Source organism: Bicyclus anynana, chromosome 4 (assembly GCF_947172395.1).
Source record: "Bicyclus anynana chromosome 4, ilBicAnyn1.1, whole genome shotgun sequence".
Lineage (NCBI taxonomy): Eukaryota > Metazoa > Arthropoda > Insecta > Lepidoptera > Nymphalidae > Bicyclus > Bicyclus anynana.
The window spans coordinates 8526923-8780575 of NC_069086.1; the positions used below are offsets into that span (position 1 = coordinate 8526923).

A 253653-nucleotide genomic window follows, 5' to 3' on the forward strand; every position below is an offset into this window, starting at 1 on the left:
ATGAGTAACAAACATACACACACTCAGTTACACATTAGTAGATACCTATGATTAAATCGATGCGAATGCGAGTAAATGAAGGTTTCCATGTTGCAGGATCATCAATGAAAACTTAGTTCCCGACGATCGGTCGAATCGAAACAAGTTTATGATTGCACATGATATGAATGTCTTAAGTCTCTTTTTGATGCCTGGGTGAAGTCAAATCTCAGGGACCTCTTCTTCGCCGACGAAGACGCTGTGTAGCTTTTGTTTGTATTGCTTGGGAAGCGATGTCAGTCGTTAAGTAGTCGTCAGGGTCGTAGAGGACGGTTTTCGAGGAGTGGTCACGGTGTTGCCCTGCCTGACCACACACTGCTCTACTCGTGGAAATATTTCCACGAATATTCGAGGCATTGTTACATATCTTCCCTGGTTATCTTCTTTTCTCGCTACCTTGCTCGCCATTCGGGCAGTGTGAGGGTGGGGCACCAAGAATTAAGATTTTCAGTAACTTCAATATAGTGGCATTACTTCAGTAGAAGACTTTGATCAATTAATCAAGCTAGGTTCAACCAAATCTCGACCGCTTTTGATTACATTTTTCAACTGTAATAAATTCCTTTTGCAATGCATTTTGGACAAACTTTTTGGTCGGTTAGGTATATCCAACGCAAAAGTCACATAACATTCCTACAGATATGAGCCATGTTCATGATGTGGAACGTCCTACGGAATAACTCCGCGCTAATTTAGAAAACAGTTTTGTCAACTTGCCAAGAACGATAAAAAATAATTTTTAACACGCTTTTTACATACTTTAAAGTAGGTAGGTATGCCATTTGTTTTAGTAAGTGTCTATTATTATTTTTTAACTTTTACTTGCCATTTCGGTAGGTAGATACATTTTTTATCTTCTGAATAAATATTTAGGCAAACCCTGCATTGAGCTTGTACAATACTGTATCATCATAATTAGTGGGTACATAAGTGCATTATGTACTAGTATGTAATTCACATAGGTACATCACAAGGGGGCGGCGCGGTGGGCGTGGCCATGCGAGCCCCCGCCCACTCGTGCGCCCGCCTCGAACTGGTTCGCAATTATGTGTGTGTGTTTATTATTTTTTTATACACAACTGATTTAGGTTCGACATGTAATATGTTTTATAAGTGATTATAAAGTCGTGTGTTTACAAAAATATGCAAAACAGAGGGCAGGTGTAGGTTATGATAATGCACTGTTAAAAAAGCTCGTTTATCGTGATTTTGACACTCCGCAGATAGGCAGGTAGATATATCCTGTATGTACGTGCCTATATGTAAATTATTTTACCAGACGCCTCAAGGTACCTATTCACAAAATCACTGTGTCCCGTGGTGTAGGTCCTGTTGTGGAAATATCGGGTTAAAAAGTAGCCCTGCTATAATCTATCACCAATGATATTTTATACTAGAGATAGGACACTAGTGCATCGAAACTAAGACGGATAAATGTGCATAATTGATATATTAAAAATATACCTAAGTTAAGTACCTAAGTCTATAGGTAATTCGCTCATAATGTATTGAATGTTGAAAGCGTGAAACGTAGCAAAAAAACTTACATTAGAATTTATAAAATTACCATATTATAATATTATTAATTTATTATTATAAAATAATTGTAGGGATGTAATCTATATATATAAAAATGAATTGCTGTTCGTTAGTCTCGCTAAAACTCGAGAACGGCTTAACGGATTTATCTTACGTTTAAGAGTCAAGCGGTAGGGGTAGGGTAGGGGTAGGGTAGGGTTAGGGTAGGGGTAGGGTAAAGTAGCGGTAGGGTAGGGTAGGAGTAGGGTAGGGGTAGGGTAGGGTAGGGGTAGGGTAGGGGTAGGGTAGGGGTAGGGTAGGGGTAGGGTAGGGGTAGGGGTAGGGTAGGGTAGGGGTAGGGTAGGGGTGGGTAGGGGTAGGGGTAGGGTAGGGGTAGGGTAGGGGTAGGGTAGGGGTAGGGTAGGGGTAGGGTAGGGGTAGGGGTAGGGTAGGGGTAGGGTAGGGTAGGGTTAGGGTAGGGGTAGGGTAGGGGTAGGGGTAGGGTAGGGGTAGGGTAGGGGTAGGGGTAGGGTACGGGTAGGGTAGGGATAGAGGTATAGAAGAGTAGAGTAGGGATAGAGAATAAGTGCACTTATGTCAAAACGAAGCTTGACCGGGTCCGCTAGTAGTATATAATTGTGTATGTGCATTGTCTGTAATGATTTTGATTGTCTATGAATGTAGGTAGGTACCTACTCAAGAAGTCATTTTTATTTAATTAGTAGGTACCTATAGATTTTTCTTTTTATTCCCTTATCTAAGTTTAATGTTGTTCGTCATTGTTTTTTCTAAATCTGTAGTAGGTAAGTGGATCTTCAATAATTGCCGTAAGTTATATATTTCTTTATATTTAAGATTGTTATTGTAACTTATTGGTGTTCTGTTAAAAAAATAAGAACTCGAACTGTAGGTAGGTACTCTATTTACAAATAGTATGGGTAAGGTAAGGGTAAGTAAGGGCGCGTGCGAGGCAGGAGGCCTGAGCTCAGTCAGACCACCGCAGAGATCAATGATCCTCCAGTTTAGCTCACAGCTGCTGCTCGCATGAATGGGACCCAGCGTGCCATCAAACTGTGAAAATACGCCCTATGGGTACCTTTGGGTAGGTAGGTTTTTTTTTTATTCTTTGCAAGTTAGCCCTTGACTACAATCTCACCTGATGGTAAGTGATGATGCAGTCTTAAGATGGAAGCGGGCTAACTTGTTTGGAGGTGGATGAAAATCCACACACTTTTTTGGTTTCTACACGGCATCGTACCTACCGGAACGCTAAATCGCTTGGCGGCACGTCTTTGCAGGTAGGGTGGTAACTAGCCACGGCCGAAGCCTCCCACCAGCCAGACCTGGACCAATTAAGAAAACCTCAATCGGCCCAGCTGGGGATCGAACCCAGGACCTCCGTCTTATAAATCCACCGCGCATACCACTGCGCCACGGAGGCCGCCAAACATACACGCTTTCGCAAATTAGGATAATATACACCCTACTAAAGCTTAATAAAATAACAAGTAAGAGACATAGTAATAAACAAATAATTGTTCCTACTACCTTACTTCTCATTTATACAAACAAACCCTAAATAATGATTTAAACGCAAGAGAAATTTACTGTGTTCTTAACACGGACAAAACAATAGCTAGACATGGATATAAAATAAACAAAAGGCTGTCAAACATTCTTTAAATTACTGGAAATTTAAAAAATCTGTCACACTTTAAATCAAGGCAAAATATATTGATCTTTTATATGTGCTAAACAAAACCGAGCCCTTAGGGTGACCACGAGTTAATATAATAAACTGCAGATGATGTGCCTAAATAAAATATGGGATTCCTAATATGAACCTACGATCTAGTTATTAATATTATCTTGTATTGCAATAATAAAATTAAGGGTTGAAGATTCTTATAATAAATGGTGCATGTTTTGAGTTATATTTTTGTAAAATGATTAGTGGACTATTTATTGTAAAAGTCGGACGAAATCGCGGGTGTCTCCTAAATAAAGCCTAAAATTAATAAGCAATAATATTTTAACACTAGAAAGACGGAAAAATATTCTTACGACGAAAGACGGATAGCTGTCAAAAGACACATCATCGTAATAACATTTTTTTATGAGTATTTGATTCCAAATAAATTTGACCAATTAATTTATACTGCAGACGACGACGATGATGTGCCTAAATAAAATATGGGATTCCTAATATGAACCTACGATCTAGTTATTAACATTGCCTTGTATTGCATCAATAAAATTAAGGGTTGAAGTTTCTTGTAATAAATCGTTCATATTTTTAGTTACATTTTTGTAAAATCATTAGTAGACTATTTATTGTGTAAGTAAAAACGTACGAAAATCTAAATAGAAGAGGTTGAAATAGGTGTTGAAGGTTTACATCGATCGGAAGTCGCGGGCTACTAGTAGTAGTTGTAGTATATAATAAAGCCTAATATAAATAAGCAATAATAAATTAAAAGCTACAAATTTTATAAAGGAATAATTTCTATCAATACTAAATAGCATGGTAACCCTACCCTAGGGTATGTACACAATGCAAAAAGAACAATTGCAGCTTCCAACGTCTTGTTTAGGAAACATTCTTTATTTGAAATAATGTGGAGTGAGAACCATGAGCCCACCGTGACGGGACATGTTGGTTTAAGAATGCAATCATAAATCACTGGCCATTACACCAGCAACAAAGCAGAGTTTGACAAAGTGACCACCGTAATACTTATTACAAGCGTAGTCAAATGATTTGTTAGTGTAATTGTTGAATATGCCATTTATACGAGTACGTCTTAGTTACGTCCAGGAAGTGTTCAGTTAGACCTTTCATACAATTGAAAAGTCGAAAATAGAAAAAAAATTAATTGGTCTTCACATTTCCCTAGGTAGATTTGAATGTTTCCTTTATTAGGTAAATATCCTCGATATTCATTACCTAGTACCTTACATATTGTAGGTATTTTTTCGTTTATATTTTTTATAAAGTATGTATTACAAATTAGCCATGAAGACTGTGTTCGAGATACAATAAGAGCGATTGAAAGTTTTTAAATTTTAATGACCTTTAAATTTTTTTTTTTATTCTTTACAAGTTAGCCCTTGACTACAGTCTCACCTGATGGTAAGTGATGATGCAGTCTAAAATGGATGCGTACTAACTTGTTAAAATGGGAAGAAAATCCACACTCCTTTCGGTTTCTACACGACATCGTACCGGATCGCTAAATCGCATGGCGGTACGTCTTTGCCGGTAGGGTGGTAACTAGCCACGGCCGAAGCCTCCTACCAGCCAGACCTGGACCAATTAAGAAAATCTCAATCTGCCCAGCAGGGGATCGAACCCAGGACCTCCGTTTAGAAAACCCACCGCGCATACCACTGCGCTACGGAGGCCGTCAAACTACTTAGATATGTAGATTGTACTAACACAATTTGATATGTGTAACATAGTTACTATTTTATCAGCCTATTTTAACGGCCAGGGGCCTTAGCTGAGTGGCACATCGATTCTCTTTCTACTAACGCTTCGAAAACTAACAAAATGTAGGTAGGAATGACAGATCCGATCGACAACGTGATCACGTGAGCTGTCGATAGTAAATGTCATTCCAATATTTTTTTTTAATTTTCGATGCGTTAGCGTTTGTAGAAAGAGAATCGACGTGCCACTTGGCTACAGGCCCTGGGCTCCTTTTTTTGTTCGAGAGGCTATATGCAGCTTAGACCCACCACATTGCTCCAATATGGGTTATCAGGCTTAGGGTTCGTTAAAAGTGTCGAACATCATTAGGTATCACAATTATCAGACGTTTATGATAATCAGCGACCGACAGCTTAACGTGACCACCGATCCATTTTCCCCATTTCGTGGTTTGTATTGAGAACTTTTATTAAAAATTTCTTACAATGAAGTAAAAATTATACCCAATTCTTATATTATTTTATGACACAAACAAACTAAGTGTCGATTTTTAAAATAACAAAAAGAGATGCCGCATAAAGTCATTGTTTTAATTGATTTATGAACCTTACACTCAGCAGACAATAGAAAGTGTAAATTGTATAGAGCATACTGATTTTTTTACTTTGACTATTTGTTCTAGGATAGTGGCGTATACAATATGTTTAACTACGGTGGGCAGATTACGTACAAATTGCACAAGATGGAAAACTCCTTCTATAATGAAGGTTCGTAATCAATAGGTACCTACTAGGTACCTACTAACCTACTTGACCGTGTGTGGCTGGCGTTAGAGGTGTCAATTACGAATTATTCGAATGCGATTGTATATGTCAAAATAATATTAATAATTATTAATTAACATCGTTAGTTACCTGGCAATCACGAACCACGCGTCTGATACTTTTGTTTATATTTTTTACAATCGTTTATTGTACCTACGCTGACAATTATAATTTTGGTTTGGTTCAAGGTCTATACAATGTTAGTTTAGTTAAATATAAAGACAGACTTGATGGGTAAGCACCTTAAAGGTAAGCACCGACTAACGTCGCTGCGCATACGCAAGGCCAGTCGGCGCGCGGCTCCCCATAAATCAACTCTTGATTTTATCTCGTCTCTAATCACAACGATTAAGCGTCTCATGAAATAGCTCAGGTCATCTCACCACTATAATATGAAATATTATTATTAACTAGAGACATTTTAAGTTACGTTTAATTGGAGTTAGAATTAATTTTTAATTACAAAATCATGTTCTATCAGATTAACAGTCCACGATGATATCCAGATGGATGAAAATTAAAATTATTTTTGTTATATCTATGAAATTATGTGTTCGTATCTCTCTTATGATCTAAATTGATGCTCATGAAGACCAATAATAAACCGGAACACATAAGAAATGCTGTTTTAGGCAGAATATTAAGTAAGCATGCTATTACGAAAAGCTCAATGTATTGTCTTCTATATGTTATTATCTATCCTAGGTAGCTGAATAGTGTATTGTTTACGTACCTACTCGTAAGGGAAGGTGGGGGGATTGCGGACGCTTAAGCGGGATGACAAATAAAACTCTAACTATTAATAATAATCAGTCTGTCTTTATTAATTATTAAACTATAGTTGTTTACCTATCAATTCAACATTAATTATTATATGAGATTAATCAACTTTTATTACATTTTAATCAAAAACAAATCCGTCCGCAATTTCCCCATCGTCCCCTATGTAGTAAGCTTAATTTTGTGCTCGACTATCTAAATTTGATGGGATATAATGTACTTAACTACATAACTATACCTACTAGGTACTACTATTAGTTAGACATAGTAAAACTTTAGCAAGATCTTCTATCTACTAATAGGTATCGACGTGCCCCGCATGAGCGAGTTAACGATCTATCCATACACTCCATCAACGGCCAATTAATAAAAATGACCTCTTGTATAAAACTATTAACGTCCTACGGCGAACGCCGGCGATAAACTAATCGAAATCATCTCACATGGCCACAATAAATTAATTGTTTTACTATGTCACAAGCTAGACGCGATAAAAACCCTACAAATTACTATACAATTGAGACATCCCGCTATCTCTTTTATGAGACACATGAAATTCTTACAGCCGTTAAGAGATTAGACTCAAAAAATCAAGATGGCCGTCCATTTTCTGGCCGCAGCGTGAGCCTTATGCTAATGAGACCCAAAAACAAACATTGTTACAAGGCAAATGTGTAACATACAATAAAAATAAATTAAATAATAAAGGGAATCGTTAAAATAGAAGAAATGTCCGTAATTTATCCACGAGTCACCTTTTAGGCATTCCGTGGATGCCTTCACGGCGGGGTCCCGGCCGCTCGGTCGCGATCTCCAAATAAAAAGGCGCCACAAAAAGACGTATTCAATAAGCCATTGGCCATTACGGATGTAATCGATGAGATAAATTAATAATATGAAATTTTGAAGACATGCTTAGACAGATTATGTAGGTACCTATTGGTGTTTTAGTTTAAATGGAAGAAGTAGTAGGTACCTACGTAGGTAATTGTTTCTACAGGTATTATTTAAGAGAGGATTAATTTACTTTGTATGATAGTTAGGTAAGTATGTAGTGTTCTTCTAAAAATCGTTCGTCTCTCTATCTAAAACAAGGTGTTATAAGTTTGACGTCGATATCTGTCTGTCTGTCTGTGGCATCGTAGCTCTCAAATTGAATTCTTTTCTAATATTCTACTAAAATTTTCATTCTGTTAAGATAACCTAGGTATCAGAAAACAAAAACTACGAATGAAATGGTGATAGTAGAGGTTAGAATACGATTCTGCTATCATCGTTAACAGTCTATTTTACCACTACAGGCCAGGCCTCCTTATATGAAGGGATATGGAGCCTAAACCCATCACGTTACTTTGGTTGGCGGGCTTAGTTTGGTAAAGTTAAATTCTATAAGTAGGTAATAATCGTTATCAGATGTTAATGACAATGACCGGGACCGACAACTAAACGTGCTCTTCGAGGCACGGAGGGACCTCCGACTTCCCCACTCAGAACTGAAAATTTTTACTGAAGAATTCTTAGAAGAAAAGCTCAGTCACCCTAGGACTCGAACCCAGGAGCAGGACTTTGTGATCTTAAGCCACGGGCTAACCACTGGACCAACAATCACTTTTAAGCGATAATTAATTTCCAGTTGAAAATACCTACTTGAAGCGCAGTTGCCACGTATTGAGTCTTGTGTAAATTCTGTAATTCTACATGATTGTGAGCAAAGTGTAAAGCCTCAAATACACTAGCTACTCGCTTCGACAAAGTCCTGAAGTGAGCCGAGTAGAGCAGCGAAGTGCTTCGTGGTCGAACCTTGGATCGAGAGTGCAAAGCCCCACAAAAATAAAAATAAAAATGTATAGAGGCAGAAAACCTGAATCGATGGCACCATTTCTTTTTAGCAATCTGTGCATACTATGTTAGTAAAAGTTTGTTGGGCTTAGGTACTTCCACAAAGGCCAGATTTATTGTAGTAAAACTTCTTTAGTCTTGAGTCTTGACTTGGGAAGTAAGTTGGTGAAAATACCAGAAGCAAAAAACATTGACGAATGGGACGGGGACGAGGACGAGGACGAATTCTATCTTTTAAGTTGCGTCTATGAGTAAAGGCATAGTGAAACATGGTTTGTTGTTTTAAATTACCAGTAGATGGCGTTCTTAGAGAACTTAGAAACAATCCCTTTTCGTACACTTCAAGAACCTGTTGCGGTCATAGATTTAAGATGTTGCGATGCAGTTATACCAGAGGGCTGAAATTCTTAAATTAAGATGCATCGTTTTTTTTTTTTATTTTTGAAAGAAGTTTAACTTCAGTCGTGTGTATCTATATTGTCAAAGCGTGTGGTGCACACGACTTTAATTTTTTTCTTGTAGGCCCCATGCGTCAACGAAATATTACGTAGGTATACTTTATGTCTTGATAAGAAAAATATATTGTCGATTAATAGCGGCGGACATAATATCGCTCATTTTCGTCCAAACGCAACGAAGGACAGAGTAATATTTTCAACTCCGCCGCTTGTGGTCGGCATTTGTCTTTCTTTGGTCTCGAGATATATCCATGGTGCACATCTCAGCTACAGCTGGCCTATTCACTATTTTGATCTTTGTTATAAACCTATTAAAATAAATATAAAATCAATTGGGAAATATCATCTATCTACTGTATGATATCCACCAGTAGGCACCGGATGACATTTGTTACATAGAATCACAATTTCGTAAATGTCAACTTGCATACGTCAAAGATTGGAATTAGCTGGCTGGTCAAGCTAATACAATAAAGTATTCATCATTCAAAAAGTCTAAGCATCTTGGTTAATTTGTAGGGTACTTTCAAAACTCACTGTACCCACAAGTTTATAGGAAAAAAATATAAAGCCCTTATCGATGACGCCACAATATTTTTTGCCATTGTATGAGTAATTAGATCCTTCGTATGCCGCAACATGGCGATGTTTCGTATAACTCGCAAGTGCGCGTTTTGAATTCACCTGTCTCTTTCTATAGTATCGTGTAAGACAGAGAAAGGTAGATGTGATTTGCAACTCGCACTTGCGAGTTACACAAATCATCTTAACAGAATAGCCCTCCAGGTTAATCTAGGTTTGAAATAAAACACTAAGATGTCTTGTTTCTTAATTTTTTTATTGGTAAATTCACATTCAAATTAATAGACCACAGATGGTGACAGATGTTACAATACGGGAATTCTACTGACAAAATTTAGTACATCACTATGATACTGTATCGGTAATCGACCGCACTAATTCATTAAATAGCTACATCGACTTTATGGTGCGTAAATGCTTCAAAATTTCATATTATCGGAAGTGAATCAGCAATGAGACAGTCGTAAAATAGAAAAAATCGAAATACATTACGTTCCGAACAAATCACGATACAGATCGAACATCAAAAATATTTCTATATTAATCAACTACTCACATCATAGTTATTTGAGAAAATGATAAAACGCGTGCGAGCAACGACCAAAACTGACGTGGTGCACTTTCCAACTATTATGATATAATTTATGCTAATTTTAAAGTGAATTAATCACAGTGTTTATTACTCACTTTACCTAAAGTATCGACATTTCTTACTATGACACATAGCCAAAATCACAGCACCTGTATTTCGACACCTATTGTAGGAGTAAAGCGTGAGAGCATTTTTTTGTAATTGTTATAATATAATATTATTAATAACATAATTATAAATATATCTTTCTTTATTAATTAATTATATTAGTATCATGTATAATAATCATTTAAAGAAAATGGCAATGATAAATTAATCACAATACATTTAACTAAATGTAAAACGAAAACTATGATTTAAAGATACATTCAAGTATACTAAGTGTGAAAAAAACAGTATCTATCGAGTTTTTTTTTTAATGTTGAGTGTTGCTTCGTACATTCATTTGATTTTCCGTAGTACAAGTAACTGTGACAATTCACTTTAAGTCCGTTAGTCGCGATCGTTCCCGCGCAAATAAATACGATCTAATTAGGGCCACCATTTGTCACAAGTTGGCGCCACTTTTTTAATTTCTAGTTAGTTAAGAGTTTTGCTATTATCACTGGGTTTATTTGTTTAACGATAAATAAACTGGTTTATTTCACAAAGGCTAAAAGCCAATTATTAAAAAAAAAAATAACTGGTTATTTTTTTTAAACATGATTTAAATTTACCCTACAGACAACACTTCGATTTTAAGTAATACAAAAACAAACAAGAAAGCATAATTTATAATTATACATTTAATTTGCCTCAGTTTATTTATTAGCTCTGATGTAATCAACCATCAATGATTTATAATATAATATTTATATGTCACGAAAGAAACTTTAACTTGTTTAAAGTCTTCGTAACGTAAAAATGTCTTATTGTATTTTAAATGAATTTAATTTATTATTTATTTAAAATGAATGATTCTAAAAAAAAATACTATAAACGGTCGGTAAAAGTAATAGAGGTGCTACATTTATGAGCTGTACCATAGCCAAGTTACACAGTAATTTTCTTTCTTCTTGCTAAAGCTTGTAAAATATATATAGGAATGACATATCCAATTGAAAGGTTAATCACGTGATCTATCGGTAATGAACGTTATCCCAATATATTTATTTTAGTATTTTAAGCGTTAGCGTTTGTAGAAAGATAATAATTAATGTGTAACTTGGCTAAAGGTCTATATTTGGCATGCATATATCGGTAGAAACTGGGTTAAACAGAATTAGAAATGTAGTTAAATATTCGAGAAAACGACCCAACTGCAACAGTTCCAGGAGCAAAGTCGAACAAACATACTACGTTATTTAACAATAATTGTCGTTATGAATTTTCAAAATTGCCGATTCGATCGACAGCTTAAAAACTTATGATACCTAAAAATCGAAAATCGAACTAGTATTTCTACAATTTATAGTAGCGAATCAAGTGTCAACCGGAATTTCTTTACAACAATCGCCTTAATATAATCCTAGAGACAAAAGTACCTAATAGTGTTTAAAATTTTATGTCATTTTATAACAATTTCACAATTTCCATGGTAATATAAAATTAACGCCATTGTTTCGGTTAAAAAATGGTGGCCCTAATCGCCGTAAGATGATTTCTATGTAAAATGTAAAGACGCAACCGCAATTCACGCCTGACCTGAGATTCAGAGATTGCGTAGCGTCGCACGTACTAAAGTATACCGCACCGCGCTCTCCACAAAAACCAAAACGGAACATTTCAAACAAATCTCAGTCCGACTCTCAAGAGTACGATTCAATAAAACTATCCTAAAAATTTTGCACATTCCTTTTAAATTCCAACGACACGGCACCGATTCCATGTCAACTCGTTTCCATTAAGCTACTTTGTGCGGCAACTTCCAGAGTTTCCAGGAATCGGACTGTGTATTCAGAGTTCAAAAGTGTACGGACACAAATGTGGCACAATTTATGGGACGATGCTTAAGGTTGTGCCCTTGAGATACCTCGGGGTATCACAATGACAATTTTGAGTGTAAGCGTTGTGACTCGGGTTGTTTCTTATTATGAGGTTTTGCCGTCATATCAAATCCACGCAAATTCGAATAAAGTACGTCATAACCGCTCTTTATTTGCACATGTATGCATATTCAAACAATGAGTTGGTAGTTGCATTTAAGTTTAACGTCCTACAAATCACAAAAAATGATTTTAATTAACAAATTAGTACTTGAATTCAATCTCACCTCAAGTTAAGTGACGTCTAGTACATACAGCCGAACAACCTCCTCCTTTTTTGAAAGTTGGTTAATAAATAACTTGCAAGGGACGTATCCCCACAGTAATTGTGTCAAAACGTTAATTCACTGTCTAAATATTCTTTCCATGATGGTAACTAGAGTGCGCGAAAGAGAAGTCTGGCACGACTGGCGGCGCAATTATGTTGCCAGCGTTAGTGATCTCTTTTACCCGTCAAGCGTTAGATAGAGATAGACGACAAGACAGCGGCACTTTTGATGAGTTCCGATTTAGGCCACGCGCAAACTTATCTTGCTATAATTGTACTATTTTTTGGACGTAGACTGTCATGTTTCATATCTTTTTTCTAGGTTATACCACATATCGCAGGGCATTCTTTTATGCCTCCACTGTTTAAGTGGACATTTAAGTCGTTATATAATATTTTAGACTTTAATAATGTGGTATATGGCATTACTTGAAAATATAGATCTTTCTTTCTTTCTTTTATGCATTTAATAGGATGCTGTTTGCAAACTTGGATGCAACCACAAACTGGTCATACTTGTACTTTATTTGTTGATCGGCCAAATATAGTTTTATAGTCTGAACCATAAACAAAATTTTCATACAAAACATGTTTCTTGTTACTAATAAATATTAATGATACCACAAAACAACTTTAACATACACAAAACCTTAATCAATAGCTAATAATATTTTTTTAATTAAAAGTTTAAATTTAGTTTTTGTTTTGTGTTTCTTTACTAGAAAAAATTCAATGTAAGGCCAAATCAAAAGAGTAATAGTATACATAAATTTTATTTAGCGCCACAACATATTGACATGTGCTTGTGCATTGTCCATGAATAAACACAGTCCTTTTCAGTCAGTTTTCAAAGTCATGACTTTCGTTTCATAGACACTACACAAGCACAATTGGTTGCACACAGACGCATATAAAGTTGATCACTCACCGGAATATTCGCGTGTGTAATAGCTATATTTCCAAGTTAGGAAACGTAACAATACTATTTACCAGTAAATGCAGCAATGAACAGGGCCCCTCCCCGAGATATAATTTGTAAGGTGGCTTAATAACTGATACCAAGTGAGAATTAAGGTTGAAATTGTCCAAAATTATTCCTAACATTGAAAACATTTGCGACAAGAAACAAGCACACCCATGACATTAATATTACAAAGACATTTCTTTTGGTGCTTTATGTACCTTTTATTCAAATAAAAACCTTATTTTCTTCAACAGTCAGTCAAATTTTTTTTTATTTGAGGTGGGTTGGTGTTTCCATTAGTTAGTAAGTTTTAGAAACCCTGGTATAGCCTAATGGCAGTTTGTCACTATCGAATAATAATTCAATCTTCACTCTTCATTAGACATAGCATGTCAACGACATATTTCGTCAAGAGAAATAGATTGTCAAACAAAACAGAGTTGAAATATCTGTCATATAAAAGAGAGAGCGCTATTATAGAGTGTGCTGTTATTGCTAAATAATAATAATAACAATATAAAATGATTTATACAATAAAATCTATTGATTCTGGTGAGTGACGACCTTAAGTGCACATCCTAAGTAACGGCGTATAGCGTATGCAGAGTATTTAATACATTAGATAACTTTTGCCCTGAGTGCGAGCGGGTGCGTTGTCTTCGTGCGTAGCGGATTCCGCTTACGCGGTCTCTCAGGACGTACCCTAAAATTAGAAGCGCTATTCTGTGACGATGTTTTTATCATTTCGACAGTTCGTTCGTTCACACATCTATCGCTCTCTGTCTATATTAACGTGTTAGACAAAGAAACAGGCGAATTTGATACTCGCGCTAGCGAATTACAAAAACATCGTTACAAAATAGCGCTGCAGATGTTGATTTGGCCTGTATCAACAAAAAATTTAATTTAGGACATCATAATCTAATTTTGTTTATTTTTTACGTGGAACATACATATGTTAACTATTCACATGTGCCAATGTGTGTATATTTTGTACCATAATTGTTTGTTATTGGGCAAAATCGAGAGAAGAGTGCTTGGACAAATATTGTATTAAGTCGTCCAAAGAACCTTCTCTAGACTTTCAAGAGTAGTATAGACAATCTGTTTTTATAAAAAAGATTTTGTTTTTATTGTAATAGTAGGGTAGGGTAGGGTTTGAAAGTGTTTGCTAAGCAACGGTTCGTTGGTTACTATGTAATTATTGTATTGATGGTCTCCGTGGTGCGCAGTGGTGTGCGCAGTGTATTTACAAGACGGAGGTCCTGGTTCGATCGAGGACGGTTCGATCCCGACTGGGCCGATTCAGGATTTCTTAATTGGTCCAGGTCAGGCTGGTGGGAGGCTTCGATCATGGCTAGTTACCACCCTGCCGGCAAAAACGTACCTCCAAGCGATTTTGCGTTCCAGTACGATGTCGTGTAGAAACCGTAATGGGTGTGGATTTTCATCCAACTTGTAACAAAGTTAGCCCGCTTCCATCTTAGATTTCATACCATCAGGTTAGCGAGTGTAGTCAAGGAATAACTTGTAAAGAATTTAAAGTATTAGCGCCACGTCTGGAGAACCTGTTTCATGAAAAGGATTATACTATGTGTCAATCTAAATAATTTAATAACTGCGCTTCTAAATGTTCTGATTATTCCTTCAATCTTCAAAATACACACCCCACCCTACGTTTATGCCATCACCCTACAACTCAAAACAAAACCTTTCATAAATAGAACAATTATTACACACATAGGCATATGTGAACAGCAGACATGAGACGCGTTAATATGACGGCAAAGGTAAGGTAGGTGATCCACAGTGGGCGCGGCGCGGCGGGCGGTGTGCGGTGCGTTTAGGAGTCCCACCAGTCGGTGCCTCCGCTGTTGCCGCCGCCGCCTCCGCTGTACGAGCTGCCGTAGTTGCCGCCGTAAGAACCACCGCCATATCCGAAGCCTGTAACAAAACAGGGATATATATAATTATACTACTGCCTTTCTTGATGAGTACTGTTTACCAACAAATTAAAAATGAGGGTACAAATTACAAGTCATTTCACACCTAACAATAATTATAATTAGCTTGTTCTTCAATTAATGAAAATAAAATTGATTAGTAAGCTTAGAACAATTAGATATGGTTAAAATATTTTATATAACATTTATTAAACAAACCATACATAATTTAAAATAAATGAGTTATAAAATGACATGAATTTTCTTTCTACCTTCATTTCTGATTTCTTTGTTGGTAAACAGTACTCATCAAGAAAGGCTGTAGTATAGGTGTATGACCGCTTGCCCATTGTCTTAGTACGAGCACCGCATGATTTAGCCTAAAAGGGAATGCCCATCCCCGGCTCAGGTCTCACTACTCTAACCACCCGGCAATTTGGCAATTTATTTATACATCTAATCTATTGTTTTAGTAAGAACACTGCAAGATTTTGCATAAATTTGCATTAATATCGCTCTCTTTCTTACGATTGCAACGAAAGAGAGCAATATTTTGCATTCTCTGTCTCATCACTAAATATATCGTTGTACGCGACTTAGTCAGGATAAGTCTGGTAACTTACTCTTACGCCACGCACAGATACGATTTTTTATTTTTATTAGATTAGACAAGAAGACTAGGAAACTGCATAACTAGGTAATGAAACTCTCGTGTCTAATTACTAAACTTATTTTGTTAGATTCATCAGGAGAAAAGAAATCTATACTAATATTATAAAGCTGAAGAGTTTGTTTGTTTGATTGAACGCGCTAATCTCAGGAACTACTGGTTCGATTTGAAAAATTCTTTCAGTGTTAGATAGCCCATTTATCGAGGAAGGCTATAGGCTATATATTATCCCCGTATTCCTACGAAAACGGGAACCACGCGAGTGAAACCGCGCGGAGTCAGCTAGTGGAGAATATAAAGAAAAGGTCATATAAAGATAAATTACTAATTAGTCACAAAAGTAGGCTAGATCGTAATTTTATGATGTACCAAATTGGTACTTTACAATAAAGCGAAAAAAAAAATGTCGAAAGTTGTCACCTCCGCCAATAGTGGAGGGTCCGGCCGACCGCGGCGCCTGACGCGGCTGCGTACGGAAGTCGCGCGCGCCGAAGCCGCTGCCCGAGCCGTAGCGGCTGCCGCCGGAGCGACTGCCGCCCGCGCGTCTGCCGCCGCCGCCTGAGCGACCGTCCACGGCCGCGCTCGTGAGCCAGCTATAAGGAAAATTAAGTTATTTGTTTATTCTAATCAAAATCATTAATATAAAAAATAAAATAAAGTTTCTTGCAACGCAGCACAGTCCAAACTGATGAAACTTGCAAGAACCAGCTCATGACTAAGGGCCCCGTATGGGTTCGAAACTAGTCGGGCATACTCCAACGTTTTAGCCGTGTTTCATAATCAATTATTATGAATACCACTCATGATAGTTTAAATTCTATACTATGTGCGCTGTGGCACGGTGCGGTGACAGTTGCGTTATGACGCTCATAATACGTACTATTATCGTGAATCGCGACAAACTTTCAAGAGTGAAACGAACTGTCACCCGCACCATGCTATAGCGTACGAGCTGTATGACTCCCATGAATCTTTGTTACAGTCGTGGATTTTATGGTTAGTCATCCTAGATATAATAAGCATAAAATAAATTAAAGATTTTGACTGTTACAGACAGAGTTTGTTAACATGACAAGAGACAAATGGGTCGATCGGGCCCACAATTTGGTGACACAGAGGTTATTGGTGGGTTGCACGTGTTCCTGCCATGGGAACATTTACTTACTTAGGAACATCTTGCTTCGCTTCGACGAGCAGCTCGACCAGGTCGCGCGCCAGGCCGCGGTTGGAGTCGTTGAAGAAGGACGTGGCGACGCCGAGGTTGCCCATGCGGCCGGTACGACCGATGCGGTGCACGTACTCCTCCACGTCCGACGGCAGGTCGAAGTTGATCACGTGACGCACGTGAGGTATATCCAAGCCTGCGCAAACATTCAATTCAAATTTTAAAATCTATACTAATATATAAAGCTCAAGAGTTTGTTTGTTTGATTGAACGCTATTAATCTCAGGAACTACTGGTCCGATTTGAAAAATTCTTTTAGTGTTAGAGAGCCCATTTATCGAGGAAGGCTATAGGCTATACATTATCCCCATTTTTATTCGAGAAGGGGAACCGCGCGGCGTCAGCTAGTTTTTAATAAAATCGAAATTAAAACCAATATTTAATATTTTTTAAATCTCGAGTTATCATTAATATGACGTCACCAGAACCACCTATGAGCCCTCAGTCGGTTCTGGTGACGTCATATAGTAAAAGACTTTCCAATATGACGTCACCAGAAGTTAAGTAACGCCTCCTAAGTCCTTTTCATACAATATAACACTTCAACAATCCCCTCCTCCCGCCTTATGAGAAATGTAATTTATGAATGAACCCATATGTAAATAATGATCAAATTTACATGAAGGCCGGATTTTTTCGAAAACATGGTAAGGGTAAGGTTTCAAAATAGTCTTGAATCACCAGATGGATTAGGTAATTAAAATAATAAATAGTAATCAAGATAATACCAACCTGTAAATCCGAAATTAAGAAAGCGAAAATTAAAAATGAAACTGAGTTAAATAATTTTTACAATATTTTCCTTCTTTCTAAGTTTTGTTTATTATTCTACAAACTGAACCTAAAACGAATAAAATCTGGCAACTGTTTTAAAATCCACAAAGCAACAGATAAATAGTTTTGTTTTTTGTGGAAATCAGCAACTCTGATAAAAATTATATATTTTAACTTTTTCTTTGACTAAAAAAAAATTATACTATGTGTCATGTGTGTGTGTGTGCCATGTTTTTTTTTTAAAGATCTAATATTCTTTTACGGTCAAACTAAGCTAAACGTTAGCGTTAGTCCAATGACGGTAGATCACACCCTAAGTCCACCGAAATGGAGCGGAGGCAGCGGAGCCGAGAAACGGAGAAATATTATACCAATAGTACAAAATCTCCACTACTCTTCAGTGTACAGGGACTTGCGAGCTAGTTTAAAAATTCATATAAAAACGGTATACCGAGCGAGGAATCACGTCTGCAACTCGGCTTGGCTTCGTATTACTTTCTCACTCCACTCCGCAGCCTTGCTCCGGTGGACAGACACAGTACGCAACTCCGCTCAGCATTAATCTGTTTCTCCGCTCCGCTGCCTCGCTACACTTTGGTGGACAGGCAGCCTAAGGCTCTCATTCAATAATAATAATGTTTCTTCAATCATTTTCGGATCTTTTAACAATGTGAAACAAAAAAGTAAATAAAATGATGAATAGAGGAGACCTCTGGCGGCAACAGCCGTGGCGACTAGAATGGGAGTCTGTCCGGTGCGGAAGCGACGCAGCGCCTCCTCGCGCTCGCGCTGCGAGCGGTCGCCGTGGATGGACGTCACGGGGTACCCGTCCGCGTCCAGGAACTCCTCCAGCTGATCGGCTCCTGCATACAAAAAATTTTTTTTTTTAACCAACAGGCGGCGATCGAACCACCACCCCTCGGTGATAAGTCTGACCGCTCTTACCGTTGAGCTATTGAGGCTGTAAAATTCGATTGTTTCATACAGGCTTAGTTTAAGAAAAAACCAAATCTGACTATTTGTCACAAACATTTACTCTACAGGTGCTGATATACTTAAGCATTCATTTGTAACAGAACATCAAGCATTCACTGTTTTTATATTTGTCGAACTGAACTGAGCTGAAATGAGCTGAGCCAAATATTCCTACATCTTGAGAATTTAGAAACAGAACATGTTGGCTCAGCAAAAAGGTCCAAGCAAATCTGCTCGGTAGAATGCTCGGGCTCAGCAAAAAGGTCCAAGCAAATCTGCTCGCTAGAATGCTCGATAGAATGCTAACTAAAAAATTCTTATATTTTTCTGTGATGTAACATTTGCAGGAATGCTCAAGTGAATGCTCAAGTCTATCAGCACCTTACGAAGAGTCTTATCAGTTTATCATGATCACCAGCCTATATTATTCAAAACATCATCACAATTAATGACGAAAATAACCGATAGACGTCCACAGCTGGACATAGGCATAATGAAGGGACTTCTAAGTACAATGGCTGAGCCGCCTTTCAGACCAGCATGCTGCGACGAGTTTTGCTGATAGTCCATATAGTACCATACTACACCAGTACATAGGTGGACCAACACAGCTCTTTCCATTGTGGAAGTGCCATTTAGCACCTTAAGACCAGCTCCTATCCAAACTTTGCCATGCCCATATCCACCAAGTTTTGTGATTTTGTTCTTCTAAAGCTTTAATCACGCAGAGTTACTGTAAGCATAGGTCACTTAATCGCCTGCCGAGTGACTCATAAGCCTTTCGTTTGTTTGGAGAGTAATGAAACACCTGGCCTGGGCCTGGTGACTTGCAACACAGGTTTTTTTACCCATTGCAAGCACCTGTCCCTACATTATCTCATTATAGCCTAACACAATTATATTATCATATGTACATATCATAATCTCAAGAAAAATAAATAAAATTTCAATTTCAAATTTCATTTCACCTGACCGATTTCATATACTATGTAGAAAATTGTCTCTTAAAAACTGGCCAATTTTGCTTTGACAGTTTTAGAATTATTGGTAAAGAAAATTATACCTAAAGGCCTTGAAATATAGTTCAATATTCAATAAAATCCCAAATTCAGAACAAATTCAACCTTAAGGATAGAGTTTAAGGTTGAATTTGCAAATGCGACTACTTGAATTGAGTGCCAAGATGTTGTGTTTGGCACTCATTGAGTGGGGATGTTTTTTGGGTCGCTGATTGTGCATCCACTTTTTAATAGGAGATTGATGTACTACACCTTTTATTCTTTTTACGATATTGCTTAAAAGTTATAAAGACTTGCCTTTCTTGGTTTCAACAAAGACAAGGGTAAGCTGGTCTTCATCGGGCTGACGTTGCAGCAAGTTCGATGCGTTTAATAAATCGAGTAGGAAGGATCGTTTGTCTTGCTCCTCTACCCATACCACCTGAAATTAAATAGCTTATAAAACATATTGCATTCAATATATGAAATATTACAGATACCTACATAATTATATATAGTTTTTCAAAAATCCTGCAGGGCCATGGACTTTTCCGGGTTGAAAAGTATAATAATAATAAAATATATCTCTTAACATAGTGTGCCTTTTGGCATAGGCCTCCTCCAGCGACTTCCACTGCTCTCTCTCTAATGCGACCCTTCTCCAGTTTGGACCTGCTGTGAGCTTTAAGTCATCCTCCCATCTAAGGAACTGTTTGCCCCGATTCCTTCTGCCATCTCTAGGGTACCATTCCGTCACCAGTCTGCTCCACTTCCCCGTAGTGTCCCTTAGCATGTGGCCTGTCCATCGCCACTTTTGCTGGTTGACACGAGTTAAAACATCGGTGACCCCAGTTTTAGTTCGAAGGTCAGTGTTTCTTACCCTATCCTTTTTCTTGTGGCCAGTCATACTCCTCTCCAAGGATCTTTGGCACCTGGCCAGTTTAGCCCTTTGAGCCATGGTGAGCACCCAGGTTTCACAGCCGTATGTTAGGCATGGCAAGATACACGTGTTGAAGGCCTTCCTCTTAATTACCATGCTCAGTTCCTTGGATTTCATTATCTCCTTCAGGGACCAATATCTTTTCCAGCCAACGGCAATTCTCATGCTGATTTCTTTAGTCATTTGGTCCCTGAAGGTAACAACTTGTCCAAGGTATGTGTATTCTTGCACATACAATAATGGGTTGTTATCAATGCTGATGTTGACCTCAGTACTGTTCGTCATTAGTTTGGTCTTCTTTGTGTTCATTTTGAGTCCGATTTTAATGCTCTCTTCATGTAGATTCGAAACCATGCACCCGAGTTTGATGGGATCTTCCTCAAGTACGAGGTCATCTGCGAATCTGAGATGGTTAAGTTTTTTACCATTAACATTGATTCCTAAGTCTTCCCATTCTAAGTTGCGGAATACGCTTTCCAACACGGCTGAAAACAGTTTGGGGGATAAAGGGTCCCCTTGTCTGACACCTCTTTCAATTTTAAACTCATTTCCTAAGCTTTCTAATTGGATTTTAGCTTTATTGTTGTTATAAATCATATTTATGATGTTGAAAAGTAGCCTAAGTGTTAATCCAGAGTAAAATCTACTTCTATTCCAAATTTCAGCAATTTTCATTAGCCCCGCAGTACAAATGAGATCCCCCATCATCCCTTATTTTATCCATTATAACCATTGTGGTTGAATTAAATTATAATGAGAAAGAACTCACCAGTAAATGATCTGCGAGTTTTTTTATAGAACAAGATAGATCATTATATTATATGAGCAACAGCGACTTTGTTTCTAAAATGTGTTCTAACGATAGTTAATAGTTATATTAAAATGATAAGTTGTTACCTTTTGGGTGATATTCTCCGAAGTAGAGCCAACACGACCAACGGCGAGGAAAACATAATTATAAAGGAAGTCCTGTGCGAGGACTTGTATCTGCTTCGGGAATGTCGCCGAGAACATGAGCGTCTGGCGCTCGCCCGTCTTGGGCATGGTGTGGCACTCCACGATCTTGCGGATCTGTGGCTCGAAACCCATGTCCAACATTCTGTCGGCCTCGTCCAACACAAGATGGCGGCAGTGGTCCAACGCCACGCGGCCGCGAGCCAGCATGTCCACGAGGCGACCCGGCGTGGCGACCAGCAGGTGGCAACCACGTTCTAGTTCGCGGAACTGGTCCATTATTGGAGAACCGCCGTATCTGATCAAAGAGATAGAAATTACAACTTTTACAGTCTTGTAATGTTGTTGTCATGTATTTATTTATTTATATTCTTTATTTGAACTGATACCACAACATAAACAAAAAAGTATTGTTACAGGTTGTTAAATATTAAAGGCGGCCTTATCGCTACATAGCGATTTGTTCTAGGCAACCTTAGGTTACGGAAAATGTGAGAATAAAAGAATGCAGGTGGTGTAAATTAAAATAATATATACAATCAAATAATTACACACTAATAAGTCATAAATAATGTCAAGTTGTAACAATGATCTAATCCACTAATATATATTACATGGCATACCAAAATCTCAAATACAAGTTTAAAATTGTGAATGGCTTATTGTAACCAGTCAGTAAAATGACAAATGCAACTTTACAAAGTAAAGCCGTTTGGGCTGTAGGGCGTGCCAAAGAAATGGACATACATACGCTTGAAAAACATAACCCTCCTTCTTACGCAGTCGCGTGATGTTTTTCTGAGGGTTTCACCGGCTTCACCACGCTGCTTGTTTTTTTTATTATTCTTTACAAGTTAGCCCTTGACTACAATCTCATCTGATGGTAAGTGATGATGCAGTCTAAGATGGAAGCGGGCTAACTTGTTAGGAGGAGGATGAAAATCCACACCCCTTTCGGTTTCTACACGGCATCGTACCGGAACGCTAAATCAGTTAGTGGTAAGTCTTTGACTGTAGGGTGGTTACTAGCCACAGCCGAAGCACTGTCACACACTGCCACACCGTCAAACACTCATCATTTTTATACATTATGTAAAGACTCATTCTGGATTATTCTTTATTCTGTGAAGGCGATAAACCGATGTAAACACTTACACGACACACGGTCGCACACGCGAGCGGTAGGCGAACTTCCGGGCCTCGTCGAATATCTGTGTAGCGAGCTCGCGAGTTGGCGCAAGCACCAGTCCGAGGGGATACTGTTTGCGTCGGTTAAACGGCCTGTGGATATACAAAACAATAGATATGTAGTGTACTGTTTAAACCTGAGAATTAAATGTTATAACCAGTGGCGTGCACAATGTTTCTATGTAGGGTAGGCATTATCTGTACAAATTGTACAAAAATCATCAATCTCCTATTAAAAAGTGGATGCACTATCAGCGACCAAAAAACGTCCCCACTCAATGAGTGCCTAACACAATATCATGGCACTCAATTGCAATGGCGCATTTGCAAATTCAACCTTAAATTCAATCCTTAAGGGATTTTATTGAATGTTGGACTATATTGAAAGGCCTTTATGTTTTTAATTTTCTTTACGAATGATTATAAAACTGTCAAAAGCAAAATTGGCCAGTTTTTAAGTGAAATTTTCTACATGATTGTGCGTCCTTCTATTATAAGAGGTCAATGACAAAAATAGAAAATCCTTTGTCTATTACAAGTAAGTTACTTTATGAGTCCTCAATGTAGGCAGTGCATTTTTGCATATATACGAAGTACACGCCCACTGGTTATAAAAGACGGACACAGCCTGTACTGTTGACAAGCATGAGTGCATTACCATGACTGGCAGATAGGTAACTTAATTTAGAAGTTATAATTGGGATGATGACAGTTTTTAAAAACGCCCCAATGATCGTTAGATTTGTATGGGCGGTCAAACAAAATTACTAATATCTTTGTTATTTGTGCATTTATTTTTATATTAATTTATAATTATATTTATAGTTCACAAATTGAAAAATGTCACATTTAATGTAAGGAAGCTAAAATTGTATGAATTTTCATCTAATTACGATAAAATATTTTTTATTTTATAATCTTTTTTTATTTTGCAAATATCCAGACAACTTTTACCCTTTATGTATAAATTAGTCAACATTGACCTTTTTACCCCAATGTATCACAAAAATCAATATATTCAAACCCAGTCATCATCTCCATTTTTATTTATGAGTCCAAGTTAAATATTACAAGACTATTCATTATTTTATAGACTATTTTTAGATAAATACATATAAAAGGGAGATATACACTCACTGCTTAACGGGCCCAGCTTCGTACATCTGGTTGAGGATGGGCACGAGGAAGGCAGCCGTCTTGCCCGAGCCGGTCTGCGCGCACGCCATGACGTCTCGCCGGCCCAGCACTATCGGTATCGCGTACTTCTGCACCGGCGTGGGCTTGTCGTAGCGGGCGTGCGTTATGTTCGAGCGCATTATTTCCGTCAGGTTAACATCCTCAAACTGTTAAATAATAATAATAATAATAGCTTTTATTAAACAATCAGAAATATCTTTAAATTATTTACACATTTATTTGATTGACACTGACGTGTTGAGATTGTGGTGCTTTACAGCATAGGCCTCCCCTCCTCAAATTGTTGGTGAACCAGAAATAGTGGATTGTACAATGGTTGCATAAAAAAAAATTATTGTAAAACGATTGACCCTCTAGTAGGTCTATCATGTAACTCAACTTATCTTGTGAATGGGTATGTCAAAATGACATATTGTCGACTTTTGGAAATATTGTTCTCTTTCGTTAAGACAGGACAAAAAAGTGAGCGATATTTAATTAAGGCAGGCAAGGACAAGAAAAGAGAAATTACTCCAAACCTCAAATAGGTCTGAAACAATTCAAAAATTAGGAAATCTAAGTTTGGCAAATTCTGCCTATTTCATAGATTTGATTTAGCTAACCTAAATCTAGACTATATGTCAGAATAATGTAAAGTGAATAACTCAAGTCATTGAGATTTTTGCATCAAGAAGTATTTCTTGAACGCTTCGTATCTAAATTTTAAAATTATTTACAGGGAATGAAAACTAAATGTATCATTAATAATTCAAATTTCAATTGACTACTCTCTTATTCTTTCTTTTTTTTTCTTTTTCTGTTTGTACTTCGCGGTTTTTGTTTCAAATAAAATATGCGTGAATTGGAAAAACTCAAATGTCACCGTACCCATGCTATCTGAAAGACACTGTATTGCCAGTACTCACGCTAGTAATGTAGTCCGGTACGTTCTCGCCGCTGGCCTCAACCGGTATATCCTCGTATTTGGAGAAGTTGATGCCTGTGTTGCCAGTGCCAAACAGCTCCAACTCCTGCCGCTCGTCGCGAGGTAGCGGGATTGTCCAGTCGTTCTGAATTAAACAACATTTTACTTTCAGATTTCACGTTAACCGACTTCCAAAAAGGAGCAGGATCTACATTTTTTTTTAAGTATTTCCAGTGATATTTTCGCCATTTGTGGACCGATTTTGAAAATTCTTTTTTTGTTTGGATAAAAGTAGGACACCCTGGATTCTCATAATCATTTTTATGACAGAGATTTACTATTTTCTTTATAATAATAGAATAGTGTCGATGAATAAAAATATAAAATCACCGCAAATTCCACGGAGTGCACACATGCATAATTTTGTGTTTACTTACATTATATATTTATGTAAATATGGTATTTACACTTTCTGAATACACAACTCAACATTATAAACAATATTTAGGTATTATTTGTTTAAATAATTTTCGTTGTTTACTATGTGACTAAATGAAATTAAGACAATTAGCGCTTAGATTTTTCAGCACCTCAGTTTCGACGTGTTAGTAACATATCTACTAAAGTGTTGAACTTGAAATTCAATTCAATTTTTGATTTTATGGCTTGCTGCTGTACCAACTGGGTACAATTTACTTCGCCAATGTCGCGTGGGTAAGGAAGACACACTTTTAGAGGTTGATCGGTGTAAGCTGGGAATCAAGAATTGATTATTAATCAGCTTAATTTTGACACTATAAATAGCGGATTTTTTTTTTTTTTTTGTTAGTGTGGATGTTAGTCACATTTCTGAAAGAACACAAAATTAATATTGTTAACACATATAATATTTACAGTTTAATGTTATTACATTGAATATATTTACATATAAATTTACAATAGGGACTAAACACAGACATTAACAAACACTCAACATTTAAAGGACGTGGAAATTTAGGAGGGAGAACATCATATAGGGGGTGGAGAAGTTTAGGGCAAGATATGGGAAACTGAGCCTTCGTCACCAAACCACATTCGCACAGAGAGTGATCTCTCACTCTAATTTTGTTCAAGTGGACAGGTGTACAGGCATGAGCAAGTCTTAAACGGGATATTGTGGAGGTAACCCATCTGACAGCATACCTATGGAGAAAGAACCAAGGTCGCTTGGGTATGTCTGGTTGAATTGAGGCATAGAATTTACCTTTAATGGTTTTTGATTGGTTCCAAAATGATTGCCAAGATTTATCTAAATAGTTTTTTGCTAAGGTGCTGAGGTCATGTGAATAATTTTTAAAATGTTCCAATGAGCCAAGTTGTACAGCTGCCTTAGCACAAGAGTCCGCAGATTCATTACCAGAGATGCCGGAGTGACTGGGTATCCATGCTAGAAATATAGACAAACCCATTAGATGACATGAGAACAGAGCTTCCCTAATCTGTAGTATAATAGGAAATTTTGACTTACTTCTAAAAGGGTTTTCCCTAATGGAATACAAGCAGCTAAGGGAGTCAGTAAAAATAACAGTTTGTTTTATGTTATGGGATCGGGCAAACAGGATTGCCTCTAACAAGGCAACAGCCTCTCCTGTGAACACCGAGGTTTCTGGAGGACATTTAAATTGCAAAACTATTTTATATTTGGGAACCCAGCAGGCTGCACCAACACAACTTTCAGGGGAGAGTTTTGAAGCATCTGTGTAGATGAACAAGTAATTTGACCAATTTTGATGAACAATTTCTTGGAATTTTGTGTTGGTATCAGGGGCGTCTTTGGTTAGTCCCAGATCTGTAATCACAGGAGGATTGTAAACAAGGGCCTCATATGACGTAGAATACAAAGGATTTATTGATAATGACGACAAGGGATGCGGAAGATTGGTAAATTTTTCAAAACTATTAAGGAGACATGAAGAGGGATTACTAGGTCTAAGGACTACTGATAGCTGGGTTAATTTAGACCATAGAGGGTGGGAAGAAAGGTGAAGTGTTTTACTGATAAATCTATCACATAGATACTGTCGCCTGAGATGCAGCGGAGGATCAACACATTCAACCTGTAGAGCATTTGTTGGGGATGACTTCATTGCCCCTAAGACAATTCTAAGAGACCTATATTGAATTCTGTTCAGCAGTTCTGAGGTAGTTTTATTTAGGGGGTCTAAAATAAATAAACAGTAATCAATGTGACTACGAACTAGCGCATTGTATAATAGTTTTAAGGAGTAAGCGTGAGCTCCCCACCATACTCCTGCTACAGCCCGTAGCACATTGATACCTTTTTCACATTTTCTAGAAATGTATTGTGAATGTGCGATTCCGTTTAGTTTTCTATCAAGTATAATACCAAGAAATTTGGCTTTGTCTATCAAGTTAATAGGTTGTTCCTCCAAACTAAAGTTAAAAGTAGGGATCGATCTCTTCCTCGTAAACACTACTGCTTGGCATTTGTCCACTGCTAGAGAAAGGCCATGATCGGAGAGCCAAAACTTGAAAGTTGAACTTGAAAGTTTAGCGCGATTCACGATAATAGTAAGTATTATGAACGTCATAAGGCAACTGTCACCATACCCTTGCTATCTGAAAAAACTTCAGTACAAAATGTTTGGTAACAAAGGGTAAACGTACCTCGTCCCGTCGCGACGAGGTGCGTCGCACGTCGTCGGACGCCCAGCGCGACTGTGACCGCTCCTCGGCGCGCGGCTCCGGCTCCTTCCAGCGGTCGTTGCGCGGCGGAGGAGGCTCTTGGTAGTCGTCGTCGCGTCGGATGTCGCGCGACGGCATCGAGCGCCCGCCCGAGCCGCCGCCGCTAGTGGAGTGGCCGCCAGAATTGCTGGACCCGCCGCCGCCGCCGCCACCGCCGCCGCTGCCGCTGCCGCCGCCGCCGCCGCTACCGCCTCCGCCTCCGCCGCTGCCCCAGCGCTCTGGCTCCGGCCACCGTTCGGAGTCACCATTCTGATATCCACTGTCACGACCTGCATACATAATACATCACACCATTGATGAGTTTAATGATAAAAGTGCTTGGAGGCCATTGGGTCAGCTTCCATATTCACACAGGAAGTAAAACTATAACAAATTGTAAAGATGCTTGTGAACTAAGCCTACTTAAAATAAATTAATTTTGATTTTGATAAGTAAAAAATAAAATCAAATAATACTGTCGATTTTTATTCTAGCTCTGGGAAAAAAGGTGTTAATAATTAAATAGGAAAACCATCACAGTATAGTATAGTGTCATTGATTTCAGTAGGTCTAAAACTCCAAATCCTATCCTCTAATGTGTCAAAAAACTACCTTGTGTATTTAAGGGCCTCATGGCGCAGTGGGTAGTCACCCTGCTTCCTGCATCCATTGCTTTTATGTGGGAAAATATTTGTGTGATGAACATGGTTGTTTTTATCATTCTGGGTGTGTTTAATAATTATATAACAATAATGAATGTTTTTGATGAAATTAGCTACTTTACCACCCATAACACAAGCTAGGCTTTATCTTGGGACAAAATAGTGATGTGTGAATTGAGTAAGTACATTTACAGTATACAGCAGTGAGCCGAATATGGGTTGATAATGATGAAGTGTACTGACCGCGGTCCCTGCGCGGGTATCGCGAGTCGTAGCCGCGATCGTAGTCCCGGTCGCGGTCACGGTCGCGGTCGTCGCGCCGACCACCACGGTCGTAGCCTCTAGAGCTGCCTCCGAATGATGAACGGTTGTCCCGTGAGTCGCTAGGACGACTGTCTAAGCTAGAACGCTTAGGCTCTTCACCTGTATAACATTCAATTCAATTTTTGATTTTATGTCTTGTTGCTGTACCAACTGGGTACAATTTCCTTTGTCAACATCACGTGGTAGAGAAGACACGTCATTTTTAGAGGTTGATATGTGTAAGCTGGGAATCAAGTATTAAGATTTTTTTTTGTTAGTTTAGTTGTTAGTCACACTTCTGAAAAAACACAATTAATATTGTTATAGCAGACATAATGTTTACAACTTGGGGTTATTACATTCAATTTACAATAGGGACTAAACATTATTTAATAATAGCCCCACAGTATTCTCCCTAGGTGTGTTCCAATCAACTGTATGCGATAAACAAATACAAATTTGATACCTAACCAATTATAGCAAAGATAAAGGAAAGTTAACTAAATATCTTTAAGTATGTTCTTTTGTTTTCTGATTGTGTAAGTGTAAGCGGCATCACCGGGGGGTTTGGGCGAAGCATCGCCTGATGGGGTCTGAAGCCAGAAGCAGAGTAGAAGGGCGGAATGACTCTCTAAGGGCTCTATATGTAGTGCGTTCTGCTATAGTGTCTTTGTGGTGCTGGGCTTGATGAATGAAGTTATTAGGTTAGTATAGTTTTAATACGAGTTAGTCAAAGAGCATGTCTTCAAAAATCTATAATAAGAAATGGTGTTAGAGTTACTTATAACAGTAATAGATATATGTAATAATTTTGCCACTAAATAATATTATAGCTTATCATGATCTATTCAAATTATTTATAAATCACTTAAGTTGGATTGCATTGTGAAATTAGCATTGAGATTAGATAAATTACGTTGTTTTCAGGAAGTCCTATGAGGACAATTAGTCATCATAACTTCCTGTGTATGATTTATATTAATAAAATATAATTAGTCTAGCAAGCTAAATTGAATAATTACATCTTACTCGTATATATAAAATTCTCATGTCACAATGTTTGTTACCATACTTCTGTGAAATAGCTTGATCGATTCTTATGAAATTTTATATGCATATTCAATAAACGCTAGGGGTAGGGTAGGGGTAGGGTAGGGGTAGGGTAGGGGTAGGGTAGGAGTAGGGTAGGAGTAGGCTAGGAGTAGGGTCAAAAATTTGTTATGGTATATTACCAATTTTCATTTTTAAAGTTTAATCAAAATAAACTAGTAGTTAAGCTTACATACTATGAGTTCATTAACATCTGAACACAATCATTAATTTTATGTTAAAGTTTACAAATTAAGAGTATGATTATATGATTTATCAAGTGACCTACATATCACAGATTTAGGTATAAACGAAACAAGGTGATTGAACTATTTATAGACTATTTGTTGAGTCAGTATGATCGTTGGTCTTGGTTTGTCCAGTAGATTGCTGTGGCAGGCTATACAATACTTTCTTTCTTACATGAAGTTATCAGTAAAAATCCTCAGCAAAGTTGGTGGTGTTACAATCCTGTACCTTTGAGAGCATGTGAAACTATCAATTCTAATCAACAAACAAAACAAGTCGGATGCAATAATTTTGATGTTTCCAAACGTGTTTTGACCGTCTCTTTGACTGTGATGCAGAGGTATGCACAGTGGATTTTCAAAACTGAGGTCATGGGTTTGATCCCTGGCTGGGTTGATTGAGGTTTTCTTAATCCAGGTCTGGCTGGCGGCTGGTTACAACCCTACCGGCAAAGTCATACCGCCAAACGATTTAGTGTTCCGGTACAATATTGTGTAGAAACCGAAAAGGCACCACAAGGATTATCATCCAACTCCTAATGAATTAGCCCGTTTTCATCTTAACTGCGTCATCACTTATCAAGGGTTAACTGAAAAAAACATTGTGCAATAAGCTGCGCAATACAAGATTTTAGGTGTCCGCAGTTACGCAGGGGCGCGGCAGCAGAACACCACGCCGCGAGCTTGATTTTACACCTATCTTATTTTTACATGTCATACACTCACAGTGAGCCTAGTACTTCTGTCTTCTACTGATTACCTTTAGCATCCAACTGCCTACGCAGATGCGGAGGGATGTAACGGCTGGTACTCTTAGGAGCCTGAGGCTGCAAGTCCAGACCAGCAAGCTGTAACAATATAAAACAGAAATATACAATACATATACATTTATTGAAACGTAAAAGGACTATGTTTTTAAGCAATCTGTAACAAAAATGATTGAAAAATGATAACTACTCATAAATATGATTGGAATCAAGAACTTTGATCATCACCTCAAACAATTTTTTTTACCTTTGTTATAAAATATCAAATTGGTACTCCATAAAATTATGATCTAAGCTATTTATGTGACTAATTAGTAACTTAATTTGTTGTTAGCTTAAGCTTATAATATATTATTATTATTATACTAAGATAACATCCGCCAACTTAATCTTAGCCTTTAATTAGCTATTACTTTAAGTCACTTTATTTACACGATCTTCAATGTAGCACTTAACTATCACTATCACTATACACTAACTCGAATGGTTTGCTCAGTTGAAGTCATCTCACTGTATCTATAACATTGAGTAGTTGGATTGGTGTTATACAGAGTACCTATTGTCCCTCTCTGTCTCAAACTAATCCCATAAATAAACAAAACAGATTTTCAAGTGATATACATACACATTGCTTAAGATCACATTTGAGCAATAACAGAGATTTAAGGATAAAAGCTAATAAAAAAATAACCAATTTCTATTTAAATGACTGGCACAATGGCAAGCAAGTTTACAATCTTATCTTAGTATTACAATGACATAAGACTATTTCCTAGAAAGATACTATGGCTTGTGAGTCAAGAAAAAGTCCTGGTAAAAACCCTGCCTTTATAAGAAAATTATTATTTGAATATTTTTCAAACAACTTTGATTAAAGAAATATGAATTAAATCTGTAGATCTAGGATGTTTTAATGACATCTCATGAGAGAAAATAATTATGAACCAATAGCAACAGAATTAAAAGTATCTTCTCTCTTTTATATCATTGCAAAGATGATGAATAAAGATTCTCAATTTTGCTGTTATTGATCATTGAAATGACTCACATCATCTCACATCTCAGATTACACCTTTTATAAATAACTTATATTGCTGGATGAAGTCCTCTCAGGATTGTGATGTTTGGAAATCCCTACCTTTTATAAATAACTTATATTGCTGGATAAAGTCCTCTCAGGATTGTGATGTTTGGAAATCCCTACCTTTTATAAATAACTTATATTGCTGGATGAAGTCCTCTCAGGATTGTGATGTTTGGAAATCCCTACCTTTTATAAATAACTTATATTGCTGGATGAAGTCCTCTCAGGATTGTGATGTTTGGAAATCCCTACCTTTTATAAATAACTTATATTGCTTGGATGATGTCCTCTCAGGATTGTGATTGTTGGAAATCCCTACAACAGGCCTTTGTCCTGCAGTTGATGTTGATCAGCTGATATGATGATGATGATGATTCAAACTGAAGTTAAGTAAACTAATCTGAAGTACAATAATTTCAGATTTATTGTAATAATAATATACCTTCTCAGTTTGGTCATAATATGTAAATTTATTACTGTTACTTTAACTCTTAACCTAAATGTGTGTCATTAAACTGTATATCACTATATGAATCATAAATGTAACTATTTCATCAAGAGTCTACTAAATATTATTTTGGACAGTTAGTCTCAAGGCTCAACCCCCACCCAGCCTTTACAGCAGATGCTCCACTTTTTGTCAATATTCAATTGCAAAGTCCTTGACAATTCAAAGTGTCTTGTCTTTCACAGGAGTGCAAGTACTCAATAGAAATTAAAGTAAAGTTAGTTAATTTGTTTTTAAATCCTACTTCCTACTAATATTATAAACGCAAAAGTTGGTATGGATGTTTGTTACTCTTTAACGCCGCTATTACTGAAGCGATTTGGCTGAAATTTGGATCAGAATAAGATTTTACTCTGGATTAACAAATATGCTACTTTTCATTCCAGAAAAATCCACGGTTCCCGCAGGATTTGTGAAAAGCTGAATTCCACAAAAAAGCTAGGGTTGGGGTGAACAAAAGAGAATACATAGACAATGTGATGAATATGATAAAAAAGAATGGAAGAGAATAACTTATCCTGCCAACTCCATATTTCACGCAGTGGGCATGCACTTCATTCATGCAAAATGCACTGCCTACCCCAAGGTCTTGGTACATGCTCAATATTGGAGAAGGAATTCTCTATTTGGTATCATTTGTAGTCACTACCAATTCCATGTTATTACATGAAGATGATATCTATGAGGTGACAGTGTTTTTATTGATTTTCAATGGTACTGAATTTAAAAGTTCTATTAATTTCAAAGTACAGTATAACTTTGCTATTGTCTTAATCTAATTTATGATTTCAGATTTGCAGGTTATGATAGAGATATTATAATTATACAAGTATTATTAGGAATGCATGAAACTATTATTATACAGATTAGGTTTTGTTAAATGTTGGAGATCCTTTCTTTATTTGCATATCCTTCAGAACTTAGGATCAAAAAATTGGATTTTTCTCATTATTACAAAGAATACCTCATTAAATGTGGTTTTTAATGCCTGTAATATTGGATCTATGATAAATGAACTTAGCAAGATTAACATGATCCTATTGATTTGCTAGGCTTACTAAATAATTTAATTCAATTATTATGATTCACCTAGAATTCGATAGATGTTTAATAGCAAGTAGAACAATTTGTACAAAGGCAATGACCTCATTTCTATGTGGGTAAGTTAGGTTAAATAGTAACAAAGAGCACAAAATTTACGCTAGATTCAGCAGTCGGGAGACAACATCCTAGAAAATCAATCTGAACCTAGAAGTCAGGTCGCCATGTTGGTTATCCCAAGACACGTAAAGCTAGATATTGCTGTTAGTATTACATACGCAATATATCGTGACTTGAAATTACTGAAATATCAAACGAAATAAATAGGTTGGCGACTAATAAACCATTAGCAATATCATTTATTCACAGAAAAATCAATACGAAGTTCATCTACATGAGGCACTGACCTGCTGCTCTAGACCTGTTCCATTTTGGTTGGTAACATTACTCATATTACTACCAAGCGGTACGTTTTTTTGGGAACTTTGCTCCAAAAATACTATATAAACACAGTCTACAATGAATTTTGCACAAACACAAATTCACAAAATCATAAATCACATGAAAAGGTTTCAATTTTACACCCCGAAATCACTTTTCATTCGCAGTTTTTGTTCTTCACGGATGATGGTGACTTTGTCTTTGGAAATTTCATTCAATTGCTCATTCACTTGCTCATTTTCACTCATTCACAATTGTTCGACATAGACAAGATTTTTTTTTGTTAATGTTTGCCATACACGATCAAATCAAGTCTATTGTCTATTGGATTTAAATGAGTAGAAAATAAATTAAGGCGCTGTCTTAGACCATTAATAACTGGGACGTGATTCGCTAACCCCTTACCCCTCTGGCAAAGATCAAAAATCTATGATCTAATGCGTTTATAAAAACTATTGCTACAGAATCGATGTTTCATTGTTGTAATCGTTTTCGTCGTGTAAGGAGCTCCCTAAAAATGCCGGTTTGTGTTGTTAAATGGCATAAAAAACGGCCAAAAACTTGTAGTTTAGTAAAAGATGGAGTAACGTTTCATTTGAAAGTATTTAAACCTTAATTTTATCAAATTTTTAATAAAAACAATTTATAAAAAGAATCGATTCTTTTGACGAAACGGCCAAACATCGATCAGTAATCGAATATTCTATGTATTTAATCTGTGGATAGTCTAAGCAATGTCACAGTAAATATGCAAGCAGTAGTTTGACTTCATACTAGAGGTCGAAACGTGAGCTATACCTCAATTTCAATTTCAACTTACTAGTTAAATAGATTTTATTTATTAGAAATAAGACTAACATACTAAACTTAAAACAGATACACTAACAATATACTAACACGGAAAAAAAAATTAAAACTGTTACTCTTATTAATTGAAAAACTTGTTTAATGTAATAATGTAAGGAATAATAAAGGCTTTAAAATTGAGAAAAACATAAGGGATTAAAGGGCTAACATAATCTACGGAACCCTACACTGCGCGTGGCCCGACACGCACTTGACCGGTTTTTTAATATTTGGTCACGTAGTGTGGAGGTAATATACCTAGATGGCATCACCAAAATAAACATATGAATACGACCTATCCTTCAAGGTCATTGATTGGTATCAGCCTTATTTAAATCTACCAATCAAAAAACAACACGTATTTTATTGATCACTTCCTATTTTACTACAATTTACAAAATATTTTATTTGTTTACATAAAAAAAGTATATTTACAATCACAAAACTAAATGGAAATACAAAGTTGGCAAATGTAATTAAAATGCTGGAGACGGGCAGCCCTATCACATGTTTACGTACCACGCGCTGTAAGTATTTATTTCAAAAATACGGCCGAGTATACTGCTTGTATATATTTTTACTGTGCACAATGTGTTTGTTAGTGTGTGTAAAAATTACGCGTGTGTGTATTGCGAGTCAAATTTATAGTTGTGTGTAGTGTATGGACACAGAATATACTTAATGGTGTTAAATGTTTTCGATGTGTGAGTTTACCTCGTCCCGCTCAAAAAATGACAGACTTTTTTGTTGGTGAATTTGGGTGCGAACCACGTCCAGTTATTAATGGTCTAAGGGCGCTGTAGTCACTTAGGCCTAGTTCGGATTACTTTAGTATTTTAGTCGAGTAGCATACTAGACTACCGCCCAAAAATCAAGGTGGAAAGCGGTCGAATACGAACGATTTTTGGGCGGTTAATCCAAAAATTGTTCGTACTCGACTAAAATACTAAAGTACGGCCTATAAAAGCACAAACCATAGACCTCAACTGCGTAGCCTTCATAAACGGCTAAAAAGTAGCATTGATGAAAAAGAAAAAAAATAATTATCTGTTTGTCAAGTGAAGTGTCACTGTCAACTTATCATGTCCTACGTCAGAAGAAATGTCAAAAAGATAGGAAAAACAAACAAATATTCCACAAAAATCATAAAATAGAAAATTAAAATAAAGAAATATTGTTATTACTTAATACTGAAAGTTTTGTAATTAAGGGGGTAAATCTCGATTCTTTTTACCCCTAAAAACCGTGAGTACCTATTTGCGATTTTAGTGTTAGACAAAAAAATAAGAACTGATATCAAAATTATTTCCCTACCATTTCCAAATCTAAAAAGATAATTAATAGTCTACCTATCTGGTATTAAATTACTACCTATAGCACGCTAACTTCTTCATCGACTCCGTCGGAGTCTGCACACATGAATATAAATAAATTTCATTTTGTAGGCGCAATGGAAGACCAACCCAAGGTTTTTATGCCTCGTGAGCGACATCCGCCTCCTCAGCCGAGGCCTCGTCAGGCGCCACCAGAGCCGCGTCGCGCCACCGCCACTCCTCCACCGCAACCACGCGAGCGACAGAATCCACCACCACCCAGAGAACGGCAAACTCCACCACTTCCCAAACCTAAAACGGTACATTTACCCACGAATGAATAAACTAATTGTTTTAAAATAAGAGTGGCATTCACAAGATTCACGTGGACATTCACATTTACATAATCCTGCAATTACTGTGATTAATAATCTGTAGAGTACTCGAGAAAACTTGAACAGGTTTTTGTAGTCATTTCTTATGTACATCAACAAACTGACAACCGGGACATTGCTCACCCTAAGACCTCCTTAATCCGGCCCTACCCATTCTTAGTGGACACCTACTAACTATAAACTACCTCCCTGCTAAATTTCATCTATGTACATCAAGTGTGATGAGTGACCTTTTACAATTATACATATATTAAGATTTGCAAAGTTGTACAAATACATGTACATGTTAGTTAACTGTTGCTGCAGATCAAAAGAAAAAAAGAAGAGAGGGATTCTTGAGTTTAGACCCACCATGCTGTTCAAATGCAGATTAGTGGACTGTATTAGTGGGATTGTAATGTTGAACTTTTTTATGATCACTAGCACAAAGCATTTATGATTTGTCAGTTTTCTAATAAATTTACTTGTATTCTTGTGGATACCAAATTAGCTGTGATTTTATAATATTTTTTACATATTTACTCTCGCAAATAGTATTGGTCAAATATTATTATGCGTAATATATGTTTTTTTATTGATAATTGCTACCTAAATTTTATTTTTATTAACTTTGTAATTTTAACATATTACATATAACTTTTTATACTTTTTGAATATACTTTTTACACTAAATACAAGTGATATAATTATATAGAATACACAAAAATTTTGACAAAGCAATACAAAATTATAAAGGTTTACAGGATGGATCAGATAAAATTAAAAGATATTTTAAGCTGTTGCATTATATTAAGTGTTTTAGGTGTTTGTTTCTTGTTAAATTGTAATGTTTTGATAAAAATATTTCATTGACCATTTTATTTTTTGAATTGTTCAATAAAATGAAAAAAAAAAGAAATAATTTTACATAAGAAATTATAATTCATTTACTGTAAAGAAAGCTAAAATTATCATTTCAATTCATTTTATCATTCAAGATTTTCCAGTCAAATCTAAGATTTACCAACTCTCATGGTAAAACCATGTAAAAGTACTAAAATTCACTTTAGTTTCTACCTTGTCTCGAAATTTTGTGATTTTAACCGTCCATTTGGATATTCAGTAATTACTATAACAGTAACATAATATAAGTTATTCAAGTGTTACCTTATTATTACTTTATAAAGCGAGTCGCGATTATATTTTTTACACCTACCTATATTTGTTTTATTTCTTCCATACTTTTAAGTATTTTTATCACCAAAATTCGCGTGGGTATTGTGTGGGATGAAACGGATATGATCATATACTATACCATTAGTTACTCGTAAATTTAACGCAGTACCCAATAGACGCTGAAATAGATAACCCAAAATGTGGACAAGAATATTGATTGCTACCATGTCACTAATGCTGCTTTTTAACGGCATTTTTTCGTCCGTAATAATTCGTCATGGTTTCGATGGTACGGTGCAAGAGTACGATTTTAAAATAAAAGATATAGCGTACGAAGATTCGCCAGTAAATAACCGGTGTAAGGAAGGATATAAATTGGATGCTTGGGGTCTGTGTCGCGAAGTGTGGTGAATATAGTGGAAGTAAAATTATGTAATTTTCATTAAAACCATTGCCAGTGAGCAGCAATTTTTGCTTGTTTTATTTATATGTTGGAAACAAGGAACTATGTAGTATGTAAATAATATACCCGTAGGCTGTGAGGTGCATAATTTTTTAACTAGGGCAGGCATTAATACTTGTAGATATACTTTTAATTAAAATAAAAAAAAAATTTATTTTTATTTATAAATTTATATTTATATTTACATGTATTCATATAGTGCCATGGGTAAAAATGTTGAATAGGTACCTACGTCACCTAAACTCACGCAATAAATATTAAATAGCTTCAATTAGGTCCAATAGCATGCAAACTTTATGTCCGCGACGGTCACACAAGCCACTGCTTAGTATGAATTTATATGGAGCACTAAATAAAGCCCGAGACCGCGTCGCGCGACCACTTTTGTTAGGTGCTGCTTATAATTTCATACTAAGCAGTGGGTCGTGCGACCCTGTCGCGGTCGTAGGTTGTGGTCGCCAAGATCGGAATGCTACCTTAAAGGTTGCCCTCCGTTCTTCCTTCCTTTCTTATAGTTAATTAAGGAGTATAAGTTAAGGGGTATAGTTCCTTCTGCGACACGCGATCGCGACCCACTACTTAGTATGAATTTATATGGAGCACTAAACAAAGCCCAAGACAGCGTCCGCGTCGCGTGACTATTTTTGTATAGTGCTCCATATAAATTCATACTAAGCAGTGGGTCGTGCGACCCTGTCGCGGTCGCCAAGATCGGAATGCCTCCTTATGAGTAAAAATATAGTTAGGTAGGTACCTATTTCTTAATCTAGGCTAAATCGCTTGAGTTTAGGTGCTGTATACCGAATATCTAATCCCGGGTCGTTATAGCTAAGCAGTTGGCAGTAAGGGTTCGATGAATCGCCAGGTGTCGAGTTGTTCTAGGAGAGGGTTTCCAACTGTGATGACGGCACGGGCGGCTAGCTTGGAGATAGCGCCGCGGAACCGAACGGCGTAATCTACCAACACTTCCTCTACTATTGCGTTGACGATAGCGTCGATGTCGCCTCCCCCTATGGCGCCACAAATGTTTGACTGGAAACGAAAAATAAATATATATTGTAAGCCGATAAAGTTTATTTTTGTCGCCGATAGCTTATTAATTGCTTGCGTAAATGTGCCAGGGGTTGTGTTGAGTATAGTAAAGAGTAGACACAGAGAGGCACAATTTAATAAGTAGGTACAATATTAACCAATGGCGTAACTATACCAGTGGAGTTCCGTTGCGAATTCATTGTAGGGATCAGAATTTTTTTTTAAATTTTAGATAAGAGCTAACGGCCTCGCAGGGACTCTTACAATCCGCGGGTCCGCGGCATTTTTTCACTGAATAGTTGCGTCGCCCACTGGTATTCGCACTTATAAAGGAGTAAGAGCGGTTTCAGACTAGCGTTTTATACTCGCTTATGAGCTCGTTTTTGGAATCGTTTTTGGATTTGTATAGGCGCGCCTTTTGGCACCCGCTCAGCTCGTACCTACGACTGTTGACGCGCTTCTAAGCTCGTTGATAGTGACACGACACCACTGATTCGAGCCATTACCAATTCGGCTCACTGCTGAGCTCGAGTCTCCTCTCAGAATTAGAGGGGTTAGGCCAATAGTCCACCACGCTGGCTCAATGCGGATTAGGAGAGTTCACACACACGAGGATTAAGAAAATTCTCTGGTATGCAGGTTTCCTCACGATGTTTTTCCTTCACCGTTTGAGACACGTAATATTTAATTTCCTAAAATGCACCCAATTCAAAACTAGGTGCATATGGCCCAGACCGCATTCGAACCCACACCTTCCAGAATCGGGGGCAGTGGTCATATCCACTGGGTTTACACGGCTGGTTCGAGCTACCACGCCGAAATATGCCAGTTTACGCGAGTTCGGTTTTTTGAAGCGCGTATTGTAGCGTGTAAGCGCTTATGCTGATACGACCGGACACGCGCAAAAAAATACGCTATTCTGAAATCACTCTAAAGTTAAGTTGTTCCTATTTTTAAATGGCGCGATAATATCACAGTAAAAATGTATACAATTGTATACTGTGATAATATTATCTCAATCTTTGTTAAATTCAAATTAATTTATTACTAAACTTTTGAAACGTCAAGTTTGAATATGTTTAGAGAATAGGTACCACCCGTTCGGAAGGCAGGTTCTGCTGAGAAGAACCGGCAATAAGATCAATACCTAATAGCTCTTTTAAAATCGTCATTCTTTACTATATTTATCATCATTAATTTAATAAATTGCATAGGTACTTCTTGTGTGAAGTTGTACGATTACCGTTAGAGAAGGAAGATCGAAAGTAGCGCCCTCTATCCTGTCTATAATCACAGATTTTCCATCGTCCGATTGTTTCAAGAACAGTTTCGCCTTGAACCTGAATCCTTCGACAACAAACCTGTAAAAATTAAATTGGTACCTATATAAATTACATGTACACACACAAGTAAGGTAAATAGGTAATAAGTAGGTATATATTCATCGCTGACAATCCATGTTCAGCTCACTGTTGAGCACGAGTCTCCTCTCAGAATGAGAAAGGTTAGGCCAATAGTCCACCACGCTGGCCCAATGCGGATTAGTAAACTTTACATTCTCAGGTGCGCAGGTTTCCTCACGATGTGTTCCTTTACCGTTTGAGACACGTGATAATTGATTTATTAAAATGCACTTAACTGAAAAGTAATAAGTGCATGCCCCAGACCGGATTCGAACCTACGCCCTCCGAATCGAAGGCCAAGGTCATATCCACTGGGCTATCACGGCTCTAGGTATATATTAAATACATGAAAAAGTATAATTTCTTACTTACTCAGCTTTGCCTTTCCCGTATATTGGTATAGCAGTTAAAATATCACCAGTGAGGTCATAAAGGTCTGTAAACAGATTAAATAAACTTTAAAACAACTTGAGAATATTAGGATAGACATGTCACTGTCAGTCCTTGATTAGCTTAAAACCTATTTAAGCAATTGTTTAGGGAATCCCGTCTAGAGGGCACCAGAGACTCTCGAGAAAAAAAAACACACGAAAATTATAAGTAAATTCAAAATCAGTGTGCCTAGTGGTTTTCAATATTTTCATACTGTTACTATCGCGTTGACGTAAACGCGAATTTATATGGAATTGAAACAGTTGTGCAGTAGTGCCCCTAGATGGCGCTGTTTCAATTCCTTAGAAATTCGTGTTTACGCTACCGCGATAGTATACAGTACACAGTATACAGTAGTAGTACAGTATCAAACCTTGTACCTACATATGTTTTTTGTGATCAAAAGTCAAAATTCATTTATTTCAAATAGGCTTAGTTTACAAGCTTTTTCAGTCAGGTATTAATATTAAACTTAAGATAATGGTGATAATAATCATTCGAAAACTTAAAATTAAAGTTACGAGGGTTCCAAACGCGCCTTGGTCCGAGAAGAGCCCATAACAAACTCATCAAACTGCCACTAGGCCTTCAGGTTCAGCACTTTAAATAGACGTTGTCGTTCGGTTCACAGTTCAATCCTATCTAAGTGCAATAGGTATATTGCTGCACTGCTGCTAAGTAGGTATACCAAGATCGAAATCCTACATACTTTGGTCAAGGTATAAGCGCCTTGTTGGCTCAGTGATTTGATTAAGTGTCTTTTTTTATTCTTTACAAGTTAGCCTTGACAATCTCACCTGATGGTAAATGATGATGCGATCTAAGATGGAAGCGGGCTCACTTGTAAGGAGTGGACTGAAAATCCACACACCTTTCGGTTTCTTCTCGACATTGTACCGGAATGCTAAATCGCTTGATGGTACGTCTTTGCTGGTAGGCCGTCTAGTTACGGCGGAAGCCTCCCACCAGCCTGTCCAATTAAGAAAATCTCAATCAGCCCAGCCCAGCCGCAGATTGAACCCAGGACCTCCATCTTTTAATCCACCGTGCATACCACTGCGCCACTGAGGCCATATAATTAGGATTCAGATCATTAGGTCTTGGGACGGGCTATCAAATATTAAGGTTTCCTTTATTCCAAGAAATTCTCATAAGCACCCTGGAGTTAGTAAGTTAATGGTGTCATCTATACCAAAGTGAAAGCGTTACAAAGAATCTCACACTCGTATTTTAGAATTTAAACTATCGTGAGTGTTATTTATATTAATTTATTATAAGTAAAACACGGCTAAAACTCACGTGATACAACGTCGGACTAGTTTCGAACCCATACGGGGCCCTTAGTCATTAGCTGGTCCTTGCACCGCGGTTCTATCCAAACGGCGAAGCGGGTGCGCGCGCAGCCGCTCGCAGCGCGCGTTGGGAAAGGGGCTCACACTCGCATTAATGATATTAGTTAGGATTAGCGAAACCAACCTACCAGTGCTGATATCCAATCGTGGCACGGAGATGTCGACATCAAACGATAATTCTGACAGCTCCAGGTCACTTTTGTGGACGACAAACCCGCCGATACCGGCCACTAATGCGTCCTTCAGCTCCAAATCGAGGCTGTATAACGAAAAAATCATACAGACGAACATAGTTACCATTTTTGTAGTTCGGTAAGATCAAAACTGTTGTATCATTTTCAAAGATGTAACCTCCATACATAGGTTATAGGTACATACTATAGAATCTCTATAAAAAAAATTGGCTATATTTGTAATATATTCATAAATAATTGAATCATCTAAATGGAATAATAATAAGTGCCTAGGTATTATTACAAAACGATCAAAAGATCTCAGTGTAGATAACAGACAAACTGGGCAGGTAGATAAGTAAATACATACGAGTATGTATAATAGGATACATAATATAGGATTATTTTATATTTTTAACCGACTTGAAAAAGAAAGTTCGGTTCGGTGCCAAAAAACAAGTTATAAAGCCTTTTTGGTCTAGCGCCACCCTCAAACCGATCAATAGAAAGGACATAGGAACGATTTTAATTATTGCTTTTTAGAATAGGAACTGTATGTTAGAAATCGGTTATTTTTTTGTTAATTTTTGTTAAAAAGATTTTATTAGTGTTGTAATCAAAAAAAAACCGATTTGATAATAATACCTACCTATTTAAGTAAAGTACATCCCTACTTTACCTACGTAACTTCCCAAAATAAGGTGGTATCTAGGTAGATATCTAACAGTGGAATCCATAGACGTTGCAGCCGGCGGGGATACCCCAGAGGGCCGTTCGCCCGTTGAGTGTCGAATTCTCAAACGCATAGAGTTTAAATTCGACACTCAGCGCATGAACAGTCCCGCAACGTCTATGAATTTCACTGTAAGCCTGTTAACCCACAATGGCGTGGTAGGTCTAAGCTTCAAATTGCTCGAATCTATGATCCGTCCTTATAATCGAGCGAGGCCTTACCTTTAAAAAACTGATGATGATGAATGAAGGTATAGCTTTGCGATAATTCAATAAATACTAACTTGATAATTCCAGCTGGTATCACCAAGTGGAAATGGTCCAGTTTCAGCGGGTCCAGTGGTGGGATGCCCAGAGAGTCGAACCCATTGTTGATAATGTTACGGAGGATGGTAAAGAACTGGCGTATTAGAACGTTCACGAGTATATTGCGATTCTGGTTAGATAAGTCTTGTATTTCTGTAAATAAACGAATAATTAATTTATGCCAATATTCTATAGAGGAGAGATTTCATTATTTATCTTTTTATTTCATTACTAACGGACGCCCGCGATTTCGTCCCCCATTAATACAAAAAATAAATAAGCCATTTATTCGATACGACGAACATACAGACAGACAGACAAAAATTTTACTGATTCACTCACATTCAGCAACGATCACTAATCACCCACTGATAGTTATTTTGGAAATGTATTTTATGTTTTTTTTTCAATTGACCTCTCTACAGATTTATTATAAGTATAGATGTTTCCAATTTTTGGGCGCACGCATAACCATTAACCAGGGAAAAAAGAGATTGTGGATTATCTACATTTATATTATATTACTTTCACACGTAAGGGGCCCCTGAATTCCGGGGGGCCCGTAACTTTCATACGGCGGTAGCCCTGGATTATACCTACTTGCTACTTACCTCCAACATATATTGGCTCTCGTTTTTCAACATTCGGCGCGGCCGCTATTACACCGCACAACACAAGCATCAATAACAATCTCATTCTGAAAATGAAATTTTGTGATCTATATCTCATCATAATAATACCTACCAGATAATACCGCTATATACCTCAGTGGCACTGAAAATGCGGACAATCGCGATGAGACTAGGTTCTATTTACAATTTTTCCTTGAACTTTCTTTTTATTTATTTTCCAAATATTATGTACCTACGTATGACGTGTTAACTTTGTATGAATAAACTAAATAAATTTAAAAAATAGCTTGCATTTAACTTTCTTTTTCTGTTCAATGTATATTCATAAAATACTTATACAAAATATCAACATGAGACATACATAAATATTCATTATACTCATTTACTTATATTTATTAAATAGGTTCAAAGTAAAGACAACCTGATCTTAAAAGGCAACATAGTGAACACACAGCAAAGTTTCGCTCGCAGGATACTCTCTAGGAACTTAACCCTTCAAACCTCAACTTCAAATAAAGACCGACCAATCTACGCTGAACATACATTACAATTGAATCCAAGATTTATAGGAATATCTAACTAAGACCGCTAAGTCACTTGCTAGCGTATAACATAATGGGCTTAAACTAGAACCATCATCATCACTTCAGCCGATAGACATCAAGAATAACGGCCTCATAGAGAGATTGTGGGGTGCCCAGGCTGGAATGGCGACATCGCACTAGAAAATGCAGTGTTCGTCGACGCTAATAGGTGGACTGATGACATAAAGCGAGTCGCAGGGATTCGCTGGGTGCAGGCGGCTCAAGATTGTGATATTTGGAAGTACTTACTTGAGTGGAGTGGACGTCCATAGGGTGATATGACGATGATGATAAAGATTTTCAAATACCACGATTTACTGAACACGAATACTGAGGCTCTTGTATCCATCGACTCGCTTGATGTCGTGAGTCCACCTTTTGGAGGTCGACCAACACAATAAGGGGTTGGAGTAGGCATGAGCTCTGGTTAGACAAAATAGGATGGTTGTAAGAAAATTATTTCACTCACCTGAATTATTTCAATTAAAATTTTTGAAGGTAATTAAAGGGTAAAGAACGTACAGATAGGACGATAAATAAAACAGAAATAATCAAATTATTTTTTAATCATAATACATATTCATAATCTTATAAATTAATTATATTATTATTGATTTCGTAGATAATATTATAGGTACTAGATCGTGGATAAATCGTATTGTATATTGATAAAGATCAATTATTTGTAATGAGTGCCTCATTATAAGATACGACCTGGAAATTTTTACGGCATTAAAGTAAACAAAAACACTTTAGCACATGAGAAGAAGATATTTCAAGACAGTATTTAATAATAATATATTTGATGTCAAAGAAGTGTGGCTAATATCCGCCAAGAATCGAATTTCTTCAAAAACGGGTTAACAATTTCAATAAATTCATCAACATAGTTTGCAGCAAGAAATCTATTGAAGCGTGTGAGGTAGCTGGCTAGAACGTCGTTGATGATTGCATTTACGATGTCGTCTATATTTCCGTCGAACTCTATGCGTGACTAAAACAAAAACAGCAGTTGGCATAATCTATTATTTCGATCTCGCTAGCTATAGGGGACCGTAGAAAACTTGATGTTAAGTTTCTTCGTTTATAGAACTAAAGAATTGACTAAGTTTAAACTAAAGAATTGACTAAGTTTAAACTAAAGAATTGACTAAGTTTAAACTAAAGAATTGACTAAGTTTAAACTAAAGAATTGTAAGCCGTCATAGAGTAGGGTTTATAATAAAAAAATTAATTAAAAAAATTCAACCGACTTCAAAAACATAAAACATACTGACTAAACTAAAAAGCTAAAAATAATATCATTCTAAGTTCTATATATCATATTACGTACTAACTGATGATCAGTTTGAAGGCGGTGCTAGCCCGATAATGTATTTATTCAAGCCATGTAAGAACATCATCAAGATTTAGATTTTTCAGCCAGTGTTCTTTCATGTAGTTCTTTCAGAAACGGCTTAAATAATTTTTTTTGAAGTCGGTTAAAAATAGCGGACAAGGTGCGAGTTAGACAAGTTAGACTCGCCCACCGAGAGTTCCGTACTATATTATAATTAACTTCGTACTGTATTATAATTAACTGTGTATTGTACCTAATTAACTTTGATTTTTACACAGATTCAATGGACCGTAGACTAACCTATACTATATGGTTTTAATTGTAACTCTATAACTCCACACCTTGTTGAGTTAAAGGATGTTGACAGACAAGCAGACAGACAGACAGACAAGCAGACAGACAGATGTATAACAAAATCTACTATAAGGGTTCTGTTTTTTCATTTTACGGAACCCTAACAATAATTAATCTTGCTACAAATTAAAATGACTACTTGTTGGGTCACATTGTCGCTCCAAATGTAATAGATGAGTAGATAAATAAACAAATAAATACAATAAGACTATAAATTAGGCGAGATTGGACAGGCCCATGCGGAGATATGGTGTGCCACCGTGCCTCGTAAAATGTGGCAGATAGAGCGTGAACAATGCACCTCAATAAAATATATGTCCTTAGTTGAGTCACATCAGCATGGTCACAAGATTTCGTTATCAAAATTAATTACGCATTAGATTGTGATTTTTTCACTTTGAGGCACATTTGTAATTGGCAAACTTGCAGGTTGTAAGTACAATGACTTTGTACAGACACTAGAAAACATTTATAATCATCTCACAAATATGTATCCAGTTGTGTTGATGATGATGATATTAGACTAGCGGACGCCCGCGACTTCGTCCGTGTGGAATTTAGTTTTTCACAAATCCCTCGGAAACCATGGATTTTTCCGGGATAAAAAGTAGTCTATGTGTTAATCCATGCTAAATTATATCTTAATACCAAATTTCAGCTAATTCGGTTCAGTAATTGAGGCGTGAAAGAGTAACAAACATTCATATCATCAAAATCATCAGTTTTCGCAAATCTCGGGAAACCATGGATTTTTTCGGGATATAAAGTAGCCTTGTGTTAATCCAGAGTAAAATCTATTTCCATTCTAAATTTCAGCTAAATCGTAGTAGCGGCGTTATAGAGTAACAAACATCCAAACATACAAACTTTCGCGTTTATAATATTAGTAGGAAGTAGACTAGTAGGATTGCATAGTAGCTAAGAGTCTCGTGGGCTGGTCGCTTTGGATCGTTTGACCGTGTCATTTTGCCAGCCCTGCTAGCTTACAGTTACGCCACTGATTTGAATGTTAATCCTACAAACATAACTTTTCTGTAGTTGATTCTAATTGTCGCACCCGCGTTTATGGGTAAATTATAATCAAATGTATTTATTTAATAAAAGAATGACGATTTTATTACAGAAACTTTTTTTTTTTAGGTAAGTACTTACCTCTATCTACTAGTCGGATACTTACTTCAATTTGGTCGACGCTAAAACTAGGAGTAGTGATATTCTTTACTAATATCGACTTTCCATCAACAGATTGCATCAAGAAAGCTTTTCCACAAAACGTAAAATTGTGTATTTCGAATCTGTAAACAACAAAGTTTTAATTATGACTGAAGTTTGCTGGTACCAAAAAAGCACAGCAAGTTTTTTAGTTTTACAAGACACATAAAGATTAACACCAACTTTGTCTAACCAGTAGGTTAGTTAAATGTTCGAATCAGCCGTATCAATGATACGTGTGAAAGCAAAAAATAGTAAAATGTAATCCACAATCACACTTAATCTGGTTTTTCCCGGGGAAGAAACATAATAGTTAAAAAAAAACTGCTAAAAAAATTATTAAAATTCCAAAACGACCATTTATGAAAATCCTCGAATAATTTAGATTTTTTTGATCTTTTAATTTTTCCACTAAATTATTTCGATCTAAAATTTTAACATAATTTTGCGGGACTAGCCGCTCTTCTATTGCCCCCAAACTCACGATAGCGTGCCTTGGAGGGGCCCTGTATCAAAATATGATACGGGGCCCTGTATCATAATTTGATCCAAGGCACGCTACGCCACTGGTTCTTATGTAGGTTCCTTCTAAGTTCCCTCTAGGTTACGCCAATTTTCAAGTCCTCTCTGAACTGAGGGTACGCAGTAAACCAATAGGTACACATAATATCCTAGTCTGTTTAATAATAGCTACGCAGTTCTCAGTTCGGCGTGTTGCGATATCAGAGGGTATCTACTCAAAGTTTGACCGTTGGCGGTACCTATAGGTACCTAGATTTAAAATCATAAAGTTCTTACTCGAATTTTCCCATTCCAGTGATAGGTATAGAGTCGTAGATATCGCCTTGCATTTCATAGTGCCCTGGAAAATAAAAAAAAAACATGTAAAGAATACCAACTTATTTGATTTTTTATTTAGGCATCTATTTGTAGGTAACCCTCTGTAGTTTTGAATATTTTTAACCACTTAATACAGTACTCACCATAAAACTTTCGTTGCATCGGATCCCAGATTAAAATAAATTTATTTTGTTTAGAAATATACAAGTATTGTTCTATTTTCTACAACTTTACTAACCTGATTTGAATAAAATAGACGGAAAATGTAAACACAATTCTGCGGCAATGTCTTCTCTTGTAAACTGTGTTTTCAGTAGTTCATAATCACCAAATCCAATCAAAACTCCATTAGCAAAACCAGCTTGTAATCTATAAAAAATATAATAAATAAACGTTGGCGTATTTAAATGCACTTATTGTGTGCAATATATCCGATAAAATGTTCAATACTATGTAAACATGTAAGTTTAAAAATATACATAGTTACAGGTAGTTTCTTACCTCAATATATTTGCAGGTGAAGAAAATTCTATATCTGAATAATCAAAATGGAAAGGATCTAAAACTGGCACGTCTTTTTCACAGTTGCCATGTTTTATGAAATACTTGAGCATTTCAAAGAGCTGTCGTATGATTGCATTGCTGTTGAAGTTGCGATCTTCACGCTGAAATATATCTGTTAAACAAAAGAGAGCCATACAAAAACCGTGACGTTTTACCTCGTCAGAGGTTGATTAAAAGTTCCCAAAGGCTTTTGGAGATCTCACCAGCCCATAAACCCTATCAACCAAGCAGAGGTCAGACTTTCTTCTAAGCCTCAGACTCGACTCTGACAGAGATTCCAAGATAACACTTAACAAAATTAAGAAATTAAGAAAACCCTAATCGGCCCAGCCGGGAATCGAACCCAGGACCTCCGTTTTGTAAATCCACCGCGCAAACCACTACGCCACGTAGGCCGTCAAAGATTATTCAAGATCTACATAAGTATTCAGCTTGAGAAATGCACGTATGAATCGTAACTACCTATGGCTTTAGCTTTGGCGGTTTCCACTAAAATAGCTGTCTTATTTTCAAGTCAAGAGTGAATATAGACTTTCCACTAGGTAATCAAGTTCCACTGTAGACTGTATCTTCCACTAAATTCAGGCATTATTACAACAAAGCGTATAACAGCGTCCGTACCTCTGTACCTACATAAAAACTAATTCTAACTCCTCCTAAGACATCAAGGCAACACGCACGAAACGTTTTGCATCAATGTTTCTAATTAGAACTGCTAATGTGTGAAATGTCCGGCGTCAGTATTTCCCGACACGTACAATTTGTGCATCTTCAAGGCAAGAGTGAATAGGCTTCTTCTGGCCAAGCGCGCTTCAAGTTAGACCTCATCATCGCTTTCCATCAGGCATGATTGTAGTCAAGCATTAACGATACTTAATAATATAAATCTGAAGAGTTTGTTTGATTGTTTGAACGCACTAATCTCAGGAACTACTGGTCCGATTTGAAAAATTCTTTCAGTGTTATATAGCCCATTTATCGAGGAAGGCTATATATATTATCCCCGCATTCTTACGAGGGTGAAACCGCGCGATGTCAGCTTGTACAACATAAAAAAGCAATGAACTATTTTGTCTTACAGGCAAGACGAAGTAGACTTTAGGCAATTGCGTTCCACCGTAGACTTCTTCGCTTACCATCACTACAATCAGGCGTTATTGCAGCTAATCGAAATAGCGTCCATATAAAAAAATAATTCTTACCATCGGCATTTCCCAATACAATTACCGTGAGAAATAAGAACACAATAATTTTCATGGCTGTAAGCTACCAACTGTTTGCTCTATATTCGTGTAAGGTCTTAGGATTGTATATCAAGCAGTTTTGACCGTGAATCAATTGATTAACCGCGGGTTGTTATCTTCATAGGTTTCGAAATTGGGATGTTCTTATCTGTTATAATCCACCTGTTATAGTGACTATAACAAATTATTTCGTTTAGATTGATACCTATTTAGATATTTGAGATTAAATTTATATATTACATAAATATGTCAGGCCTTAGTCCACTACCACCATACACAAGGCTATCGTGTCTGTTGTTTTACTTAGAAATATCGAAATATACTATATAGTAGATTAATTAATTACTCATTTATTCATCTGTAGGTAGGTTAATAATATTGTGTATGTCTGTTCTATATCTACTCTATGTCTCAGTAGGTATATCTAGTAATTATTCAGATGCTTCAGACATATTATACCTAAATCCAATCAAAAAGTACAATATAATTGTTGAATCTATCAGATTGCAGCAGGCTAGTTATCAAGAATGGACTGTAAATAAAATAAATGCTGCCAAATGTCAGCGCGCACCAATAAATCTTTCAGTTAAGCCCCATAACGCTTATTGTATGGTGCATTTTAATTGAATTAATTTCCCATGATGATAAAAGAAGCGGAACTACAATGGATGCCTGAACTGTGTGGTATTTGGGTCCTTGACACAATTTTGCCGGTCAACACGTGAAACAGATGTGGGCATATCGACGCTCCCATCTTACCTACAAGTACTTATATATACTAAACCGGACAAGGAAGTTTTATTAAGTGTATAACATATTTTTAGGTGCTTAAAAATAAAGGTCGTAACTCACTTATCCAGCTGATGGACGTCCACTGTTGGACATTGGCTTCTTGTACGGTCTTTCAGACACAACGGTCTCGATCCAGCAGCTCTTTGCACCCCGCTTGATCTCCTCGGTCCACCAACACTGCGCTTTCCCCTAATATCCATCGGCTCTTCGAACTATGAGCTACGTCAGTGACTTTGGTTCTTCTGCGGATCTTCTCATTTCTGACTCGATCACGAAGATAAATTCCAAGCATAACTCACTCCAACGCCCGTTGAGTGACTTTTAGCCTTCCAATAAGGCTCCTAGTTAGCGACTAAGTCTCGGATCCAAAGGTACTGGCAACGCGCACTGTTCGAAGACTTTCGTCTTCAAGTAGGTACCTACTAAGGAATTTCGGACGTAAAGCTGTCGCAGAGTTTCCCGAACGCTGCCCAGCCGAGCTGCGCCCCTATATAAGTGGCACGTCGATTCTCTTTCTACGATCGCTTACGTTTGAAGTTTACTAGAAAGATGTGTGGGAATGACAGATCTTGATCACGTGATCTGTAGATAGCAAATGTCATTCCCATACATCTTTCTAGTATTCGAAGCGTTAATTATCGTAGAAAGAGAATCGACGAGCCACTTGTCTAGGGGGGCTGGATTCGACGTCACCTGTTTCTCGAAATTGGATCTGTCTAACTTACAACCATACAAAAAGATCTCACCCGCCTAACCACATGCTATGAATTCTCAATAATAAATTATGATAATTTATTTTCAATCTAGTAGAACAATGAAAAATTTAAGACCCTTTTAAAAATGGTGATAACTAGCCTAATAAGTAATCTTAGATTTTATCAATTGGTCTCGAACTGGTAGAGACCTATCCTTAATCTACGAATATGTATGTATGACACTGAGGTAATGATTATTTTATACTATAGATTGGTTACGTCCCTACAAAGTCACCGCAAAAGTGATCCGAATAATAGGCTACAACATTGAGCGCACACATTTTTTTTTTGTTTTTTTCATTCTTTACAAGTTAGCCCTTGACTACAATCTTACCTGATGGTAAGTGATGATGCAGTCTAAGATGGAAGCGGGCTAACTTATTAGGAGGAAGATGAAAATCCACACTCTTTTTCGGTTTCTACACGACATCGTACCGTGAGTATAAATTTCCTCTTTTTGGCCTTATTTTTCATGCGCTAGTAACAAATCTAACAGTATTCAATATCATTGTACTGAGTCATGTTGCCAGATGACATGGTGTGAGTTTATAGCAAGGTTACAGTTGCCTAAAAGTAACAAAGGCCCATTTTCAGACTTTTACGATCTGCTGTTCGACGATTGTTTGTTCTATCTGGCCTTGTTTATTTTAATGTGTACTTTTTTAGACAGTAAGTACCTAAACATTTAAGACGAACTGATTTAATTCGTTATTGATTCTACTAGCTTGTTAGAATAAAAAGTCGAATTAATAAAAAAGCTTTTATTATTAGCGCACCTACAAAATACGTATGTACTTACAAGGTGAGGTCCAAAGCAGTCAGAAGCTGCTATACGAGTAAGTACTAATTGTAATTAAAATTTTGTGTAGGTACAAATTTAACTTAAAACGTAAGATTTGGGCATAAACCATTAAGAAATGAATTATAAATTGAAGTGATAAAATTATATATTTTACTTATCATCATTATCAACCCATATTCGGCTCACTGCTGAGCTCGAGTCTCCTCTTAGAATGAGAGGGGTAAGGCCAATAGTCCACCACGCTGGCCCAATGCGGATTGGCAGACTTCACGCAGGCAGAGAATTAAGAAAATTCTCTGGTATGCAGGTTTCCTCACTATGTTTTTCCTTCACCGTTTGAGACATGTGATATTTAATTTTTTAAAATTTAATTTTACCTATATTGTATTCAAATAATTATATGAGTGTGTTGATCTCTAAGATAAAGGCCAACGCCTGATAATTTAACTGGAGCATGACAATAACAAGTCACGGGAATAATTAAATTACTTAGCTACTTTTAAATTATCAACTGCGTTGGTAGTTTGTGCGGTCTATCGTATTTACTATGGCACTTAATCCTTGATTGATCAGCTCAGACGCAAAAATTAAAACCACTTTGGCATCAATGTCCCGGTCGCGATCATTATTCGTAACTAGCAGATGCCGCTCGGTTTCACCCGCGTGGTTCCCGTTCCCGTAGGAATACGGGTATAAAATATAGCCTTTAGCACTCGGGGATAGTGTAGCTTCCCAATAGTGAAAGAATTTTTTAAATCGGTTCAGTAGTTTCAGAGCCTAATCAATGCAAAACAACAGTCAAATCCTTCCTCTTTATAATACTGGTATAGAAGTATCTATAATAATATTATAAAGCTGAAAAGTTTGTTTATTTGATTGAATGCGCTAATCTTAGGAACTACTGGTCCGATTTGAAAAATTCTTTTAGTATTAGATAGCCCATTTATCGAGGAAGGCTATAAGGTAGGTACGGCCGTTAACAATAACCCTAAGTTATAACACGCATTGGAGTAACGACTAGCGTGGTGGATTTAGGCGCATATCCCATCATTAATACCTACATATAAAAAAATCCAAGTGTGTATATTACACGATACCAAAACATAAACAAGCCAACACACAGACAATAAAATTATTGTCTGCGTGTCATCTTTCTGTTTGCCGAACGGCTGAACCGATTTTACTGGGACATTCACTGGAAGATAGAGGAGGTTATTGAGCAACATACGGGTAGGCTACTATTTATCCCGAAAAAATCGATGGTTCCCGCGGGATTTGTAAAAAGATTTTCCGCTATTATTCTATAAAGACGTAGGGTCCTTAATAAAGGCGATCAATGACGCACACGGTGCCATAATGAATATTCAGGAATTTGGTAAAATAAATTCATAATAGAGTTACGAAGCGTAGCAGGATGCTACGGATTTATATACTTGCGAGATGAATTCATAGAGCAAGTCGCAGGTAGAATTAGTTTTGGCACAGATTTAGTCGCGAACGCACCGAACCTCTCTTTGAATTACAGTTTTCAAAATATCCGTTTAAGATAATATTACGAGATTGATTATAGAAAAAATTACGTGATATTTTATAATTCAAGTTGAGAAATGGAGATATTATGGCGCGCCGTATTGTTTTTAGGGATTACGTTTTATGTGATGGTTTCCGTTATTACTGCTCCTGCAAATACATACTGTAAGTACATTTTCAGTTTATTATCCTAAAATATATTTTTTTAATACAAAAATTTATTTCAACTTAAGTTTGCTTTTACAGTTATTTTCACTAACTAAATACAATAGTATTTAAATTACTAGTAACTTACCTAACCTTAACTAATTATAAAAATAAATAATGTATACATTTTTGTTAACATGTATATGGATATTTACACTAATTTTCAATGAAAAAAGTCAAATTAAATTCAATGCGTTGTCTTAAGAAAGTTTTAATTTTACTAGAAAGTTTTAATTTTACTATTTCACCGCGGCTAATTGCCTCGACTGGTGACAGAAGGGCTGGCTTATTTTTTGCGCAAAGGATCAGCCTGGCTGTCCAGCGCGGAAATGCAGCCAGTATTTATATTTTCTTGCCACCATTCCACGTGGGCATGATTTGTATAGTTATTAGGACAAGTTAGCTTAAGTTCCATATTGTATTCTTTCACTAGAAAGTTATATTTAAAAATTCAAAATTCATTTATTTCAAGTAGGTTCAGTTTACAAGCACTTTTGAAACGTCAGTTGACTATTCGTAAAGATTCTACTACCGGTTATTTTAATATGCCTACGCGAATCGATCGATAGTCAAACAGTAGTTAGGCACTTTATTTATGTTAATTGTCTAGGTCGCAAACGCAACAAGTATTATGTCATTCCAGTACTAAAGCCAAGCCCTTAAAACTATTAGAGCGAATTACACGTTATCTTGAAGTAATTACTAGTATCTGAGGATTTATCTAACGCAACGTTTTCAAAAGAGTTCTTTGGTATCTCAAATATTAATTTGTGTAGACAATTACATATTAATTCCCGGCTTAATTTATAAATTCTTATTGAGAAAATTGTGTATACTTAATATTAAATATGAAAATTATTCACAGAACTTGTTTTGTTTTGATAACTTTGTTTTGCGTTTTAAAGATTTTTTTACATGATTCTAAGAATGTATGTGGTTAGCCTATATATGACTTCAAATGAACGGACGTTAGACATTCATTTATTTAAAAAAGTTCACTACACTTGTAACCGCTTTATTGTACGTATTACATACCTATAATAGAGAATAATTATCGCTGCTCAGTTTTATTGTCTCGTTGAGTGGATGTGCTCATTTTTTATAGTTTCGGAGTCACATCAATGAATCAATTTGTATCGTCAAGTGTCAGTCGCTCGTAGAATCATTACTAAAATGTTTTTTTCCGGGACCTTGCAGAAGTTGACACCTTCATGGTAACTACTATTATAAGTCAAATGAGTTCTAAATTCCTTTGACATTATAAGCTTAGAACTTTTAAGCTGCCACAAAGTGCTGGAATGATTTGCCTCCTCCTCTTCGTAATTTAAAAATATCCAAGACCACTTTTAAAACCAAAATTCGAAAACATTATCTTTTAATTCAAAACATATAAGTAATGGGTCCTTTGTTTTGTTTAATTTATTATAATATTTATTTACCAAATTATTATGTTATCATTTATTTATTGTATTATTATTTATAATTGGCTTATTTTTACCACTTGTTTCTACTAGTAATATTTTTGTATTTAATTTACGTATCTGTCTTCTTTAAATATTTGTCGATGTTTGTTAGAGGCGCTCCGCACGTCTCGATACCGTCCAAACGTCACCTTAATGGCTCCACGGAAGATCAGCGCGGTATCCTTACGGACACTGCAATATGCTGAGTGGTGACCCTTTTAGGATCACATCATGCAAGTTGCAATGTATTTAATTTATTGATTTTTTTTTTCTCTCTTTTCTTTGTATGATGTGTATTCTGAATAAACTTTTCTTTCTTTCTTTCTTTCTTCTGCCAATCTGGGTAGCCAGTTCCGGGTGATAATGTTTTATTTCGTAACGATGGTAACTTATCAGTTGCTAATGCTAATACGATAATACCTACATATAGGTTGACTAACTTAGGACAAGAACTTAGTATTTCCATAGTGATACGCAGAATACTAACCGTCGGACCAACGTGGAAGATGTAGCGATATTCGATCAGGGTAGGTATAGGTACCTATTCTATATTCAGCTCAATATTCTTTTAATACCTAGATACATTCGGTTGGGTTACTATCTATTAGCTAAATGTTCTAATTATTAGACTATAGTCACAGTAAATATCTTTACCCAGCTCTAGTGGCCAACTGAAACCAAAATCGAGACCGAATTTCGGCGCAATAGGTATGTATTTTGTGATTTCGGTCATAACTGAAATCGAAACTTCCTTATAGTACATAAAAACTATGTCGAATTTGGCAAATTAAGATAACCACATTTTTGTATGGCCGATTCGATTACGCATACGTGCATATAACAGATGTAACTCTCTGTACCCTAGAGCTAGACGGCGTTAGAGGTCAGTTGTTAAATAGGTTGATAATATGCCCTTCGATCTCAGATCAATAACCTTCTATTGGACTTGTATCGCACTCAAATTCACCAACAAAACTGTCTGTGGTTTTTGAGGGAGATGAGGTAAACACACACATTGAAAATATTTACTTAACACCAATAAATATACCTATCCTGTGTCCTTACATTATACATACTGCTAATTTAAATCGTATCATATGACATAGACGTATAATTTTAACACAAATAGAACATCGATTAGGTATGCATACGCAGTTTGTATGAACAAGTTAGATCATGATCATATAGATTTGGCAGAGGGGTAACCGAGGCGAGGCAGGTCCTCTAGAAGGTAATTGATCTGAGCCTTCGATAGGTGATATTATTACCTAAAGGCATTTTTGTAGGAAAACAAAGGAAGTTGATCATTATAATTATGATATGTAGAAGACATGCGGGAGCGTCAAAACTTACTGAAATACAGTTGTCTCGGCGCCCAATATGAATCGCCCCGTTTGGCGTCGATACACTAGGCCCGTGGGGCAGGAGCGTCCAGACTCTCCACAAGTAAACGCCTTAGAGAGGCAACAGGCGACCCTCTGGTGGGCAGCTTTCTCGCTCAAATAACAATTTAAATTGCAATTCAACGCGGGAATGCTGCCTGCGTGATGGGCAGGTTGATGTTATTCTAAATAGACTGAATAAATCTTCATTATGATGAATATTTAATTTTGTTAAATATTTGTTTGTTTTTTACAGCCCGCGGGCCACAGTATACAGTGAGTCCATCTAACAGCGACAAACATCCGTACATAGAGGTGAGGAACGCGACGTACCACGGCAGCGGGCCTAGAGAGGAAGCCCGCGCTATGTGCTCGGTGAAGACGCAAGAGGTCAACGCTACTGCTAACGCTACCATTACGAGGAGGCTACATGGAGTAGTTACTTCGAGTGAGTACCGACTTACGAAGCTTTTGATTTTGGGTTCTTGCGTCGTGGGTTCGATTACCAGCTCGGCGGAAATATTTTTATTGCTTATAGTGAATAGGCTCCGAATTTATTGAACCGATTTGTAAAAAACATCGGAAAGCTACATTATCAGCGAGCAACAAAGGCAAAAATCATCTGCTTGCCTCAATAGTTTAAAACAGAACTAGACCAGATTTGATGGATATGAATCAATTGAAATCTGCTTGCCGCAAGAGCTTATAACAGATCCTGATCGGATTTGCGGAATGAACCTAATGAATACATGAATAATGAATGAACCTAATGGAAAATGATGCATTTTGGATCTTCTTTTGATCCAAAATGACCATTTTTCCTCTACAACATCCCTGTATTATCACAGAAACGTGAACTGTTCAGACAAAATAGCGGGGCGATCCTATTATTTTTCTGAATTGCAAAGGTAACACGTACCTACCTATTACTAGTATAAGCTGACAAACTTTTAGTACCTACCTAGTATTATGAGCTGACAAACTTTTAGCTTTTATAAAACGACGAAGGTCTGGCCACTACATGATAAAATAGTTGTAGGTAACATATTACTTTTTTACATCCTTGTTAATCCCCCGTGCCTAGGAGAGCAATTCGTCTCGTCGGTTCCGGTCTCGGTTGTAAAAGAATTTAATATTATCATCTTATGACCACCAAACTGCGTTGGAGCAGCGTGTTGAGTCAATTTCTCCTTTCCCAAAAGGAGGGAGGTCTTGCCACAGGCCTATAGTGTGTATTGGTCGCGTCGGTCCCGGTCTCGGTCGTAAAAGAATTTAATATTGTCACAATAAATTCAAATTCAAATTCAAATTCAAAATTCATTTATTTCAAGTAGGCTCAGTTTACAAGCACTTTTGACACGTCAGTTGACTATTTGTAAAGATTCTACCACCGGTTCGGAAGGCAGGTTCTGCTGAGAAGATACCGGCAAGAAACTCAACAGTTGCTCTTTTGAAAAAAGTCATACAGTATTACAATTTACATTTGATAACAATTAAATTACAATTTCTTATAGTTTTATTTCCTGTGTGAAGGTGGAAGCTGATCCAATGGCCTCATCAATAGTGTAGTAACCTCGACTAAGTAAATGTTTTTTAACACATTGCTTAAAGTTGTGCATTGGCAAGTCCATCACAGTCTTGGGGATCTTGTTATAGAAGAGTACACCCAAACCCACAAAAGATTTTTTAACTCTTTGGAGACGATATGCAGAAATAACTAACTTATGCCCGTGTCTAGTAAGACGTGGGTTTAGATCTCCTTTTCGTTTGTACAAATTAAATCAAAAAATCAAAATCAAAAATCATTTATTTCAAGTAGGCTCAGTTTACAAGCACTTTTGACACGTCAGTTGACTATTTGTAAAGATTCTACCACCGGTTCGGAAGGCAGGTCCTGCTGAGAAGATACCGGCAAGAAACTCAACAGTTGCTCTTTTGAAAAAGTCATACAGTATTATAATTTACAATTGATAACAATTACTGTTTACATTTGTTATAGTTTTACTTCCTGTGTGAAGGTGGAAGCTGATCCAACGACCTCCAAGCATTTTTATCATTAAGGAACTCATCAATGTTGTAGTACCCTCGACTAAGTAAATGTTTTTTAACACATTGCTTAAAGCTATGCATTGGCAGGTCCATCACAGTCTTGGGGATCTTATTATAGAAGAGTACACCCAAACCTACAAAAGATTTTTTTACTCTTTGGAGACGATATGCAGAAATAACTAACTTATGCCCGTGTCTAGTAAGACGTGGGTTTAGATCTCCTTTTCGTTTGTACAAATTAATATTTTGTCTTACATATATTATACAGTTATATATATATTGACAGGCTACTGTTAGTATACCTATTTCTTTAAACTTTTGACGAAGGGACTCGCGTGATTTTAATTGATATATTGCTCGAATTGCTCTTTTTTGAAGTACAAATATAGATTGTATATCGGCAGCCTTGCCCCACAATAAAATACCGTAAGACATTACGCTGTGAAAGTACGCAAAATAAACAAGCCTAGCTGTATCGACATCAGTAAACTGTCTTATTTTTCTCACGGCAAATGCCGCTGAGCTAAGTTTACCAGACAGTTTTTCTATATGAGCACCCCACTGAAGTTTACAATCCAAGGTCACTCCCAGGAAAACTGTGGAACTCTCCATTTCTAGTGTTTCACCATCGATCATTATAGACTTATCTAGTTTTATAACATTTGGCAATGAAAACTCAATACATTTTGTTTTCTTAGCATTCAAAAGTAGATTATTTGCAGTGAACCAATGCGACACATGCGATATGGCACGGTTTACGTCGTCAGAGTTAACTTTATTTCTGTCGGACTTAAAAATTAAGGATGTATCATCAGCAAACAGTACAATCTCACATATGCCGCTGACATGGTATGGTAAATCGTTTATGTACACTAAAAATAGAAAAGGACCCAGAATTGAACCCTGTGGGACGCCCATTATGGTAGTGGAACCGTGCGACTTTATATCATTTATGCATACCTTCTGTGTTCTATCACTGAGATAAGAGGCAATGAGATCGAGTGCAACACTTTTGATGCCATAGTGGCTTAACTTGAGTAGAAGCGTGTTATGGTCAACACAATCGAACGCCTTGGACAGATCACAGAACACACCAATTGCATTCTTAGAACCTTCCCATGCTTCATAAATATGTTTTAAAAGTTTAGCCCCTGCATCAGTTGTATTGCGACCTTTTGTAAAACCATACTGTTCAGGATGAAACAAGTTATTTAAATTAAAATGACATAAAAGTTGATTTAATATGATTTTTTCAAAGACCTTGCTAAGTGTTGGCAATATTGTAATCGGTCTATAATTATTAAGATCTGATTTGTCTCCTGATTTAAAAAGTGGTATCAATTTGCCATGCTTCATTAGGTTCGGAAAAATACCTAAGTCCACACATTCATTAAAAATAATAGCTAAGTGGGGAGCAATGATATCAATTATATTAGATATTACTTTCACTGACATGCCCCACAGATCTCCGGTTCTTTTTAATTTTAATAAATTGAAAGATCTTTTAATGTCTGATACAGTTATGTGGTGAAATTCAAAAAGAACGTTGCACTCTTTAACATTGCCTCTTAATAGTCTCTGGGCTTCCGTAGCAGACGAATCTAGTGAATCAGTTAACAAGATAGGAACATTCTGGAAAAAATCTTCAAAGGCATTAACAACCTCGATATCAGTGTTTACCTTTTTGTCATTGACAATTAATTCAAAACTCATATCCCGCGGTTTGATTTTTCCTGATTCTCTATTAATTATGTTCCAGGTGGTTTGTATCTTGTTCTCAGACTCAATTATTTTCTGTTTGATGTGTAACGATTTCGCAAGAATACAAACACGTTTAAAAATTTTTGAGTAACTTTTTACGTAATCTAAATAAGTTCGCGTTTGATTATATTGTTTTTCCTCGTACAACTCGTACAATTTATCTCTACTTTTATAGATGCCTACAGTAGCCCATTCGCTAAACTTTAATTTTTGGCTAGCATTTATGCGTTTAAAGTTAAAAATTTTACTAAACTCTCTGTCTATTGACTTGAAAAGTGTACCAAAGAGCATGTCTGGATGATTATTTTCAAATGCAAGACTTGGAATTTTAGAAATAATTGTGTTTTTAAATCGCTTTAATTTACTTTCAGATATTGGCCTACACTTTACCCATTGATTGCTATTGGGTTTATTATTTAAGATAGTAATTATTTGACCACTATGATCAGAGCTTAATTTATTTATTATCTTCTTTTTCTCAAGCACACAATTATAAAATATATTATCTAGACAGGTACCTGAAGTTGCGGTTATCCTAGTAGGTTCGTTAAAAGCATGCGTCAAATCAAAACATTTGAATAAGTTAAGAAATCTAATAGATTTTGTGTTTTCTGTTAGAATATCAACATTAAAATCGCCGCAAATCAGTATTTGTTTGGAAGATGTGCACAATCGCCTCATTACATCTTCCATTACCTCTTCAAATTGATCAAAGTCAGCAGGAGGGGGTCGGTACACGCATACTATAATAATTTGTTCCAACTCCACACAAGAAAGTTCAACAATGCATTCCACAGAAAGACTAACTATATCTTTTCTATCCTTACATTTTAAGTTATTATGTAAGAAAATTAAGGAGCCACCATGACCAGCCCTTCTGAAGAACACACTTGACAATGAATAATTATTAATATTAAGAACTGACAGCTGTGAGTTAGTGAGCCAATGCTCCGTAATACATAAAATGTGTATATTGAATTTTTCTACAAATAGTTCAACTTCTAATTCCTTGCCGTTGATGCTCTGTATATTTTGGTGTACAAGGTTAATGTTACAGTGCATCTCCGTTGTCGTATCTTCTAGTTTAAAAAATTTTTAATTGTAACAGTACCAGGATTGGTACTGCAGTCAGGTATAGAAATATTTGTACTATTAGTACAGGTTGTAAAAATGTCAGAAGACTGCGTTACAATACTTGTAACTGGATCGGTTAAATTACAATTAACAATTGAGACAGTACTATCATTCGTACTCTGGTCAATAGATAGAATAGAAACATAACTACTATTATTACATGTCATATTAATGTCAATAGACTGTGTTACAACACTTGTAACTGACTCATTTAAGTTGTAAGCCAACAGAGAGGCAACATGCTGCTTACATTTTTTTGGCAGATATAAATTATCTTTAGTCAACGAATAAGATGAGATAAACTTATTCATGTCAAAATAAAAAAATGCATCGCTGTGATGGTATGTCAAGTTGTATAACATAAGATTCAAATTATGGATATGCTTATTTTCTTTAGCATTTGACTTAAAGTATGGAAATGCACATAATGTAAATTTACATTTGGTTCTACTATGTAATACCAAAAGCTTTTCAACACATTTTATGATTTGATGCCTTTTAATTTTCAAACTGTTCCCTAACATCAAAATTACATTTGAGTAGCCAACTACATTTTCTGTACTTATACTATTTATTAAATAATTAAAACTAGCCCCTGGAAAACATTTGTTAGTCACTGAATGGTTTAGGTATTGGCTCATAATGGAGCCAAAATCCTTACCTAACTTATCAGAAATTATTAGAGTCTTTTTTTGAGCCTTTTTTGGCAAATTAAAACTATGTGAACTTAAATTTTTATCTGAGGTTGAAGGAATTGGAATAACATTATTATTACATTGCACATTTTGGCTCAAGTCAATATATCCAGAATTAGATAAAACACTACTACAGTCCTGAGTAACCTGATTTGAACATTGGCATTTGTTACTTAATGACTCAAAACGGGCCATATTGTATGTACCTAAGGCTAACAACTCTTCAGCCACTATGATTTGATCATGGATCTGACTTTGAGACAACTCATATTTAGCAGTTATTTCCTGCAAGTTATTTTCCATCTGATTTAGTTCATGTTGTAAACTTTGAGTTTCATTTTCATATTTTTCCCTGGAATTTTCAAGTAAAGAACAGTAAGTGTTTACTTTTTTAATTAATAGTGACCGTTCCTTTCTTAATATAAATTTTTTAATTTTAATGTATTTTTTAATTTTATTGTGGCTATTAAATAAATTATACCTAGATTGGGGCATAGCCAAAGTTTTGGTTGCACATGGGCTGTCACAAGTCAGATCAATGCAAAGCATTGGCGCCGGGACTGATGTGGAAGAGGCAAGCAGTTCATTATAAAGATTGTTCGTATTTTGTGTTTCAAATTGTTGTAATTGTGACTGAAGGTCATCAATTGTCTTGTGTGCACTGTTCAGTTCATCTTCCAACATTGATATTTTAGCCAGGGCTTCATCATAAGTCCGTATTCACTGGTTGAATGTATCAACTACTTCCTGAAGCTGGCTGCGCTCCTCTAAAACCATAGAGTGAGTGCTGTGTAGTTCGGCGAGCTCAGATTTTAATTGTGAGTTTTTAGTAATAATATTCCTCAGTTCCTCTTCATTATCATCATGTTCCTTCAACAAATCAGAATTTAGTTGTTTCAGTGACTTGATTTCCAGTAGGGCATTTTTTAGTTGGAGTTGCTGTTCCATTGCGGCTGCCCGTCGAGTTAACATTGGACGTGCCATCATACAAGTGTTCCTGAAACACACCAATCAGAATAAATGTTAAAGAAGGAAAATAGATGACATACAAAGAAAGGAAAATGAAAATGAAAAAGAGATAGAAAATGTAAAATAAAATGAGTAATAATAATTGTTTAAAAGTCTATACTGAAGTTGAGGTCAAATAAATTCTTTAAATTCTAATTTAAATTCAAATAAATTCTTTAAATTCTAATTTAGTATTTCAAGTATATATTTGTATTTCACAGTTACCATGGAATGAAAGTGTAATTCAACACACAAAACATAAATATAATATAACTTATGTAGGTAGCTACTTTTGTTAAAGATTGCTTTTGGAAAATACAACTTATTCTCTTCAAGCAAGCAATTTAATAGGTGGAAACAATAAATTAACTTTACGTACTGTATTATAGCTCGAGGTATTATGTTGTAGTGTATGTTTTTGTTGTCTGAGACAGTATAAGTTTACGTCGACTTTGCTTCCACTGTCAGTCAAGCAAAGTGAGGAAACTATTGTCTTTTCTGTGTGATGGGACGTGTCTCGCGATTTACGAGAATGTAAATTAATATTTTGTCTTACATAAACTATACTGTTATATATATACTGACAGGCTACTGTTAAAATGCCTATTTCTTTAAACTTTTGACGAAGGGACTCGCGTGATTTTAGTTGATATATTGCTCGAATTGCTCTTTTTTGAAGTACAAATATAGAATGTATATCAGCAGCCTTGCCCCACAACAAAATACCGTAAGACATTACGCTGTGAAAGTACGCAAAATAAACAAGTCTAGCTGTATCAACATCAGTAAACTGTCTTATTTTTCTCACTGCAAAAGCAGCTGAGCTGAGTTTACCTGACAGTTTTTCTATATGAGCACCCCACTGAAGTTTAGAATCCAAGGTCACTCCCAGGAAAACTGTGGAATTCTCTATTTCTAGTGTTTCACCATTGATCATTATAGACTTATCTAATTTTATAACATTTGGTAATGAAAACTCAATACATTTAGTTTTCTTTGCATTTAAAAGTAAGTTGTTAACAGTGAACCAATGCGACACATGCGATATGGCACGGTTTACATCGTCGGAATTATCTTTACTTCTGTCACTCTTAAAAATTAGGGATGTGTCGTCAGCAAACAGTACTATCTCACAGATGCCGCTAACATGGTGTGGTAAATCGTTTATGTGCACTAGGAATAGAAAAGGACCCAGAATTGAACCCTGTGGGACGCCCATTGTGTTAGAAAAACCGCGAGACTTTGAATCATTTATGCATACCTTTTGTGTTCTATCACTAAGATAAGAGGCGATGAGATCAAGTGCAACACTTTTTATGCCATAGTGGCTTAACTTAAGTAAAAGAATGTTATGGTCAACACAATCGAATGCTTTGGACAAATCACAAAATACACCAATAGCATTCTTAGCATTTTCCCATGCATCATATATATGTTTTAAAAGTTTAGCACCTGCATCAGTTGTACTGCGACCTTTAGTAAAACCATACTGTTCAGGGTGAAATAAATTATTTAAATTAAAATGACTTAAAAGTTGATTTAAAATGATTATTTTTTTTTTTTTTTAATATAATACCACCAACCTGCAATGGAGCAGCGTGGTGAGTCCATTTCTCTTTTTCCAAAAGGAGGGAGGCCTTGCCACAGGCCTATAGTGTGTATTGGTCGCGTCGGTCCCATCCTCGGTCGTTAAAGAATTTAATATCACCAACCTGCGATGGAGCAGCGTGGTGACTCCATTTCCTCCTTTCCGTTAAGGAGGGAGGCCTTGCCATAGGCATAAAGTGTGTAGGTATTGTAGGTAGTGGGCCGTTTAACAAAATGGCTGATATTGATGAACCTCCTTGTTGAATTCCAGGAGAACTCCATTCATCTATACAACGGTTAGAGGTGATCATCTACGGGCAGATGCAGCAGCTGTGGCAGAGTCTAGATGCACTGCGAACGCAAATCGCAGGCAGTTCCCGAGTGTCATACCCTGACCGCCGTAGCGTCACTTTTAGATATAGACCTACTCGTAATTCACTATGAAATTAAACTACCTGACCTACTACGACGATTTTTTTAGATCTGGTCCACCAATAGATACTTTGTAGGCTTAAGAGAAACAACAGTATTGTGGCCATTCTGGGCAATATGTTGGTACGGAAATTTTGAAAATATATAAAACAGAATTTCAAAATTCAAATTGGTCACCATCTTGCAAATATGCCTTGGTGGGGGCCCTGTTTTGAAATTAGTTGGGGGCCCAATAGAAGCGTAAAGATTTCTCACAAAGGAAACAAAAATACATGCTTATAATAAATATATGAGAGTGACTTACTTAACTGTAGTAGTAGTACTTAGGATGTTTCTAACTTTTGGGCGCGCTCTTAACTCGAAAAAAAAACAGATTGCTTTTTTAATTTTGACATTTCTGTGTTCATGTTTAAGTGAAAACTCTATAGGCAGTTTTATATTTCAGGGAAACACCAGATTAAGTGAGATTGTGGATAACATTTTACTAATTTTTGCTTTCACACGTAAAGAGCCCCCGTAGACTGGGGGCCCTGTATCATTAATACGGCTGATACGGCGGTAGCTACGCCCCTGCCATCTTGAGCAGTTGAGAACCTATGCTTGGTATGCTATACCGTGAGATCCTATGGTTTCGATTCTCAGCTCGATAAATTTAGGAATCCATCCATACTATTATTGTAGGTAAGTGTCTTTGATTAAACTATTGAATCGATTTGGATGAAATTTGGTAATTTTAGAGATAAATAGGACCTTGCATTTTTATCCCGGTAAAATACATGGTACATGGTAAAATACTCTCAGACTTTGTGAAAATGTTGCGCAGGCTCCCGCTAGTAGGTACCTTTATCTACCCATATACTTAATTTCTAAATTAACAGGAACCTGGGTCGAGTGGTAGGATTGAGACGTGGCTCTCCAAAAATAAATATAAAAACAGTAATCCTTTAATGTAATCTAATTAGAATGGATTTATACACTAAACGATAAAATTATTTAAATTTTATCAACGCGTTTGTGTTTTTAAACAACTTACCGAATTTTGTTTCGATAAGTACTTTTGATTCATTTATTTCTTTGTTTAAACAAGAAGTGAATTGGTAATTAAAACAAAACATATTCCACCGAATGTAGTGTTATGTGTGTCACGATTATTGTGATACTATGTTGGTACGTGATTTGCGTTTTCAAGAGCATCCTTATTTTACCTTGTTTGTGATTTTAGGTCTTTGCGAATATATTTTCCGTTTTTCTGAACTTGTACAAAACACAACTTTAGTATTTTGAATGATCCTTTAAACGGATTAGAATTATTTAGTAATAAATGAACCGGTTGTAGATACGAGGTGTCACTAGGTTCGTCTTTTTATATCACTGACTATATACCTACATACATGCTTTATTTTATGTGGCAGCCACATGTTAAACTTTAGATTTTTTAACCAACTGTATTTATTTTCGTTATATTTGATTAAATTGTCAAAAAATAAAAACCTTGAGTAGAGGGCGCCACGAGTAATTTTAGTCATAGATTTACGATTCGGTACAAGTACCTAATAATTCTATGTTTTTAGCAATCTAGGTATACCATAGCATGGCAGTAGAAATTAGTTCCTTTTTTGTCCGCAACATGCGAAGTTTTACATTTTTCTACTAAGGCTATAAATAACATAAAATCATATAGTATGTTCCAAGATAAGCTTTTGTGCCTGTGTTTAGTCTATAGAGGATAATTTATAGGATATAGGATAAGATATAGATTGACAAATAAATAAAACTAATAAAATAATAATGTTCAATTTATTAACAATTAGTAACTGATAATCAGCATTTACCCAGACAGTTTGTACAGAAAACTAATCTTGAATTAAATATAAATTAATACAAGAATGTTCTTATATTTTTTATAATTATTGATTTTAATACAAGTTTAGTTTCCACAATATACATACTTAATACTAGGCAGTAAAATCAAGAAACAAGTTAGTATACAAAAATATTGTTAATTAACGATGACGCTTAGATAATATGTACCTAGTTATTAATAAATATTAACAAATAAAGGAGTTTATTATGCTTTTTTCGTTATTTATTTTTAACAAAGTAATACATTTTAATATATCATTTTATTGGACGTTATAGATTTTGTAATTGATTGTTGCAAAAAAAAAATGACAATTTAATCCTATTATAATAGAAATCAGATCTAATAATATCAAAACTGTTTTATCGTATAATATAATTTAGAAATCTAAATTATGTTTGCCATTAAATATAATTAAATTACAATATTAATAAATTATATAATAATTAATTTTTCAACAAACAAAATACATCCAAAATGTCGTATTCTTATAAGTATATTAAGAAATTGACTTAAATAATCTTTGAAATATACTTCTATGTTACATAAGAAATAATAAATGTTATGACTAAATTTATTAAGTTGGTAATAATGTTTCAATGCATTTGTTAAGTTATGGCAGAGAATTAAATGATAATAACTATTCAATATTTCAATCCCATGTTCTTTATAGATAAATTAACTGTAACATTCAAAATTTTGACGGCCTCCGTGGCGCAGTGGTTTGCGCGGTGGATTTTCAAAACGGAGGTCCTGGGTTCGATCCCCGGCTGGGCAGATTGAGATTTTCTTAATTTGTCCAGGTCTGGCTGGTGGGAGGCTTCGGCCGTGGCTAGTTACCACCCTACCGGAATGACGTACCGCCAAGCGATTTAGCGTTCCGGTACGATGCCGTGTAGAAACCGAAAGGGGTGTGGATTTTCATCCTCCTCCTAACAAGTTAGCCCGCTTCCATCTTAGACTGCATCATCACTTACCATCAGGTGAGATTGTAGTCAAGGGCTAACTTGTAAAGAATAAATAAAAAAAAAAAAAAAAAATAGTTTTAAAAGTTTTCAATTAGAATTTTTTTTTAAATAGTTTTTGTTCTTTTATTTGTTACTGTGAAAGTAGTAAAATATGAAACTATTATTTAGATAATAGTTAGTAACATTAAAATGCTGTCATAATAGTAAATCGTATACAAATAAAAAAAGTTGAGTATTTCGGGATGGTGAGTAAGGCTAAGTTCAGACCATCGCGTAAAACCGCGCGTATTCTACAAATATTACACAACTACAAACCACATTTTTAAACACGACCGATTGATAAAATGCCTAATTTTAAAAACAGCGAAAATTATACCAAATTTTATATAATTTTTATTAATATTAAAATGATCAATCGAAAAAATATTCGTCTATACAATTTTACTTGAAAAGAGCTGTTATTTTGAAGAATGTATATACAGACTGTACATACAGATCGTACTGCGTAAGACCGTCTAATCTGAACTTAGCCTTATATAACAGTTGTACATTAATTGTTTAGTCAATATATTTCGTCTGTTTGGCTTTCAATGTAGAATTAAGATGACAAAGTGCGTTTGTGTGTAAAATTAAGTCATTAGTGCACACGTAGACGTTATTTAACGCCTGTCTGCATTACTACTGCAACCATAGCAAACCCGCCAAGTCTCTGGGTCATATCAATAGCATTATCATGATCCAGAGTAGCCAAATTTTCACTAATGTACGTATCACTTAGTATTCAATAATTCGAATTTAGTATATAAATACTATACATCATTTAATTTTTAGCATTGAAAAATGTATGGAATTGGCTTCTCTGGATCACAGTAGTATCGAATAGTGCCATTACTGTGACTCAGAGAAGCAAATTCCTGGCTACTTTTACAAATATGTCAAAAAAATGAGAGGCTTTGTTTTGAGCGGCAGTTTAATTGATGCGTTACGCAGCGTTTGCTTGCATGTATCTGCGTAACTCCTCTTGCGTGTCGAAGATCATGACGGGGAAGGGTGAGCCGGGCACGTGTCGGCCCGCCCACCGCACCTCCACTCTGTAGTCGCCGGGCTCGGTGGGGGAAAACTGGTAAAGGGAAAACAATTCTATGAAAATCTTAATTCAGGGATGTGAATGTAGTTCTTGCAGCATCATCATAAGAAAGATAACATACTATCGTCGACGTAGGCACCTAAATACTATATAAGAAAGAGAAAAAGAATTGTGTTGTTGTTGAGAAGGGGATGACCCCCTTCAGTAACGAAGTTCTGATCACACTTCACACTATCACATCACATCACATTACACTAATATATAAATGTGAAAGTTTATGTGTAAGTGTGTTTGTCTGTTCCTCCTTTGTGCAGCGGCTACTGAAGCAATTTGGATAAAATTTTAAATGGAAGTAGATTTTACTCTGGATTAACACATAGGCTACTTTTCATCCTGGAAAAATCCATGGTTCCCGCAGGAAAAAACTGTAATCTACGCGAACGAAGTCGCGGGCTTGTTCAAAATAAAATATACAATATTATTAGTCATATTTATGAAAAAAACCCCGTGTAAATTAAAATGATGACAATAACATAGCTTTGTGAGCCTAGCCATACGCTTACATTGAAGTTTTTCTTACTTTCGAGAAAATATTTAAAACCTTGCAACAGTTCCTGTTAACCTGGTACTTTTCTTCCTAAAGATAAAAAAAAACATTTTAAACAGTACAAATCAACATCTTATGCTCTCTGTTACCCTGGTACTTTGTTTTACGCTTTTTCGTTACGTGACGGTGTCTCCAGTTCACTATACTGTAAACCGCATAAAATAACTTCGAAACCCATCACCAACGCCATCATAGTCCTACTCCATAGTTGCCTACCATACTATGATGGTAGGCAACTATGGAGTAGGATCATGAGCATACTATGGTAGACAACTATGGAGTAGGACATTCAGCTATACGTCTGTCCATCACATGGTCTATGAAGACCATTACTGATGAAGCCTTACCTTGCACAGTATGGTGCGGTCCTTCTGGTTCTCGCGTTGCATCTCTACCCTGAAGGCGCCCTTGGGTCCGCGGACGCGCACTGTGAGCTGACCGGCGCCAGCACCGCGCGTGTCACATAGGAACCGCGACTGGAAGGTGGCTAGCACTCCTGGCTCCACCCCTGGACCGTATACCCTCACCTGATGGAGATAGACAGATATTTACCTTTACCTTTATAACCGAATTCAAAAAATGGAGGTTCTGTGTTCAGCTGTGTGTAGGTTCACCGAAATTTCGGAATTGTATGCATGTATTTTTTCCAAGTATTTCAATCCATTTTTACATAGAAGAACTATGATAGAAAAAAGTGAAATCCAATTTAAAATATCGGACATATTTTAAACATTTGAAACACCGGCCTTTTAGCGCGCTGTGACGTCACAAATGTCAAAAGAAACTTTCTACCGATTGTATGAAATTGTTAGTGGTCAAACACGTCAGTTTTAGTAGTATGATAGTCAAACGTTGCTTCTCTATACATAATCGCAAGATATTCATTATCATCAGACATTATGCATCCACTGCTGCATGGTCGTCGCTCCATCTATTGGGAGGGGGGACTCCAACAAAAATTTTACCTTGAGAGCTATGTCGGTTACGTTAATTTTGGCGAAGCACTTCGCATTTTATCCCTCAAAGAGATTCCAAGCATAGCTCTCTCCATAGCACGCTGAGTGACTTGGAGTTTGTGGACTTGCCTCGATGTTTGTGTCTACGTAAGTTGTTATTTGTCACTATTTAATGCGACGTCGCTTCCTAACCCATATACAGTGTTCACTGTTGAGGATGGAGAGGGTATACAAAAACTTACTTTGGAGGGGTCAGGCGCACCGGCGACCTTGAGCACGAAGGGCGAGCCGGGCACGTGCTCGCCCGCGAACTGCACGCTGAGCACGTGGCGTCCCGCCTCCGCCGGCTTTACGTTGAGCGTGAACGTGCCGTCGCCGTGCTCGTACAGCTCGCAGTACGCCACCTGTACGACATTCATCAGTGTTAAATAAATATTTACTAATATTCTAAAGAGGATATTGATTGTTTGTTTGTTTGGATTTTGGACATTGAAAGGCACTAAAACTTCTGAACTGATTTAAAAAATTCTTTCACTGTTGGGAAGCTACACTATCCCAGAGTGCTACAGGCTTTATTTTACCTCGTATTCCTACGGAAATGGGAACCACGCGTGTGAAACCGCGCGGCGTCTGCTAGTAAATATAATAGTTGAGGCCACGCCGATTTAAAATCGAGGAGCCAATAATATATTATTTACCAAGTTTTGTTAATTCTTTAATTTCTTTTATTATGGTCGTAGAAAAGTATTGTATGCTACTGCACGTAATTAGCCATTATAGCATTCTGTCTATTTAGCAATTCGGCTTTGTCTCATTGCACAAAAATCACTCGTGCTACAATGGCCCTCGTTACATGACAGTGTCATGAATAACTATAGTCACCCGTGATTGCATAAAACCAATTGAAAAGCCCTCATTAATTTGGAATTTAAAAATGTATTACCTTATTAGGCCCAGTACAGTGCGCGGTCAGTTCTCCGGGTCCGGCTCGTCTAGTGTCAATCCAGGATCGTATTTCTCTGCCCACCACGCCGCCGGCCAATCCGGCGCCAGAGCACACCACTCGAGACGCATCGCCGCTCTCTGACCCCGCCATTACTTTGACTGTTAGTGGACAACCTGAAGACAATTGACGATTGAGTTACAATGACCTTCATAGACCCAGAAATTTCATTTATTTATTGAAAAATCTGCCATTTATTCCAATCAACTATTTTTGTTGATGACACTAAAGCCGTTCACATAAAACGGCCCTTTAAACCTTTATGATCCTGATGATAAAAACAACAGACTATGCTATACAATTACATAATCAACCTTCAAAATTTTCAGTTCCAAGCTTTCGCCAGCGAATACTTGATTCAGACGTAAGTTCCAACCATGGTCTCGGAGACGTCAGAATTCACTAAGCTCCCAAATCCCATCAGTCCAATCGTCCCTCTAAGCCGAGGTCAAATTTTAAAGGTAGATGCCATTCGCCCCACGCCTCTTCATCTAGCTCTCTCTCTGGTTCCTCTCTGCGAGAGCATCTGCGGTTGCCTACACCCTTCGCAGATGCTGTTGCGATCTCCTAATAGCTTAAGAGCCTATAGCTAGTACACAATTAGCAAAAAATTCAAAGAAACTTTCATTTTGGAAGGATCACTACTACCCATTTGATAATGGCTAGAATATATAATTATTTATTGTAAGTGAAAATTATATATCAAGTAACCTTTAACAAGTCTTCCAGCCCATGTGACTCGGAGCTGATGATCGCCGGCCCTCCTTGGTGTGTATGTGGCGCGCCAGAGGCCGGGCCCCGCGGCCGTTAAGGACACAGCTATGAAATCCCCTTCAGGCGATGCCAATGATGCCTCCGGAGCCCCTGGACCGGCTGCACTACCATCTGGTATAACCAAATTATATTTTTTTTATATGATGGATTTGATTGGTTGCGTGCACATTAGCTTACGCTATCTACAAATCACATGAACAATACCAAATCACAAGACATTTGCTTAAACATGCATCGTGCAAACACATAATACTGACCAATCACAAGGTATATTATACCTTGTGATTGGTCAGTAGTGTGACGTTATGTCAGCTAACCGACCCTAAGACATCCTATAATGGTCAAAAGACAGACAGACAGTGAACAGAGCTGCGTATATCAGAGAATGGTCTTGCCTAACTTGACACATTTGGAACTCTTAATAGATTTAAGTTCACCTTGATTATCATCATTGCTTTTCTATAATGCAAAATCTTGAGCTTGCAGGTAGGTGAATATTTTTGCATACGTTTAAAGCAAAGTCAATCAAGTATTTAAACTGACTTAAAAAAAAGAAAGAATTATGTTTTCAGTTTGTCAGAATCTTTAACATTTTATGTACAGACCCCAAGCATTCGACCTGGACCGATTTCTATAATTGCTTTTCTGTTTGAAAGGCTCTTGCTTCAAAAAGGTCAGTAGAGAACACATACACTGTTATTTCTCGTTTTTTAGTGTAGCACAGTTTTGCGTTTACAGCCGATTTTTTTAAATTTTTAAATTACAGATATATTATTTTTTCATTCTGATCTAAATTTAAACTCACCAATAGTGAATACTGCGGGTGTATGCGGCGCCGCATGCGCCAAACCACGGCCAGCTAAGGTCACCCTGTCCGCAGTGTTCCCCGACGTGACCAGTGCCTTCCTCGGAGCCCCGGCCACTATCGCCCCGTTGTACGTGAGCTCTAGCTCTTGCTCCCCACTGACGCCTTCCGTCGCTGTTAGAGTCACCACGGCCCGGCCAGCAACTGTTTCTACACCTGGATACAAAAAGGTCATCATTACTATCAGCCTCTTCTGTAACTATGTTTTGTATAACTCGCAAATGCGAGTTTCGAATTTATCTTTCTCTTTCTATAGTATCGTGTTAGAGAGATATAGAGGTGAATTAAAACTAGCAGTGACAAGTTATAAAACATCGTTACGGATAAGCTTCAAAGACCTACTTGGGCTTTTAGAGCACCCATTTTTGTCTTGATCATCCATGTTTGTCTTTGAATGGTAAATATTTGTCTCTAGTAACATCACCGAGATTTGATTACTACATGCTTACATGCTTATGAGGCATGTCGGTGTAAAACCACTCATTTACCAATACCAGGCTGCTACTGAGATTTTTTTGGAAAACAGGAAATACCAATACTTAAAAGTCCAAGGATTCTAATGAAGCCTCGTGAGGTCATATATTGATTTAAATACTATCCTACTAGACCAATTAGGTAATAATATAACATTACACTAGCATTTTACATTAGTCATCATGTTTCTCTAAATCTAAAGAAATTAGCCAAAAAAGCTAGAATACAGCATAATAGGAGAGCTGTTAAAGGATCTCTCTGATGACACATATAATCTAACAGACGAACGGCTCCATATCGTATGACAGATTGCTGAGTCACAGTTTAAGAGAAAAGAGAGAGAGAGAGTCCGGCACTTGTGAACCGGGTGTAAGGTTAGGAGTTCCTTTAAGACATGTTAAATTTGTGTTTCATAGATTAAGAAAGGATATAATCAAAAATTTGTTCAGTGTTCAGTTCAGTTAACTAAATATAAGTACTCACGTTGATGCCTCCCCGCTAACAAGCACTCGAGCGTGCCGGGGCCAGCGTTGCTAGTGTCCAAAATGATTTTGGATGGCGCACGGACTCTTCCAGAGTTGTCTGTTCCCCATCCACCTACAGGTAATATGGCTGATGTGTCTATTACCTACAACAAAAAATGGTAGATTAATGAAGTTGTTGTTTGCACTGTGAATTACGTCTCTTTTCTAACGGACCAATAGTGGATCTTTCATTATTGTTGAAAACTGACGATTTTACACACTTCTTAATAACTATATAGTGAGTTTAAGCAAACAGAAGATGTCCGAGATTAATGTATGGCTCGAGAGTTTGCAAGTCCAAGGATTGTTTGGAATACAAGACGCCTGTGTCCAGCAGTGTACGTCCATCGTCATCATCATCATTATCAGCCGATGGACGTCCACTGCTGGATATAGGCCTCTTCCATGGACTTCCAAACAAAACATTCTCGAGCCGCCCGCATCCAGCGGCTACCTGCAACCCGCTTGATGTCTTCGGTCCACCTAGTGGGGGGTCGACTAAAACTGCGCTTTCCGGTGCGGGATCGCCATTCCAGCACCTCGGGACCCCAATCACACGCACTGTTCGAAGTTCGTGCACGTCCATCGGCTGATAATTTGTGTGATGTAATGAATGTAAATGTTGATACTCACTTTAACAGAGAAAGGGCTGCCAGGCAAAGGTCCCGAAGTGGTGAATATCCGGACCTCGTACAATCCCACCACAAGCGGTATGTATGCGCAGAGCCATTCCCGTGGCGCGCCCGCCGCTACCCGACACTCCAGGAGCCCTGAGTCGGTTGTCTCTTCCTTGAGGTCTGTCAGCTTTTCAACCTACAAACATTTGCTCATTAGAAATATTCTTTAACTCTAGTTTTATAATTTACTACTAAATCCTCGACTTCTTCGGTCGCGTGAATTTGGGAATTTTTGGCATCCCATGGGATCTTTCTTGAATGAATTAATAGACTATAATGCCACATTCGAATGATTAATTAAATTAAATAATACCTATTAAAGGAGGGTCGATCTTCCTACCTAGGCTTTATAGGCTTACTGGATCAACGAAGCGGAAAAGAAAATAAGGCTACTCAAAGTGGAAGGTACCTGAACAGTGGGTGCGGTATCCTCAACACAGTGTATAGTGAAGGCGGCTTCCTTGCCCACGTGGGCGTGTGCCAGTCCCGTGCCCAAGCACTTGGCAGCGTTGCTTGCTTTGCCGCTAAGGACGCCTAGTGACACTGGGCTGCCAACCACTGGCGCACCTGTTTGGAATAAAAAATATCATAAATATTCTAGTAGCCTAAAGAATTACGCGGCGCTTTTCTATGATACGGGGCCTTAACGTGTGTAAGCATAAATTAGTAAAAGGTAAACTACAATGTCACTTAATCTTGTGCTTCCCGGAGAAAAAAAAGTGTCTGTATGCCTATTGAGTTTTCACTTCAGAAATGACTAAACTTAAAAAGCAATATAATTTTTGCCGTGTTTTGTGCGCCTAAAAATTGGCAACATCCTACGGTTAAGTCACTGTCATATTTACTTTATTTTAATCCAACCATTTCTTTTGTGAGAAATCTTTTCCTTGATACAGAGACCCTCCCTCAAAGACGCAGTTGAACGGAATACAGTAGTGACGAGTGTAGTCTCTTCTAGTACGTAATACAGACATCGCTAAAAGCTAACGCTTTTTACATACAATGGTAATCAAGGCGTTTAATTATTTGTGCACAAACGTTACATTAAAAACATTGTTTTAAAAATAACATTTGTAGGTAAATTTAAACTTACCCCCATATGTGATATAGATGCGGTAGTGTGCAGGCACCGAGGGTCGTAGCCGAATTTTGTGCGTGTGTCCATCCTCCCTTATATCGATGGGTAGTCGCACTCTTCTGTCACCCATCGCTTCACAGACCACTTCCAATTCCCCAAGACCCGCGTCTTTGGTATCAACTACAATAAAATGGTTATAATTCGTTTAACTGATTTTAATTTATTAAATTAAACTACTAGCGAACGCCCGCGACTTCTTCCCGCTAAAGACCCTCTTGCAAAATCCGTTCTTTGCAGATGTCTACTTTAAACTACCTCACTGCCAAATTTCATCTTTGTACGTCAAATTGTTTTCAAGACCTTTCGCATTAATACATTTAAATTTACTTTTGTCTTTACAACATATTATTTTGCATCTGTAGTGAATGTATCGATGTGTTGTTATGATCCAGTTAATTTGTAAATAAACATCAATGAAATATGTAACAAAATAGGATAATATTTATTGTAGACCATTTCTGTACTTTTGAGATTCTACGACCAGACGAACTTTATGATGAAACTTAGAAATAGTTATTTACCTGTGAAATTGATGGGAGTTTGTGCAATAATATTCCCTGTCGGTAAGCCTGATAATATGACTTTGTGGGGGTCAAACGATTCGCAAGTAAATGGACTTCCAGTAACGGGTTTGGAGAGATGTAGTACTTCTGTAAAAGTAAAAAAATATATTATAGAACAATGAATATAAATATAAACATCCTTTTTGATTATTATTATGATCAACCCATATTCGGCTCACTGCAGTGCTCAAGTCTCCTGTCAGAATGAGAGGGATTAGGCCAATAGTCCATCACGCTGGCTTAATGCGGATTGGCCGACTACACACACGCAGAGAATTAAGAAAATTCTCTGGTATGCAGGTTTCCTCACGATGTTTTACCTTCACCGTTTGGGACACGTGATATTTAAATTCTTAAAATGCACACAACTGAAAAGTTGGAGGTGCGGCGGTGCGGTGCCCAAGGCCAGATTCGAACCCACATCCTCCGGAATCGGAAAATAAACTGGGCTATCGCGGCTCTCAAAAACATCTGTATTATTAGAAAAATGTAACTAACTTCTACATATTCTATGTATCACAGTGATTGGTTTTCCAAAGATTTTCAATATGTTTTTACAAGTTTAAGTCACTAATAAATAATTCAGAGATTCGAAATATAAACATTTTTTAGTAAAACAAAGTTTACCTATAGTGCTTTGTCCAATTTCATTGATGGCAAACTCTGCTTGCAGTAACCCAGACTTGGTCTGGTAACACCTGACGGGCAACGCTCTACTTCCTGGCCCAGACACGACCACGTCAAACTCTCTGGCTGGTCGACCCAGGGTGTCTATACTGAATGATGCAACCTTGCCCACTTGAGCCTGGTAAAGACCTAACCCTGATGCTGATACCTGAAAAGAAGAGTCAAGCTACTTAACCGCACGAAATAGAGATGAGAATGGAATATAAAATATTTAGTGATAACACTGTTTAATAAGGAAGAAATAGTTTAAAGATTTACTAAAAGATACTCGTTGTTCAGTATGAGTCAAATTTCTAGCCCACTCTGAACGCAAGGCGTATTGCTGCGCACTCTAAAAAAAATTAAAGCATATCCTAGTGGGACTATAACATACGGGGCAAGTCGGCACATTACGTCTTTTAAAAGTTTAGCGCACATTATAAACTGATTGAGCACAACCTCTGAAAGTAACTACAGATGTGGCACTATTTTCTTAAAGATTACCACTTATAGGAATCAGGAAACAGCGCTTAGTTTTTAGAGTAACAAAGACAGTAGATCTGGCGTAAGATTAAACGTGCGTGTCTAAAAGATGCGCATCTATTATTTTCTTAAATATACGCTATTTATAAGAAACATTAAACTCTGTTACCCTTAACTGCTTAAGCATTCAGCCGATTTTACAAACGCTTTTAAATGGCCCCCGCGAGCGCCGCTTTTTGTCGATACACAGAACGCGGCGGCGATGACGTACTCACACTACAGTGCCCCGGAGTTTTCTGAACTCTTAACGCGCGTCGCGCACTGCACATGCACAATAACGTTTCTCTTACTTACTTATTATGTTACCAATTTGGTAACTCGGGTGTATTAACGGATAATACAGTACTGCAGACAATGAATAGGTAATACCAACCTCTTGACCATGATGCGCGGGTAGAACATCAACAATCAAAGGCTCCTTTGATATGGGAACTCCGCTCCACAACAACGCCAGTCGGTGCGTGGCTGCGCGCGAGGGATGCCACACGAGCTCCATCCTAGCTCCGCCTCGTCTGCGCACTGAATGCGCCACGGCTGTTCCTCCGCACCACACGCGAGCTGATAGTCTACCGGCGCCTGCTCCTGCCGTACTTACTGTAGGAAACAAACAAACACACATAAAGTTGGGTGTTATAATCACTGACGTTCCTTGAACGCAATTTTCGTCGAATCATCGCCTTTTTAGGAGATGATCGCTCAGAAGCAGTGCGTACTCGTACTATATATAACCCCGTTAAAAATTTGTCTTAGTTAGCAATAAAGTGTATGATGTTATTGTATTTGTAATCGATTAGATTTTTATATTATAACGATATCAAAATACTATAACGTAAAATGTAGCAACTAATACTGTAATATTCTCCATTATGAACATGACACACGCACATAGGTGAACTTAACAATTTATTAAAGTAAATTGACTAACTCTATTGTTCAATGACATCTTGATTTATTTTTCACACAAGGCAATTTGAAGTACGTTATAGAAATATATTGAAATTATGTTGATGAATATTGTCGAAATATTACTAAAATTTAATACATTTCTCGAAGTTCGAATCCAGTCCAAGGCATGCACCTCCAACTTTTCAGTTATGTGCTTTAAGAAATTAAATATCACGTGTCTCAAACGGTGAAGGAAAAACATCGTGAGGAAACCTGCAAAACTGATGATTTTCTCAATTCTCTACGTGTGTAAAGTCTTCCAATCGTGATTGTAAAGTCGTCGCAACGGACTAGCGTGATGGACTGAGGCCTAACCCTTGTGAGAGGAGATTCTGAGAGGAGAATGGACTAAGGCCTAACCTCTCCCATTCTGAAAGAAGACTCGTGGTCAACAGTGAGCCGAATTTGGGTTGTTAATGATTGATATTAAGACAACTTACCAGTAAGTATAGCAGGCCGGTGCGCTACCGCGTCTCCAATGGACAGGACCTTGACAGCCGCAGCATCGAGTGCTTCTACCTCAGCGATAGGACCCCTAGGACTCTTCACCAGGTAGCGACCAACTCGGTTGGCGGGGAATGTCAGAAGTCCAGTATCTTCCAGGTTGGCTTCCGATATACGACTGCCGGTAGGTGATAGGACTTCCACGTCTGATAGACTTTCATCCACTTCTATAGCTGCTACTCCACCTGTGTTTGAACGTTGAAAAAACACATCTTGAAGAACAGTATAGCATTTTTTAAATTTAAGACTTTCATCATTCTCATCTTGCTCTTTAACATATTATCTGTCTTGTGATTAAGAGTAACGACAAGTTTTTACCAGTCCCAGTTTAGTTCAAATTTGGGTCTCAAATCCCACTAATAAGGTTTAACGTGCAGGTAAGGTCTCGCGGTTTTTCGTTCGAGGATGAACGCAACGCAACGCATGATAGTAACGCAACTGCGGACTACTTACTCCACTGTCCAACGTATAGTTTCATCATCACATCAACCGCTGGACACCCAAGCAGTTACCAAGCTTACTAGCTACTTCAAAGAGCCGATTGACTTGGGGCCCAAAATGCTAGAATAGCTAGACCACCCTGTACCGGAAAGTGCAGAAGCGTAACTCGAAGTATTGCTACATCACCTCGGTAACTTTAGTTCTTCTGCAGATCTGCTTATTCCTGAATCGATCACGCAGATACTCCGTGCATAGCTTACTACATCGCCTGCTGAGTGACTTTGAGCCTTCTTAAAAGGCTCATAGTTAGCGAAGGAGACTTTAGACTTTTTTATTCTTTACAAGTTAGCCCTTAACCACAATCTTACTTGATGGTAAGTAATGATGCAATCTAAGATGGAAACGGGCTACTAGTTAGGAGTTAGGTGAAAATCCACAACTCTTTTGGTTTTTACACGAAATCGCTTGGTACGTCTTTGCCGGTAGGGGAACTAGCCACGGCTGAAGCCTCCCAACCAGACCTGGACTAATTAAGACCCTGGACCTCCGTCTTGTAAATCCACCGCGCACACCACTGTGCTATGGAGGTCGTCAAAAACTTTTAGAAGAAGACTTTTATTTGTTTTGCCGTATAATTTACCTATTTGTACGTATGTGTGCGGTTCGCTGACTCGACACACGAAGGGGCTGCCGGGCACGGGCTGCTCGTTGAAAGTGACAGACACGCGGTGCGGCTCGCGCGACACCGGCACGAACGTCACGTCGTACAGACCTCGGGCCACGGCTACCACCTGAGAGTAAATTTTTTAATATTTTTTTGACGTGACAACGTCTTATAATTCGATGAAGCCGGCCGCACACTCGAAAAAAGGTGACGTCGTGCGTCGTTCTCTCGCTCTAGGGCTGCCAACATTTTTAGAAGAAATAAAGTATATTCTGGTCTATGAAGATTAATAAACAGTATTTTAGAAAAACGAACATTTTCTGCCAAACAAAATGCAATCATTCCATCAGTATTTTCTTATGACGTTGTCACGTTCAACTATCGTCAGTAATCTGACTTTACAGACAACCGAAAGTTTTACAAACGTTGTGTTGCTTGTTTAGAAGATTCCCGATTCCTCGGTAACAGTAGCTTTTCTAGATGAAGTTATGTTATGATGTTCTGTGCCACTGATAGCATGCAAAATGTGTAATTACTCGCTTCGAACTTCGGTTACAGTACTCGGCTAACTTCAGGACTTCGTCAAAACGAGTATTGCATTTGATTTCAGCCCAGTGGATATGACCTCTGCCTCCGATTCCGGAGGGTGTGGATCCGAATCCGGACCGGGGCATGCACCTCCAACTTTTCATTTGTGTGCATTTTAAGAAATATCACGTGTCTCAAACGGAATAACATCGTGAGGAAACCTGCATACCAGAGAATTTTCTTAATTCCCCTTCGCGTGTGAAGTCTGCTAATCCGTATTTGGCCAGTGTGGTGGACTGTTGGCCTAACCTCTCCTATTCTGGAGACTCGAGCTCAGCAGTGAGCCGAATATGGGTAGATAATGATCTTATGCGTTTATGCGTATAGAAACGAAAAGTCACTCATCACAAGACATCGAAAACCGCTTGACGTTTGTAGATGAAATTTGGCTGGGAGGTAATCTATAGTTAGATGTCCACCAAGAACGAATTTTACGACAGGATTAAAGGAGGTCTATGGACGAACCCGGTAATCCGGGCAAAGTCTTAGGAGTCCGCTGGTGTTATAAGCAAAGCAGTTCTTACATTTTCGAAGTAATGACAGTGACCCACCTCGGCTTTGACAGTAGTTGAAGGCGTAGACACGACCAGCTCGAGGGTACCCTCACCAGCGCCCGCCGCATCCACGCTAAACGTCACCGGCTTGCCCACTTCCACGCCGCGCTCCTCGTCCCCGCTCTCGTCTAGACTTAGGCCTTCTAGGGTGCCTTCGAGTTCTAGAAATAAAAGAGTACAATTATATTTTGACTAAAGTAAATTGACACGATGTTGTATCGTTTTATATTTTTTAATTAGTAAAAGCTGCTAAATTATTTTAGCGCAGCCTTCAATTTTGGGTTTTGTCTCTGAATTATTAAAATATTGTTACCACCAGGTACTAGCGAAACCGTATTATATTAACCGTATTATATTTGTCTGCCTATGATAAAATGTCGGTAATGTCGAAAATTTCATTTAAATCGTCACCACGCGAAGTATGGATAGTGAAATTATAAACATTTGTGAGTGTTGCTTAATTAATAGCTGTTATATGATTTAACAATATTTACAATTTTAAAAAAGAAGGAAGGCGTTGAACCGGCCAGATTAAGCTGGTGCGGGGCCTGTAGCAAATGTAAACTGGGGTCCTTTTTAGGTTAGAAAAAAGAAACAAATACCAATTTGTTATCTTTCGCATGTCCGTATGTCTGAGTAAATTTTCTCTGAATCCGTTTTTGAAATTACAAAATATTCGTAGCAAATATGAATATTTTGTAATTATAAAAACGGATTCAGAGGAAAAGTCTCCAAGTTTTCAAGAGAATGATCGAAAAAAACAATATTCCCATTTGTTCTTAATATCTCGGGCGCGGCCGCCTTGGGAGAGGGGCCTGTAGAAAATTCGCTATGGTTAATCCTGCGCTGCCTGAATGGAATTAAATAGGGGAGGCCTTTGCCAAAGTTAGGCTTTTGCTGTGTATGAATAAAGGCCATCATTATTATTATATAATTTAACTGTTACATTGTACACATGGGATGTACTTTATTCCGGTTCTACACTAAGAATTTTTATTCCCTAGTAATCGCTGTTCGCTATCAGTGTATGCATTTGTTTCCTCCAATAAGGATGATGACAGTTTATTAATTTGTATATAAATTTGGAGTATGCTAATAGTAAAGCAATTTTGTTAAAGTAATAGGGTATCTGCGATCATTACTTTCGGAGCTACAGGGATTTAAAGGGTCAGATTGCGCTGCCAGTCAATCTTTGCTTTTTATGTATAAATTAGTTAACATTAACCTTATTTACCCGAATGTATCATAAAAATCAATATATTCAAACCTAGTCATCCATATTATAAAACCCTTACCTCCAGCTCCAAGTCCCGTGACTCTGACCCGCCGCACATCATACACGTTGCACGTGAAGGGTGAGCCCGGCACGGGTCGACCAGCGCACTGCACCTGCACGCTGTGCCGGCCCACCGCGTCGGGCGTGTACGAGCCGGTGTACCGGCCGTCGCCCGTCGGAGTGACGCGCGCGCGCACGCTGCTGCCGCCCGGCCCGGTGACGAATATTGTGGGGTCTCCCGCTATAACAGATGTAGATTTACAACAATATCTATACTAAAATTACAAAGCTGAAGAGTTCGTTTGTTTGATTGAACACGCTAATCTCAGGAACTACTGATCCGATTTGATAAATTCTTTCAGTATATTATAGCCCATTTATAGAGGAAGGCTATTAAGCTATATATATTATCCACATATTCCTACGGAAACGGGTACCACGCGAGTGAAACCGCACGGCGTCAGCTACTTATCTTAGCCATTGAAAATTGTCGAGTCGAACCTCCTGTGGGCCTAACATGCGTCAACGATGTATTTTGTGTCAAGCGAAAGACATGTTATCATTACTATGTCGGTGGAATGGATAATATTGGTCTTGGTTTAATGGATCTGTGTGGGTAGATAAGTTGAAAATATCGGTCTTGTATTATTGGATCTGGGTAGCGTTGCCTCACAGATTTTTAGGCCTCTAGCTACATATCAATTAGCTTTCTACAAACGGTAGCACTTCTTAAACTAATACTGATGACATTCGCCACATGCACAATGTCATTCACATGCATTTTTTACGTTTTCGAAACGATAGCGTTTATAGAATCGATGATATAGCTAGAGTCATAGTTATCTTCTGAGGATAATGTTTTGAAAATTCTAATAAACTTTATTATAGTAGTAAGCCAATTATATACAAAACTTGTTTTTAATACAAGCGCAGTGTTGGTCGACCCACACTAGGTGGGCCGTTTAATACGACATTATGCACGTGAAGGGCGAACCCAGCACCGCGTGCCTATTGAACCGCATCTACAGCGTTTGGGGGCCGCCTTCGTTATCTGACGACGGGGAACTTACTATGGAAGCCAGTGAGGTGTATTTCTGCCGGCTCTCCCCTGGGCGCCGAGCTGAGGCCGGGCCCCGCAGCGCGCGCATCCGCCGCCGCCGCCGGCGCCGACACTATGCACGTGAAGGGCGAGCCCGGCACCGCGTGACCGTTAAACCGCACTGACAGCGTGTGGGGGGCCGCCTCCGTTGGCTTGAAGTTAACCTGACGTTGGAAAAGTAGGGTTAGAGACGAGGAAACATTCTGGATTTTAGGTCGAAAATCTTACTTTAATTAAAAAATATAATTATGGGAAATTGTTGTTTAAAGTTGGAAAATGTTTAGGAATTCAATATAACATATCTTATGAAATCTATAGTTTCACAACAGGAAGTTAATAAAACGTTCTTAAAGACTAAAATAGAATGATGTAAAATCGAACTCCAAAATACAATGAAAATACCTTAAATCGAGCATTCCCTTCACTTTGTACGTAGTTAGGTACATTTCTGCCGTTTACAGCCACAATGATTTCCAAGTTCCCAGCGCCTGAAAGCAAAATTCCAAGTTATTCTAACAATATTTAAACCTTAATAAAACAATTCTGAAGATTATCAGTATGCCTAGTATGCGTCAACACATAACGTGTACAGAAAAAGTCCACTGTCGATCAAAAATATCTCCCTCTCGTTTGTTGCAATGAGACAAAAGAGACACCTACAGAAAGAAATAAAACCCCAATATTTCTGTAGTCCGATCCTGGATTGTCTTAAGGATTTAATAATAGGTGAATCAGAGAACCAATGAGGTAGTTTTTAATACATAAACGAAGAATAAACGACTTAAGTGAAAGTTGAAACCTCATTAGCACTACGGTAAAGTGGTCAAACGCATAAAAGAGAAGTCGTGATTCGATCCTCACTAATAAGAAAGTCTTTTCTGAATAGTTGGAAAGGACAGGAATATTTCGTCATATTAAAAAATACATGGCAAATTTTCTTTTAAAAAAATATAGTTACCGGCATGTGACGCATTGATAGTGAATGCCACCGGCCTGCCGACGACGCCGGGCGAGATGTCGGTGACCGACACACGCGACGCGCTGTACGCCTTCACTAGGAACGGGCTGCCTTCCACGTGGCCGCCCATTGCGCCAGCCCGTACCTACAATAATGTATAATTTTATTGTATTTACACTTGGAACGGGGTCCTAGTTGAAAAATCAGCGCTGTTTGCTCTTTGAGAGCATATAGCAGTATGCTGAGCTGGGTCCTTTTTCTAGGTTATGCCACATATCGCACATTAATTAATCATTATCAACCCATATTCGGCTCACTGCTGAGCTCGAGTCTACTCTCAGGATGAGAGGGGTTAGGCCAATAGTACACCACGCTGGCCCAATGCGGATTGGCAGACTTCACACACGCAGAGAATTGAGAAAATTCTCTGGTATGTAGGTTTAATCACGATGTTTTCCTTCACCGTTTGAAACACGTGATTATTAAATAATTGTGATGTGTGGCATAATGTAGCAATAAAGATATTTTCATTTATTAAAAAAAATTTAATAATAGAAAATTTAGTTATTAGTTTTAATATTATTAAATAAAATCGCATTCAGATTTTAGATAAAGAACTGTAAAATAGTGTTGCTATTTTTCATTGAACTTACCTCAATGCTGTGATCTCCTACATCTACCGGAACGAAGGAAATCGTGTATCTTTTGCTTGGTTCATTTTCACCCACTGTCTCTTCAGCCGATACCTGTGATGATAATATATTTTTTTTATTCTATAATAAGTTAGACTGCGAACACACCTGATGAGTGACGATGCAGTCTAATATGAAGGTAGGCTTGGAAGAGGTACAAGTTCTACTGTTCTACCCATAAATTAAGCGCCATAGTACTGAAACGCTAAATCGCTTGGCGGTCTTTACCCGTAGTCTGGTAACTACCAGAAAAAATTGCTATGAAACTGGTTCAGCCATTCCTGTGTTTCTCTTGCACAAATAATTTAATACACGAACTCACACTATTTGTTTACAATTTTTTATATGTATGGGTTAAATGTTGAATACAATCATCAAGCATTACCTGTACAGCGACAGGTCTCCGCGCCGGGCCCAACACCTCGACGTGCGGCGAGGTGGGCGAGTCCACGCTGAACGTGTAGGCGTCCCCAACCGACACCTTGTCCGGGGACTCCCCCGACCCCGCACCAATCACCCGCGCGGGCGCTGACACGTGGCACACGAATGGACTACCTGAAAGATGATTCACCTCAAGTTATTCTGTACGACATAATAGAGGAAACATTATAAATTGTTATTTTTATACCAAGGGAGCAAAGTTAATTTCTGTTGCTTTTATAGAGTTTGAATCAGTCAACTGGTGAAAGATTATTTACTCATGTAAATACGTTGCAAAAGTAACTACTTTATACCAGTTTCGTTAGCCTTCATCCACTAATATTATTCTCACAATATTAGTGGACTAGCGGAAGTCCGCGACTTCGTCCGCCCATACGAGTGAACTCCTTAAGCTCTCTTTCAAAACCCGTTCTTAGCGGATATCTACTAACTGTAAACTACCTCCCTGCCAAATTTTAACATTGCACGTCAAGATGAAGGCGCCTTCATAACATCTTATTTATAAAAATCTTGAAACAAATCTTAAAATTCCATTTCCGTTCCATTTTGGCGGAGCCTGTGACTGCGGCATATTTACGAAACATAGTGCATAAGGATGTTTTACAAATGGAAAAAAATACTGTCAGTCTTAAGACTGCACGTCAAAAGTAAAAACTTCTTACATTATGAATATAGCTTCTTTGTATTCAACACTTACACACACACGTAACGCAAACGCGCACGCTTTCATACACTCACGCAAGCACAGTGCACACATCTGTACATACGTATCTTAGCGTGACGTCACACGAGTCCAGTGCTTTTTCTCCATCCCAAAAGTGGCTAAAGAAGTTTCCACTAAAGTAAATTACCGGGCACGTGGTCTCCGTTGAACCGCAACTCGACGGTGTGCGGACGCGGGTCGCGCGGCGTGAAGCTGATTGCGTACGTGTGCGCGCCCTGCGCCGCCGCCGCCGTCGGCACGCGTCCGCCGTTCACCGTCACCTCCAAGTTACCCGGTCCCGCTGCCATCGTTTCCACTATGGAAATTAGGGTACTTTACATAACATAATACGAGTATTATTGATACTCACATTTGCTAACTTAGTAATTTTCACAAAAAAAAAGACATACTTTGACACTTACTCGTAGTTTAAACAACCGTTTATGTTTGATACTCACCCTTTGGATATTTGTCGTATACGTAACACATACGTAGTATTGTATGAATAGCCAAAAGAAGTCTCAAAAAGCAAGACTCGCTGTGCATACAGTATGTACGGTAGTGAAAATTGGGTATGGCAGGAGAAGTATAAAAGTAAAATACGAGTAAATCGAATCGCTGAATGAGACAGTAAGTAATGTAATGTATAAAACAAGATGTAATGACCAAAATCGAGAAAGCTTAGATGGTTTGGGCACGTAGAGAGGATGAATGAAAAAGAGAATAACAATAGGGATTAACAAGGTTCTTAGCCAGTGGAAGGATGTGCTCTCTGCCATGAATGATCTTGTAGATGTATGTGTACTGCCCCAGCCCCCGGGTGAGGTCATTCACAAAGCACCCTACTACTAAAGGATTTCTGGAAAGCAATTTATCTCTTACCTAGAAATGTTACAGGTTTGCCAACAGTGCCGTGTGTGACATCTTTAACTCGAATGGCGGTAACGTCGTATACCTGTAATTAGACGTATGGTATTAGAGAAGATGTTATGTTGTTAGTAGGCGAGTATCACATGATGATGATGATGATGATGATGATGATATGATGATGATGATGATGATTATGATATTATATCCCTGTATTCCTAAGATAACGGGAACTAAGCGAGTGAAATTGCGGGGCGTCTGCTAGTTTTTTTTTATTTTTATTTTTATAATGTATGTATATTATCAACAGATATTCGGCTCACTGCTAAGCTCGAGTCTGCTCTCAGAATGAGAGGGGTTAGGGCAATAGTCGACCACACTGACCCAATGCGGATTGACAGAATTAGGAAAATCCTCTGGTATGCAGGTTTCCTCACGAACGAATATTTAATTTCTTAAAATGCACACAACTGAAAAGTTGGTGTATGCCCCAGACCAGATTCTCTATATATGTATGAGAATAAAATATATGTATGTATGTAATAGTATGATATTCTCATATCCTACAAGGAGGGAGGCCCTATAGTGGGCTGTTAAAATAGGCTGATGATGGATTATACCTTGTAAACTTACCTTCAAATGAAATGGGCTGGCAGGTATGGGCGCGGAGTCCACGAGCACATTCAGCCGATGCTCGCCCACCGCTCGTGGCACGAACTCGGCACGGAACGTACCGGCACCAGTGGCTGCTACCGCCGCCGGTACCGACGCGCCATTGGGACCTACGCCCCACTATCTCTCAACTCACCGCTACGCCCTTACTCCAACTCTTTCTCTCTTACTTTCTCTTTTAAATCTATCTATTTATCTTTCATTGAAGAGTTTATTTATATTTGTAATACTTAATCTTGTTTTGTAAGTCATTCTTATCATCCTACGATTGTTAGGAGTTAGGGCGAAGCGGATGAGCTTTTGTAAACGAGTAAAAATGTATGTTAAATATGCCTATATAAAAATAGTTTAATAATTTTATAATATTAAAATTGTTTGATTTGGGTTTGATACACATTTAAAGACTATGTTAGTATGTATATTCTTTTGGTGTTGTGAGCTTTATCTTAGTTTAATTTAGTAAAATAATCTGAAAGTGTAATAAAAAATATAAAGTGATAAAAAGCATGAGTTAAACGGTGACTGACGGTTAGTATAGCAAAGCGATTTTTTTTTTACTTTTTTTTTCGATTTTTATATCTTAACTACATTTGCTACATCAGTCATTCCTTCAAAGCTTCTTGCACACAATATATGTGTATTCAATAATTTTGATTCTGTCGTTCAATTCATGTTCAATATTTATTTATCTAATCTGTCTTTTATGCCCGCCTGCAAAAGAACCAAAAAATGTATGAAAAAGTGACTTGGTGGTACTAAAGTTTTAACACAAAAGCAGTGTGACAACAAATGCTAGGTTTTCCACACACACAAAAAAACTTCGTGTTTGGTTGTCTAAAGTTGTACCTTCTGAGGATAATATTGCCAAATTATGCTGTATAACTTTAGGCTACCTAACGCAAATTTATTGTCCACATGGGTTCTCCTCACTAGGACGAGAATTTAATATTTTCTATTGACCGTTTGAATCAACACTGTCTATACTATATCAATATATTAAGGTTCTCTTCTTATTAAGCAAAATTTCGAATAATGATAACTAACCCACAGTCTAGTGACATACTATGTAAGAACTATTAAATACCTTACCCTCAACATTAACTTCGATCTGGTCAAGAGTGGCAGCTGAGTGATGTAAGGTTAGAGAGGCAGGTTGGTGTAGTGGAACAGGTCCTGGCAGAGTGACCCTGGCTCCAATCCCACCACCCTCGGAGACATTTATTATTAGCGGACATCCTGGTACACGCATCTGCCAAACATATTATATCTATACTAATATTACAAAGATGAAGAGGTTGTCTGTTTGGTTGAACGCGCTAATCTTAGAAACTACTGGTCCTATTTGAAAAATTCTTTCAGTGTTAAATAGCTCATTTATTGAGGAAGGTTATAGGCTATATATTATCCCCGCATTCCTACGGGAACGGGAATCACGCGGGCGAGACCACGCGACGTCAGCTAGTTATAAATATAATTATGCTTTAGGGTAAGACAGAAAGCTTTGAGTGGTTTAAGTTCTTTAATGAAAGTAGTCCCCCAGACACACCACTATTTTTTATTTTTTTTATTCTTTACAAGTTAGATAGAGGACATTCAGACTGCTGTTTGCTGTCTTCACAATTAAGTTACATATAGAGAATGAGGAACATAGATTGCAGCACTCAGAACACAGAATTATTTTTATCTGTAGACTGTAAGTATTTTAATATTAGGTACTACATGCCATGAGGTCCAGAAATACCTTCAAAGGTATCCTAGGCCAACAAATACCTATTTGGATAGAAGCAGGCGTTACTTTGCGGAAGTTCATCATGATTATATAATGATTTATTTATTTTGCTATCATCCGCGAAAATTCGGCGAACCCATGCGACAACGTCACCCAGGTCCGACAAAATACTCTCTACGTACGTTTCACCCCGAAACCGGAGCATCCTCAGGAGATGTTGACTCTACAACGTGCAATTGTAAGTACTTTGCAATTGCACGTTGTAGAGTCAACATCTCCTGAGGATGCTCCGGTTTCGGGGTGAAACGTACGTAGAGAGTATTTTGTCGGACCTGGGTGACGTTGTCGCATGGGTTCGCCGAATTTTCGCGGATGATAGCAAAATAAATAAATCATTATATAAATACCTATTTAACAAAATTAATATAATGAATTTACCTTGTTAAAAGAAACATTGACTATATGTTCACAAGCTTCTGTTGGTGTGAATGACACTGTGAACCTGGCATTGCCCTGTAACAAAGATAAAAATATTTTGATACTTTTATAGTAATAAACCTTGACTGCATTAATAGTAGCAGACTACTATTAATGCAGTCAATAAACTAGGGTATGATTGGCTCAAGTTGTATAAACAGCTTAGGAATCATTAACCTACTTTATTAACAAAAATGTAATTTGTTTTTCAAGAAATACTGACATATCCAAAATTTTTCTACCAAATGTTTAATATGCAATAAATAATGAAGTCAAATCTTTGATGCTACTACAATTTGTCAATAATACATGGAAAATATAAAGTAAACTATTCATAGTAACAATTATATTTATTGTTTTGTTAATAGTAACAAAAGTTTCAGTCAATGGTCTTATAGCGACTTCGACTAACACAGTAAGAAGCTTTTGCTTAACTGTTGGATCAAGAGTCAAATACAGAAGGCAGTGATTCTTGAGATGGCGCATATTGTGAGGAGTTTCCTCACTCTGGAGCCCGGACCACCTTTGCTTCGGCACTCAAATGTTGGTCAGGTTGATTCTTTTTTTATAAATTTTTAATAGTGTTTTGTATTATAATCTGTATTACTGAAGAATGTTGTTAATAATAAAAAATTTAAAAAATACATGAGAGAAAGCACAAATAAATAAATAAATGAGAGAAAAAAACAAATGCCTGTGCTTGCTAGATATAAGCTGGCCAATTGCAACATTTTCAAGTTTTTCATTAAATAAAATTTCTCTTACTTGTGGGTGAACTTGTGTAGGAATATTTAGCCCTCTTGCAGCAACTGTGATTTCAAGGTTTCCCTCTCCAGCTTGAGCTGCATCCACTGCCAGTTGCACAGGTACTCCAATGCGAGCCGAGGATCCACCATTGACACTGACTAGTTTGCTGTCATAGGCTTTGCAGACAAATGGGGTACCCTGGAAAAGGCAAGACAAATTTTGTCTCAAAACAGCACTAGTTCATTATTAAACAGCACTAGTTCATTATTCATACTTGGCTAACTGCTGAGCTAGAGTATCCTCTGAGAATGACAGGGATTAGGTCAATAGTCTACCACGCTGGACCAATGCAAAATGGAAGACTTCACACACGCAGAGAATTAAGAAATTTTCTGGTATGCAGGTTTCCTTACGATGTTTTTCCTTCACGGTTTGAGACACATGATATTTAATTTCTTAAAATGCATACAACCAAAAAGTTACAAGAGCATGCCCAGGACCGGATTTGAACGTCACATATAATGTAACCCACACCATGGTCATATCAAGAGCATGCCCAGGACCGGATTCGAACCCACACCATGGTCATATCCACTGGGCTATCACGGATCACTAACACTAGTAATACTATTGTGTTAAATGTTAATTTAATTTTTTTTTACTTACAGGCACAGGTTGGTTGTTATAATGCGCGGTGAGTGTGTGCGGGCCCACATGTTTGGGTGTGAAACTGGCTACGAGTCCCGTCAGGGCCTCCCCAGTCAGTCGCACTGGCACTTCGCCCCGCGGACCACGCACTGTCACGGTCAGCTCGCCACCACCTGAACCTTCCACTCGCACTGAACACGATGCCACCTCGCCGACCGGTATAAGTTCTGTTCATTGGAAAAAAATAATTTTCCGTTTACTAACAACAAAAAACCAAAACAAAAGAAATACAGTTTTGTTTATTTTGGTTTTAAAATGTCATGTTATTTGACACTGTCACTGTCGTGGGAATTTTTGACACTTGAAATTCACGATCTGTCATCGTTAAGATTTATTCGTTCAGAAGTAATTCTTAGAAAATATATGATTTGAAGAAATTAATTTTGTATTTACTACAGTAAAAAACCAAAACAAACGAAAAAAATGCAGTTTTGATTGTTTTGGTTTTAAAAATATGTCATGATAACTGTCACTGTCGTGGGAATTTTTGACACTTGTACGATCTGTCATCGTTAAGATTTATTCGTTCAGAAGTAATTTTTAGAAAACGTAAGTTCGTTGATATTAAATAATTAAAAGATTATTACTATAACTATAAATAAAATATACTGTAATATATATATTTAATAATAACATTCTTATATAATGATTTATTGAGGATGATGGATGAGGATGCTCCGGTTTCGGGGTGAAACGTACGTAGAGAGTATTTTGTCGGACCTGGGTGACGTTGTCGCATGGGTTCGCCGAATTTTCGCGGATGATAGCAAAATAAATAAATCATTATATAATCATGATGAACTTCCGCAAAGTAACGCCTGCTTCTATCCAATAACATTCTTATTAAATAGATCAATACATATACACTGTGATTACGAAATATAAAAAATAGAAGTGCGCAAACGTTATGTTTGCGCGTGACCAAAATCAAACAATTAATCAAATGCCGCCATATTGTCGTCTATCTCTGTCTAACTCTAGACGGGTAACAGAGATCGCGGTAAAGCTGGCATTAACCATTACCTAACGGTTAAACGGCTGGACCGATTTTGACTGGAAGTTACTTAATATCATCATCTCCTTACCCTTATTCCACTTAAGTGGGGTCGGAAAAATATGTCAATCTTTTCCATTCGTCTCTATTACTCGTCAACTCATCAACCACTCCTTTTACACACATGTTCTCTTTCACACAATCCAACCATCTCTTCTTTGGCCTTTCTTACCTCTTGTGTCCTTCCACTTGCACATTCAACATTGACTGGAAGTTACTTAATATATTAAACTTATATATTTTTTTCTTCCGGGAACATCAATGATTCCCGCGGAATTTGTGAAAAACTTTCACGCGTAGGTACGTAGTAGCGGTAAGTAGATATATAATTTACTCCATTTTTAAGCCAGTTCTTTTTAACTTACCAACTTGAGAGGTGTCTATTGTAACCCTTTGTGCAGGTGCTACGTGGAAAATGAAGGGCGACGAGGGCACCGGTTCCCCATTGAATTTTATGTCCACTCTGTGAGGTGTTGGTGTTTCAGGTCTCCAAAACACAAGGCAGCGACCACCACCAACCACCTAAAAAAATAAGTAAATATAAGTTACTATTCTAGGCGTTAATTATAGGTACAACTAGGAAAACCTAGGTTAATAGCCTCATTAATAATGTTCGGCTCTTGAAAGACTTTTCTTTTTGTTCTTGTAAGAAATTTCAGTAAACATTTTTCAGTCTGGAGTAGAGAAATGTGGCCGTGCCTCGGACAGTACCTACATATAGCCGTCGGTCTCGTTCATCTTATTACCATTAATATCTGATAGTGGTCGTTCGAGAATTGAACATTATCACCCTAAATTCACCAACCAACCTTGGAGACGCGGTGAAAATGGCGAGTCTATGTTCCATATCTCCTCTGCTTTCCTATAAAGAGGGAGTTCTGACCCTGAAGTTGGATGTTAAAAAAAATAGTCTGACAATAATGATGATCTGGGATACATGGGATAATGGAAGCTCGAGGCTATTCTGTCAAATCTTATTGGTCTATCCAAGGGTTCTTTTTACTTGTGATAGAAGAGTTTCTTTTGTTTTTTTTTATTCTCTACAAGTTAGCCCTTAACTACATACATACTTAGATTACATCATCTCACCTGATGGTAATCTAAGATGAAAGCGGGCTAACATGTTAGGAGTAGGACGAAATTCACACTCCTTTCGGTTTCTACACGACATCGTACCGGAACGCTAAATCGCTTGGCGGTACGTCTTTGTCGGTAGGGTGGTAAATAGCCACGGCCGAAGCTTCCCACTAGCCAGACCTGGACCAATTAAGAAAACCTCAATCGGCTCAGTCGGGGATCGAACCCAGGACCTCCGACTTGTAAATCCACCTCGCATACCACTGCGCCACGGAGGCCGTCAAAAGTCATCCAAAGTAGGTACATAAATGCTTACTTGTGAATAAAACAATCCAATACTATTTTTTTATTATAGGTACCTGTTGTATAATGAAACCAGAGTTAGGATGACAACTACTTTATTATCGAAGTACCCACAACACCTTCCCCATAAATAAAAGAATAAAAACAAACTTAAAAGGGATTATCTTTCCCCACAAACAAAAAGAAAAAAAAATAAGGTGGAATATAATAAAGAACTTAAAATAGGTAAAACAAAAACAGATTACAAATATTTTTGAATATCCGTGTACAACTTTTTAGCCTTTCTCTTTGGCAAAATGTTTGGATTGTTTTCGACCTTCACATTATCAGCACAGTCTGCATTAGGACTGCTACATGCAGCAGTTGTAACGCTCGTGCTTGGACCCGGCTGGGGAAGGGGTTCAGAGCAATCATGGTGATCTTCAGGTTCACATTTTCTTAAATTTCTGCGGTTTCGACGATATATTCTACCAAATCTGTTTTGAACCATATATGAACGCGGAGCAGAGGCTTTCATGATAACCTGACCTCGGGTTTGCTTTTCCTGATCATGAATGATTACTTGATCCCCCACGTCTAATTCCGGCAACAACTTACAATGTTGATCATAATATTGTTTACTTTTTATCTGTCTATTTACCAATTTATCGTATTCACATTTACTAACCGGTTTTGGTTCTAATAGACCCGGATGGACAGGTAACCTACAATTTAATCTACGACCCATTAACAGTTGTGCGGGAGAACTCAAGTTGCTATCGCGTGGCGTGTTCCTATAACTTAGAAGATTTAAGTAGAAGTCACTATTACTATTAATTGATTTAATTAGTAGCCTTTTCACCGTTTGCACAGCACGCTCACTTTTCCCATTTGATTGGGGATAATTGGGCGATGAAGTCACGTGATCAAAACCCCATTCTATTGAAAACTTTTTGAAATCACGTGAGGTAAAATTCGTGGCGTTGTCACTAAATAAAATTTCTGGAATTCCATAACGTGAAAAATTTTCTTTCATTGCAGTGATAACCGACTTTGACGTTATATTTTTTAAATAATTAACTTCAACAAAGCCAGAGTAATAATCAACCAAAATTAAATAATATTGCTTTCTATATTCAAATATATCAGCCCCGATTTTATTCCACGGTAGCCGAGGAATCTGTATCGGAATCAAAGGTTCTTTAGTTTGCATATTTGAGTTCTCCTGACAGACTGCACATCGCTTAACATACAGTTCGATATCTTTTGTAATTCCAGGCCAAAATAATACCTCGCGTGCGCGCTTCTTGCAACGATCTATTCCGAGATGGCCGTCGTGTACAATATTTAACATTTGAGATCTTAAGGAACGTGGAATTAAAATCAATTTATTCTTAAAAATAATCCCGTCTACTACAATTAACTCATCTTGTAAAGACCAGTAGGGCTTTAATATATCGGAAATATCGCATTTACGTTTGGGCCATCCTTTTATTATATATTCACATAATTGATTAAGATCTTTGTCTTTTGAAGTTTCACTTCTCACTAGATTTAACTTATTGGCCGACATCTGAACATTGTCCATTAATAAACTTACTTCGTACATTAACTTTTTATCTAGTTCACTTTCATACGAATCGGGAAGCGGCGCACGCGACAATGTATCAGCAATATACATATATTTACCGGGTACATATTTAATAATTAAATCATAGCCTTGCAATCGAAGTAACATTCGCTGCAAACGCATGGGGTTAGAAGCTAAAGCTTTCTTAAAAATACTCTCTAACGGTTTATGATCCGTTTCTACGATTACAGACTTTTTACCATATATGTATTGATGATACTTTTCACATGCGTATACAATAGCAAATAGCTCCTTTTCAATCTGGGCGTATCTAGTCTGTGTGTCCGTGAGTGTCCGCGAAGCGTACTCCACTGGCCGTCCGTCCTGCAGCAGCACAGCGCCGAGCGCCACGCTGCTGGCGTCGACCGACAACACCACCGGTCGCGACACGTCATACAAAGCTAACACCGGCGCACGACTTACCAATTCCTTCAATTTAGAAATTGCCTTACTGTGAATATCATCCCAATACCACGTCGATTCTTTTCTAAGCAATCGAGTAAGATGAACGGTATAAGTTGAGTAATTAGGAATAAATTTCGAGAGATAATTAGTAGCCCCCAAAAATCTCTCTAATGACTTTTTATCATTAGGTACAGGCATATTTATTATAGCCTTAACCTTTTCCGCATCAGGTTTCATGCCACTTTTGTTAAATACATGGCCTAAGTAAACTACTTCACTAACACAAATTTTACACTTATCCTTATTAAATTTCAAATTAATTTCTTCTGCCCTATTTAATAAAGCCGTCAGCCGTTGATCGTGCTCATTTTTAGTTTTTCCCCAACAAATTATATCATCGATAAATAAATCGACCCCTTCTAAATCTTCTAATAATTGTTTTAAAGTCGAGTGAAATACCTCGGGCGCACAGTTCAATCCAAAGGGTAGTCTTAAAAATTGATAACGGCCGCCTAACGGAGAGCTAAAAGTACACAAATCCGCACTTTTATCGTCTAATTGAATAGCCCAGAATCCTGAATTAGCGTCTAAAACAGAAAAATATTGAGCGCCATGAAGTTTAGTCGCTATCTCATTAATAGTAGGTAATTGAAAATGCGCGCGTTGAATAGCACAATTAAGTGGACGCGGATCAAGACATAGCCGTATACCACCGTTTTTCTTAGCCGCTATGACCAAAGAATTTACCCACTGAGTGGGATGAGTAACCTTTCTTATGACGCCCGCTTCCAGCATTCTATTTAGTTCACCCAGTAACTTGTCTCGAAGACTCAGAGGTATCTTACGCGGCGCGCTCACTACCGGACTCACAGACTTGTCAATAACAATACTATACGTACCGGGAAGGCAGCCTATGCCGCGAAACAAGTGATCGTACTTTGATAAGTTAATATCGTACACACGCTTAACTAGACCTAGTTCGATACATGCTTGCCTTCCTAGTACACTTTGACAGCTGATACTTGCAATTGCAAACTTCAATGTATATAATATATTTTTATACGACCATTTTAAATCACATATTCCTTTTATAGGAATTATATTTCCACTGTATGATTGAAGTTTAATTTTACTCTTATCGTTTATTAAACTGACATCGTATCCGAGTAACAAAAACCTTTCTAAAGATAAAACATTTATATCAGCCCCGGTATCGAGCTTAAATTTTTCAACGCCACACTCACCGCGTAGTGTTTCATACCAGTCCTCCGCATAGGTACCTTGCGGCGCCTTCGCAATAATAGATACAAAAAACGACTCGCCACCGTCACTATCAGAATCTTTATCGTAATTTTCCGCGCACACATCATACACTTTTTTAGATTTATTTGAGCACATTCGTGCAAAATGAGGCCCACGACAAATGTAGCACTTTACACCAGCAGCAAAACACTGTGAACGCAATTCACAAAACTGCCCACAATTAGGGCACGGCGTCGCCGGCGCCGATGCACTAGGACGAGGCTCGAACCGACGGCCGACCGCGGCGTTACCTCCACGACGAGACGCGGGCGCACGACTTTCACAGCTGTTCGCGTTCCATCGCCGGCCGACTGCGCCGCGGTCCCTGCCGCGCGCTTGCACCGCGTCGATGGACGCTCGCCCAGATCTTCCCACGTCAGACTCCAACTGACGCGAACCATCCATTGATATTTCATCGGCCTGACAAATTTTTATCGCCTTTTCTAATGTTAACTCATCCGAGCGAAGTAGACGATCTCGAACTACGGTATTTCTTATACCACACACAATTCTATCTCTTAATAGTTCCTCTTCCAGTGACGAAAATCCACAATTTTTGCTTAAAATTTTTAATGCCGTGACGTACTGGTTTATAGATTCGCCTTCCGTTTGGTTTCTAGTAAAAAAATTATATCTGGCTAAGGTAATATTAGGTTTTACGCCAAAATAGCTGTCGAACTTTTTCAACAGAACTGCAACGTCATCGCGTTCCGTCTCCTCTTCGAATGTAAAAGTTTGATACACGTCGAATCCATCCGGCCCAATTAAATTAATCAATAAACTGGCCTGCACTGCTGGATCTTCTTTGTGAACGCCGGCAGCTTTGATAAATAACTGAAATTGTGTTTTCCACTTCTTCCAAGCATCGGCCCGGCCGACGGGGCTGCCATCCATACTGAGCTCCGGCGGTGGTCTTGCATGTTCCATTGTTACACACACTACTCACGACTACACACGGTACTCAATTATCGATTAAATTGATAATATAATAGTTTTTGCACACTAATAATGAATTAAAATCCCACCGCTGCCACCATGTTGTATAATGAAACCAGAGTTAGGATGACAACTACTTTATTATCGAAGTACCCACAACAGTACCTTTGACCTATTCTTTTATTATACTGTACCTTTTTATTACAAGTTGATATTAATTTCCCCATAGCAAACAACCGAGACTTTGAGACCAACCAATTGCAATAAAAAATATTTTAGAAAAAGTTCGCTACGGCAGCAATAACCTTTCTCAATAATTAATTGAACGCTTTGTGCCCAAGTGAGTCTTAATAATGTTTAGCTGTGAATAAAATAATCCAATACTAGATCCACCTTTGATCTATTCTTTTATTTAACTTGATATTAATTTCCCCATAGCAAACAACCGAGACTTTGAGACCAACCAATGGCAATAAAAAATATTTTAAAAAGTTCGCTACGGCAGCGATAACCTTTTTCAATAATTAATTGAACTCTTTGTGCCCAAGTGAATACCTACAAGTCCCTTCAAGCTTCAAGGTATTTAATTTGCTCGCCGAGTGTATAGATTATTAAATTATTAATAAGGCAAGTCTAGGCACTGTCAATAGCAGGGACTTGCAGGGTTTACTTAACGGAAGTTTGCTTAGGTTTACGGTGTACTTACTTGTACATGATTAGGGACTTCGCCTTCATTGATTGAAATTTCTAATTGCCCTTCACCCGCAGCGCTCGCGTCCACTGTAAAGAGAAACATTTTTTCAATTTACAACATTAGTTGTTTCAGCTTATTTTTAGTGTTCTGTAAAACAAATAGGATCTTTAATAAAAAGGTCTTAAAACGGACTAAAAAATGCTTCCTCTGTTATTGGTGACGTGCACACCAATAACCTTTTCATTTGATACATACAGTTGCATAGAAACACAATCGCTATTTTCGGCTTCCGCCATATTGTATTTAAAATGACGTCATCGATCTTAAAATTTAACTGTCATAAGAACTAAACTTGTAGGCTCAGCTTATGTATAGTTGTTTTAAAATATTATACTACTTCAGTTGAAATGTAATAACAAAACAAGTGGAATGCCTAAAAATAATATCAATTAGGGTCTTGTAAAAATAATATTATAATCGAATAATACCAATTCGAAAGAGGATTTTCGTTTTATAAATACATGTTTGTTGAAACAACGAAAACGTGTCAACCGTAAATATGAATAATATCTGTACATTGAGAATCGAAATGGGTAGGCTTTTTCGGGCATTTTTGTTTCATAATCCAAGCTTTGTGAGTGGTATATTCTATTGAGCGCTCCACGTATTCGGTTTGAATAGAAGCTGATACACAATTTGTGAGATGAATAAAACAAATTGTGAGAATTTTCCATTTAGATCATAATGCGTTTGTGATAGGCTCAAGTCTTGTATTATGTAGGTATAGCACTTCATTATGCCATAGGTAAGTACTACAAGACTAGACAAAAATGGAGTTTTGTAATCATTATCAGCCGGTAGACGTCCATTGCTGGTCATATGCCTCTTGCGTGGACCTTCAAGCTTATCGTCTCGAGCCGGCAGCATCTAGCAGCTCCTTGCAACCCGCTTGATATTCTCGGGATTGTCATTCCAGCACCTTGGGACCTCAATGTCCACCGTCTCTTCGATCTATGTGCCCCGCCCATTGCCACTACAGCTTCGCGACTCGCTGAGCTATGTCCGTAAGTTTGATTCGTCTGCGGATCTCCTCATTTCTGATTCGATCACGATGAGAAACTCCAAGCATAGCTCGCTTTGTAATAATTATATTTTCATTATTTGTAGTCTCGCTAGATGAATGAAATGAAAGATCAAGCAGGTACCTATACCTATCATGTGGTTCTTAATCATTAAGTATGTATTGAACACCTAGGGCAGAAGCGATAGAAAGCTAGAATTTTCAATTTCGTTTGAAAGATGTCACAAGGAATATTTACTGCCCAGTAAGCCTTTATAGACCTTTGTGACCTTTAGGGTCGGTAAAGTTGGTCAAAGTTACTGACGGTGGATAATAGGTAAGTAGGCTAGAGAGATTTTATAACTATACCTAAGTAGGTAAGTATTATTTGCCGTGAATAAACAACCACGTCATACCATTAATTTAATTGTTTAGAAATTTAGAAACCTATTGCCCATTCAAAGACTTTCTTAGTTAGGTTTTATCAACTGCAATAGTAGGGGTTTTGAATGTAGGTAGTCGAGGACAAAAGTTTATGAGAGGTGGGAGTCGTAACTTGGCGTACTGATTGAGGCATAGTTATTGGAGAATAGAGGCTGTACGTTTAAACAATTTATCTGCACAGATCATGGCCATAACTTTACAAGCTCCCCAGAGTATGGAACATAGATGTAAGAAGTGTTTCTGTGTGAAAGTTTTATTCAATTTTGTTTGTTGTAGCCAGTATTCTTATCACCATTACCTACACGTGGGCATGATTTGTATGGTTATTAGGATAAGTTAGCTTTTGTTCCTTATTGTATAGTATTGTATTGTATACTCTCAATTAAAAAACAAAAATGTTTTAAAGAATATTTGCCTCATATTTTTTTTTGTTCCCGTTTTCCAGTCAATCGGAAAGAATATTAGGAGTGTCCATTGGGACAGGAATCGATCCCATTACCTCTTGGTGTAGATTCCAGTTCAATAATTCTATGGAGCTATTTGTTTATTCGAGCACTTTATTTTTTTATTCAAATTATACCTACGTTAGATATAAAGCTTTTTAACTCACTACCCTTCAATCCGTCTACAACTACTACGAAATATCTAAATAATAACACGCCTCTTGGTTGGTTTTAAATTATTTAAATAACAACAACAGGCCTACCTGTTAATTATTCCTATATTCTAGCCTACACATCTTGTCTATGTAAGTACGTCTTGTCTATGCATATGTAGTAGCGTATAAGTGTACTTACTTGGCTTGGCTTATTATTTATTGCCCTATCGGTAGTCTATGATTGTACGCTTAAAACCTTCTGCGTGCTTCTGCTATACGGTACGTAGGTACATTGTATGTACAGACAGCATTCGTCGTACGCCAAATATTTCCGATTAAATCTGAATAGCTTTCAGTGTATTGTTGTAAATTGAACAATCATTATGTAAATACGACAACATTTGTCGAATACTTAATGCATCTGTTGATTTAATTTAAATGGATAGATCAATATACTCTTCATATTACCTACCTACTAGCAGTTGTCCGTCGTTTCACCCGAATAGTTTCTGTTCCCTTAAGAATCAGGGCATAAGTATCTACTTATCTATACTAATATTATAAAGCTAAAGAGTTCGTTTGTTGGAACGCGCTAATCCAATTTGTAAAATTCTTTCACTTTTAGATATCCCATATATTGAGGAAGGCTGTAGGCTGTATATTATCCCCGTATTCATACGGGAACGGAAACCACGTGGGTGAAACCGCGTGGTGTCAGCTAGCATATTGATATAAACTTTACACATTGCCAATGTAGGTACGTAATGAACAATCATATTATCATGAACAAGCATATAGAATGCCGAATTATACATATTGTGGGTAATATACATATATACTAGGTACATAAAAATTATATACACGGACCTCTGAACTGGCACTGTTGTCCGACGAGGGCGTTGCCTACGTCAGTGACTTTTATTAGGCTTGCGTCGTAAACTTTGGCGACTAGAGGACCAGCGGCCAATTTGTCATCGCCGATGGAAACCTGTAATAGATAACACTATATTTTATTGTCTGGAAATACCTATACATACAATCAAATTATGCAAGTTGTCTATACATTAATTTTAGAAATTATTGGTTTTCTTTTTACAAAGCGGAGCCGTGATAGCCTAGTGGATATGACCTCAGCCTTCAATTTGGAGGGCGTAGGTTCGAATCTGGTCCAGGCCATGCACCGCCAACTTTTTAGTTAAGTGCATTTTAAGAAATTAATTATCACGTGTTTCAATCGGTGAAGGGAAAACATCGTGAGAAAGCCTATAGCATACCTACATGAGAATTTTCTTAATTTTCTGCGTGTGTGTAATCTGCCGATCCGCATTGGGCCAGCCTGGTGGACTATCAGCCTAACTCCTCTCAACCGAAAGGGGTGTGGATTTTCGTCCTCCTCCTAACAAGTTAGCCCGATTCCATCTTAGACTGCATCATCACTTACCATCAGGTGAGATTGTAGTCAAGGGCTAACTTGTAAAGAATAAAAAAAAAAAATTCTGAGAGGAGACTCGTACTCAATAGTGAGCTGAATATTGGTTGTTATTGATGTAGGTTTATGATATACGAAAATCTTTATACTAATAGTTGACAGAGCACGCAGATGGCCTATTTTTTGTACTTAAGTGTAACATTAGGCATCATAGGATAAAACTAAAGATGCCTTTGATAGAGCCAAGATAGAGCAACACTTTGCAGAAAATCTACAAGGTCTGAGTTCCAGTGTGATGTTCTGTGCTGTTCTAAATTACCTAAGGTCACTTAACTGACCACCATAGTTATATACGTATAGAAAATCAGAAACATATAACTCAAAGAAAACTACAACTATTTCAGGCAACAAACATAATGTATCTAGTAGAAGAAAAAAATAAAGAAACGTTGTGCGTCTCGAGACGCTCGACAGAAATTATAACTTAAACCTGCTGCCATATGCATGAGAGATAGGGAAGCCAGACAGAGTGGCGCCGTAACGCGTTACGTTACGAAGCGTCCCCGAAGTTATCACTTCAAAAGTTTGCGAAATTCGTCGAAGGATTTTCAAAAATTTAAACATGTATACTCACATCAATCAAGTGCGTGCCGACTTCCTCAGGCGTGAACTCGATGCGGTACACGCCAGGCCTCTCCGACACGTCCAGGACTCGTGCCGTGACCGGCCGCCGGGACGGCGCTGTCACTGTCACACCAACCTGCGTTACAAATGGGAATTGTAGAAGGAGAACTTTATGCACGCTTTACTTGAGGAGAAACTTGGTGAATGCGTTATGTGTAATCGGGCGATGCGTGCTGCCATCTACAGGCAGCAGTGAGATCTCCTTTCGAGAGTGTCGTATGGGGGGTACGGGCTTCGAGGCTTTGCCTCCTTTTCGAAGGCGCGGGGGAGCTTGCTCCCCCGGTGCTTTCTTCGGGCATAGGCGGGATGTTAGGACCTGGTACAGCATCAATTTGACCGCCACAGCTTGACGCAAGGTGTGATAAGCCATGTGGACCATTGTCCGGTTGGCATCGGTGGATAGGCATAATGAAACACTTTTTGTTATTCTATACTACCAGTAGATGGCGTTCTTAGAGAATTTGAAACAATCCCTTTCCATACAAAGAATTTAAATTAAGATGTTGTTATGGCATAGAGATGCCGCTTTGGTTTTTTTTTCGCTAAAGTTTTACTTCAGTAGTGTGTGGTGGTGGTGGTCCGTAATGAAATACAATTGAAAACGTCTCTGGCGTTTATTTTTTTTTTATTCTTTACAAGTTTAGCCCTTGACTATGTACCTCTTCCAAGTAAACCAGTTTCCATCTTAGACTGCATCATCTAAATAATAATAAAAAACAAAGCTGTTTTGAAACATTTATACATCGATGACTTCGCCTGACAAATTCTCATGGACGTAGTGCATCACGAAAATACTAAATGAAAATTGGAAATTCACGGCTCGGCACATGGGAATATAATCTATCAATGTATTAGTATGTCGTTATTTTACAAAGCGGGAGTGGCATGCAGACCCCTTCTTTTGTTTTTTGTATAACGTATCGAAGCATAAAGGTGATTGTGTTGAAAAGGGTGCTAATGACAAGGAAAAATGCTTTTCATTATGATCCCGATGGTCTAGTGAAAGAAAGGATCATGTTTACTTTGTTTATCCCAGGAAGGGGTAGCAAATTATAATGCGTTTGTCTATCAAAACATTTATTTTAGTAGCTGGTAGCCTGAATTTTGTAAAATTGGCGATGTAATCCTCGAAAAGCAAAGATAGACTTTATTTGCTTTTCTCGAATAGCCCTAAGTATTATCTACTAGCTGACGCCGCGCGGTTTTACCTGCGTGGTACCCGTTCCCGTAAGAAAAAGGGGATAATACATAGCCTATAGCCTTCCTCGATAAATGGGCTATCTAACACTGAAAGAATTTTTTAAATCGGACCAGTAGTTCCTGAGATTAGCGCGTTCAATCAACCAAAGAAACAAACAAACTCTTCAACTTTATATATTAAGTATAGCTATATAGATTACTCGTAGTTATATACATATAATTTATTGTACTATATATTATACTATATAGAGACGTGATAGTCCAGCGCATATGACCTCTGCCTTCGATTAGAAGAGCGTAGGTTCGAATCCAGTCCGCGGCATGCACCTTTAACTTTTTAGTTATGGCCATTTTAAGAAATTCAATATCACTTGTCTCATATGGTAAAGGAAACACATCGTTAGTAAACCTGAGAATTTCTTAATTCTCTACTATTTGAAATCTGCTAGGGCCAGCGTGGTAGACTAAGGCCTAACCCCTCTTATTCTGAGAGGAGACTCGTGCTCCGAATATGGGTTAATGATAATGAATTATATATTCTATTTTATATACCTAATACATAACTACCCATCTAATTTCTTGTTCATAAATATTTCTTTGTAATATATTTTGAAAAAGTAACATTTATTTTGTATTTCATAATACCACGAAATATATTACCGTCAATAAATCTAAAATTGACGCCTGTATTACAGAATGCCAGCGCTTCCACACAAAGTAAAGATAAATTATTCATCCATATACATAATACTAAAGCACTCGCATTTATAATATTCGGTTTTAGCTACGATTTTATCCCTAGGGAATTGAGCATTTAAAATACACTAGAAATCATTTTATTTCATGTAATGAAATCAAGCTATCTTAAATTATTTTAATTAACTAAAATGAGACCTGCAGATCGCAGATTTATTTGTATGAATGCTAGGCATTATATTTGTAAAATACTATTCGAAGTTTAAACTTTATTGCCATTATTAATCAAATTGATTAAAAATGGAGGTTTGGTATTCAGCCTAACAAATAATTAACCGACGAACCCACAAAATATTCTCTAAGTACGTTTCATCCCGAAACCGGAGCATCAGGAGATGTTGACTCTACAACGTGCAAATGCACGCATGGATTCGTCGGCTTTTCGCGGATGATAGCAAAATAAATAATTCATTATATAATCATGATGAACTTCCGCAAAGTAACGCCTGCTTCTATCCAATAATTAACATTATTTTTAATTCTATACGTAATGTTTTAAGCATACATTGTGGTTACTACTAAACCAACAGCTTTCTAACATATAAGTAGATATAGATAAAGGAGAAGGAACTCTAAAGCTGAATTTCATTTCTTTTTTGGATTGCACAGTTTGCTTGAAAGAGTGAATGGACGCTCCGAAAGTCTGGATTTGCAACAAAGGCGTACCTACACTACATCTACTTATATTTTTTGAAACACGAAACGGACTCAAACAGCTGTTGGGATGTAGCGTTTGCGTAGCTGTATAATAATTACTTATGGTGTACCTATTTGCTTAGAAAGTGGAACAGAGTATCTGAGTAAATAAGCATTTACGTGAGGTAGATACACAAATAGATAGGTACGTAATTACCATGGTTAATTAAAGAATTTGTTGACACTTGCATATAGGGTGATATGTTTTTCTATTTTCCCGGATTCGCGTTCGTAGAAATTTTTTTTTCTCAAAAATAATAAATGTCTGGACGAAAGGTGAGTATAGTTACACTATTCCAAATGATCGGCTTGACTTGGTATTCTTCGGTAAGTTGACAGATGACCCTCTGCCTTCCTTAACCTGTTCTGCGCTAAATATGGCACGCCCATTGCCATTTCAGTTTTCTTAATCTTTTGCGATATATCGGTTAATCAAACTATATTACGGATCTTCTACTTTAAGCATTTAGAGACGAATTAGCATTCCATAGATAGATAGAGATGGTGGTGAGTCGATCGTATGGCAAAGGCTAAGAACTAGCAAACCCCGAGACTCTAGATGTCGAAATAGCTACATCCCTAGTGATTTTATAAGAACAAAAACATGATGTACTTAAATTGTTCTGCCATTATGTTTTTTTTTTATTCTTAACAAGTTAGTCCTTGACTGCAATCTCACCTGATGGTTAGTGATGATGCAATCTAAGATGGAAGCGGGTTAACTTGTTAGGCGTAGGATGAAAATCCACACCCATTTAGGTTTTTAAGACATTGTACCAGAACGCTAAATCGCTTGGTCACGTCTTTGTCGGTAGGGCGGTAACTAGCCACGGCCGAAGCCTCCCACCAGCCATACCTGGACCAATTAAAAAACCACCAGGCAGGCGGACCAGGCGGAAATACGTAATGTAATTCCACTGCGCCACGGAGGCCGTCGCAGTTATGGTCATTAAAGTTACCTCATTTTTATTAAAGGTGGGCGCGCCCGGCGAGGTGGAGATCTCAAAGACGGCAGGCACCCGCGCAGGTATGAGCCTGGTGGGCTCCCCCCCGCCGCCGCCCGCCGGCCCAGCCATCACCTCGACCTTCCACGGAGATCCTGTTACACAAAAACAATTAGTTGAGTGTGTTGTTTATTTATACTAAACTATCGGACGGCCACAACTTTAGGTGATCGCAAACTGCTGTTTTACGTGAATCCCACAAAAATCATGGATTTTCTGAGATAAGCCTGAGAGAGTGATTCATTGATTGATTGATTGTTCTAGTCTAGGTTATGCCTTAGACTAGATTAACATGAAATTAGACTAGATGAGATCCGCGAAATTGGTTTAATAGTTGCACTGTTAAGAAGAACAAACAAACAAGCATACAAACAAACTTTTGTTGTGATTGTGTGATTTTTTTTCTTCTTTACAAGTTAGCTCTTGACTACAATCTTACCTGACGGTAAGTGATGATGCAATCTAGGACGGAAGCGGGCAAACTTGTTAGGAGGAGTATGAAAATCCACACTCCTTTCGGGTTCTACACGACATCGTACCGGAAAGCTAAATCGCTTGGCGGTACGTCTTTGCCGGTAGGGTGATAACTAGCCACGGCAGAAGCCTCCCACCAGCCAAAATATTTGTGTAGCGCTAGGCTTACACTTGACTACAATTGTGCCTTATGAAAACAAAAATAAGGTCTAGGTTAAAGCAAGTTTGTCTCGAAGATGCCTATGTCCTTTCTTTTTGCTTTGGCTTGCACTGCATATTATGTGGTACAAATACTGACGCCGAAGGGGCATACTAAAAGCTGTTCTTATTAGAAAGGGAAAAGCAGAATTCATATTTATGATAATGAGGACGATTTGATTAATTAATAAATAGTACCTATAACTTTTTTACAGTGTTTTTATTAAAAATACCAAAATAATAGCAACGCTTTGGGGCATAGGTATTGAATAAAAACCACCTCGGATTTAATATTTTAACTTTGAACCATTGAACAATTAAGTGTTTGACGTTGTGATTATAATGGTCGTGTGGTTCGACCCTTTTTTGTGGGCAAAATTAATACTCATGGAAATTTTCGTTATGAGGACGGGAGTGTGATCATGTGGGACTCATAACCACAAAACTCTCTTCACCTGATGTTTAAAAAAACATCTCCGTTTAGTTAAATGTTCTAGTCAACAGACAGTTTGGTAAAAAACTACTGGTACTACAGTCTCAGCCTATTTTGAAATAATATAAAACCGAAACCGATATAAAGATGATGGTTATTTGCATAAATATTTCGAAGTGGAAACCATGGCAGTTTTATTAAATCGGTTGTGAGTTCTTAAGAAAGTTTCAAGTAAGGTAACCAGGTTTCTTAAATTTTGAAAACTGTCCTAAACATACTGTGGCTTTGGCGAACTAATTATAGAGTAGAATGCCTGTTGAGTTAGGTATTTATATAAATTATTTTTAAAGCAATTTATATTCTTTTCTTTTCTAATTTCTTTTGGTAACTTATTATAAAAGCAAAACAATCAGGTATTACACATATTGTATTTTTAACTTTTTGTCTCTAAAAATCTATGTTTAAATCTGTTTTATTTGAAGCAATGGTCATAAGTTAGTTAATTCATTCGGTCGTTCAGACGGTCCATTTAATTCGTTCTTTTGTAATATTTTCACGTGAGTAGAAATATAAACATTTTCATGATACGATAGTATAGTTGAAGTTCGGTTTTCGTGTTTAATTTCGTTACAGGACTGTCCCAAAAAAATAAATATTTGGCAACCGTAGTCAACAGAGGTATAATTGCAGGAAAACAATTGTTCTCTGACAACAAAACAAAATGGGCTGCTATCCATCATTTTGTCAAATTGTTTTTAGTTTGGCGAGCGAATGAGAAAATGGTTTTATGCAAATGGACTTCGCAAATTACTTGGCAATAAACTGTTTTGAATGCTTAACGTAATTGCATCCGAAAATATTTTTGTGCCTTTTTTAACTGTCATTGGAACAGGGGAAATATTTCAGCTGGTGAGAAGATCTGATTGAACACTTAGCTAGGTCAAACTTTAGGTAGGTGTTTGCGGGATTTTTGTTTAATAACTAATGTCGTCGCGTTGAAGCAGCCATTGTATTCCAGGGTTTCTCAACTTACAACCGCTTTTTAAAGTAGGTATTGGTGCCATTCCTATTCCTACTGTGACGGGTTGCCGGAGTATCTAAGTAAGTAGGTAGGTACATGAGACTTAAAACTTATGCCTCGGATAGACGAGCGCAGAGCAGCGCAGTGTAAGAAGTGTTCCTAGCAGGTTTTGCAAAATGTTGCTCTGTTATAAGCACTGACATTCAATTTGATTTTGATTAGTTGTAGTAGTTACATGCGTTAATGATGTACTTCAAGACGAATGAAAGACATCAAAGTCGAGGAGAAATCGAATAAAAATCCTCACGAAATCTTTTCGATTCCGCCGCTATTGGTCGACTATAACTATCTCACTACCTACCTACACTATAAGAGACTTATGTCGTTAACGTATGCTAAGGCTGTTGATGGAACATCAGCTTGTCATTTCAAGTTATACTGTAAAAAATTAACCCTTTTAAATGAACTTTTTTATACTTTATTATAATTATTTGCAAAAAAGGAAAATAGCCAAATGTTATTCGTTGTATTAGTGTACCTCAACTACATAATCTGACCTATCTGGCCTAATTTAATTATAGGCACAATCAAATCTAATTTTATAACACGCGGTGTTATGACCTAATTTCAAAATATGACACGGCCTAATACTATTACCATAAATTATATTTGTGGGTGAATTGATTTGCTGCAATGTTTTAGTAAAAGCGCAACATAATATTTGTTTTCCTTCTACCTACGTAGGAAAAAGAGAGAAAAAGTATACTCTTGACTAAGATTGCTTGATGTTAAGTGGCGACACCTGATGTAGTTTGAACAACTTAACTTAAGGTAGTAGTTTACTTTTGAACCAGAACCTTATCCGGGCCAAAAGGTTCGCCTCGAAGCCCGCACCTCCAGCCTATCTCGGAGGAGATGACCTAACAGAAATTGCGACTACCTTGGTAGTACTTTGCGCACTCCGTGTTTTAGCGCAAACGTACATGGTCTCGGATCGTACGCTTTTGCACACGCTGCGCGACGTGCCTCGCCCGTTTTCGTTTATAAAGTTACTAGCGGACGCCCGCGACTTCGTCCGCGTAAAAATTGATGTAAACTTCTCTACCTCTACCTTACCCTGCTCATAAACCTACCCAACCCTACCCTACCCTATCCTACCCTACCCCTACCTTACTCCTACCCTACCGCTAACGCTAACCCTTCCCTCCCCCCACCTACCCTAACCCTACCCGTAACCTATCCATACCATATCCTACCCTACTCCTAATCTACCCCTACCCTACCCCTACCTTACTCCTACCCTACCGCTAACCCTAACCCTTTCCTACACCTACCTTATCCCTACCCTAACCCTACCCTACCCGTACCCTACCCCTACCCTACCCTATCCCTATCCTACTCCTGCCCTACCCTATACGTTCCATATCCTTCCCCTATCTCTACCTTGCCCCTACCCTACACTACTCCTACCTTATCCGTACCCTACCCTACACTACTCCTACCTTATCCGTACCCTACCCTACCCTACCCTACACTTTCCCTAAACCGATTTGGAAAATTCTTTTACCTTTTTTTATAAATAGAAAGCTACATTATTTGCGAGTGTCATAGGCTATGTTTGGTCCTCATATTCATACGGGAACGGGAACCACGTAATTGAAACCGCGGGGCGTCATATAGCGGCATTTCTGCGACTTTCAGAAATTTTGTATTATCTCCGAAACTATATAACTAATTAACATACTGTAAAGGGCAAATCTTATCTCTATAATATCCTTGTGATTATTAAATAATTTATTTTGATAAGGATTTAAGTTTAGTTGTGTAAATAATGACGTAAACCTTAGTTTAAAATTTAAATAATTTATTAAAGTACTAAAGGTACTATATCTGCTAAAATATAAAAGATAGATATATGGTGTCGCGGACTTTTTTGTAGAACTTTTAAAGGTTCAAAAAGCCTCCATACATTTATTTCAGTTATACGCAATGGTTGAGGCAGCGCATGCGAATAAGTAAGTTTTTCGGTCTGACCTGTAAGAGAAAACCCGCGATATCTCAGTAGTTATATATGATAGAAATATAAAATATAGCCTATAGCACTCCCCGATAACGTAGCATTCTACTGGTGAAAGAATTTTTAAAATCGGTCCAGTAGTTCCGAAGATTACCCAATTTCAAAAAATTGTTACAAACTTACAAACTTACAAACTTTACCTCTTTATAATATTAGTATAGATATAGATTAACATACCCAATAATATAAATTTGTGATAGTATAGGTAGGTAGGAATGTTTTAACGCCTATTTGAATTGTATAGTAATTTATACCTTCCCTTCCCATGTAGTCTTATACCAATCATTCTTAACGAAGCTTTGTTTCATATTCAAAATACATAGTAACGTATGTTGTATGTGTATCTTTGTAGAGTACCTAGGGCAAATAATGTAAAATACTTCAAATTTTTTTTTGCATTACGTAATGTTGCTGAATATTTAAAAAGTTATGTATTGATGTATTGTTAGTCCAATAATTTTTTATCAATAAGGTATGCGAACATCGCCGCGCGTTAAATCTTGTAGTAAGTATTTTTTATTTGAAGACAACCCTAACGTTGTTTGAGTAGATGTAATAAATATAAAAAACGGCATGCTAATAATTTTGTTCGAACTGAATTGCGCCTTATTGTGTCGTAGCGAGAGTCGTTATTTATTTTAATGACGTTGCGGAGTGAATCTTCTGTACTTGTACATAATTATGTTTTCTGTGGTAGTATTTACTAACGCGGCTCCGTACCATGTTTATATTTGATTTAAAATTGCTTTAGTGATGTTTATTAGATCCCGAATACAGCGACGTAGCAGTCAAAACACGTCGGCAAGATATTCGCGATGTAATTTACGTTTTTCAATCTCGTCTCTCCGGACGTCATCATTGGGACAGCGACGAAAACGTGAACTAATTAATGTCGGAAAATATTGTTTTAAGGTGTGCGCATATTCTATAATATCATTACACTAGCTGACTCCGCGCGGTTTCACTCGCGTGTATCTGCGAATACAGGGATAATAGGCCTTCCTCGATAAATGGGGTATCTAACACTGAAAGAATTTTTCAAATCGGACCAGTAGTTCCAGAGATTAGCGCGTTCAAACAAACAAACTCTTCAGCTTCATAATATTAGTATAGATTAGTATAAATTACACTAGGAGACGCTTTGCGGTTTCACCCACGCAGTTCTCGTTTCTATGGGAATGCGAAAAATCTTTTAATAAAATAACGATTTATTTTGTTAAAAGATTTTTCAAAATCAGTTCAGTATATCCAGATACATCTTGTAACCTCACAAACACAAAGTTTACCTCTATAATATTTGTATAGATATTGTATATATGATTTATGGTCTTACAGACATATCAATGCATGGTCTTGTACCTACATAAGTTTTCTGTGACGTATTGGAGCTATGAATTTGCCACATGGGTTGTATTTTTATAGTCCATCAATCCTATTCGTATTCGTTCAGAGTCAATTGATGGAAGTTGTTACTGTGAACGTTTTCAAAAGTAAATTGTCAGAAATACTTCCAATTTATCTTCTATTAGAAACAACATTAATTAATTATTTACTCTGACTCAATCAGTTTAATTAACTATATCATAAAACAATATAGCTTTAAGTGCATGCGTAGGACGTTAGAGTTCAAAATTCATTTAGTAGGCTTAGTTTACAAGCACTTTTGAAAGTCAAAAAAAGTCAAGTCACGTGCATACCTCGTTTATTTATAACATTACTAGCAGATGCCCGCGACTTCGTCCGCGTCGAATTTAATTTTTCACAAATCCCGCGGGAACCATGGATTTGTCCGGGATGAAAAGTAGCCATGTATGTGTCAATCCAGAGTAAAATCCAAATTTCAGCCAAATCGCTTCAGAAGTAGCGGAGTAACAAACTCCGCTACTCTGGATTGACACATACATGGCTACTTTTCATCCCGGACAAATCCATGGTTCCCGCGGGATTTGTGAAAAATTCAACAAACATCCAAACAAACATAAATCCATACAAACTTTCGCGGTTAAAATATTAGTAGGATTAATTTATAATAAAATCCGCTACAACTGCGACTAGATAGGCACGCACTCGGACAATTAAAAAGTGAAAAACATTTAAAACTCTATTTCTAGACCTCTTTTTGTAGTATAATTGTAAAAAAGTTATCTTCTCAAATCTCACATCATAAATCTAAAAGTATTACAAAAATGAAATATGCACAAGGCTTTACGTTTCCAGTCTCAGCACCAATTATTATAATTTGCGTCTTAAAATGATAACTGTTGAGAACTCTCCGGCATTGTTTCGTTTCATAATAAATTAAAGCATTGATTTATATGTTGTTGTTTTACCTACGTTAATTTTATGTAAATTACGTGGGTCGTATCATTGTATATTGGAATTGGATATTAAGGTACTTAAAGGCATGGGTTGATGTTAATATTATTTACCCAAAAATATCTCATTACATAGGTAAAGAAGTATTACTATTTTTTTTTATTTGAAATAAAAACGTTACAGACATTGTTTTAATTTTAAATTAAAACAGTTACAGACGGACGCATCATATTATTAAACTAGCTGACGCCGCGCGGTTTTACCCGCGTGGTTCCCGTTCCCGTAGGAAAACGGAGATAATATATAGCCTAACGCCTTCCTCGATAAACGGGCTATCTAACAGTGAAATTTTTTTTCAAATCGTACCAGTAGTTCCTGAGATTAGCGCGTTCAATCAAACAAACAAACTCTTCAGCTTTATATATTAGTATATAGTATAGATTCATCCACTAAAGCAATTATCGGATAAGGCTATCCGATAGTAACTAAAATAAATGAGCGTATCACAGGCGCAAATTGTTAATATTTAAATACTTTTTAAAGTAGAAAATTTTTAGATGAAACCTCAATATTTCATAGGCCGACCCAGGAATCGAATTCAGGACTTCGTGATTCGCAACCACATGAACCAAGTACTAAACCAACAATAGTTAGGTAAGCAACATGTGTAATTCACGAATACTAAGTATCGTGCCTCGAGGAACATGATGTTCTAAGCATCGTAGTAAGGTATACATTTCGTGACTTTCGTTATTATTAGCTTTGTATTGACTTAACAAGTTGGGCTTCCTAGTTTATCTAATAGCATCCAGCAACTTGCCGTTTCTATTGGGTTTCAGGTTTCGTTGATATGCTCGCGAAGTTTAATTAGAGACCCAATTACTTAAGGTTGAATATTGTAAAGCAAACTTATCTATCTAATATAATATTTCAACGAGCAATTCTTGTGTAGCAATATATCTAATATACATTTATGAATATGAGATATGACGCCGCGCGGTTTTACCCGCGTGGTTCCCGTTCCCGTAAGAAAACGGGGATAATATATAGCTTTCTTGATAAATGTGCTATCTAACACTGAAAGAATTTTTGAAATCGGAGCAATAGTTCCTGAGATTAGCGCGTTCAATCATTCATACAAACAAACTCTTCAGCTTTATATATTAGTATAGGTTCTTCAATAAATAGATCGTAAATAAATTTGGAAGTGTCGGAAGACATTTCCAAAAATTATTGTCACAATTCAATCGATATAAACAAAACCTTGATAAATTATAATAAACTCAAACCTTCCTCATAAAAGTCACTCTACCAAATGATGAAAACCGAACGAAAATCCGTTCAGTAGTTGAGATCTCAAAACGGGTTTTATATTTAGGTATATATTAAAAAATATATATATTTACACCATTCATCAAATTCAATTTAGTCATTTAAGCGCTACTGCTACTACATACTACTATTACATAAAAAACTACTACTATTACTACTACTTCTACTACATAAAAATAATACAAAACACAGACTGTTAAAATCATCCCTTACTATTTTATCGCATTCAGAAACGAAGACATACGACACTTCCCGTTTGCTCAATATAAAAAAAAAAAACAAATGAGTGCCCCAAAAATGAAATACGCAGTGTTCGATGAATAAATGGAGGCAGGTGAGGCCTAAACCAGTCCGACGCTCCCGTTACCCAAGTACCTGCTAGTTTTACTTGTTAACGGTACACGGTGAATGCACCATTGGGACTAATTAGTGGCCTAACTCAAAGCATAAAGATCCCCCTTTTGTTGGAATTTCGAGTTCACTATTTAAGCCTCGCTCTAATTCTCTATGCATTTCCCAACGTGTTCTAACCATATCTATCTACCTATATAAAACCTATACCTCGGGTAGTTACACCATTTATAAATCAAGAATGGCCGTTTCGATTTTAATAATTTTCCCGATTTGATGGATTTGTGCCCGCTTTGTCTAGCAGAATAATTATTAAAACTATCGGAATAATTAAATCTATACTAATACTAAAGGTAAACTTGAAGAGTTTGTTTGTACGTTTTGAGTATGAACTTAAGCATACCCAACACTCCAATTTGTAGAAAACTATTTTTACAATAGTGACATGGCTCAATTTCTAAAGGTTTAAGGTTTGTTGTATCTGAAACTAATCTGAATTATAGTTGCTACAACATTATTTATGAGATTAAATATGTATATGAGTTTCAATATTGATTTTATAAAAATACGTTCAGCAGAACAATAGAAAGCATTCTTAGTTTAGTTCCCAAGGGTTGCATAAGACATGGTCGTGATCACGAAACAAGGTAAAGGCATAATACTTAATAGTACCTACCTAATACCTACCTATAGCCGTATGTTTCTGTGGCAGGTTGAGCTGAGTAGGATAGCCTACGTGCTTTTGTGCGAACACTAATGAGGCGCCGTGGATTGAATAGAGACATGTATAATCTTAAGCTCCGGGATATGGAGTCTAACAAGGTAGAAAATACCCATACATAATACCCTGTGCAAGGGAAGCTTTTTGATATCTTGTAGTGGCGTAACTACTTTGACACCTCCCTCTTCAACTACCAATAAAAACTACTCTCTATCAGTGGCGTAGCTAGATAACCACTGGGCCCTAGTGCAAATAAAAATGTTAAACAGTAACCACATTATTTACAATTAGTACTTGATGTAGGTATTGGGCAATAGAACGAAATAAAAAAAGATTTAAGGGTATATTTTCGTTGCCTTGCTTAAGGGGCCCTTAAGCTCAGGGGGCCCTCGAATCCTTACCAGAAAATCTCGATCGAACTGAACTTTCGAAAATTTCTCCCATTTTCAAAATAAATATGACAGGTTGCAATGCAACAAAAATATACTATATACTAGCGGACCCGCTCAAGCTTCGCTTTGACTTATGATTCTTCCCTATTCCCTTCTCACTTCTTCCCTATCCCTACCCTACCCTGCTTCTACCCTACTCGTACCCTACCCCTACATTACCTCTACCGTACCTCAACCCTACCCCTACCCTAGTTATATCCTACTTATACCCTACCCCTAGGATTTGGATGTGATTGTCATTATTAATAATAAGTCGAAATACTAAGGTTTAAAGTGGTTATAGTACGTATGTCTTTTTATACAGGACTTAAGGACGGATACCTATTAACTATATAATATTTTTGACCTTTCGCATATATTAATATTAATACGAGCAGAAAAGCTGATTGGCAACTGCAATACGCATTACGCATGCCTGTTAATTATCGCTTTCCTGGCTAGCTTTGTCATAAAGAGATTTTTTCCCGCATTATTATAACTATAATCTACAATCATCACTTTGCTTTCTTTCGTTACACAAATGTGTATTAAAAATATAATCACTACAAAAGAAAACTAAAAAGTTGCTAGGATCAACTATTTTAAATCCAAGTTTTGTTTTTAGTGTTAAAAAGAAAATTATATTATGGGATGGGATTAGTCTACAAAAGATGCTAATTACGGATAAGACCACTTTAAGTGCTTGGCAAGCAGAAGCGTGCACCGAGTTTTAGTTAAGGCAAAAAATAACACCGCGTAGTGTTCATATTATAAATTAATTATCCTGTCATATAAACTGCTAACTATGGGCCTCAAGAAGGCTCAGTCATACAGCGAGCGATGGAACGAGCAATGCTAGGAGTATCTCTGCGTGATCGAACCAGAAATAAGGAGATCCGCAGAAAGACTTTTGAATTTACCTCTGTTTTTCTCTTCCTATAGTAAGATGTTAAACAGAGATAGAGATGAATTCGAAACGCGAATTTGCGAGTACAAAACATCGCTACAGAATAGCCGCCCTGGGTTGGATGTCGAAACATTATGGGTTCTTCTTTCTTTCCATAAATTCTCAATATCAATAACGTGCCGGGAAAAAAAGAAAACCTATCTATTGAGCTATCATGACTCTTACGTAAAAAGAATCATAATATTTATAAATCTGAATTCTTGTATTGTTAATATTTTTCTTAGCATTAGCTACTCGTATTTACCTCAGGAATTGATAAAAACGTCAGTACCTATTTTGTAATATGTTACAATAAATTATAGACATGATCAATATAAGAACATTTTTGTCATTATATCATTATTATTATCGCAAATTACTATAACTTGTGTAATACTTTTTTTAATAAGGCTTTATCGTATATTTTCCTCATATCAATCTTGTTTACGAAATAACGTATCGGCGGAATCGTAGAAATATAAGAAAATGCCAAAGATATTAATGTTCGGTTATCAATAACGAAGTGATCAACGTTATTTGTGTCGGAAATAAGTGCTTTATTGGTTTTTTCTTTGGGCAAAAATATCAAATCACTTCAGACACTCATTTCCACAATGTGTGTATTTACCTAGGTTTCTTCGTGAGTATGTTATTAGGATTCTTTGTCATACAATCTCAGAACGATATAAGTGGTTCATAAAGGATTGAATATCTACTTTTTTATGGATTGGTTACTTTGTTAAAGTTCATTATAAATAGGGAATGCCTGATTTATTTTGCTATTAATCAGTGAAAAGCTTATGAGTTAAAGTGACAATGTCACCTATGCTCTATTATGCTTCGATTCGAAACCGGAACATCCTCAGGAGATGTTGATTCTACATCAATTGCGAAGAACTTTTGAGAAAAAATAAATCATTAGGTACTTATTCCCTAAACATAAAAAATTGTTTTTTGTCCGTCTGCAGATGTATGTAACAGCGTCAGGTCCTTTTTTGTCAAGGTAGGATCGGCTAAAAGGCGTAGGCAGCCTTTTACTGAGAGCAATGACCTTTAAGCTACATATTTAACAATCTCATTTAAATTTTTTAAGGTATACCTACGAGTAACTATTCTTATGTTATGTCTTACTGAAGTTTGAGAAGCGAATTTAATTTGAAACTCATTTCGTGTACTTATTTATAATAATAATATGATCGAAAACCAATGTATTACAACTTCATACAACAAAATAAACAGATGTTCTAATACGTCTTATCAAGTTAATTATATTTTCATTATATCGGTTTCGTTCGAGGAAACACTACGGTTAAGTATGAAAGACAACCAATTATAATTAAAACTATTACCAACTTATTAATTAACTGTAGATAAATTGGTAATCATTATATAAATTAGAAATATCGATGTAAACGGTAATGGATTTCTTTTATTACGCAGAAATCGTAATTAACATAAATAATGGTCATTTAAACACCATTACGCCACGCTTGTATTTCGTAATGAGAAATAGCAAGTCACCTAAAACATTAGGTTCACCATCAATAAACATCATTTTCCCTTAGAGCTTTGATGGAATTTTAACTAACTTCGAATATAGAAACGCCTATAGAATGGGCGGCTTCGGCCCTGGCTAGTTACCACCCGTACCAGTAGTTACCGACAAAGACGTACCGCCAAGCGATTTAGCGTTCCGATATTGTCGTGTAGAAACCGAAAGGGGTGTGGATTTTCACCCTCCTCCTAACAAGTTAGCCCGCTTCCATCATAAACTGCATCATCACTTACCATGTGAGATTGTAGTCAAGGGCTAACTTGTAAAGAATAAAAAAAACGATTTTTTGTGATCTATTAAGTACTTTCCTTCTTTGACTACACAAAATCTAAAAAAAGCACTAGACTTCTTATAACACAGATTTACTAATAACATCGTACGTGATATCTATTATCTACTGTTCAGATTGAACAGTAGATAATAGGTGGTACTAAGCCAACTAGATGGCACCACAATGTTATTTTTAACTTTTCAGTACAATTTGTACACTTTCAAGGCAAGAGTGAATAGGAATCTTCTAGGCAAGCGCGCTTCATTTTAGACCTCATCATTGATTTTCCATCAGGCTTGATTGTAGTCAAGCATACTACATAAAAGACAAAAAATTCTATAATTAGTAGGTAAGCACTATTACGAATATAGGCAATCTTCATGCTCCAAAGAGTTTAATAACGTATATCAAGAATCGCAAGTTTGAAGAACCGGCGGTTCCGCATTTTTGAACTTAGAGAGTTATGAGTACGTTCACTTTCTGAAAGAGCGATTGTTTATTGTTTGAGTAAAACATGTTTGGAACCATTAGAACAAAGCCAGATGCCACTTTGAGGCACGCACGCTATTTGAAAACCCAAAGAATATACATTTTATTGTTTAATTGTAACATACGTAACCATATTTCAGCACTGTTATATGTCTAAAACCGTGATAGAACTCTGTCTTCGTTACCACGTGTTTTAAACGGTGAAGGAAAAACATCGTGAGGAAATCTGCATAGCTGAGAATTTTCTTATAGTCTCTATGTGTGTGGAGTCTGCCAATCTGCTTTCGGCCAGTGTGTTGGACAATTAGCTTGACCCCTCTCACTCGGAACCGGAACGCTAAACCACTTGGCAGTATACGTCTTTGCTTGTTAGATGGTAACTAGTCACAGCCGAAGTCTCCCACCAGCCAGACCTGGGCTAATTAAGAAAACCTCAATCGGCCCAGCCGGGGATCGAACCCAGGACAACCTCCGTATAGTAAATTCACTGTGCATACTACTGCGCCACGAAGGCCGTCAAACATTCTATTTTTTTTCATGTTTAAATATACTCATAGTTTGGTATACCTAATATATTTATATTGCTTGCTATATTAATCAATAGAGAATCTTCATGATTCATACAACAAGATTTAATTGCTCGCTGACCTTCAGAGGAGAAACAATGTTTAGCGGCGTGTGTAAGTCATACTGACTTATATTGTAGGCAATAAACGTTGGAATAATATTTATCTCCCACAAGACACGTACGTCGAATGTACAGCCATAAAGAAAATGTTTTTGCATATTTATAAAGAACGTTTTTGACTAATACGGAAATAGATAACAATGATAATAATAATAATAATAAAAACATTTATTCAGCCAAAAACAACATAACATAAATAAGAAAAAAACATGAGAATTAATACTAACTTAATACTAAGGCTTCGGCTGAATGGGGCGCTGCCTCAGCTCTATGCTACAGCTAAGTAACTGTAGCGCTGATTTTCAGGCATGACCCCAGGGTGAGCTCACGGACTGATAGGGAGAGCGTTGCGTCGTTAAAATAGATAAAATAATATACTATTATGTATCCACATATCTATAGTAAGTAAAAAACATACATACAGTCGAACGTAGGACCTCCTCCTTTATGGAAGTCGGTTAGAAATTATATTGGCGCGAAGGACAAACATTAATATTATATGCAAAAAATAAATAAAAAATAAAATAAGATTACTAAACAACACAATGCTACAAAATATGAAGCATTAAAATAACGAATGTTTAGCAGAGTCCTTTTAACTGAAACCTTTTAAACAAGACCATTATATGCTATTTAATATGGCTAAGACTTGTGACTTTATGTTTAATATGCAAGGAAACTAATCAAAAATATTAATATCTACCTACCTAGATGTAACTGCGAATATTGGGTGGCCGTTTTCTACTCAATCACACCAGACCGTCTAAACGCGTTAGATGAAATGTGACAGAAATATATAGTCTAGAATACTACGTAGGTTATTTATTTATATACACCTTACTGTACAAAAGAAAAACAATAAATCATAGTAAGCAAGTATGTGCAAAGACGGTCTTAGTGCTTATAGCAATATCTGCCAGACATATAGATGGGTTACTTCTGATATTCTCAAGGGAAAGGGATCAACTCGGAAAAAACTGCGAGATACATCTTGTAATGACATAGACAGAGGTATTTTTTTACATATACTCGTATTTTATGCTCAAGGAAAGTCGTAAAGGTCGATATATTTGCATTTCATGGTAGACACCTTTTTCGTAGAATCAGTTGGTAATATTAAGGTGATATTAAAATTGCATGGCTCATTAACTAGCCAGCGGGTAATTTGCGGCCGAAAAGGAAAGTTGATACTAGTTTTGGTTACTTTTATTGATGCAACCTTGAAGGTTACATTTTTTATTTTGCAACATTGGGAAATGCTACCTTGAAGCCTCCATAGTAAAGTTAGCTTTTGGGACATATTTTTTTGAAGTAAAACTTCTTTACGCATACGAGAAAGTGTCATGGGTCGAAGCGAAAGGACTTTTTTATTCTTTAGAAGTTAGCTCTTTGCCGACAATCTCACCTGATGATAAGTGATGATGCAATCTAAGAATGGAAGCGGGCTAACTTGTTAGGAGTTGGATGAAAATCCACATCCCTTTTGGTTCCTACACGACATAGTACCGGAACGCTAAATCACTTGGCTTTACGTCTTTGCCGGTAGGCTGGTAAGTACACACGTCCGAAACCTCCCACCAGCCAGACCTGGACCAATCAAGTTTATTATAAAAATTAGCCTAATATTTCGTAACATGACCAGAATCTAGGATCTCAAGCTTCGGAACAATTAATTTGGTTGAGATTACTACACAATTGATGAGTTTTTAAAAGAGAAAAGTGCTTGGAGGCCATTGGATTATCTTCCACATTCACGTAGGAAATAAAACTATAAGCAATAGTAAGTAGAAGAAGAAGAAGAAGAAATATACTTTATTGTACATTAAAAACAAAAATAAACAATAACTTATAATAACACTTAGAAACTAATGTACAAATGGCGGTCTTATCGCTAAAGAGCGATCTCTTCCAGACAACCACTGTGGAAGAGAAAAAAAAAAAAACGTAAGCGCCGATTCGGGTATACGCACACAAAAAATAAGAAAAGTTAAGTAATTTAAATACATAAATATTAAGCAATAATACATAATAATAATACATAGACTATACTAAACTACATCATACATATATACAAAGAAATACATATATACATACATACAAACATAAAACATAAAGTAATGATGTTATCGTTATTATATCGTAGAATTAAGAAAATTCTCTGGTATGCAGGTTTCCTCACGATGTTTCCTTCACCGTTTGAGACACGTGATATTTAATTTCTTAAAATGCACACAACTGGAAAGTTGGAGGTGCATGCCCCGGACCGAATTCGAACCCACACCCTCCGAAATCGGAGGCAGAGGTCATATCCACTGGGCTATCACGGCTCTTAGTAATAAATTTTGTAATAAATAATGATTTTATCAATTGTAAATTAGTACTGTATGATTTTTTTAAAGAGTAACTCTCACCGAATCTGCCTTAAGAACCGGTGGTAGAGTCTTTACAAATAGTCAACCTTGACCTTTCAAAAGTGCTTGTAAACTAATCCTACTTGCAATAAATGAATTTTGAATTCCCTTAGAGAAATGCTTGGCCTAGCAGTGAGCCACTAAAATAGGTGGATGATAAAGAAAAGCTATTAGCAATAATCATTCATATGATAATTTAATTATAGTGATCTAGTAGGCCTTGTTAATGGTAGAAAGTAATTTAAACAAAATTTATTACAATTAATTGGAAACCATAAACACGCAAGTAAGCCACATTCCGAAAGATGATGGATTTATTAAATCTAACCTAAATACGTTGTCGTACACCGGCATTAATGGAAATGATTACAGTAATAAAAATATTAATTCCCTTAAAATTGATAAGTTAACAAGTTTTGTATTTACCTACAACAAACCAGTCTTTGTGTTGGTTGTACCTTTGGCATTCTATGAAGTCCGTTTTAAAGGAACATAGCGAAGCTTAGTAAGTCACATTCCTAAAGATGATGGATTTATTAAATCTAACCTAAATACTATGTCGTAACCCGGCATTAATAGTAATGATTACAGTAATAAAAATATTATTTCCCTTAAAACTGATAAGTTAACAAGTTTTGTATTTACCTACAACAAACCAGTCTTCGTGTTGGTTGTACCTGTGGCATGCTATGAAGTCCGTTTTAAAGGAACATAGTGAAGCTTCATGATTTTTTAAAAAAGTGACGGCTTCTTTTAGAAATATGTAGTTTTGGGGTAGGATATTTGGAAAAGTTCGCAAGATACAACTCTGGTGATGGTAAAACGTACTGATGAACAATTAGAGTTTTTTTCTTTGCAGATGACCAACCGTACGTTCATTACATTACTTAGAAATTCTCTAGCAATACTCGTAATATTTGTGCTACCATCAGAATTAAAGTAAAATTTTGAAAATTACATTTTAATTTACTTAATTAAAAAAATGTAGAAGAATCTTATCTAGTTATAGATACAATGTATCTATAACTAGATAAGATTTTTGATCACAGTTTGCAACTTATTTCTTTTACAGTATTTTGCCATGCTTCACTACTTTGGATATCATAACGGTCTTCATAGCGTGTCGCAGATATATTTTAATGATATCCACTTTAACCGGACGAAAGGGCCGTGTTTAGTAAACCGACCGTTAGTCAGGTAGTTTATAGAGAGAATCTTAAAAAATGTAAATTGTGTACCATTTCCATGTGGTAGGTACTTACTTGTACTTTATCTTAGGTAATAAAGTTTTAGATAACTCTCTAAAACTATTATCAGACTTTTATAGATTTGAATTTGGTTTTCTAAAATAGTTTTTATGAACTTTGTATGTTGATAAGTTTTTGAGGAGTTTAAATTTTTAAATAAGTTTTAAACTCATTTTAAAGTTGTTTAAGTGTTTTTATAATTAGACAGTGTGAGTTTGGAATTCGTCTCTCTCTCTAATTATAATAACGTTTTAGACAGGGAAAGAGATGAATTCGAGACTCACACTGTCGAAGTCGTATAAAAACATCGGCTTAGAAAAGTCTAGCTAAGCTATTATACTACAGTCCAACTTGATGTGTACTGTTTACCATCAAACAAATCAGAAATGAGGGTATAAATAACTAGTCATTTCACACCTGACAATAATTATAATTAACTTGTTCTTAACTTCAAACTTCAAAGCGTTTAATCGACACCTCCCGTGACCAGAAGGCTGGCCTATATTTAGGCCAAAGAATTAGTATTGCCATACAACGTGGCAATACTGCCAGCTTTCTGGGCACTTTACCAATGATCGTCGATTCGGACGAATTCTACGACGCCTGAGCCTTTATATATAATTTAAATTTAGTATATTTTTTAATTTTTATAATATGTAGTTATATATATGTAGGTACGTAGTTTTAATATTATTGTAAAAATTTTTTTGGTTGACAAATATTAATAAAAGAAATAACTTGTTTTAAAATTAATGAAAATAAATTTGATTAATAAGCTTAGCACACTTAAATATGGTTAATATATTTTATATGTATAACATTTTGTAAACAAACCATACATAATTTAAAATAAGTAATTATGAAATGAGATGCGTTTTCTACCTTCATTTCTAATTTATTTGTTGGTAAACAGTTCACATCGAATATGGCTGCAGTATAGGTACTAAAACGCCTCTTTAGTATAATGATTTGTATAAAATCCTTCTATTACGCACCTACACTTTGTAGGTACAGATTCAAGAATGCAGTTGCGAGTTGAGCATCAGTAGGTATGCGTTCGCTAAATCGTCCCTGCTCAGTCAAGTGACTAGTGAGCGGCATTTGACCCGCTTCCAGCGCAGGCAACGGTTCTGCGTACCTTATCAACGTGTGACAAGTGGGGATGCCACTTGCTACCGCGACACTGAATAGCGTGTATATTATTTCACTGCGATTTTATTAGTGTACTTACAGTAAAATTATATGTATAATCAATAATGTTAGAAAATAAAGTGGGTAGATAGGTTCAATGATGTTAGAAGAAAAAAGAGGTAGATAGGTTACATCAGGGTTTTTCAAAGTGGGGTTCGCCATTTGACGGCAGGGGGTTCGCGCCAAGATTTACGTTATTGATAACTGATACCAAATCAGAATTAAGGTTAAATTTGTCCAAAATTACTCCTAACATATGAATCCATTTGCGACAAGAAACAAGCACACACTTTAATATTACAGACATTTGTTAGTTAGTAAGGGGTTGGCTGTCACTTAAAAATTTTAACAGTAGTTCGTGGAACCTAAAGTTTGAGAAACTCTGGGTTACATAAACCACATTCGATGTTTACAACTGGCACACAAAAAATAATTCAGCGGCGTTGTTAACGGCGCGATGACAGTGCGGTGACTGAGGTCAGGTTTGCTAATTAGTATAGTTTTAGCTTACCACTTGCAGTCCGCGTAAATCCTATCTACCTTTTTTTCTTCTAACATCATTGTCTATAATGTACACCGTAATTTGTATGATTCAGGACAATAATCGTGATATAATAAATAGACAAAAAACTAGTTTCATAAACTAGTTTCACAAGCAATTCTGTATTTGTGTCATCATCATAAATGAAACCCATATTCGACTCAATGTTAAGCACGAGTCTCCTCTCAGAATGAGGGGTTAGGCTAAGACTATTAGCCTAACCCCTCATTCTGAGAGGGGACTCCTCATGCTGGTCCAATGTAGATTTGCAGACTTGTTTTTCCTTCACCGTTTGAGACACGTGATATTTTATATCTTATACTACACAGTATGTGTATATAAGTGTACTATTATGTATATTAATATTGAGTTATCAATAATGCTTTAACCATTAAATGATTGCAGTCCAAACGTAATGGTTGATTGATAGCAATTGTCATTGTCAGTCTCTCTCCTTATAGAAGCGGGGATATAAAACTTAGATCCACCATGCTGCTCCGACGCGAGTTAGTGGGCTTAAGGTGAGTATGTTAAACTCTTTAACGATTTCTTTTTTAGTGTTTCATCACTAATATCCCAATTTCAGGTTGAGAATTTTTGAAGCTGGCAAAGCTCAGTAACTATATATAGCCAATATAGTTATTGTATAGCCAATAATCGAATTCAGGATCTCGTGATCCGAAGCTAGCTATGCTAACCTGGACCAACATTTGGTCTACTACCCATACATCAGTAAAATATATACAATCGTAGAATGTAGAGGCGGACTTATTGCAACAAGTTAAAGTTTCAATCTAGATTGACTTTAGAAAATATTTATTAGCTTTAAAGTGGGTACGTTTGTTGGCATTGTTTGTGCTCCATGCAGTGTTTGGCGACATTTCATTTAATCTTACCCAATGCCCAAGGTGACACTCCTTTAGTGGTCTAACGTCCGAACACGACGGTAAGCTGTTCAAAAGGCCAATAATAGATTGCACCAACTTTGGCATCGAACTTGGCTCAGACACTTCATTTCACAACTGTTTAAATGTATGTACATATATGTAGTATTTGCATGTTGTTCAGAAAAACAAACAACGGGTTTTTCTTGACTGTATATGGATAGGTAATGCATAGCTATTAGACCATATATGTATTGTATGGTTTTCTTTTATATTTCACGATAATGATTAGCGTTACACTGCGATCTCACTACAATCATCTATAACACGAGTGTTAATCTAACTTAACCTAACCTAACCTCTTTATAGTAAGTACACCATAGATGCAAAAATGCTCTGCCTACCCTGAGAACTCATTACGAGGCTTTATTACAATGGGAATTTTCCACTTTGTATATAAAGAGCTACCCCAGGTAAAAACCCTGTGCACGCCACAGGATGTCAGAGATCTAACTAACGTGGCATCGTGCTGGAACGCTAAATTACCTGGCGGTATTATATTACTGAGAGCCGTCCAGTGACACCAGTGAGAGAACGAAAGATAGTCCAGTGGATATGACCTCTGTCTTTGAATCGAAGGGCGTATTCGAATCCAGTCCAGGGCATGCACTTACAGAGTATTACAGATACAGAAAAATTCTAAGCTACATTCTATGTACTCGTAACTGCCCATTTGTTCCAGTGGCTGGCTTATAAAGATACGAGCAGCTACGGATCACATTCCTACTGGATTCGGATTCTCAGCTCGGAGTTGGGAAGTCCGTTGTGTTACACTCCCGTGCCTCGTAGAGCACGTTAAACTGTTGGCCTCGGCCATTATCATTCACAACTGGCAATGGTCATTACAAGAGTAAACATGCCCACCAATGCAACCCTATAGTAAGGGAGCCCGGGACGTTAAATTTGCAGTTACTCGTCAAGGGAATTGATTGCATTTGGTAGATTAAATTATAGGAAGAATAAATGATTATTTACTTTTTTCGCTTTTAGCGATGGATAAAAAAACTACAGACTTTAAAAGCATTTTTTTATTACTTTGGCTTACTGAAATTGTCAAAAAATTTCAGCGATTAATTAGGAGGTTAATTCCTTCAAAATAAGTAAAAATGAATCTAGGCCCGAGAACTAAAATATACGCGTTTTATTCTGTAACATTGAAACCCTCCCATTCCATTGCTTTACGCTCAAATCGTCAGATTTTCGTAAACCTACCCAACCCTACCCTATCCTACCCCTACCTTACTCCTACCCTACCGCTAACGCTAACCCTACCCTCCTCCCACCTTACCCCTTACCTAACCCTACCCGTAACCTACCCATACCCTATCCTACCCTACCCCTAATCTACACCTACCCTACCCCTACCTTACTCCTACCCTACCGCTAACCCTAACCTTTCCCTACCCCTACCTTACCCCTACCCTAACCCTAACCTACCCGTACCCTACCCCTACCCTACCTTACCCTACCCTACCCCTATCCTACTTCTCCCCTACCCTATAAGTTCCCCTACCTCTACCTTGCTACTACCCTACACTACCCCTACCTTACCCTACACTTTCCCTAAATTACCCCTACCCTACCTCTACCCTACCCCTTCCCTACCCCTATCCTATTCCTACCCTCAGCGAAATTGGTCCAGCCTTTTGTGCGTGGTGCAATGACCAAAAGTATATAATTTCCCAAGCTACTTCTATGCTAATACTATAAAGAGGTAAAGTTTGTGTGGTTGTCGGGGGTAATCTCTGGATCTACTGGACCGATTTGGAAAATTTTTACCAATAGAAAGCTACATTATTTGCGAGTGTCATAGGCTATGTTTGGTCCTCATATTCAAATTTCAGCGATTAATTAGGAGGTTAATTCCTTCAAAATAAGTAAAAATGAATCTAGGCCCGAGAACTAAAATATACGCGTTTTATTCTGTAACATTGAAACCCTCCCATTCCATTGCTTTACGCTCAAATCGTCAGATTTTCGTAAACCTACCCAACCCTACCCTATCCTACCCCTACCTTACTCCTACCCTACCGCTAACGCTAACCCTACCCTCCTCCCACCTTACCCCTTACCTAACCCTACCCGTAACCTACCCATACCCTATCCTACCCTACCCCTAATCTACACCTACCCTACCCCTACCTTACTCCTACCCTACCGCTAACCCTAACCTTTCCCTACCCCTACCTTACCCCTACCCTAACCCTAACCTACCCGTACCCTACCCCTACCCTACCTTACCCTACCCTACCCCTATCCTACTTCTCCCCTACCCTATAAGTTCCCCTACCTCTACCTTGCTACTACCCTACACTACCCCTACCTTACCCTACACTTTCCCTAAATTACCCCTACCCTACCTCTACCCTACCCCTTCCCTACCCCTATCCTATTCCTACCCTCAGCGAAATTGGTCCAGCCTTTTGTGCGTGGTGCAATGACCAAAAGTATATAATTTCCCAAGCTACTTCTATGCTAATACTATAAAGAGGTAAAGTTTGTGTGGTTGTCGGGGGTAATCTCTGGATCTACGGGACCGATTTGGAAAATTTTTACCAATAGAAAGCTACATTATTTGCGAGTGTCATAGGCTATGTTTGGTCCTCATATTCACACGGGAACGGGAACCACGTAATTGAAACCGCGGGGCGTCATATAGCGGCATTTCTGCGTACTTTCAGAAATTTTGTATTATCTCCGTAACTATATAACTAATTAACATACTGTAAAGGGCAAATTTTATCTCTATAATATCTTTGTGATTATTAAATCATTTATTTTGATAAGGATTTAAGTTTAGATGTGTAAATAATGACGTAAACCTTAGTTTAAAATTTAAATAATTTATTAAAGTACTAAAGGTACTATATCTGCTAAAATATAAAAGATAGATATATGGTGTCGCGGACTTTTTTGTAGAACTTTTAAAGGTTCAAAAAGCCTCCATACATTTATTTCAGTTATACGCAATGGTTGAGGCAGCGCATGCGAATAAGTAAGTTTTTCGGTCTGACCTGTAAGAGAAAACCCGCGATATCGCAGTAGTTATATATGATAGAAATATAAAAAGTAGCCTATAGCACTCCCCGATAACGTAGCATTCTACTGGTGAAAGAATTATTAAAATCGGTCCAGTAGTTCCGAAGATTACCCCATTTCAAAAAATTGTTACAAACTTACAAACTTACAAACTTTACCTCTTTATAATATTAGTATAGATTAGTATAGATTAGTTTGAGGGGCCCAAATGGTAAAGAATCCTCAAAAAATAAATAATTAGATTAATATTACAGTGACTTGACCTATACTCAGATACACAATTATACAGAGGTTGGATAATTGTGCTTCTGAGTATATTATGTAAAATGTTTCCAACTTTCAAGGCGTTTATTAACGTTTATTGGCGTACGTACGTATAACACGGAAAATAAACGTTTTTTTTACTTTTGTCACATCTGAAATGAAAACTGTAGTTTTTTTTTTGGTTTTTTTTTTACAAATTTTTGCTATCACACGTATGGGGCTCCCCTGTACACAACCCTGTAGTCGGGGGGGTCCGTATAATTGATACGGCTGATACGGCGGTAGCTACGCCCCTGTGTAATAATGATGATGTTACGAGTACAATGTATTATAACATAGAATGTACATTGTACATTAGAAGGCAACTATTTATGCAATGTTGGTAAAGTATGTATGTATGGTCTGCTGGATAATGTCAAAGTATATGTTTCGGAATAATCAGAACGTGAATTGACCAGACGGCCTTTATTATACTCGTTGGAGATCTTTTGATTGGTGATGTCCTGTCTAGTGTCGTAATATTTCTTTTATTGATTTATAGACTTATTTTTATTAATACAGCCTTGAATATTTAGCTAGTAATACGTAATGCTGCTACATTGAGATTTTTGTTAATAACTTGAACTATATTAAATGAACTTTAATTAGAAACGTTAACCTGTACATATTATATCAGCCTATCTATTTGTGGAAGGATTTAAAAAAAACAATTTCAGTAAATTCTGCGATTATTCCTTACAACTTCGCAAACTTTACGTCTTTATAATATTAAAAAAGATTAATATTAATTTTTTTAACATTTTAATTTATGAAAATATTTTTTCTGATTTTTTAGGCATTAGAAAATGCAGTAATGTTTATTTTGTTATTATATACACCATGGATTAAAAAGAATAATAAAATCTAAAATATAGAAATTAAATAATTATAACAAATATTTTAGTGTTTTAGTTTTGTGAAATACCATCTGGTACACTATTGTATTACGGTGGAATTCATAGACGTTGTAGGTGCACCCCCAGGGGATCATTCAGCCGCTGAGTGTCGAATTTAACCTCTATTTGTTTGAGAATTTGACACTCAGCGGGTGAATGATCCCCTGAGGTTGCCCCTACAACGTCTATGAATTCCACTGTTAATATACTGGAGATCGACGATTAAAAAAATAACATATGCGGGTATAATATACTTATATCACTTTCTTATTTATATATTCACTGCAGCGGGTTTATGCTATATGATATTTAGTTTAATATAAGACAATAAAAAGTTAATTGGACTCCGCGGAAGTAATATATTATAAATAGATATCTTTTTAAGTCAATTTAATTCATTACATAATATTACGCATATAATATGTATAATCTATACTAATATTATAAAGCTGAAGAGTTTGTTTGTTAGATTGAAAGCGCTAATCTCAGAGACTACTGGTCCGATTTGAAAAATTTTTTCAGTGTTAAATAGCCCATTTATCGAAGAAGGCTATAGTATAAGTATTCTTACAGGAACGGGAACCACGCGAGTGAAACCGCGCGGTGTCAGCTATTGTAATATAAAATTGTTGATAAATATTTTAAATAGTAGAACCATGCTTTCATTATTGTGTTTACACAATTGCACGATGCGAAAATGCAAAACAAGCAAAAAGACCGCTCAGTGGAAACAATGGCGGGCAGGATAAAATCGAATAATCGAATGGGAAATTACCTATACAATTTGCACTAATTGATTGGTTGCTGTTTGTAAAGAATGAGGGTATATAAATATTCATTTGTTACTTAGGTTACCTAATTACTTAGGTTACTTAATTAAGTTAGGATTGGGGTCTTAGGAATGCGATTTTAGAACTCCGTTATAGTGTAAAGGAAATTAGTTTGCAAGTTTTTTTTTATTTAAACTAGGTTTTAAAAGTTTATATAAATGTAAAATACATAATAACTTATAAGATAAAATTACGGTAGGTAAGATAAAAGAGAAGGTAAAACTGCATACTTAACTCCTTTCGTGAGATGACCAAATGCGAATCACATGTTTCAGTTATCAAATCATCAATTATTTATTATCAACTGTTGGACGCCTATGGCCTCCTTGATCTGACACTATCACAAAATTCGTTCTTAACGGACGTTTAATAACATATTAGCTACCTCCCTGCCAAATTTCATCTTAAACAGAATTTTACGCCGACGTTCGTTTCGTGTTGGATGGTGCAGGTGACAGTTCATTTTGTTCTTGAAAGTTTGCCGCGATTCACGGTAAAAGTACGTATTATGATGTCATACAGGCGACTATCACTGCACCCATGCTATCTGAAAAACATTTCAGTCTATACTAATATTATAAAGAGGAATTATTTGATTGGTTGTTCGTTTGTTTGCATTGAATAGGTTTCGAAACTACTGAATCAATTTGAAAAATTATTTCACTGGTGGGAAGCTACATTATCCCCGGATGCTATAAACTATATTCCATCACTGTATTCCTACGGAAACGGAAACTACCGGGGTAAAACTGCGTGGCATCTGCTAGTAACATAATAACATTACACATACACACATTATCAACCCATATTCGGCTCACTGCTGAGCTCGAGCCTCCTCTCAGAATGAGAAGGGTTAGGTCTTAGTCCACCACGCTGGCCCAATGCGGATTGGCAGACTTCACACACGCAGAGAAATCTCTGGTATGCAAGTTTCCTCACGATGTTTTTCACACAACTGAAAAGTTGGAGGTGCATGCCCCGGGCCGGAATCGAAACCAAACCCTCCGGAATTGGAGGCAGAGGTCATAACCACTGGGCTATCACAGCTCAAACATGTATCAACATAATAAACATGTATCTAAAGTATATGAAGTTACTCTCATAGATTACGTGCCTATATAAATTAACTGTCCATTGTATGAAATATGGTATCCCTTGAATAGAATATGCGCAGTGCATTCGAACGGTGATTAATCCTGCACTATGCAGAGACAAATTAAAGACGGCAATAAATGGCAGTTCGAAACTAGTTTTTCCATTGCCGTTTCGAAAGCGGACGCAATGCAGTTCTTGACTAGTTTCTGTTCCTGTGTAACTTTTACATGCCATCTTGTTATGTGTGCCTAGTCTATTTAGCAACAAATACCTACCTACCTATCTATGTATAATGAATGAATGAATCAATGAATGTACACCAAAAAGAATACAAGCAAGAAATTAACTTAAAAACGAATGTACAATTGGCGGCCTTATCGCTAATGAGCGATCTCTTCCAGACAACTAGTCGAAAAAGAGAAAATAAATACAAGGAATAATGACGAGTGTACACATACATAGATACATTACACTAAGATATATTAAATCAAAATATATACATACCTTCCAAAAATTATTATCTTATTAAATAATAATAAAATAAAATAAACAAAAAATAAATAAGGAATGATAAAAATATCTATACTTCTTCAATATAAAGCTAAAGAGTTGGTTTGTTTGTTTGGTTGAACGTGCTAATCTCAGGAACTATTGGTCCGATTTGAAAAGTTTTTTCAGTGTTAGATAGTCCATTTATCGAGGATGGCTACAGCTATATATTATCCCCGTATTCTTACGGGAACGGGAATCACGCGTTGAAACCGCGCGGCGTCTGCTACCTAAATATATTTTCAAACTAACGCACGTTTGGTTCATTAATAGCTTTTATTTTAAGTTAAAGACTTTACTTATGCCTAATATTAAAAAAAATGTAAATAATAATGTATTGACGATTTAAAATGAAAGTATTGTTTTCACTCAACCAGCGAAACTTAACTTTGATTTTGTATAATAAACATATTCTATAATTTAATTCATTTTTTTCCTAGGAGTTCTCTACTCCTAGAAAAAAAGATGAATTATAAATTAATAAACTCATAGAAATAAGCATAATCGTAGTTCCTACCTACTTTTCCAGACGAGTTAAATACATTTTTTCTATAACTAGATAGTTACAGACCGCAACAAAATTATTAGAATTAGTTCTGTATTTCTTGTATTATATGGTACCGCAATATAAAGACAATATGTTTTTATATCGCTAGCCAAAACACTAATAAGAATTTTAGATCCAGATTTATTTGTAATTGCAAATAGACGATAAACGTAATTAATGGATATATCTGTAGATATAAAGGATAATCTATGGTAATAATAATAAGCAGGTTTTTAGAGTTAAACCAATTAATTACTATCCGTCGACCTCCATTATACTGTTAATTAATTAGGTATTACAATATCAGCTTATTGTTTGATATAATACATTGAAGTTTGATTGAATATATAGCAGATAAGTAATTAAAACGAAATAATAAGTAGGTACCTACTTATCCAAATACAGGTTCAGTGTTTATAGGTTTCCGTTAATAACTTTTATAATTTCTTTAATTAAAGCGCAGTCACTAATTAGGTATAGCTAGTAGCTAAAAAGTAAATTGGATCTAAAAACCTGTTTTCCGTACATAAAGACTTTACAGAGATTAATCAATAATGGTTAAGTTAAATATTTCGTTTGAACTTAAATTCTTAGAGAAAAATGATGAAACTCATAAAAATACTAAATTTGTTTAACAACCTATTTATCTCTAATACTAACAGATGTATATGACTTTGACAAACCTACACAAAACCTTGATAAATTATATTAATTACCTTTCTCATGATTTCTCTATAGCTATTGGTGGAAACAGGATGAAAATACGTTCCGTAGTTTTAGAGTTTATTGGACTGACAGACAGACAGATGTGTCTGAGGACTTAGTCACACTAATATTATAAAGGCGAAAATTTGTGTGTTTTTTCCTCTTTTACGCTGCGGCTACTGAAGCGATTTGGCTGATATTTGGAATGAAAATAGATTTTACCCTGGATTTACACATAGGCTACTTTTCATCTCAGAAAAATCCATGTTTCCCGCGGGATTTGTGAAAAACTGAATTCCACGCAGACGAAGTCGCAGGCGTCCGCTAGTAATAATATAAACTGGTTATAAAATAAAAAAAACGGTCATAAACGCACACGTTTATAACAGAAACGTAATAAGTACCTATTTTCGCTCAAACTTCGCTTATGTAAAAAGAAAGTGATAGTTTCTACGAGTTTATGAAGAGCAAGAGCATTTTACTTATGCAAGTAAAATTATATTTAGACTCGCATTTACATCACACATCTGTGCTTTCGCTCGCTTAAATTGAATTAATGGAAATTATGTAAAAATGTTATGACTCATTATAGAATCAACGCGTATTATAATTATAATCACACACATAATCAACATTTTAAAATTTTAGATGTGTTTTAGATATTTTATAGCATCGTAGGTAATCTCCAAAGAGAAAACTTACTGCTATTAAATAATCTAATAGTTTCCTACTTTTATGAAAGCAATGTATTGTACACGTTAACTCGACGATATTTTTATACTATACTACCTTTCTTGATGAGTACTGTTTCCCAACAATCAAATTAAAAATGAGGGTATAAATCACTAGTCATTTCACACCTAAAAATAATTATAATTGACTTGTTCTTAAATTTAATTAATAAGCTTAAAACAATTAGTTATGGTTAATATATTTTATATAACATTTTATAAACAAACCATACTTATATGTAAAATAACTAAGTTAAGAAATTACGTGCGTTCTACCTTCATTTGTAATGTCTTTGTTGGTAAACAGTACTCATCAAGACAGGCCGTAGTATAGACATAGGGCACTAACGCATCAAAACTGAGACGGACAAACATGTGCATAATTGTCTCAATATCATTTAGTCGCTTATTAAACAACGAAAGTTATTTAAACACGTATAAATACCTAAGTATTGTCTATACTCTACAATGTCGAGTTGTGTGTTTAGGAAATGTAAAAACTATATATTGACATAAATATATGCGCTCGTTGGAGTCGCTAAAATAGAATCACTTTTTGCGGTGATTTTGTAGGCACATAATATATCTATAGTATTAAATAACCATTGCATTAACTCAAGAAAATTTGGTAATTAAATTACCCATTATCGAGTAGGTAAACTCTCGACACGTTTATATCAAACAAGCCGACGCCCGCGGTTTCACTCGCGTAATTCCCGTTCCCATTAGAATACAGAGATAAAATATAGCCTATGCTACTTACAAATAACGTGGCTTTATAGTGGTAAACGAATTTTCAAAATCGGTTCAGAAGATACAGGGATTACCGCCTACAACACGATAAATTTTTCTTTATAATAGGTATTAGTAAGTATAGAAATATAGATAAAAAATAAAGTAAAAATAAATTTATTTCAATTAGGCTTAGTTTACAAACACTTTCAGGAACGTCAGGTATTGTTATGATATATATATATAATGGTGATAGTTAAAGTTGAAAACTTATAATTCAAGTTACGTATAGTATAGGTGCACTATTATATCTCCGCATACTGGTCATGCAACAACGAACTCAGAGATTGAGTGTTATGTTACTACAACCATTATCGGATATGATCAATCGATTCATCAATTTTGATCACTACCCTATATAGTATTAAGGGTATTTTTCGTTTGTAATGTGAAGACAAGGGTGCGTGAGAAGTCCCTACAAAAGAGTTCAACGCTCGTTTCCGTATTGTCTTCGTGCATTCGAGCAAAGCCAGGATATCCTCCGGACGGTGTCGTTTTAATTACACACACAATACAATGCAAAAGTATATTGTGTTCAAGACAACGATCTTATATAACAGGCTTAATTATAATAGAATAGAGAGAAATAACCTCGCAACGTAACTAATGTCACACGATCGTGTACCGGTTTTCTATTAAACTTGATAAAAGTAGGTCGGCTGTATTGGTTGTTTTCAAATGTTGCATGCTTTTATTATTTTCGAATTAATCATTGTATAACAATAGGCAGTTTCTAATTTTGATCTACGGAGCAAGGTCAGGTGCAGATTACAGACACGATTGATCCAATAAATTCATTAATTTAATCAGATAAATTCAATGATGTAATTCTTATTAAGTGTAAAACTAAAAAGGAATGTCAATCAATTTTATTATAATATAGTTATTGGTGTTTGTGTATATTCATCAATCATCCAAAATTCTTTACTGTCTACAGCTACATGCATGTGTATAGGTATGGAGGTATTAATAATTCCTACAGCGTATCCTTAATAGTGTTGTCTTGTCTTTAAATGGCAATAGTACCTACATACCAGTTGAAATATATATAAAAGCGATGACGTGGTTCAGCCCACACTAGCAATACAGACAGACGAGAGCTAACTATATGCAAATACTCACTTTAGACCTTCGAAATACGGAAACGCTCCCGACGACAGCTATCTAGGGCAGCGTAATGACGTATGCCGGAAAGAAATCACAACAAACACTTTCATACACTCACTTGGGTAACACTAGAATTAGCACTAGATTATAAAGACACGCTCAACTGTTCTTGATACAAAGATCAGAGAGACACTGTTTGGTAATAATGCAAATGTTAATACGTTTTATCTCGCACACGGAAGAATAAACGGCGAAAATGCATTTTGTGTGTACAGAGGCATCGCCTCGTTCGAATGCGACTGCGGGCCCGAATGTCAGACTCAGGCGGTGCGCGGGCGCCGTCTCGCCCGCGCCCAGCTCCGTGACGTCATTCAGGTATTTAAAATGGCGGCGTGGAATTCGAGAGCCTACGTACCGTCAGCAATTTACAACTGAGCCTTAAATTGAGTTATCGTTTCGATTAACTTAATTTTGATGACAGAAAAAGTACATGTAGTAAATATTTTTAACATAAAAATGGAACCGACTTCAAAGACGTATATCAGGTATTTTGTTTTTGACACAAAATTACTAAACTGATTTTCGTGAAAATTAAATGGGACCAATCTGGAAGTATACTCTTGTCTCTTTCAAACAAAATAACAATTTTAAAAATTGGTTAACAATTAACAAAGTTATGAGGTAACAAACACTAAAAAAAACATTCGCGTTGAGCCGAAAACCTCTTTTTTTTTAAGTCGGTTAAATATACTTACTTGAACGGTTCAATATAATACATTTTTTATATTGTTACTTTGAAAGCTTATTTAGTTAAAAAACTGTCCCTTGTAGGCTTTACAATCGTTTCATTTATATTTAACGTTAGCCGATGCTCCGCGGTTTTTACGTAGTTCCCGTTCTAGTGAGAATACGGAGATAATATAACCTACGACAATTACAAATAACGTGGCTTTCTAGTGGTAAAAGAATTTTCTACATCGGTTCTTTAAACCCATAGATTACTCTCAAAACTTTACCTTTTTATAATATTAGTATAGATAAGTTTCAGTAAGTTCTTTGATGTTTTAGTTTTAAAATTTTAGTAGATAGGTACCTTCATAATTTCTTACTGTTAGTTTTTCTTTTCTATACGTGAAGTAGGCACAAAACTTGGGAAAAAGTACGGTGAACTTCGTAACTGACCTACACTTACAAGAATTAATATGCAGTCGGTACAAACCCCCTTTCACTGACACGAATGAGATAGTCTGATGTGCGTTCGTTCCTATGAATGAATGGTTCGCACAGAAAGGGACAGGCGACAGCGACAAGATCATGTGGACAGCCTTCGAATTAAGTTGAATGTCGGCACAAACTTTTACCCTAGAATATTCTCATGAGAACCGGGGCGGACTCGAATATTTTCTAGATCTCATTTTGGTTGCTTCATATCGTTTGACTATAGGATAAATTAATGTCGTATCATTTTGTTAATAAACTAAATATCCTATCGAATTTTCCACAGTAATGTTTTAGAGAGTATGTAACAAATAAAACCGTATTACGTGAAACCACGAAGTTCTACTCAATTAAATAATATAGTAATATTGTTAAATATAGGTTTAAAAAACCAAAATAGTCTTCGCTAAAGATGTCATTCAACTCGCATGATGTAACAACTATTGAGATAATTTTGACTTAGCTATTGTTTTACTGAATTTCCTAAATAATACTAACCTGAATTTAAATTTAAAGACAACTTTAATGTTCTCTGGCGAAGAATTGCCACAAAGGTACAGGTAATGAAGGACTGGAGACATGATTTTTATTGCCATAGAAAATATCATCATCATCATCATCATCATCATATCAGCCGATGGACGTCCACTGCAGGACATAGGCCTTTTGTAGGGACTCCCAAACATCACGATACTGAGCCACCTGCATCCAGCGAATCCCTGCGACTCACTTGATGTCGTCAGTCCACCTGGTGGGGGGTCGGCCAACACTGCGCTTACTAGTGCGGAGTCGCCATTCCAGCACTTTGGGACCCCAACGTCCATCGGCTCTTCGCACTATGTGCCCCGCCCATTGCCACTTCAGCTTCGCAACTCGTTGAGCTATGTCGGTGACTTTGGTGACTCCTCATTTCTGATTCAATAAATGGTTCCGAGACTTGGTCACTAACTATGGGCTTCATAAGAAGGCTCAGAGTCACACAGCGGGCGATGGAACGAGCTATGTTAGGAGTATCTCTGCGTGATCGAATCAGAAATAAGAAAATATCAAAAAATTATGTTTTAAACTTAAAAAACTAAAGATTTTGACCCCTGAAATCTGCTGCCTTGCTACCTTGCTGTAATGCCATGGTTCAATCTTCATATTTGGCTACTGTACTTATCTGAAGCAGAAGTGGCAATGGGCAGGTCACATAGTTCGAAGAGCTGATGGACGTTGCGGTCCCAGGGTGCTGGAATGGCTACCCCGCACCGGAAAGTGCTGTGTTAGTCGACCCCCCACTAGGTGGACCGAGGATATCAAGCGGGTTGCAGGGATGCTGGCGGTTTGAAACCGTTGTACTTGGAAATCCATGCAAGAGGCTTATGTCCAGCAGTGGACGACCGGCTGATAATGATGATCATATGATGACCAATCTACTCGTAGGGTATGGGCTTACAAATTTTTAACCTTTATAAAATGAGGTTTGTCTGTCCACGCAGGTTCATGTCTTATAGGCAAGTAACGATAAAAGCTTTTCATTATTTGAAGCTTAAGAATTCGTATTTTCGACCTTCATGATCCTAATCTGAATCCTTCTCTGGGTGAGCGAGCTGCGAATTATAATAAAATGTTGTTCAATTTACATAACTATGTTCGATGTTATATACAATATACATATAGGTACATTGTTTACATCAGCGTGGGTTCATGTCGGTGGTATGAAGGTACTTTTGTACCCATTATAACTCATCAAGGCCGAGGTTTATACTATATCTATGTTGTAGTACATAAAATATGTAATTTGATAATGGCGTCGTTTGTCGTAACAATGATTATACAGTCTTTTGTGGTAGGTACCTACTAGATTGGTGTTAATTTTGTAGTTAAAGTGGTGTCTAGTGTGACATGTATGTGAGTAGGTAATAGTTTTGGTTTAATTTTGATAATGTACTTAATAGTCAGATTAATTATTTGCCGGTTTCTTCTCAGCAGAACCTGCCTTCCGAACCGGTGGTAGAATCCTTACAATTAGTCAACTGACGTGTCAAAAGTGCTTGTAAATTGAGCCTACTTGAAATAAATGATTTTTGATTTTAACTTAGTGAAAAAAGGCACTCCTTTACAAGTTAATATACTAACCTGAAATATGAATATTAATGACTTTATTGTGGATATTCAAAAGACAATTTCTAAAACAAAATAACTTAGTAAGCTACTTATTTTTTAGTTGTAACATTAATGTTAAACTGCATTTTATTTTATGTACCTACAAATCAACCTAGAAAGGATTCTTGGTAATTCAAACGGGAACGGAAGAGTTTGTATAAAAATCTTTGTTCTTAGAAACCTTGATGAAAATTTTGCCTTCCATTCTCGTTAAAATTTCCAAGATTTTCAATCTTCTTTAGTAGATTATAAATCTATTATAAAATAAACTATAAAATGAAATCAATCAGGATCCAATATTTATTCATATTACGTAATGATTATCTATTTATGTATAGTTTTATTTATTTATTAAATTAAATTTAACCATTATTTTGTAATAAAGAATGCACAAATGACAAATTATTAAGATTTCATTTCCTTATTAGACAATTTAATTATTTTATAAGGGGTAAACCAAGGGTTGTCCAAAGGTAAATTGAAACACGTGCACGAAAATGACTTTCTACCGATTTTAGTTAAGAAAGTACTTAAACATCATTAGCAGGATAATCAAGATTATTTCCGGTAAATGAAAGCTTAGGCCTTAATTGCTTATTTCGTGCTTTAAAGTAACAATATTTTTAATTATTGCAGAAATTACTGTTTTACAGTGTTGTCATGGTGTGTAATTAGATGTCACTTTATGACGTATTCGGCTCACTGCTGAGCTCAAGTCTCCTCTCAGAATGAGAGGGGTTAGGCCAATAGTCCACCACGCTGGCCCAATGCGGATTGGCAGACTTCACACACGAAATTAAGATAATTCTCTGGTGTGCAGGTTTCCTCACGATGTTTTCCTTCACCGATTGAGACACGTGATATTTAATTTCTTAAAATGCACACAACTGAAAAGTTGGAGGTGCATGCCCCGGATCGGATTCGAACCCACACCCTCCGGAATCGGAGGCAGAGATCATATCCACTGGGCTATCACGGCTCGTATGACGTACCTACTCGTAACACTTTACCTATACTCATATTTACAGAGTGTCTTTTTTTAGATAGAGATACACTAAAATCATAATAATTAAACCATTTCGAGAAGTCAGCTTGGCTTTGAATTTTTTTAACCCAGACTTCGCTAACGGCTATAATATTTAAGAGACAATCCTCTTACCCACTTGGAGTTCGAGTATTTTCTTTTCGGAAGTTGTAACCAACGTGGGTTTTTTTTAAAATTGTGAATTTTGCTTTTAGCAGTTAAAATATCATGAAATTTCTTTGAGTAATTTTATAGAAATGCGGGAAAAGATAGACATACCGAGAGACAGGCCAGAATTAAAAAATAATGTTTTTTGTGTTCTGGTTCTGGTACACAATACATATAAGAAAATGTCGGCAAATCGATATTTAGTCATTTTGTACAGAGTAAGTACATACTCGGTTTCTACTCTAAGTACATACCTGTTACTCGTAGATAAAATCACAAATTACTTTGTTTAATGTGCTGTAGAAAGTACCGTAGTAATATGGCGTGTATTACGTGTTTTATAAACTATGGGCGACTCTAAGATGTAATTATAATTTTAAGGTGTAGGTTATTTTTATTTGTTTAAAGAACCTTTTATTTGCAATTGATTTCCTTATGCTAGTTTTTATCACCATGATAGAGATCATGTTAATAAATAAATAAATAAATAAAATAAGCCTTTATTGCTGTTTTTTATCATTACATACAAGTAGGTACTTGCTAACAAAGTTAATAAAATGTAGGGTTAACAATTAGCTAAAATAGTAATTTTCCATCCGATTGATCTCCCTTTCAAACAACTTGTTTTGTACAGACAAAGGCCTCCTCTAATATTTTCCACGTATTTCTGTCTTTTGCTAATCGCATCCATTCTAGTCCTCCTATTTTCTTTAAATCATCTTCCCATCTCTTCATCTGTCTTCCTCTATTTCGTTTACTATCTCTAGGGAGATCATGATATTAAAGCACAAATAATTAATACAGTAGATGACAAAAGAACACTAAAAATAATTATAGGTAGGTAGAGCTTTCTTATAAGGCAGATAAATACTAAATAATTATGCTTTAGAAAAAAAACGTGGGTTTGATTCTCACTCTGGTTAGCTTTCGATTAAAGTTTACGAATTTATTTATTACTATCATTTCAAATAATAACAAATGTATTGACGATTCAAAATTAACGTATTGTTCTCTTTTAAACTATGCCAAATATTCTTTAAAAAAATATATATGAAAGATTGATTCAGCGCTTCAAAAGTATCTGAAAATATAATATTGAGTACTTTCACAAAAACGGAACTTACATTTAGAGCGCGTGTAAGCAATTACACCAAATTATGTTATTGTTATTAATCGCTTGGAGGTAACTCAATTACTTTCTTACAAAACTTTTCTACAATCTTTAACGGACGTGAAAATAGCGTGAGCAATATTCTGGTGTACTTATTGATTAAGAAATGTTTATTAATTCTTTAATATTTATAATCACCGAATTTACTTATAAAGGCCAGAGAGTGGTTAAAAATATTCCTTTTTAAGTTGAAAGATATACAGACAAATGGCAAATTATATGGGACTCGTTTTCAGTTCATTGCATTAATTATAATAATTGGCATCAACATAAAATTATTATGCTAATATTAATTCATATTTATTATTCTAAGTTCACTCGACCATTTGCTAAAATTTAATAAGTACTGTGAATATTAAGTGGTAACATTTGAATGTGCATGGTATGTTGATTTCAATTTTATAATACAATGAACTTGTATTAATTAAATAATTTAGGTAACAATAGCTCCAACGTCCTCCTCAGTACGTGGGCGTACAGATTAGATAGCCCTCTCTAGAGGGTTTGGTGTACATACTAACACTTAAGTATTAAGAATTGGTTAGTAATACACTATGGAATTTTTTATATTCTGAAATAAATTATTTATTTTATTTAACATATTCGGCTCACTGTTGAAACCGAATCTCCTCTTAGAATGAGAGGGGTTAGGCTAATATTCCACCACGCTGGCCAAGTGCGGATTGGCATACTTCACACACGTAGAGAGTTAAGAAAATTTTCAGGTTTGCAGGTTTCCTCACGATGTTTTTCCTTCATCGTTTGAAGAGCAGGATATTTTATTTCTTAAAATGCACATAACTAAAAAGTTGGAGGAGCTTGCCCCGGACCGGATTCGAACCTACACCCTCCGTATCAGAAGGCCATATCCACTGAGCTCACGCTCACGTGGCATATCGCGGCTCACAGTTTTTTAAAAGCATGGTTAAAAATATTTTATGATATATTTTGTCTACATTACAATATTTTGACGGCCACCGTGGCGCAGTGGTATGCGCGGTGGATTTACAAGACGGAGGTCTTGGGTTCGATCCCCTGCTGTTCTGATTGAGGTTTTCTTAATTGGTCCAGGTCTGGCTGGTGGGAGGCGTCAGCCGTGGCTAGTTACCGACAAAGACGAACCGCAAAGCGATTTAGCGATGTCCGGTACGATGTCGAAACCGAAAAAGGTGTAGATTTTCATCCTACTACTAACAAGTTAGCCCGCTTCCATTTAAGATTGCATCATCACTTGTGAAATGTGAGATTGTAGTCAAGGGCTAACAATTAAAAGAATAAAAATACATATTAAATTAAATTAATTAATAAAGATTATAAAGCTGAAGAGTTTGTTTGTTCGTTTGGTTGATGGCGCAAATCTCAGGTGCTACTGGTCCGATTTGAAAAATTCTTTCAGTGTTTCATAGCCCATTTAACCAGGAAAGCTATAGGCTATATATTATACCCTTATTCCTGCGGGAACGGGAACCACGCGGGTGAAACCGCGCGACGTCAGCTAGTCACACTAATATTATAAAGGAGAAATTTTGTGTGTAAGTGTGCAGGTAAGTATATTTGTCCCTCTTTTACGCTGCGGCAACTAAACCGATTTGGCTGAAATTTGGAGTGGAAATAGATTTTACTCTGGATTAACACATTGGCTACTTTTCATCCTGGAAAAAACCGTGATTCCCGCGGGATTCGTGAAAAACTAAATTCCACGCGGACGAAGTCGCGGGCTCAGCTAGTTAATTAATAAAGAAGAACTCACCAAAAACATGTTCATCGTTGAAGGTAACCCGCACGGAGTGTGCCCGCAGCACGCGCGGTGTGAACGAGGCTACGTATTTGTTGCCGCCCAGCGGCCGCACCGAGCTGGCGACCAGCGTGCCGTTGCCGCCCGACACCTCCAGCTCCAACTGTCCGGGGCCGGCTGCGCTCGCATCCACTGAACGTATGGAGCTTTAGTTAGAAAGGACACGTCTTCACCGACGAAGACGAGGTCCCCGATTCTAACTTGGGATCTTTCCACTTACGGGGCATTAGGACTGATACTGTCAGGCCAAAACACTGTTCACTCCAGCTCCAACTGTCCGGGGCCGGCTGCGCTCGCATCCACTGTACGTATGGAGCTTTAGTTATAAAGGACACGTCTTCACCGACGAAGACGAGGTCCCCGATTTCTAACATGAAGTGGGAACTTTCCACTTACGGGGCATTAGGACTGATACTGTCAGGCCAACAAACGGCCCTCTAAGCCTTTAAGAGGTTATCACAGGTTTTAGAAAGTCGTTCAGGCCATGCCTTCTTCTGCCTTGGGCCCCATCAGGCGATAATTCTGCGCTCGTGTAAAACCCCCGGTGACGTCGCTAAGGTCCTATTAAGGAGCCTACTTACATAGTTGTTACAAACACAAAATAAATAAAGAACAAAGGTTAATAAAGTATGGAAAATATCCCAGACCCGTCGCAAACGAAATCATTATAGGAATTAAATGCTAAGAATTAAAATCGAATCCAGGACATCTCTTTTGTAAACAGATGCACCAACTAGGTCAAGGTTATATTCTAATAATTACTTTTACATTTACTCACCAATGAACTCTACAGGCTGCCCCAGCACTCCTTTGTAAGTTGGTTTTATGACTATTCCTCTTGCACCTCTATTGTTATCCCTTTGAACTGATCTGTAACAAATAAATACATATAGAATCAAAAGAACAAAATTATGTTATTGACGTGACAACATCTTATAGTTCGACGAAGCCGGCCGATCCGAAAAAAGATGACGTCATGCGTCGTTCCCTCGCTCTAGGGTTGCTAACTTTTTTTACAAGAAATAAAGTAGGTATATACTGGTCTATGAAGATTATTAAACAGTAATTTAGAAAAACAAACATTTTCTTTTGAAAAATGCAGTATTTTCCTATGAAGTTGTCACGTTCAACTATCGATAGGAAATCGACTTTACAGACAACCGATTTTTTTTTCTGATTGTGTAAGTGCCGTAGGCTCCTAAGTGGGACTTCAGCGGCATCGCCGTGGGCTTTAGGCGGAAGCATCACCCGATGAGTACTGAAGGCAGAAACAGAAGAACGTCGAGCGGAACGACTCTTTAAGGGCGCTTCCTCTGAGACTCGGACCTCGTAAATTATGTCAGTGCGGTGTAGTGCAGTATAAGGCTATATTAGTAAGATCACTTTAAAATATCCACCACATTCGTGTCGATGTTTTAGGAGTTCCTTTATTTTAGTTTTTTTTTGACTGATGGGAGGCTTTAGACGTGGCTAAGCTACTAGCTGACACCGCGCAGTTTCACCCGCGTGGTTCTCGTTCCCGTAGGAATACGGGGATAATACATATATAGCCTATAGCCTTCCTCGATCAATGGGCTATCTAACACTGAAATAATTTTGCAAATCGGACCAGTAGTTCCTGAGATAAGCGCGTTCAATCAAACAAACAAACAAGCAAACTCTTCAGCTTTATATATCAGTATAGAGTATAGATGATACGTATAAGTCAAGTATAGATAAATTCTGGTGAACAATTTGATTTCATTGATGCCACCACGAATTTCATCGTTAAGATAAAAAGTGATATTAATATAGCGCTAAGAAATATTTCTCGCGTTGATAAGATGTTTATTGGCCAAGTTGAAATAGGCAACGCGATATTTAAAGTTTATTTAAAAGCCAAACTTTTAACGAACGAACTTGTCTTTGGAAGTTTATAGCAATTGACCAAGACTTCATAATATCTACCTCATAGAGTTCTCTGTAAACTTCGAACATTGTTTAGGTTTTTATTTTTCTGATCAAAGTGACGGACGGATTTTGTGCTGGGTTTTCGAAAATTAAAGGCAATTTTAAAGTCCGGCTGCTCAGAGATTGCATTTCTGACACCTATCAGGTGGTCATATAAAAACCAAATAAACAGTTGGCATAATTTTGTAACAATGTATAACATACAAGTTTCCTCACGATGTTTATCCTTCACCGTTTTGAGACACGTGATATTTAAATTTTTAAAATGCACATAACTGAAAAGTTGGAGGTGCATGCCCCGGATTGGATTCGAACCCACACCCTCCGGAATCGGAGGTAGAGGTTATATCCACTGGGCTATCACGATTCCTAAGGATGCTCCGAATAAAAAATAAAGTTAGTTAGATATACATTATCTGTGATAAATTTAATCAAACAAAGACATAAATAACATCGATTTGAGAGCAGACCAATAGACGATGGTAAGCCCGGCCGGCAGGTCGGATTGTAGAGAATTTATAACATCGAGATCGCGTTTCGTTCGAGAGCTTTATATTTTCTTTATAGAGTACTTATTTTATTCCAGACCGCTGTTTCAATCTTGCATCAGTACCAATTTATTTAGAAGACAACACAAATAACCTTGCGGTTAAATCGAAGTATTTTCTTTCGAAAGCTAAAACTTTTCGTGTACTAACATACAAATCGACGTTAAGTGTCTGGGTAAAAACCTTTTTACATCACTTAAAAATAACTGTTCTACATGTATCAAAATACGCTATTTTCCTTGGTCACGCCATAACTCGAGAAAACCGGCATACTTTTTTTCTTAATTCTCTATGTGTGAAGCCAACCCGCACTGACTGTTGGCCTAACCTCTCTCATTTTGAGAGGAGACTCAAGCTCAGCAATGAACCGAATATGGGTTGATAATGATTATTATAGTAGACTAGCTGACGCCGCGCGGTTTTACCCGCGTGGTTCCCGTTCCTGTAAGAAAACGGGGATAATATAGCCTATAGCCTTCCTCAATAAATGGGCTATCTAACACTGAAATTTTTTTTCAAATCGGACCAGTAGTTCCTGAGATTAGCGCGTTTAATCAAACAAACTCTTCAGCTTTATATATTAGTATAGATAGTCTATAAAAAGTGGCTGATTTTTACCTGAAACGGGCATGTGCAGCGTCCGTCTCAGTAAAGGCCCCCCCGGTTGGGTCGCGGGGGGGCCTATTGGATAAAAAAGACTGCTGTTGTTGTTGATGCTTCTCCTCCACGCTGCTGTAGGAGGAGTCGCGCACCACGTACGAGCTCTCTCGCACTTCACGTTTCGTGATCTCTTGCTGTAGGCAAAATAAAAAAAAAATAATAACAGAATGTTAATAGATGGATCATCTACGTAATACGCTAGTTGACACTCTTTTCCTAAATGGTTTTAAATAGTTCATTGTCGGTCTAAATCGAAATTTTTTTCGAGACGTGATTACATGAAAATTTTTTGACAATACGACCCCAAAACGCCTGTCACCGTGATATTTCATTTACTGTTTTATGACGTCACTATAACAAATCCCAAACGGAGCGTTTGACAAAAATATTAGTTACAGCTCGTGCGGATTAACTTGACACTTGGCTCGAATGATGTTTATACTGTGTTTGTTTGGGGGTGCTTTTTGTTACAACCATTAGTTTGACGTTTAGTACATCAAGTAATATTGTGACGTCACAAAGTGACGACAGCGTTTTTGCTGTTTGGAAAATTTGGAAAAATTAAGTTTTACAAGAAATCTTTGCCAGACAAAACCTGAGCCACTTTAGAAATTATAAAATATCAAACTGAGCCGAGCATGGAATCGAACCCAGAACCTCTCTGTTGTATGTTGTATGAACCCACAGCACTGCCAACTACACCATGCAGGTGGTTGTAATATTAAAGTAAGTACAGGACGGCCTCCGTGGCGCAGTGGTATGCGAGTGTCCTGGGTTCGATGGCTGGGGCGATTGAGGTTTGTTTAATTGGTCCAGGGCTGGCTGGTGGGAGGCTTCGGCTTCGGCTAGTTACCATCTTACCGGCTAAAGACATTTAGCGTTCGTGCAGAAACCGATAGGTGTGTGGATTTTTACACCTCCTAACAAGTTAGCCCGGTTCCATCTTAGATTGCATCACCACTTACCATCAGGAGTTACGATTAGGTGTGTAGTCAAGGGCTGTAACTTGTATATAATAAAAAAAGGAACTGTACACAGAAAATGCACAAAACTCACATACCAAGTTCAAACCGATTTCCTTTCATTAATGCACCACGATATAATTGCAGTCGGGTAGGTATTTACAAATTGTTCAGTATTATCGGTAAAAGGCAAAAACTTAAGAACGATTTAATTTTATTATTCAAGTACACGGGAAATGGATAAGGTTGTGTACATGACGTTGGCAAGTAAACTAATTTACGTCTGACCACATTTCCCTTTAGAGGGAACAACTTCATTAAAAAGCCGGGTTTACTCACACGGATCGTAACACAGGGCTTGGAGGATGACGATCAATTTGTTGTGTTTAACGATCTGTCGCACAACTTGTTTACTGTGAAATCTGTACTTTGAATTTAGTAGTTCACTTACACGGCTGGTGTACGTATCCGAGTCGGCTTCGTCGACCAACCTGTCGAGATGTTTGTTGAAGGAGTCGCGCGAGTAATCGCTGAACTTGTTCAGTTGTGTGTTACGTTGCGTTTCGCGGTCAAGCGTGTTTTGTCCGTAGCGGTCACCAGATGAATCCAGGCTACAAAAAGGACAGAGAACTTATTGAAAATTACTTATACCTTATATGTAATATTATAGTATTTAAATACGTATGTACCTTTGTATGACCGTTTTAGAAACGGTGAGTGTTAATAAATACTTATTCACATAATAAGTAAAAAAATAAAAAAAAGTATTTTTATGAAAAAATTATGTCATATTGTCTAAATAAGGTTTTCTTTTATAATTTACAGATCAGGCACATTATTTACGTAATTGAAAAATGTATTTGCAATCCCAATAACTCTAAATAAATTAAAAATAACTTTTTTTTAAAATTTATTTTTATTTTATTCAGAGCCTTTATTGGTGTACCCCTAAATTGATACCCATTTCTCATATCGCTAATCAACATAAGGACCAATTTGATACCCATATTGTAAAGATTCCTATGAAAAATAAAATAGTCACGTGACATCTGTCACTATACAAAATAATGGATTTACATCACTTTAATGTTATGTTTAGGTTATGAAGCCCATGTAATGCCCATATCAGAAATGTTTTTCTTTGTTAGCACAACCAAAAGTGTGTGCAAAAATTCATACCAAAATTTTATTGTTATCTTAGTTGAAGTAGGCGATATTACGAGTATAATATTGATTGGTGTGTACCTATGTTCTTAAATTTTAGAGAGACATATTTTTGACTAATTATAACGATAAACTTACCTATTGTTACTGAACATTTGTCTAGTTTTTTCTATCGATTCCCATGAATCGTTTTTAGATCTATATCCACCAGGTTTTCCACCTGGATCACCAGTATCTGCAGTGCCTGTTAAATTTAAAAGCTACTATAATCTTGATAATTAAATAAGCAAGTTCAGTCATTGACATACTGATATGCTTGTCACACACACACGCACACACGCGCATTCAGCCACTGTTTTTGTGAACATAAAGGTAGTAGCTTATTACAGTCACCCGGGACCCACCGGCGTCCACATGTAGTCGACAGGTTGACCACGGGTGGACGGCGCGTTGTCACCAGTGAACCTCGCGTGGTCAACCAATTTCCGAATAGTATTTCACGCGAGTGGTCCGCGCGTAAAGCGCGAGCGAGGCGATCCAGTGATGATACTGAGTTGAAGTAGTGAGCGCATACAAATCCACACGAATAATACTAACCACTCGAGGCGACGCGGTGCGAGTCGAGTCCCGGGTGGCTAAAGAGCTACCTTAAGCGCAGATGACAATTTCAGTGCGACGTCCTGTATTGTGTTTAACACACCCACACATACACATCACAACACAGTAACGTGTTAAAATGTCAAGTTAAAATAAAAATAAACGTATAATTACTACTAATTCACATCCACACACTGTTCTTGTTAATGACGCAAAGTGTCAAGTTTATCGCTACATTAAAGTGTAGAGTTTAAATAAAAAAAAAACAAACGTACAAATTAGAGTTGGTTTCATGTTAAAGAATGCATCATGTAAGTCACTTACTTGGACTCCCGTAACGTTTCATTCGATCTGTTTCTAATGAAGATAATGGGCTGCTCTGGTCAAGGTTATCTTGGGAGCCGCTGTACGAGCTGTACACCTTGTAGTTAGATCGTTTCTCCACTACTCGCTTCGTTGTGGTTACAGGACTATATCTATCGGTGGGACTGCTTACTCTGTTTCAAACATAAATATTTTAATTAAACAGTATAGTTAAATAAACTATAGCTTATTATAGCCTCAATAGCTCAACGGTAAGAGCGGTTGGACTCATCGCCGAGGGGCGGTGATTCGATCCCCGCCGAATGGTCTATTGTTGCACCTTCTCCTAGCACAGTCTTTCCCGACTGGAGGGGAATGGAAATATTGGTCATATTGTAAAAAATATGGCAAATATTCTTCTTAAAAAAAAGTTTAATACAGCTTTTTTTCCGTAGTTGCTCCAATTTTAAGGAGTTGGTCCCAAATCAGATTGATCTGGTCAACATGTATCAAACTCCCGAACGTTAATTATTAACGCAGCATATAGACTTTGTTGTTGAGAAATTAAAACTGTTGTTGTTGTAAGTGTTTAAATTTGTGGCAATTACTTTTTAATATTTTGTTTAGCGTTTTATTTTTACTACAATTTTGCACGTAAGTATTAAAATGCAAATACTTGTGAGGAAATGGATAAACATTAATGTTTATTGTAAGGATTTTGTTGACGTTTGTTTATCGAAATAAAAAGGCCGCCGTAATTTGGTAATAAATAAGACCTTATAACAATGGGGATGATGACTAGGTTTGAATATATTGATTTTTTTGGGTAAATTAGATGAAAATTCATACATTTTTAACTTCCATACATTAAACGTGAAAATTTTCAATATTTGAACTGTAAACATAAACGCACTTAAGTTTGAACGCCCATACAAATCTAACGATCAGCCAATCAACGACGTCATTAATTCGTGCCATTTTGTATGGGGCGTTTTCCAGGGATACGTGGCAATGCCGCAAATCTGACCCTTTGAATCCCTATAGCTCCGAAAGTAATAATCGCAGATATCCTGTTACTTTTAGGAAATTGTTTTACATACTCCATACTCCTAATTTAAGTAGGTATATTAATTTAAAAAACTGTCATTATCCCTATTAAAAATACGGATGGAACAGAATAGCCACCGAAGTCTAATAAAATCAGACATACACACGTACCTATAGGTTGGGCTAGCGGTCCTATTCAAAGGGCTGTCTTTTCTCGTTAGCGGGCTTGTACGCCCAATAGGGCTCGTCGCTCTGTAGGGGCTGGAAGCTCTGTATGGGCTCTCTGTACTTGATCGACCGAAATCAAGCCTCGATCCGTTTCCTAGATGTTTTGATGTGATTGGACTCGCTGTTCTATTTCTGGGACTATCATCATACATATAGTTCTCACGTTTGTTGAGTCTTGAATTTGAGTATGAGTCGGTGACGTCATACGTCTTTTCTTTGATGTCTGGTGGAAACGATGATTTGTAATAATCGTTTGAGTTCCGCCGCTCTTCGCGTCTGTCTATTGAACTTGTGTGCTTTGTATTCGATTCGTATAGATTGTAGTTGTTGTGAGGACTTTCCGATCTCAATCTTGTAACTGGAATTAAATAAAAAGGATGAGTAGCTACATTGAAGTGGATGGATTTTTTAAAATAAATCTACCTTTGTGCTTTGGTTAGTAAGGCAAAATTTATTTATTGCTCCTGTAAAAAAAATCCGAGTAGGTAGCATAAAATTTTCTTCTATAACAAGTTTGTCGATTTTTGTATTGGAGTATTTAGTTCGATTAATTAATTTTATTGAATAACAACCTTTGTATTTATAAAACACTAGCGGACGTCCGCGACATCGTCCGCGTGGAGTTGTTAGTTTTTCACAAATCCCGCGGGAACCGTAGATTTTTTCGGGATGAATAGTAGCTTGTATTAATCCAATATAAAATCAATTTCCATTTAAAATTTCAGTCACATCGCTTCAGTAGCCGCAGCGCAAAGGAGGAACAAACATACAGACGTGCAGCGATGAATGAAAAACCCACGACTGGTGCACCTCACTTCCCCGCATGCACGATTCAAACCCGCGCAGTCTTTCCCCCCGTTGCCCGCATATCATGTGAGTGTCATCAACTTCACTTCCCACACGTAGCTAATAAAAAATCTCAGGTTTCCTTACGATGTTTTCCTTCACCATGTGAGACACGTGATATTTAATTTTTTAAAATGCACACAACTGAAAAGTCGGATGTGTCGGATACCCCGGACCGGAACCTACACCCTCCGGAATCGGAGGAAGAGTTCATATCCTCTAGTCTGGAGAACATTATTATAATGTGAGAGGTACCTGGACTAGATATCCTGGCGAAGGCCGGTGAGGGGCTGGAACTGTCGCGGGGTTTTTTGGAGCGTGACCCCACCCGGAACACGTGCGGCGACCCATGAACGTCATAACCGTTAAAATAAATGTACAGCTGTAAATTAAGACTAAATTAGTACAATTATTATTTCATTGTGAGATAAGTTAGTGCTACGAAGTAAAGGTCCTTTTTAAAAGGAGCTGATGATGCGCGTTTTTGATGTGCTCAGATTGTATGTACATACAATCTGAGCACATCACACACAACTCAACACATTACCCGCGCGTAAACATACCTTCAGTTTTAACTGCACAGTTTTTAGTGTACAGTTTTATCTAATTGTATACAAATAATCTATCAATGAAAATCATTAGATAAAACTGGACTGTTAAAACTGACTGAACCCACACGCGGACGATTTAAACAGTTCAACTGTAAAATAAAAACTGTACCTACAGTTAAAACGGCATAGTTAAAAGTGTACAGTTAACAGGTCTTTAGCTTGCATTAGCATCGCTTCAAACATGCGCTTACAGTGTTGCATCGGTGTATCTGCGCATTTGACCGAGAGCCTGCTTGCCAGACATATCACATTTTAAATAAGCTAAATGTTTGACAGAAATAAAACAATTATATAAACCATCTAATTGTTCACCCATAGGTAAGGTACCCAATACGCTTGCATAATTACCCCTCTGGATGACCTTTGGGCCAAATAAGCGTCAGCTCTTGTGTCACATGACGCATGGATTAATTTGCCAAACATATAATTGAAAAAAAATTTGATATCAGATGACCAAGGGCCTAAACTCTCAAAGGTAAGTGCCGCTAGGTCTGGAGACTTGAGAATTGATTCCTTATGATATTTGGCTGGTGGGAGGCTTCGACCGTGGCTAGTTACCACCCTACCGACAAAGTTGTACCGCCAAGCGATTTAGCGTTCCGTTACGATGTCATGTAGAAACCGAATGGAGTGTGGATTTTCATCCTCCTCCTAACAAGATAGCCCGCTTCCATCTTAGACTGCATCATCACTTACCATCGGGTGAGATTGTAGTCAAGGGCTAACTTGTAAAGAATAAAAGAAAAAAAAAATATCCCATAGAAAATATCAAAACTATAATGTATAGTTTCGTTATGAGGATGAGTTAGCTAAAGTTCCTTATTATATTTTTCTCAATAAAAACAACTACATAGATATATCTTAAAACTAATGTTTACTTACTCTATGTTTCCCTGGAGCTTTAGGCATAAACGTAGCCCGATATTTGGTAGATGATAACTTTTCCAAAGCACACATGACACTTCGTTTGTCATGAACTATATCCAATTGCAGGTCTCCTTTAACGCCACAACCGCTTGTGTCTAGCTCGAATGAGTGCGGCTTTAGTGGATTAGCGCCCTCTAGTGCACCTGGACTGAGACGAACGCCAGCTGGGTCGAAGACTTCGCAAGTGAATGGACCACCCTAAAAAAACAATATTCATGTAGGTACATTATAACTGCCTCATTGTTCCAGTACGTAGTTGAACGAGTTTGAATCCTGGGCTGCGCTATTTAATACAGTGCTTTTCTTACATTTAACGATTTTCAGTAAAAAATATATTAATTAATCAATCATGTACCTTATTATTCTCTGCTAACTTGAGAGCACGTTAAGCTGTGCCTGGTCATTATTATTACAATAAATAATTACCTACTTACAGCTGATAGTGATATCAAAATCAAAAACATAATCACCCTAAAGCCATCAAGTTGTATTGGATGACCCCTAACAGGACAGAGGCCTGGTCGAAGTTGGTCATTAATATAGACTGATAATGATGACCATAAACTATAACCCAACGCGACTAGTTAGAGAGCCCATCATCATCATCATATCAGTCGTTGGACGTCCACTGCAGGACATAGGCATTTTGTAGGGACTTCAAACATTACGATCTTGATCCGTCTGCATCCAGCGAATTCCTGCGACTCGCTTGATGTCAGTCCACCTGATAAGGAGTCGCCAACACTGCGCTTTCTAGTGCGAGGTCGCCATTCCAGCAACATGGAACCCCAATGTCCATCGGCTCTTCGTACTATATGCCCGCACATTGCCACTTCAGCTGTTTTAGTAGTAGAAATTTGCTTTTGTAATTTTTCTAAACATAGTTTGTATTATTGATGGTTATATTAAATAATCCAGCTAACGATCCACTAACTCATTCATCAAGTTAGTCTAACGTCGTCAACGCGGCACATAAAGCAAATGTGTGATATTGGCAACTAAATTCCGCCGAACTTAACGTATTACATCGTCACGCGGAGTGATCAATGTTGAAACTGAATACTGAACATTCTTGATACTATGCGGATATGTGCTATGGAGTGATGCGTTCAGTTCAGTAGTTTCGTAACCTAAATAGTTCACTATATTACTAGATACTTGCATTGGAAAAGTTTTACGGCGTTAATTATTATAACTGTTTCTATTAGGTATAACGAAATTGATTTATTTTAGTTTGAAGGGAGACCGTGAAATTACTGACACTTGAGTTTTCACACTATATTCGTTTGACGGCCTCCGTGGCGCAGTGGTATGCGCGGTGGATTTACAGAACGGAGGTCCTGGGTTCGATCCCCGGCTGGGCAGATTGAGATTTTCTTAAATTCTCCAGGTCTGGCTGGTGGGAGGCTTCGGCCGTGGCTAGTTACCACCCTACCGGTAAAGACGTACCGCCAAGCGATTTAGCGTTCCGGTACGATGCCGTGTAGAAACCGAAAGGGGTGTGGATTTTCATCCTCCTCCTTGACAAATTAGCCCGCTTCCATCTTAGACTGCATCATCACTTACCATCAGGTGAGATTGTAGTCAAGGGCTAACTTGTAAAGAATAAAAAAGTCTATATTTTATTGTAAGTTTTTGGAACGATTCTTTACAAGTTAGCCCTTTACTATACCTTAAGTTATGGGTAAGCTTGCTTGTTCCACCAATTTGTATAGATGTTCTATTTATTTAGTAGTAGAAGAGCTTTTTGTCATAGAGCTCTAGCTCTAGCAGTATTGCTTTATTACGGTCTAAAGGGCATTGTTGTCGGTATAATTTCAGGCATATGAGACAACACTTACGCCTCAGGCTAATGTATCTACTTTGAGGAACGTGTTCCTGGCATGTCTTGTGACGTGTTCTTCTGATTAAGGCAATGTTTACCCACGAACCAACTGCTTGATGCATCAATATTTACTATAACTAAGTAAGGTAACTGACCTTGCAGGTTTGTGCAATCATACGTCGTACGTATGTCGTAACTATAGGTAGGATTAAGTAATTGCGATGAGCTTGCCAAGCTTGACGAGTGCGGGCCTCTTTTCTGGGGCGGCATCATTTGTAGCATTTTTTTTATGAGACAGTACCTGAATATGTTCTCCTTTGTAAGTGATGGCGATGGTCCACACTCCAGCTTCATCCGGCTGAAAGGTAGCGCTGGAAGCGGTGGTGCCCGGCGCTGACGGTGGCGGATGTCTCGGCTCTAACGGCACAGCTCGGCCGCTCGGCGAGTGGGCTGTCACATCTATGTCTTCACGTCTTGGTGCACCTTAGCAAACAGTGCATTTTGTTAGTATTTCCGATTTGGTTTCACCCGCGTAGTTCCCGTTCTCGTGAAAATATAGAGGCAAAATATAGCCTATGAAACTCAAAAATATCATGGCTTTTTAGTGGTAAAAGAATTTTTACAATCGGATCAGTGTAGATCATAAATTACCCCTGCAACACCACAAACTTTACCACTTTATAATATTAATATACCTACCTACCAACTTTTTCTTAATGGGCCCCATTGACGGTCAATTATTCTCGAATTTCTGCAGTAAAAACGGCAACATCCACGCGGCTCAAGTCAAGCCGTCATGTACGTAGTGACCAACACACGATCAATTAAAGTCGTGGGTGCTACAGAAACGTCAGAATAATTGTCCGTTTGTGGCTAGCATAAGCTAAAAGTTGTAATTTTATAATTCCTTAGGAAATATTTAGGTATGTATATAAAGTAGGTATAAAATATAAAACCTGTGGCGCTGACTAGTACTTCGACGATACTTCCCGCTGCACACGGCGCCATACCGGGGGGCGGTACAGATACCAACCGGGGTAGAACTCTGAAGAAGTACCTTCCATCCACCCTAGAAAATAAGCAAAATGTCGGTGTATGAGTAAGGGTGTATCATATGAATGGGAATGGGTGTAATTAAAGATCATACTCGTAAAGCAATAATGCTGCGTATAAGCGGGTTGTATGTAATATAGCTGTATACATATACATATAATAATGTATACTTTATTTATGTATATTTTATACCTATATTTGTATGTAAAATGCTATCTCGACGACGAATTCTAGACTTACAATGTAAAGATAAAAAATATCAGGTGCGAGAGAAATATTGAGTCAAAAAATCAAACATTACCTCCCGGCAATCTGCATTCTGCTTCGCTAACTATGGGCCTTAACCTGGTCGCTATTATATCGGCCCTATAAGCGTTATTAGAAGGCTTAAAGTCAAAAGATGGAGCGGGTTATGCTTGTATGTCTCTGCGTGATCGTATCACAAATAAAGAGATCCGCAAAGTCACTGACATATCTCAGCGAGTCGCAAAGTTGAAGTGGCAATGGGCAGGGCATATAGTTCGAAGAGCCGATGGACGTTGGGATCCCATTGGTCTAAGCTCCATATCCCCTCTCCTCTAAGGAGGGAGGCCTGACCCTTAAGAGGGATGCTAAACTAATATTTTTTTCAACATTACCTCAGTCGGGTTAAAAAAGAGTTTGTAGCATTTATTTGCACAACATCACAAGTTATACAAAGAAACAGTTTATACAACGGTGTCACGGTCATAATGCTCGCATAATAGCAGCCCGGAGTAATATCGACAAACAAGTAATTACTGTGATTGCAGTTCAAGTTTAACCGTCTGGAACATCATTTAGCATTATCTAAGACTATTGTGTACACTACCTGATGTCATTTGATACGAAAATAATGTTAGCTATTAAGTTAAAGCCTCAATAACTCTGTTTAGAGCGAGAGGTTTTGAATCCGATATCCGCTCATTGTCCTGCGGATCTGAGATTTGGTCTCTATTAGATGGCTCAAAGTCACTCGGCGAACAATGGGGCGAGCCAGGGCCGGCCCGTCCATACGGCGAACGGAGCAGTCGCTCCAGGCGCCAAGAGAGCGCCTAAATGATAATCCTTGTCAACCGTAGAAGGTATTGCGCCTGATACTCCGTTAGGAGTATTAGTGTTCTGTGGCCTGATATTCAATTGGTCACCCCAGAGTATGGTCGAGATCTTCGCGTTCCATTCTTACTTTACACTCATAATTTGGTATAGGTATCTACATATTATTATTAAGAACAAACAGGAGAGGCGCCATAATTGGATCTCGCTCCATTTTAAAATTTACTTCGGGCCAGCGCTGGCCAAGGGTTTACATAGTGTCGTTCTGATGATCCTACCTGATGTCTTCAACAGTGAGGACGATCTCATGCATTCCAGCGTGTTCAGGTACGAATTCACCAGCACCTTTGGAGTCCAGTTTCAGTCTAGATTCTTGTTCCAGCGGATTTACTATTGACACTTTTACGTCGGACATAGACAGTTCGTTCGATATACTTTCCACTTTTATGTAAGTCTGAAAATAAATAGACAGATTTTTAGGTGTTAAAGTTTCATTAATAACAATTATGAAATGGATTTTTTCTATTTTACTCAAAATACCATTTAAAAAACTGAGTCAAAATGTACCTACAGGGAATGGACCGAGATAGTTCTATATACGAGTACGATGAAGATACGACACAATTATTTCTAACATAAAAGTCCATTAATTACGAGATATTTTTTTGTTCCATTCATGTTGCGTAATATTTTCATTTCAGAGATCCGTGATAGCCCAGTGTATATGACCTCTGCCTTCGATTCAGAGGGTGTAGGTTCGAATCCAATCCAGGAGATGCACCTCCAACTTTTCAGTTATATTGTGAAAAAACCTGCATATCTGAGAATTTTCTTAATTCTCTATGTGTGTGAAGTCTGCCAAATTGGGCCAGCGTGGTGGACTATTGGCCTAACTCTTCTCATTCTGAAGCTTCGTGCTCAGTGAGCTGAATATGGGTTGTATGAATATTTTTATACTCACTGGCTCTCCAACTCTTCCTGAGGTAGAGTCAAGAGCTACTCGCAGCATATCGTGGACCGGTGGCCGAGGGGGAACATTCCGGAATTGAGCTGCCCATGCCATAACACCCAGGTGTTCTACGTCACTTTGACTCATGTCCTTTGCTGATAGGACTGGCTGTACACCTAAAATATAATACACAATAGTATTAAAAAAACCATGTTATAAAATGGTTATAATTATAATTAACTAGCGGACGCCCGCGACTTCGTCCGCGCGGAATTCAGTTTTTCACAAATCCCGCGGGAACCATGGATTTTTCCGAGATGAAAAGTAGCCTATGTGTTAATCCAGAGTAAAATCTATTTCCATTCCAAATTTCAGCCAAATCGCTTCAGTAGCCGCAGCGTAAAAGAGGAACAAACATACTTACACACTTTCACACAAACTTTCGCCTTTATAATATTAGTGTGAAGTGTGATTAGCCCAAACAGTCTGATTAGTAATTTAATTTTAATTTGAGACTAAATTTATAGTTACATAGGTATACTAAGTAATCATCCAATAACGATATCTTATCTTAGTCTTTAGCCAATAATTACTTTGTATTACTTAGAGAACCCTGATAGCCCAGTGGATATAACCTCTGCCTCCAATTTCGGAGGGTGTGGGGTCGAATCCGGTCCGAAGCATGCACCTCCAACTTTTTCAGTTATGTGCATTTTAAGAAATTAGATATCACGTGTCTCAAACAGTGAAAGAAAAACATTGTGAGGAAACTTACATACGAGAGAACTTTCTCATTTCTCTGCGTGTGTGAAGTCTGCCAATCCGCATTGGGCCAGCGTAGTGAGCTATTGGCCTAGCCCCTCTTATTGATAATTATAATAGCCTAACCTTAGCCTAACCACTCTCTTTCAGGAGAACTACGAGTATATTGCTATCGTTTTAATCGTTAATGTGTATCGTTTGAATAAAAGTTTATCTTATTAACAAACAAAAGAGAATTCATGGAATTTTATAAATAAAACATTAACCGTACATTCTCGTTAGTAACAATGTTTTGTCATTGACAAGCGGACGTAGTTATGAACGTAAACAGCTATGTTAAATAGTAACTTTTCGTAGCATAAAATTAATGAATATAGTTCCACGAATTTGCTCACAAAGTTTGTCAAAGCATCCTTACAGATCTAGATACTGTGAGAAAAGTTTTCAATGTAATTATGACTGTATAGTTTCAGTTTTTATTTGCTTAATAATTGTATACGTCTGCGACTTCGTCCACGTACAACTAACGAGCCTCGAACGGCAAAGCGGCACCAATTATCACCGAGTGGTGGTGGTTCGATCCCCGCTCCGTTGGACTGTTGTCGAACCCACTCCTGATACAGTCTTTCCCGACTAGTTGGAGGGGAATGGGAATATTGGTCATATTAAAAAAGATGTGAAAAATAATCTTAAAAAAAAAAACTATTTTAGAGTTTGGAAAGAGAAACGAGAACGAACCAACATGATTTTTGTGCAACTAGTTTATTAAAGGAATTAATATTTTTTTCCGTTTTTGCCGAATTTTACATCGATGCTCCACTCCTATTGGTATTGGGTGTGTACATATAAATTTCCCCAATAAATGGAATAAAATACGACACAAATATTTTTTTTAATTCGAAAAAGTTGTTCATGAGGTTAGCGCTATTGGCCAAACAAACTCTGCGGCATTATTGTATTAGCATAGATTATTATGCCAAAAGCCATTATTTTAATACTTGTGTTGTTATTGTTATTGTATACTAGGGGACGCCCGCGACTTCGTCCACGTGAAACTGGATGTAAGCTTTCAACTACTTCTACCCTACCCCTACCCTACTCCTATCCTACCCCTACCCTACCTCTCTAGGTAACTACCCTACCCCTTAATTTTTTTTATTTTTTTTAAATGTCATAAGAACCTCGACGGCCTCCGTGGCGCAGTGGTATGCGCGGTGGATTTACAAGACGGAGGTCCTGGGTTCGATCCCCGGCTGGGCAGATTGAGATTTTCTTAATTGGTCCAGGTCTGGCTGGTGGGAGGCTTCGGCCGTGGCTAGTTACCACCCCACCGGCAAAGACGTACCGCCAAGCGATTTAGCGTTCCGGTACGATGCCGTGTAGAAACCGAAAGGGGTGTGGATTTTCATCCTCCTCCTAACAAATTAAAACTCCTCCTAACAAGTTAGCCCGCTTCCATCTTAGACTGCATCATCACTTACCATCAGGTGAGATTGTAGTCAAGGGCTAACTTGTAAAGAATAAAAAAAAAACCTTCTCCTGACAATAACAAACACATCAAAAATAAAATATTGAAATCGGTCCAGTCATTCACGCGTGATGATGTGACCAAGGGATATATGGATTCATTTTTATATATTATTATATATGTTCAATATATTAAATCGAAAAGTTGCAAACCGCTTGATTTACCAAGATTCGATTAGCGAATTTGGCAAGAAGGTAGTTTATAGTAGACGCTATATAACTAATGTCCGCTTAGAACAGATATTGCGACAGGGCCGGATTGAGGAGGTCTAAAGCGCGGGCGGGCGTTCGCTACTACACGTTTAAATTGAGCTTAAAACACTGCATCGAATAAAACGGAGCAGTGCAGTGAAGTACGCTCAGACACTGTTAGTGCCGGTGGTTCGACGTAACGCTCTAAAATTTATAGGAGCATAAATCCTACGACATAGTGTCTGTTTGGAATATTAAGGCTGACCGCTACCTCATTCAGTACTGCCGGACTTGTTTGTAGAACGCTCATAAAAATATAATATATTGAGTTTAGAGTGGTTGATTTCTGTATTAGCTTGTATTACGAGTATATTAATTCATATTATTAAATATGTCCTCATAATTTACAAACACCAAATAAGCCATTTTTCATATGTTTGAGGTTAATAATTGTGGAATGATTGAAATACACAATCATAGTTCATCAAAAAATATTGGGTTACTTTCTAAAAAGATCTTAGTTTCCTAGAGATGCCAAGTTCGTCATGTAACTCTACAATTATAACTTTAATTTGTAACTGTACAATTATAGAGATAATTGCAATGACGATTGATCAACCCTATATAGTAATAAAAAAATTTCACATAATAATTAAATTTTATTTATCAAAAAAAATTAAAAACTGTAATTTTATCGAGTTTCAGGGGACTTTAAATTCTTCATCTTAACTTTGGTATGCTAATTTGATAGATAAATTCGATGTTGTTTATTTGTAAATATTAGTATGTAGAACGAAACACTACATGCAAATTTACGTCGGGCTGGACGAATATTCAAACAAATTTTCCCAGGTGAACAGTTCGGAGGCGCAGTAACCAGTAACATATTACTGTAATGTGCAGTGGCGTAACGTGTCTTGGAGGGCCCCTGTATCAAAGACCCCCCATCTTTGATCCCCCTGTATCAAAGGCCCAAATGAAGGGTAAAGATTTGTCACACATGCTTTTATTTCTGATTGTGTAAGTGCCGTAGGCTCTCACTCACTGAGGGGTTTGGGCGAGCAGAAGCATCGCCTGATGGGGCCCGAAGGCAGAAGCAGAGTAGATGGGCGGAAGGACTCTCTAAGGGCGTCTCCTCTGAGACTCGGACCTCGGCCGTTCGGGAAGGGTGTTTTGGCCTGAGTGTATCCGTCCGGGCGCCCCCGAGAGTCCGGGCGCCTCCGAGTCGCAAATGCTCGCTTTAAAGATGACGTAGTCCCTTTATCATTGATATGGCTGATACGGCGGTAGCTACGCCCCTGGTAATGTGGGTGTCCATAACTTTTGGATTACAATTTTGTTGCATGTTCGAGAATGTTCTAAAATTTCCCCAAAATGAAAATGCTTTCATGGTATACTTAGTCTGAAATGTTAGAAATTATTACGCTGCGAATAGTTTGAATAGAATTCCATTCGTATTCGTATATAAGTAATATCATGATTCTCGATTAGATATCGATTTTAACTTAGTACTCTTAGTACCTAATACCTACTTTTACTCGTATACTAGTCGTGATAGCTCAGTGGATATGACCTGCCTCCGATTATGGAGGATGTGCGTTAAAATCCAGTCCGAGGCATGCATCTCCAACTTTTCAGTTGTGTGCATTTTCAGAAATTAAATATCACGTCGTGTCTCAAACGATGAAGGAAAAACATCATGAGAAAACCTGCTTAACAGAGAATTTTCTTAATTCACTGCGCGTGTAAAGTCTGCCAATCCGCATTGGGCCAGCATGGTGGACTAGTGACCTAGCCCCTTTCGTTCTGAGAGAAGACTCGAGCTCAGCATTGAGCCGAAAATGGGTTGATAATGAATGAATGACCTACTCTTAAAAAGTTGATTTATGGGAAACATCTTTCAAGACATAGTAGTTAGCCTTAGTAGGTTCGGATCAAACGGTCCTGTTTGAATGAAATATTGGGCTTCTCTTTTCTTCTAAGAAATTTTCATAGCAGCATGGACTTGGGATGTCGATGTGGTGTTAAACCCAGTTGGTGTTAAGTCCAGCAAATAGCACGTTTAGCCGTCGGTCCGGTCCGTCAGTTTGGAGACCGGGTATTGTAGTGGGCTCATATACGCTATAATTTGGAGGCCGGGTATTGTAGTGGGATCATAAACGCTATAGTTTGGGGGGCGGGTATTGTATTGGTCCCATATGCGGTTTAATTTGGAGGTCGGGTATTGTAGTGGTCTCATATACGCTGTTAACAGTAATGATAATTCATCAAGCTTACCTAGTTTTTTGCCGGCATCAATAGCAGTTTGACAGTTTTCTTCCCAGCGCGCTGGGTCCCTTCTCAGTTTGCTTGGATGTGGAGCGGGGCCTCCCATTGATCGCACCAACTCGTTTGCAACGCGACCGTCGTTCCAGTCCGTCTGTAACATATAAACTGATTTGTTATATTATATGCTGATTATCTATATTAGGTTACAGTAGTTTTCTCTCAATTCAGCCGTAGTAGTAGATTGTGATAAATAAACATTCTACTACTTGATCTTTTTTAAATAAATGCTTAACTAAAAATTTTATTTTGTATAGGACTTTGTAAAATAAATAGTCTACCGTGATTCTTGGAAAATTCCCTCAATGACATACGTTGCTCTTACAAGCATTAGTACGCTTTCAAAATCTGCGCCACCGATATCGGAAATTTATTCAAATGTCTCTTGGTGTTAGATTCTCATTACTCACTACGGACATATTTCACAGTTCTTTACATAATTCCTTCGGTATGTAATATAAATATAAAATGCTCAGTGGCGTGCATGTGATTAAATAGGATAAGCACTACTAACTACAACTTTATTTAAGAATTTTGTAAAACACTTGTAAGTACAACTTGTACAAAATGGAAAATTCCTTCTCCAATATACGTTCTTAAAGAGTCGTCCAACTTTTAAGTTGTGTGCATTTTAAGAAATAAAATATCACGCGTATCAAACGGTGAAGAAAAAACATAGTGAGGAAACCTGCTTAACAAAGAATTTTCTTAATTCTCTGCGTGTGTGAAGTCTGCCAATCCGCATTGAGCCAGCGTGGTGGACTATTGGCTAATCCCTCTCACTCTGAGAGGAGACTCGAGCTCAGCAGTGAGCCGAATATGGGTTGATAACAACGAAAGAGTCGCCTGTGTAGGCATAGGTAGTGCATTTTGTATCTATGAAGTGCATGCCGCTGTACGTTCCAATGTTCTCGTCTTATAGTATTTGAAACAACTTCACCAATCACCCGATGCAACATAATGATGAGGTCTAAGCTGAGGCGCGCTTACTATAAAATCTTTATTCCCTCATGCCTCGAACACAGACGCCGGAAGGACATTCCACTTTAACTACTCGAATAGCTTACCGTAAAGTTTGTTATAGGTCTCTCCAAACGTGAGTTAACCCAGTCTAACGTCGACTTGACCCCCGTTGAATCTGGCTTCATAAAATAGGAGAGGTATGTCATCCCTGACAGCTCATCTAGCCATGGTGAGGCCAAATACTCCGGCTCCAGAACCATGGGTACGTCGAGTTCTCTGTGAGCCAGTTTCATAGCTCTTCGACAGTTTTCTATGGCTTCGTGACGATCTGTAAAACATAACAAATGATTTAAACATTTTTAACCGACTTTCAAAAAAAAAAGGAATTTCTCAATTCGACGCGTATGTTTGTTACCTCATCACTTCGTCATTTATTAACCAATTTTGAAAATTCTTTTTTGTTTGGGAGAGTATACTTCCAGATTGATTCCATTTCATTTTAATCAAAATACGTTTAGTAATTTTCTGTTAAAAGTCAAAATAACTGAAATACGCCTTTGAAGTCGGTTCCATTTATGTATAAAAGATTATCGAATTTCTGATATATTGCGAAGAGAATGATTAAACATAGTAATAAGTACTTTTAGAAGTTATAAAACCAAATCAGTACAATGTAGTATTAATTTTCTTGTTTGACTTTTAATTGAGTTTCTTCCCTATTCTTTAGAACAATGATAACACTGCTGTTAAAGTCGCAAGTGAAGGCTAGTATACAATAATAAATTAAGCATGACTGAAGCATAAAATAGAGCAAGGAAGGCATACAATAATAATGTTGCGGCAATATCGAAAAATAATCAATCTTCTTTTGACGGGAGGTTGAAAAGCATTTATGTAGGGAATAATTAATATAAAAGCGGTGAGGAATAAGTCCTTATCTAGGGATATAAATTCTGACGAAGGCTCTTTATCAGAAAATCCTTTTTAAAGAAATCCTCCAATCTTATAAATTAGAAAGAGGTTTAATTACGAACGACGTCGCTCGGGAATACAAACACTTCATTTTTCAATTTAGTTTAAATTTTGTTTTACGACAATTGAAATTTAGGGTTATTGTTAGCGAAACACTGCCATGGTTTCATAGTTATAACACTGAATTGAAATATTATTAGTTACGAGTGTTATGCGTGTTATCTATATTGTACAACCATTAAGGAACTCTCAAGATTATAAGATCATTTGTTGTACATTTTTTTTTAAGAAATAAATCCCTTGATTATTTGCCTACATTTTTTATTAAATACTAGCGGAATTGCCGAGGAAACTATGGCTTTTTTCGTAAAAACAGCCTGTTTGATGCACGTCATTAACAGCCGATGGACGTCCACTGCTAGTAATAGGCCTCTTGTATGGACTTCCAAGCATAACGGTCTGTAGCCACCAGCATCCAGCGGTTTCCTGCGATCCGTTTGATGTCCTCGGTCTACCTAGTGGTTGGTCGACGATAACTGCCCTTTCCGGTGCGGGGTCGCCACTTCAGCACCTTGGGGCTCCAAATGCTCAACGAATGCAAAAATTCTCGACTTTATGTGTTAGTAGGTACTTAAATTAGTATCTCAATTTTTAAATTAATGTATTTAAGGTATTATCTCAACTATAACCTAAGCTTTATGAAATGATTGCCCTCTCTTACTTAGTTGTGCACAATATTCCATGCCCTCCAGACTTCAAGAACACGTGTTATGGTAATTTTTACGACCTAAACGGCCATTTTTATATGGATTCAGAACGGATGACTTTTATAGCCTTCCCATTTTTGAATGTCTCTTATTTTAAATAAAATGAAAAGAAAGCTCGGTAGTGTAGGAAACTTATTTTTTTATACTACTCTTGTTAAAAAAGTCAGCTTAATACTTTTGTCAATAAAGCTTCTTCAAGCATTGAATTCTCAATTAGGTGGATTAAATTAGATAATAAAAAAAAACGGAGAGGTAGTAACTTTATTGCTAATTCTCCGTTTTTTTTGATGACTCACTGAGTTCCTTCCAATGTGGGAATATGCCAGGCTTGCAGTAGTCAAGGAGTGCGGAGAGGAGAACTCCGCTATTCCAATCAGTTGTAAGGTTCCCTACTCGACATTCAGGCATCGCCGCCTGAAGCCACGAGAGCATTAGCTTCCTGAAACAATCATAAATTGTAATATCTCATTCTAGAGTAAACCGGTACGATGTCGCATAGAAACCAAAAGGGGTGTGGATTTTCTAACTTTGTTTTTCTTTCTTCTTCACCTGATGGTAAGTGATGATGCATTATAAGATGGAAGCGGGCTAACTTGTTAGGAGGAGGATGACAATCCACACCCCTTTCGGTTTCGTAACGGACCGGAACGCTAAATCACTTGGCGCTACGTCTTTGCCGGTAGGGTGGTAACTAGCCACAGCCGAAGCCTCCCGCCAACTTGGACCAATTAAGAAAATCTCAATCTGCGCAGCCGGGGATCGAACCCAGGACATCCGATTTGAAAATTCACCGCGCATACCACTGTGCCACGGAAGGACTCTTAACAGCTTAGCCCGCCTTAAATTGCATCATCACTTACCATCAGGTGAGATTGTAGTCAAGGGAAAACTTGTAAATAATAGCAAAAAACATCTTTTTAGGATGCTCCGGTTTCAGAGTGAAGCGTAGATTTTAAGGGTTTGGATGGTGTTACACTTTGGATATGTTTTTTTGCACAGAATAACAAATCCTCATTGTTTACTTATTTGAATACATTAGTAAAGATATTATAAATGCTTAGTTTAGTCCAGTGGTTAGACTATGAGATAGATACAAATTAACATGTGAAATGGGAATGTTTGCTTTGAGCATGCATATTCAGGAGCATACTTAAGAATAGCATGTATTGCTAGCAAAGGTAAACTGATGATAAGCATGCTCGTATGGAGCATACTTAATAGCACGTTTAGAGCATGTGTAACAGTACCTTATAGCCGTCAGTTGCGGTCATTAACATTAACACGTGGTCGTAGAATCAACCATAATCACAGAAAACATCCATAACCACCCTACGCCCGCCAACTTGCATTAGAGTAGCTTGGTGGGTGTAAGCTCAAATCCCCAAATTCAAATTGATTTAGAATTTTATTATTTTACTAAAATACTTACTGAGAGTTTTTTTTTTAATAATAGAAAACTTCTTGAAAGAATACACATGGCCGATAACGCGTCTTCACGTGATGAATATAAAATGTATATATAAAAATATGCAACCGTATGTATTATTTTATTAAAGAATCAATGTAAAAATAACAATTTAACGGTTTTTTAATGTTGACCATTTATGTAATTCCAAGATTTTCGCTTGTCAATGAATGTGTTAACACAAAAAGAGCGCTTTTAACAGGCTGTTAATGATGAATATGGACCATAATAACTATGCCGTTTTGTTTCATTACCATTTAAGATTGCTATATCTAATATAGGTAACAATTCCTCAGTAAAATATCTTTTATTTGATTCATGTGAGCTCGTAATTTACAATAGAAGCGTTAACGTCTAAGCGTTAATTATATTACATCGCGACGTATCACATCCCTTGATTGCTTTCTCAGGTGGCAGGGGCTTTTACGAAACTAACGATATTGATATTAAATCAAAGTTTTGTGACTTAATTAGCAGCTTACAACTAAATTGAGTTGGCAAGGCTTTCAATTAACTACTAGAACGTCAGTCATCTGTCATTTGTTTCTCTATTTTGGGAAAATATATCGCTACGTCATGGTACAAAATTGATGCAAAATTGCAATCCCCTTGATGTCCTCGGTCCATCTAGTGCGGGGTCGCCATTCCAGCACCTTAGGACCTCAATGTCCATCGGCTCTTCGAACTAGGTGTCCTGCCGATTGCCATTTAAGCTTCGCAACTCACTGTGCTATGTCAATGACTTTGGTTATTTTGCGGTTCTCGTCCTGATTCGATCTCGCAGAGAAACTTCATCGCCCGCTGAGTGACGTTGAACCTTTTTATGGCCTACGGAAACCTAGGCTGTGCTTAAGGTCTTTGCTGAGATTCTGAATGGACTATAGATATATTCAAGTGTTGAAGTGTTTGTACGCCACGCCAAACGCCACTATGTCAGCTCGTATACAGAAAGATTATACAGGATTATACAGCGAGGAGTACGACAGGGAAATGTGATCACCCGAAGCTATTTACCGCTGCATTGGAAGACGTCTTTAAACTTCTGGAGAACGTCTTTGGCATTAACATAATGGCGATAGGTAGGTAGGTACATCACTCAACTGCGATTTGCCGATGATGTGAGACTCTCGATGGTCTTAGTACCACGCTCAAGAACCTTAGCAGAGTGTTTCAACAGGTGGATCTTAAAATGAACATCAGTAGGTAAGACAAAAATATGTGTAACGCTTTATGTACCGCTCCACCTAGTTATCGAGGACTTTACGTTCAAAATTGTAGACGGGTATAGGTATATTATAAAGGGAATGAATCAATATATCTCATTAAATAATATATTGATTTGATTTTGATAAACCAGGAACGTTTATTATCTATTGTTTTATTTATTTATTAAACAAAGGACTTCTCATATTAATATTTTATCACAAAACTGTTCATACTTATTTGCGAAGTGCCGTCAATCTGTTATTTTAGCATACGCGTGGCTAGAATATGAAATTCAGAAGTTCGTGTTTCGGGAGTATCTTTAAAACAAGAGTGAATAGGCAACTTCTAGGCAAACATCTACACTTACCATTACGTGAGAGAGTTGCAAGTTATTTTCGTATAAAAAAACATCTCACCACGTTTTAAAGGGCAACGACCTACTACTGCATCAACTTTAGCAAAAAGTTACAACACAGTAAGGCGTAACGATATCAGCGTTTTGCAATTGCGAAAAAATGTGATGAAAGTGAACGAATAAGGTATATTAGGATGTAACGCAATAGGCGAGTCCGAGCAACGTGCTAATTGCTGTCTTGGTTGGCGTTTGATGCTGATGGGTACATTCATACACCTATACAGGGTGCTCGGTAGTATTTCACATAACTCTATGGTTATATTCTCTAATGAAAATTAATTAAAATGTCTAAGAACCATGTGTTCTAAAATGAATAGTTTCGGAGTATGTATTTCTTTTGTAAATAGATCTTAAATTGTGTCCCTTAAATCGCATCCTTATATGACCTAGCCTAATTTATTCATTGATAAACATCATGAAACTCATGAACTATGTAAAGTGCGGAGTGCCAGTTGCAATATCAACAGTGTCACCACTACGACTACGTATTTTAAAATTCAAGGATAGATAAAGGCGTGTGTTATATGGATACTCGGAATTATTTTAATTACTTTGTATAAAAACACATATTTTTTTTGTTAATAAAATATAAGATAAGCAGTTCGGCTCCTATATCCTATAAGTAGACTTGCAAATACCTTGTAGTTATGGAAAATACTCCCGAGCACCCTGTATAATATTGTTACATATACATACCGATATTATTTATTTCTCTCATTTATTTAATACTTCTTTTTTTTTAAATTTTTAACAATATAAGTATAATAAAATACAAAACATTATTAAAAATTTATAAAAAAAAAATTCACCCTCCCGCTGCGGGACATTTGAGTGTCCAAGCAACCGGTGGTCAGGGCTCCAGAGTGAGGAACCTCCTCACAATACGCGCCGTCTCAAGAATCACTGCCTTTTGTATCCGACTCTTGATCCAACAGTTAAGCGAAAGCTTCTTAAGGTGTTGGTCGAAGCTTTTCGCTATAAGACCATTGACTGAAACAACTATCGGAACAATAATAGTTGACTCAACATTCCACATGGCGGTAATCTCGTGAGCAAGGTCCAAGTATTTTGATACTTTTTCCTTTTCGGCTTTAACCAGATTATCGTCATGTGGAACAGTAATATCAACAATTATTGCACGACGCACTGACCGATCGACTAGCACTATATCAGGTCTATTGGCTACAATATACCTGTCAGTGATAATCGTTCGGTCCCAGTAGAGCAATGCACTGCTATTTTCAAGAACTGACGCTGGGTCGTACCTATAGTAAGGCATCTCAAAATCGATAAGGCCATATTGAAGAGCAAGCTGTTGGTGGATTATCTTGGCTACTTGATTATGTCTGTGCAAGTATTCGCCGTTAGCAAGGTGAGAACACCCGGACACAATATGCCTGAGGGACTCCCCAGGACGATGACACGCTCGACAGATGTCTAGAGTGCCATCTTTCATACCGATTATTATTATCAGCCTAAATTTAATGGCTCACTATAGGACAATGCCCTCCTTCCGTATAGGAGGGAAAATTTGGAGCTTATACCCACTACGTTGCTCCAATGCGAGTTGCCGGGATTAGGGCGATGATGTGAAATTACCGGCGACTATTACATTCCATGACGCGACTGGGGAATCAAACCCAAGGACCTCCGAAGCCACACAAGCTAACAAATGGACAATGGAGGCATTCTACTGCCATCTATACACCTACTCACAAATCTACCAATACTTAATCTTAAAGGTCTCTCTGATCGTTTTAGCACTACCGAAGTATTTCTCTAAATTGTGCTTAATCTACTTGAGAGAAAAGCATTAAAATCAGTTGTGTTATTCCGGAAATTAACACAAAAAGACAGACATAAAAGATTAACAATCTTTTATTCTATTATATGATTGGCTAGTTGAAACTTACCATCACTAAGTGCTGGCAACCGCGGAGCTGCTAATTACAGTTATCTGGTATATTAAACACTGCGATTTTATCTGATTCTGATAATTACGAAAGATAATGTAATTTAGAAACGGTAAAATGTTATATTTCTTGATACGTTTCTTAATATACATAGGCAAATGCACATTCAACAGTTTAACTTATTTCTTATAGAGTGTGCGCTCTGTTAACTAATACTTACGAGTAACACTGGTTTTTAATTAGATTTTTATCGTCTCTTTTATAGGCAGCCAGGCTTGGCCTATTCACTAATTTGGTCATTATTAACAACATATTAAAATAAACATTTTTTTATTCTGTACAAGTTAGCCCTTGATTACAATCTCACCTGATGGTAAGTGATGATGTAATCTAAGATGGAAGCGGGCTAACTTGTTAGGAGGAGGATCCACACCCCTTTCGGTTTCTACACGACATCGTAGGTACGTCTTTGTCGGTAGGGAGGTAACTAGTCACGGCCGAAGCTTCCCACCAGCCAGACCTGGACCAATAAAGGAAACCTCAATCGGCTCGGCCGGGGATTGAACCCAGGAACTCCGTCTTGTAAGACAACCGTGCATATCACTGCGCCACGGAGGCCGTCAAAAATCATTAATCACATCAAATCAACTGAGAAATGTCATTTACCTATTATATGATATCCTCCAAGGATGACATTTGGCACTTGAGATACTATATCTCAATATCGTGTATGTCAAATAACATACTTCATAGTTTATGAGTTAGCCTGCCTGCAAGGCCTTATTAGAGCCACTGTTAAGTTTATTGCCGGCTCTTCTCAGCAGAATATGCCTTCTGAACCATTGGTTAGAGTCTTTACAAATACGACTTGGCGTGTGACAATCGCTTGTAATAAATGAATTTAGATTTAGTCCATGTTTGACTCTCTAACGATCACTATCAGATGTTAACGATACTTATTCGATACGCTTAACGCTTTATCCTAGCCACGGGGACACGACACTAACTTCCTAAATCTGGGCCAAAACAAAAATCGAGTTTTATATTATGTACTGACGTAGACTAAAGTTCGTTTTGACATGTATAATTTTACGTTTATTTCAAATTTAAATTGTATTTCTTAATTAAAACAATTGTATGATTGTGGGTAAGTAATATATTCTCAAACAATTATATATATTGTAAAATTTGCGCGCCATTTATATGGCAATACACTGCGACTTTATATTTGTAAGACCATCAAGTATATTTAAGTGTATTAAGGCAAATAAAGTTCATTTTATTTCATTTCATTTAGCCCGAGCCAGAACTCGTACATAAAACCTTGTAGCTTGAAGTCGCATAATTTAACCTCTGGACCGACACGGCAATAAGTTAGTTAACTTAAGATATTGTATTAAGTTAATGGTAGTAATTTAATATTCAAACGTTAATCAATATATACAAGTAACAGGTATATATATTAGGTACCTAATATTAATTAGAAGTATATCTCAAGTTTATACCTGGGCGGGAATTTGCTCTTGCCAATTTGGTACCTCATGATGAGGGACCAGATTAATCCTAGGATCAGCTTCAGGTTTCCATTTACAATGTCCACGTTGCCTGAAAAAACAAATATTAACGTTTTCATTTAATAACTAAGCTGTTTAGATATTTTTTTGTATAACAAAATTCACAACAACCTTTCCTTTCATAACCCCCAAATATATATAAAAAACAAGTTTGAGTTTGCATGCTCGGATACAAGTGAGTCCAAAAAGTTGAATTTGTTTTCTTTAGGTGTTCCTATGGCCACCTTTTAACTCTATCATCAGACTAGCTTCATCCTACTAATATTATAAACGCGAAAGTTTGTATGGGTGTTTGGATGTTTGTTACACTTTAACGGCGCAACTACTGAACCGTTTTAGTTGAAATTTGGAATGGAAATAGATTTTACTCTGGATTACTAAGCACATAGGCTACTTTTAATCCCGGAAAAATCCATGGCTCCCGCGGGATTTGTGAAAAACTAAATTTCACGCGGACAAAGTCGCGGGCGTCCACTAGTGAAGCTATAAGTTATTGCTTTGTCACAGAAGATACGGAGGTATACCAAATTTGTTTTTTTTATTGCTAAAAGGTACAAGGTAAATTGAGCCTACGTCTTAAAGCTAATTTACATACTACGAGTTGCAGAGAAAACTAAACAACAATGAAAAAGCTCGTCACATTAGTAGTATCACTTACCGATATTAACAAGCTTAACACCATCGTCTTCGATGGCCTGGAGCGCGGTGGTAACGTTTTCTAGCTTGTGGTGCTGGTTTGTTGGGTTCGAACTCCATCCCTTCAGTCTGCGACCCTGCAGGGCTTCCACCAAGGCGCATAATACCGTACCATCGCAAAGGTCTTCGACTAGATCCACAACCTAGCATAAAAAATAACCATCAGGTAACAATTTATAAGAAGCAAACGATCGTACTTAAGGCTAAGTTACATAAGGTAAGTTTTTCTAATACGACCGAGAGTTTTTCAGTGCCATCTGTGCGTAATCAACTGTCCCGTAAGGCTATGTGTGTCAATAGATAGATAGACATACGGAAATAATTTCTGGCCTAACGGCTCAGTTGATAACGCGCTTAATAGTGAAACCGTAGGCGATAGCATTGTTGCCTAGAAAGTCAGTGTTGTTTATATTCTAGAAACTCTCATAGTGTAACTCAGCCTTTAAAAATATAGCAATAAAACGTATAAAATTGATTTTCTAAACGCGTTTGCTGTAAAAACAGACCATGGTTTTTATTGCATATGTTGAAGTACACAGCCGTACTCTACAAGTAATTTTGTAGTTAAATACAGAAACTATTATCTCTACTGTATACTCGTACATACCTACAGCAATATCTATAAACGTAGTACAGAAGTTTCTTGTTAAAATTGTTCTTCACTCATTCTATTCATAGTTCTATGATTTTATTTATTTAACTAGGTCCACTAGAAACATCTAAAAGAATGAGTAAATACTTAGTTTTGACTAAAGATCTTGCTCAATGAAGATCTCTAATTTTAGTCACGCTATTGTAACACCAGTTGTTTGTAACATTTATTTCTTGTGTTGTTTTTATGTATTACTAAATATTTTGTTGTCTGGTGTAGAAACACTATTTAAAGGAAGGTTAAAAAAGGTTGAAGGTTAAATAAGTTTAAATATTTTGATGTTTACAGATTTTGGAGATATTTCTTAGTTAGGTAATATTGAATTTTTATTCAAGTAAATTCAAGTCATTGCTCAACGTAAATGTTATATAATTTAGTTAAGCAGTCGATATCCATCAGATAATATTTGCACTTAATCTTAAACATATTAATGAAAGATTATACGAAAATATTGCTGTATAGTGTTTAATAAATGAGATTCAAATTTATAATCGTTTATTTTAAGAATCTTTAGATTACAAACGCTTTTGGGAACTAATACTCGATAGTTAAGTACGACGTTTGTATTTTTGAAACATTAGAAAACTGTTTACCTTTATGTTCATCGGTTTGAGCGTCTCGTTAATCCAGTTTCTAAACGTATTAGCTTGGATTTCTACCCATAGATCCTCGTGACCCTTGATAGCCATGGCTTTAGCAGCTGTTCCCTCCGCACTGCGCGCTGCTAGACCAGCTTGGGTTATTCTTCCGGCCGCCCCTTCCGGGGAATGCGCCTTCAAGCCCTGATGAGATATTCTAACCCCCTCCATGATGCTGTATTCGTCAGTTATTGTTTGAAGAACTATACAATATCCTTACGATTATTTCAGGCATTGTTTTAAACATTTTCGTTATCTGAAAAAGAAAGAAAGTATTTTTAAAATTTGTTTTAATTATATTTGTGAGCTTCTACATATATTGTATCTCTATTGACTTCTTACACTAGGTTAGGTGAAGCCAATTTTTATACTGACAAATAGTTAAATAAACAAATAGTTAAATGCAAAATGTTTCGAGCACCTGACGAGCGAGGAGTGAAGTGCGTAATAGGTGTTCAATTCTGATATTATAGAGAGGAATATTTAGTATTTTGGAATACGCTTATGTTGGTAGCAATTTATTGTTTAAAGTAGACAAATGGCAAGAGTCTTTATGGTTTATATCTTTTGATGTTGGTGCGGTAACGAAGTGAAACACCTAACGCGGTTAACACCGAAAGATTTAAAATAATAAATAAATTTCTTATTCTACATTATGAACTTCCACAAAGCAACGCATGTTCCCATTCAGTACTCATTTGTTTACAGCCCAATAATATTAATAGCCTATGCACAAGACGTTTTTTAAACGAGCCGATGATGCATGTTTTACACGATTGTAACATACAGGTTACACAAGATAATCATTCAATTCAAGCATCAGGCATGTTGTTGAATCTTTGCAAACGATATTTTCGTTTGTATCGCTGTTAATTGCGCATATACGCCGACGATGCAAAGCTGAAACGCACGCTCGTAGCGATATAATACGCGCCGATAACGCGCAGTGTACGCGATTACGCTTTACGATCCTGACGATGACATAACGAACGACAATGCTTCCCAAGCAACACAAACACAAGATTCGCTGACGAGGACGAGGTCCCCCATATCTGACGTCACCCAGACGTGGGCTTTTTAACTCATGATCTCGGGGACACCCGGACTGATACACTCAGGCCAAAACACCCTTCCCGAACGGCCCTCTAAGCCAAGGTCCGAGTCTCAGAGGACAATCCCTTAGAGAGTCCCATCTACTCTGCTTCTGCCTTCGGGCCCCATTAGGCGATGCTTCTGCGCTCGTTAAAACCCCCCGGTGACGCCGCTGAGGTCCCATAAGGAGCCTATGGCACTTACACAATCAGAAAAAAAATCCTGGCAGTGTGTAGATAGCCCGAAAAACGCACGTCTTCAGCTCGTTTAGAAAACGTCGTGTGTGAACACCCTAAATATCGACCATCCTAGTTAATGTGTGAACTGTGGATCGTGATGCCAGTCAATGTCAACGCGCTAAGAGTTGTGTGCGGATTGATCACGTATGCTGCTTTGCTGTGATTGATGACACAGCCTGAACCTTTTTTACGGTTCATCTCTACCTGCCGCATTTTTAGTAGGTACCTAGATGTATCTACTGTTGAGAATTAATAATAAATAAAAATGTCTGTGAACTTTTTCGTAGTATAATATGTGGCTTCGGATGACGTCCTGAGTCAAGGCTGTGAATTCTCAACCTCAAGTGAGACGTGATAGCCCAGTGTATCTGACCTCTTCCTTCGGGGGGCGTAGGTTCGAATCCGGTCCGGGACATTCACATCCAACATTTCAGTTATGTGCATTTTATGAAATTAAATAAATTAAAAAGAAAAAAAACAAGGTGAGGAAACCTGCATACCTAAGAATTTACTCAATTCTCTACGCGTGTGAAGTCTGCAAATCCGCATTGGGCCAGCGTGATGGACTAAGGCCTAACCCCACTCATTCTGAGAGGAGACTTGTGTTTAATAGTGAGCCGAATATGGGTTGATAATGATGAAAATCTCAACCTTAGAGAGCAAGTTAAGCCGTCGGTCGAGGTTATAAACATTAATATCTGATAGTGATTGTAAAAGAGTTTAACATTATCATCCTGAGCCACCAAAGCAGCTTGGTGTGTTAAATTAAGCTTCACAATCCAAGTGAGTTATTCTCTTAAAGACTGTCATCAGCCGATAAAGTCCACTGAGCTAGTAGTAGTGTAAGTATTGATATTTACATTGAAACTAGCAAAGAGTGACAAAAAATATATACTTCTTAACATATCACTTACACTTTTTAAAGGAACTGAATTTTCAGCACCTATAAAAGCTCATTCGGACGCTATAATATTGGTTTATTTATATAGAAATTAGCCTTTAAAACTATCAGCACCGTTAAAAGCTAAGTTAGTCTCTAAATAACTAGCTATTTGGCTACCAACAGACAGTTGCAAGTAAAATATTTCTATGGAATCAAAGTTTTCACTTAAGTAGGCGGGAACTTGGAAGTAGGCGCTCAAGCTGTTACGGCAGATAGATGTCACAGAGTGAGTTTGCAAGTTGTTCCACAGATTATGAATGGAGCTCGGGTGATATATTGCGTAGTTAGGAGAGGTTTCCGTGATAATGACGGTTGTATCAATTTATTTCTAAAGTGATATTTAATATGGACAACTATTAATCTAATTTTATAATCGACGGACGCCTGCGATTTCGTCCGCGTGGAATTCAGTTTTTCACAAATTCTGCGGCAACTATAAATTTGTCTGGGATGAAAAGTAGCCTATGTATTAATCCAGAGTAAAATCTAAGTCCATTCTAAATTTCCGCCGAATTGCTTCAGTTGCGTCAACTGAAGCAATTCAGCTGAAATTTAGAATGGAAATTGAAGCGCAAAGGAGGACAAACATACAAACAAACATACACACTTTCGCCTTTTTTTATTAATTACAAGTTAGCCCTTGTCGCTTTATAATATCGTCGCTATTATATTGTATCGTATAATTATATTGTCGCTTTATAATATATAATGTCGTCGCTTTTATAATATTAGTGTCATGTAATATTGTGATTACATTAATATTTAAATAATCTAGCGTTGTAGGTCTCATAACTAATACACTATTTGAGAAACTATATCTTGCTATTGCCTCTATTTTCAACCCTTGAAAAAAGAGGGGTTGTAAGTTTGATGTGTCTGTCTGTGGGCTGAAAGTGAAAGATGTGCATTTTGGTGAGCGTGTCTGTGCCATCGTGGCTTTTAGGAATAGGTCAATTTTAAAGATGTCGTTTGTTTGATTAAAAGCTTATTTGATCCAGACGGTTCTTAGCTATAACATGATGAAAATGTAATGAAAATTATCTTTTATATTATTTTTTAATTCTTTTTTTATTACTAGTTAGCCCTTGACTACAATCCACCTGATGGTAAGTGATGATGCAATCTAAGATGGAAGCGGGCTAACTTGTTAGGATGAGGATGAAAATCCACACCCCTTTTGGTTTCTACACGACATCGTACCGGAACGCTAATCACTTGGCGATACGTCTTTGTCGGTAGGGTGGTAACTAGCTCCGGCTGAAGCCTCCCACCAGCCAAATTCTGATTTAAGCTGAAGTAATTTGTATTTTCTTCTATTTTTTATTGGAAAGTAGGTAGGTAATGATCTAGTTTGATCAACACGTGTGGCGTTGTGTAGGTGCGATATTGTATTACACAACATGCCCTTGCCGTTAATAGTTGTTTGTTATGTTGCAATACACTAATACCTAAGTCTGACTGTACCTACTAATACATGATTTTTTTCTAGTTTAGTATTTTTTATATAGTGGCCAAAATACATTTTATAAATACATATATTACCTAAATAATATCTCAAAATTATATATATGAAGATATTTTTCACTACTCTTGCTCAAAAACACTGTCATATTACTACTTCGCAGCGGGGCTAAACAAGCGTTTTAGCCTCTACGGGCTAAAGTAATTTTGTTTTTTTAACTCTTGTCTGTTACGAGTACTAGCCTACTTTATAACGAAGGAGGTAAAATAGAATCATCTTGAGTAAGGCCCTGATTGTTTTGAAAAATAAAAACTTTAAATTCGAATGAAATGCAGCAAGGTCGTTTTAGCCCCTTGTATAATAATCTACTATTTTGTAGGAAAATAAATTCTCCAAGAATTTGGACTTACTAGCGCAATGCAATTGCACGTTGTGGGTTCGTCGGCTTTTCGCGGATAATAGCAAAATAAATAAATTATTATATATGATCATGATAGGTTTACTTTACAAGCACTTGTAAAACTTTAAGCATTTCCTTTATTTTTGCTTTAGAAGTATTTTCTCTACATAAAAGTTTATCGCATCTTCGTTGACGGACGACTAAATAGGGTGGAAGCCAAGCAATCAATTGTGTTGTTAGCTGTTAAATAAAGCAAGGGACATAAAACCTTACATAAAACCCCATAGACTTAAAACAGGTGGGCCCTCACTCTTTGAATTGCCTCTTTTAGGACTTCTTGTCGAAATCAATAACGCTCCGTAAGTTTCCCCTCCAGTAATTGCAGCCTGCGACATTGTTTCAACGGTAATATTTAGCGGCAGATGTACGAGTATGACTTGGGAAAATTAATGATGACTGTAATTATGGGCTCGCCGAAATGAGCACGAATTTGTCCCTTTATTAATCGACTTTGTTTTTTTTATTCTCTACAAGTTAGCCTTTGACTACAATCTCACCTAATGAGTGATGATGCAATCTTCGATGGAAGCGGGCTAACTTGTTAGGCGTAGGATGACATCCACACTCCTTTCGGTTTCTACACGACAGGGTAGTCTGTCGGTAGGGTGGTAACTAGCCAAGGCCGAAGCCTCCCACCAGCCAGATCTGGATCAATAAAAAAAAACCTCAATCGGCCCAGCCGGGGATCGAACCCAGTACCTCCGTCTTGTAAATCCACCGCGCATACCACTGCGCCACGGAGGCCGTCGAACTTCAAAAAAGGTTTCTCAATTCGACGCGTATGCTTTATTTTTTTAAATGTTTTTTACCTTATAACTTCGTCATTAATTAACCAATTGTAAAAATTCTTTTTTGTTTGAAAGAATATACTTCCAAATTAGTCCCGAATAATTTTCATGAAAATCGGTTTAGTAATTTAAAATCAAAATAACTGATCTACTTTGATGTTAAAAAGATTGTACAATATGTTGGAATGTTTGTTTGTCTAAAATACATAACAGAATTCTAGGACAGGTATGCTCAAAACACGGAAAAAACTTTGTATGGAATGCACATTTAGATTGGTGGACAACGTATAATTAGTCAAAAACTAAAAACGAAGATCTTGATATGGGAATCGATTAAAAGGGATTACTGAGAAGAACACAGAACATAATCACACACACACATCTTCAATTTACTTAATAAAAAGTTCAATATGTATGCAAAAGCACTAAACCGCTGGTACACAGTCGACAACTGATTTAATTTTGTCGGCGCTTCTTTATAGAGTTAATTATGAGAACTGCAGTAAAATTTTACGAGGTAAACTAATTACGGAGTATAGAGGAGCTGTTCCGGCACATGTTGAAAATAAGGTAAACTTTAAAAAGTTCAATCAGACTTAAAACTTACTTTGCAGATCATTGGGTATCAGTTTTAGATTATTTGAATACTAGCGGACGCCCGCGACTTCGTCCGTACAAACTTTCAACCCTTAATTCACCCCTTTATTTTTTAAGCTATGTTTTGCTCCAAGGTCCCATTTTCAGACAGACTTACTTTCGCATTTATAATATTAGTATAGATTCTAGGAGAAAAATAAAGAATACAAACGATAACACAACCCGTATTTACCAAAAATCTTTTACGTAGCTAGATACGTACGATCACGTATGAAGTTACTTCAAAACCGAAATAAGAGAGACTACAATATAAAATTGTGATATAATGATTGAACGTTAATTAGGTACGCAATTACCGGAATATTATAATTTTTATACCCCACGTGATGTTAAGCAAAATTCATCGTCTATAATAAATAATTAGCTTTGAAATACCATCAGTTGAATCTGGAACCATTTTGAATCGACCACATCACAATTAAATCCTCTTTAAAAGTTTGATCATACATTTCATACCTACATTATCGAAAATTAATTTTAAATAACAATGACCGCGTGGGTAATATTACGTTTAAATTGGCTTGTCGCGCGTCGTCGATAAATATTAATATTAGTATTGATAAAAAACGTTGTGGGCAGTATATTTGCTACAGCGAGGAGCCGAGGTGTCGACGTCATCTCTATTTTGGTTTGTCATGATCATCAACTCATGACATGTCATCTTGTAAAGTGATAAAGCATACTTAGGAGTACATTCTTATTAGTTCAGGATCCGAGGAGCATTTTTACAATTGACTAGCTGACGCCGCGCGCTTTCACCCGCGTGGTTTCTGTTCCCGTAGGAATACGGGGATAATATCGATAAATGGGCTATCTAAAATTGAAAGAATTTTTAAAATCGGACCGGTAGTTCCTGAGATTACCGCGTTCAAGCAAACAAACTCTTCAGCTTTTATTACTATAGATTCGTCGTTATCAACCCATATTCGGTTCACTGCTGAGCTCGAGTCTCCTCTCAGAATGAGAGAAGTTAGGTCAATCCACCACGCTGGCCCAATGTGGATTAGCAGACTTCACACACGCAGACAATTATGAAAATTCTCTGGTATGCAGGTTTCCTGACGATGTTTTCTTTCACCGTTTGAGACACGTAATATTTATTTATTTTAAATGCACACAACTAGGGGGTAATCAAATGTAGGGGGTAATCTCTGGATCTACAGAACTGATTTTGAAAAAAAAATATCATTCGTACAAATCATGTACAAGTACAACTACCTAAATACTGTTCTAATCTTACAAAGTTATTTGAACTATGTCTATGTAGGCGCTACATAACCACAGTTGTTCAATAAAGCGTGGTATATTTTTTATCTTTTAGTGTAAAAGGAAAACACCCATGTTGTATGAATTCTACGCACGATACTGTATGACGTTACCGTAAAAGGCAAGAGAGTTAAACAGTGGAATTTATGCTAAAAAAATAGTAATTCCTTATCTTATATGGCTAACTGGTCTCCGCGCATCAGTGAGCATTGAGTCATGCGACAATACACGCATCTTAATACTACAGAGTATTTATCTTTATGTAGTACTAAAACAGTGCTGGTCACGTTACAAAAATCTATACTTTTTATATGTATACCAGGTCACTTTGATAAATTATAAGAAGTAGAAAATCTTCGATATAATAGTAACTTAAAATGCCATGAGCGCCTCAAAAAAACGGCAACACGAAATAGAAGCATAAATCAATTTGTGTCTCTATTAATAATTTACAGTGGTCTGTAATGTCTCTGTTAACAATTTATAGTGGTCTGTAATGTCTCTATTAATAATTTACAGTGGTCTGTAATGTCTCTATTAATAATTTACAGTGGTCTGTAATGTCTCTATTAATAATTTACAGTGGTCTGTAATGTCTCTATTAATAATTTACAGTGGTCTGTAATGTCTCTATTAATAATTTACAGTGGTCTGTAATGTCTCTATTAATAATTTACAGTGGTCTGTAATGTCTCTATTAATAATTTACAGTGGTCTGTAATGTCTCTATTAATAATTTACAGTGGTCAGAACTGTCAACTACGTTTACAGAACGCATGTGTAGTCAAACTATGTGATTTATTAAGCCATAAAAAAAATTTAAAGCTTTCAAAAACCGTTTGTTTGACCGAAGATATTATTTAAGTGATGAATTTTTAATGAAAACCATTTCATTAAAGGTGGTTCCTTCGCCATACAAGACTGGATAACATAATATTTAAACTACAAATCTATACTAATATTATACAGCTGAACAGTTTGTTTGCGCTAATCTCAGAAACTTTAATTCTTCTAAAAGGAAAGTTATAGGCTATACATTATCACGCCAAGACCAATAGGACCGGAGCACCAATGAAAAATGTTTCAAAATCGGGGGATTTTTCCTATTGAGAGCTTTCGCTTCGAAAAAATCATGTATGACATAATTGTTCCCCTTTAAAAGTTCTATTTGTGAAAAACTGAAATCCACGCGGACGAAGTCGCGGGCGTCCGCTAGTTGTAACATATAATTTTTGTACCGAGCAACTGGTTCTTTCATTCACTGACAGACTTGACTTTTAAAAACTCCTAGCACATCTTTTCTGGTAGTTTAGTAACTAACTTTATTACCTTAGAGTAACTAGGCAATTTAAGTAACTATATAATTTTGCAACGGGGTTAAATAGTTCAAGAAATCAATGTTAACAACTTGCCAATAAGTTACATACTTTGCTCGTCCATAACTTTATCTAGATAATTACGATATCTTAACTATTTAGTAAGAATGTTGATGAAGAGTCGAGATGCCAAACTGGGATGTAAACTTACCTAACTGCGTGACGTAAACGTGCAATATGGTCTAACAGCATGTGATTGCCAGATCTTCGTAATTTTTTATAAGCTTAAAATTGGCAGATCATGGCCCTACCATGGGCAACTATTCATTGGATTTTACCATTTGGACCATGGTAGCTTTGATAGGTAACATGATAAGGGCCTAGACCATCAATTACTTGGTTAATAATAGACCTTGTTTGGCTGGTGGGAGGCTTTGGCTGTGGCTAGTTACAACCCTACCAGTAAAGACGTACCGACAAGCGATTTAGCGTTGTACTATGTAGTGTAGAAACCAAAAGGATTTTCATCCTCTTCCTAACAGTTCGCTCGTTTCCATCTTACATTGCATCATCACTTATCATCAGGTAAGATTGTAATCAAGAGTAACTTGTAAGGAATTAAAAAAGATACAGGATATCATGAGAAGTCGTATCCTCAATTTACCAGAATTTTAGCTCCGTTGCAACTTTTCACTAAATACCCTTATGGCCATATTTATAAACATGAATTTAATTTTACTGAAACTAAAATGGACCTAAAGCTATTTAAAGTTCACTTTACTTTAAAGAAAATTGACGTTTAAATCTTAGTCTATGTCTATATTTATGGCCGTAAAAGTAAGATATTTAACCGTCTTTTTTTCAAATGGCTGCCATAAAGTCATTGGAACCCTTTCTCCAATGACTTTATAGCATGAAATGATTAGTCGTAATTATAAAACGTAATTTTTTTGTTATATACCTATTCCTATAAAAAAAATACGTTTTATACGTGGTCGGTTGAGAGTCTTTACCCTTGAAAACTGCCACCTTTCAAAGCCTGTGGTGGCTAAACATAAAACTAAACTCTATAGTTACATATTAAACTTACCTAGTAGGAGCATGAACTGACAAACATTCAGGTATTATAAAATTACGAAGGTCTGGCAATTTCAGGCCCTCAACATATTGCTTGATATACTCATCAACTAATAGCGACATTGCTTCTACTAAACAATTTACTCGTAGATATATAATTTGTAAACAAGATCGCGTACAATATAAACAGTTACTGAATATTCGCCCAACCAGTTAAATGTTTGTCTTAGGATCTATGCAATTCCTCAAGGATGGTTCAGTTCGATTGTGTATAGATTATAGACCTTATCGTAATTATAATACTTCCCGTTGATTTTACAGGTACGTAAGTATTTAAAAATTGTCGTATTTTACTGCGTCGTTGATCTAGTTGTTAGCTTATGTGGTTTCGAAACACGAGGTCCTGGGTTCAAATCTGCTAAAAGATGCGGAGCTCTTCTTTCTTCTAGACATCCTACTAATATTTTAAACGCGAAAGTTTGTATGGATGTTTGTTACTCTTTAACGCCGCTACAACTGAACCGATATTGGATTAACAAATAGGGTACTTTTCATCCCGGAAAGACATGGCTCCCGCGGGATTTGTGAAAAACTGACCTCCACGCGGACGAAGTCGCGGGCGTCCGCTAGTTAAAAAAAACTCTCAGCCCGTGATTGTGAAGTTGGTGGAAAAAAAGAAAAGCCTTCGTTTTGAAACAAAAATCAATATATATATATCTCTGAATTGAAATTGAAGTGTCTGTCTGTGATTTAAAAATAACGATGATTTCTTAAATGATTATACTTATTTACAAGATACCTACTAAAAAACAATCAAGCTTTTTTTAAAGTTTTTGTCTGTCTGCCTGTTTGTCCGGGTTAATCATTGGAACGGCTGGACGGATTTTAATGGGACTTTCACTGTGAGATAGAGTTTATTGAGCAAGAAATAGGCTAGTTTTTATCTCGCAAAATCCATGGATCGTGCGGGAATTCCAAAAAATTCAACTCACGCGTACAAGGTAGCATTCGTCCACTAGTAATAAATATTTTTCAAGCTTAAAGAGGGATTAGAGATGGCCCGTTGGATTTTCACCGAGTTTTAAGAGTTCTACTCTGTTTTCTTTATCGTGTCTACACAAAGTTTGTAAGCAAAAGTATGCACAGAATATATAATTGTTATGTACATATGCGTGGAGTACATGACGTGGTAGTGTTTGGAGGCCCCAGGGCCTGTTGACGTTTTATCCGTGCGTTGGAGGTACTTGTTAATTATTCATGTAATCACGTAGGACTGTAGGTGCCTAAGGTTGTCTACGCACATAAGAACCTATATAAATTATAGAGCGCTTTCAAAGAAACACATTTATTTTAATGAAATGAATTACTACGCAATGGCAAGAAAAATTACGATTTATCATGATTATAGTAACTAAAAACACAAAACTACAATTATATTATAATAATAAAACCCATCCCGTTATTTATCGAGTATTTTAAAATCAGTAGAGGGTCCAAAATATTGAGTAATTTAACATGTCACTCAAAGCAATAAGTTACTATTTAAACATGCATTTTTTAAATTTATTTACGAAGATTTTAACATCGCTTAAATTTTATTATAAGTGTAGGTATATCTAATTTTTATCTTCATCATTAACACCCATATTTGGCTCACAGTTTCACTGAGTCTCCTCTCAGAATGAGAGGGGATAGTTAGTCCATCAGTCTGGCCCAATGCGGATTGGCAGACTTCACATACGAAGAGAATTGAGAAATTTCTCAGGTATGCAGGTTTCCTCACGATGTTTTTCCTTCACTGTTTGAGATACGTTATATTTAATTTCTTTAAATGCATATATCGAATAGTTAAAGATGCATGCCCCGAACCGTATTCTAACTTATACCCTCCGGAATCGAAGGCAGAGGTCATATCCACTGGGCTATCACGGCTATCTAAATTATTCAAATTAATTATTTAAAAACCACATAGTAGTAAGTAATTTGCACGCCAAATAGGCAAGATACATTTATTATTTGCATCACCTATCACATGTATACGCATGTATCTGCAAATAAATAAATCGATTGATTGAAGTAGCGCAATGCTTAATTCTGATAAGTAGTTTTTCTAAATTTTTAGTCTAACTGGTATCTTTACTAGTTTAAGCCACACGAGGCTTAACACCTTTGCTATACTAATATTATAAAGGTGTAGAACTTGTTTGTTTGATTGGTTGAACGCACTAATCTCAGGAACTACTGGTCCGATTTGAAAAAAATCTTCAGTCTTAGATAGCCCATTTATCGACAAAGGCTATATGGTGTATATTAACCATGTATTCCTACGGAAACGGAAAGCACGCAGGTGAAACCACGCGGCGTTAGCTAGTGCTTCATAAGTATTAAGTAGGGCAGAAAATTGTAGGGAGATTTTTTTGCATGGCCTACGAGGTAACGCTTTGTTATAATGCGAAGGTTTAAAATTGTTGATTGTTCTCTTAACTACTAGGTACTAGTACTAGGTATAAAAATTATATAGTTTGTAAGGTTTCAGTATGTTACTGGCAACAATGTTAAGAAGCAGCAAGTTCGCAGCCTTAAGAACTACGAAGTTACTGCAAATTATAATGTTACCTACCATTATGTAATCTTTTGTAAGGTCCCAAGGTTGTTATCATTATACTCTTATTATGAAAAGTGATAAAAACAAGATTATAATGTCGTATGCCTTTACTACTTACAATAAAATGAGTTAATGGTTAATAATATCATCTTAATACTGCGCGTATCTACTAAACAAGCGCATAATTATATACCAAATCTTTAAAAAAATTAAAACGGCCTAAAGTTTAAAGGACTTTATTTTTAACTGAAGTCATAGGTAATATATATATATATAAATCAATATAAAATATAGGTCGTAATGACAGGTATATCGCAATTCAATACTTTTGTTTGTTTTGTTCTCAGTGATAAAGATACCATAGTGGTGGTCTATATGTGGTAATATGGTCTACAAGTACATACGTTATAGTTGAAGCTTTTAAGCTTTGCTGTATCCAGATATAAAGTCAGGTTTATTGAATCGATGAAAACTATATCCAAGTTTATGTACTCGAGTTCGTCTAAGAAGACAGTCGGATTTACTTTCGCATCTATACTAATTAATATTATAAAGCTGAAGAGTTTGATTGTTTGTTTCAGGAATCTCAAGAATCTCAGGAACTACTGGTCCGATTTGAAAAATTCTTTCAGTGTTAGATAGCCCATTTATCGAGGAAGGCTATAGGCTATATTATCTTCTTATTCCAACAGGAACGGGAACCACGCGGGTGAAACCGTGCGGCGTCAGCTAGTTCATAACATTAGTATAGATTGTAACACAAAATGTTCAAAGAATATATTAATTTTGAGTGGCGTCAAACTCAACGTATGGTATGAGTAGATTTACATCTACATATCGACAATGTTAGAAAGTTTCACAGTAAGTTAACACTGTTTCTTGTTAAAAAATTTATAGTGTAGTAAAACAATTTCCCTCGCCTACGATATTGCATTTTTTCACACTTTTCTTTGTTCCACTGACGTTGTACGTTCCCTCAACGTGAGTAAAAAATTAACGAGAATTCTTTCGCCGGTATTATTTAACGGGTTGGAAATCTTGAATTAATTTTTACCTGTGACTACCCAAGTCAGACTTTGAGCAGATTATATAATATATAATTTCTTTGAGAGTTATTTATAAGAAAAAGTACCTACTTTATAATTGAAACGTAGATTTGACCACCTCTTTGATTACTAAGCTGTGGTTGTCAACAGAGAAGACCTGGGTTCGATTCTAAGCTCGGGTCAATTTAGGATTTTATATTTTCAAAATTGGCTCAGTTCTAGTCTGATGGTGAGTATCGGCAGTGACTAAACAAAGACATACCGCCAACCGATTTAGCGTGCCGGTGTGATGTTTCAAGTAAGCCGCCTACCGTCTTAAACTGCATTGTCATTTAACATCAGTAAATCGCAGTCAAGGCGAAACAAGGCTGGACATTCTTGAAGTTTACATATTTGCGGTATCCGGCAATCGAAGGTAACCGTGTAGCGACAGAAAAGCTGATGATTTTTCGTTTTAACAGTGAGCCACTATAATCCTTATAGTTGCGTACCGAACTTAGCGAGTATAATTATTATAGTATCATATCATCAAACTTATGATTTTTATAAAATTACCAAGCTCCGAAGCTAGAGGATCTCACTTAATTAATTTCTTTGTTATAGCCACTCTCAAGCGGTGGATGAAAAAGTGAATAGCAAAAATAAATGCTATCTTACAGTCCATAATAATATGATTGATTACACCAACTAATAAGTGCAAATCATAATTTTTATTTGTTTGCCATTGGATGTAGATACGGACCAGGTCGCCCACTCTGGAATCCATTATGGTGGCACCTACAACTAATTACAAATCAATATATTATACAATGCTTAGAATAATTATAAGAAAATAATTATGGATCAATTAGTAAGGTTATGATATAGTGCGTTATATTTTAGTTGAAGCCGATCGCAACGCAAACGCAAATTTGAACGGATATTGATATAAATTTGCGTTCTTTGCGTCCTAAGTTTTGTCAACAGTAGGAGCATAGCCACTTGAATGCCCATGATATCAACCAGATATATTGACAAACACCCTGATAAGTCCCGCTTCCCAAAAATTACCAAAATTCGACAGATACCGACCTACTAAAAACGTTACGAAGACTTAAGTATCGCACGTATTTGAAAATAAAATATCACGTCGTAGAGAATATAGAAAGAAAATAATTTTACCGTTGTATTTAAACCACCAAAAAATATCTACTTTTAATAAGTGAGAAAAATAAAACGCAATCTTGAACGCAAATGTCAATGCAACAGCGCGAGATCTGCTCATGCGATGGTACCGTACTCACATTCTAACTCTTCGAAGACTACGTTTATATTTTATATTGCAAAGAAATGCAATTTATAATTCTGAGCCTTAAAAATATCGATGCGTCATCGGCGGACTGACGAGGTTATTGTTCTTTTTCCGACGATGCGCCGAGCTGACCCTTATTTCTTATTTTTCCAGTTCCCCGAAACCTGTTGTAAACGTGCCGAGGCAGAAAAAATACACAACACACCAATTACAGATTGCAGTATTAAAAGCTGAATATACCAAGTGAACTCCTCAGGGAAATGTTCGCGCGTTATGCTACTAATTTACGTACACATATTTTTTACTTTAGGTTTGCTTTTGCGCACAGTTTGACAGGGTGTTGGAGAGTATTTACTTTTACTCTAGGGTTATATTCTTTACCGAAAATTAATTTGAATAATTTGAAGCCTCAATAGCTCAACGGTAAGAGTGGTCGGACTCATCACCGAGGGGTAGTGGTTCGACCTCTGCCCCGTTGGCCTATTGTCGTACCCGCTTCTAGCACAGTCTTTCCCGACTAATTGGAGGGGAATGGGAATATTGGTCATTTAAAAATATGGCGAAATATTCTTTATTTAAAAAATAAAAATAAATTAAAAATGATCAAGGAATATGTGTTCTAAAAGTAATATTTGCGGTGTACGTAATATTTCTTTTGTAAATAGATCTTCAAATTGTTCCATATACGCATCCTTATAATTAAGACTTTTACCAAGTTTTACGTATTTTAAAACGCAAGGATAGATAAAGGCGTGTGTGTGATAGTCGAAATTATTTGAATTACTTTGTATGAAAACAAAAAAAGTTTTTTTTTATTTAGTTCAAAAAATATTAGTTATGCAGTTCGGCTCCTATAAGTGCCAATACCAAGCCAATACCTTGAAGTTATGGGAAATACTCCCGAGCACCCTGTATCATTGCTCTTAATGTACTACAACGATACTATCCGAGCGATTCTATATTTTGAGATGATAATAAAAAATACACAAAATATTGCATTTTATTGTTTCTCCTAGACAAAACTACACCTTACTTGCTTCGTTTGTTAGCAATTTATTTTTTTTAAGCCATTTTCGCAATATTGACTAGTAGTGTAACTAAAAACCTTTCAATCAAGTCAGATTTCATAAAAAGGCGTTTCATATCACTTCACTTCGTTAAAAGTTCGCAGATGCACTTCGTTAGGGGACATAGTTAGGTAAAATATGGTGCATATTTGTGTCCCTTTGTGGAATTTTACTTTATACAATATATAATATAATGGTGAACACGCCATCCTCACTAAAACGTCAAGTTTATGAGGCTATATATAGCTATTTATGTACCTAATTATGTAACACTTTTTCTTTTTTGTACAATAAAATAAAAAAAAAGAAGCTACGATATCTCGGACAAACAAAGACCGAAACGTGAAACTTAAAACACCCCTAAGTTAACGTCAGGGGTTAAAAAAATATTTCAAAAAAGCCTTGGAATACTATATCTAATTGATTTATTGTGATATTCATCCCGAAAACCTGACAAATACAAGCGACACCACCACTCATCCCAACTAAAGAACCCTCTGCAATGTTTAATTTTGAAACTGGAGCAATCTCAGAAGAAGTAGACTCTTCTATTTTTTAATTATCTATTTTAGTCTATACCTTTATAATTAAACTGTGTCAAGTAATAATGAATTTCCGTGAAGTGTTCCTAAATTCTATTCAATAATTTGGCTTAACCGAAGTTGGAAGCCGTATTTTTTGTCTTTATTTTATTTTTTAGGGTAAGTAAGTAATAAAAATAGGCGGCAGAATATCATCAAAAACTCGATATCGAGAAGCCCGCTAACGTTCTGAATAATGAGGTACCTAGTATGCCTTTTCCGTTCGCTTAACACTGTCGCTGACGCACATATATCTTTGAAGTTTTACGATAGTTCGATTGTCTTCGTCAATGTTGTCACGTTTGTCTACAAAATAGGTAATACATCGTTTGCAGGAAGGAAGCGATGTGGCTAGTGGCTTCATGTATATTTTATGCCGATAATTATACACTCACGCGCATGCAAAATACGGTATTTGCATACATGCATGCTAAACACATTGTTTGCATGATCATTTATAATTGTAGTCCGTACCTATGTAGTATATGATTTAAACGATTCGCACATAAATTAATTTTAATATACCGTTCTTTTACTCGACCATGTACGTTCTTTTACTTTTAATATGTTCTTTGGCACATATTTTATGAGTGTGTTACGGGTCTATGTTCTTTGTCTTTCTTGGCTAGACGACATATTCCTTAGCCTAGAGCTACCCTTAGCCTTACTCCCCAAGTTAGAAATTTAAACATGCCACTGTTCCCGTAGGAATATGTAATAAAACATAACGTATCTCTTGCTATGATAATTAAATGCTGGAAAGTCGAATGTAAGAAAGGTGATAATATATAGTTTCGTAGTGAAAAACCTACCGACAATCTTTGTTTTTTTATGTATGAATCGGTTAATATCAACATATCGGTTAACATCTTCCCAGAAAATCTAATAAAATTGATGTATTGAAAGGTAGTCAAATACCCGATTATTTGACTTTTCTCATGGTATGCAATTATTGTTGTTGTACTTGCACAATACAGTGGCAGTATTGTATACGGAGGTTGGTTGGGTCTGTGCTTTTATTCTCATTTCTCTTACAAAAGATATTTATATAAATGCCGTAGACCGTTATTTCGTAAAGCAATAAATCAAAAATGACGGCCGCGTGGCGCAGTGGGTAGTGACCCTGCTTTCTGCATCCACGGCCATGGGTTCGATTCCCACAACTGGAAAATATTCGTGTGATGAACATGGGGTTTTTCCAGTGTCTGTGTGTAGTGTGTGTGTTTATACATTATGTAAGTATTTATATGTAGTATATAAATGTATATGAATATTATAATATCAACTATCTTAGTACCCATAACACAAGCTGCTCTGTATGCTTACTATGGGGCTAGATAGTGATGTGTATTTTTAAGTATATTTATTTATTTATAAAAAAAAAAAAATTACATCCGAATTTAACTTTAAATCTGTAAAAAGATTTTTAAACTCGATTGTGTGGATTAGACAAGCATTTTATTTACAAAAGGCTCTACAAATATTATAAAGAAGGTTTTATCTTCTCTGTGAAGCCTTCGGAGGCTCTGGAATATTCAACCTGATAGTATAAAATGTTTCAACTGAAGGCCTGGAGCTAATTTGGAGTTCGTACACGAAGGCAAATTCAATTAAAAGCACATCACAGATAATGGTCTTACGCGAGTTTAGAATTAATAAGAAAATTAATTACGCGAAATCGCCGCTTAATTTAGATCGGCATTACCTTTATAATGAATCTTAATATATTAATATCTAATATTGTTAAACAAGCATTTCTTGTTTACAAATATATTTCGCGATATCATATAACTTTATATTTGGCTTTTTTTGAGTTAATCTACTTATCTACCTTTCAGATTTTCGTCAGAAAATCGATAACTTTAAAGATATAAGTACTTAATTACATAAAATTGAAAATTTTGAAAAACCCCGAAGGTCATGAATGTCCCTTTATCGTATATATTACAGGTAAAATCTCGTTATGGTAAAAATCATTGAATAAAAGTTTCAATATTTATTTAAAACGTACTAATTGGAAATTCTATGAATACAGCATCGTTTTTCGAATTCGTGGAATTTCGTATGTCTTCCGTAACCTTATTCTCTTTCCGTATATCTATAATAATTACACATGAAATTCCTAAAGATACACCTAGGGGTTCTTCAGATATCCTATATACCTATACTAATAATATATTGGTCTTACAGCGAAAAGCTTCGATCAACACCTTAAGAAGCTTTCGCTTAACTGTTGGATCAAGAGCCGGATACAGAAAGCAGTGATTATTGAGACGGCGCGTATTGTGAGGAGGTTCCTCACTCTGGAGCCCTGACCACCAATTGCTTGGGCACTCAAATGTCCCGCAGCGGGAGGGTTAATTTATTTTTTTATAATTTTATTATAAGTGTTATGTATTATATTTTGTGTGAATAACGTTGATAAAAAAAGAAAGAATGAAAAAGAAATAAATGAGAGAGATAAAGAGAAAATATTTTAGTGTTTATTTGGTGGAATTAAATAGGCTCTGAAATACTGGACTGATTTCACCACTGGAAATCAGTAATCAAGCTGTAAGCTATAAATCAGGGAGTATATCCCCGTTTTCCCTCAGGAATGGGAAATGCGCTGGTGAAACCACGGTCCACGGGGTACTATTAGTGATAAAGAAATATAAACAAATCTTTTTGACGAGGAAGCATAGCATAAAGTTGTAATCTGAAAATATGAATATTAAAAAGCTGAAGAGTTTGTTTGTTTGAACGCACTAATCTCTGGAACTATTGGTCCGATTTGAAAAATTCTTTTAGTGTTAGATAGTCCATTTATCGTAGAAGGCTATAGGCTTTATATTATCCCCGTATTCCTACGGGAACGGGAATCACGCGGGTGAAACCGCGTGGCGTCATCAAATACTGTCTGCAAATACGAGTTGGTATTTTATATTACAAGTTTCCAAATCTTTTTTGTACGGATATCGATATATTCGGAGTTGGACGTGTGTTGTGAATAAAATATTGAGTAATTTAACATGTCACTCAAAGCAATAAATTACTATTTAAACATGCGTTTTTTAAATTTAACTTATTTACGAAGATTTTAACATCGCTTAAATTTTATTATAAGTGTAGGTATATCTAATTTTTATCTTCATCAATAACAACCCATATTCTTATTTCATTTCATATTAGAAAATTCTCAGGTATGCAGGTATCATCATGATGTTTTCCCACGATGGAGTGGGTACGACAATAGACCAACGGGGCGGGGATCGAACCAGCACCCTCGGTGATGAATCCGGCCGCTTTTACCGTTGAGTTATTGAGGCTATACATTGGTTGGCAATTTTGATCAGTTAGCAATAAATTAACAGTGAATACGAAATCACTTCACATAAGAATCACTAACAGCAGTAGTCTAGTTACCAAGTGCCTTTTATGGCAACACTTTTTCTCCTTCTCCTAAAATTATGGTTGAGTTTTCATTCGATTCGAAATCGCATGTAGATAGTGTCTCAAAAATGAAGAACCGCTCGCGAATATTAGAAAAGTTACAAACAAAGTGAACTAAAAAAGTATAAACAATTAACTAAAAATAAAGAATCGAATGACACCGCAACAATAGTTTTAGAAGGAGAAAAAGTTTTGATATATAAGTTAATACTTGTTAACTAGTGTAAAGTTAGTTTGGTAGTTTTCGTGTATATCCACTAAACTCAAAGTTAGTAAATAGGCTACCTTATTAACTTATTAAAAAAAAAAAAAAATTGGCACATACAAAGTTATCAAACATATAGTCGGTTAAACATAAATAGAGATGACATCATGACATGCAGTAAGGTAGAACTTAGCGGTGAAACATAAAAGATACGTCCTATGCAATAAGTCATAGTTAATATCCCGAGGTGGAATGATTCATCATATAAATGACTTACACACTATTACAACTCATGTGCATCAATTTGAACGAAATCATTAGGCGTTACTTCGAACAATGGATACAGCTCGCAGTTATTACACTAATAAAAAAGTTTCCGCCACTACTTCTTTATAAAATGTATGAAAATAAATTAATCATCATTTTAATCGTTAATTAAAATTAAAAAACCGAATAGACCTACGAGTATACAGGGTGCTCGGGAGTATTTCCCATAACTCTAGAGTTATATTTTTTAAGAAAAATTAATTAAAAATGTCTAAAGAGCATGTGTTCTAAAAATAATATACTATGCACAAAAATTAAGGGAGCAGAAAAAATATCCAAATTTTTGGGGGATTTTCAACAGGCTGTAACTTATACAAAAATGGTCGTACAGCAAAAAAATAAAAAGCAAATTGTAGCTCTAAGTGTTTAGTTTTTGGATTTGGAAAATACTGTGGAACACACACATACACGTGCGCAAGCACAAAAGCGTAAATTATGACATTTTCAGAGCGAAATTCTTGCTCCTTTAATTTTTTCAAAAATTCGATCAAGTGGGAAAAAAAAACGGTTGGCTGGATTGAATTGAAACTTTGTAGGGTTTTTGTGGGTATATTGAACAGTAAAAGGCACACTTAACGTCAGTGGTTTCCGCAATATTTTTGATTGGGCGCTTGATTTTCCTAAAAACGACAAAAAGCCCTTTTTTGGATGCTTTTTCAAATTCATGTAATGATTGAAAAAAAATTTTTTTTTCAAAATTCAATTGCCAAATTTTTGAAACCAACCTCAAAATTTCTGTGCAATCATTGGTTGCTGAGATATTGGTAATCAAAGACAAAATGATCTTTTTCCATTCAAACATCGATATCTCAGCGAGAAATGCTCGTATCGAGATTTAAAAAAAACGAAATTAAATCTGAATAAACAAGCTATCCGGTCCATATGGAGGTTGAGTCGAAAAAATTTTTTCCACGTCCGTAGATTAAAAAAAAAACCAAAAAAAATTCGAAAATTTTTTTTCAGTGGTTTTCTTATGATTACTCGAAAAATATTTTCAAAAAAAAATTTTCAAACTCAGATCCAAAAACTAAACACTTAGAGCTACAATTTGCTTTTTATTTTTTTGCTGTACGACCATTTTTGTATAAATTACAGCCTGTTGAAAATCCCCCAAAAATTTGGATATTTTTTTCTGCTCCCTTAATTTTTGTGCATAGTATATTTTCGGGCTAAATAAATATTTATTTTGTAAATAGATCTTAAATTGTGTCACTTATACGCATCCTTCTAATTTTGACGTAGCCAAGTTTTACGTATTTTAAAATGCAAGGATAGATAAAGGCGCCTGTATGTATGGATAAGTGAATTTTTTTGAATTATTTTGAATGAAAACATAAAAAGATTTTATTTTTTAGTTTAAAAAATATTAGTTAAGCAGTCCAGCTCCTATAACTCGTCAACACCTTGAAGATCTGGAAAATTCTCCCGAGCACCCTGTATAGGTATAAAATGGATCCAACGTTTCTTGTTTCTTGAGTTTCTCTGAAGCGATCCACTGATTCAGACTAACGCCTCTCTAATTGACGACCTATCCGATACAAGAATGAAAGAATTACATTATAACTAAGATGTCATAGGTTCTATACCCAGCTCGGATCGTTTTCGGATATTTTATGTCCAAAATTGGCTCAGGTTGGTATTAGCAGTAGACCTACTGGTAGTATTAGGATCGTGGGTAGAAGGGTAATAGAAATAAGAGAGGTGTAAGATGATTATTGGGCAAAAACTATTCAAAGGTAGGAAATAGAGTGTCTTTTTAACGCTAATCCACTATCTTTGTAGAATTCGTCGTTTTTTATGACAATAGGCCAGTTGACAGTTTTTTTTTAAAGGACAAAAATATTAGTTAGACGATAGCATTTTTGACTTTTGGAAAATTTTAAAAATACATGATTTTTAAATTAATTTTCGTAGGAAATCCTTAACTTTTTATATTATTAATTAATATCGATATATTTCGGACCCTCATTCCATGTACTGCGAAATTAATATTGTTTGTATTAAATTTGATATGAGTCAACTACCCTATTAGTTAGCGTTTGACTGCGATGTCACCTGATGATAAGTGACGATGCAGTCTAATATGCAAGCGGGCTTATTTGGAAGAGGTACAAGTTTATTCTACCCTATACCTCTGACAGTTATTACGCGGTCATACTGGAACGCTAAATCGCTTGGCGGTACGTTTATGTTGTTAGGGTGATAATTAGCCTCGGCTGAAGTCTACCACCAGACCAGACCTATAAACTAAAGTGACCCGTGCGGGGATCGGACCTAGACCTCTCTGGTGAGCCACAGCTCTACCAACTCATTCAGTTTCAACTCATTCAACATTCAACTGATTGTTTTCTATCATTTATTTATGTCCTTTTTTATTTTTAACAACGTTAATACAAAATATAATACAAAACACTATTAAAAATGTATAAAGAAAAATGCGCTGTGGGACATTTGAGTGCCCAAGCAACCGGCGGTCAGCTCCAGATTAAGGAACCTCCTTACAACACGCGTCGTCTCAAGAACTGCCTTCTGTATCCGACCCTTGATCCAGCCGTTAAGCAAAAGCTTCATAAGGTGTTGGTCGAAGCTTTTCGCTATAAGACCATTGACTGAAACAACTACCGGAACAATAATAGTTGACTCAACGTTCCAAATGGCGGTAATCTCGTGTCAACTCGTTGAGATCATTGTTTTAATACAAACCTAAGAAAACTTTGAAATACTAATGGCAAAGATGATTTATAACGCACTAGTGAGCCAGTGCATTATAAATCACCTAAAAACCAATTGGATCGTTGTATCCAATTGGTTTTTAATTAGTGGACCCAATTTCTAAAACAATTAATTATTCTTATCAGTCTAATAAAGAGTTTTTGGGGGCAAAACAAACTCAATCAAGTACGAGTAGATTCATTGGCAAATTTACCTTATATTATAGAGATTATACGACTCTAATTCAAATTCAAAATTCATTTATTTCAAGTAGGCTCAGTTTACAAGCACTTTTGACACGTCAGTTGACTATTTGTAAAGATTTTACCACCGGTTCGGAAGGCAGGTTCTGCTGAGAAGATACCGGCAAGAAACTCAACAGTTGCTCTTTTGAAAAAGTCATACAGTATTACAATTTACATTTGATAACAATTAAATTACAATTTCTTATAGTTTTATTTCCTGTGTGAAGGTGGAAGCTGATCCAATGGCCTCCATGCACCTTTGTCGTTAAGGAACTCATCAATAGTGTAGTAACCTTGACTAAGTATATGTTTTTTAACACATTGCTTAAAGTTGTGCATTGGCAAGTCCATCACAGTCTTGGGGATCTTGTTATAGAAGAGTACACCCAAACCCACAAAAGATTTTTTAACTCTTTGGAGACGATATGCAGAAATAACTAACTTATGCCCGTGTCTAGTAAGACGTGGGTTTAGATCTCCTTTTCGTTTGTACAAATTAATATTTTGTCTCACATAAACTATACTGTTATATATATACTGACAGGCTACTGTTAAAATGCCTATTTCTTTAAACTTTTGACGAAGGGACTCGCGTGATTTTAGTTGATATATTGCTTACTCGTATACACAGAATACATAATATAAACAAGTATAACGTAGAACTGAATATAAGCATTGATTTCTTTGTGAAATTTCATTTCACGAATTCAAGCAGGCTCTTATTAAAGTATTTTATTTGACTGATATGATATGTGTTTCATTCCTAACTCTATGGACACAGAATGGTCTGCTGTAAAGCCGACCAATCAGGGGCAAGTTCGGACAGTTGACGATTTAAGATTACAATATATTGATTAACGGTCTCACTTCCGATATATTACAATATACCGAAAAATAACACGTTAAATTGTAATCAGTATTTTCAGTTCACAATATGACGGTAGATTATAATATCATGAGTGAGATTATAAATTAACGTATTTTACAATTTAACGGTAACATATACAATTAAACGTATTAATGTTTTGTTTAATATTTTAAAAGTTAAATAACATATATGATAGTAGTATAACTAAAATAGTATGAAATAGATATCAAACTGTAAATAGAAACCATTTATCTTACTTTTAATATAATTTATATTTGAACCGTAGTGGCAGGGTGGAAGGAAGTTATTTATTGGCATTCCCGTCTCTAGGGCCCTTTGTCGTAGATGAGTTAGGTTCACCGTTTTTCGGGTAACGAAACTATTAAAGGTGAAAGACTCTGACGTCTATGTCATAAGGGAGAAAAAGCTTTCTTCAATCATTTTCTTGTTTATAAACAACAAGCAAACGCCCCGCGGTTTCATTCGAGTATTTCCCGTTCGTGTGGGAATACGGGGATATACTATGACACTAGAAAAAATCAAAATTGGTTCAGGTTCAGTTTAGGTTCAGTTTCAAAACAAGAGTGTGTTTTGCTGTTCCGTCAACTACTTACTCGTTCTATTAATTATATTACTTCATTATTACTAATTAGATACTATTTGATCATCAAACTTCCAAAGCATTATCACTCTCATAATGATCAGATGGGCTCAGTTATAAATCTTTTTACAAATCAATTTTATTTTTACAAACGCTTCACAAACGCTTGGAAATCTAAAAAAATGTAGGGGAAAATGACAGTAGGAGTTGTAAGTTATTGATAGGTCACGTGATCAACTTATGAATCGGGTATGACATTCTCATATATTTTCTACTGTTCGAAGCGTTAGAGTTTGTAGAATTGACGGCTTTGAGAGCTTTTTAAAAGCATAGACGAACCATTTCACTACTAAGATTTAATTAAATGAAAAATCAAATTTTAAGTGAACCACGGTGAGAGTTGAACTCTGGGTATGTAGCCGACTTAAACATCAATTCTCTTTCTACAAACGCTAACTCTTCGAAGACTAAAAAATGTTTTTTTGTAATACACCCTACCCTCTTTAAAATAAATCACTGGACTAATGAGCTAGCTATAATCACATCACACTAATATTATAAAGGCGAAAGTTTGTGTGTAAGTGTGAAAGTGTGTAAGTATGGTTGTTCCTCTTTTACGCAGCGACTACTGAAGCGATTTGGCTGAAATTTGGAATGGAAATAGATTTTACTCTGGATTAACAAATAGGCTATTTTTCATTTCGGAAAAATCCATGGTTGCCGCGGGATTTGTGAAAAACTGAATTCCACGCGGACGAAGTCGCGGGCGTCCGGTAGTTTTAATATAAATGTGTTAAGTTTAGATAACATATAGGAGAGCTTCCTGCTGTGACTGATATAAGTTATTACCTTTAAGTGTTCGATCAATGAATTAAATCATAATTTTTTTCCTGTTATTTTGTTTGCTGTGATTTAGAATAAACAATGTAGGTATATATTATACAAAAGCGATGTTATTAATGACGTAATCGTGTATTTTTATAAGAAAAAATCGCTTGTCACACGCGTAAGTGACTAAGCATGTAGCGCAAAAATCTTTTATAAGCTTCTCCATTAAATAACCATGTTTTAAGGAAAGATATGTAATTGGTATAAATGTTAAACTTCCAAAAGATTTTCTTTTGTAAGTTATGTATAGCTAAGTATATTTTTTAATAAAATCCTTTAGTTTAAACGCAAATATATAAAACAGCGCTTCTTTGGCTGACTTTGAGAATTATTTTTATACATTATGTATAGAAATTTTCATTTTCTTAGAGTAAGTACCTACCTAGTAGAAAATTATGAATTTTTATTAGTCAATAAAATAGTTGTCAAAAAGTTGCTAAAATTAGATGTTCACATGATCGATCAGGCCACAGTAGTTCGATAAGTAACATTGCTTGTCTCAATTATCAAGTTCAACAAAATCGGACCAGCAATTTTTTCAAGTTGCCTCTCATCTCACGAACTTAAAATTGATGCCGGATATCTATAATGTGTGGTACCTATCTTAAGCCACATATTTTTGACAGCCTCCGTGGCGCAGTGGTATACGCGGTGGATTTACAAGACAGAGGTCCTGGGTTCGATTCCCGGCTGGGCCAATTGAGGTTTTCTTAATTGGTCCAGGTGGTGGGAGGCTTCGGCCGTGGCTAGTTATCATCCTACCGACAAAGACATACCGCCAAAAGATTTAGCGTTCCGGTACGATGTAGTGTAGAAACCGAAAGGGGTTTGAATAACCTAACAAAACCTAACAAGCTAGCCCGCTTCCATCTCAGATTGTGTCATCACTTACCATCAGGTGAGATTGTAATTAAGAGCTAACTTGTAAAGAATGAAAAAAAAAAAAATTTTATAATTCGTATTAAGAACCGTAATATAAAGACATAGCTAGAGATGCTGCTGTAATACTAGTCAGTATATTATATTAAACAGTTCTCACTCGATAAATACAAAATTATAATTTTGTCTAACAGGAAAAATTAATAATGTTGTTGAAAACATGATAAAGTTGCCTTATATGAACTAGCTCACGATTGCGCATTAATTTTCACGCAATCGTTGCAACCTTAAAACACGTGTGATGTGGGCGGAGTGTGAACATATCACACGATGATGTCATAAACTCGCCACTCCACTATCTTTGTCACCCTTACACGAAAAGGATCCTAACTCCGCCAAGAATAACACTGCTCTATTGTGGTTCTGTTATGCAAGACCGGTATGTACTTACAATCCATTCATGAAGTGTTAAATATCCTCACACAAAAATAGTAACAACTGTTTATGAATTGCACTGGCTTGTAAATGCCCTTGTAGAGCATGTACTCGCGATTTTTTTTTAAATATGTTTAACAATCCACTGTTTACCTTATTAATTAGTGTCTATGCGAACATCACTACAATCTTTCTGTCACTTCACTATGTTTACACTTTTAATTATATCGGAATCGAAAGGTTTTTTTTTAAATAACCAGTTCGTCGCGCGCGTATGATCGCTCAGCATGCGCGGGCGAGGCACTATGAGGCACGAGGCGCAGGCTGCGCGGGAGGGTCCCCTCCCCCCTCCGGGCAAGGCTGCCCCGACGCAATGGCATTCCATCTGTGACGACAACCTGCCCATTTATGTCTTTGGACATGGTTGACGGCCAGCGGCCATATGGTGTCTTCCAGTTGATTATCTCTTTCAATGGGGCACTGTAATGGTTGTAAATTGCTTCAAGGTGTGGGATAATAATGGTAGAACTAACTGTCGAACGGAATCCCGTGGTAATTTATAGTATTCAATGCAGGCACAGTTAACTATTTATTTAAAGCGTTGGTTTTTGCCAATGTTGTGATTATGTAAGTATTGAATTGTAATAGAAATGTATAATGACACTAATAAGTAAATGAATATCATAAAAAATTAATAATAATGATTATAGGTTCTATACAACAGCCTTTCTTGATGAATACAGTTTACCAATAAACAAATTAAAAATGAGGGTATAAATCACTAGTCATTTCACACTTAATAATAATTATAATTTACGTGTTCATAAATTAGGGTTATATTTTATTAGTTAGGGTTATATATTGTATATAACATTTTCTAAAGAATCCATACAGGATTTAAAATAGTTAAGTTATAAAATGACACTAGCAGAAATATCTGCAGTTCACCCCAGCAGTTCCAATTCCCGTAGTAATACGGGCATAAAATATATGTTATGATACAAATAACGTGGCTTACAGTAGGTAAAAGAATTTAAATACATACAATACAATAAATAAGATTACTTATTGTAAGCCACGAGAGATCTAGATCCAGAGATTGCCCCTTACGACCTCGAAAACTATATCTCTTTATAATATTTAGTATAGATTATTATTAATTAGTAATTTAATATGTTGATACCAATTAATTCTTTCTTATTATGAGTCACTTATAGAAATATAACTTCTCGTTTAAGTCGATATAATATCTAATTTTAATTAAATAATTAATAATTATTAACTACAGGCCTAAATCAGGTAACAATAATAAATTAACATGAAAGTTATACGTCGGTCAACCACTAAATCAGAGTTCAAAACGCAATATCACAAACACCTCCGTAATCCTTCAATAGTAGTGAGCATTTGAAGCCCTAAATCCGCTTGTTCACTGATGAATTCTAAATGTACCCTTTATTAAGTTCACTTTGAACATATATTCACAAGTATCCGAACACTGCATATAATTATACGAGCATCCGAACAATACGGTATTTCATATGGTTGAAGTGATACAACATGCCCCACTGAATGGGATATGCACAGTATTCTAACTCGTGAATAAATTTGCATGGATGAGTGACAACCTTCCTTCCAGTATAGGTAGATGAAAACTGATTCTTAGTTATTACAAAAACTGAAACAGTAGGTAGGTACTATTTAAAGCTAATTAATAGTTTCAATGTAAAAAAAGAGTTTGTACGAGTAGTCAAGGGCTAACTTGTAGAGAGAAAAAAAATATTTACGATAGGTACGCCTTGAATTAATAAATCACTAGGCTAGGCACCGACTTCAAAGTGATCAATAGGTAGAAAATATTGTTTCATAGGTACGTTAACGTTTTGAAGTCTGTTGTATTTTTTTTTTTTAATAAATGGATGGTTGCTGCCCACAGCGTGGAAACCGCTATTTCTTTATTGTCACATACAACAAACTTGGAACAAGATAGCATTAGTTCGGTTTGCTTACAAGAAGACGAGTCTAATGAAGATGACATTAATGAACCGTCGGAGAGTGTAACGGAACCTTCACTCCCCACCACTCAACCCCTCTCCGCGCGCGCAATGCGTGCAGCAGCGCGTCGCGCAGCCGCTTCGCAGTTTGGATCGAGCCGCGATGCAAGAACCAGCTCATGACTAAGGGCCCCGTATGGGTTCGAAACTAGTCGGGCATACTCCGACTTAATATCACGTGAGTTTTAGCCGTGTTTCATAATCAATTAATATAAAAAATTATATTCATATGAAATTCAAGCATAGCTCATGCAAGAGGTCTATGTCCAGCAGTCGATAGGATAAGGTAAGGTAAGGTATAGTCCTTATGTAATTAGCGTGAGTTTGCAAAGGACTTCTTAACACGATTTCAAACTGCGTCACTGTGGATAAGGGGATATATAATTATAAACGTACCCAAATACTGTTATAAAAGAATTAGTTAAATAATAAAACTGCTCCTATTTTTTTAGCGGTTTTATTATTTAACTAGTTTGCTCAGTAAAAATATGTAAAGCGAATTCTTTCCTTTTTCTCTAACCAAAAAATATATGACCGCTATAAAATTCTAATATATGGGTAACGTGATTCTAGTCAAGCGATAGGATCCGTTGGCTGGAGAATCACCTAACTCGTGAATAAATTTGAATGGGTGAACAGACGACGACAACATTTGGCCTACGGACACAGGTGCAATTCTACGTGACAAAAATTTGGCTTGGTCCGAAAAATGGTTTGTAACTTCTGAGAGGACCGCTTGGTTTTTGAAGTGCTAATTTTGCCGAAATCAGCATTGAAAATCTTATTTCCAGTGATATAAAAATTTTACACACTTGTAAGAGACGAAAACATTATTTTTATATACCTAGTCATCGTATTATGTGTTATATTATATGGTAATAACCAACGATATTTTATACTAGAGACATGGCACTAGCGCATCAAAACTGAGGCAAAACGTTTGCGCTAAAACACGGAGTGCGCCAGGCCTGACTGCGCGAAGATCACTGAGAAATGAAAATCTCTTAGAGTGTGAGTTACGAGCATATTGCCATTATAAAAATTCTGAAATAATGTTGTCAGCTAATAAAATAATTACATTTTTAAATAATAAATTCCTTAAAAATGCGGGTAAAAAAAAAAATTATAGGATTTAAGCCCTATAAATTATGTTCTTTTAAGATAAAAATAAGTTCTGCTAAGTTGACAATCGGAATAAAGGCCCAGCCTCCATACAAAACTAATCCTCAAAGTCACTTAGTCAATGTACTATATAAATAAAATCAGGAACCGCACTCGCAGTTCCAACAAAATTAGATTTAAAGTAAAACAGTTAGGAACATGAAAAATATAATTCCTTAGTGTCAAGTAAACGGAACGAACGCTTCGCGCCATATCTACGTCTTCACTCGTATGCTATTTTCCCGTAGTCTACTTCTACGTTGCATGACAAATGGCTTGTCTCAAACAATCACGTCACGCACGAGATAGTTAAAATATTTAGGCTGACGGGAGGCTTCGGCCGTGGTTAGTTAGTTAGGTAGTTAGTTAGTAGTCACCCGACAAAGACGAACCGCCAAGCGATTTAGCGATGTCGTGTAGAAACCGAAAGGAGTGTGGATTTTCATCCTCTTCCTAAGTAACAAGTTAGCTTCCATCTTAGATTGCATCATCACTTACCATCAGCTGAGATTGTAGTCAAGAGCTAACTTGTAAATAATAAAAAAAAAAACTGTCGGTGCAACGACGCGGTCGTATTGGTTTTATTTTATAACACTTAGGTTATTAAGACAAGTCTAACGATATCTTAATTACGTAAATCTGTTCAGTGGTTTGGAAGATAATGAGGTAATACAGAATATTGGCACCACCGTGCCACCGACGTCAACCGTTTAAAAAAAAAAAACATTATATGTTTTATTTTTATTAGCTTTACACCTTTAATTATATTATTTTTTATTCTACTACTGTGTATAGTATCCGCCATTTTTATACCGCTTTTTGAGAGTATATTTCATCAGAAAACAATTCGCAATCATTTGCGTAATTTTATGCATTAAGGGATTTATTAGCATTTACATACTCGGATCCGGATGTATTCGTACTCGTGTAGGCGCATTCGTATAATTTCATTTGATTGTATTTCCTTAACGCCAGCCACACACGATCAAGTTCACCGTCATGATGTGGGCAGTGAAAAAAGCACGCAACGCAATCTACCCATAACCATATTTCCAAAGACTTATAAAATAGGCAGACTGCGAAATCGCTGTCAAAGAACTAAAGCACCTTAACGGCGCCGAGTATATATATGTATATAATGTATGTGTGAAGTGTATTGCCAGATAAAGGAAATTAAAGGTGGTCGGTTTTAAGTTCATATTATGTACATCTGTGTGGGCCTGTCGGCGTGCACATAATTAATATGCGAACTGGTAGAATTTGGTGCGTCAATTTTTAGTTCAGGAAACGGTGTCTGAACTTTTTATTATGTCTATATTGATATTATTCCCACTGACCACATCCTTAAATGCACTGCTCTTTAACGATAATCTTCATCGTGTGTGGCGGACGTTAGAGTAACTCACGTAGTAAAGAGCCTTTTCTTTGACTTAGACATTCTGGGAACAAGTCGTCCACTCGAAGATACGTGATTTGCTTAAACGTGACCCAGCTTCGGTTCACAGATTCTGGCTTTGGAGCACCGGCCAATGTTACAGCGAAAAATACAATGAATACTTAAGTATCTTACCAGACATCAACCTTCAAAACTAAAAAAAATCGTATGAATAGTGATTTTAGTTTGTGAAAAGAATATTTTCATTTCATTTCTAATTTGAAAAATTACTGAGTCTTTCAGTGCTGACCAAACACAGCACCGTCCTCACATTAATAGCTCACAATATTTCTTATGTGAAATTATTTTTATGTTGTAATTTTCACGGAGGGCGTCTCTATTTATATTTTTTAATTTATAATTTTTGTGGGATCACCGTTTTCATATTTTTTTTCTTGTATCCTGTTTTTAAATTGTTCCAAATAAAACTTTAGGCTTTTAAATCTAAATAAAAATAAAACTTAAATTTAAAGTTTCAGCGTCCCTTATGTCCCGTTTAAACCTGATGTTTTAAAAGTGTTTGAAAACCAGACAATTTGAATTCAATGAAACTTGAATTTGATTTGATTTGATTAAGACTATGTCTCTGATCTGAATCAACTTTCTTTGAAAATTGATGTCCATATTTAAGAGAGTTATTAAATAATGCTTAATTGTTGCCGCTCCTAGACCTCTAAAATTCGATAAGCAGATACCGGTAAGTGGCACAAGTACTTACGAGTATGCCTCTCTGACAGAGAGGTACAACATCATCGTCATCACCATCATCATTATATCAGCCGATGGACGTCCACTGCAGGACATAGGCCTTTAATTGTAGGGACTTCCAAACATCACGATACTGAGCCGCCTGCATCCAGCGAATCCCTGCGACTCGCTTGATGTCGTCAGTCCACCTGGTGCGGGCTCGACAACAACGCTGCGCTTTGTAGTGCGGGGTCGCCATTCCAGCACCTTGGGGCCACAACGTCCAACGGCTCTTCGAACTATGTGCCCATCCCATTGCCACTTCAGCTTCGCGACTCTGAACTATGTCAGTGACTTTGGTTCTTCTGCGGATCTCCTCATTTTTGATTCGATCACGCAAAGATACTCCGAGCATAGCTCATTCCTGTGTGACTCTGAGCCTTCCTATGAGGCTCATAGTTAGCGACCAAGTCTCGGAACTATAGCTCATCACTGTGTTCCTTATTTTATTATTTCTTAATAAAAAAAAGAAAATTTTATAAAATTTTGACTTATTATTTCGGGACTTATCATTTGTTTCCTTTATACAAGGCACCGTAGTGATACCGAGGCTAAATCTTGTCATGCCTGTGTATAAGCCGGTGGCAAGGGTTTCATGTATTATTCAAATTGTTCAATGATTCGGTCGGGGTCGCCTCGAGCCCTGCCCCACGCGACGCGCGGCGGTGACGCATTTTCCTAATGGCAACATTTCCTGAGATTGAAAATCTTGGGCCCCGCTGTGAATTTAAAGAGATAAAAGTAACAGATTTGCACATTTCGCGAAAACTGCCGAACGGATTTGGACGAATTTTGGCAACCAGATCTTTATGTATAGTGTTATGAGTTCCTCGAGTACGGTTGGTGTATTAATTATTTATATAAAAACGAGGTATTTGTACAAAGTTTATTTGACAGTGATAAGAAGCCAAGAGTGTATTTGGTGACTTGATTCTTTGTTGAGCATCGTGCATGCCGTAACTCACTCGCTCACTGTGTTAGTGATTTTGTGCGATAATGTTATGTGGTGTAACTATTTATCATAATAAATTGTTTAGTGTGGGCATGGAGAACATATTGAGCAGGGGAGGTAAGTGTTACTGAATACTGAGAGGTAGCTAAAACCTATACCCAATATCACAAGTCCTGGGACCTGCTCGAGATGTTTCCTCTACCATAAAATGATGATACAATCCCTGTCGCTGCTACCCATCGGGTTAAAAAAGATAGGTATATCTATTATTCTGTGCGTGTATTTACCACATAACTCTTTTATAAACGACTTAACCGGTTTAAATTAAGTTTTCTATGGTTATTTGATTAGGATACTGAATGTTTTGAAAATAACATCGAACCTATAGTGTCTTTTCTCTTCTCGTTCTTCTCGTCGAAAAAGAAACAAAGGGTTTTCCAAAGTTTCAAAAGTACAATGATTGTCGGGTCTCCTTGTTTTATTTATAATTTTTTTTATTAAATACTATACTTTGCTCAGGTATTTAATATTACATTGCTGATGTAGGTACTGTTACAAAGAGGATTTTTTAATCTAGAAGCACGCTAATTGATTCAATGAAATCGATCCGAGGATTTTTAATATAAAAGAAACTATATTCCATGTGGCGAAAACCGTAGGTACCTGTATACGCTACTTAATAATAGAAAAATTTAATATACAAATGACCTTTCACGCTAAGGAGGGAAAAAATCCCTTCGGACTTCTGTCTGTCTGCAAGGAATGTCCGACTTGCACGCACTATCTCTCAATGAATTTCTTCATGCCAAGAGTAAGAGTTCGTAAGAGTTTACAAACTCTCTCTCGTCCTCGTCTCCTCTTTTTCCCTTTTCTCCTTATTATTACATACTACTTATTAAGCATCGTAACTTCATAAGTTAACTTGATCGTATAAAATAATAAAAACTTGACAGTTATTAATTACACTGTAATGAACCATCAAAGTTAAATTTTCTCGATGAACGATAATGAGTTTATAACTATTTTAAAGTTGAAAACAAACTAACGCTACTTTAGTATGCGAAAATCTCAACAACGCTTGGGTAATGGATTTTGTATGAGACGGTTGGAACTCGTCGCCACTTGTATGAAGAGCCGGAAACCACAGTCGACATCTTGTAAGCCCACTTTATACCTGGCGCTTTCAACGCATGTCGTATTGATCTAAATTGATTCTTAAATACGCTTTTTAAATTTGGAATTCATGACTGACCATAGATTTAAGAGTCGGTACAGAGAAACTAACATATTTGGAATTCCTAACGAGAATATATTCATCACAGATCAGTAATGGTTTCTATCCACAGAACCTTTGTTCTGTGAACACACAGATAATAATAGGTAGGTACATCTGTTTATATGTACCCACCTATTATTATCTGTGTGTCTTATTTCTATTTTATAGATTATCTAAGCTAAATATACATTTTTTTTTAATAATTTACAAATTAGCCCTTGACTACAATCTCACCTGATGGTAAGTGATGATGCAGTCTAAGATGGAAGCGGGCTAATTTGTTAGGAGAAGGATGAAAATCTACACCCCTTTCGGTTTCTACACGACATCGTACCGGAACACTAAATCGCTTGGCGGTACGTCTTTGTCGGTAGGGTGGTAACTAACCGCGGCTGAAGCCTCCCACCAGCCAGACCTGGACCAATTAAGAAAATCTCAATCGGCCCAGCCGCGGATCAAACCCAGGACCTCCGTTTTGTAAATCCACCGCGCCACTGCGCCACGGAGGCCGTCAAAATTTTACATAACAAGTAATTGTTTCTAAACAATTACTTATTGTATGTATTGTGGGTATTAATATATTAGAAGAAGTCGATAAAAACCAATGTCTTTCTTACAATCAGGTTTTATCTCAATAGATATAAAACTTGATGCCCTATCCGTTAGTAAAAATCAATTTGTTGAAGGTAACTATAGTTAGCGGCGTATTGAATTGAACATGAAGATTAATAAATACAAGTCAAATAATTTGACCTGACATTATCAAGTACTCAATATGCAACTAGCTCTACAGTATATCTAATATTATAAAGAGAAAAGATGATTGTTTGTTTGTTTTTGCTTTTTGCTCTGAAACAACTGGACCGCTTTAAAAAAGTCTTTCACCTATGGAGAGCTACATTAACTGTTAGTAAATCTTTTGTTACCGTATTTCTACGGGAACTGGAATTAAGCAAATGAAACTGTGGGGTTTTGCTATAAATTTATAAATTATTAAAATTAAAATGTTCGAAATACTACTATGATGAAACTTTGTGAAGTTAGTGCGTTTCAATGCCAAGGAAAGAATCTCTTTTTTTTAAATATTTCTAATTTAGATGTTTTCATGAACGTAAACACTAGACAAGGTTTATTATTATTTACTTACATTCATGGTAACTTTGTTAGATAACAATACGTTAACAGTTAAAATTATTATAATAATTAAAAATTATACAAGTCAATGAGAACTTCTCAAAGTTATGAAAGCAAAACTGTCCAGGCGAAATTGCCTCCAAGCGGCAACGTGTCGGAAAACACAAAAGAAGGATTGTAGAGCCATCGTGCGCGGAAAACTATATAATACCTCTTACCATGGGAAGAAAATAAACTTTGCTATTTATAACTTTAGAATTTAGTTGACGTCACAGCAAAATATATGACGCTCGTAGCAAGCAAGAAAGAAAGTGGGCAAGAAATTTTAAAATGCCGGGACAGCTTATCCGAGGCACAAAGCGGGGAAGGCGCTCCACGCCACGACATTTACCGTCTTGTTGCTACATTTTTCATTCCTCTACGGGTAAGAATTTTTTTTTTGCTCTATTTATCAACTCAGGTTCCAGGTTCCATGTTAGAAAATTGATGTCCTTTTTTGCTACCACGTTAGCAGGGTATTGAACTTTTATCGGAGGAAATATTTTATATTCGGAGCATATTTTTTACGCTAAAGGATAAGTTTTGGTTAAAATTCGTTAGTGGCGTTAGTTACTACAATTAGTACTGCTTTGTTTAATGGTCAACATAAGGGGCTTCAGATTTGGAAACCCTGGGTTCCAGTAGATGGAATATGGCATGTGAATTATTACGTTTTTTTTTTCTTCCAAGAAATTTTCAGGACAACCATTTATTCAAGAGTATAGACATATTTTAAACATGGCGAAACCCGTTCTTTGTTTGACAACGTAACCCTAAAAGGCTCGATCGATGCATATACACGAAGTAAATCATTCTACAAAAGAGAAAATATCCGACTGAAGCTCTGACGTTGAAGGTGTAATCGAGCGAAATATTTACAAAAAATGCTCGATGAAAAAAGCGTTTCATCAAAAACTCATTTTTACTTTATATCGTAGATGCTAGAGCCACTTGATATTGCGCAGCCCTTTGAGGGTTACAAATGAAATAAATAATTGAGTGTGCTCAGATGTTCCAATTTTCGTCGACACTAAACTTTTATAGGATTTCGTAAGAAGTTAAGGACTCATTTCAATCAAGAGAGACGCCGCTACAAGCTTCTTCACCCCATTAGACTCTACAATCATTTAACCCTCGGGAGACCCTTTTAAGGCGGTACAATACGTTTGTTGTCGGTGTCGCCATTTTCACTAACGTCGACCAATATTTAAATCTTTTTAGGTCTTTTGTGTAAGACAACATTTTAATATATTGCAGAATCACTATAAGATAAAGGTGAAAACTATAGTTTTCAAAAGATTTAACGGCTAAACGGTTAAAGGGCCGGACATAAATCCAAAAGTCCAGAGTTCAATGCAAATAATGGCGGATTGATGATGTTTTCAATGAAGTAATCGATTTGACGTTTGCTGTCAATTGTCGTGTCATAGTTGCTATATGGGCGCCATCTTGTTATAACTCAAAAACTTGTGTTTTAATTTTATTTATATCTTTTTATTTAGTTAGTTTAGATTTATTCACATAATTAGATTTTATGAGATGATGATTATAAATAAATTTTAATGACACGGGGTACAAGAGTGGACCTGAAATGGACTATCTCCTTTAAAACAAAATGTAGGGCGCTCTCAAAATAATAGTGCAAATATTTAAATAACTCAAGTTTGATAATTGTAATTAAAGTTTTTTCAATATGTAGTAATGGTTCACCCATACGTTTTTTTAATAAAGATTAGTAGATATTTTTTTTAATTCGCCGGGCGATTTCAGTCTTTTCATTAGCCAAACTCTACTCGTAAATTAGATGTTTGTGATATTCACGTGATATTCAGACAAGTCCATGTCGACGTAAAAAATATTCTGGCATTCCTATTATAAAATAAGAAGATCGTATCGCATCCCAGTATCATTTAATACAAATTTAACATAAAAAGCGCATTTAAAAAATAATTTTCATAATTACAGTCGAAAACTAAAAGCGTTCTTTAAATGCGCAAAACTTTTTTAATCTCATTCTTTTTACCTCGGCGCTCGGGGTTGGATAAAAATATAAAATTAAAATTACGTCATAATATTTTTCTTACCCACTCTCAAGTCCAGAACCGCTTCCGCTAATTCAAGTGGCAGTGAGTGCCGACGATTTTATACAAAATAGATTACCCGACAGCGTCGCTGTTGCAATTTCTATATATTAAAGTGGCTGAAGTACACAAATTTTACAAACAGTTGTAACTTTATGCCTAAGTCTCGTTACGCATCTGAAACTTAACTTTTACGAGTATCAATACAAGAATATTGTGTAGGTGACTGTACCGTGATAGCCCAGTGGATATGACCTCTGTCTCCGATTCCGGAGGGTGTGGGTTCGAACCTCCTCCAACTTTTCAGTTGTGTGCATTTTAATTAATAAAATATCACGTGTCTCTAACGGTGAAGGAAAAAATCGTGAGGAAACATGCATACCAGAGAATTTTCTTAATTATTTGCGCGTGTGTAGTCTATCAATCCGCATTGGGCCAGCGTGGTGGGCTATTGGCCTAACCCCACTCATTCTGAGAGGAGACTCGAGCTTAGCAGTGAACCGAATATGGGTTGATAACGACGACTTTACAGTGTACATCTATTTAATAAATATTGTGGTGGTTTAAATATGTCGAAATTGCTTTAAGTAACTGGTAGGTATATTTAGTATGTCTTATTCTTAGATATAATAATGTTTAAATTAATTTAGTCGTGATCGAAATTAATATGATATTCGACTTTCATAGATAGGTAAGTACTTTATTTTTAAATTAAGTTCTCTTAATACTGTAGTAATGTAGTTTATACCGGCAAAATATAGAAAAATCTTGTTAGGAGTAGGTATAGGAATTTTCTAATTAAAATTAATTATCACTCTTTTTAATTATTTTTAATGGAAGTCTTGTCGCCTGTAGTTTTAAAATAATAAAAAAATACTATTGCGTTATTGCTGCAGACTGAATATATCTTGGAGAAAATTTCGTTTTAATTAATACTAGCTTACCCAGCAAACGTTGTTTTGCCTAATAAATTACTCACTCACTCACAAATTCACGTGTGTTCATACACAAAAACAAATATACACGTCGAATTGATAATATTCTCTCCGTTTTTCGACTGTTGAAAAGTGAAATTTCTCAGTTCGTAGCAATTTGTCAATTAAGAGTTGCTTGCCACTTTGTTATGTGGGTAACCCTGACCCTTGTAACTTTAAAGAACATACTTCCAAACAAAGTTCCTCGTATGTATCCCGTCTAAAGTCAAAATTTGAAGTGTCCACAATCCGGATAATCGCAAAACCGTATAACTGAGGTCCGAATAATCGAGTTTGTTCTGTAATAGAATCGCCAGCGCTGTCACCAACTACGCCACTTTTTTCCATTTTTTTATCAAGTGACGATCATAGACTAAATAGATTAGCCACAAGCCTCGCATTTTTCATTTTAGAAGTGGAATTTTCAGTACAAAATCCTGCATATTTTTTATTCTATGACATGTTAGCTCAAAGTGTTGGTCGATCCCCCACTAGGTGGACCGAGGACCATCAGGTTTTAGGGAGCCTCTGAATGTTGGCGGCTCGAGACCGTTGTGCTTGGAGATCCATGCAAGTGGCCTATGTCCAGCAGTGGACATCCATCGGCTGATAATGATGATGATGGTGCTCTTGACTACAATCTCACTTGTCACGCCAAATCACGCCTGACATGCGACCAAACTACGTATATCGTAAAGAGCAATAGTCAAATGTAGCAGCGCCACCGGAAATATCGCTAATTCCTTCATTGCGTTGACGAAAGAGTGATTGGGACTACTCCGCCGCCATTGGTCTATATTTTGTCTATATCATTTCATGAGATATGTCGGTCGCATGTTAATTGTTAGGCCCTCTGATGTTATGTGACAATGCAGTCCAAGGTTAAAGCGGTCTTCGAGATACAAATCCATTCTACCCCTACTTCTGACCGCTTGGCGGTACGTCTTTGCCCGTAGGGTGGTAACTAGACAATTTCATTTTAAGAAATTACAGGCATATTTTGTTTGATTATTTTTAGTGAAAAACAATACGATTTGTATTTATTTGTATTTCTAAAGTAGTTGACGCCGCGCGGTTTCACCCGCGTGGTTCCCGTTTCCGTAAGAAAACGGGAATAATACTATAACCTTCCTCGATAAATAGCTAACACTGAATTTTTTTTTGAAATCGGACCAGTCAGCTTTATAATATTAGTATAGATTATTTGTTTTAAAGAAGTTTTTTTTACATGATTTTGAATAATATTTTAATCTTTCCTCGTTTTACTGATAAACTCGTAATTAACAATTTCTTACTTGTTTTTGATTTTGAATTCTATTGTAGTAAGAACAATATGCAGAATAGGGACTTAAAATCTAAATACCTAGGTCGAAGAAGAAGATAGATTGAAACTCCAGCTAATTACAGTACAACTAAGTTAAATTAAACGTTGTTCTTATGCAAGGTAATATAAATGGAGATCTTTCGTTGTACTTAATTGCTTTTTCCATGGAATCGATGTGGAATTGTTGAGCTTATTTCGTTTTAATCTTAATGGTAAAATACGGAGTTGGTTTCGAGGCACGTTTCATTTGTTTTTTAAATGAAAAATTAAAATAAATATGAAAGAATAACGTTTTTTTTTTCGAGGTTTGTAAATGTGTTTCGTTTAACTATGTTGATGTAAGTTAAATTTTTTCTATTCTAAGCTTGGTTTTTAAGTTTTATTGATTTGCCGCGTTATTCACTATAAAAACTGTTGTAGAGCTAAATTGTGTCAATTTTGGGTTGCTTGGCTTCTTCTTCATTCATCTGAAGATGCCCTAATAAATAATATTATGCAGCTGCTCTGATGATGGCCTTCAAAACTTCTAAGTAAATCAATATTGTATAAGTTTGGGACTTATAACATAATCTTACAATACGAGTAAGTTTTTTTTGTTATTCTTTACAAGTTAGTCCTTGACTACAATCTTATCTGATGGTAAGTTATGAAGTATCCTACTGAAGTACCCTACCGACAAAGACGTACCGCCAAGTGATTTAGCGTTCCGGTATCGATGTCGTGTAGAAACCTAAAGAGGTGTGGATTTTCATCCTCCTCCTAACAAGTTAGTTCACTTCCAACTTAGATTGCATCATCACTTACCATCAGGTAGAGACTGTAGTCAAGGGCTAACTTGTAAAGAATAAAAAAAAAGTATATCTTCGGCAGTGGAAATCCTTCAGCTGAAAACAATGATATTATTTGTAGTAAAAAGTTCATTTAGTGAATTGATGTTATCAATGCGATCACTTATATTGAAATACTTGCACGTTTGAAATATATTTTAGCTTTTCGTAATGGACAATCTCAAGAAAGTTTAGTGCCCACAAAAAGTAGCATCATCGTCTTCCCGCAGGACGTGCTGGAGATATTAAAGCAGCGATAACGTGGAAACTGTAGCAACTTTCTGGTAGTCCATAAATAATAAACGTATCGGAAAACTTGGGTTGCTTTGTTGTAATTTTTTTAATATTTGATGCTTCCTTGAACGCCCTGAAATCAGGACAAAGAGTGTTTAACAGAAATGTGTTAATTTTTTTTTCTGACATAACAAGGGTCAGTTTCAACACTTTGTTCAAACTTTGTCACTGTTTGTCAAATTATCAGACGCCCCGCGGCTTTAATCACGTTGTTCTTGTTCCCTTGTGAATACAGGAATAAAATATATAATAACGTGGCTTTCTAGCGGTAATTTTTTTTTTCAAATTGGTTCAGTAATTACCCCCTAAGTACTAATTACAGTAATTAGTAAGTAAGTAGTAAGTACGGTAATTAGTCCAGAGATTACCCCCTACAATACAACAAACTGTACCTCTTTTTAATATTAGTATCGATATAGATGACAGAAACAATACTTTTCAAAAAGCCATTCTTTAATCTTATCAAACCTTTTTACTTATTTATTGCTCTTTAGGAACATTAAAGAAGGAAGTATATTTTATAATAAATTGCATATTTATACAACTTCTATACCTAGTATATAGTAACCGCAACACTGTTGATTCTGTATTTAGTTAGTACTAGCGAACGCACGCACGTGGAATTCAGTTTTTCACAAATCCCGCGGGAACCATGGACTTTTCCGGGTAGTTACACTCAAACTTTCGCTTTTTTAATGTGATGTGATAATCGTTGGGTAGCTGGGATAAGCTAGCCAGTTAGACATAGGAAATCTCATATGCTTATAATTTCCCCTCTACACACTTCAAAGCTTAGTTTAGTAGTATTACTCGCTAGTTTAGCGTGAGGGCAAGAATCTATTACTAATTTTATAAAGCTGAAGAGTTTGTTTGTTTGATAGAACGCGCTAATCTCAAGAACTACTAGTCCGATTTGAAAAATTCTTTCAGTGTTAGATAGCCCATTTAATAAGGAAGGCTTTAGGTTATATAATATCCCCGTATTCTTACGGGAACGAGAACCACGGGTGTGAAACCGTGCGGCGTCAGCTAGTAAATAATAATATAATGGGAATTCGAACAAGCTCTCATAAAGAGTGTTCACTTTTTGTAGTAATAGAGAAAGTACATTACCGTTCTTAGATCTAAACTTCGTACACAAAGCCCAAGCTTATATTCAATTAGATGTAAATTATTTATGACAGTTAATTTAAAAATATATACGGTCGAATTAAGAAACCTCCTCCTTTTTTTTGAAGTCGGTTAAAAAATAAAAAAATATGTACTTAACATCAAAAAACTCCGCAAGTACTGTTCAGGCGGACTGTTTCGATTTTTTTTTAATGAGAAGTATGTTATTTTGTTTAGCTGCTATGCAATAGTTTATCTAGTTTTATCTTACATAACGAAGTGCTTGCAAAATTTGCAAATTATTCCCACGGGATCAAATAGAATGGAGCGTAAACTGTAATGTGAAATATTATTTTAACTGCTCATGTGCTCATAACAATATTTTCAGTTATACCTAAGCAGAACATAAAATTTGCTTTCAAATGAAATACCTATAAATTTTAAAAATTATTCGAGAGACAAAAAAAAAATTGTTGTTGGTAAAGAATTATCAACAATTAGGTAAGTGTACATCAAACAATATAGACATACGAAACAGAGTAACTCGAAATCTATATTTATACTAATATTAAAAAGCTGAAGAGTTTGTTTGTTTAATGAAATTTTTATATTTAAAAAAAAATTAGGGATCCTTCCTGAGACTCCAATAATGTAGCCCATTGATGTTAGAATAACATAATGTACTACAGCTTTGCAGAACACATCATTTTCTACAAAAAATGTCACAACAACATATATCTATCTTCTATATTTTAGCAGATATAGTACCTTTTGTACTTTATTAAATTATTTAAATTATATACTAAGGTTTACGTCATTATTTACACAAGTAAACTTAAACCCTTATCAAAATGAATTTCTTAATAATCAAGAGAATATTATAGAGATAAAATTTGCCTTTTACAGTATGTTAATTAATCATATAGTTTCGGAGATACTATAAAATTTGTAAAAAATTAAAAAATGCCGCTAAAAGACGCCCCGCGGTTTTACCCATATAGCACCTGTTCCCGTAGAAACACGGAGTAAAAGCATAGCTGATGATACTCGCAAATAACGTAGCTTTCTATCGGTGTTTAGATCCAGTGATAACCCCCTACAACCACACACAAACTTTACCTCTTACAATCACACTAATATTATAAAGGCGAAAGTTTGTATGTAAGTGGGTGTGAAGGTTTGTTCCTCCTTTACGCTGTGGCTACAGAAGCGATTTGGCTGAAATTTTAAATGGAAATAGATTTCACTCTGGAATAACAGATAGGCTACTTTCATCCCAAATCCATGGTTCCCGTGTGAATTTTGAAAAACTGAAAACCACACGGACGAAGTCGCGGGCGTCCGCTATTATTTACATTTTTTGAAATCAAATTATTGTTTTTGTTTTTGTCATCAATATTTTCTATTTGCGAATAAATCATTTTTAGGCACTGTGAAGCCCAAAACACTTACTCAGGGATATCTGGATTTATGCACTCGAAGAATGGTTTATAGACACTTACGATGAATATCAATGATGTAAGAATACATGGATTTAATATATTATGAAGTAGACAGCGAAGCGGAGGAAATAATATAAGAATATTTCAATAGTAGAGCAATTAATCAAGATGCAGTATTGCTAGTTGACGGTGGCTATACTCGTAAATCATAACAAGGAATTTGAAGGGTCGAGTGGATTTCTTTTGTTACTCACAGAGTTTTGACAGAAGAACTGAAGATAGCTGTGATAGCCCAGTGGATATGACCTCTGCCTCCGATTTCGGAGGGTGTGGGTTCGAATCCGGTCCGGGGCATGCACCTCCAACTTTGCAGGGTGTGCATTTTAAGAAATTAAATATCACGTGTCTAAATCGGTGAAGGAAAACATCGTGAGGAAACCTGCATACCAGAGAATTTCTTAATTCTCTGCGTGTGTGAAGTCTGCCAATCCGCGTTGGGTCAGCGTGCTGGACTATTGGCCTAACCTCTCTCATTCTGAGAGGAGACTCGAGCTCAGCAGTGAGCCGTATATGGGTTGATAACGACAACGACGAGAGTCTTGAACTGTACATTCTACTTCCACGCAGACTTTAGAATAGAAAATAGTAAGGGAAATTCGTGAATGCCTATAAATCATAATAGTTCCGTGGTAAAGAGACCAGACTCAACACTGTCAGGGCATTGGATCGATTCCCGACCGTTGGTCTATTGTCGTGCCCACTCCTAACACAGTTTCTACGGCTAATTAAAGGGGAATGAGAGTAAGTCCTCATTTGCATGAGATTTGAAAATGCAATACGTTAGCCCTCATTCGCACGAGAGTTTTTTAAAAAAACTTTCGTGCTAATGCCGGCTAATGATACACAAAACACACGAAAATATTCTTTTTCAAATTATAAAAAAAAAACACGTACAAACTTATTTAAAACTAGCGGACGCCCGCGACTTCATCCGCGTAAAAATTGATGTAAACTTCTTTACCTCTACCTTATCCTGCTCGTAAACCTAGACAATCCTACCCTACCCTACCCCTACCTTACTCCTACCCTACCGCTAACGCTAACCCTACCCTCCCCCCACCTTACTCCTACCCTAACCTTACCCGTAACCTATCCATACCCTACCCTACCCTACCCCTAATCTACCCTTACCCTACCCCTACCTTACCCCTACCCTAACCCTACCCTACCCGTACCCTACCCGTACCCTACCCCTATCCTACTCCTCCCCTATACGTTCCATATCCTTCCCCTACCTCTACCTTGTCCCTACCCTACACTACCCCTACCTTATTCGTACCCTACCCTACACTTTCCCTAAATTACCCCTACCCTACCTATATCCTACCCCTTCCCTAACCCTATCCTATCCCTACCCTCAGCAAAATTGGTCCAGCCTTTTGTGCGTGGTGCAATGACCAAAAGACTATAATTTCCCAAGCGACTTCTATGCTAATACTATAAAGAGGTAAAGTTTGTGTGGTTGTCGGGGGTAATATCTGGATCTACTGGACCGATTTGGAAAATCCTTTTACCAATAGAAAGCTACATTATTTGCGAGTGTCATAGGCTATGTCTGGTTCTCATATTCACACGGGAACGGGAAACACGTAATTGAAACCGCGGGGCGTCATATAGCGGCATTTCTGCGACTTTCAGAAATTTTGTATTATCTCCGAAACTATATAACTAATTAACACTGTAAAGGGCAAATCTTATCTCTATAATATCCTTGTGATTATTAAATAATTTATTTTGATAAGGATTTAAGTTTAGTTGTGTAAATAATGACGTAAACCTTAATTTAAAATTTAAATAATTTATTAAAGTACTAAAGGTACTATAATCTGCTAAAATATAAAAGATAGATATATGGTGTCGCGGACTTTTTTGTAGATCTTTTAAAGGTTCAAAAAGCCTCCATACATTCATTTCAGTTATACGCAATGGTTGAGGCAGCGCATGCGAATAAGTAAGTTTTTCGGTCCGACCTGTAAGAGAAAACCCGCGATAACTCAGTAGTTATATATGATAGAAATATAAAATATAGCCTATAGCACTCCCCGATAACGTAGCATTCTACTGGTGAATTTTTAAAATCGGACCAGTAGTTCCGAAGATTACCCCATTTCAAAAAATTGTTACAAACTTACAAACTTTACCTCTTTATAATATTATATTTAAAATACGCTATTAAGCAAATTTATGTGAGTCATTCTTTAAATAAAAAGATAAAGCAATGTTTATAACAGAAGCATCACAAAGTATGAGTGGTTTAAACAAGTACATTTTTGAAGCTTGCAATTGTTGGGTAGTTTAACAAATAATTGTATGGTCACACTCTGACGGCCGCCATTAAACCAGTCTGTATCCACTGTCCGTGTTTTATTGCGTCATACTCAACTGGCGACGATGGGATACTCATACGATGGGATACTCAACTATAATATAATCTAAAGAGTTAATAAGACACAGATCCTACTAACCTATTATTAATTCGGTGCTTTGTTGCCTAAAATGTTCAAAAAGGACAAAAAAATAAACGTGGCTCATAGTACTATAATCATGTGCTATCGCCCGGAGAAAAGAGACTTTAGTTCATTGTACTTTTTAACGAGAGTTAAACTGCGGGCTCGTAATGTATGATCTCGTATACTTTAATTTTCCTTCCGCAGCGAATGCAGTAATTAATGAAGACTACTGGCCCACCGTGGAGTTTATATTATCAACCGGAAGTACTGCGCCAGTGTTCATAGAACTTTTGCAGACTTTTTGGAGCTCGTCTCGTATAGTCCAAGATCCGGTGTAAGAAATATATACCCTCATTTGTTATTTATAAAGGTCTAGCTAACGCCGCGCGGTTTTACCCACGTGGTTCCCGTTCCCGTAGGAATTCGGAGATAATATATAGTCTATAGCCTTCCTCGATATCTAATACTAAAAGAATTTTTCAAATCGAACCAGTAGTTCCTGAGATTAGCGCGTTCAATCAAACAAACAAACAAACACTTCAGCTTTATAATATTAGTATAGATAACAAATAAATGATAGAAAATATGACACATTGCAAATAGGTTGCCTAGTCAAATATCAGCTGGATAATATTAAATGATTATATTGTTGATTAATTTTTTTAAATGTACTTTGCTAATTTTTTTAAATGTAATTTTTTTAAATGTACTTTGCTTTGCTTTGTTAATTAAAAAAATGTAAACTTGTTAAAAGAATACCTAACAGAATTGAAAACGTAAGGTTTGCCTGCTTTCAGTTCTGTGGTGTTGTTTCTTTTTGCTGTGGTGTTGCTAGATGTAAATAGGCAAGTAAATGTTATTTAGTATACGCTCTGAGTGGATATAATCATATGACCTCTGCCTCCGATTCCGGAGGGTGTGGGTTCGAATCGGGTTCGGGGCATGCACCTCCAACTTTTCAGTGCATTTTAAGAAATTAAATATCACGTGTCTCAATCGTTGAAGGAAAACATCGTGAGGAAACCTGCATACCAGAAAATTACCTTAATTCTCTGCGTGTGTGAAGTCTGCCAATCCGCATTGGGCCAGCGTGGTGGACTATTGGCCTAACCCCTCTCATTCTGAGAGGAGACTCTAGCTCAGCAGTGAGCCGAATACGGGTTGATGACGACGATACGCTCATCAGTTATTTAGTCGTCTAATATGTCAAATGAAAGCTTATTTTATGCTTTATTTAACTGTGTTGTATGTAAAAAGGATGTTTTTTTTTATTTTTTACAATTTAGCCCTTGACTACAATCTCACCTGATGGTAAGTGATGATGCAGTCTTAGATGGAAGCGGGCTAACTTGTTAGGAGGAGGATGAAACTCCACACTCCTTTCGGTTTCTACACGACATCGTACCAGAACGCTAAATCGCTTGGCGGTACGTCTTTGACGATAGGGTGGTAACTAGCCACGGCCGAACCAGACAAAAATCTGCTCGCAAAAATCTGGTCGCAATTTAACTAGGCAACCTATTTGCAATGTGTCACTGTGAATATTATCTATCATTTATTTCTTAGCTTCACTAATAAAGAACAGATGAGGTACATACTTCAACTGCCGGATCTTGGACTAGTAATTTTCATGGTAGGTACCTTGTGTCTGTGAAATATTGCCGGGTATTCCTCCTATAAGAGTTGTTTTAATGCGTATGTCCGTCTAGACGATATTATCATCTAAGAATTTCGTCTGTGAACTCCAGTCCTACAACTGTCGGATGCTAATCTTACTTGATACTTTAAGAAAAATAAAATGTTGGCTATGCAATTTTCTGTATAATTTAAGCAGATACGAGAATTGCTTTACCTATCTGACGGCTGAGTGGATGGATAGTGACCCTGGGTAGTGCTTTTTGCATCCATGGCCATAGGCTCGAAACCCACAACTGAAAAATATTATACAGAAAAAATCATACAATTGTAAGATTTTTTATAGCGTTATCCGCTATAAAAAATTCAAACAAACCTATATACATAAAAATGGAAAGTCAATTAAAAAAAATGTTAATAATCACATTAAACACTTTGTATTACCAATAGCTTTCGTATTATACCTTTTTTATAGTTAGCATATAATTTTATCTCTTCGTACTGTTTGTGTGTTTAAGAAATTAAATATCACGGTCCAACGGTGAAGGAAAACATCGTGAGGAAACCTGCATACCAGAGAAATTTCTTAATTCTCTGCGTGTGTGTAGTCTGCCACTCCGCATTGGGCCAGCGTGGTGGACTATTGGCCTAACCCCTCTCATTCTTAGAGGAGACTCGAGCTCAGCAGTGAGCCGAATATGGGTTGATAACGACGATAGCTACATATTCATACATGATAACATGAACAATGGAAGGTCAATTGCTAAAAAATTCAAATGTTAATTTACATAATATAAAAAACTTTGTATTATAGGTTTCATATAACCTTCATAAAGTTAGTATACAATTTTATCTCTTCGTACTGTTTAAATAGTTTATTTTTTATTCTTTTCAAGTTAGCCCTTGTACACAATCTCATCTGATGGTAAGTGATGTTAGGCTAACTGGTTAGGAGGAGGATGACAATCCACACCTCTTTCGGTTTCTACACGGCATCGTACCAGAACGCTAAATCGCTTAGTTTACTGGATACGGTAAACGTAGCCTTACTGGTATAGTATGACGCGTTGAAATATATTGAGTACCTCACAAATCTTGGCACGATCTTGGCAAATGATATCATTAGGCGGCTGCGTATCAGTTCCTTTCCGCGCGGGGAATGCCACGCCGCTTCCAATCATTGAACAATTTAAATAATACATGAGCCACCTACCCTCATCACTCAGACAATACAACGATAAGCAATTTAAACGTTTATCGATTACTAACAGACGCCCCGCGGTAGATTTCTCATTCCTGTGAAGAGCGGTGGTTTCTCGTTCCTGTGAGAATGCGGAGATTATAAATATTACCCATATTTTAAAAAAAATGTAGTCTTCGAATGGTGAATTTTTAAAAACCAGTCAAGTAGTTTAATGTTAGGATGCTGAATCTCTTTGTCTCAAATGCTAAAATGCTGGAGAGAGCAAACTGCAAACGCGAGCTGATAACAACTGTAATGAGGCAGAAGGTTGCATTTTTCGAACATCTGCAAAAAGGACCCCTCTATGAGCTTCCTAGGTTGATCCTAGAAGGCAAGATAGTCGGAAAAAAGGCACGAGGATGGCAGAGACGTAAATGGGTGAACGATATTAAGAAGTGGACCAAGAGTAATTACAGCCAGCTGAAAAATATTTCAAGTGATCGGAAAAGTTTTCTCCATCTGACCGCCAAACATCAGTTTGAAGAGGGCACCTGATGAAACAGCCGTGATAGCCCAGTGGATATGACCTCTGCCTCCGATTCCGGAGGGTGTGGATTCGAATCCGGTCCGAGGCATGCGCCTCTAACTTTTCAGTTGTGTGCATTTTAAGAAATTAAATATCACGTGTCTCAATCGGTGAAGGAAAACATCGTGAGGAAACCTGCATACCAGAGAATTATCTTAATTGTCTGCGTGTGTGAAGTCTGCCAATCCGCATTGGGCCAGCGTGGTGGACTATTGGCCTTACCCCTCTCATTCTGAGAGGAGACTTGAGCTCAGCAGTGAGCCGAATATGGGTTGATGACGACGATGACCTGATAATGATGATGATGAGTTTATGTGTTAAATCGTAACATACAAAAATCAAATCGTACCTTTTAAGTTGATGGGTATCTTATATGAGACTAAAAATGTATAAAATTAAAAAAAATAAACATACACACAGCCGACTATAGAATCTCCCCCTTTTTAGAAGTCGGTTACAAGCTTTTCATTTGACGACATGATAAATATTTTTTGCTTTCATCAATAATCTCTTTATTTCTTTTGAAACATGTATCGTTTAATTTATTTGTCTGGCACCGTTGGTAGTATGCCAAATAAGATTTAACTTGAATTAAAACATTGTCATCCAAACTAAACGTGTAGGTATTTGCAATATTTATGTGGAAACCGTTGGGGATTCAATAAAAATGGACCGAATAACCGACCGAAATACCTAAATAAACAAATGTTACAAGTTAAATAAAACCTTTTAAAACGACTTTACGAGAATAGCGAGAAATTGCAGATAGAAATTTTACTATATTTTAGCTAGTCGACATCCTCCTATGATACAAATAACGGGGTTTTCTAGTAGTAAATGAATTCCAAAATCGGTTCAGTAGCTCCCAGAGATTACCCCCTACAACACCACAAACTTTACCGCTATACAATATTATTAGTATAAATTTAATATATTGTTATAAATAAAATTCGTGTTACGGTGAACGGTGCCTCAATAATATTTGCTCAGCTAACTAGTATGTTGATAAAAATACTTTAAAAATGAATGTAAAAGAACACAATAAAATGAGAAAAGGTCTCGCTATTGCAGGCTCTTATTCCATAAAACGCTTTTTTGAAATTTGTTGCAGCAAAATTACAATAATTCCAGGCGAATATTGGCACTGATGTTGGCATGTTGGCCGTCTGCCACGGATGGACTTTGAAACTTGTAACCTTCTAAAGCTACCTCAGTCCAAAGTCCATAATTGCCTAGTGTATTTACCTATGGAAGGTGCATAGGATGACAAACTTTCAGCCTTCATAAAATGAGAAAAGGTCTGGCTATCGTAGGCTCTTCCATAAAACACTTTTTTGAAATGTGTTGCAGCAAAATAGCAATAATAATTGTAGGCCAAATCAGTATTGACGTCGGCACGTTGGCGTTGACCGTCTGCCACGGAGGGACTTTGTAACTTGTTACCTTCTAAAACTACCACAGTCCAAAGTCCATAATTGCCTACTGTATTTAATTATAGTATACGATGACAAACTTTGACAATTCATAAATTGAGAAAAGGTCTAGCTATCAAATTCCATAAAACGCTTTTTTTGAAATTTGTCGCAGCAAAATAGCAATAATTCTAGGCGAATATCGGCACTGACGTTGGCACGTTGGCCGTCTGCCACGGATGGACTTTAGTAAATTTACCGCCCGCAAAAACGTTTGTAACGTTACTCTGAATATGGAAAGTTTAATATGAAAAATTTAATAAAATTTAATATTTACAAATACTAGCTTGTTAAAATAATTTCCGTATAAATTTTCGTCAATCTAAATTACGTACCTCTTGAATTATTCTTGATTGCTGAGAACCGTTATAAAGTCCGTTGCATAGTTTAAAAAAACGCGGAAAACAATACCGTTTTATACTATGTATGTTAAGATGTTCTATGTAAATCCCACTCAAATTATTTTTTTTTATTGATTTCACAATGGAATTTCCGAATCATTCCGAACACAGTAAAATACATATTGTAATATAATTTGAACGTCTTTTTAAATTTTCGAGCCATTTCACTATTTATGATAAATTGGTTAGCTATACCTTTAATGACATTATTATTTTAAAAGTATATTTGCTAAAAAATTTTAATATGACCAATATTCCCGGTCTACTCCAATTAAACGGAAATACAGTGTTAATGGAATGGGTACGACAATACATTGAATCTTCAATACGATCAATACAGCGATTCGATTTGATTACGATTAGATTCGATCGATTGAGCTAAGATAATGTGTACTACGACTTAAATTGTGGAGTTTGTAAATAGGAACACTTTTTTTTAAATACGACATGTTATGATTTATTCGTTTCTTTAAAGGCTTTCGTTGTTTTTTCCTAGTGACTAATCAAGTGACAAGCGCCAACTAAGGCCCTTTATTGAGATTGAAAGGTATATTATTTTTATTTCTAAAGAGTGTCGGAATGATAGTAATTGATAGATGTATTTTAAAATTGCAATAGAGTATGTTTTTAATTTTTTCACTTAAATACATATTTATATATTTATTATTTTTGCAAATGATGTGTATTCTTTGCACCTACTTGACAAAACATTTTGATCTGACTCTTTACTAGGTTCTTTCTTTTGTTATAATGTCACCATCATCTTTAACCACCCACTACATTGTCAGGCTTCCAAACGGAGTGTTTGACAAAGTTAGTTGATAATAATAATTAGTTTGACGTTTATTCCTTTAGTGACATCAAGTAACATCGTGGCGTCACAAAATGGACGACAGCGTTTTTGACCTTAGAAAAAAAATAATAAATAATATTATATTTTTATAGAAAAGACATAGAAATTGTAGAAAACATAAAGAGTAACAAACATCCAAACATCCATACAAACTTTTGCGTTTATAATATTTTAGTAGGATAGGATGTTTTCTATGAAATCCTTAACTTTTATTAATTTAATATCGATATATTTCGGACCCTTAATCCATGTACATACTATACAAAATTAATATAGTTTATTAAAGCTGATATGAGTCAACTACTTCATTGCATATTTTCGAATTCAAAATCTTTTGATGATAGACGTAATTGCAAATCGAAAATCCTTAGTAAGGAGGTAAGGGAGGGAGTAGTTCTTTTTCTATTATATCTACCTAATTAATCAAGAACGCGAAGTTATACCAGCCTGCGGCGGTAAATCATTAGCGCTAAGAAGACTACTAGAGGAACTCTCTTGAATAATTTCAACTTTATTTGCTCTTTTTCTACACGGGCGCGTCTTATCAAGTTACATCTACATTTTTCATCAAGCCAAATCGTGGTGCAATGGACGGAGTTTGCATTAGTTAATGTGCTGAATAACCCACATAGGGTTATCCGTCCGCTACTTGCAGTGGAATTTATAGACGTTGTGGAGGCGCCCCCAGGGGATCGTTCACCCGCTGAGTGTCGAATTTAAACTTTATTCGTTTGAGAATTCGACACTCAGCGGGTGAATGGTCCCCTATGGGCGCCTTGTCAACGTCTATGAATTCTACTGTTAGACTCACGTAGGATTCTGTTTTGGTGTTCTAATTACGACAATAAGCCACCTTTGTTCTAGTGAGATATCTTTAGGATCTTAGAAAATCTTTGATATTTACACATACTCGTACTTTTCACATGGACACGTCAGTTTTTAGCGATAATTAAATTATTCATAGTAAAACTTCGCTTGCTTCTATGCAGTTTTCAAAGTAAGCACAAAGTAGGTACAATTAAAATACTACTTACTTATACAACTTGGTTAAGATATTAGGAAAAATAACAATTCGCCCTTTCAGAATTATACTTCAAAACTTTTTTCCCCATTCATTACCGTTCACACTAAATAGTTTTCTGTTAGCCAAGAGGTCGATTTGATTCGAGAAAGTAAGGGTTTTCATTAATATAATGAAAGAGAAAATAGCAAAGTCAGCGGCTCCAATCGTCCTTACTTTGGATCCAATCACTTCGGGAGCAATCCTGTGTAATAAGATACCTTGCTGCTAAGTGTAGCAAGTCTCTCCAAATTAATATACATAGAAGAATACAATGTAGAAGAATTAACTATACTGTTTGTTTGTTTATTTATTCAATGAAAGTTAGCCCTTGACTTCGATTTACTTGATGTTGATGACAAAGCATAGAAGCGGATTTATTTGGAAGAGGTACAAGTTTTTAACTATATTTATTTATTTGTTTATAAGTTTATTCTACCCATTTGGCTTTTTAGCTGGTAGGAGGCTTCGGCCGTGGCTACTTACCACCCTTCCGGCAAAGACGTACTGCCAAGCGATTTAGAGTTCCGGTAAGATGTCGTGTACAGTTAGGACCTCATACATATTATGTACCTGTACCCACCTATGATGATTCTATTAAAGAATAAAACCTCCTTCGTTAAAATATAGGTTATTCTTTTAGTATGATTAAACTATTTACGAATTAAACCTTTTTCGTTTATAATAGGCTAGTAGGTACTCGTAACAGACTAAAATTTAAAAAAATAATAGAGAGCCTGAAATGCTTGTTAAGCCCCGCTGTGGAGTGGTAATTTGACAGTGTATTTGAGCAAGAGTAGTTAAATAAGTATTAAAATGTATTTTATAAATATAAAGGTCAAAATCAGCTATCTTAGTTCCCAAAACAAGCAATACCTTGCTTTGGGACTAAGTATAGTGGTGTGTAAGAATATATATTTATTATTATTTACCTCTGAAGGCTTCTACGCGACAACATACCGGAACGCTAAATCACTTGGCGTACGACTTTGTCGGAAAAGTGTTACCTGACCAAAGTCGACATTAGACCAGCCTTAAGTGGTTTAAATAGATACAATAATCATCACAATAAGCCCGCCAACCTACATAGGAACAGCATGGAGTGTCTAAGTTCCAACTCCATAGAGCCTGGCTTTGTAGTCGGCTTTGCAGACTTATGATTATACATGAACTGGGAAACTTGAAAGTAAATTTCTCATCGGTGTAGCTAAGCAGTATTTATTAGCAGTATTACAATTTTCACAGTTACTCATAGTAGGTCGTATAAAGTTCAGGCAAATTTAATAGTGTAGTGTTATAAAGTTCTCTAAAATATATTGCAGAAGTAGTTTGCCACGATGTATTTATTTATTTATTTATTTTATTAGGATAACCAACAGCTATTACAATTTCACATTTTAAAGATTTACATTGAAATAAATATATGAGCATATTGCACAGCTAATTATAGGTTAACACAGCGTACACAAATTAATATTATGTCAATACTACAGTTGTCGGAAATGAATGAATGTCAAATTACACAATACAAATTAATATGCAAAAAATGTCAGACTACAATAAACTAAAAGCAATAAAATTAAAAAAACAAGTCACATAAAATTAAATATAAAAAACAAGAAAAAAATGATATCTAAAAAATTACAAAAAAATACAAATTATTACATGTCATTAATTATTATTAGTATTCAAATAAGCTATAAATAATATAAAACAATATCGGTGTGCTGCAACAATAAAACAAGAAATTTTGGATTTAAATTCAATAGGGCGAAATTTTAATGATTAAAATTTTCAAATTTTCCTCATAATTGGAGATACTATCAGAGTTTAGTGTATCAACAGCGAAATTCTGTTTATAATGCTAAAATTGACCACCAAATATCCACGGTAGGTGTACCAGTAACTACACAGTGTAAGCATCTACAGATTCTAATCTATACTAATATTATAAAGCTGAAGAGTTTGTTTGTTTGTTTGTTTGATTGAATGCGCTAATCTCAGGAACTACTTGTCCGATTTGAAAAATTCTTTCAGTGTTAGATAGCCCATTTATCGTGGAAGGCTATAGGCTATATTTTATCCCCATATTCTTACGGAAACGGGAACCACGCGGGTGAAATCGCGCGACGTCAGCTAGTGTATAAATATTTTTTAATACTACTGTCTTCGTAACGTATAAAAGAAACTGAAAAGCGAAAAATAATATTATAATACCTTCTATCTGCTGATTAGTTTGAAGGCGGCACCAAGCCAGTGACGTATTAATTTAATAATTATCAAAAGATTTCTGTTTCGGACAGTGTTCTTATAAGTGGTTCTTTCAGATATAACTTAAATTAACACCGCTTGGCGCGAACTTAAATTTTATCAGTAGGTAGAATATATTATAATGTTTTTTTTTCGCGTTTTAGTTTCCTACGTATTTTTGTTTATTGATAAAATAATGCACAATTAAATAAATAAAATTTTTCTTCCTAGAAAATATTTTCACAATAAACATCTGTTTCTATACTATCCTTGGAAATGGTAGGAAATTTGCAATACAATAACTTTTAAGTGCCTATACCCAAGATCGTTTAGAACTTAGCGCATATTTAAATAGCAATTTTCTCGAAAGGCTTTCACACATTTAAAAGCTCTTTTACTTGATTTACGGTATTATATCTATGAGAGGAACACAATCTTTAAGAAAATTTTAACACATTTAGTAATATAACTAACGTACGCATTGCGGTTTGTTTCGCGTAGTTCCCTTAACCGTAGGAATACGGGGACAAAATGTAGCATACTAGCGGACGCCCGCGACTTCGTCTGCGTAAAAATCGATGTCAACTTTCAACCCCTATTTCACATACTTCTATTTATATATATTGTTTTTTTTTCAAGTTTTGTAACGTACCTATACCTAATGATTAGTTCACTAATCATTTATCATTTACAAATGTACCTAGAAAAATTAAGGACTTTCCATACTGACTTACTACAAACCCTACCCTTTTCTGATTTTATTTTCGCGACAAAAAGTATCCTATTATCCTTCTTCGTATTATGGTCGCAAATCGTGCCAAGTTTCATTTGAATTCATTCAGTACTTTCAGCGCTATGCGCGTCCAACATACAATAGCGGACCCGGTCAAGGTTCGCTTTCACTTGTATGCACTTCTTTCCTACCCCTTACTTACCCTATTCCCAACCTAAACCTACTCAACTCTTCCCCTACCTTTCCTCTACCCTACCCCTACCAATATTCTACCCTAACCCTACCCCTACCTTACCCGTACCCTACCCCTATTCTACTCCTATCCTAACCCTATATGGTGTCGCGAACTTTTTTGTAGAATTTTTAAAGGTACATAAAGCCTCTATTGATTTTAATTGTACACAATGGTTAAGGCAGCGCATAAGAGAGGAGTTTCAGTCCGACCTGTATGACAAAAACTGTGATAACTCTACTAATATATATGATACCTATATAAAATATAAAATATTATATAGATATCAGTTTATACAGAAATATTTTAAGTGGTTAAGTTAAGTGTTTCATTTTATACCAAAATCAAGCAGTTTTAGACTATTGTTGTTGAAACACTTATACAGGAGGTTAAGTATACCATAGATAATAGATATCGGCCTTACAAATCTTTATTCAAATTACGAAATGTATTGTATATGCGTAAACGCGGTTAAACTTATATTTATATAAAATATATGGTTTCGCAAATTTCGAAGCTGTTTTTCTTAAGCTCTCAGGGGAAATTGATTACGGTTCCAGATGAATTATTTCCTTACGATGTACATTATATAATTATGTGTTTATAATTTTGGGATTTCGTTTGCTTGTAATTGATAGGTATAATCTTAAAAAAATAATACTCATATCTACTTCCGCATATATACTATCCGCATATTTTAAGAAAATTCCTCGACCTAGTCATAGTAAAGTCAGTAGATAATAATGTTTAAAAAAAGGATGTTTAGTAATTTTACTTGGTTAGTTTAAAAACGTTTATAACTAAAATGTACTGAATAACTAACTGCTCACTAACAGGGTAAAATCACAACCAAAATGCATAAATAAATAAATATTGTCTGTGAACTATGTTGTCTGAGCGTACGAAGCTTGCCATACTGTCAAGTTTGATGAAATTCAGACACTCAGTTCTTTTCTACAGTACATAGATTCCCAAATGGGACGTTACCTCTTCTTATGGACTCAATGTGAAACATATCAAATATACTATTTATAGATCGGAATATTGAACTAATACAAATAACGATATTATTATTTGTTAATTTTAAGTTTTAAGTTTCTAGCTAACCTGCATTGGGCGTACGTGAAGGAAGCTTAACCACTCTCATTCTGAGAGGAGATTCATGTTGATGATTTTCTGTGCAACTGTGAAAACTTGCGTGGATGTCTCTTGCTTATTTAAATAAAAACAATTGACAAAATGTATATTAAAATGCAAACATTGCAAACATTGCATTATTGATGAATTTTTTCACATACGACTCACTTGTTCTTTGTGTAGTTTGTACTCGTAATAAAGTGAATTAATTTAAAGACTGGGAAACGACTGGGAAGTGAATTAATTTAAAGACTGGGAAACGGTTATAAAGAGCGCAGTGGGTCACAATATCACGATAGTTTGGGAGCCTCTGCTCGGGAACGTCGAGAGAACCGCCGTATTGCAGTGCACGCCACCTTGTTTATGTAATACAATTTTATTTTGCTCAAGACTCAAGGGGGACGTCAGTTTACGATGTTACACAAACGCGGTGAAAATATCAATAACAAGGTTCGGGTACCTACTAAAGTTTGTTTCTAAAATATTGGTTTGTACTATACGAATACTTTGTACGTATTTGAATACTCATTGAAGTACCGACGAGTAGAAACCGAAAGGGTTGTGGATTTTCATCCTACTCAAGCGAGCTTCCATTTTAGATTGCATCATCACCTACTATCAGGTGAAATTGTAGTAAAAGTCTAACTTTTAAAGAATAACAAAAGTAATTGGGCTGTATTGCAACTGCCTCAATGGTAAGTGGTTACCCTATGTAGTATAGGACGATGAGGTTCTGGATTTGAACCCTGGCCCTGGATCAACTGTGAAATACTGAGCTTTTCTTCTGTCAGCCCAGATAGGTGAAAGAGTATTACAACTCGTGATCACTATCATAATAATGTTAATGATAATGATTAATGACGGTCATAATGACCTATACTCGGCTCACTGCTGAGCTCGAATCTCTTTTCAGAATGAGAGCGGTTAGGCCAATAGTCTACAACGCCGGCCCAATGCGGATTGGCAGATTTCACACACGCAGAGAGTTAAGAAAATTCTCTCGTATGCACGTTTGCTCACGATGTTTTTCCTTCACCGTTTGAGACACGTGATATTTAATTTCTTATAATACATACAACTGAAAAGGTGCATGCCCTGGACCGGATTAGAACCTACGACCTATAACCATCGAAGGCAGAGTTCATATCCTCTGGGCTATGACGGCTACTCCCACTAATTAAGCTCTTTATAAAATTGCTCTATTACTCTTAAAAAAATCATCCAATAAAGATTATGATTCTATAATAAAATACGGTGCAAAGTATAATAATTCAGGATAGTAAAGTCGCTGGCAAAATTAATTTTATATTTTCATTTTGGAGAGAATTTCACGCGAGCAAGATAATAGTGAAAATTTCGAGTATAAAATTGAATGAGTTTAAGTCATAATCCTACTTTTCTATGAGATATACAGACAGATAAACGGATCGTACAAACTTTTGTGAAAATTATGAGTAAGAAAATTTACACGATTATTTGATTGGTTTTTGCCCTTCTTCTCTAATTAGTCTTAAAACTGTACTAGTAATGGATACTAAATATTCTAACGGGCAAGAATCGAGCCACCTCTCGGAGTAGTTGTCGTGGAAATCGAAATAAAATATTAAAACCTATTAACTAATTTGGCTGGTGGGAGGCTTTGGCCGTGGTTAGTTACCACCCTACCGGCAAACACATACCGCCAAGCAATTTAGCTATAATTAGAAAAACACGTACCACTCAAGATGATAGTAATGAAAGTTTGTACAAAAATGCTTTATTTGTAAAGATAATTATTCTTAGTAGCTACATAGTTAAAAAAAAAAATACTATGAATATATTATGACTAGTAATAATTAATATTTATGCTAGCAGACGCTCAGCGGTTTCACTGGTGTAGATTCTAATGGTGAAAGGATTTAAAAATTGGTGTAGTCGTTTTTAAGTCGTTGCAAACATACTCAAAAAAAAAACAAACAAAAAACTCAAGTCTTACAGTTTTATAATATAAAGTGAAACATTTATATACTATGCTATCAAACATAAAAAGAATAAAAGCGGTAGGTATCACTACATTAGGTAAAACTACAATTACCATCAGATGACATTCCGGTCGAGTTAAAGAATAATAAAACGCCTCTTTGAACACCTAGCAGCAGTATTTACCTCTAGAACAATATACACATGACGTTGCAAACACGAGGCGATAGTTTTCTCACGAGCAAAGTAATTAATCAAAAGGAAGGAAGCCTCCGAGGATTATAAATCATCCAAACAAGGGCTCTAACGAGCACCGCGAAGCTCCGTTTCTGTTTAAGAAATGTGTATTTACACTTTCGCGTGCAGATTTTGATAAATAATACTTTTATCTACTTTTATAATAACCTACCTATCACCAAACCTCAATTTTGGATTTACCTTCCAACCACCGCCTTCAAAGTGATCAGAAGAAGAACGTAATAAGATGTTATTTTTCGCTATTTAGTTTAGTTGGTACGTTTTATGTTTTTGAATTCGGTTGTATTTTTTTATTATTTTTTTTAGTTACGCTTTAATACTTCTCTATTGTGTGTTTATCAAGTTTATTTACATGATTCTAAAACTGATACAATTTATATTAAATATTTGTTGGTCTGTCTGTCTGCTGGTCCGGCTAATCTTTTGCTTAAACAGCTGGCACTTTCAGTGGAATGTATCATTAAACTACATATAGGCTACCCTTATCTCGGAAAAATCTTTCATGATAAAGTTGTATAAAATATATATTTGTAAGCGAAGCTAATAAAGTTGAAGTCCTTACTTATTTCATTATAATATTATTTTGAACTAGTCCAGCAAAAACATCTTCACTTTACTCCTAGAGTATAAGTATTGAGCTTAAATTCTCAAGTAAAGTGAAGATTTTTGTTTTTGCTACAGCATCTCTATAATTCTCTGAGCATCTTGTTATTTATTTTAATTAATTATTTTTCACTTTGCTTCGTCTTTCGCCTTCAGCACTTTTTAACAAGACTGATAAGTAAATAAAATTAGACTGGAGCTTATACAAATATTTTAACAAAAATAATTACCTACAATATTTATAATAGTGGTGAGTATTTAGATTTAATACAATATTATTTAATAACATTATGGAACGATAAATTAGTAGACTAAAAGGTAGATTTTCAATATTTTTTTAATTCCAGTAAGTATTCGAAAAAAATTCAAAGTCAAACGTCAGCAATGACAATTTTGAACCTCTTCTAAACTTACTAGTTAAGGCAAGATATTTGACTAAACTTCCACGATATTTGGAAAATTTAAGGTAAAACAAGTGTTAAGATTACAAGGTAAAAACTGGCAGCGTTTCAAAATTGGAATAACAAGCAGATTCAACACGAATAAGCTAAAACAAAGAACGTGAAATTGGATATGAAATGTAATAATTTAATTAAAAATGTAGATTAACTGTTATTTCGCATTAAAACAAACCTTAATCAAATTATATTTGTTATGAACTGTAATAACGGAAATGTTTCGAATGCTTGATTTACATATTTTGGATTTCATAATGAAAAGCCAACTTGTTACACGTAGCAAGCATTAATTTTGATATATTTTAATTTAAATTATATTATTATTAGCACTTTAACATATATTTGGAAGTGATTATGTATCGTGATCACATTGTTGTTGTTTTTGGCGTATAGACATTTTTTTTGCATTATTTTGATTGTCTGTCTTACGTAAGGTAATTGAGTACATATGCACGGTATTGTAGAGGGCACAGTTATAAAAATGTAAAGTCGGCTGCAAACACACAGTAGCGCTACGTGCAGGTCATACACAAAATCAAGTGATGTCTTGCTAACGCGCCCCTTCGTTACCGCTGATATCTAAAATCTTGTATTGCGCAGCCGCACGACGTTCCGAAACGTTATCAAGTTTGCATGCTATTATACGCCAGAAAACCTTTCTTTTTGGAACAGAACAGTCAGAAAAAAGGTTAATATTTCATAGTTTGACGTAGGATTCAAATCTAGAATCTTAAGATTCAAATCCAAATGGGCTAACCAGCGAGTCAACGAGATATTTTTATTTAAATCTCCCAAAAAAAAATATCATCAACCCATATTCGGCTCACTGCTCACTGGACCTCGAGTCTCCTCTCAGAATGAGAGGGGTTTGGCCAATAGTCCACCACGCTGACCCAATGCAGATTGGCAGACCTCACACACGCAGAGAATTTTCTGGTATGCGTTTTTCTCACGATATTTTTCCTTCACCGTTTGAGACACGTGATATTTAATTTCTTAAAATGCACCGGACCGGGTTTGAACCCACACCCTCCGGAATCGGAGGCAGAGGTCATATCCACTGAGCTATCACTAATATTTGATTATTAATATCTCCCAATAGAATATTCTATTGTTTTCTAATTTTGCCGACTTTCATCGCCATGCAATGAAGCATAAATATTTGTCAGCGAGGCCGGCTGTTGGCAGTCGTCTATGGGGAAATTGCCATGAAGGTAAAAATGTTTTCGCTTGTCAAAGTTTAATGAAACTTCTGGCCATGGGGGCATATTGTGGGCCATAACGCTGAGGGGACGTACAGACGACGGCCGTGTCCTATTTTGAAGCTAACGCCATTGTATAAATTTTAAATTTTGATTTACTCTATTTTCTTTGTTGTTTGCCTTTCTTTTTTGGTGGAATACTATATTTACATTTTCAAGACTCCGAAAGTCGAGTCCGAAATATTGAAGCTTATTCTTGTTCTTGTTCTACAAGAATAAACTTCGGTGGTAGGCTTCGGCCGTGGCTAGTTACCACCCTACCGACAAAGACGTACCGCCAAGCGATTTATCGTTCCGGTACGATGTGTAGAAATCGAAAAGGGTGTGGATTTTCATCCTCCTCCTAACAAGTTATCCTGCTTCCATCTTAGATTGCATCACTTATCTACCATCAGGTGAGATTGCAGTCAAGGGCTAACTTGTAAAGAATAAAAAAAAAGATGATGATGAAACAGTATGTAGGCATCAAAAGCATTTGTACCGACTTGTAAATCTATGATCAAAAGTTATCTAACGTAGTTAAGCTGTTGTGGTTGATATTAGTTCTGAGGATAAAAAATCGTTGATTTTTTTTGGTATTGGTTTTTGTAAACATTTATTTGTTATTGAAAAAAATTGATGTAAAAAAAACATTTTTAATCATCAACAATATACACCGAACATAAAGCAACATTATACTACGAGTACAATGTCAATTTTACATGCCTTGGTAGTTGTTTTTCGGGAAAGAGATTTTTGTCGGGCACAAAAAAACCTATCACGTTCGATTTAGTAAACGGAATGGTCTATTTATTTGCATCATTAGGATAAAGTTGGGGCCGCGGTTGTGGGTGTGGGTGTCGGTGTGGATCTCAGACGAATTATATAGGAACCTGCCACGCTAGACGTTATCCTCTCTCAAAGTATATGATCAATGATCTAACGTGTTTATAAAAACTGTTTCTATAGAATCGACGAATCGTTGTTGTAATCGTTTTCGCCGTCTTCTGAAAATACCGGTTTGCGTAGTTGAATAGCATAAAAATACGGTTAACTACGTTTAGTTCACTGAAAGATGAAGTTTCGTTTCATTTGTAAGTAATAACATACTTATTATTAAATTAAATTTTTAATAAAAACAATATCTAATATGAATTGATTCTTCAGCCATAACAGCAAAAAATAGATCGATATATAATATTCTATGTAACGAGTTCAATTGAAAAAATACTTAAGCGTTGATTTTATGTGTGGCTAACATATAATATTGCGTTATTTTAGTAGGCCATGAGGTCAGGTAACATTCCGTAAAGTATGTCGTAATATTTACATAACACCCAGTATTTATATATTTATTATTTATGTTAGTGTTAAATATTTTCGATATGTGAGTTTATCTCGTCTCCAAAAAACAATTGTCTGTTGATGAATTTGGGTGCGATACAAGTCCATCTGTATTTGGTCTGAGGTGTGGATAAATCGGCGACATTTACATGAAGCCCAGCGGCTCGTGAGTCGTGACCCGCGGCTAATGGAGCGCTTTTACGCCAAATTGAAGGACTGAATTCACTTGCAAATATATCACCATCTAAAAAAATAGTTCCTTTGTTTATTATACCGTGACACGTTTTTAAGCCTCGATAGCTTCATGGTTAAGTTAGGCATGTAACATTATTTTCGATTCTCTTTTTACACGCTTTGAAAATTAAAAAAAATGTAAGAGAATGACATTGCCGATTGATAGATACATGATATACCTATCGATAACGAATGTCATTTCTGTACATTTTTAGGGTTCCCTAGTCAACAAGGAACCCTTATAGGTTTGCCATATCTGTCCGTCAGTCTGTCCGCGTTTTAGCTCATCCTAAAGTGTAAGGTATTGTTGGATAGGTTTTTGTAAGATATGAAGAAATTTCTACCACTATTTTTCGATTTAGGGATTTAGGAATGCGGCTCCAACGCGCGTGGCGGTTTTAGGGTAATAATGATTAACTTTTTGACGATCTTTATCAGATTTTAATGACAATGATCGGGCATTATCATTACCTAAACCGACAAGGTTGAAGGCTTTATATACCTACTCTCAGAAGTATAACAAAATCTGTACTGAAAATTTCTTAAAATAAAGGAAAGCTCAATACATCAAACCGCGACCCACTCAACCCAAACACCTCGTAATCTAAAACCACATAGGCACCACTGAAACAACGAGGCAGGGAACTTGGAATAGTAAAATAATTTAAAAAAAAATTACAGTCATTATATCAGCCGATGGACGTCCACTGCAGGACATAGGCTTTTTGTAGGGACTTCTAAACATCATGATACTGAGACACCTTCATCCAGCGAATCCCTGCGACTCGCTTGATGGTGACAGCCCACCTGGTGAAGGGTCGACCACACTGCGCTTTCTAGTGCGGGGTCGCCATTCCAGCACTTTGGGACCCCAACATCCATCGGCTCATCGAACTATGTGCCCCACCCATTGCCACTTCAGCTTCGCAACTCGTTGACTTTGGTTCTTCTGCGGATCTCCTCATTTCTGATTGGATCATGCAGAGATACTCCTAACATAGCTCGTTCCATCGCCCGTTGTGTGACTCTGAGTTTTCCTATGAGGCCCATAGTTAGCGACCAAGTCTCTGAACCATAAGTCATAACTGGCATCACGCACTGTTCGAAGACTTCAGGCACTGAGGAATTTCAGACAGCCCGTAATTAATATTAATACAAAAACATTGCAGTTGACTGCCACTTTTATTATTGTTAAATATAAAAAAATATACATAAAATCTGTACCGTGAAAAATTAAAAAAAAAAAAGCTACCAACGCGTGCGCAAAATTGCTTTTAATCAATCCCAATTATGCTACTGGAAAATTAAAAGTTTGGTGTTCGCACAGAGGAGAGCCGAACAGTAAATGTGACAAAACTTTGAGTTGCGCAATTAAAAATAAACGCTCCGTTGGTTACCAGTTCAAAAGTTTGTATTGCCCTACCAATGCTGTTATACTTTATGACCTTATTAGTGGAATAAGCCGAAATGTTTGCTATTTAACTATTTGCTACATAATTCAAAACATAAAACTTTCCAGTATAAACAACAATATTACACAAACACATTGAATATATTATATAGAATGGTAAAATATCAATCTTGATTACCATAAACATTGAATTAACCTAATTCAATGTTTTTTTTTCTATTTAATACGATGATGGTGATTGAACAGAGATTGGTTTTACAAATTGTGTAAACTAGCCAAATAAACGGCAGTAAATATAAATTTGCTACTATTAATTGTTGTGAAAAAATGTATCTACAATCATGTTCGTTTTAAAGGCCGAAAACATGAAATTACTTTACTCAATAACGACGGCTTTACATCATACGTGGTTTTTGCCAACTACGCCAGGTTATGGAGCTATCCATATCCTGGCGTGATACCAACTCTTCCAATTTCCTCCGCTTCGTACATTCGCAAACGCTTTAAAAATTAAAAAAAAAAAATGTATGGAAATGACATTTTATCAATAGATCACACACGTGATCAATATATCAATCAAATCTGTCATTCCCATACATTTTTTTAAGTTTGCGATTATCATTTTGAAGAATGAGAATAGACTTGCCACTTGCTCCAGGCGAACCATAGTATAAACTGTAGCAGAACGTACACCTAAACACTAGACTAACAAGTCAGTTCAGCAGAGTATTGTATGATTCAGGTCACGTAGTATATAAACTATACCAAACACAGATATTCTAATCCAATCTACATACACTTTGAACTCGCTATTACTTATAACAAAGTACACGTACTAACTTAGTTGTAACTTTGTAAACGAATTTACTATCGCAAATCGATTTTCACCCACTTATAATACTCAGATTAGTTTGTAACTTCGCTAACATATTTTACCAGATAAATTCTTTACAGGGGCGTAGCTAACGCCGTATCAGCCATATCAACGATACGGGGCCCTCAGACTTCAGGGGACCCTTACGTGTGAAATGTGAAAAAAATTTCGTGTAATCCACAATCTAACTTATTCTGGCGCATCCGGGAAAAAATCATAAAAAGACTGTAGTGTTGTCGCTTTAGAAATTATAAAAGGAACAAAAATCGATTGTCTGTAAAGTCGGTTTACTGATGATAGTTGAACGTGACAACGTTATAAGAAAATACTGATGGAATTATTGCATTTTTCAAAAGAAAATGTTCGTTTTTCTAATTAATAATCTTCATAGACCAGAATATACTTTATTTCTTGTAACAAAAGTTGACCTTAGAGCGACGACGCACGAACGACGCATGACGTCATCCTTTTTGTGAGTGTGCAGCTGGCTCCATTGAGTTATAAAACTCGTTTTTTCCGTGTTAAACGTGCGTGTTGAAGTTGGAAACATCATACATAATAGGATAAATTCAAATTCAAAATTCATTTATTTCAATTAGGCTTAATTTACAAGCACTTTTGAAATGTCAGGATTATGTCATAATATAATTTAATCTAATGGTGGTGATAATAGTCGAAAACTTAAAATTAAAGTTACGAGGGTTCCAAATGCGCCTTGATAAGTCACTGTCATATTTATTTTAAGCAGGCATTTTTTGTGAGAAATCTTTCCCTTCATTCGAGTCCCCCAATTGATTTTCATACACTGCACGCTACGCCACTGTTTCAACATGTTAACAGTAATGTGTATAAAGATAAAGTTGATAAGTTGGGCTAACACTATTTGTGTTGTTTGCCAAGGACTGTGATTACACAATTAGAAGGGCTAAAAGGGCGGGCACGTAACAAATTGATACTATTTGTATTCGAAGTACCACTATCCGTGAGTTTTCCATTGGATAGTTTTTATAAAGCAACACCAATGTTCGCATACTGATATAATCTGAATTAGGACCTACATACACATCATAATAGGGATCATTATTTTCCATATCAACCTATTATAATGATCCACTACAAATTACAAATTCTTTATTTGCTGAATACATCCAAATATATAAAATACAGTGCATTCGACCTTCTCTGGCATAGAAATTCGTTTAATGAACAAAAAAGCATTTATCTAACAACCACAAAAATAGATTTTTTTTAAATTGACTTGTTGTTGACGTAAGGTTGGAAGCAACTTGCTTTAAATACTTGTTATATATACACTGCTTGACGAGAGACGTAAGTGGATATGACCTCTGCCTTGGATTTGGAGTGCGTAGGTTCGAATCCGTCCCGGGGCATGCAGGCTCCTCCAACCTTTCAGTTACGAGTATGTGCATTTTAAGAAATTAAATATCACGTATCGCAAACAGTGAAGGAAAAACATCCTGAGGAAACCTGCATACCTGATAATTTTCTGAATTCTCTACGTGTGCAAAGCCAAGTCTTAAACGGTGAAGGAAAAATATCGTCAAACATGGAAAAACAACAAACAACAAACAACAAGGCCAACAGCGAGCCGAATATGGGTTGCCGATGATGACTACACTACTCTCTCCTAAAGTTTGACCCAGGATTCAAGCCCAAGACTTCATGATCGTGAGCGACTGGAGCTAATTTAAATAAGCAACATGGGTATCATCAAGTCAAGAGTGAATTAATATTTGAATGAGATTCATCATCTGAATAATATAAATTAATTGATATCTTCTAGGCAACGCGTTCTACCTTAGGCTGCATCATCGCTTACTATCAGCCATGTAATGTAAAAAAGAATAAAAAAACAGACTATAAAAAAGCATCGTAGGACAGTGCAAAATGGTACGATGGAGAAGTAAATAAATGGCTCGCTTTTGAAACATTACACCAAAAAATATTTTTCACTCTGTTTCATGTTAAAGAGAAATGAGATTGTCGGGACGCTGAAAAATAATAGGTTGCAGTAAAGGGGAAAATAACTGGTCAATTTCGTATATGTAGCTGTAATAGATGTTCTAATAGAACAATGACACTTTATAAACAAAATTAAAAATGTTAACAATAAATTAAAAAAGCTAATTATTAATAATCTTTTTAACATAAAAATGGAGTCAAGTTAGCCCTTGATTACAATCTCACCTGATGGTAAGTGATGATGCAATCTAAGATGGAAGCGGGCTAACTTGTTAGGAGGAGGATGAATATCTACACCCCTTTCGGTTTTTACACGACATCGTACCGTAACGCTAAATCGCTTGGCGGTACGTCTTTGTTAGTAGGGTGGTAACTAGCCACGGCCGAAGCCTCTCACCGGTCAGACCTGGACTGATTAAGAAAATCTCGATCGACCCAGCCGAAGAACCAAAAACGAAAATACGATGAAATACTATGTAATGATTCATTATCTGAATGACTAGCGGACGCCCGCGACTTCATCCGCGTGGAATTTAGCTTTTCACTGACAAATCCCTCGGGAAGGAACCATGATTTTTTCCGGGATAAAAAGTTCTGTGCGATAATCCAGGCTATAATATATCATAATACCAAATTTCAGCTACTTTGGTTCAGTTTTCACAAATCTCGGGAAACCATGGATTTTTTCGGGATAAAAAGTAGTCTATGTGTCAATCCAGAGAAAAATCTATTTCCATTCCAAATTTTAGCCAAATCGCTTCTGTAGTAGCGGCGTTAAAAAATAACAAACATCCAAACAAACATACATCCAATTATCCATACAAACTTTCGCGTTTATAATATTAGTAGGATACACTGAGATACATAAAATAACCCTGCTGGACTCGAACCCGTAACATAGAACATGACGTTTACTGACACTAGACCATAGAGGTAGTTGCGAGTAGGTATAGAAAGATAGATAGTAGGTACAGATATTATATTAAGTTAAATAAACATTTTTATTACTACTACAAAGTTGTAACTCAATTCTCTGCGATGATATAACCTCAAAGTATGCTAATTAACGCTGTTATAAAGTCGCGTTGTTCCAAGTTTTTGACGTTGTTTTAGTTATAGCTTGGTTTGTTTATTTTTTGTATATAATAAATTGCTTTTTTATGAGATAAGATCGCGCTTGACTACGATCTCATCTGGTTTAGATGTTGCCTTACATGAAACTGGTTTGCGTAGATAATGTTTGTTCACTTCTTGTTATACAGGGTGCTGGGGAGTATTTCCCATAACTATATGCTTACATTCTTTAGCAAAAATTAATTCAAAATGTTCATGGAACATTGTGTTTTAAAATTAATATTTTGTCTAATAAATAGATAATAATGACATAGCCAAGTTTTAAGTAAGTATTTTAAAATACAAGGATAGATAAAGAAGTGTGTTACATTTTACACAATTGTTTGAATTACTTTGTTTGAAAACATAAAATGTTTTTATTTTTTAGTTAAAAAAAATATTAATTCGGCTCCTATAAGTGGACAACACCTTGAAATTAAGAGAAATACTCCCGAGCACCCTGTACTGTATATGGATTATGGGTACGTACTTAAGTTGTGAGAATCGGAAAAAATAGACCTCGTAAGAGCGTTATAGATCCTACCCATGTTGCAATATATGAAACGCTATGTACGAGTCGATCAAAGATCTACCTACTGTAGAATCACAAAATTAAACGTCAAAGAAAGGACCAGACTTAACATCGATAGTTTATAAGTTCAATATCGGAATCACTGAATCTATACTAATATTATAAAGCTGAAGAGTTTGTTTGTTTGGTTGAACGCGCTAATCTCAAGAACTACTGGACCGATTTGAAAAAATCTTTCAGTGTTAGATAGCCCATTTATTGAGGAAGGTTATAGGCTATATATTATCCTCGTATTCCTACGGGAACGGGAACCACGCGGGTGAAACCGCACGGTGTCAGCTAGTTTGTCATACCCACAAAAATAAAACGGAGAGTAGTTAGTCCAGATAACCAGAAGTTAAAAAACTCAAACAATAATCTTTTATTTGAATCTGAAAATGAAATAGAACGGCCATGAGACCGAAAGGCAACAGTGGGTTCATTTCTATTTTTAGATCGCTGAAGTTTCAGCTTTGTCGTCTCAGTGTCAAGCTATGACGTAACGTAGCGGCCTTGTGACGTAACGCAGCAGTCTTATGACGTAACGCAACGGAACGTAGGTATTGGCCCAGCTGTGGACGTTTACGGGTTATTGCTTTCCGTGCAATATAAGAGGAGTCCTCGTTTTTATGACTGCCATTTTATAAGCAGTTTTAGATATTTGATTATTAATAATATCTCTAGCAGACCCGACAGACGCCAATCATAAATATGGGTGTTCATTTTTTAAATATTGGGGCGGTTTTAAATAAGAGAGTTTTTCCTTTTTATTCTTTACAAGTTAGCTCTTGACTACATTGTCATCTGATGGTAAGTGATGATGCAGTCTAAGATGGAAGCGGGCTAACTTGTTAGAAGGAGGATTAAAATCCACACCCCTATTCGATTTCTACACGACATCTTACCGGAACGCTAAATCGCTTGGCGGTACATCTTTGTCGGTAGGGTGGTAAGTAGCCACGGCCGAAACCTCCCACCAGCCAGACCTGGGCCAATTAAGAAAAATCTTAATCTGCCCAGCCGGGGAACGAACCCAGGACCTCTGTTTTATAATCCACCACGCATACCACAGCGCCACGGAGGCCGTCAAGAGTTTTGTACTGAGTGTTAAATATATTGTGATGTGTGATTTATCTAAATAAAATGAGTACTATAATTGGACCGCTTAATCGGGTTAAACTAAACCAACAAAACATGTAGTCATTCGATTACATTCAAACTGTTTCATCAACATCGGTCCAACGAAATGCTAACTCTTACGCGTGAGCGCCACTCTAGATGCAAAAGCTATGTAAAGTTTTGAAATAAAAAACCCATGAAATAAAAAAGGTGAATATTCATGATTAAATTGTTTTCTATGACAACTATGGAAAAAGAAAAAAATATAATAATGGGAGGTTGGACGGTTTATTAGGAATAGTTAATTCTAAACCTACTTCAGCTTGGCTTAGCTTCCTGACTATAAAGTTGGCAAGAATCTGAGCACTTCATTAACTTCCCTGCAAAATGTAAACTGCATTTACATGAAAATATATCTACGATGTTGAAACTTTCGGAAAAACTGTCTAATTTAAAATTGGATTCCAGGTTTTGTACCAGTATTTACATTTACATGGAATAGTTAAAATTTACATCAGCCGACGAACGTCCACTGCAGGTCTTTTGTAGATTGTTCACACCATGATCCTGAGCTTCCTACATCCTCCTCCAGCGACTTCCTGCTACTCTGGCCAATTTGAAAATTGGGGATGAAGACTAGGTTTGAATATTTATGATACATTCGGGTAAATAAGGTGAATGTTAACTAATTTATACATAAAAAGCAAAGATTGTCTGCATATTTGCATAATAAATAAGGTTATAAAATTTCAAAATCCATTAAAAATCTTTTATCGTAATTAGATGAAAATCCACACAGTTTTAGCTTCCTTACATTAAATGTGACATTTTTTAGTATGTGAACTACAAACATAAACGCACAAATAATAATAATAATAATTTTGTTTGAATGCCGTACAAATCTAACGATCATTATGTACCTACGTCGTCATTAATTCGTACCATTTTGTATGGGCGCTTTTCAAGGATCCGCGGCAGTGCCGCAAATCTGACCCTTTAAATCCCTGTAGCTCCGAAAGTTATGATCGCAGATACCCTGTTACTTTTACAAAATTGCTTTAACATACTCCTAATTTATATACAATTTGAAAACCTGTCATCATCCCTATTGTTGTAATTTTTTTAATACCTTGAGAGGAAAAAGGCTCACTTAATTTTGATGCTATTAAGAGCCAGTGTTTCGCAGACTTGAAATGAAATGACCGGTATAGTAGCAAACTTCACATTAATGCTAGGTATACTGTTTATATGTATATAGTGTTGGACCGAGGACAGCATTTAGGTACAGTCTATTAATTGGTATATGTATTCATATTTCTATTTATATATATTCTAATATTATATATATTAATTATTGTATGTTGGCATTAATCTTTATGTTATTATCATTTTATTTATACACTGCTCTTATCAAGGTTTTTTATTTTTTGTTTTATTATCTTCTAATTTTAATGTATTAAAAGAATTTTGATTAGTTTGTAATTATAACTGTGATGTCACCCGGGTCTCAGCTGAAAATCAGCGCTTTTTTGCTATGAACGGCTAATGCTGAGCTGTAAACCCTTTCCGTTTGATGTCACAGACAGTCATATAATATCTAAGACAGGATGGATCGTGACACTAAAAAATGAATAAACTTATTTTTTTACTTTCTTCTTCTTCTTTCATGTCTGCCGTAAACTACTAAAATTTTATACAAATAGTTATTTCTGTATATAAGCAAAGACGTCGAGGACTTAGTTGATGTAAAATGCAAAACTTAAACAGCAGTAGGTAAAGCACCGTTGCTCTTCTTATACAGCACACGGGATGATTAATAGCCGGCGGCGTCAGCCCCAACTCCTGTGGTCTGATTAATTACTTTACCAGTTAGAAAACTATCACCTCGTCTCGGCTTCGTTTGCAAACCGTTTATCGAACTTATATTAATTATTTGCTGCACGCAGACGCATATATAAAGCAACTACTTCTTACTTCGTACGCGTGCAATTTAGTTTTTTACAAATCCCTCGGGAACCATGTATTTTTTCGGGATAAAAAGTAGCCTATGTGTTAATCCATGCTATAATATATCTCATTACCAAATTTCAACTAATTCGGTTAAGTAGTCGAGGCGTGAAAGAGTAACAAACGTTCATATCATTAAAATCATGAGTTGTCGCAAATCTCGGGAAACTATGGATTTTTTTCGGGATATAAAGTAGCCTATGTGTTAATCCAGATTAAAATCTATTTCCATTCCAAATTTTAGCCAAATCCCTTCAGTAGTAGCAGCGTTAAAGAGTAACAAACATCCAAACATCCATACAAACTTTTGCGTTTATAATATTAGTAGGATAGGAATGATAGGATGTTCGCAAGGTTCTTAAATAGGGTAAACATTAAAGTACTTATTATTTGATGAACGCGACCGCAGTTAATAGTGACCCTACTTTCTGCATCCACGGCCTTTGGTTCGATTGCCACAACTGAAACATATTTATGTGATTAGCACTGGGTCTTTTCCAGTATATAGTGAGTTTATACATTGTATATGAGTAGTTTTGTGTCGTTGGTATATAAATGTATATTATATTATATGACAGAATCCTCTATAACTATTGCCTGTGTTTAGGATACTAAGCCGAAATATAGGCTATAAGTATGTCTTTTGGTAGACCAAATGAAGACAAAACAAAAAAGCAAGATTACTTAGCTTGTGATGTGTATTGCTTAAGTTGATGTGTATTGTTTCACACTAATATTATAAAGGCGAAAGTTTATGTGTGTGACTGTGTGTATGTGTATAAGTATGTTTGTTCCTCCTTTACGCTGCGGTTTACAAACCTATTGGGCTGAAATTTGGAATGGAAATATATTTTACTTTGGATTAACACATAGGCTACGGGAAAAATCACGGTTTCCGTGAGATTTGTGATAAACAGAATCTCACGGAGTCGCGGGCGTCCGCGGCGATTTGTACTGTGAGTTTTATAAATAAGCAGTGCATTTTCGCATGTAGGTATGATTTGTATGCTACTGCTAAACTAATGTTAGAAATATAAAAGATTGTATCTATGGATGAATCTTTGAATATTTGATTAAAACCACTGAACTAATATCTAATACTAGATATTCATCATTAACAACCCATATGTTCACTGTAGAGCACGAGTCTCCTCTCAGAATGAGAGGGGTTAGGTTAGTAAACCATGCTAGCTCAATGCGGATTGGCACTTCACACACGTAGATAATTAAGAAATATTTTAGGTATGCAGGTTTCCTCACGATGTTTTTCCTTCACCGTTTGAGACACGTGATATTTTTTTTTATTCTTTACAAGTTAGCCCTTGACTACAATCTCACCTGATGATAAGTGATGATGCAGTCTAAAGCGGACTAACTTGTTAGGAGAAGGGTGGAAATCCACACCCCATTCGGTTTCTACACGGCATCGTACCGGAACGCTAAATCGCTTAAAAAAAAGCCACGGCCGAAGCCTCACACCAGCCAATTTAATTTCTTAATTATATTTTAGACATTTCAAATTAAATATAGATATTGCTTAACACTTAATCGTCGTCTGTTACATGCCATCACAAGACATTTACCAAACTATAGTATCAAACCATTCAAGGGTTGATGAAGACACATAAAACTAAGCTATACAGATCCTCAATGACCTCTAAACCATCTTTAGTGTGATTAATATACACAAACGACAGCTGTAATTCTTACCTCTGACGAATTTTAATCCCCATGAGAATGCTTCACCTTGTCGTTAACTTTATACAGTGCCTACTTGGTCATTTTAATATCTCTAAGATTAAGAACCTTCTTATTTAATATATTCTTAAATATGTTGAGTTTTATGTAATTAGTTTATATAATAAGTTAGTACAAAGTATATTACCTTACTTTACCTTACCCTACCTTATCAGCCAATAGACGTCCACTGCTGGACTCTTGCATGACCTCCAAGCACAACGATCTCGAGCCGCCAGCATCCAGCGGCTCCCTGCAACCCGCTTGATATCCTCGATCCACCTAGTGGGGGGTCGACCAACGCTGCGCTTTCCGGTGCGGGGTCGCCATTCCAGCACCTTGGGACCCCAACTCTTTGAACTATGTGGCCTGCCCATTGCCATTTCAGCTTCGCGACTCGCTGAGCTATGTCAGTGTTTTGATTCATCTGCGGATCTCCTCATTCCTGATTCGATCACGCAGAGAAACTCCAAGCATAGCTCGCTCTATCGACCGCTGAGTGACTTTGAGTCTTCTAATAAGGCCCATAGTCAGTAATGTATGTTCATTGAATTTAAAATTGACTAAATTGTAGAGAATTATATAATTTGCAACGAAAAAACATTTTATATTAATATTTGTATATATGTCAGACAACCCTATATCTAAAATGGCCAGGGAACGAAAGTTACAACCCCACAAACTATCTATACGAAAACTATGTTTCAGTCATTAATACGGAGAATTTCATACAATCTCGACGATGAGATGCTGTAAAGGAATTTCGTAAAAGCTCACCTCAGCGCGTGGTAACGAGCCAACATTAAACCATTTGAATAATACATAAAACATCCCCGTCTGCCAATCTAAAGCAGCTGTTGGTTGCTGCCTGGGTTGATGGTATATGAGATATCGTATTATCCTATATAGGTTGTTCCGTAAATGGACAAACTCTACAGAATATTATCTAGTAGTTGTATTTTCAAATAAAAGTTCTGAATTGTACTACTAAGTTTAATTTCCGCAACTCGATTGATATGTAATTAGATTAAAATTCAGGAATAAACTAGACTCTTGAAGTTCATTCATTAATAGTGCTAAGCTTTTAAGTTTTTCGAAGGGTTGCCACTAAATGACTGCTAACTTGGGATATGATTTCTCATATTCATCATTATTAACCCTAATTCGGCTCACTATCCCAAGACCACCAGGGTCGAAAATCCATAGTCGCCTATCGTAAAATACTAATACATGAGATAAACGTTAAATTTTTCTAAAATTACAAATGTGTGGCTATCCGAAGTCCGCAGATTTATTAAGGCAATGTCCAATTTCCGAGTAAGTACGAAAACCTTAGTAGCATCCTTAATCTGCTCAATCCGTAATTCAAATGTTCTCAACTAAAACCTAAGCGAGTAGACCTCTATTTCCTTCAAGAATGTGGACTTGAACCTTCTGCGTTAGCGTGCGACTTTAGTCACTTTAATTAAGTTTGACAACTATCACAATAATTGCTTTAGGTGTCTTTGCTATGAGAGAAAAGGCTTTTCATGTATGAGAAGCCTAATACTGTAAGCCCTCATTCGCACGAGAGTTTTTTTAACGGACGTTATAAAACCGTTTAAATACAAAAAATGCATTCCCAACAAATTTTCGCACGACAGCGTTTTTAGAACATGACGTTTTATTTCGAGCAGTGTTGCATTTTCAATTTTGGGCATTGAAAATAGACCTTCATTTAACTTCATAATATATTTGAACGCTTTTTCAACATCCTTTAAAATAACTCTAGTGCGAATGAGAGCTTAATTATGCCACTCCAGTTTGTAAGGAATTGAAATTTTTTAAATAAAATTGAATATTTTGAAAAACCTTTGAAGGTAATGAAATTATTAATTACACTTTCGATCAAGTCACCAATATTCTCTTTCAGTCCGCCTTCATTTGAGATCCCACTCGAGTATATTTACAGACATTCTCTTAATTTCCCCACTTTCATATCCCACGATTTACTGACTTCCATTTAATTATACGGAATGATCTCAAAATTTTCAGTATATTTTTCTATATCTGTTCTGCATGTTAAATGCGAATGAAACCTTGTAGTAGGTATAAAAACTGTCTAAATCCTAGCTAAAACAAAACTAATCTACAAAAATATGGCTAATATTTTTGGATAAAAAAATAAACAAAACGTGCACCACTCCATATTAGAAATTACAAAGAAAGAGCTGAATCTTTGAGAGCAATTCATCTTACGTCTCTTCCATCAACATCGGTTTTCGTTTCAACTGCAGACAAAATGACGGCACATATTTCAGGCTTTGTCGATATTCATCCAAGTGTATCACAACACTATGTGGTTTTGTATTCACTGAATATTCGGTATACGAGTATAATATTTCGTTTCCGTAACAAGTTTGATATAATTATTATTATTACGAGTAAATACAATTTTGCAAATAAATTGCAGAATTACATTCTTACTGTTATAAATTAACAGTACGGAATTTCAAATATTAACAGTAGTAGCCGACGCTGACGTCCCAAGTACTACCCACGTAGTTCCCGTTCCCATAAAATAATATCTGACCTATGATATATACAAATAACGTGGCTTTTTAGTAGTAAAATAATTATAAATTCGGTTCAGAAAATCCAGAGATTACCCCTTACAACACCACGAACTTTACCTGTATAACATAAGTAAAAATAGGCCAAATTTTATTATTTTGCGTAAAAGTATGTACTCGTACAACTGTTAATTTATATTCTGACTTCAGAATAAGTAACTTCTAGTATAAACACTCAAATGCAAGCCAAAATTTCTTACAAATAGGACAATAATTAACGAATGTAGTGGTCT

At 36.5% G+C, this 253653-nt stretch overlaps 5 protein-coding genes and 2 long non-coding RNA genes across 11 annotated transcripts; 2 read left to right on the forward strand and 5 right to left on the reverse strand.

Annotated features, from left to right (window-relative positions):
* Positions 1-9710: 9710 nt before the first annotated feature.
* Positions 9711-34153, reverse strand: LOC112045639 (ATP-dependent RNA helicase bel). The gene is made up of 13 exons (XM_052891444.1): positions 33923-34153; positions 30876-30963; positions 28719-28898; positions 27757-28103; positions 25091-25234; positions 24126-24331; positions 22956-23081; positions 21744-22098; positions 20225-20348; positions 18644-18796; positions 17100-17295; positions 16355-16527; positions 9711-15265 (listed from the first exon to the last, which is right to left on the reverse strand). The coding sequence occupies exons 1-13, from the start codon at positions 33965-33967 to the stop codon at positions 15165-15167; spliced, it is 2238 nt and encodes a 745-aa protein (XP_052747404.1). The 5' UTR covers positions 33968-34153; the 3' UTR covers positions 9711-15164.
* LOC128199916 (uncharacterized) lies at positions 25730-27716 on the reverse strand. Of its 3 annotated transcripts, XM_052891447.1 has the most exons (3): positions 26597-27716; positions 26333-26515; positions 25730-25938 (listed from the first exon to the last, which is right to left on the reverse strand). In XM_052891447.1, the coding sequence occupies exons 1-3, from the start codon at positions 27678-27680 to the stop codon at positions 25931-25933; spliced, it is 1275 nt and encodes a 424-aa protein (XP_052747407.1). In that variant the 5' UTR covers positions 27681-27716; the 3' UTR covers positions 25730-25930. The 3 variants fall into 3 exon arrangements, with proteins under 3 accessions (XP_052747407.1, XP_052747405.1, XP_052747406.1); XM_052891445.1 differs by having other exon boundaries at positions 25730-26515; positions 26597-27708; XM_052891446.1 differs by having other exon boundaries at positions 26333-27652.
* A 1607-nt stretch (positions 34154-35760) lies between the features above and the next one.
* Positions 35761-37704, forward strand: LOC112045655 (uncharacterized). Its single transcript, XR_002886814.2, has 2 exons — positions 35761-36047; positions 36248-37704. It is a non-coding gene; the product is annotated as an uncharacterized LOC112045655 (long non-coding RNA).
* A 1084-nt stretch (positions 37705-38788) lies between these two features.
* On the reverse strand, positions 38789-44254 carry LOC112045633 (uncharacterized). The gene is made up of 6 exons (XM_024081902.2): positions 44170-44254; positions 43537-43711; positions 42476-42606; positions 40936-40999; positions 40404-40521; positions 38789-39160 (listed from the first exon to the last, which is right to left on the reverse strand). Exons 1-6 carry the CDS (start codon positions 44252-44254, stop codon positions 38957-38959), a joined length of 777 nt encoding a protein of 258 aa, XP_023937670.2. The 3' UTR covers positions 38789-38956.
* A 4223-nt stretch (positions 44255-48477) lies between these two features.
* Positions 48478-51297, reverse strand: LOC112045648 (uncharacterized). The gene is made up of 4 exons (XR_008250813.1): positions 51180-51297; positions 49021-49195; positions 48758-48888; positions 48478-48541 (listed from the first exon to the last, which is right to left on the reverse strand). It is a non-coding gene; the product is annotated as an uncharacterized LOC112045648 (long non-coding RNA).
* A 2933-nt stretch (positions 51298-54230) lies between these two features.
* LOC128198075 (uncharacterized) lies at positions 54231-68825 on the forward strand. 2 transcript variants are annotated; one of them, XM_052881398.1, is made up of 3 exons: positions 54231-54371; positions 57515-57706; positions 65764-68825. In XM_052881398.1, the coding sequence occupies exons 1-3, from the start codon at positions 54284-54286 to the stop codon at positions 65934-65936; spliced, it is 453 nt and encodes a 150-aa protein (XP_052737358.1). In that variant the 5' UTR covers positions 54231-54283; the 3' UTR covers positions 65937-68825. The 2 variants fall into 2 exon arrangements, 1 of the variants encoding a protein (XP_052737358.1); XR_008250819.1 differs by lacking the exons at positions 54231-54371; positions 57515-57706 and adding an exon at positions 62413-62543 and having other exon boundaries at positions 65764-65902.
* Positions 67708-203306, reverse strand: LOC112045656 (filamin-A). 2 transcript variants are annotated; one of them, XM_052881380.1, is made up of 54 exons: positions 203148-203306; positions 176468-176768; positions 175185-175365; positions 174458-174557; positions 168250-168392; positions 166319-166542; positions 165204-165345; positions 160458-160621; positions 159775-159950; positions 158326-158438; positions 157671-157852; positions 155500-155742; positions 154262-154388; positions 153104-153518; positions 151907-152079; positions 151124-151229; positions 150273-150432; positions 148818-148993; positions 146480-146571; positions 145657-145833; positions 107902-108041; positions 104241-104366; positions 103045-103165; positions 100088-100161; positions 94115-94271; positions 92654-92862; positions 92006-92185; positions 91202-91276; positions 90124-90283; positions 88996-89144; positions 88378-88450; positions 87644-87811; positions 86737-86906; positions 86313-86405; positions 85660-85804; positions 85104-85189; positions 84673-84865; positions 83622-83843; positions 82324-82487; positions 81161-81311; positions 80016-80264; positions 79004-79224; positions 78049-78256; positions 77380-77508; positions 76814-76978; positions 76130-76287; positions 75677-75856; positions 75003-75147; positions 73986-74201; positions 73118-73291; positions 72347-72522; positions 71646-71807; positions 70795-70974; positions 67708-69873 (listed from the first exon to the last, which is right to left on the reverse strand). In XM_052881380.1, the coding sequence occupies exons 2-54, from the start codon at positions 176681-176683 to the stop codon at positions 69736-69738; spliced, it is 8667 nt and encodes a 2888-aa protein (XP_052737340.1). In that variant the 5' UTR covers positions 176684-176768; positions 203148-203306; the 3' UTR covers positions 67708-69735. The 2 variants fall into 2 exon arrangements, with proteins under 2 accessions (XP_052737340.1, XP_052737341.1); XM_052881381.1 differs by having other exon boundaries at positions 203011-203301.
* Positions 203307-253653: the final 50347 nt, after the last annotated feature.

Coding starts and splice junctions, on each gene's coding strand:
- LOC112045656 (XM_052881380.1), bottom strand. CDS start 176,683: ATGGAGGGGGTTAGAATATCTCATCAGGGCTTGAAGGCGCATTCCCCG. Junction 75,148..75,676: donor GCAGCCCTTTCTCTGTTAAA/GTGAGTATCAAC, acceptor TTTTTGTTGTAG/GTAATAGACACATCAGCCAT. Junction 72,523..73,117: donor GGCTGGAAGACTTGTTAAAG/GTTACTTGATAT, acceptor AATTGTCTTCAG/GTTGTCCACTAACAGTCAAA.
- LOC128198075 (XM_052881398.1), top strand. CDS start 54,284: ATGGAGATATTATGGCGCGCCGTATTGTTTTTAGGGATTACGTTTTAT. Junction 54,372..57,514: donor TGCTCCTGCAAATACATACT/GTAAGTACATTT, acceptor TGTTTTTTACAG/CCCGCGGGCCACAGTATACA. Junction 57,707..65,763: donor ACATGGAGTAGTTACTTCGA/GTGAGTACCGAC, acceptor GTTGAATTCCAG/GAGAACTCCATTCATCTATA.
- LOC128199916 (XM_052891445.1), bottom strand. CDS start 27,680: ATGACGTTCATAATACTTACTATTATCGTGAATCGCGCTAAACTTTCA. Junction 26,516..26,596: donor TAGGGAAAACCCTTTTAGAA/GTAAGTCAAAAT, acceptor CTATATTTCTAG/CATGGATACCCAGTCACTCC.
- LOC112045639 (XM_052891444.1), bottom strand. CDS start 33,967: ATGAGTAATGTTACCAACCAAAATGGAACAGGTCTAGAGCAGCAG. Junction 24,332..25,090: donor TACCGGACTACATTACTAGC/GTGAGTACTGGC, acceptor ATTATTTAACAG/TTTGAGGATGTTAACCTGAC. Junction 23,082..24,125: donor GAAGCTGGGCCCGTTAAGCA/GTGAGTGTATAT, acceptor GTATATCCACAG/GCCGTTTAACCGACGCAAAC.
- LOC112045633 (XM_024081902.2), bottom strand. CDS start 44,254: ATGAGATTGTTATTGATGCTTGTGTTGTGCGGTGTAATAGCGGCCGCG. Junction 41,000..42,475: donor ACGATTGGATATCAGCACTG/GTAGGTTGGTTT, acceptor ATCTGTTTACAG/ACCTTTATGACCTCACTGGT. Junction 39,161..40,403: donor TCGATCTTCCTTCTCTAACG/GTAATCGTACAA, acceptor TTTCGTTTCCAG/TCAAACATTTGTGGCGCCAT.